Source organism: Taudactylus pleione, unplaced genomic scaffold (assembly GCF_031769625.1).
Source record: "Taudactylus pleione unplaced genomic scaffold, aTauple2 ptg000036l, whole genome shotgun sequence".
Taxonomy (NCBI): domain Eukaryota; kingdom Metazoa; phylum Chordata; class Amphibia; order Anura; family Myobatrachidae; genus Taudactylus; species Taudactylus pleione.
In genome coordinates, this window is record NW_028284438.1 from 9,573,212 (window position 1) to 9,861,569 (window position 288,358).

Consider the following 288,358-nt stretch of genomic DNA (forward strand, 5'->3'; position numbering starts at 1 on the left):
AGCAGGGGGCATGAATGGAGCCATGAAGGAATAAAAATGTCCCAAAGGATCTGCCTGGACCTTATAACAAACAAAACACTGTTGTGCTAATAAGTACAGACACAAGTGTAAAAAGGTGAATGAAAAGACCAACCTGCCAGGGACATTTGAAGGACAGGATATAACCATCCATTAAATTGTTTCTAGGAGGCATACTATACTAAGATTTTGAGATTTGACAGAGCACAGAAAAAAAAGAAATGCTCCAAAACCCACCACCCTGCAAACCCACCCAAATAGGTACGCCTAACCTAAACGGCTCTATTAACTAACTACTTGAAAAGAACTGTGGAGAGGAGGAGGGGGGGGGCAATCGCAGTGTTATGCCCTACAGACATGGCACCACCAGCTCAGAAGCACAGGAGCTGCCGCTATCCCCAATTACAGAAATTAAAAGGAATCGCGCACGTCGACTGATCCAACATAACTAGAAAAAAATATTTACAGTGACACAATAATAAAGATAAACAGGGCATATAACCTGTATAGGGCCTCAACAGATTAATCAAATATAGCAGGTAATGTCCAAAGCAATAACAGTAGTAACGGAGGCATATGGAGGTGTACTCCATAAAGAGCTATGTGTTACTGGGTGGGGAAAATGCAGAATAATTGAATAGGTACGGGTGTGAAACCCATAGCTTTACCCCGCGCAGTAAACTCCACACCTAAATGTGCAGAGAAATTAATATTTGGGAGGGGTGAGTCCTAGCTGAACTCTAAATTGCAGTGTAAAAATACAGCTGTCTAGCATTTGTGGGCTACATGCAAAAAAAAATTATATATATATTTGCAATTTTTTTGGTTTGTTTTGCCTCCTTATTTCCTGATTTGCAGCAGTGTATCCACTTTTGGATTTTTTCCTCAGTGTTTCTGGTTTGCAGCAGCTTGTTTACAGGGAAATCTGAAAGATAAGGTATAGTGTTTCCACCTTTTGTTTTTTTCCTGGTCGGATAGAATTACTTTTATCATTTTTTTTTAACTGTAGTTAGTTTTGTTAGCGCTCCTGTTATGTAATTACCACAGGATTTTAAGAAGAAAAACATTTCCAGGGAATTTTTCCTGAGACCAGGAAATCTGAACATATGAAAGTGAAAACACGGTGTGTATCTCTTGCATTGCAACATGGTATATCCAGGTGCAAAGGTTAATTTATTTGCTTTGCTCCCACATTTGAATCATTCCAATACTCTGTATACTTTATATGTCAGTAGAGACATTATCATGGAATATCATTAATTTACTGCAAAATTGCTTGATCAGAAAAAAATCGGAAATAGTATACCTTCTACAGCACTTACCCTCCCACCAAATATAGGTAAACAGCTTTGAGGAATTAAGCTGGGCTCAGAAGCGGACCGGAAAAAAAAAATATGCATTAAAAAAAAAATCTAAAAAAATAATTTTATTTTGGGTATAACTTCTTAATTTCTCTTCAACCAAAAATGTCAAGCCTGCTATCTGTCTCATGCTGTTGCTGACAATTGCCAATTTATGAGGATATTTATTCTCTCAATCTTTTAGCTAACAAATACCGGGTGTGGTAGAATATGTCGACATTCAGGATGTTGACATGTTCGGGATGTCAACATGTCAACATTAATATTACGATAGGTAAGTATGCCAAACTCTAACCCTAATTGCTTGCTGACCTAAGCCTACAATCGTCCACAAATCGTCTGTCAACATTCATAATGTAAAAGTGTAATGTTGACATTCAGACCTTGTTGACATTCTGAATGTACTGTATACCGACATACCATTATACGAGGTGATAACCTCGTCTTGTGGCAGAACCTTTTTGGCAGCAGAAATAAGGCTCTAATTCTTGTCTCCTGCATATTTCTCTCTCTCTTGTACTGGCATACCCATAATTATTCTTCCCAGAGCTGTAACTAGACTTTTTGGTGCCCTGTGCCATAAAGAGCATTGGCGCCCCCCTCATTTTTCAAAGGGACATAATGCACCCAAAAAAGGGCCATGGCTTCATGGGGAAGGGCCAGGAGATGCTGGGGATGAAATAAGAGGAAGCCACAAGCAAGAATGATAATAAACAGAAATCTGACAGGCCCAAACAGCGCCCCCTGACCTGTGGTGCCCTGTGCGATGGCACCGGCCGCACTACCCTAGCTACGGCCCTGATTCTTCCTCTATATATCATTGGCCATTTGGTGAATGGTTGAGGTGCTCATTAGGTGACAATGGCACTAAAAGGGAGGGAAAAACTTCTATTCCTCCCATATATTTCCTTACTGACTTTTTTCAGTTACTGCACTCCACAAACCTGGATTACATGAGAAAGCACCTAATGAAATGTTACCCTGGGCTTTCTCATACAGTCTAAAGGTGTGTACACACTGGGCGATAAAGTGGACGACTAAACGATAACGATATTGTTTAGTCGTTCACTATATCGTCCATTATTTACACCAAAATAATGCGTATTCACGCAGGTCGTTTGTCTTTATCGTTCATCTGGCAAACATGCAGGCCAATCTGACGATATAGTCAGGTTGCTGCATGTTGGGGAATGGGGGAGAGAGCCCGTCGCTGAACGTTATCGTTAATGATATCGTTCAGCGGGTGTGCTCAATGTCATGAACGACATTGAGCACACCCTGCCGGGGACACACTAGACCACAGGTTCTCAAACTCGGTCCTCAGGACCCTAAACAGTGCATGTTTTCCAGGTCTCCTCAGAATCCCAAGTGAAATAATTAGCTCCACCTGGGGATCTTTTAAAATGTGTCAGTGAGAATTAACTACACCTGTGCACCTGCTAGGAGACCTATATAATGTGACCTGTGGGGGGGGGGTCCTGAGGACTGAGTTTGAGAACCACTGCACTAGACAATATCGCTCATGGAGCATATAGTCTAGTGCAGTGGTTCTCAAACTTGGTTCTCAGGACCCCACACAGGTCACGTTTTCCAGGTCACCCAGCAGGAGCACAGGTGTATTCATTAATCACTGACACATTTTAAAAGATCCACAGGTGGAGATAATTATTTAACTGATTCTGTGAGGAAACCTGCAAAACATGCACTGTTTGGGGTCCTGAGGACCGAGTTTGAGTCTAGTGTGTACGCACCTTAACACATAAGTTCTCAAACTATGTCCTCAGGATCCCAAACAGTGCATGTTTCCACTTTCCAGGTCTCCTCACTGGTCTAATGGATGTGGTTTAGTCAGTATAGGAATAATTTTTTTACATACTTTACTTTTATAGTACTTTGTTGCGTTACTGAACAATATATTTACCTTCATGTTTCACATATAACAAATACAATGTTAGGTTTTAAAAAAACTATTTTAGGCTAAAACCACAATAAATCAACGATGCATTGTCACAATTCCCTGATCCCCAGACGCCAGAGTCAGGCATCGGTGAAATCCAACATTGAATTTCCCATATTATAACAAGTATATTTTTAAATCTTCAATTAATATTTATATTTTATAAATGTAAAGAATGAGCCTTCAGGCTTTGTAGTATAATGATATTATTCAATATCATGTACTTTTTTTTTTTTTTAAAGTATGATACATTTTTCAATGCTACAATTTGAGAAGAGCATCGCTTGGATTGGAGGGATAGTCTAAAAAGTCCTGATCTTGCACAATAAACCCTACACTAGGTAATGTCAATTACTTGGACAGAAAATATTGAAAAATAAAATCCATATATTTTTCGCTTGAAAGCCATACAGAAACGTGGTTAATGACTAAATTGCCCAACAAGCCTTATCAGTTGACATCATTGAATGCCAGTGGTTCCCAAACTCTATGCTGCAGCACACTGGATCACTGCAGTGCACTGGAAGGAGGACACATTTCTGTCTGTAGCCATAGGCCAGTATTGCATTGCCATTTACACAGGATGAACTACATAATGTACAGCTGTGCATGCCTTCCTGATCCTCCCCTGTTCAGCTTCCTACATGAGGAGTCACGGCAGACCTTAATTTAAGTAGAACAGTATTTCTCAATCCTGGTCCTTATGGAACCCTACCAGTGCATGTTTTCCAGATCATCTAGCTTGAGCACAGGTGTGTTAATTGACAGATGGTACTAATTATTTCTATGGATACCCAACACACACAGTTAAGGTTCTATGATATCCGAGTTGGAGAAACACTGAAGTAGAGTATGTAATAGGATACAGCTGGGAAGCTACTGCAGACACTTCAGGGCGCTGTGATCTGAGAAGGTATGATGGGAGTCACTGATGTATGCATTATTTAAAATGACATTCCCCAAACAATACAGATCTGACCCATGTCATCATGAAGGACACTGTCTCCTGTTTATCAGTGACTCTAGGACCTGATTGCCTTGACAAATTAATAATAAATGTAAATGATTATCACATTAGTTAATAAAATTAACCAATAACATCCACAGTAAATACAGGGTCAGTGACATATCTTAGAGTAAATTCGCCACATACACTTCTGCTGTTCTAACTAGCTTCAAAATACACTGGAGCATCCAGCCAGGGAATAGGGACTACTTTTCTTTCCTATGAACTAGAAGGCGGCGGCGCAGCAGACAGTGACCGCGTGGAGCATATTTATCACTCCTGACTATGTCATGCGTCGCGTCACGTGTGCAGTTTCCTTGCAGTGATTGGACGGGACGCTGAGCAGCTCTGTCCTGTTGCCATTGTGCCAAGGAGGAGCGGCCGCTGTCTGGAACTGCGGGAACGGTAATGGTGTGTGCTGCGCAGGGGACGGGAGCGCACGCTGTCTGGTGGCAAAGGCCCCTCACTGCTGATGTGTTTGTTCCGGGCTGCCCAGCTGCTGCTAAGCTACAAGTTCCGCTTAGAGCTGGGCACCCTACCTCCATCAAACATGTGCTCCATGGCTGACCGGTGTGTGTGCCGTAGTATCGTGACGGTGTCTGGCTGTGATAGTAAATGTAATGGGAAGACAAGGAGCCAGCGTTATGCAATTAGTGGGGGGACTGGTAGGCCTGTGTTCTGTCTGGTCCATCGTTATACCTGTAATTGGCAAGGTTAGTAGCTGTAAAATATAGCACGTCTATGCAGTGTAGTAGACTAATAAAAGAAACAAAAACAATCAGTACTTTTCACTATATATCGCATTGGTTTGATGTGGATATATAGCTTTAAGTAGCCATTCTTGCATCCTTACCTTCACGTTGATCCGGTATCCAGGGGTCCGACGGTCCTGTATATGGCTGTGGTCCAGGATGAGTAGCCAGGTGGCAAAAGGCAGGTCCTTCATGCGCTGGCAGCTGAGCTCAGGGGAGGCTGTAGTGGCGGAGCCAGCGCTGGGTGCCGTACAGAAGACAGGGCGGTAAGCTACTTCCCTGCCCGTTTCGCACTGCAGTTCAAATTACGCTATTCTGAGATGGCAAATCTGAACACAATGAAGCGGGGAGCAGAGCTTTCCGGGGGTCTATTCATGTATACAATTAAATGGCTACCGGTAATTACCACTATATATCACATCATATCCATACGATATAGTAGTGTTACGTAGCCATTCATGATGGTCCTCCGAGATATTGTGATCTCGGCAAACGGGAACTATTTGTGCATGTGCCATCCACCATGGGGAGCGGGGGTGGCAGCATGGTGGTGGGGCGGGCAGTGGTTTGGGCAAAGCAATCCGCGGGGAGTCGGTAGTGTGCGTGTATAGAATATACACGCACAAGACGCAATGGGGGTGGTGGCAGAGCGAGCCGGCCGCGATAGTGTAGAGGCAGCGGTATGAAGTGGTTCGGCCAGCATATGCCAGGTCACTTATATGTACACTGTGGAAAACCTCTCCATCAGGGAGCAGGGGCAGAGTTTTTCTCTGTCCCTTTCTCCCTGGGCCCCTCTGACTGCTTTAGCAACATGGGGCAGGGAGACAGCTGTCTTCCCTGCTCTTCTCCCCTCAGGAGGCTCATTACGCCATCCTGAGATGCAGAAAAAAAATTTAAATGCTTCTATCATTCGCTCTCCCTATACTAGTGTATCGAGAAGCGATCCTGACACAGAACTGGGGCACCGCTGGAGAAATCTCAGATTTCTCCAAGGTAGTCCCTTCTATGAAGTGGAGAAAGCAATGAAAAGCGCTTTTATCAATGATAAAGGGCTTTTACTGCTACATGAATACCCTTCCATTCTTTGATGAATGGCACTCTCCATATTTAAGTACTGTATGGTGATGCGATTCAGCCACGGAGCCCGCTGGAGAAGTATAGAACGTCTCCATGGTAACCCGTGCTGTGAATAGCACCAAGCAGAGAAAAGCCCTGTTTACCGCAAACCAGGCTTTTCTTTGCTCCATGAATAGACCCCTAGGGCTCTAGTCATAAAGGATGTTGAAAGAGAATTGTTACTTTTCGCTATATATCGCATCAGTTCGAAGGCGCACGAGCCAGGTTACCACAGTTTGTGGCGGCAGGGGGTCTTGTGGTGCATAGGGGGCGCGCAGATCGAGTCAGGCATGCGGGCATTCTGCTGTGATCTGGCATATGCATATTGTCGGGTCACCTCACTAATTTATAGCGATAGCAAGTCGGCAGCAGGCTGTAAGTAGAGTGAAATGAACCGGCATATGCCATATGCTCTTCTCCCCTCAGGCAGCACATTACGCCATCCTGAGATGGCGAAAAATAAATTTTAGAACTGAAACAAAAAGCTAAGCGTGTGGGATCGAGCTTAGCCCCAGCTGTGCTGCTAAGCCCTGATCACTCCTTGATTGGCCCCACTGCCCGCCTTTTGCCACTGCAATATTGACCATCGATGGGTGCAAACTATTGATCTTTCTCAAATCGATCGTTTAATTGCATAAATGTTAACCATAAATAGTTAACCCACTGATGGACATCCCTGTTTAAAAAGACTAGATCCTCACTTAGGGGGTCATTCAGACCCGGTCGCAAGCGCTCGCAACCGGGTCGATGTTTCCCCACTGGGCATGCGCACGTCGGAGCTGGCTCCGACATGCGCGAGACCCGGCCAGTGATAGGCGCTCCGTCGCTCGGGGTCTCGCACCAAAGGTGGCGTGTTGTTGATGGTGAGTGACAGCACGCCCCGTTTGGGAGGCGGGCAGGGGGCGTGGCCTGCGAAACGGAGGCGTTCCCAACGGAACGCTTGCCGTTTGGGGGCGGCCCCACTGACGTCAGCAATGATGCCAGTGGAGAACTTCCTGCTCGATCAGAGCAGGAAGCTCCCTGGGGCTTGCGAGTGCCGAAACCTAACCTTGGGGTCGCAAGCCCCGCTGGTTGCGATGGTCTTGACCATCACCCTGGTCGGTCGCTAGAGCTGTGGGTGGTAACCCACAGCTTAGCGATCGACCAAGAGGCGGCACTACAAGATGCAAGCGGCCACCCTCATTCAGAGCGACCGCTTGCATCTAACGACCGCCTCTGAATGAGGTGCTTAATTTCCACACATACCCAGAAAAGCTAGATCTACATTAAGTTTATACTCTCAGAAATGCCGGTTTCATACAAACAATATTTAAAATCTGGATCTATACAAGCTATATTGATAGTTGATCATCACACACGCCTAGAAAAGCCAAATCCACTAATTTCACAAACAACTGTATAATACATAGCAGGAAAGATGCCCGTATCACAGTGAGCTATAAAGAAGAACTTTGCAGTAGAACGGGCACAACCATTCCCAGTTCCGTGTCAGCGCAGGTATGGAGGTTGCCTTGGTGCATGGTTAGGAGTAGGGATGGCCATCAGTGAACTGTCCATTGATAGTTCCATCAGTGATTACCATTGATGATACATAACCAGCTATCGTGATCCATCGATGGTTTGCACCTTCTCGATAGCCAAAGCTGCTGAGGGGTTACAGCGGTATGGGAGCCAATCAGAAGTGGGGGCAGGGCTTAGTGGGGCGGATCTAAGCTCCATGTAGCCTGGGGGGAAGGAATAAATCAGTTTCTACTCAATCCATACGAAGTGGTCCAACACCAGTTGCTTGACCATTTTTTTAAAAAATTCATTTTTTTGTACGTTTTCTCCCTTAAATGCCAATAGTTCAAAACCACTAATAATTTAAATGGTGACCATCTTTAAATCATGGCAAATGGCAATTTCTATTGCAGGGTCCATAGGGTATCCACAGGGATACCTTGAGGTATAGGCGATGGCTCTGCCGTCGGGCACCACATAGTTAAACTTTCGGTCCCAGGAAGCACCGATGCCTCCTCTCCTATACCCAGGCCAAGGCTTACTCTGTTTCGTGGTTGCCCAGCCGGAGATCGGGTCACCGCACAGAGGGGCTGCTCTGACAACCCCTGAAGAATTTCTAGAGTGGCTAAACGGACAGTCCAGTGGACGTCTGTGATACCACTCCGACACTCCACCGGCGCCGACCACCGGTACGGATCCGGGGAACTCGGCGGGCACCTGGGGGGTCCAGCTAGCAGGGAACCCCCAGGGGGCCTGGGACTGTGGCCGGACTTCACAGGGGACATTGAGGTAAGCAGCGGGCGTCTGCGGTAGGCGCACGCTGACATACAGTCCTTATTTTTTCCCCAGTGTTGGGGGTTCCCTGGGGATGGTCTGCTTGTGGGGCCAGGTACTAACCTGCGCTGCCACTGAACCTCTTGGATAGGGGGCTGGAGCGGCGCAAAATCACACTCCAGCATCCTAGAGGTTAAATGCATGCCAGGGGAGCGCGCTTCCCTCTTCAGCACAGGCGGCGCCTCCCCTGCTGCACACAAACTGCTTTATTCATTGAGTTCAGCGGGCTATCCCAGTGTTACTCTCCCAGGCCCGCCCACCCTGAGTTCTCCGGCGGCCATCTTTTTTGTGCAATACGCTGGTCTCTACACGCTGTGCCTGGGTCCCCCTGCATACCTCTCCATTCAGGTCGGTGTATGCAGCACTTTTTCCTAGTAGACATAGATCTATTGGTTGATGATGGCGCTATTGTGCAGGCTGGTTTCTGCTTTATGTGTGACTTATGCTAGTGCTGTGTATCTGATTTCTATTGTCAGACATTTGACTAATCTTCCTCCCTTTTACCTCTCTCAGTACCAGTACTGTCAGGGTGGGAATTACCTCACAGTCAGCACCACTTACTGTGCGGTGGGTCACACTGTTTGACGATTCCCCACAATTTGGCGCCTCTCCCCCAATCGCAAGCACTAAATGTAATGTAAATATTGGTGAGAGTGATGTGTTTCTGGAGGTCTTAGGTACATCTTGCTGTGCCCTTTCCTGTACTCAAACTATGCCAGTGATATCACACCCAGGGGCTCAGGACCCGTGGGATTCCCTGGCCCAGACGGTAAATAATTTGGTGGATCGGTTGTCAGCCCCTCCGGCGTTCCCGCCAATGGGGTTCCAGCAGCAGGCGGTCATCCCGTCCCCCGTTATGGGGGTCCCGGGACTCATGGTGAAATGTCACTCTCAGCAGATGCTTCCCCCTGCGAATCCTGTCTGGGTGAATTCGCTGTCCGCTACGGTGCAGAACCTGACGGACATGTTACATGATCCTCTGCCTAGGCCTGCTAAGAGACTGTTTTTGTCACATCTCATCACACAGTATAATGATGCTGTTGATATATCTGCTGATGAAGGTGAACTCCTGGACGTATCTGAGTCTGAGGGCCTGATTCAGAGCCGGACGCTATTTGCGCTCGCTCGTTCAGAAAAAGGGGCTGGCTATTTAAATTGAGCGCTCACACTTTGCGGTCTGTTGACGCCTCTATGAATGAGCAAACGAAATATGCACTCGCTATTTTGTGAAGACGCCCCCTGGCCGCTCGCATCCTACGTCATCTCCGCTATTTATTTGATTAATCGAGTACATCGAAAGGCATCTGAACTGCTCGCAGTGCTTGTGGTAGGATTTTCCTACCGCAATCATGCGAACAGTTTAGGCTAAGAAACAACCAAGTGACGTGGTCGATGATGCTGCTTTGTTAATTATGCACACCCTTAAAACGCCCGTTTTGGCACGCCTGCGTTCGGATTTCCACTCCCCGTTTTCAAGCACCTTCCCCTGTTACCACCCACAAATGCCTCATTCTGTCACTCAAATTAGCAGGCATTCGCTATTTTGCGAGCACACAATTTTCGACCGCAATGACAATCACATACCCATACGCAAGCGCAGTTGTGCGAACATCGCTCGGAGCGAACGAGCGGCCGCTTACGAGCGGCTCGGAATTAGGCCCTGAGTCCACTCCCAAGGAAGTGGAAGCTAAGTCTGCGATATTTATTCCAGGTCCAATCGGGGCCATGCTAAATCATGGACGACGGCCTGCCTGCAGCTACACCTTCGTGTGCTTACTTTAAGCAAGTTAACGGTAAGGTCGCTATTTTACCCCTATCTGGCCAGTTGGTGGATCATTTAGAGGAAGCGTGGCAGTCTCATGGGAAAATATTTAAATCTCCAAAATGGCTGGCTTATGCATACCCTTTTGCAGATAATAATTTGACTAAATGGGGGTTCCCCCCCCCCAGGTGGATTCTCATGTGACCTGTTTAGTGAAGAGTGCAACTCTGCCTACGCCGTTCATGTCATTTCTAACTGATGCCAAGGACCGTAGGCTGGAGGTGTGTCTCAAGTCCATTTACTCCATTGCTGGAGGGGTCTCCAGACTGGCCATGGCCGTCTGCTGGGTGGCCCGGGCCATGGAGAGTTGGGCGGATGCTTTGGAGGCGTCTTTTCCTCCAGAGGCTTCCAGTGAGCAAATCGTGCTGGTGGGCAATCTCCTAGATTCAGCTGTGTACATTAACGAGGCAGCTTTGGATATTGGCCTACTTACATCAAGGATTTCCGCAGCAGCAATATCTGCTCGTCGCTCCTTGTGGTTACAGTCTGGGAGAGCGGATGCTGAATCCAAAAAGAGATTAGAATGCTTACCTTATAATGGTCAGTTTCTGTTTGGCCCTGATTTGGATGGCAGCCATCTCTGCTTGTCTTCTGTCTGTTCCAGCCCCATCTGGGCCAGGGACCTCGTCCTTTTGGCCTTATCGTCCCCAGGGTAAGCCTAAGGTCAGTCCTTTCCGAGGCCCTCCGGGACCAAAAAGGTTGCTTAACCCAGGAAACGGGCTTGGAGCACCAGGCGTCCAGCCACCAAGCCGGATGACAAACCCTCAGCATGATGGAACGGGCCTCCCCTTGGGGGGTCCCCAGGGTGGGAGGCCGACTTCTACAATATGTCCAGTGCTGGTGTCTGACCACAGCAGACACTTGAGTAAGGGAAGTGGTCTCTCAGGGGTACGCCCTCTCCTTCCGTAGCAGGCCTCCCCATCAATTCTTCACTAAGGGCTTCCCCCTCAGACACGCTCTATGCTCTAGTGAGGGGTCATAGTGCGGTCTCGTTCCCTCTAAGGGGGACGGGTATTATTCCAACCTCTTTCTGGTGCAGAAACCAAAAGGTTCTTACCGTCCTATACTCAACCTAAAGTCCCTAAACAAGTTTCTCAGGTTCAGGATGGAAACCCTACGTTCCATTATTTTGGCTATGGAACCTGGGGATTTTATGGTGTCGCTGGATATTCAGGATGCTTACCTCCATATCCAAATTGCAGCAGCTTATCTACAGTTTCTCCAATTTGCTGTGCTGGATCACCATTACCAGTTTCAAGCTCTGCCGTTTGGCCTCTCTACGGCACAGCAGGTGTTTACCGAGGTAATGACTGTCGTGGCGGCCCACCTGCGCTTACAGGGGGTTCGCCTACTGCCCTACAAGGACGACGTTCTCCGATTGGCTGGGCCTCCAGAGGTGTTTTGCTGCCATCCGCAACTGAAGATATGTGTTGCAGGCTCATGGCTGGCTGATCAATTGTAAGAAGTCCTCCCTCATCCCATCCCAGAGAAGGCTATATCTGGGTGCGCTGTTGGACTCTTCAACAGAGGATCTTCATGACGGAAGAGAAGATATTGGTGTTACAGACAAGGCTTCGCACTTTTCTCCACAGTCGCCGAGTGTCCATTCACTCTGCAATGAGATTACTGGGCTCCATGGTGTCGATATGGTGGAATATGCCCAGTTCCACTCCAGGCCCCTGCAGAGGTTGCTTCTCTCCAGGTAGGACGGATTCCCCAGTCGGATAAGGACACAGATGATGGTGCTTTCTCCGGAGGTGCGCCTGTCTCTGACTTGGTGGTTACAGGAGGAGCATCTCAACAAGGGACGCCTGTTCTGGACTTCGGACTGGATCCTTCTGACGATGGAGGCCTGTCTCCGGGGTTGGGGTGCAGTGACTGGTCCACACGTTCTTCAGAGACGGTCGACCGTAGAATCGAACCTCCCAATAAACATACTGGAACTTCGGGCGGTGTTCTGAGCCATACAACACGTCAGACACTTCATGGGTATCCCATGCAAGTTCAGTCAGACAACGCCACCACGGTGGCTTACATAAATCGTCAAGGAGGAACTCTAGGTTGGGCGGCAGGCAATCTCCCAGTCATATCGGAGGTGTTCATTCCAGGAGTACTCAACTGGGAAGCGGACTTCCTCAGCCATTTCGGCGAGCATCCAGGGGAATAGTCTCTTCACCAGGATGTGTTTCAGCTCCTAGTGCACAAGTGGGGTCTTCCTGAAATAGACCTGATTGCCTCCAGACACTACCGCAAGCTGCGGGTGTATGGGTCCAGAACAAGGACGCAGAGGCTTTCCTGGTAGACGCTCTGGCAGTTCGGTGGACCTTCCAGTCTGCGTATCTGTTTCCTCCGTTCTCCCTTCTTCCTCAAGTACTTCGCAAGTTCAAGCAAGAAGGGGGCAAGATCCTGCTGGTGGCTCCAGCTTGGCCCAGATGTCACTGGTACTCAGATCTTTAGAGTTTCTCCATCGACACTCCGTTGCTGTTGCCTCAAAGTCCGGGTCTGTTGTCTCAGGTCCTTGCCTTTACCCGGCTCTGGGTCGTTTGTCTTTGTCGGCGTGGCTCTTGAGACATCCCTCCTAAGGGCAAAGCTATGTGGTGCATACCATGCTTGGAAGTCCGCTTCTGCCAGGTTTTACCACAGGGTGTGGCATATCTACTTTGACTGGTGTCGCCCCAGGGGGTACGATCACCAGATATTTTGGATACCCAGGGTTCTGGCTTTCCTACGGGAGGGCCTGGACAAGGGTCTCCGCCTCGCCCCTTTGAAGGTAAATGTGTCTGCACTGTCCATGTGGTTCCATCGTAGGATAGCTGTGCTTTCTGATATCCGCACCTTTTATGCAAGGTGCTCTTCGCATTCAGCCTCCCTTTGTCCCTACAGTGGCTCCATGGGATTTGGTTGTGGTCCTTCGGGCTCTCCAAGGACCTACATTTGAACCCCTGGGCTCAGTGGCCTTCAAATGGCTTACAGCAAAGATTGGGTGTTGGATTTGGGGGCTCTGTCATGTTGCCCCCCTTTTCTGATTTTTCACAGGAACAGGGCGGTACTTGGGACTCACCCTGGTTTCCTTCCTAAGGTGCTCTCTAGTTTCCACATTAACAGGGAAATTATAGTACCGGCCTTTAACTCACCAGACCTTTCAACAGGTGAGGCCTCAGTGGATGTGGTACGTGCCCTTCGTATCTACATGAACCGTACTAGTTCCCTTCAGAAGTCGGACTCTGTTCATCCCCCATGGTTTCCATAAGAAGGGTTGCCCGGCCAACAAACAGATTCCAGGCCAGATGGATTCGCTTGGCGATCTCTGAGGCTTGCACTCATGAGGGCTTTCAGTGCCGCCCTCTGTTTCTGCTCATTCTACTCGGTCTGTGGATCCCTCTTGGGCAGCTTGCCGTGGTGCCTCGGTTGTTCAACTTTGTAAAGCGGCCACGTCGTCTTCTGTCCACCCCTTTTTGTAAGGTATTATGCATTTGATACCTTTTGCTTCTCAGGATGCTTCCTTCGGGCGGCTGATTCTCCTTTCTGCACAGGAGTGTCCCCACCCTTGAAGGTACTGCTTTGGGATATCCCCAAGGTATCCCTGTAGATACGCTATGGACCCTGCAGTAGAAAATAAGAGAGATGGTAAGATCTTACCTTTGTTATCTCTTTCATCGAAGTCCATAGGGTTCCACAGGGCGCCCACCCTGTCGCCCTGTGCTTCAGATGGGTTTGGTTCTGGTCACCGGTTTCCCGTCTCCTTCTATGTGAGAGTGGTTCTTGTGTGTTCCAGAATTCCTTCTCTCTGTTCTTTCCTCCTATGGCTTGGTACGAAACTGAGGATGCCTTGGCCTGGGGGTGGGGTATAGGAGAGGAGGCCCCGGTGCATCCTGGGACTGAAAGTTTAACTATGTGGTGCCCGACGGCAAAGCCATTGCCTATACCCCAAGGTATCCCTGTGGAACTCTATGGACTTCGTAGAAATAGAGATAACAAAGGTAAGTTCTTACCATATCTCTTATTTTTTGTGTTTCTAGGCATTTACGCAAATGCAAATATCTCAGGACTGGGATGTGGTAGAGTCTTGGGACAAAAACCATTGTTCTCAGCAAAGTTTGGGCTATATGTGTATGTTGCATATATTGCCTTATTTCACTGTAATGGTGATAAAGAAGACATATATTGCTCCCCTCAGCCACCATCATCCCTCACACCCACCCTCCTACTAACCCCCCCTCCCCCACTCCAACCAGAGCGCAGTATTCAACCATTGTTATGTAAAAATTTTAAGTTTGAGACTGAAGGCAGAATGAATTTCTTATTGATACAAAGAATAGAAAACATTTTTTACAGGCTACATATATGTTTATAATACTGTACTTAATGTCCAAACTTGCATGTTTATTTTTAATAATAGGACATTCATATATTTAATAACAATCTTTTTATGTACTCACAAGTGATTACATTTGGTGTTTCAGCAGTAGGTGGGAAATGTCCTCAGAAAGTTTACATTGAATTTTGTGTGATCGTCCAGTTGATGTTGTCTGTTCCATTGCATTCAGTTTCCTTAGAATATTTTTCACTGGAATCCAGGTTGAGTCCTTGTTCTTCTCAAATTAGTTATTTTGTCCTAATGAATGGTAGAAAATCATGTGCATGTTATTGTTCTACACGCTGATGTTATCCACTTCCCCCAGCCACCACTATCCATCATATACACAGGCAACTGTGAGAGGGACAGACTTGCTCACTTGGACTTCTTCATACTCTGCAGAGGTTGAAGTTAAGTAACATTTAATCTTGCTCTGACAGAGGATCAAATCGATGGTAGCTTGTGGTCGCAGGAACTTGTTTGCAGCTGTTCAATCTTTCAGTGCTTCAGCATGAGCTTGAACCTCTTGACTTGGAACATAAAAGTAGGGAATTCCTTTTATGTTTTGTGAGCAAAAGTTGAAGAGGTCATTTGGTGCTAGAATTTGATTATTTAAAGCAAGGAGATCCGTACCTTTTCACGGGCTGCTTTTTTTCCCACTATGTGGCTGATTGGCTATTGAATCGTGAACATTTTCCCATTCTCTCGATAGATGAAGCCCTTTTTGATCCAGGGGGACTTGGGGTTAGGCACCACCCCAGGAGTTTAGGGTTAGGCACCCCTAATGGAGGGTTAGGCGGGGGGGGGGCAGAGGGGATGGTTAGGTGACTTACCTGCCATCGGTATTTCAATCCCATTCCTGTAATTGGTCTTGCCTGTCTTGAAGATATTGTTCAGTGAAGTGTAATTTATGGCTTAGTGTTTCCTTAACACAGGGTAATTCTACTTCTTTGATTAGAAGGTCATGTGGCTTCAGCTGTAGCCTTTCTTAAATGGATGTACTATATATTTGCATTCAGTTATGGGGGCAGTTGTCTGAGTTTGGAAATATACGAAGTGAGGAAATTACAAAAGTGTGAACAATTTTTAAATAACAGTAAAAAAAACAGTTGAACAACATCTGAGACCAGATCATTCCAAAATTATTCTTAAGCATTTTCAAATATACTGTCTGACCATGTCTAGGAAAAAAAAAAGTTTGTACAAGCAAAACTCTTAAGCGGGCCATACATGGTGCGATAAAGCAGTCGATCCGACTGATTGGTACGATTTTGCTGCTATATCACGATTTCGCTGCTATATCACAGTGTATGGGCATGATGTCAGAGCGTGCACCCGTGGGGTCATACATCATGATCTTGCTGCAGGTTCAGTTGATCAGGGGATGTGATGTGCGATCCCATGCAGCGTTATGTGGGTGGGGGAGGGGGGAGCTGGCATATCGGGCGGTCGGTCACCTGATCGCACCGTGTGTGGGGACCGCCCGATATGTCGGACGTCTGATCCCCCGTCGCGTCACAAGGTGCCTATCGCACCTTGTATGGGCCGCTTTAGAGGTGTGTGTGCAAAAAGAAGCATAACTGATAAAATCCCTGAACTAATTGCAATAATGACCAGGGGTGAACTAGATATTGTAGCAATTACAGAGTCATGGTGTAATGTAGTGGTTCCCAAACTAGGTTCCGTGGCACCCTGGGGTGCCTCAGGGTACTTGCAGGGGTGCCTCAGGTTGGTAGTCCAGTACCAAATAAAATGATTTTTAGTCAGTGTGATAGGCAAAACCAGTGCTAATGGCTGCCCATTAAAAAAAATGTGGACAAATAGAAGCGCAGCCCTGTCAACCACCACATAACTGACCCTAAGGGTGACATACTGTAGAAGTATAATTTACTTAATATAATTTTTGCTGAATTTCTCAGTAAGAAACTTTTGGCCCAGGGGTGTCGTGGAAAAAGTTATACTCTAGGGCGCCGTGGTTCCAAGAAGTTTGGGAATCACTGGTGTAATGAAAATCATGACTGGGACATAGCTATACCCTATTTAGAAAGGACAGAATTGGGAGGATTGGAGGGGGAGTAGCTATATACTGTATGTTAAAAATAGCATAAATGCTACTATAATACAAAATATTGAAGAAAAAAACTGAGGCCCTTTGGGTGACCATAGAAACTGGGGACGTAATTCGCACTGGGGTGATCTATAGACTTAACTAGACAGGTACCTATTGCAGAACATTACTAGAATGGCTTTAAAATGAGAGGTTCTAATCATGGGAGACTTTAATTTACCTGATGTAAACTGGGAGGTTTCTGCTGCAAGTTCCTCTAGAAGTGGCGACTCTCTAAATTCCCTTCAGGAAGCAGAGTCTCTAAAGCTATTGGTGAGGGAGCCCACTCTCCAAAATGTTGTTATAGACTTGATGCTCACAAATTGTGACATAATATCAGATGTAAATGTGGATGAGAACCTAGGAGCCAGTGATCACCAAGTAGTATGGTTTAGGATAAATACCGGGTCCAATTCATGCCATACAAAAACAAGTGTTTGCAAAGTCAGCGTTCCTAAAAGCTGAGATGGAAAGATGTGTTAGTGAGGCAGATTGGAGGAACTTGGAAAGAGTGCAGGAAATGTGGGAACAAATAAATATTGCAATACTAAAGACTACAGACCTTTGTTTTAAAAGGGTTAGGAAAAGCAGTAGGAAAAGGAAGCCAGTGTGGTTTACAAAAGAGGTATGAACTAGTGGGAAAGCAAAAAAGATGGCTTTTAGGAAATATAAGCAGACTCCAAATAGTAACGACAGAGGTGTATCTTGCCAGAAGGAAGGAGGCTAAGAAGGTTATTAGGTGTGCACGGTGATCGCGCTCAGTGAAAAAAAAATTGTGGCTCTCAGGGACCCCTAACCTTAAAAAATTTGGGTCCTACACTGATTCTGGGTTCCATAACATATTATGCTTTTGAGCTCCCGATACAGCATCCCCACATGCCCTACACATAAAACAAAGTCAAACTCATATTACAGTACAGATAATGCTTATAAGTACATTGCCATGATCTCACATAGCAAACAGGTGCAGTGCTGGGGGCAGAGAAGTGGGTGAGGGCAGGCAGTTGGAACAGTGTTAGGGTTAGGTGGCAGCTTGGCTAGTGCTGGGGGCAGGTAGCAGTTTGGGTAGAGGGGACTAAGTGCAGACAGCAGATGAGAGTGCTGGTGGACAGGTAACAGTTGGGTAAAAGGGGGCAGGCAGCAGTTGGGGTAGAGCTGGGTGTTGAAACAGGGAGGGGGTAAAGGCATGTGGCAGTTGAGGTAGTAAGGGAGTTAAGTGTACATAGATGTTGGGATAGTATTGGGGGGCAAGGAGATGGTTATGGCCAGGCAGTGCTGGGGTAGGGAGGGGGTAAGGTGCTGATGAATAACACTAAAATTACAGTCCTGTGGACTATCCTCAGGAACCTCCCCCACCTGCCAGCCACATTGATTGATGCAGAGTGTTAGCATCTGCGGCATCCCTAGACCCCAACCTGTCTGTATTATTAGCAGCACGCATGTAACAAATATAACTGCACCAAACCTCATCACACCTAACAAACCCCCACCCGCGGCGCTATCCGCTTTACACTTACCTGTCTATCCACCGTGCAGTGTCTTGAGTGGCCTGCCTTCTGAATACAGGGTGCCGTCTTCACATTGGGGACCGGGTGCCGTGGCAGTCTTCACGCAGGGGCCGGGTGCCGCAACAGTCTTGATGCAGGGGCTGTCCTCATGCCGGGCCTCACGCGGGGGCCAGGCCTGTCCTCATGCCGGGGGACGCGCCTGTCCTCTTGCGGGGGCCAGGACAGGTACAAGGGCAGTCTTCACAATGGGGGCCGCTGCATCAAGAAAAGGTGCCAAAGAGCTTGCTCCACCTCCTGCAGCCGAGCCATCAATCATGTAATCAGGAGCCACGGGATTGGCCGCAGCCAAACGCGTCCCTGGGGGCCCATCCATTATGCAAAAGTGAGTCCCTGGTCCTCATTTGTGGGTAAAATACGTGCTACAGCGCGTATTTGTGATCACTGGTGCAAAGGCAGAAGCTGAGGAGAAATGGCCTAGTCAGTGGATAAAGGGGGCAAAAAATGTTTTAAGTAATATACTGTAAGTGAAAGGAGGAAGTCAATGGAGGAATAATAAGACTTTAGACAGACTGAGTACATGATCGAGGGGTGCAGATGTATGAAGTTCTGGGAAGTGATAAAGTGCAGAATGAACGACCAGTCAGCTCCCAACTGACATTTTTCAAACACGGCCTGTAACATGGCAGTTGGGAGCTGAGTGGCTGGTCGTTTATCACTCTGCACTTTATCACTTTCCAGAGCTTCATACATCTGCCCCAAAGAAATAGCAGATAATCTAAATAATTATTTGTTCATATTCACTACAGAAGGAGAGGGGAAGGGACCACAGTTAAGTTGCATAAAAATGAGGTACATGAAAGTACATTTACAGAGGAGAGGTTCCTAACAGAACTGTGAAAACTAAAAGTGGATAAATCAATGGGGCCGGATGGGATACATCCAAGAATACTAAAAGAGCTTAAAGGGGTTCTGGTAACACCATTAACAGAATTATTTACTCAGTCGCTAGTATCAGGAGTGGTTCCAGAGGACTGGAAAAGAGCAAATGTAATACCACTGTACAAAAGTGGAAGCAAAGAAGAAGCAAGTAACTACAGACCAGCGAGCCTTACATCAGTGGTAGTAAAAATAATGGAAACACTATTAAAAGAAAGAGTGGTGGAATATCTCAAATCCAACAATTTACAGGATCCCAAACAGCATGGATTTACTCAGGAGAGATCATAACAAACAAATCTTATTGACTTTGAGTGGGTGACAAAAGTAATAGATCAAGGGGGAGCCGTAGATGTAGCTTATCTAGACTTTAGTAAGGCTTTTGACATGGTACCACATCGCAGACTAATAAACTTACTGGAAAGCTTAATATTGGATTCTATGGCTGTTGAATGGATAAGATCTTGGTTGCAGAGTAGGAAACAGAGCTTTGTAGTGAATGGAGTGTATTCACGAGAGGGAAAGGTTACCAGTGGAGTACCCCAGGGATCTGTACTTGGACTAGTGCTTTTTAATATGATGCTTGGTTGCATAGGGAGAGGAATCCGTAGCAGGAAAAAATGATAATGCCACTGTATAGGTCATTGGTTCGGCCTCATCTAGAATACGGTGTTCAGTTCTGAAGGCCACATCTCCAGAAGTATATAAATACATTAGAGACGGTACAAGGAAGGGCAACTATAATAGTGCATGGCCGAGAGCACGGAACTTACCCGGAAAGACTAAAAGATCTTAATATGTATAGTTTGGAGCAGAGAAGGGAAAGGGGGGACATGATAGAAACTTTCAAATACATCAAGGGTTTTAACAAGGTACAGGAGGGAAGCATTCTTCAAAGGAAGAGAAGTTCAAGAACACGAGGACATGCACTGAAACTGGAGGGAGGTAGGCTCAGAGGAAATTTGAGGGAACAACTACACCACAGAAAGAGTAGTTAAGTGGAATAGCCTCCCATCAGAGGTGGTTGAAGCTTAGATGGTTGAACAATTTAAACACACTGAGGATAAGCATAAGAATATCCTTCAGAGAGACCTACAGATGTGCCCAGCTCTATTGTTGCTCATAGCGCGCCATTCAGGCCTCCTGTGTCGCGCCATGGAACGTTACTTGATGGCTGTACTGTGGCGTACCGTGGTATTCTACAACAAAAGATAAGCAATGGCATGTAATACACTGCTTAACCTCTAGGTGGCGAGTGCTTCACTGATAAAATTTGTGCTGCGGTGGGATGTTGAGAGAAATGCTTTCAGTTCAGTAGAGTTCTTTAAAATAACTGAACTTCAGTTGCTCTGTAATTATGAAATGCTTAGTGTGCGTCTTCTGGTCAATGTAAGCTACTGTACGGGTGTATCTGCAAGCAAATCGCTACGTTAAAGTGTTAGTCACTATGAGTGTAACATTTTGCGTGCAGATACACCCGCACTGGCTCACAGAACATAGGCATGCTGCATATCATTTTAATCAGCAGAAGCTGCTGGAGCGATTCACTGTATGATTCAGACGCATTTGAAGGTAAACAATCGCATAAGACGCCCGCGCTACCGAGGCACGCTATGGCATGGCGCGACTAGATGGCCTGTTTAACATGCAAGGAGGCTGGATGTATGAGGACCCATCTGTATATGTATTTGTATAAATAACAGAATTCACACACACCACCAAGTGATTTATTTGAAATCTAGTAGTGAAGATTTAAAAACTACAGAATAAGGAAAAAGAAAACTCCCCCTTCCATGAGTCGAACCCCGGACCACAAGGTGCAGATTTTAAAACCACTAGCCCACACACTCTAGCCATGTTGAGCGTTGCACCTGTGGTGGTGATCCCGTTATGTCGTTCCGATCCGCAGGATCGGACTGTAGCAGTATGGGGTAATTATAATGGCGTAATATTATTTTGCCACTCTCTTCTTTGTAAAGAAATAATCACTTCTGCCAACAATTGATTTCTTGCTTATTAGTTACTGTAGAGTATATGCCAGTAGGGTAATAAAAAATGCAATACTTGACTTCATAGTCATGTATTGTCCAGCAATACAATGCTGCTATTCCTCAACCCTGCTCAGGGTGTTTTAAGAGATGAGGGGGACTCTTTAACTATGGATGGCCATTGACCATCATAAGTTACCATCGATGGTTAGGGGTCAATCCATATGAAGTGGGTCTATTTTCTGGTTGCTTGACCATTTTAATTTTTTTTTTTTTTTTGTCAGTTATCTATGCCAATAATTTAAAACCGCAAATTTTTTTTTTCTACTTGCTTCCAGTTCGAAATGGTGGCCATCTTTAAATCATAGTAAACCGATTTTCGTGTTTCTAGGCATTTACACAAGTGCAAACACCTCAGGACTGGGATGTGGTAGCGCCTTGGTACAAAAACCATTGTTCTCGGCAAAGTTTGGGCTACATTTTTGGTTTGATTACTTTATTTCACTTTAATGGTGAGAAGAGGGCCCAATGAGAACAAAATATTTGCGAAAAAATGACTTTACAGATGCCATTATCTCAGCTTGGAAAGAAATATCAGGTTTCATGCATATGCACAGCATCTATCCAACATGAGGGGAGAGCTTGGGCAAAGGCCAGCAGCTCCATAAGTGCTGGGCACGTCCCCAAGTGTGACAAATTGGTGGTGTCACTCCCCCTCCTCAGCCGACCATGTCCCCTTCTCCCCCTGCCCCCTACCCATAGTTTAGCGGGAACACTATGTACCCATGATATATGCTTGCTCATGCGGTTCGCTAGCAACATTGCTCATCGGCCCTGCTGCAGGGCCAACGGGGGATGTCTCCAACTATACCATGCATGACACTTCCCTTCCCCCATCGGACCCGGCATCGGTAAGGGTGTATGCACTTGCCACATGCCAGGTCCAGCCATTGTCGATATCGTGCTGGTTACACCATCTAATGTGTACCCAGCTTAAGTTTCTGATTACTGTGCTGAGCACAAAATTTTACAGAAAGCGGGGGATTCATTTTGGCACAATGTGTCATTGGGCATCACTGTGGTCCCTGACTGTGCACATATATCATTATGGTAGTGCCAACATTGCAAGTTTTTGCGATACTGGCAGGACATGATTTACTGTTCTGAAATGGCACATTGGCGTGAATTGAATTCCCCCCCCTCCCCCCAGAGATACTCACTGTAGGAGCTCCAGGTATTGTCTGCCTCGGGAGCAGCAGTGGGCCAACAGATGCGCTTTTTCACTTGAGCTTTGTCAGAGGAGTGAGGCATGGTGTAGGCAGCACAGAGATTAACCCCTTCGCTGTTGAGTGTTTTCTCATCTATGTTCTAAGGCCATTTTCCGATGTTAGTGGTTTTAACATTCCAACTTCAGTACCATTGATTTTCTCCTTCCTCCATCTGGGGGACATGGCTTGACCATGAAGTATAGTGAGGGTTGAGGAGTTAGCACTTAACTGGTTAACTGTTTCTAGTATAAAGCTCCTCCACTACAACCCCTTCCTCAATTTAAAATTAAGTGCTGAAAAAGTAGGCCAGCATTAGGTTAGCTAGTATAATTTTATTTTTCTCTGCACCCAAATTTTCTTTCTCCCCTTTGACTCCTTACCTGTGCAGGGCTAGATAACCAACAGGACCCTGTCCTACCCGATGGCCACAGAGAAGGAGCTAAGGGCAAGGTTCCCTGAAAAGACAGCCTTCTGGGAACGGCAGCCAGGTTCCCGGTCAGTGGTGGTCCAGGGGAGGAGGCCACATTCTGTAGTGGGGCAGTGCATGTGCAGAGAGCAATGCTGGAGCTGTTTATTCACGCACAGTAGTTGACCATTACATATGACGTTGGCTGGAAGCAGGAAATTCACCCTGCCTAGTGAAGGGGGGGGGGGGGTGGTGTGGCTGCATCTACAGCAAAGTTGCCTCCTCTCACCCTAGCTAAATAGTCAGAGTAGTAAGCTCTTAGCCTAGCCCAGTGGTTCCCAAACGCGGTCCTCAAGGCTCCCCAACAGTTCAAGTTTTAGAGAGATCTATGGTAGAGCACAGGCGGCTTAATTAGTACCTCTAGTCAATTTTATTTTACCACGTGTGCTCAACCATGGATATCTCTAAAACCTGAACTGTTGGGGAGCCTTGAGGACCGCATTTGGGAACCTCTGCCCTAGCTAAAGGGTCAGAATAGTAAGCTGATGTATCCCTAGTCTACCCTTAACCAAAAGGGTTATTCACTGAAGTAAGGATGACCATTAGGCAGCCCAGAGGAGATGCATCAGATGGTACAGTCCAACACCTGAAATGAGGATCAGTTAAAGACCTCTTCCTGTTCATGTAATTCTAAGGGACTTCATTTGGCTGGAAGGCTGGATTAAGCATCTGACAAATTTTCTTATTTCTATTTAGATATTTGTATGTTCTCTGTGTGTTCGCTGTGTAAATACTCAGTATAATACTGCTTTTGTGGAATTAGCTCCTTATTTCTACTTTTGTAAAAATGTCAGAAAAAGGAGGTAGTTCCAAGTCTAAATCTGGAGCAGGGAAGACTAGTCTTTCTACACTACGGGCAAGATTACCTTTCATGCTTCCTGCGAGGAGGCTTGTGATTTATTACCGGTTGCTGAGATTCCGGCAGGCTGTGTAAGAGAGCCAACTTAGGCTAAGATTGTTTGGTTTATCAACAGCTTCAGTTAGGAGATGGGGACGGTCTGATTTTGTGTCCATGCAAAGTAATAGGTTAACATATACACAGATAGTATATAATGAACAAGGGAAAGACACAGACAGAGGTCCTTTCTTATGGGTTTGTAACCATAGGGTCCTTGGAAGTTCCATCTTGGGTCAAGGCAATTTAGAGGACTGCTTTAGGTCATCCTTTCTAGAGAGATTGTTGCCTTCTGCTGAGCTAAGGATGTGTATGCGACAGTTGATGGCAGATTAATTTTTAAGGTTTTGCAGAGTCTGATGTTCGAATGAAGAGGAACATCAGGAAGCTTCTGATTATGAGGACCCAGCATCCTTAATAAAGTAGTTGTTCAGGGTGTAGATGACTTGTTCAGAGGTGTTCGTTAAATTTTGCACCTATAACTAGGTACACACTGTCCGTTTTTTAATCGGCACAGCAAACGGGGAGATTTTTCAGTAAATTGAAAGCCCAATATCTGTGCTACACATTATGATTTTTTATGTATTAGAAGCTAGCTATTTTCTACCACACTTATTTTGCATATGTCCGTCCACAAGGAGGATGACATAGTGACAGGAAAACATAGGAAATATGGGCAGATTATTCGGAATGCGCGCACACTGCTCAGTGTCTGGAAATTCAGGCTGAGCTTTTCAGTCTTGACCGACAGATCAGATAATCAAAAGAATGTTTGTGGATGCTTTGTAACAGTTTTATCGGTTAATGCTGAAACAATCGTTCATACAGACGATTGTTGGCCGATCCCCCTATTGTTGGCAAATCAGCCCAAAAATTGTGTAGTGTGTACCTAGCTTTAGGGATATAGAAAATCGTTCCTTCTGATGATTTTTATAACCAAGGGTTTGAAGTGAGAGTCTGTATTGTTTCCTTCATCTTCCCAATTATCAGATTTGGCGGCACAGCCATGGCTAAATCCTGATAAGTTTGAGATCCCACGCAGATTTCCTTCAATGTATCCGGTACCAACCGCAAAATATCCTATAGAGAACAGTCAGAGTATGGATCTTATGGTAGCTTTCTAAATCTACTGCTCTCCCTATTCTGGATTGGGGATGGCTCAGGCCAGAAGTGTGAAAGCATATTGAAATCAATGTATGTAACCGTAGTGGGTAGCATTACGGCCCAGTATGTCATCTGCTTGTGTAGCTAAGGCAATGGAAAAGTAGGCTGATCGTTTCATAGATGGTTTATAGTCAGACATATTTCAGTCTCCACTATTATCTACTGCAGAACAGATTAAAATAGAAGCAAATTATTTGGGTGAAGCCACTTTACATGTGTCATTGTTAGTCTAAGATTTCTGGATGAGCATTTGTGGCAAGGCGCATATTGTGGTTAATATAATAATGCAGATTCAGAAAAAAGTAAAATTTTGGAAGGCTTATTTTTTTTTTTAAGGAAATCTTTTGTTTGGCCCAGAACCAGATAAGCAAATCTGATGCATTGGGAGGTAAAGGCTCTTTTTTTTTTTTTTACCTGTAGGTATTTGTAATAAAAAAATAAATAAATTATATATATATATATATATATATATATATATATATATATATATATATATATATATATATATATATTATATTTATCTAAAGCTGGGTACACACCTAACATATATCTGCAGATGATGATTGTTCATACACACTGAACAAACATCATCTGGCTGCGGAACTGCTGGACGGGGGTGACGCCCCATAACATACCCGCCCGTGGCCTCTGCTGCAACTGTACGGGCAGTTGGCTGATCTCTTGTACACACAGGACAATGCACAGATATATCAAAGATTCCTTCCTGCACGTGCCCGTTTGAAAAAGGTATCCGTTTCCTTCAAGTTTTGCAGTCGAAAGAGTAGATTCAGAGCAGTTCTTCAAGTAGATCAGTTAAGAGCAGTGGAATTGCTAAAGTGCCACGGCTGGGTTATCAACTTGAAAAAGTCCAAAATGATTCCGTCAGTGCATGAGGTTTTTGGTCTTGTGTTCAGTACCCAACTAGCAAAGGTCTTTTTGCCGAAATAAAAGATATTCAAAAACTAGTTCAAATTACTTTAAATGTCATTAATCTGTTGGTTCACAGGTGTATGAAGTTACTCAGAAAGATGTTCTCATTTTAAACAGTCCAGTATGCAAAACTTGATTCTTGGATATTTCAGTTAAACGTTCTAATAAATTAATCATTTCAATTATCGTCACACTTCATCATCAATCTTTCAATAGAGACAAGACAGTCCCTCAGGAGGTAGACCATGTGAGAAACATTAACAAAGGTGTGACCATCGCCATGGGTTACGTCGATTCATCAAAGCCCCATGTCATGACTACGTATTTTGTGTGCTCTGGATAAAGTGTGTTTATATATAATTCTATATTTCAGGAATGGCTGCTTGCTAAGAATGGGTACAGTGTGTCAAAACTGGATTGCATAAGCTAATCAGAAAAAATGGCTAAGTGATACCTAGCCTGTGAAAACACAGCTTCCTGGATGTAACATTTGCTCTTACCCTAGGGGGGGCCATTGTGCAAGTCCAGTACACAGACACACTGGCTGCTAGAAGGGTCATTTGTAACACCTTAGGCTATCAGTCTTCCTATCATAAAATACCTTCAAGGTCCAGGGAGTTATATGAATGTCAGGTCTTGTAAGTTGTGCTAAATTGCATCTACACAGACCCTGGGAGAACAAAGGACAGTATTTTTGAGCCTGGAAAGGGTGGGGGCTGCTGGGGGAGAGAAAGTCGTGGGACTATAAGGCCCAGCAGCCCAGACTGCTAGTTCACTCTCAGGGAGTAGCTAGAAGCTAAGGGTGCTACACATCATGATGCCTGGTGGATTCCCTCCACACAGATTCTCTAAGATCTCTGCGTAAGACCCCTTAGGATTCTGATTCTTTATAACTTTCTTTTTACTTTAAATCATTCTGTGCAATAATATGTATGTCTTGTTTATTCACCTATTTTTCTTGTAATTTAACCCTGGAGATATTTCTCCATCAATCCTAAAAATTTATCAGCGTTATCTCTGTGCTCTAATGAATTCACGTGCCTGGAGAGGCCCATGCTATATTTGTGTAATAATTGTGAGTTTAAGTGAGAATTAAGTGTCTGGCGAACGTAAGAGCACTATTTTAATACTATTCGTGGTGGCAGCTTAGATGAAACCCACGTCACAACCACCCAGCTACGTCAGGTTGGCGTATCTGAGCATAGGCTGGGCACGGTGTCGTGACAAAAGGCATGAGTGTTCTCATACAGGTTTGGTTGGTGATCACAATGGATGTCAGTCTCCAGGGATGGGAGGCAGTTCTAATGAACCATCATCTTCAGGGACTCTAGTCCAGAAAAGAAACAAGACTTCCAATTTAGCAGTACTTAACACGTTGACTGAAGCAGTCGCTTATTCAGGGGAATGGCATATATATTTATGATGTCACAAATCATTTTGATTCTTGTTTTGACATTAATTCATTACTCTAAAATTACAACCAGCAGGATTCTACATGTAATCATTCACACGATAAAAACTAAACCATATTTTCTCCATCCCAATTTAAACCTTCACTGTAAGTATAATGGTGAAGCTCAAGAAAGTCTTTAAATTTGGAAAAGCTACTTCATTAAATGAGGGAACCCTTTTTATATGATACAGTAGGAGGTACTGTAGATCTAGCCTTTAGATCCCCTGTGGAAAAATGTGTGTTATTGTGTATTGTCTTTTCATTGGCCTTTACAACTAAGGGAGCACATCATTTAAGAGGAGATTCTTCTTTTTAAACCAAGGTGCCACCACATGTGTGCAGGTCAGTATGGTGGAGATAAGGCACAATTTAGAGATTTGAATGAGATGTTGAATAGCTCCAGGAATGAGTGCCCGGAGTTAATAAATTGTCCGCATCACGTCTGGCTTTTCAGTTGAGAGATGCAGTTTACTGCGCCTAATGCCAGGGGTTTAGCTTTGGTAAATGGCATCTTCCGACTTAAGTGCCGTGTACGATGCTGTAAGAGCTCGCAACTAGCATTGATGCAGTACTTTAGTCTAATTTCTGCTTGCACCGCAGGTGGGTGCAAGCAGAAACCCTCTAGTTGCGGGTTTACAGCACGGCCAATTAAATACAGTCATTACCGTCGTTATTCAACATTGCATACAATTGAAGTGCCTCCACCCATCTATGGGAAAAATAATATCTGTTGTGATGGGTGATAATGTCTGGTGATCACCAGACAATAGCTGCAAAGGGGGCCATATAAATTGAAAGAAAGGACTCTCCTATTTCATATCTGGGTGACCCCACATTTACAGATGTAATTATGGGCTTGATAGGGAAAATGTATTTTCTATAGTGCAAAGTAACATTGTCTGGTGATCACCCCCCCCCCTTTCAAATGTGTTCATCTTATTTTTTTGCTTGCCCGGTTGGAAGGATATATTTCCCCATCCGTGAACTATATGATTTTTCTGTAGTGCCGAGGTTAATGACTGGTGGTCACCAAATGGGTGTTTCACCTTTCTATCTTATATGGTGGAGAAAATGGACTAAAAGTCCTTCCCCAACATTGTCATTTTTTTTTTCCAACTGTCAGCACGATTTCATGCACTGTCTGAATGAAAGCTAGCTCAGTCCTGCATCATTTAGCACAAAGGTCAACAGCAGTCTTTTCTATCTATATAGGCCATGGAAGATATGGTTTGGATCCTATGTTGGGGCATCAATTTGTTTCTTGCATCTCAGGAATGGTTAGACTTGGTCACTAAGCATAACCAGGATCCAAATAAATGTTGTCTTCAATTCAAGGTATACAACAAGCTTTTGGTTTTATGTAATCTTATGTGGTGGGGGAGATGGACTTAGTCCCTTCCACATCTTTTCATTAATTGTCTTTGATGTGTTTTCTCAACCACAAGCTGCCCTAAACAGGACGCTTGGTCCACACACATTCCTCACCAACATGCTTGTCATACCTCACAATTACCCAATAAAAGGAATTTGGGTGCTGTGTACTTTTTCCCTAGAAGGTCTTGGTACAACAATCCAATCAACCAGTCTGTCTATTGGCTCACTTGCCCTTCAGTCAGACCTTTCTTGTCACAGGCCCTTTTTTCATCAGGACTTGGCCATTCCTGTTTTACTAGCATGATTTACAGGAGGTGGAATTTTTTACTAGTCACTATGACCATGCTATGACAATGAAAATATTTAATGTGTTCAGAAAACCTTGTGCAAGAAAAATTATTTTAAACTGGAGTACTTCCACCTTTCCATGGTGCTGTTGGATGGCCTTATGAAGGTGGAGCTGTTTGTACTTTCCATATGTTCCAATATAATTAGCCTTCATTTGGGGTTTACTCCCCACTCCTCCCCCACCAAACCTTTCCTATCCTTCCATTTGTCCTTACTTCAAAGATGACTTTTCTTGTTGTTGTTTCTAATGTGATAAGAAGTAATCACATAGGGTACCTTTTGTAGTTGTATGAGGACCATTAGAAAGTTGTCAGGTTGTAACATTCCTTTAACTAAAAGTTGTTTCTGGATAGCATGTTGTATCATCCTTGTCCCTTCATGCCAGGAACACCAATAAAGTAGAGCTTTACACACTGTGTTGGTACAGTGGCTGCAGCTCTCTATCTCCAGCACCTGTTATTTTCATTGTACAGATTCCTTGTGCTTATCAATGGACTCATACTTGGAAACCTCTTCGGTGCTTCCTCTGTTTCAGATGGATCTGAATAGACATCAGGTAGTCTTTATATGGCCTGAGAACGAATATCTTTCAAGCTCATCTCTTGCTCCTCTAGGGTGATCAGCCATGAGCAGTGTATTCTGGAGCTTTGGCTGAATAGTTCTGCAAAGTAGATATGAGGGAAAATAACCAGGTCGCTAGCCTCAATACGCCACGCAGAACGAGATATCTGGTGTAAGTAAGCCGCCAGGTCTTGTGCTAGAGTTAGGCGTAATTTTTGTCAAAAATGTGTCTACAACGTAATGCTATGTGACTAGGACACACCAGATGACTGCACTGATTAATTTCATATGCGACACTTGTATATCTGTGTGCAACCTGGCGCACCAAGGGGCTTTTTGGCACAATTGCAGCAGTAGTGTATGAGGACACATCTGTACTTTTGCCATATTTTACAGGTTTATGTACAGTAGCTGCTTTGGAGGCTGTCTTCGGCATGAAAAGTCTTTTTTGGATGGCCATTTCAACTCCTGCACTCTTTCCCTCCTGATTTCTAAGTGACGACATGTCTTGCTTTCTATGCTCATCTAAAATTTTACAGAAAGTAAATAAACCTTTCCTTGAATGGGAGAAACTGGAGATTAGTTGTTGGGATGAGGAGTCTGAACAACAAACTTGTGGGCACAGTCGTCGTCCTCTCTCAACCCCCTGCCCCCCCCCCCCCCCCCCCCCCCCCCCCCCCCATGTGCCCATAGGAACTGGATGCTTTTTTTTTATTAGTTATAAAGGAATCCAGAAAGAAACGGCAATAAATATCAAGGAGCAAGTGCAATAATTTTCTTTGCAGTTTATCATTTTGTAAAGAATAGGGTGAGTAGAGGAAGAAGGGTTATGGGGGCAGGAACATAGCAAGCCTAGATATTTAGTCAAGCGAGATCAGAATACAAAGGAAAAATAAAGCGAAAACTCAAAAAGCGACTCAAGTAGTTGAATAATTCTTACATAAATAGAAGAAGCTGTAACCATCGTGGAAGACGGCAGTGGAAGCAATCAGCATAATATCCCCATGGTCACGGTATAAGAACTGGTCCAGAGGGGGGAGAGCGGTGATTTCTCTCTATGAAACTAGGGATGCATGTCATGTAAATAGTGAGTAATACCACCAATACATTTTGTATAAAATTTCCTTAATTTGTGTGTCGATGGAGCTCATGGCAATTCCTTCTCTCACCTCCTCCCAATAGGACTCATTCCGGGTGGCCCCAAATCTCTTTCCCATTCTTGTTCGGGTCTGCTTTGAGATTCACCACTAGTGTCAATCAGTAAGTTATAAATAGAAGAAATCAAACCTTTACAAATTGGGAAACTAAAGCAAAGTATTTCAAGAGGGTTAGGAGAATGTAAGGCATCTGTCTGAGGAAGGGACAAACGGAAGTGATGGATCTGAAAAATTAAATTAAAAAAATGGGATGGAGAGAGGGGAATTTTTGCTGAATATTAGCCATGGAAGCCCAAGTATTGCAAATGCATTTTATTTTTTTGGTGCTGTGGCAGATTTATTTAATTTATTGAAAGAATACTTCCACAAGAGACCTGAAGGAGGAGTCTGCAGGGATATCCAAGAGAAAAAAACTTTTTTTAGGGTGCACAACTTCAAATACCGTATAGAAATGAATAAAACATAGCTTTTAATATACTCAATATAAATAACTGATCACCAGGCAAGATAAAGCCTAGTGTATATAGTCCTCAACAGAAAAGAAAAACACCTTTTGTCTCATATGATGACAAAAAGTGATGTCATAAATAAGAATAAGACATGAACTCTTTTTATAAATGCTAGTTGGTGTCATATATAGGCTGTTGAGACACAAGTACCCAATGGTGGCGAAAATTGAAACAGCAATGATGCAGGAGAAATTTTATCCCTTTTTGAGTTGTTGATCGTCACAAACTATAGAAAAATAATAGTATTGTTATATAAAGTGTTCAACATATGGTTTCTATAAATTGCGAGAAATAGGCAGTTGTACTGTATATTTTGCAATATAAAGAAAAATCAAGAAAAAACGTCACCCTACAAATGATCTATTTGGGTGAAGAAATGTTAAGATCATAATGGTATATCTAAAAAGTATAATCAATAGTTTGCAAGTCACTCTATATGCATACATGATGGGTCACAAATAGAAACTTTAGACAACAATAAATTATAATTATAGATCCACATTTGATAAGCATAGATAACTTGTTACAGGATTGCATAAATAGTGCTAAACATTACATGAGCCGTAATATATAAAAGGGTAAGTATCTTTATACCAAATTCTGTTGTAATGTGTTAGAATGGAACAGAATAGAGAGCTGTGCTGCTGTAGGTAAAGCCCCTATTCTAAATGTGCCCTTAGCCAGTGAACATACAGCGTGAAGGGGACAGTCGAACAGCTGGTAAACACACCGGAAGAAAGAAACGTCACTTCTGTATAGAAAGTTAATCGGTGTACTCCCTGATAGTAAAGAGTATTGCAGGGTGCTAACACCGGACCAGATGAGAGTGACGATCGTGAAGTGAGAGGAATAGAAGCAATACCTGTGTGTTTGTGTCTGTGCCTGTAGTATTGATTCGATACCTCCCGGTTACATTAATAAAGAGATCTGAGTCCTCATCGGCGCCGATGGGAACTGCTGTTGATGTGCATTTCACCCAAAGTCTGCGGGCTTGTTCACCAGTATCAGCCTGACCTGCTAGCAAGCTGGTCAGGGCTTAAATGAAGTAGAGCAACCAATCATAGTCTTTGTGACGAGCATATATGAAAGGCCAATGGGTAGTTACAAATTTTAAACTATCACACCTGTGAGCACACTGGTGGGTAATAGTATACATTAAATTGGTCAATCTAATATAGAAAATGGACTAATCATCATACACATAAATGAAAATATATGATCTAATGATAATGCATAAAATGAAACAAAACAATATAATGTTAATGGGGAAGAGGAAAAAATATATTAAATCAGGGCTTGACAAATTTTTGTAAAATGTATGAGCCAGGATGAAATTGTAGGAGCCAGACCACCACCCCCCCCTAAAAAAAAAAAATTACAGGAGTGAGTAAGGAACACAGCTCTGTGTGTTATACACACTATACTAATCCACAAAATGGTCAGTTGAATGGATACAGTAAAATGGAGGCCACATCACTGCTCTGCACAGCTCCCCTGCTCCACCCTCCAGTAATAACGGACCACATTTCACAAAACAATGGTGCCAGAAAGTAGAACAAACCCCCCCTCCCCTCATGGTCACACCACTATCCCTCTGAAGCCGCTTCGCAATCCCTGGCCACGCATAGACCCTACTACCGCAGAGCTATATGCAGCCGGAGATAGGAGACAGTAGACAGCCGGGGACATACAGGAGGATCAGCGTAGACTGGGACAGACAGCAGGGATCAGAGCAGGCCAGAATGGAGAGGAGTCGTCAGCGCAGGCCGGGATGGACACAGGCACAGCAGTCACCGAAGGCAAGACTAAGCTCATGCACTCCTGTGCATGATATGAACACCGCAATACTATAGGCACAAATCTCCGCCAGAGCTGATGAGGATCTGCTTCCTCCCTCACTGCAAAATCTGGTAGCCATGGCGACCTGGCCCCTGGGATTTGTCGAGCCCTGTATTAAATAATATTGATATAATTTATATTAAGAGAAGCAAAAATTGTAAACCGTTATGTAATATCTGATAGCTGTGTAGGAGAGAGACATTTATATTAGTGCAAAGAGATAGAAATATGTGAGGATTATAAATAGCTGCAAACAAATGTTAATAACTTTGTGTGCAAAATAGAGCTAAAAGTGAAAAATAGAAACAAAAGGAATGGAGGATGACAATAGAGGGGAATAAGCAAAAAAGATGAATGAAGAAAAATATTTTAAAGTAAGAGAATAATAAAATCAAAAAAATTCTAATGGAGTGAAGGTCCTTTATGATTCTAAAAAATCCTAATTGATGTGCATATTAAGAAGCACGAGAAAGAAGAGCGAATGTGTGTCTAACTATACAAGCACGTATTAAAGCACCTGCATAGAAGAAGTGTGTAAAAGTGCAAGAAGTGGTGCAAGAGCATATCTGAAGAAAAGGTCTAAAATTGTAGAAGAATAAGGTAATAACACTTATACCAAAATGGGGGCTGGTAAGAGATAGAAAGTGAAGTACTAAGAAATAAAAACTAAATGATAAAATAAAAATGTATTACAAATAAGGAGTGATATCGTGGAGAGGAGTGTTAGAAAAATAATACATATGAAAATGAGGTCGGAAAGAGTACTTGGATAAATGGCGAAAATGGTACCAAAGTGAAGTCAATGGAGAGAAATGGGGGGGCGTAAGATCAATCAAGAAAGATCGGAGAGTGAAGAATGTGAAATTGGTGATGGATGTGTAGTGTAACAGTGAAACGTGTCTTGAAGAAAGAATTGCAAATTAAAAAAATGTTCTTATCTGTATAGGGTGATGGGTTGTAAAACATTGCAGGACAGGTAATAGGAAAAAAAAAAAAAATATATATATATATATATAATTTTTTTTTTAGAAATACAGTTATGGTGCATACACACTGGGCGATTAAAGTGGACGACTGAACGATATCGTTATCGTTCAGTCGTCCACTTTATCGTCCATTTTTAACACAAAAAAGATTGAACGATGACGACGACGCGCGTTCCCGCGGGTCGTTCGTCATCCTCGTTCATCGGGCTGACATGCAGGCCAACCTGACGACCTCGTCAGGTTGCTGCATGTCAGGGAATGGGTGAGAGAGCCCGGCGCTGAACGATATCGCTAATGATATCGTTCAGTGGCTGTGCTAAATGTCATGAACGACATTGAGCACAGCCTGCCGGGGACACACTAGACGATATCGCTCAGGGAGCATATCGTCTAGTGTGTACGCACCTTAATAATCTGCACTCACATCTTCATACAATAGGTGTATAGGGGTGCTCCTCTTCAGTCCAAGAACCAGTAAATAATATGCATCAATACCACACACTAAATGCAGCATGAGGGCACTCACCAATTTGTAAAAGATCAGTTTGTTTAATGCAGCATCAGTTCATAAGTTCAGGGGTGCTAGAAAGTAAGCATACCGATGTTTCGGTCTACATAGAGACCATTATCAAGGGCCAGCAATCAAAAAGCAGAACGGCAATATAAATCCAACCGGAGTAGCAACATCAGGTATCAACTCGGCACAGTGAAAACCTAAACTGCAGTCTCACGGGTCCCCATTAAATAGCCCTCCCACTCAGTGATACTAATCAATCAAGGAATATCATAGGCTGATTACTTACCCTGACACAGCGATTCATTGGGTATGAACTCAGATCTCCCCCGCCGTGACACCAGCATGAGTTCGAGGCACCACGCCTGGCACCGCAGGCCCAGGCCACGTGTCATTGGACCGGGGGCGCATCACACTGACGCACCAATGTTTGGCATGCCCAGCGTTACGTATAGCGAGCATACAGGGATTACATGTACCAAACCGTGTAATGTACACACTGAGTGTCAGCAGACCACGTGCACCAACCCGCGTGATGTAAACACGGAAGCACACGCCTCAGACTCGTATAGTTGGCAACAGGGATAAACAAATGTCCAGCGAGACATCCACATAGTAAACAGCCAAAATGAATGGAGTGGATAAATAAAAAGGGGGGGAGGAAGTATTACACCTAGGGGCCCGTGCAGAATCGCATAGGAATCATGGTCAAAAGCATCACAGTAAATAGCTGAATAAAGAAACAAATAAGTCATAAAGTGGTATCAAAGCAATAATACCAAGCAAGATTTTGTTACTCGATAACATCAGAACCAAAAGCTTCAAATGCATATGGATATGTCGTAAACTATAAATAGTAGAATCACACAGAGTCGAAATATTAAGGTCACACAAGGTCTACATATTGAGGAATCACAAAGACTGAAAAATAGATTATGGTAAGAAAACCGATAAAGGGTTAGTCTCATTCAACCCTCTCTGTGCCACGGTGTCAAGGCGGCTGAACCACATACTTTCTCTTTGATGTAATAGCTTAATGCGATCACCTCCCCTCCTCGGTGTGGGTACCCAATCAATAAGTCGACAACGTAACATGGACACCTGGTCTTTTTGAAGGAAGTGCCTTGCTACTGGTTTATCTGTTGTACGTGTCTGAAGGGCAGAACGGATAGAAGACCGGTAATTAGCCATTCATTCCCTGAAGGGTCTGGTGGTTAGGCCAACATAATAGAGGCTACAACGACATGTCAGAATGTATATAACAAACTTCATCTGGCAATGTAACCTGTAGTTGATCTTGTACTGTTTTCCAGTATGCGGATGTTGAAAAGTAGAGCCAGTAAGAAGACTTCGACATGTAATAAAATTCTTACAGCTCACACAACCTGGTTTCTGTTTGAGTAGCCAATCAGTGCCCTTCGGTGCATTTGGAGATGGTGTTGGTTTCATGAGGAATTGGTTTAGGTTAGGCTTCCTCTTAAAGGCAAGCATCGGGGGAGGTAAACTCTTCATCCTGAGTTCTGGATCTGTGGTTAATAGGGGCCATCTGTTATTAACCGCTTTACGGATGGTGTGAGCTTTATTATTGTATCGAGTGGAGAGTATCATCCTCGCTTCCTGTCTGGTAGTCAGGGTGTCAGTTGGTCGTTTGATTATATGGGTTTCTCTTGCTTTCGCAAGGTTTTGTTGGATCAAGCGCTCACTACCATACCTGATGATGCCACTTTATTTCAGGCTGAAAAGCATATACTTGTACTCACTGATGAAGATGCTGAGGGAATATTATTATTCAGTGAAACCGAGTATCAGACATTACCCGCTAAGACCGGAATCCTAACCTAAATCAACTTCATAGTTAATGTGTTCAGTAAGGCCATGGGGGGATAAGCCCCCCAATTTGAGAGTCCACTGACTTTTTTTTTTTTTTTCAGAAGTTTCAGAAGGTAGTGATGTTACCACCTCCAAAAGTGTATTGTCTCCAGACCAAATATTTTCAGATCTTTGTAGGTGTTTTTATGTTCATAATGAAAATGTCTGGCCATGGTGGTAATTTGTTTGTTCTTCAGAAGGTGTGACGCAGCGTTCCTAATTGAGCCGAAGTGCTCTAATGCCCTCTGTTTGAGCATGCGTGTGGTCATTCCCACATATAAAGTTGACAATCACAAGTGATGCATTAAGCTATGTTCATGGCCTGACAATTAATGAATTGTCTGATATGGATAGTCTTGCCATATTTGTCTGGTATTGAGTTCCTCTTGAGTATGTGTACACATACTTACAGGATCCACAATGGGTTTTTATGCCAACTTGTTTGTGGTGCCCAAGCCGGACGGTTCAATGAGACCCATTCTCAACCTCAGGGATTTAAACCCCTATCTTCGAGCCTTCAAGTTCAAGATGGTGTCCCTCCAGTCTGTTATAGCAGGACTCGAGAGGGACGAGTTTCTTGTGTCCTTAGACATAAAAGATGTCTATCTCCACATCCCCATCTGGCCTCCTCATCAGGCATTTCTTTGGTTTGCGGTGCTAGACTGTCATTTGCAATTTCAGGCCTTACCTTTCGGTCTTTCGTCGGCACCAAAAGTGTTTTTACGAAAGTAATGGCCGTTATGATGGCCCTGCTTCGTCTTCAGGGGGTTATCATTGTTCCATACTTGGACGATCTCCTGATCAAGGCCCCGTCAGTAGCTCGCTTGCTACTGGATATTTAATTAACTCAGTCTTCTCTTAAAACACGGGTGGATTCTCAATTTCCCAAATTCCTTTCTAATACCAACCCAACGCCTGCTATTCCCGGGCATGATATTGGACACGGTGGAACAAAAGGTATTACCTCAAGACAAGGTCCCCTCCATTCAGCACAAGGTGTGTCTGATACTGCGACATTGCACAGTGGCTGTACATCTCTGTATTTGACTTCTGGGGAAGATGGTGGCGACCTTCAAGGCGATTCAATACGCGAGATTTCATGCACGGCCATTTCAATTGGACCTTCTCTCCCAGTGGTCAGGATCCCACCTCTTTCTCCACCAGCGAGTTCTATTGTCTCCCCAAACTCTTAACATCTCTCATTTGGTGGTTGAATCCCTCTCACCTGTTGGCAGGAAGACTGTTTACAGTGTGGGATTGGATTCTCCTCACCACAGACGCAAGTTTGAGAGGGTGGGGGGCAGTGACTTTGGAAAAACATTTTCAGGGTCACTGGACTCAGCGGGAGGCAGGACTGCTTATAAACATCCTAGTATTAAGGGCAGTGTTTTATGCACTCCAGCTGGCGCATCCTCTGTTGCAGGGTCAGGCAATCCAGAGTACAGTCGGACAATGCCACAGCTATGGCATATATAAACAGACAGGACGGCACCAAAAGCCAAGCCGCCATGAGGAAAGTAAGCAGAATTCTGCTTTGGGTGGAGGAATTTGCAGTAGCGATTTCTGCGATCTTCATCCCAGGAGTAGAAAATTGGGAGGCCGACTATCTCAGGCGGCAAGACATTCATCCAGGGGAATGGTTGCTCAATCCACAAGTATTTCACCAACTGACTCTGCGTTGGGGCCGACCTCATGGCGTCGAGGTTGAACCACCAATTACCAGTTTACTGCTCCCGAACGAGGGACCCGCAGGCAGCAGCAGTGGATGCACTGACAACACCGTGGCCTTTTCACTACATATACCTGTTCCCTCCTTTCCCGCTCATCCCCCGATTTGCTTCAAAGAATCAAGCGAGTAAATGTCAAGGTGCTACTAGTAGCTCCAGATTGGTCCAGACGAGCATGGTACTCCCACATACCGAGTCTGATGGATTAGCCGTGGCCGCTTCCTCTACAAGAAGACCTCCTTCAGGGTCTGTTTATCAAGACTTAAGGCAGCTTCGTTTGACGGTGTTGCTATTGAAGGGGCCGTCCTCAGGAAAATGGGTATCACGTCCTGTGTGATTCCTACCATGATTCGGGCTCGGAAGGAGGTTACGTCTCAACATTACTATCGGATATGGAAGACGTATGTAGCTTGGTGTGAACGATGAAATTCACCTCCGTCATTATTCAAGGTATCACGCCTCCTTTTCCTTCAGGCTGGTTTAACAGCAAGCCTTCGTTTTGGTTCCTTAAAGGTACAGGTATCCACTCTGTCCATTTTCTTTCAGAGGAAATTAGTCTTATTGCCAGATATCCAGACCTTTCTCCAAGGAGTGGTTCGGATTCAGCCTCCTTTTGTGCCTCCAACAGCACCATTGGACTTGGATTTGATACTGTCTTTTCTCCAGTCTGATACCTTTGAGCTGTTACAGAGGGTGGAGATAAAGTATTTAACTTAGAAGGTGGTTCTTCTTTTGGCGCTCGCCTCAGCGAGGCGTGTCTGACCTGGGTGCTTTATCATGTCATCCGCCTTATCTCATTTTCCACGAGGATAGGGTGGAGTTGCGTATGCTAAGGTCTTTCCTTCCAAAAGTCGTATCTGCTATTCATATAAACCAACCAATTGTGGTCCCAGTGTTTACGGATGTGTCTCCAGCCTCTAAATCCTTAGATGTTGTCCTAGCGCTTCGGATTTATGTTGACAGAACTGCTTCTCTCCGAAAGTCCGATGCTTTGTTTGTTCGGTTTGATCTGGCGCGACCAGGTTGGCCAGCTTCAAAACAAACCATTTCTAGATGGATTCGTCTATCAGACAGGCTTATGTGGCGGCTTCAAGACAACCACCTGTTTCCATTACAGCGCATTCAACGCGCACTGTAGGTCCTTCATGGGCCACTGCTCGTGGGGTCTCCTTAAACCAGCTTTGTCGAGCGGCCACTTGGTCAGGCAGGCATACTTTTTTAAAGTTCTACCGCTTTTATACTTTTGCTGCCTCTGCTTCAGAGTTTGGCCGTGCGGTTTTGCAGGGTTCTCAGCGCTCTCCCACCCGGGATGTGAGCTCTGGGACATCCCCACTGTACTGAGACACCATTGTCCCCTAGTGGATGAAGGAGAAATTAGGATTTTGGTACTCACCGATAAATCCCTTTCTCCGATTCCACAGGGGACGCTGGACGCCCACCCTGCTCTGTTTTACCTGCATTCGTTATTGGTTTCCAGGTTCAGACTGTTGTTTGTTTATCCAGAGTCTGGTTGGAATGTTGTTTTTTTTTTTTCTTTTATAACACTGTTTACTTCTTTGTACATGAATGCTGTAGCTTTTCTGTCTCCTTTCTCCTTAATTTCCAGCTCCCCTCAGGCACAGTTTATTTAGACTGACCTGTAGGAGGGTATAGAGGGGGAGGCGCTAGCTACCATTAAAACATTTTTTAAAGGTGCCAGCTCCCGGTTAAACCACTTCTATACCCCACTGTACTGAGACTCCAGTGTCCCCTGTGGAATCGGAGAAAGGGATTTATCGGTAAGTACCAAAATCTTAATTTTTTATTTTACTCAAGTCTATTAGAATTCTATCAGCTGGCAGTCCATACAGAGTTTATACTATAATGTTCTGTCACAAGAATTTGGCATGGACTTAACTAGCTCTGCTGTTATGTCACACAGCTCTTCTGGTTATTTATTGAGGCCTTTCATGTCTGTCACGTACTATATTCTTAATATAATGAGGGCTGACTTACCTGTTTTCTTGTTCTGTCTCAATAATATCTCCATGTTCTTGCATTGAGTGATAACTTACTCAGTAATAAGTTAGCATTATGAGGAATGCTGCCTACTAGTTGAGTTTTTGGGCTCTCCATGCAATGTATTGGTATGGCATACTCCTATACTTAGGACACAACATGTGTAGTTAAGTTTCCTTTTCTCAGTCCTCAGTATTGTTAATGTCACAACTCTTACAGGTTATTAGTCTCTCACTTGTCAGAAAAAGGCCCTGTGCCTCTACCAGTTCTCCATGTTTTTTTCAATGGGGTCTGAATTGCCTACCTCAATATATTTGGTCATAATTCTCTCTCCATCTGAGATTGAGTACTGGCTGAAGTGATATGTAACTGTACACTTAACTTTATCTGCTACATACTGACCTATAGCGAGTGCTTGTTCCCAGTACTCTGTAATTTTGTAGCACTGTAGGTCTTGGCTTTACTACGATATAGTTACTTCCTCTCAGAATTATGGTGTAGACACTACTGGCTTCCTATCACTTTAGAACTCTAGCCAGTACTCTCTACATTGTATTATGGTTGGGTGCTGATTTGCTATATCCTATGGTGGTCCTACTTTTGGTTCTATCACGCGTTAGGTACTTCCTGTTCTCCTTCTTTTTCCTTCCTTACCCCGGCCCAGTGTCTTTGTTAGTTGGTGGGGTATAGAGGGTTTGTGCTTTCAAGTCTATTCTAGAAGTTCACAGATTCCTCGTGCCAACAGCTATACACCAGAATCTCCCATGTCCCCCAAAGGAAGAAAAAGGTTTTTGTACATTTTTAGATTAACAAAGCAAACATTTTATATAACATTCTAGATAAACAAAGCAAAAGAAAAGGATTTAACGGTGAGCACAAAAATCCTGATTTTATTTATTTTTTAGAGCTTTTTCTGCTGTTTGCCCCTGCAGGTTTGTTTATTTCATCGCTTTTGTTCCTGGCAGCCATTTTCTTGGTGAAGTTTCCATTTAATTCCCATTCACTTTGAAATTATTTTGGCTGGGTTATGATTAAATGGAATTCTGTTTATTGTAAAATCTACTCTGAATGATAATTCCCTCCACACACATGCATGCTACCTTAGCAGATCATTACTTCATTACTCCTCATAGACAAATGTCAGTAGATTTTCAAACTGACTGGGCTAATCTTTGACTGTGTCTAGTCAATACCTGTGTTATACAGGGTACACACTGACCTATATCGCCCATTCCATTGAACGTGCAAAATATCTGTAGGCCGACACTGAGTCGAAACGGGTTGTGGAGGCCCTGCCATACACCAGCGAGGTCTTGTTTAGCCTGGAGCTGGATAATAGGATTGCTTTAGCTTCAAGATTGAAAAGCATGTTCCTTCCTTCTACCTCTGCAGTTCCCTGAAGCCGAGGAGTTTTTGGTGTCCCTAGATATCTGGGATTGTTACCTCTACATCCAGATTTGGAAACTGCATCAGGCCTATCTCAGGTTTGCGATCCAGGAATCTCATTACCAGTTCCGCGCCCTTCCGTTTCGACTGTCATTGGCCCCCCGGGTATTCACCAAGGTGATGGCAGCCCTCGTCGGCCATCTCCGGTACCAGGGTGTGTCCATTGTGCCTTATCTGGACGACATTCTCATCAAGGCTCTGTTCGAGGACTTTGATATCACATTTCCTTGACACATCAGGTGCTCATCCAGCACAAGTGGATTGTGAACTTCCAGAAATCCAACCTGGTGCCTACCCAGGGTCTTCAGTTCCTGGACATGATTATGGACACCTTGTGTCAGAGGATATTTCTACCGGAGGGAAAGACATGGGGAATTCCGGAACTAGTCCGTTTGATTCTCAGGCTAAAGAAGGTGTCTGTTCACCTATGCATTCATCTGCCTGGCAAGATGGTGGTTCAGTTCAGCAAGTTTCATCCCAGGCCTTTTCAGTTGGACCTACTTATACCAATGGTCAGGATCCCATCTCCAACTTCACCGGCTGGTTTGTCTGTCCCCAAGGACTCTGTTATCTCTCCTTTGGTGGCTGCAGGCCGTCCACCCTTCGGCAGATCGTCGATTCAGGATCTCTGGTCGCAGCATTTGTTGGGGCCCAGGGCTCTTTACAATGCCATGCTTGCGGCTGCTCATCTGCTAGAGTGTTTACCGATCCGGGTACAATCTGACAACACCACGGCTGTGGCATGCATAAATCACAGACGCCATTTCCCCCATGTTCAATCCAGGAGTCCAGAACTGGAAGGCGGATTATCTCAGTCGTCAGGATCTTTACCCTGGAGAGTGGACTCTTCATCCGGAGGTGTTCCAGATGCTAGTCCGTCGATGAGGACAACCACAAATAGATCTAATGGCCTCTAGCCGGAGCCACCAGTTACCACGGTATTGTTCCAGGACTCGTGATCCGTTGGCGGAGGCAGTGGGTTGCTCTAGCTGTTTCATGGCGGTGCAGGTTGGTTTACCTGTTTTCTCAGATACCGCAAGTACTCAAACACATCAAGCGCGAGTCCGTCACGATCATCTTATTAGCCCTGGATTGGACAAGCTGGGTGTGGTACTCTGATCTGTGGCCTCTGCTGCTTCGGCGGGATCATCTTCAGCAGGGTTCTTTTGTGTACCCCGGCTTACAGTGACTGCATTCGACGGCTTGGCTATTGAAACCACCATCCTAAGGTATCAGGGTATCCCGGAGGAGGTTGTTCCCACCGTGCTTCGGGCTCAGAAGCCAGTGACTGCTTCACAATAGGGCTTGCGTGAGTTGGATTCTTAATTTGTACTTTTATGATGCTGCTAGGAGAAGATGGCCAGCTTCCAAGCAGACTTTGGCTTGGTGGATTCGTTTTACCATCCGTCAGGCATACATGGCCAATGATAGGTCTCCGCCTGCTTCCATCTATGCGCATTCCACACGCTTGCTGTTGGCACTTCCTGAGCGGCTCGCAGAGGTGTTTCTGCTCGTAACTCTGCCGTGCGGCCACTTGGTCCTCAGTTCATACCTTTTTGTTCGATTCTATCGATTTTTATTCTTTTGCGGCCTCGGATTCTGGTTTTGGCCATAGGGCTTTGGGATATCCCCAGTGTAACTCCAGTGTTCCCTAGTGGAAGACGGAGAAAATAGGATTTTGGTACTTACCGATAAATCCATTTCACAGATTCAATAGGGGATTTTGTTTGGATGTGTCTGCATGTGTTGCTTGCAGTCTATTCCATTTTTCTTTTCTTCGGGCTTGGGCTGCTCTTTTTCCTTGGTTCCTCCTTCTCCTTCTCTCTCTGTTGCCCCTGTTTTCAGTCTCCACTCGGGCTTGATTCGTCTTAACTGAGTCAGTTGGGGCATAGAGGGAGAGGAGCCAGTCTCAGTTTTAAAGAAATTTTAAAGTGCCAGTGTAACTCCAGTGTCCCCTATGGAATCTGAGAAATGGATTTACCGGTAAGTACCAAAATCCTGTTTTTAAAAGTTAATGTGGAGACGTAATTTCAGTTTTGTTACCTTGTTAAACTGCAATTCCATATCCTTAGTGTGGAGGGGACTATACAGGGCTTGGCTAGCTGTAGGACTTAGAAACACAAAATGTAGAACACATCGGGCGGATTTCAATTCAATGCGAATTGAATATCGCCGAGAAGTAGCTCCCGGTGCTATTCAATTCATCGCGCTGTTATGTCGGAGAATGCCCGTTCTCGCGCCCTAAACATGGTGTTTAGTCACGAGAACCGGCATTCTCGGACATAAGTGCCCAGCGAGATGCTGTTGCTGTGGCCCTAGGGGCAGGAAACTGCATCATGTCAGGAGTTTTGTAAAAAAAAATTCTACTCTCATCCTAGGAGGGGTGCGAGAAGAAATCCTTCAGTCGGGATTAACAGCGTGTGGAATTGAATGGCTCCGGGAGCTCCTTCCCAGCGCTATTCAGTACGCGTTTAATAGAATTCCTCCCATTAATTTTTATTTAGGGGACACTTTAAAGATTTTGTTAGTTTCTCATAAAGTCAACATAAAAGTAATAATGGCGCTATATTCTGGCAACACTGACTAAAGTAGAAGAGTTCTCATTCATATTTCCCCACATATACCTGGACTACTCAGCATGTGGGTGTATCCTGAATGACATCAGCAGATCTTCTCTATTTACGTAACAGCATTCAACTTACTCAGTATATTTAATTTATTTTTATTTTTTTACAGACAAAATGGCAGGTTGCTGGAATCAAACCTCTAAGGTTCCCAGTTTTGCTCAGATGCTAAAGAAAAATTTACCTGTCCAAGTGCCATATCCTACTGTAAGCAAAGCACCCACACCTTCACTATGCAGTGAGGCACATGATGGAACTTCCAAAGTGACTCCAGTTACAGGTAATGTAGGCTTTGTTTTTTTATACCATGGAAACGTTTATTCATATAACATAGTTCAGCGTGCATTTTAAAAATGAATGGAATGTAAAAATCCTTTCTAGATTCTATTCACGCATAAATACAGAGGTTAATAAGCAAAAACTCTTAACATATATTTTAGGCAGTGTAAATGAATTACTTTTCCTAATTGCACTCAGTATTGTTTCTTTCTTTCTGTCTTTCTTTCGGTTCCATAGGGTCCACCGGAATTACCTTGGGGTTGGAGTGATCCAGGCACCAAACAGTTACAAGCTCTAGCTCCCAGGATGCACTGGGTCCTCCTCCATATACACCCCGCCCCTTAGTTTTTTGTTTGGTGCGCAGGAGCAGTGCACCTTGTAGACAGGGGACTTCTCAGGCAGTTCCAAGCTTTTTTTTTTTTTTTTAAATGAGTAAGCAGCTCTAAGCGTCCGTGCTGCTGTTCCATCTACCCCCACCGGCGCCGCAACACCAGTGAGGGAACTGGTGATTTGAGTTTCACTAGACCCTGGGCCCGGGATTGCAGCCGGAAGACACGGGGATGCAGGTAAGGTGGTTCCCCACTTGCCACCACGTGGCAGTCCGTACCTCCAGCAGTGGAGATCTGCCTGAGGTCGCTGTAGTGGGGAACCAGGGACGACTGCTTATAATTCTGGCGCCGGGACAGTGGCGGCGTCCATGTAAAAAGCCAGTGCGCCTGGTGGGTTGATGCAGTCTAGGGGGAGGTAGGCTCTCCCCGGCAGCCCCTTCCCCAGCCGAGACGCTGATCCAGAGACGAGGTTTCCTGTGTCTGCGTTGCTCCTCCCTGGTATATGAGGCGCCCAGAGACAACTTTCAGGTGCTCTACTTGTAGCTGCGAATCTCAGGAGGTTTTGTCAGTCTCCCTGTATACCTCTCCTTTGGTGGCCAGGTTATACAGAGCTCAATATCCTACTAAGCTTTTGTGCTTTTCGTAGTTGACTAAGAGCCTATTGCATATATTTTATATATAGTATTGCATTGTATGTGACTTATGTAAGTTCTGCTGTGTGTTATACTGCCTTTTTATTCCTGAATAACTGTCAGTTAGTCAGTTATACCTATCACTGCTATTTCACCTCATAAACCTCTGCTACAGGTGTGCGGGTTTCATGTATGGCCTGTCAGACGGGCTTGTCCCCTGAGTATTTCATATAGGATGGATTGTGTGGTCGCTGTTATAAGGAGCCACCACATCATTCCAGCCTACCAGCTCCTGGACAGGGACCAGCCTGGGCTTCCTTTTCTCAGGTTATGGCACAGGTTGTGAACCGTTTATCTACACTCACGCCGACCCCTTTTATGGGGTACCCTCAGCAGCTACAACCTGCTATGTTTATGTATCCGCCCTAGATTGATATTTATGCCCACTCAAGCCAGAATATGGCTCCGTCTCCTACTACATTTCAGCAAATGCTGCAAGCAGGTAGGCCAGTAGTATCTAAAACCAGAAGGCGGTCGGCTTCTTCTTATCTGTCCGTCCAGCATGTAGATTCTGATGCATCTTCAGATGAATTTGAAGAGGTATAGGGATCCTCTCTGGAGAGGACCATCTGTCAGCAGTGGATGTTCTCTGCTTGATTAAGGCGGTCAAAACTATATTAAACCTAGATCAAGCGCCAGAAGGTCGTTAAGGCTGAGTTTCCCAAATCTGAGCAACTCTCTGAACTTATGGGGGAAGCATAGAGTTCTCCTGATAGCTGATTCCATGTTACAAAGAAGGTTACAGCTTTATACACCCTCCCACCTGGCAAATGTGTTAAATGGGAAGTTCTGCCTACTGTGGATGCTCATGTGGCACATTGGTTAAGAGCGCCACATTGCCCATATCATCTACATCCTCCTTTAAGGATCCTACAGATAGAAGACTTGAGGCCTGTCTCAAGGCGTTTTTTTCTCTGTCAGGAGCTGTTACCCATCCGCCCATAGCTATGGCCTGGGAGTCCAGGGCCATTTAAGAATGGACAGGGGCACTGGAAAATACTCTGCCAGAAGCTTCCATGGAGCAGCTGACATTTATCTCCTATATCAAGTTGGCATCCTCCTATTTGGTGGAGGCGGTATTAGACACCGGCATTATAGCTTCTAAGGCATCAGCTACCTCAGTTGTTGCTCGCAGAGTCCTATTGGTAAGGGCCTGGAAATCAGATGCAGGTTCCAAGAAGGCTCTGGAATCCCTGCCATTTGCTGGAGGCATACTGTTTGGCACGGAATTGGATAAGATTGTGGCTACCCTGGCAGCTTCTAAAGCAGCCGGTCTGCCTTCGGCGACTACCCCTAGGCAGCAGTTGTTTCGAGCCTTTTGCCCGCAAGGAAAAGCGAAATGACAGTCTTTCTTTAGACAATCCCAGTTCTCGTAGGAGACTGCAAACTTAGAGATATTGGGCAATCAGACGTCCGGCTTCCAAGTCAGACGACAAACCCTCGGCCTGATGAGTGGGCCTCCTCCTGGGGAATTCCAGTGTGGGAGGCCAACTTCTTCAGTTTTTGGATACCTGGCATCAGACAACAGACACCTGGGTCCGAGAAGTGGTCTCTCAAGAGTATGCCCTGACTTTCTTGAAGAGTCCCCGCAAAGGTTTTTTTGCAGAGCTCCTCCTTCGGAGTCTACCAAGGCCTTAGCCCTCCAGCAGGCCATTCGTTCCCTGCTGTGTTCAGTGATCGCAAATGTGCGGTTTAGCACGTATTTTACCAGCAAATGAGGACAGGGGACTCACTTTTGTAGAAAGGGTGGGTCCCCTGGGACGCGCTCCTCTGCAGCCAATCACATGGCTCCTGTTTATATGATTGAGGTCTTCCCTGGCCCGGCGGCAGGGAGGACTATAAAAATGAGGTGGAGCCAGCCCTTTGGCGCTTACCTTGATACAGTGGCACCAGGTGAAGACTGCCCTAGTATCTGTCCCGGCCCCCGCATGAAGCCAGACCCCGTATGAAGGCTGCCCCGGCCTCGCAGCAATACTGCCACTGTCCTCACGTGTACCCGGCCCCCGCATGAAGCCTGCCCTGGACCCCACATACATCAAGAGTTGGCATTAAGCAAGCTCTGGCATGAAGGCTGTCCTGGCCCCCAGCATTAAGACGGCAGACTAGGCAAGACACTGCTTGTGTAGCTGCACTCCCTGGCCTGTACTCGGAGAATAGACAGGTAAGTATAAAGCGGTGAGCGCCATGAGTAGGGGTTACATAGGTGCGGCAGGGGTTAGTTCAGTGTGATGGTTGGTTTGGTGCAGTTATTAATGCTGTGGTGATGCTGATTAATACAAACGTGGTGTGGTCAAGGGGTGCTGCAGAGGCTAACACTCTGCATCGCTCAGTGTGGATGGCAGGCGGGGGAGGGGGGTTCCTAAGGGTAGTCCACAGGACTGTCATTTTAGTGTCTTTCACCAGCAGCTTACCCACTCTCTACCGCCTGCACTGACTGCTTTTAACCCTCTCCTTGTCCCCCGGTACTATCCCAACATCTACACATAACCCCCCTTGCTACCCCAACTGCTACATGCCCTTACCTCCCTTTTACCCCCTCCCTGCCAAACTTCTCCCTGCTTCAACCCCAGCTCTACCCCAACTGCTGCCTGCCCTTAACCCCCTCTATCCCAACTGTAAAACCACCACCAGCACAGTCCCATCTGCTGGGGGTGGTTTTAATCCCCTCTATCCCAACTACCTGCCCCCAGCACTTGCCAAGCTGCCACCTGACCCTAGCACTGTTCCAACTGCTGCCTGCCCTCATGCCCCCAGCACGGCACCTGTTGGCTATGTGAGATCAAGGCAGATCATGTGATTATAATATCTGTACTGTAATGAGTTTGACTTCCCATCGTGTATGTGTAGGGAATGTGGGGTTGTCTCATGCTTTATTGGGAGCTCAAAAGCATAATATATGATGGTACTCGGGGGTCCCTGGGATCCACATTGAGCGCAATCACTGATTTTCCCAATGTATTTTTGATCCAGAAGCCCAATGGGTCCCACCGGGCTTTTCTGAATCTGGAAGGCCTCAACCGATTTATCCGGGTGCCCAATTTCCGTATGGAAACTCGTCGGTAAATAGTTCTGGCAATGGAACTGGGGGATTTTATGGTGTCCTTGGACATTCAGGATGCGTATCTGCATGTGCCAATTAAGCCTTCCCACCAAAGGTTTCTGCGGTTTGCTGTTCTGCAGCAACATTTCCAATTTCATGCGCTGCCTTTTGGTTTGTCAACGGCCCCGCGGGTCTTTACCAAAATAATGGCAGCAATGATGGCCTACCTCAGGCGTCACGGAGTCAGAATACTGCAATACTTGGACAACCTCCTAATACTGGCACAGTCTACAGATGTATTACAACATCATCTCAGACTGACGACTGCCTGCCTACACAGGCACGGCTGGATCATAAATTGGAAAAAGTAGTCTTTCTCCAGTACAGCAGATGGTGCATTTAGGTGCACTCCTGGATTCTATGGCACAGAGGGTATTACTGCCAGGAGACAAGATTTTGGCCCTTCAATTACGGGTTCGCAGATTTCTCTGCAATCAGAGGGTGTCTATCCACTCAGCGATGCAGGTTCTGGGGTCCACGGTGTCCACCTTCGACATGGAGAAATATGCTCAGTTCCACTCCAGACAACTGCAACAGCTGATCCTCTCCCGGTGGAGCGGGGAGTATCAGTTAATAAAGTCACAGACGATCGGTCTTTCTCCAGAGGTTCAGCTATCCCTCTCATGGTGGCTGCAGACGTTTCGTCTGAACAGGGGTCGCCACTTCTGGATTCCAGATTGGGTGTTCCTCCCAATGGATGCCAGCCTTCACGGATGGGGCGCAGTGATGGGTCGTCACACTTTTCAGGGAAGATGGATGACCAAGGAGGGTCACCTATCCATAAACATCCTGGAACTTCGTGCAGTATTCAGGGCACTCGTTCAGAAACAGTCCGACAACGCGACCGCAGTAGACTACCTCAACCTTTAGGGAGGCACTCTAAGGGGCATATTCAATTAGACGTGAAAAGTCCCATACTTTTCGCTTGCCGGACTTCACCGACATCGATTGTTTACCATGCAAAAAAGTATCGCGTGCGTCCCCGCTTAATCCCGTATTCAATTACAAATCTGCAATAAAAGTGTACCCGGTGTAACGCAAACAGGCAAAAGTGCTGTCACCCCCCAAAAGATGCACTAACATTGGGGATCATGGTAGATGCCCCCGAAAAGCCCTTCTGAAGCTTTTTGGGGCACTTAAATGCTCTCATTAGCTGTTAAATAGAGTCTTTGCACAAGTGGTGAAGAATAGCATTTAGCATTTTTTTTGTGTGTGTGCAATTAACTAATCCCAGCAATTTTGGGTACATGAATATGGGTGCAAGCATGGATAAAATTCGAAAAAAGTGAGGTTTTAAATAAGTGAATAAAGCACCTTCAGCAAGCTTCCAGTTCCCTTTGTCCCTCCTGTAGCTCTGTGGGATTTGTCTTTGGTTCTCAGGGCTCTACAGGCTCCCCATTTAAACCCCTGATATCAGTAGACCTCAAGTAGTTGACAGCGAAGACCGTTTTTCTTCTTGCTATCTCGTCTGCCCGCAGGGTCACTGATTTGGCAGCCCTTTCTTGTCGCTCTCCCTTTTTGATTTTTCACTAGGATAGAGCTGTTCTTTGTACCAGGACGGGTTACCTTCCTAAGGTAGTATGCCGGTTTCATGTAAATTAAAATATAGCAGTTCCAGTTTTCAGACCTCTCTGTAGGTGAAGCTTCCCTGGATGTGGTGCGTGCCCTACGTATCTACTTGGATCGTACCAACTCCTTTAGGAAATCTGATTCTCTTTTTGTGTTGTATGGCTGTCATAAGCGAGGCTGGCCAGCTAACAAACAGATTCTAGCTAGATGGCTTCGTATGACGATTTCTCAGGCTTACACACAAGCTGATCTCTCTGTTCCAAACACAGTGACAGCACATTCCACTAGATCTGTGGGACCATCGTGGGCGTTTTGTCGTGGTGCCTCTGCTGCAATAATCTGAATACAGGAAGCAGTCAGAGGCTAAAGGACAGAATTTTGGAGGTGGGTGTGTTATCTTTCATAATACAGTAAAGTAGGGATGGCCAACTGTGTGGCCTCCATCGATGGTGGCAGACCATCATGGTAGGTACCTATTCTGTGTTTTACCATCGATGGTTTTACCATTGTTTTCGTATATGCGCAGAAGAGTCGGCACAAGCGGCAGCTAACACTGCTGTTTTTGTATAAAGGCCAATCTAGTGTGTACCGACCACGGTGGGGGCCATGTTGCCTTCGGCAGCATGGCCCTCACTAACGATGTTACCAGGACCGACGGACGATGTCGTCATCATCAGTGACAATGAGTACACACTAGACGATGTGCCAGATCTGACAACATTTGGCGGGTACACACTAGATAAGGGTTTGTCTGTGACTGACAGCTGTTCCTGTCAGGGATGCGGGCCATCCCATTCCCAGCACAGCACACCGTGTGTAAGTGCTAGGGGCGGCGCAGTGCTGCTGGCTGACAGCCTGGCAACTCTGTATAGCAGCACTGTAAATGGCAAAAAAAAACATTGCTACAGTAAAGCAGCATTGACTCTGTTTATGTTCAGATGACAGCCTTGGTCTGAAACTCAGTCATTCCTTTTTTTCCTGATTCTCATACTATCTTTCTGCCAAGAGCACAAACCTTAGTATGGGCCCCTAATAGGTGTTTTAATCGGTGATTGTCTGTTTCAGATTCTATCTTTCTTAATTGGTAGATTGTGCAACATCAATAGGTATCCCCATTCCTGCATAATTTGTTTGTGTTCTATAAATAAAAGTCAATTATATTATGATTACAAAAAGATTTCACAATTTAGAATTACTTATTTAAAAAAGGAGGGGGCAGGTGCTCACATCACGCTCCCCTTTCCATCACTCTAGGGGCGTTTCCAGCACTCATTGAGATTCTGGGCTGCCCCCAAGCTCTCCCTGCACTGTGAATAGATGGTGCGTGTATATAAATTGAAGAAAGCTGCAGAGCCCAAATGACCATTCAAACTTTTGGAGGCATTTGAGTTTAAAAAAAATATATAATTTTTTTCAACTACATGAGTTTATTAGCTGGGGCTCTCTTCTGCAGGTGTGTCTGTCTTCTTGGTCTTTCACATATCACCATCATTCCACCCTAATGTGGTGCCTGGTTTCCATGTCAATCAGGATTCAGTCATTCCTTCTTTACAGGATTCCAGATCTTCAAGTGACCGGTAACAGCTGGCTAGTTCTCTTCCACATGCAGTGGAGGGGTGAGCCAGAATCAATATTTGCTATAGCCAGGTAAATCACACCCATTCTGCAGTCTTATTCAGTCCAGGAATATATCTCTGCTCACTCTACCTTATCAGTGAGTGTGTCTTAGGTGGTTAGGCATGGCGCCTCTGCCAAGCAGCTACAGTATGTTAGGCATATACCAGGTCCTCTGTCCACACATTTTTCATTTTGTATCTGTTTAATGTTTTTGCATCAAAGAATGCCATCTTTGGACGAAAAGTATGTTCTCCTGGGGAAGCTTTGTAATATCCACAAGGTAACAGTGTACCCTAGATATGATGCAGCAGAATGTTTTTTTTTTCCTTTTGTCTAGGGGATACCGCGCTCCCACCCTTATGCTCATTGTTCATTTAGTTGCCTGTTTGATGTGCGTTGTCTGGTGTTCATTTTATTTACTCTGTCTTTTGGGCCTCTCAATCTGGGAACTGGAGAGGGGTTGGAGCGGGTAGGAACTAAGGTGTCAGGAATTTAACCCTTAAGTGTCCAGCAGTTGCACTTTCAACACAAAGCCAAGGTAGCAGTATCCCCCAGATGTATCAGAATACTTTGATTTCATATCCGTATGAAAAATCATCTTTCCATTTTATTTAAGCTAGCATGGAGACTTGTTTTGTTTCCCTATTATGCATTGACCTAAAAACTATTTTTATGCTGCAATTATGTTACAGATCAAAAAGTGAACCAAAATGTACAGTCTGGGTAGAAACTAGTTAAACATCACAGGGTTTCATCAAATAGGTTCATGATTGCTTTGTTGAAAGTAGATATAGTTAAAACAGCATATTTCCAATTTCTGTAGGTGTCTTTCCGGAGCCATATTTATCCAAAGTAGCTTTGCCTGCACCAACGAATTCTTTACCAGTTAAAAAAATTCCAAGAGAATTCATTGTGAAATACAGGTGTGGAGAGCTGAATCCAGTTTCTGCATTACATCAGTTTTCACAAATGCAGCGTATGGAACTTGAGCTGAAAGAGACTGTAACTACAGGTAAGATTGAATAGGCACTGAAATTAATCTTAATTTCTTCTTCAGGGTCAATAGGGATCCACAGGGAGACATTGGGTTGTAGGTGGGACCTGGAGTACCGGACACCAACAGCAAAGCTTTTCAATCCCAGGATGCTTCGGTCCTTCCCCCTATACCCTGCCCAGAACTTGAGGGCACTTCATTTTCGTTTGTGTCCAGCAGGAGCTGGATCACCATTGTAACGGGGCTGCATTAAGCAGCCCAAGCTTTTATTTTATGATTTAATTTATTTTCTATTTTTATTCTAAAAGGCAAGCAGCACCAGACTGTCCTCCGTACATCTGTGCTGCCGCCCCATCACCTCTCCGTGACACCAAGCCTGTGCTAGGTACTCCCGGCGGGGGATCCGATGGGGACTAGCCAGTGGGCTCCCAGACTGCAGCCCGGAATTCAGGGGACAAATAAGGCGGAACAAAACAGAAAAGAAATATGCCCGCGCTCGGTTTTACCCATATCATACATTGTACCAGCAGCATGGCAATATTAATGCCATAAATGTATACAAAACAGAAAAACGTTTGCTATCTCGCGCTAACCATAATATACTGCAAATTTATGGGGATTTTGTCATGATTTGATCGAAGCATTTAAGCTTGCAGCCCAGCATCAAGGGACCCCATTTTTCTGCGGGTCCCTAACACTAGAATATATGCACATCATTACATTGCAGCTAAATGTACTCACCTCCTAGATACAGAGGGACACATTATTGTTAGCGCCGAGAGCAAAAGTTTTTTTCTGTTTTGTATACATTTATGGCATTAATATTGCCATGCTGCTGGAACCATGTATGATATGGGTAAAACCGAGCGTGGGCATATTTCTTTTCTGTTTTGTTTCAAAATTTTGCCTTGTGCTATCATGGCAGCTTTCAATTAAGGCTAGAAAAGGCCTAGTTGGGTGTGGCTAACAGCCAGCGACTGTATAGATGTGCCCCTCTGTATCTAGGAGGTGAGTACATTTAACTGCAATGTAATGATGTGCTGGGCATATATGCTAGTGTTAGGGACCTGCAGAAAAATGGGGTCCCTTGATGCTGGGCTGCAGGCTTAAATGCTTTGATCAAATCATGACAAAATCCCCTTTGTTTTATTTGCTGCACACACATAAATTTGTAGTATATTATTGTTAGCGCCGATAGCAAAAGTTTTTCCTGTTTTGTAGACAAGTAAAGCGGTACCCCCGTTCGCGGGGACCCGCATTTGTGCGCAGTCTTACTTCCGGTCTCAGGAGACAGTCCGGAGGCGCTGATGTGGACACTGGTGCGCCCACGATTCCACTAGACAACCAGGGCATATAATGCACTGGAGCAGGGGACCCGGTGGTTAACGTAAGCAAGGGGAGAAGACTCTCTCCCTGCAGGCCCTCCCCCATTCCAGAGCACCATTCCACTGCGGTCCTGGTGTTCCCTGGGCTACCCCTCCCTCACCCTCCGCCCCCTCAGAGACACGCGGCAGCCATTTTATGCAAGCAAGTCTTCGGGAACGCTGGGTCCAGTCTCCCTGTATACCTCTCCCACGGGCCAGGTCATACTGCGCTATATCCTACCAGTCACTGTGGTCTGTGTAGTTGATATTAGTGCCCATTGTAAACATGTAATGTTTTTCTGCGTTTTGTGTGTGACTTGTGCTAGCGTTAATCTCCACAAAGAATAACAAGCAGCCTAATGCTGCTGCTCCTACTCTGGTGTCTTGTAAGTCCTGCTCAGTGGGCTTAGCCACAGAGGATCTCATTCAGGAGGGTCTTTGTACTAATTGTTACACAGGCCCCTCAGCCTCGGTGTCTCTCCCTCAGGACCCACCCTGGGCTGCCTCTTCACAGATGCTGGCAAAACTTACGGACCACATAGCAGTCCCTGTGGTAGCTCCCCCTGTGGGATGGCCACAGCAGGTACTTTGCCTCCCCCATGGGTAGACGTACTGTCTTCCTCAGTACAGAGTTTGGCTAATATCTCTACGGGTTTTCAGCAAATGCTTTTACCTACTAAGCCTACTGAACGTGCTGTGTTATCTTCCTAGTCCACACAGTTATCTGATTCTGCTATATCATTTGGGGTGGCAGAAGATGCAGACCTCTCTGTCTGACTCCGTCTCAGGAGAAGAGGAGCCACCCTCTAAACTAAATATACCTGCTCTTGTGAGAGCTGTTAAAACTATTTTACAAATAGTGTATATACGGTAGGGCAGTACCTATGCGCCTCGGACTGCAGCTAGGTAATAAATCCCAGGCTTCACCAACCTGAAACAATGTAATCAAAGAACGAGAATGGAAAAAACACCAGCGCTATCACAAACAAAAAGAAATAACACAAAGAACAGTAATTGGATAAAAATATATTCCTCCTATTGCAAGTCCTTCTCAAATTCGTGGTCCACTGCCGTTTCTTATAGGACCTGGATAGCTCACCAAATAAAGCCTATACCAGTCAAATAGCAGTTTATTTTAGTCTTTTCTTCTCCTCTCTACAATTCCCACACACTTGGAGCATATGAAACAGGACTCGCCTATAGGTCCCTTTCCGCATTCACATAAAGGTATCTTTTGTAGTGTACTGGTCTCCAATGTGTTTCACCTCCACATTCACAAACGAGAGGAAAAGCTTCTCCATAAAAATACATTTATTCCATAAAAACATGAACAAAATAAAACATACAGCAGAGAAGGTTAGGCTGTTCCAGGCTTGTACATCTCCTTACATGTACCCGGGACAAGAGCTGACGACCACAGCCAGATGAAAACAGAAAACAGCCAGTTGATATTCTACATCCTCTGCTTAAAAATCATCTAGGTCCACCACCATCTACGCGTTTCAGACCACACCGTCCTTCCTCACGATGTGGCTAAGACCAAACAGGAAATGGTATTTATGTCATATCTTCTATTTCACCAATTAATAAAAATAATCCTGATTACATACTCTAATGAAACATTCCATAGTCCTAACGCTTAATAAAATGATCCTATGTTACTCCGGACATCATCTTGTGCAAAATAGTGTTATAAATATACAAATTCAATACATATAAATACATAAATAAGCATATAAATACATAAATGGGCAAAATTACCCTATTTAGAAAACCTTAAAAACATGGAGCTAAGAGAGCCTTTCCAGAAGTCCGTGTTGTAGAAAGTTCATAGGTTTAGAATGACACTCCATTCTGGAATGCTCAATCCAATGCCGTTACAACTCCTTGCGATAATCAAGAAGCATATACACATCACCAGTCCGGCCATCCCTTTCATCTTTCACATGCAGTTCCACATATCAGTAAGTTTCTCCGTATGCCGGATAGGTCAGACCACCTCGTAGTTCCGGCTTTGATAGGTCACATGTCGGAGGCTATACGTATGTGGAACGCATTCCCGGAAGTGTTATGGAGTGGAACGCAACACCCGGAAGTTTGTAATCTGCACTTAATACGTATTGGGGAACCCAATCAAAGTATATCTCCTATTCATAATCAATGCACACATAAAGAAAAAACAACAATTAGACAACACAGAAATATATTCCAACCCTCATAAATGATACATAGTATGTGATGCACATAAACAACCCCCAGTTTAATCCATCAAAAACCACTTTACTTCAAACTCTGCGTTCAAACCTCTAGGGGACAAAGTTTTTAATTTATAGATATTTTTCATCTCAGCCTTTGCTAACCTAACGTCCCTGTTGTCTACACGCCAACTGGGATGTATAATTTGTATCCCACAAAATGTGACAAGGTGAGATATATCACACAGATGTTTTTCTTTAAAATGTAGTGACACATTATCTGTGATCAAACCCTTTTTGATATTACAGGCATGCTCAGATGACCTCTCTTTCAGCTTTCGCATCGTCTTTCCAATATATTGGGATCCGCAAGAACATTCTAATAGGTAAATGCAATACTTGCTATCACAAGTGATGAAATCGTAAATCTCATATGTAATATTCGTTTGCGAATACCTATATTGTGTAATCTTCCTCGTATTACTTTTACAGCGATGACACATAGTACATGAACCACACCTAAAGAATCCCTTCTATTTGTTCAAACCACCTGTTTTTGGAATGGATAGAGCACTACTCACAACTCCTATTTTTAATATTAGTAACTTTTCGATACACGAAGCTGGGTTGTTTATATATCTGGCCAGAATCTGGTCTCTAGTCAAAACACCCCAATGTCTTTTTATGATGCTTATAACTTGTTGATATTGACTATGATAGCCTGTAATAAAAGACATTTTCCTTGCCTTTACTCCCCAAGTTTCCCACATGTTGGAGGGCACATTCTCTATCCATATTCTGAGCCTGATTCATAGCTTTCACAATTAACCTCACCATCGTATTTCTTAGAAATAAACTGACCCTTCAGGGTCTCTGCCTGCGACAAGTATTCATTTACATCCGTGCAATTCCTTCGGTTTCTTTGGAACTGGCTGAGCGGAATACTCCTCAGCCAGTTCCAATGGTGATTACTACAAGCATCAATGAAGGAGTTACAATCCGTAGGCTTACTAAAATTTCTTGTCTTAACCTTTCCCTGATCTATGTATACAGTCAAAGCCAAGAAATTCACTCATTCCTCACTGATCGTGAAGTTTAGGTTAATATTCCAGGAATTATTATTGAGGTAATTGCAGAAATTATCCAAAGACATTCTGTCACCCTTCCAGATGAACAGGATGTCATCAGTATAGTGTATCCAGGACACCAGGCTAGCCCCAAACTCATGCCCACCCCACACGGAGTGTTCTTCCCATGCGGCCATGAACAGGTTGGCATAGCTCGGGGCCAGCCTGGTGCCCATAGCCGTACCGGACAACTGCAGATAAAAGGAATCTCCAAACCAGAAGAAATTATTCCTCAGAATCAGGGAAATGCCCCAAGAATAAACTTCTTATATTTGTCAGAAAAGTCTACCTTACTCAGAGACAATTGAATGGCAGATAAACCCAACTCATGATTTATATTGGTGTATAAAGAAGTTACATCGGCGGTAACCAACAGGTACCCTGATTCCCAATCCACCTCCGCCAATTTATTGATGGCTGAAATGGTGTCTCTCAGATAAGAAGGGATAGTTTTAACCATTGGTTGTAAAAAATTGTCTAAAAAATGAGACAAATTTGACAGTACTGAATTAGTCCCTGCAACAATGGGTCGATAGGGGGGTTTTGTCAAGTTTTTATGTATTTTAGGGATCCCATAAATTACCGGTATAGCTGCTTTCTCAATGTACATAAATTCTTTATTTTTCACTAATAACTCCATTTGATGTGTACATCATCAAATACACCAAATTTTTCCATAATTTTCTTAGATGGATTCCCCATAAGTTTTTTTTTTTTTTTTTTTTAATATAATTATCTTCATCAGAGAGTTGTCTAAAGATTTCCGAATTGTAATCATCCACATTAAGGATGACAATCCCGCCCCCCTTGTCGGTGGGCTTGATTACTATCTCCTCGTTATTTTTAAAAGTTATAATGGCCTCTCGTTTGGCTTTAGACAAATTCACGTTTTTTACTGGTTTAAATTTTGTTCTTTCTAAATCTTCCATTACCAACCGTTCAAAGGTATTGATAAAACATCCCTTCTTGTGTTTAGGAAAAAAACATGATTTTTTTCAGAATACAGGAAACGTCACTTCAACGTCCATAGGGGCAGGCTGTTCCTCAAAAAAACATTTAAGAATCAATTTTCTAATGAACTTTTTCAAGTCCACAAAAATTTCAAATTTGTCTTAATTTATTTAAAGGAGCAAATTTAAGACCTCTCTCGAGGACATTTTTCTCACATTCTGTGAGTACATATTTGCTAAGATTATAAATCTTCGTCTTAGCCAGTGATTTCACTATCTCCGACTCATGTTGTCATATCCTTCTTTTTTATTTTTATTAATTGGTGAAATAGAGGATATGACATAAATACCATTTCCTGTTTGTTCTTAGCCACATCCTGAGGAAGGACCGTGTGGTCTGAAACGCGTAGATGGTGGTGGACCTAGATGATTTTTAAGCAGAGGAGGTAGAATATCAACTGGCTGTTTTCTGTTTTCATCAGCTCTTGTCCCCGGGTTCATGTAAGGAGATCTACAAGCCTGGAACAGCCTCACCTTGTATTTGTATTTTTGTGGAGAAGCTTTTCCTCTCCTTTGTGAATGTGGAGGTGAAACACATTGGAGACCATTTCACTACAAAAGTTACCTTTATGTGAATGCGGGAAGGGACCTATAGGTGAGTCCTGTTTCATATGCTCCAAGTGTGTGGGAATTGTAGAGAGGAGAAGAAAAGACTAAAAGAAACTGCTAGGGATGTGCAGGCTCGGATAGGTTCGAGTTTGCACGTGGAGTTCGGATTTTTCCCTCCAAAAAAACGGAACTCAGAACGAGGCAAAACGTCATCTTACATGGACGAACATCATCATTCCTGGTCTTTTGTCCAGGAATGATGATGTTCGTCCATGTAAGATGACGTTTTGCCTCGTTCTGAGTTCCGTTTTTTTGGAGGGAAAAATCCGAACTCCACGTGCAAACTCGAACCTATCCGAGCCTGCACATCCCTAGAAACTGCTGACTGGTATAGGCTTTATTTGGTGAGTTCTATCCAGGTCCTATAAGAGATGGCAGTGGACCACGAATTTGGGAAGGACTTGCAATAGGAGGAATATATTTTTATCCATATTACTGTTCTTTGTGTTATTTTGCAAATAGAAGAGGATGAACCCGCTCATAGGAAAAAATACACACTTTGGTAAAACTACCTTTGTCGTTTAAAGAGTTTCCTCAATCTGACCAGCTATCTGATCACATGAGTGAAGCTTGGAATATGCCCGGTAAAAGGTTTCAAATTCCAAAACGGTTCAGTTCCTTTTACCCTCTTCCAGCTACTGATTGTACTAAATGGGAATTCTCATGTAACACGTCTGGTTAAAATGCCACCTTACCCATTCATACTGCAACCTCCTTGAAGGAGACTACAGATAGACATAGAAAAGCCTGTCCAAAATCCATATACTCTTACCGGAGCTACTACTCGTCCTGCTAGGGCTATGGCCTGGGTGGCAAAAGCCATTGATAGTTGGGCAGACCCGAGAAGAGACATTTCCCCCTGATGCTTCGAGGGAACAACTGTCCTACATATCTCACATTAGAGATGCAGCCTCCTACTTAGGCGAAGCAGCTATGGATACAGCTCTCCTGGCCTCCAGGATATCAGCCACTTCGGTAGTGGCCTGTCGTATTGTTTGGTTACGTTCCTGGAAAGCAGATTCAGACTTAAAACGGGCTCTGGAGTCTCTGTCTTATTCTGGAGACATCCTATTTGGTCCAGAATTAGATGAAATTGTGACTATTTTGGCAGCTTCCAAGACTGCATTCCTGCCCTCAATATATAATACAAAGCCTCGGACGTCATCCTTTCGGTCCTTTCGCCATCAAGGAAAAGCCAAGTGGGTCAGTCCTTTCTACGACAGCAGACATCAGCCAAGGCCTCCAAGCATAGGGTCAAACAGGCCTGGGCTACTATATGTACACCTGCCAAGTCTGAGGACAAGCCTACAGCCTAAAGGGACGGGCCTCTCCCTGGGTGGGAGGCCGACTTCTTCAATTTGCCCAGGTTTGGTAAGGGAAGTGGTCTCCCACGGATACATTCCTGAGGTGACACCCCCCCCCAGTAGTTCTTTTGCACAGGACCTCCATCGGACCCAACCAAGGCACTGCTGCTCAAAAAAGTCATTCAGTCTTTACTGAATTCAGGAGTAATAATTCGGGTTCCCTCCTCACAACGGGACAAGGGCTATTATTCTTCCCTTTTCTTAGTTCAAAAGTCCAATGGGTCTCATCGGCCTATCCTCAACCTCAAATCTGAACAAGTTCCATTATCCTTGCTATGGAGCCTGGGGTTTTTATGGTATCTGTAGACATTCAGGATGCTTACCTACATGTCTTTAACTGCTCTTGAGACATCCCTCCTAACGGCTAAGGGTTTCTCCAGCTCTGGGGTCCAGACCATGCTTAGAGCAACTAAACCGGCGTCAGCCAGGATTTACCACAGACTATGGCATACATATTTCCAATGGTGTGTTTCAAGAAACTATGAACCCCAAGTCTTTAAGGTTTCTCAAATTCTTGTGCTAATAAAGGAATAACGCAAAGACACTGTGGGTGTATAATATATACAACGCTGCACGTAATAGTTAGTTTTTCAATTCATAAATTTATTCAAAATAAATATTAAACATAGATAATAAAACATGGGAATAGACCTGCCTTTTGCAGATGGTATGGATTTTCATTCAAGGATAAAGTAATGGATTTCTGACCTGCGGGACAGGTCTATTTAAACAAAGACATAATCTCAAGGGCTTTTTAGTATCCCCCACAGTCACATATAAATTCCTGTACATATTATGCAATAATTAGAATTTTATTCCCATGTTTTATTATCTGTTTAATATTTCTTTTGAATAAATTTATGAATTGAAAAACGAACTATTACATGCAGCATTGTATATATTATACACCCACAGTGTCTTTGTGCTATTCCTTTATTAGCACATGTTTATTCAGACAACCACCGACAGTTGGATAGCTGCAGCGATACTATTTGTGTTAATTATATTGCTATTTGAATTTAATACATTTCCTATTCTGGATCAGCTAGGGCTATCTTTTCTTTAATTGGATATTCTCAAATTCTTGCCTTTCTTCAGGCTGGACTGGATCTAGGGCCTCCGTCTAGGATCTGAAAGTGCAGGTCTGGTTTCAGCGCAGAATTAATGTCAACACCTTCATGCAGGGTGTTCTACGTATACAACCTCTTTGTCCCTCCTGTGGCTCCATGGGATTTTTGCTCAAAGCACTTCAGCAACCTCCATTAGAACCCCTAGAATCAGCGGCTGTCAAGTGGTTCACTGCGAAGACTGTTTCTTCTGGCTATAGCATCTGCCAGTAGGGTATCTGATTTAGGGGCGCTTTCATGTCACTCCCCCTTTTTTTAATATTTCATCAGGACAAGGCTGTTTTTCGTACACGCCCAGGTTTCCTTCCCAAGGTGGTTTCTCTCTTCCACCTGAATGAGGAAATTGTGGTTCCTGCATTTAATTCACCAGACCTCTCGGCAGGTGAGGCCTCGTTGGATGTGGTCCATGCTCTGAAGACTTACGTGGACCGCACTACTTCCATCAGGAAATCGGACTCCCTCTTTGTCCTATATGGATTCCACAAGAAGGGATGACCAGCTAACAAACACACTGGCCAGATGGATTTGCATGATTATCTCACAGGCTTACACGCAGACTGGCCTTCCTGTGCCAGCTTCAGTATCTGCTCATTCTACTCGCTCTGTGGGCAGCCCGGAGTGGCGCCTCAGCTGAACAGCTATGCAAGGCTGCCACCTGGTCTTCTCTCCACACCTTTCATTTATTTTATTGCCTTTGATCCATTTGCATCTCAGGATGCTTCCTTCGGGCGTAGGATTCTCCTATCGGCTCAGGAGAGTTTCCACCATTGAACAACTGCTTTGGCACATCCCCAATGTCTCCCTGTGGAGCCCTATGGACCCTGAAGAAGAAAAGGAGAGTTATGGTAAAACTTACCTTTTGTTAACGCTCTTTCTTCGAAGTCCATAGGGTCCACAGGGCACCCGTCCTGACACACCTGGCTTCTATGGGTTTCTTCTCCTGGTCACTTGTTTCCTTCTCTGTGTGAGAGTGGGATTCTTCAGTGTAGCAGTCTTCCTTCTCTCCTCTCCTGCTCCTGCCTTGGGCTTGTTAACAAAACTGAGTTGCCCTCAGGCTGTGGGTGGGATATAGGGGAAAGTACAAGTGCATCCTCACAACTGTCCCAATCTTCACTCTGAGGCTCAACCAATAAACAATCTTTTTTGATATGAGGTGCAGTCATATAACTGAGGCTGTCATTGTTTCTGACATTAAGCCTGACACTTGTCTGTTTTATGTATGTATGTATGTTGTGTACCCCGCTGTCCGGCAGTGTGGAGCATTATGGCAAATTATAAATAGATGATGGTAAAGAATGAAAGGCACTCGTGCATCTTCATTAATCAAATAAACAGTGTTTCAGCAGTTTTTGTGTTCTCTTTTGGCATTATTCACGCAAAAGGGCACTTCTATTGGTTGGACATCCTTCAGCTACAGGTTGAGTCTCCCATATCAAAAATGCTTGGACCAGGGGTATTTTGGATATTGTAATATTCCATATTTTGGAATATTTGCATACCATAATGAGATATCTTGGGAATGGGACCCTAATCTAAACACAAAATGCTTTTATCTTTTATATACACCTTAAACATACAGCATGAAGGTAATTTTATACAATATTTTTAATAATTTTGTGCATCTAAAAAAGGTTTGAGTACATACATGAAATTCATTTATTTTTTATATACACACGGCCTGAAGGTTATTTATATACTATATTTTTAATAATTTTGTGCCAAAATACAAAGTTTGTGTACATTGAACCATCAGAAAGCAAAGGCTTCACTATCTCGGTCATGCTAAAAATATTAGTTTTTCGGAATATTCTGTATTTCCGAATATTTGGATATGGGAGCTGCACCTGTACACTTGCTTGCTAGTATCAGTATCTAATCAGTTAATCATTTGACAAAAGCTCATTGAGTAAAAACACGCATTCATGCTAAACAACAGAGTAGATAAAAAATTTTATAAAAGTGACTGTCTGTGGAATGATTGGTTCTAGATGGGTTGGTTTGAGTATCCTGTGATTTCACAAAACAGTCTGTAGTTTACAGAGCATTGTGCACAAAGCAAAAGACCCAGTTCTGTGGGCGAAAACTTGATAATGATAGACGTCAGAGGAGAATAGTTCAAACTGACAGTGGGCAAGTGGCGAGAGAACTCAGGGGCGCACCGAAACAGTGAGTGAGCACTCGAAGGAGATCAGCAGCAACACATCGTGCAACTTTCTCACTCTCCCACTCAGCATCTCACTTATACCCCTTTTACAGTTACCTGAAAATCTCGGGTTGATGCACATGAACGCTGCTTGGCGGGTAACAGGGTAAGGCTGTGTCTGTAATGCTTGCCTCCAATGTCGGGTAGGCCAAGGTCGAGGTATTGTAGACTCGTGGAGGGGATCCTTGGCAGGGATCCTTCTTCTGGCAGGCGCCTTTGTGCAATGAACATTTCTGTTGCTCACAGCGCTGTCTGCTGGCTGGCGCCAGTGTACAGTCTGAGCCACCTCCTTGCAGGTGCCTTTGAGCAATGAGCATTTCTGTTGCTCACAGAGCGCTCTCTGCTGACTGGCGCCAGTGTACAGTCTGAGCCTTGTGTAAGTTGGGCCAGCCCTGTGTGCCTGATGTTAGCAGGGCAGTGCACCTGAAAAGACCCTGGGGAGAACTCTGCATACCCTGCCTTGCAGAAAACAGTAAAGGTGCGTGTACACTAAACTATTCGCTCCATGAGCGATATCGTCTAGTGTGTCCTCGGCAGGGGTGTGCTCAATGTTGTTAATGACATTGAGCACACACTGAACGATATCGTTCAGTGCCAACCCTCCCTCATCCCCAAACATGCAACAACCTGACAGTGTCGTCAGATTGGCCTGCATGTTCGGGTGATGAACAACAATGACCCACGGGAGCGCACATCGTTCAAAATATCGTGTACGCATCTTTAGAGTTCTAGAGCTGCGGAGAACAGTTCATGTTGGAATATACGCACTTGTGAGCACCCCTATTTGGAAGAGGGGAGTCCCCTCTTCCAAAAATGCCATCTTAGTAATTAATTATTGGCTGGACTTCGTTTTCAAGAAATGGTGGAGAGGCTCCAATGCTCAAATCTCACCCATCCTGTCTCGCATAAACACAGGGGTTCCTACATTTTAATTTGGTAGATTTTCTAGGGGTCAAAATGGTATGCCTTAAGGTGCATACACACACAACGATTATGTAAATGAACGATTTTATTAAACTATTTTCGTTCTTTTTTTTTCAAGGGAAATTGAACGAAAATCGTTTACTAAAATCGTTCATTTACTAAATGTAATGAATGATTTTTTTGAACTACAAACGATTTTTGTAGATGGTCTTTCTTTTTAAAAAATACCCACCTTTTCCTTTAGCTCACTCTTTTTAAATTGACTTGTACAGCAGGCCATGAAGTACATTTAGAAAATAGTTAAAGACAACATTTTATTGCAGAGGTTACCAAACCATTACATTCCAGGTATTAAGGATATCCATGCTTGAGTCCAATTGGTTAAATCAAATTGACTGTGATACTAATTAGGTTGCCTGTGCTCAAGCATGGATATCCTTAAAATGTGGACTGTAATGGCGTAGTTTAGGAACCTCTGCTTTATTGTATTTCTTTGCCCCGCTTTAATATAGTTTTGATTACATATTGAGCTTATGTTTTAAATATGCCTACTTTCTTCTTGTGTTTTTAGGAAATGTTTTTGGTGCCTATTTTGCATTTTGTGCTGTTGTTGATGGAATTGAGTACAAAACTGGAATGGGACAGAATAAAAAAGAAGCGAAAGCAAATGCATCAAAATTGGCACTAGATGAACTACTTCAATATGAAGACTCTGAACACCAAGGTACTAACCAGTGACTACTCTGCAACTACTATTACCTTAGTGACAGTTTGAAATCGCTCCTGGAAACTGTTTTTTTTTTTTTTTTTTTTTTTTATGAGCTTTTCTAGTTGTATTGCTTTGTATAGGGGCCCGGGCGTGGGAGTGGCTAAAGTGTCCAGCAGCACCTTCACCCACCACTCACACCAATGGCACTGTGTGCCCTGTGCACAGGCTGCTATGTAGCCTATACTATTCAAGTGAATGTGGGCCCACAGCATGTCTCCCCACCACTCTTTACCGGCAGCACGCATGATGCCACACACCTATCTCTTGCATTGATGGTGTCAATCATTTTTTTAATGTTTTTATTTATTGCTCAACTTTAACTTGATGGATCGAGATGAAACAAAGTGCAGGTTATTTCTAGGAGTTTCCACTACAAAATGAAGCAGTTTTCATGAAAATTAGTTTGTGTAGTTTTTGTGCTAACTTGGAATAAACAGACAGGCGAAACATTCTTTTTATATTTGTATAGGTAAAGTTGAAAAGTACACTATTAAAAAATGTTGCACATCATTGTTTCCTTAAGGTGCCCACACACATACCGACTTGCTCCCAATCAGCCAATGTACACGATTTCCCCTGAACTCTCCCCAGGCAGTCGTGGTCACGATTTGGAGTTAAAAATGTCCAATCTGACTTAAGATCTATCTTGCAGCCAGTGCATTGTATCCCAGATTGGCTAATCTGCCCTACAGCACGGCAGATCTGAAGATGCGATGTACGACGAGCGGGGACGCGCATCGGCATCGTGATCAAGTGTATAAACTCACGATTTGGCCATTTTTTACATGATCTGTCGTCACGATTCGTCGAAATCGGCCAAATTGGATGAATAGTCGGTATGTGTGTGGGCACCTTTAGGAGAAGCTCATACATCGATTATGCATAAATGGTATCAAAACCAGATAGAATTTCCCGGAGCAAAATTCCACTGATGTAATCCCTGTGTTTGCTGTTAGCAGCTTTCTGCTAACATGATAAACCATTCCATGTATAGAATGTATGATATATAGGTCAATTATCAACAACATTTGATATATTAATACACCACTTTTGATGATTTCACTTCAAATTCTGGCTTTTCTTGCTCTTAAAGAGCCTACATAAATATTGGTTGGAGTGAAGATGATATTAAGACAAGTTTTATTTATTTTGGGCTTTTTGTAATTTTGTTAAATGCTTGTCTCACAATCCATTGTGGGACACTGGAGAAGACAGTGGAGTGTAGATTTGGAGTAGAGAGCCTGGGCGCTTCAAGAGTTTTAAATCTCTGGCACCTCCCATGGATAACCGTAGGTAACAGAATATAAAGAGTATAGAGGGAGAGCCTCCAGCGTACTTTGAATTAGGATTTCATGTAAGTCATACAAAAATTTAATTCAATTCTCGTGACGGGACACTAGAGAATTCCATGAGGATATTATAAGGCTGTCCTTAAGGGAGGCTACTCTCAGTACCTTATGACCAAAGCTTGCATGTTTTAGCACAAGTATTGAACCTAGAATACTTAGCAAAGGTTTTATTTGAAGACCAGTTTGCCACCCAGCACAACTGCTTAGCACAACCCCAGTAACAATATTCACAAATCAATCTGGTGGAATAGAAAACAGAAAATGCCACCAAGTTAAGTCTGGCAAATTACAAAGTAAGCGGGCGTTGCCGAAACAGGCATGGAAGTAGGACACACACATCCTTGCTGTCCAGCTCATTATCTGATATTCAGTAACCTACCTTGGTGATTGTGCCCTATGTGAGGTCTCACTCTGAGTCTGCGCTGTTAAATAACATTGTAAACCTGCTTTGGGGATTCTTGCTGCTGTCCATGGCGTGGTGTGCCTCATCAAGGGATTTCTGGCCTGGTCCTTCTTGTGCACCATTATTTACTCCTGTCAGGACCTGCTCTCTCACTGGTGGCCTACCGATTTGCCACTGTCGGTTTCCGGGCTTCCCTCATTCCTGTAGCTTGGGTCCTCTCTGTGCCAAAGTCTGTCTGGGAAGTTAATTCCATCCACTTCCTGTAACTCCCATCGGCATGTCCATACAGCTGCCATTGTAAAGGTCTCTGCGCCCTGCTTTTCAGTGCGCTGACTGTGACTCTCTTACATGTGCCCTGACATCTTTCTGGACGTACGGAGTAGTGCTGGTTGGACTTTACTGTTTCCTGCTGTCCACATCACTATTCAGTGATCACGCCTTAGCCTGCCCTCTGGTGCTTTGCTGTACCCTCCCAGTTTAATATGGCTAGATTGGATTGTGGTATAGAGGTCAGGAAGCTGGACTGTCTTGTCCTTACTACGATTGCTACACTACCCGCATCCCAGCAGGTGCTGGGATCCATTGGATCATATTGTGCATTTTTTTCCTGATGTTACACTTCAGGAAATGCTACAGGCAGTGGGTAACTATGAACAAAGAATCGTGGATAAAATTGAGTAGGCTAGTGGGAGAAAGCAGATGAAGGTTCTGCAAAATATAATTCTACAGCAATATCTGTCTTTATAATAAATGATAAAATAACAAAAAAATTAAATAGTTTCGTTTTCATAGAAAATGTATACATTGGTGAATATACTATATCAATAAAATAGTTTTCGTGTACATCTTATGCATTGTTCTTCGACACCGTCCATTATAGCAATTGATTCCATTATTACAAACTATCGGACAACTGTTTTCTAAATAAATGTCCAGGGCATGTTTTCATCCAAATGAGGGTGAGATATATTGTGTAGTATTTACAGCACAGCAATATTAGATTCACTGATCTGCACTATGTTGGAACTATTTTTCTTTCCCTCTGATTCCTGTACATAAGAAGAAACAACATTGGATGATATGACATCCACATTGCCTAGGCAACCACCACAGGACAATGTTGTGAGTTTGTCCAATGCCTGATATTTCTTTTTCATCCGATCTGGGGGACACTGGACCTTTGGGGTTGCTTGAGGGTTCGAAGGAGCCGACACTTAGACTATTATAACTTTTAAGGGAGTAGCTCCTCCTCTCTACATCCTTTATCTACTGTACATTTTGTTTAAAAAATGTAAAAAAAATTATTTCACCAGAAAAACGTGTAGTGTTTCTACTCTCCTTAACGTAGTGGTACTTCAGGACATTCACAATGGCTTTTCAGGTGTCCGGGATGATGTGCCCCAAAACCTGGGGGGAAATGAGGGTCCCAAACTTCAGGTCTTCAAAGGACCTTCCTGTAGCCAGGTACCTCAGGGTAGCAATGAGCCCCTCCTCATATTCGTATCTTGCCTCCGAATATAGGAGGTCACCAGATGCAGCAACTCCTGGAAGGTGGCGTCATCCATGCGCAGGTAGTTTCGGTAATCGTCCGGGTTTTTTTCCCGAATCTCCATTAGCAGCGGCATCTGGGAGTGAGTCTCCCTCCTCATCAGCCACTCCTTCGTCCAGCAGAACCTCATCCTCCTCCTTAGCTCAGCTCCAACCCGTGGTTGCAGCACACATTGAGAGATCCAGAGGCTATGATAACCGGGTAAGAAGGGACTCCACTCGAAGCTCTCCCTCACATTGGCTCCCAGCCAACAATCAGTGCAGCCGCTAGACTGCTAGTGAAGTGAACTATGTTTAATGTCCCAAGTTTGGGAGTACCAACATTGTGTGATTTATCCTTTTTGGCTGAGGTTTCACAACCGCTATTCATAGTACAGGCATTGTGTGGCTTTTCTTGGTCCTTTGGTCTATCCGGGTATGTTTTTTTTTTTTTTTTTTTGTATGCAGTGGGCCTGGTTGTCACGTGCACCTAGGTTCAAGTGCCCTGACATTTGTGCTGTTAATGTTCTGATGGGTCAAGCTTTTCATGCTTCACTGTTGATTTAGCAGGTTCTATTTCTCTCGCTGTAGTTGTCCCCTGACAGGAGGGGGTATCTTTACCCAGGCCGACTCTTTTGAGCCACAGATGTTTCCGCCTTTGTTTTTCCCATTGGTCCTGAGACCGTGTCTTGCGTATTGTAGCACCTGCACAGGTCCTGCTGCAAGGTCCAGCGCAGCAGTTGGAGCTGCCCTAGACAGGTACTGGCTTCCTTTCAATGGTGGCCTGTTTTCTTGCCATCTGATTTTTTGAGCCTTGCCTACATTGAGGGGATGTAGCCCGAAAGGTCTGCCGTTATCGTTTTTAGGTGACCATTGTTCCTGGACTATGGGTGTTTTACATCTATATCCCAGACTCGGGTAGGATACCGTGGTTGTCATTTCGGTACTTCGGTTTCAGAGTTTTCCTCCTTGTTGTATGTAGGGGGCTAGGTCCCATTTCCCTTTTGAGTGCTTTCCCGCAGGGTTGGAGTTCTCTTTGTGTCAGAACTAGCAGTGCTTACGGGTGGTAAAAGTACTTCCTTACTAGTGTCTGCGCCTAGTCTACTAGTGCTAGGTATTCGTACTTTTTATGAACTGTTATCTCTGCAATGAATTTGAGTCCTTAGTTGTGGTCCTGGCGCTGCTGCTAGTTTGCAGTGGTGATTACTTCCTAATTCGTTGATCACATTTGGCAGCAGCATGGCCACTACCTGTAAGATCCCCTTCGGGAAGCTGAGAAGCGTGAACTTATTGGCTTCTTTCAGGACTGCTAGCTTGCTTTGCTGCACCTGTTTTTGTGGTGTGGTTCCACTGAGCCCAAGGGTTCTAATATGAGGGCCCGGGGATGTCTTTTACATTTCGGTTCTCAGTTGTGTTTTATTTCAGCAGTATGGATGGACAGAATATAAAGTCGATTTCGGTGTCCATTTCTCTGCTGGGCCGTGTCAGAATCGCACATTCTGCAGCTTTTCTACAGGCTTGTTCTGATTTGTTCTTTTGTTTTCCACGGTACGCTCAGCTATGCTTACCATGGTTTAGTTTACCAAGGCTTCTCTTCACCTGCAGGAATTGGTAGCTGTCCTTCTGAATGTCCATCCTCCTTGTTCAGTCTCAGGGCTAGTTTCTGCTGAGACTACTTGTGGCTCTAGCCTTGGTTTTTCGGATGTTGGGTCCCCCAAATGGGCTAGTTGTTCCTGCTCGGTTCTAGGACCCACAGTGTGCCTACCACTTGCTAATTGTGTCCATCGTTACCAAGTGTTTCTGATTCTGGAGTTGGAATCTCTGCTGCGCTCTACATTGCCTGGGTACCGATTCGGTCCCACATGTGCTACTGCACTGTGTCTCTGCATGCTCTACGTATTGCCTCCATTGGGATATTAAAGCACAAACCATAGGACATACGGTTCTGTATGCTCCTATGTGTCTGATTGCCTTTTGTTGCGACATTGAAGCCTGCATGGCTCAGGGTGTGGATCCTCAGCTTTTGTGCTATACAGACTGGGTCCGAATCCTCCGGTGTTAAATTTCTCTTAAGGGACGTATGTGCTGCTTTCTTGCCTTTATGTTTTGGGACTCCCTGACGTCTTTTCAGGACACTTATTCTGAGCGAATCACAAAAAATAAAATGAGTAAAACGGCACTCTTCAATCAGCAGCTATTTGTAGGTGAGTGTTAGCCTCCCAAATTATGTAAAATATATAAAGTAGTAAAAACAGCGCTAGTAGGTATCCAATAACTATTCAGTTCAAATATTAATCATAATCACGGCTTGGTTAATATAGTAAAAACACTTTTATTAAGATAAGTACCTCTGTACTAACATAATAATAAAATATATAGATGTTCAATAGACACAATAAAAGAGTGGCATTGATCAGCTATATGTGTACATTACTTGTAATGGAATGACAACTATTCAAATCCTGTAAGGTTCTTATAGTCCATATAACATTGTCCAAAAAATTCCGGTATATTATCCAGTATTAAGAGAGTGTATTACCCAATGGATAGGTCCACAATCGACATCACTTGGCAAGGACTCCTTGCAACATTGAGTTGATGCCAATAGATGGCAGGATCGGGTGAAAATTTCTTTGTAAACTGGTCCGGAATAGATGTATAGGATAATCCAGGTAAGTTTGGAAAACCGGAACAAGTGGTCCCGATAGTTCTGGCTCAACGTGTTTCTGTATGGAACATCCTCATACCTTCCTCAGGAGCAAGTGAATAAATCCAGGAACGGTAGCTGGTATTTATGCCACACTAATAAGTAAATAATCGTCAGGTGTAATCTGACAATTAACCAAGCCGTGGACATTCAATACATATCTTATAAATGGTGCATATAATAGGAGGCAGTCATACTAAAAATGTGTGCAATAGTTTTTAAAAAAAAAATGTATAATATATATTTATATAATTGACTAAATACCTCCAGTATTGGTCCTGATGTTCCCACCACGTGAGCATTCGTCATCACGTGGGCAGTCCCGATCACGTGATCTATGACACATCGGCTGCAACTTTATCTTTATTGGTGGATCGAGTCATGCACCTAGTGTTGACATCACGTGCCTGTCAATATGCTAATTAGAGAAAAGGTAAATAACTAAAAGGACTTGAGCCATTAGTCGGGGACAAACAGTGAGTATATTAACTATTAAAACCCCCAATGAGGGCTTTTTATGTTACAATAAAGTCATATATTAAAATGTGTTGTGCGTATTTACAATTACATCTAGACATGTGATGTAAACCTTGTCTGTATGAACACATCACATTGTTTCTTTAAACCGATTACTCCTAATACCGTGATTATGATTAATATTTGAACTGAATAGTTATCTGATGCCTACTAGCGCTTTATTTTGAGCGATTTTCTGGCGCGGTTTCCTATCTCCTTAGTTTGGTCTTCTCAGTGGTCTGCTTAAAGTCCATTTCCTTTTAATTTTTTCGTCCTTGAGGCGGTAGTCCGGACTTGGTCAGGCTGTTTTGAAATTGCCTTGGCAGCTATTTGTGGTGAGCTGAATCCGTTTGCATTCTGGCTTCTCCAAATTGTTGTCTTCTTTTCTATTATTATTATTTTGGAGCTTCTGTTAGAGACTTTCACTGTTTGCTCATATTTTCTAGGTGGCTGCACACTCTGGTATGTGTTGGTTATTTGTAAGGCTGACTGGTGCAGTATTAACAGTCTGTAGGGGTGAATCTATTGTTTTTTAAGGCGTGATAATTAATGAGCGCCCAGTGTTGCAATTCAATTGTTCTAGGCGCTCATTAATTATCGTCCTCTTCGCCCCGGGTTTAGCTGTGCAATATAAGTTGTAAGTTTAGACATTAAGGCCCTGATTCAGAGCCGCTCGTAAGCGGCCGCTTGTTCGTTCTGACCGATGTTCGCACATCTGCGCATGCGTACGGTTTTTAATACGCATGCGTCAACCAGTCAGTGCGGCCAAAAATCGTTTGTTCGCTATATAGCGAATGCCTGCTATTTTGAGTGACAGAAGGAGGCGTATGTGGGTGGTAACAGGGGAAGGTGCTTGAAAACGGGGGTGTGGAATTCGAACGCAGGCGTGCTTAAAGGTCAAAACGGGCGTTTTAAGGGAGTGCATAATTAATACAGCAGCGTCATTGACCACGTCACTTGGTTTTTTGTTACTCAGAACTGCTCGCAAAATAGCGGTTGAAAAAACCAACCACAAGAATAGCGAGCAGTTCATACGCTGTTCGATGTACTCGATTAATCTAATAAATAGCGGACATGACGTATGGCGCAAGCGGCAAGGGGGCGTATTTTTCAAAATTACAACCGCAAGTTTTGCTCGTTCAGACTTAGAGGCGTGAACAGACCGCAATTACCGAACGGTTCATTTGAATAGCCACCCCTTGTTTTAGAACGAACGACCGCAAATAGCGAGCGGCTCTGAATGAGGGCCTAAGTCCAGTATTATAAACTTATATGGAACCTGTAAAATAAAAATAAAAAATTTCTATTTTTGTTTCAATAACTTCATTCTGCCTTCAGTCTCAAACTTTACATCTTTCCAATTTTGCCATCCTGAGATTTTTAGGCCTCTGACAGCATATTTGGTAACAAACTACTAGTACATATGTACCTCTCACAAAAAACTGAAACCTTCCATTTCTTTCCAAGCTGAGATAATGGCACCCTGAAAAGTCATATTTTCGGAAATCTTTTGTTCTTGTTGGGCTCTCTTTTTCATCATTAAAGTGAAATAAGGTAATTATGCCTAAAAATGTAGCCCAAACTTTGCTGAGAACAATAACTTTTGTCCCAAGGCTCTACCACATACCAGTCCTGACATATGTGTGTAAATGTGTAGAAACACAAAAATTGCTGTCTGCCATGATTTAAAGATGGCCACCATTTACAAAAGGAAGCAAGTAAAAAAAATATATTGGTGGTTTCGAACTATTGGTGTATATAGAGGAGATAAATGAAAAAAAAATAAAATTTCTTTAAAAATTGTCAAGCAACCGGTGTTGAACCACTTCGTATAGATTGACCCAGTTGAATGTAGTTTTTTTGTTGTTGTTTTTGGGGATCCTGGGGTGTTGCTGTATGGTATACAGGGTGGTGGGAGGAGGGTGTATGTTGATTGGCCAGGTTTGGTGTTGCGTATTAAAAAGCGATTTATAAGTCGCCGGTTCAAATCACAACACTGGAAGGCTGACAGATGAAAACACTGACACTGGCTGGTAAGTATATTTACCTCTGTCCCCCCTCCCCCCCAACCCTCCCTTGGGGGTGCCTAATCCTAAGAATCCGGGGGTGGTGCCCATCCCTAAGTCTCACCTGTGGTGCCTAACCCGGTGATCCCTAGCCTAACCCTCCGGGGGGGGGCCTAAACCTAATCCTCCCAGCGGCTAACTGCTTACGACAAGCGGCTTACCTACGTTTGGTATGCCGGGCGTTGGGCTAATGATATCCGTCGATATTTAGACACCTATATTTAGCCCCATGCCGGGATTCTAACTACATCCCGTTCTTATGTGTGATGACTTTTCACATAGGGCCTGATTCAGCTTTGGGAATAGAGTGAGATATAGCAAGTAATTGTGTATCTTGGTAAAACCATGAAACCATGTTGCACTGCAGGTAGGGCAGATTTAAAATGTGCAGAGACATTTAGTTTTGGGAGGGGTTTGTCCAAACTGAAATTTACATTGCAGTGTAGAAATAAAGTTGTCCAGTATTTTCGGCTTACATGCAAAAGCAGCCACTATTTACCCTACATGACAATTTTTTTGTATGTATTTGCACCCCTTCCAATGCAACATGGTTTGTCCAGGTTCACACTTACTTGCTATATCTTGCTCTATTCCCAATGCTTTATCAGGCCCATAGTTCCATCTTCTAGTTATGTTTTAATCATAATTGATTGTGGAAAGGCTGCATTAGTTTGTCCTTTTTGATATTGTTCTCAATATTATAATACCTGCTAGCTCTCATAGACACTGGCTGCTTAAATACCACCAGGCCACTCTTCTTTTCATATATTTTTTTAATATGTGCTGGGTTCATTCTTCCATTCTCATGCCATATTTCTTGTTTGTTAAGGTAATTTTTTAGTGTTGTGAGTGTAAACTTTTAATATTTCTAATAAATGCAATTAAAGTAATTCAACAGACAATGGTCATCTTGGAGGCTGGCTGGTCTCACTTGTGGACAATGTAAAGGGACAACACCATGATCCTGCTTTTTTTCTTCCCTCTTTGCAGGGCACTTTTGGTACGCTTTAGTGGTTTTATGTAAGCCAACTAAATGCGTTAACAGATTGTACCTTGATGTGGATCAGAACATTGAGAATCACTTTGAGCTCCAGCACGTTGATTGGGAGCTTCAACTCCTCTGGAGTCCAAAGGCCCTAGAACTTGCCTAAAGAGCAACAGCACTTAACTCCCAGTCCCACATGGAGAACAGGATGACCCATGTAGATATTATCACCTTTCACCCACCAGCGTTGAGATACATTTTTAAAGAGCCTGAAACGCTTGCTTCGATTAAAAATTAGTTTGATCTGGAATGTCTGTGAAGGAAACTGTTTACATTGCCGTATTCCCCAGAACCTCCATACTAAGGTGAACTGACACCTACCAGTGCTCCAAAAGGGACCTCCTTTTCTGGTAAGATGACCCGACTGGTGTCGATCATGCAGGTCTTGGACGATTATACACTGGTAAGCAGTCAGGTTGGACTTCTTGAAGCTGATAAATCCACAGCCTGGATTGTCTGGAAAACCAAAAACAGTTCCCAGGCCTAATTACAATCATTCTGAAAAGGGAGGATTGTCACCTCCAAAGATCTGCGAACAGCCATAATGATGGTGGAAATCCTCAGTTGCTTGGCCAGACTGAAGGGCTGGGCCTGGAACTGGACAGCAGTAATCATATTGTTGTCTTTCCCAGATGGGAACATGTATGTATATATACTTGATGTCCATGGACACTATGAATGTGATCTGTTCCATGCTGTTAATGAGGGATGCAGTAATAAGACCGGAAGCCGCAAGGCCAACAGCAGAATGCTGGCTAGGGATTATTGATATGCGTCGAAATACCGACGCCTATCCATAATCCCCATGCCGGAATCCAGAACGACGCGGGACCGAACGAGGTAAGTACGGTCCGTGCGTCCTCATAGCCGCGGAAGGGAGACATAGGGTTAGGCACTGTCACAAGCCACCACGCTGCCAATACTGTGTGGGGTGAATGCCGGGCAAGTGTTTTCGCTGAAGTCTCCTCCTTCCTCCTGTTAGGATCTGTGGTTGCAGCATATTGTTTGCAGTTCCAGCCTTAGTTGCTACTGAGGCTCTGCACTAATTACTGCCTGTCTGTGTGCAGTATCAGGTGCACACTAATTGATTCTCCTGTCTGTGTACAACCCAGCTGCACACTAGTCTGTCATTAGGGAGGCTTGCTCTGGTTGTGTCCTGTTTCTGTTAAATTCCAGCCAGCCCTTCACTCCATGCCAGTGATGGCGTTTCTCAAGTTTCCAGTTGTGCCCAGTCTCCTGTTTTAGTCGAGTTCCAGAATCCTGTTTTGCTGTGTTTACCGCTGCTGTTTGTTCCATCCAGGCGGTCCGGCTAGCACACTGTCTGCTAGTGCTACTTGTGTCATCTAAGCGGCACGGCGTGCATTCTCATCCTGGGGCGCATGCCAGCGTCCAGCGGCTAGTGACAACCCGGCAACATTGGACGCACCTCAGCGTCCAAAGTGTGCAGTCTGGCGCATCATCGCAAGTGTCAACCCAGCGACATTGGCCGCACCTCAGCGTCCAAAGTGCGCAATCTGGCACACCGTCGCCAGTGTTAACCCGGCGGCATTGGTCGCACCTCCACGCCCTTGGGCATATTACACCAGAGACTTACCAGCCCTCAAAGCTACCTCTACAGCCCAAAGATTGCCTCCACAGCCCAAAAGTTGCATCAAACCCTTGGCCCTCAGGCCACAACTAGTCAAGGCATACCAGCCCTCAAGGCTGCTTCCACAGCCCAAAGGCTGCATCTCACCCTTGGCCCTCGTGCCACGACTAGCCAAGTCATACCCAACCTTCAAGGCTGCTGCACGGCCGCATTCAGCCAAGGTATACCAGCCCTCAAGGCTGTAGCAGGACTAATTCCCTTTGGTCTTGCCCAAGCCTTAACAGGCACCCCCGGGGGAAGGTTAGGGATAAGGACCCCCGGGAGGGTTAGGGGAGGGGGAGGGTGTGGGGCAGGTTTAGGCACCCCAGGGGGGAGGTTAGGCACTAAGGGGGGAGGTTAGGCACCCCTGAAGGAGGGTTGGGGGGGGGAGAGGGGAGGGTTAGGTAATTTACTCCCCTCCGTCGGGATCTCCGCTGTTCGGCCTGCCAGTGTCAGGATTTCGAGGTCATTCATACCGATCCCGTTTATGACGGTCCACAAGGACTCAGTATTGAACCTGTACAAGAAAAAGCTGTGTGCAGGCTCTGCTGCTGTGTCCTAACATATGATATGTCCTTATAACATATGATATAACACAGTGTGAGTAAGCTGTTAATTCAGATGTATTAAAATATTTCAATAGCTACGTAATGCAAATCTGACTGGTGGGTGTGTGGCAGTACATTAAAATCCTGGAAGTACATTAATGGCATTTATATGTGGTAGTGTTCCTTTTGATGTGTGACAAAGAGGGATATTACTATCTACAACACTGGCAATGATTTTTGTGGACACACAATACCTTGCCTAAACCCTTGAGGACATTACCCAATATATAATCAAATTATTTTTTGGATGGTGGCTACATTATTACCATTCATTTTAATAACATTGTCATGCAGTGGGTGTTACATCACACTGTGTAAATCCTTGGGGATGTCTGTTATTCCCACCTTCATCTGATAATCAAGTATAAACTCCTCAATACAATATAAAATATATGAAAGAGACACTTATAGCGGCATTCCTGCATACAGGAAGTTTTTATCACAATTGCTATATTTTTTCACACTTCTAAGGGCCGTATTCAATTAGCGTTGAAATGCCGTTTTCAGTGATTAGTTTCGTGAGTGACGTCATTTCGCTATTGAAAAGTTCCCCCCGTATTGAATTCTGGAGACTTTCGCCGGTGCGAAAACTCAATGCAATGGAACCGGCGTAAAAGTTTCGCCTATGAATAGGTGTCGGAAAAAAGTGCAGAATTGGGGTTTTGGGGTGTAAACTTCAGAAAAAAACCCTGCACCCTTGGGACAGTGCCCCAAAGGTAATTCGCGTCAAACATTTTAAAAAAAAAATACTTTAGTTCACCCCAAAAAAGTATTTTAATTTTGGGGGCGAAAAATTCCAAAGTTGGGGGACAAATTTGAAAACTAGTGAAATAGACTCGAGGGGGGTCCCCAAGTATGCCCCAGGTTTTTTTAAGTTTGCAGGTGATTGCAGCAGATGGATTTTTAAAGTTTTTTTTAAAACTTCACTGTAGCAACTTTAAAATATGCTAGCCACCATTTTTGTGTCCCCCAAATATGCTGGGACTACTTGTTTTCTGCAAAAAAACCTGCTAAATGCTATTCACCACTTCTGCAAAGATGCTAATTAGCAGCTATTGAGAGCAATTAAGTACCCCAAATACCTTCAGCAGGGCTATTTGGGGTTATCTATAGTGATCCCCAATGTCAGTACATCTTTTGGGGGGTGTCAGGCTGATTTCCCCAAATCTGACAGCACTTTTCGCCTCTTTGCGTTTCGCCGGGGGCTGTTTTCGATGATATCTAATTGAATACGGGGATAAGCGGGGACGCGCAAGATACTTTTTCGCATGGAAAATCAGCGATGTCGACAAAGTCCGGCATGCGGAAAGTACTGGACTTTTCACATCTAATTGAATATGCCCCTTAGTATTATTTTGCAGTCATTTTAATTAACGGTATTTTAATTTATGTAATACGTTTAATTTTAATTTCTCTCTTTGTGCACCACAGTATAGAAATTCTAGTCTTTAAAAAAAAAAATTCTCAGTATTGAATCTGTCTGCCCTCATCTTAACATTTAGGGATTTCAGGTTCAGAATAGGCTAAACAGAACTTCAGTTTCTGTACCAGAAAAATCAAAATTCTAATAAAAACTGAAATAACCTTCAGATCAACAACTGGGAAGGAGGAGGAGGAGGGGGGGGGTGACTTGTGCACAGAAAAGCGATTGAAAAACTCCCTCCACGGCAAAGCAATTTGAACAGGGGCAGCCAGGGAACTAAAGTGTATCTCTGCGTGACTATACCTGTCATTCAGACATCTGTGGTGACACCGACCCTCCTTCCCCAGGTCTCCGTGCAGGCCCATTTGAGTGGAGGTGGTAATCACCACAGACGCATGTAGCCTCAGAAATAATGTCCTTTAATTAGAACCATAAGGACCTCCGCAGCGAATGTGACTCTAGAGTAGGGGTGGGCAATAAGCGGCCCCCAGCTGCTGTAGAACTACATTACCCAGTGTGCCCTGCCACAGTTTTGTTATTTGGCCATGCTAAAACTGTTGCAATGCATGCTGGGATTTGTAGTTCAACAACAATTGGAGGGCCGCTTATTGCCCACCCCTACTCTAGAGCCTTCTTAGATTCAGTGTTTGCTTCCCTAGTATAAAGCCAGAGCACACTGCAGAAATTGCCAATCTGAAGCCCATATCGGAGGCCACAAAAATTCTCATCAATGGCTGCTTCTCCCAGATAAACGGAGAACTCACAGAACATAACCGCTCAGCCACCCCAGAACACCTCACCACTACTTCACTGCAGATGAGAGATCAGATAGGGAGAAGAATGAGCTTCCACCAGGGGTTCCTTAAAAATGACCTCTGTGCCTGTTCTGGTTGCTTGCCAGCAGTAAGTCACACCAAGAAGGAAGTCCCAAGCGGGCAGAACTATGGGAGACAATGGAGGTGCCTGCCGCCGGGCTCCAGCTCCGAAGGGGCACCTCCTCCATTGTCCACAACATATTCACCCCACCTAGGGCTGTTACTATGTACCTGGAGTGTACGGTCATGGCAGCCCAATTACTGGCACCCCTTCCTACCACCTGCAAAGCCACCATACACTAGTGGAGAGCTCCATGTCACACCATCAGCTGCCACCTTTGTATATCTATAGCCTGTTTGCATGCAAATTGCTACATTACAGTGTTAGCGGCTGTGGCGAGGGTAGGGCACCAAATTATAACTTGCCTCCGGGCGTCTGTAATGAACTTACGCCACTGGTCCCAAGGGAAAGAAACAAATAGTATTACTATGCATTGCATTGGTAGTTTTTTTACTTGAATGGATCGTTTGCTTTCTTAATTTGCATATGTCTGGGTTAATGTTTTTGAGAGCATTTAAATACATCTTTTTATTTTCTTGCAATATTAGTATAAAACTAAGCCTCCTTTTCCCTACATTTCTTTTAGTAGATCTAAAAGAACTACTTTATGCTGTCTCCTGGTTGGACCCTCTCTGCATATGATGTGACTCGCAACGCTTGTATTATAGATAAATTGCTGTGAGCAAGTGGCATGCTGTATTTTGTGCTTTAAGACATAGCCTTCATCTTGTAGGTTTGATAGTAGGGAGGAGTCCACCGCAATTTACTGTAAAATCCCAAATTGATCTGGCTGCATATTTGGCACACCTCAATGGAGTTGGGAGGTGTTTGTTAATGTTATGTATTTTTTCAGCTGTTAAACCCTTTATTTATATGGACAAAATTCACATGATAATGTTAATATAAAGCAGTTTATTGTACACTTTTTACAAGAACTCTATTAATAATTAACCAGTTTGTTGTGTTTGTTTACTCTACTTTTATTAGTGTTCCTTTTTGTGTAATTGTAGCTCAAACTACAGTAAGTAACAACATGTGTGTTACTGGAGGCCCTCCCTTATTGCCAGTGGAACCAAGAGTCTCATCCGAGCCTTTAAGCAGTTCTAGAACACGAGTTGGTAAGTTTTACTTTAGTTGTTTTTTTGTTTTTTTATTGAAAAGTTATATGCATTGATAGAAAATTAAAAAAATATTCTGAATTAAAAAAAAGTGCAGTGGAAGATGAGCACAGATATAGCACAGTTCCATTTTATAATGGTTGTTGATATTTAACCCTAAAGGGATACTGGCATATATGAAATATATGAAGCAGCAAGAAGCTACAAACAGGGCTTGATTCAGAGTTGTATGAAATTGCAGCCTTACGGTTTCTGAAATTATAGTGGCCAAATCATTTATACTGTATGTAAACAACAGTGCTCACCAATCTCCTTCCAAAGTAACAGTGTACTATATACACATTTTCCACTCTTTTCTACCATGTAATGAAATGGCAGAATGTATATTATAGAACAGACTCGAACATCCATTCCCTACTTTCAAAGTATTTTATGCTAATGTTTATCATAAATAAGTCTGCAAAGCCATAATATTAGACCTGATGCATGACCAGTGATGCAAAAGACCCAGTAGTGCTGCTTCCTTGAATCTACAGTGCAAGCGTTGCATACTTAATTCTACCAAACTGTGTTTGCCTTTTTTTTTTTTTTTTTTTGCAGTGCTTTACCCAAACCTATTGCCCATGTACCACCTTCAACTAAACCTCTGGCATCTTGTATTAGTGGCATGGCTCTAAAGGTCTTCATTGTCAGGAAGAAGCAATCTTGTAAAAATGTATTTAAATGTTGAAAGCTAGCAAAGTCGTCTTTCTACTTCAGGGTCCATAGTCTCCACAGGGAGACCTTTAGGTATAGGTGATGCAGAGTCATCCGGGCACCTTACGCAGTAAATTTTTCTCCCAGGATGCACTTGAGTCTCCCGCTATACCCCGCCCCTGGGCCAGAGGCACCTCAGTTTTGTTGGGTGCCCAGTCGGAGTCTGGTCACTGCTACGCGGGGGGGATGATTAACAGCCCCTGAAGAGTTTATTTTTAAACAAGTTTACCTTCAAGTGCGGACGTCCGCACTGCCGCTCCATCACCCCACCGGCGCAGAGACGCCGGTACTGATCCGGGGATCACGGTGGGCCACGGGGTCTTGGCTAGCAGGGACCCCGGAGGATCCCTGGACTGCGGCTGGATGCTACGGGGATTCAAGGTAAGCGGCGTGCACCGTGGTGGTGATACGCCGAGACGCAGTCCTTTTTCCCCCAGGGCGGAGGACTCCCTGGGGATGACAGCAAGTGGAGCCTGGCATTGATCCTGCGCTTCCACTAGGCCACCAGGGACAGCGGGCTGCAGCGTTATGGATATGCTCCAGCATCCTTGGGGCTAAATGCTGGCCAGGGGAGGTTGCCTTCCCTGTTTAACAGCCGGCTCCTCCCCGCTGCACAGCGCGCCTTTCCACCGCAGTCTGGCTGGGCTGTGGCAGCTCTCCTCCTCCGGATCCGCCCCCTCAGAAGTCTTCGGTGGCCATTTTCTCCTGGCTGAGTCTCAGATCACACAGGCGGTGCGGAGCCCAGGTCCCCCTACATACCTCTCCTCCTGGAAGTGGTCAGTGTATGTAGCACTATATCCTACCAGACGCTAAAGGTGCGTACACATTGAGCGATTAAAGTGGATGACTGAACGCTATCGTTATCGTTCAGTCGTTCACTTTATCGTCCATTTTTTTACCTAAATGATGAACGATGACGATGAACAACGAACGATGCTCGTTCCTGCAGGTCGTTCGTCTTTATTGTTCATCGGGCAAACATGCAGGCCAACCTGACGATATTGTCAGGTTTCTGCATGTTGAGGAATGGGGGAGAGAGCCCGGCGCTGAACGATATCGTTAATGATATCATTCAGCGGGTGTGCTCAATGTCATGAACGACATTGAGCACACCCTGCCAGGGTTACACTAGACGTTATCGCTCAGGGAGCATATCGTCTAGTGTGTACGCTCCTTTAGTCTGTGTAGTTGATTGGTAGTGCCATTAAGTGCAGGTGTTATTATTTTGCATTGTATGTGACTTTATGCTAGCGCTGTCTATCTGAGTATCACTTTCTAAACTGTCAGCCATTTTACTTTCCCTGTGTCTTTTTCTCACTGAGCCCAAATACAAGTGTTGTCAGGGTGTAGCCTCATAGTCTGTTATTCTGTGTGGTGGGTCACATACTGTATATTGGTATCCTCTTCACCATGTCTGGTAGTGAAAGTGATATGCCAAATTTGGCTCCCGCTCAGGGGTTATGCAAAAAGTGTACAGCGGGAATTAGGGGTGGGAGACATGATTCTTGAGGGATTATGTTTGAGGTGTTATGCTCCTCCATGTCTCTGCCACTCCGCAGGAACCCCTTTGGGTGTGCTTACGACCATTGCGGGACGTTTAGCTGCCCCTCCTGTGTTTTCCCCGCTAGGGTTCACACAGCAGCAGCTTATGCCCTCTCAGAGCCTGCTTCCGCAGACTGCACCCATACAGGTATTATCCCCTCCGTGGGTTAATACGATTCCTACCGTGCTACAAAGTGTGGCTGAGGTGCGGCAGGGGGAGGCATCCCATAGTAGACCGGCTAAAAGATTTTTGCCGTCGTCTCAATCCACTCTGTATGATGACGATGCTGTGTCATCTGACGATGGGGTGCTCTCGGATGAATCTGACTCTGAATCCTCTACACGTGAGGTAGAGACCAAATCAAAAATATATATTCTGGGTCTGATACAAGCTGTCCGGGCGGCCTTGGTCATAGAGGAGGACGAACCTCCAGCACCTATGTCCAAGCATGCATATTTCAAGGACATAAAGGCAACCGCGGCTATATTTTCTTTGTCTTATCAACTAGTTGAACACCTAGAGGTGGCTTGGAAAACACCTGGAAAGCATTACCAGCCGCAGAATCGTCTGGCCTATGCTTACCCTTTTGCCGAGGACTGTTTTACTAAATGGGAAACATCACCGGCACTGGATTGCCATGGTAAACGCTTGGTTAAAAGCGAGACACTTCCTATGCCTTCTATGTCATCCCTGAATGATACTACAGATAGGAAGGTGGAGGTTTGTCTGAAATCCATCTTTCAGGTGCCGCGTGCAGACCAGCCATGGCTATCTGCTGGGTGGCTCGGGCTATGGAATGTTGGGCAAACACACTGGAAGGGTCCTTGTCTTCGGAGGCGACCTGGGGATTTTATGGTGTTGCTGGATATTCAGGATGCCTACAGTACTTGCATATCCCGATTGCTTCGGCTCACCAGCGTTTTCTCAGGTTTGCTGTGTCACAACAACATTTCCATTTTCAGGCTCTATTTGGCCTCTACTGCACCTTGGATGTTTACAAAAATTATGGCGGTTATGGCAGCCCATCTGCGGCTGCAAGGGGTCCGCCTGTTACCATGCCTGGACAACCTCTTACTGTTAGCAGGGTCTCCAGAAGTACTTCCCCACCACCTGCAGCTGACAATATCTCTGCTGAAGATGCACGGGTGGTTGATGAATTGGAAGAAGTCGTCCTTGTTCCCATCTCAAAGGATGCTCCATCTGGGGGCTCTGTTGGATTCCCAACAGCAAGAGAGGGTAAAGAAAAAGACTCCTTTGCGAGGCACACCCCACAATATTATAATCACAAGAAATAGAATAGTAGTTAAAACATACCTTTTATTAAATAATCAATAAAAAGAGAAAATCACTAGAATAACTATCTATGACCATATTACGAGCTAAATGAATGATCAAAGCACTAATATCACACACAGACAAAAAAATATATAATAAAAATTGAGGAAAAATAACAATAGTGACACAGGATAGTTATGTGTATAATCTCAGACACTTATCATGTATCCCTATGCAATACGTAGAACACAGATGTATGTAGTCTGTATCCACTGTGATGATTATGGTTAGATCTAAGCAGTAACAGATATAATGTATGTTATAGTTATGGTACCTTGCTGTAATTGCTGCACATATATATACAGGATCTAAACGTTTTGCAAGCTGCGCTATCAATGCCGCCCACATGTATTCAGAAACCAAAATAATATTCTGCATATAGTGGAAGAAACTGAAATTTATACAAATGACAGTGTATTGTTGTAATCAATATGTATAGCTTGCTACAGTTGCTGCACACATGTATATGCACGGAATCTAGTCGTTCTGCATGCAGTGGCGAATTAAAAATATGGAGATCATATATTTTCAATGTGACACCTCACTGTGATAGTCACACACCTATATGCAGAATCTAATAATGCTGTATGCAGCAAAAAAAGATACATAAGTTAGAGCTCATGTGTAAAATAATACATCTGAAATAAATGCCGATCACTAAGTACAGTAAGGGCAATGTCACAAGATAGACAGCACATAAATATTACATAAATTGTAAGAGAAAAGATGAAAATGAAACTTCAATAAATCTAATATACATATAGTCTAATACATATATACTAAAAAGCTGTTCACCATCAAACCGTACCATAATCTAATCACAATGGATATACTGGTGATACGAGGCGTCCCTCTATTACAACAGGTAGGCTACAGGTTCAAATTACATCTAAGTAGATTGAAAAGTCACAGTATGTGCACTTACAGGCCAGATTCTGCTGTCCAACGTCATACAATGTAGAGGACGATGAATGAGTTTCACGGTCTCTAGGCACAATTGGAAACAGTGTAGTCTGCTTCTGCTGTTGGTGCCTATAATATTCTGAAATCCCTGTTGCACTAAGCAGTGCAAGGAATCAGTAAATGGCAACTAATGAGAGAGCAGAGAGATGAAAAGAGAAATAGTACCTGTCCATAAATCTTCCAGGAAGTTGATGGTGTTTCGCCAGAAGCAGGCTTTGTCAAGGAAGCTTCCTTGACAAAATATTTACAAGATAGCAGCGTTAAAATCTATAACCATCCAAGATAGATATTGTGTGAAAAAGTATTAAACAATTTATTAAAAGTCACGAATGGTCAATTGTACATATGACATGGATGAAGGTTAATTATGAAACAATAAAAATGAGCATTGAATTGAATATATACTTTATAGCCTCTTCCAACAATTTCATAGGTAGATATAGCCTGTTCCTATAAAGACTTCCGGATTTTTGAATAGGTGATGTTAACAGTCTCAATTGCAAGAAACGTATTGTGTCCAGTGTATAAATACCAGATCCTGACACCAGGTAGAGGGATGGTCCTATTTGCATACAGTCCCATACGCGCACTCGGAGCCCTCAGATGTCCAAGGTGTAAATAGGTTTTGTAATCCAGGTATTGTGCAAAAGATGTTTCCAAACGAAAATGTACAATAATAACCAGGAAGATGGTCCAGGCTTAGTGTGATCTCCACTAAGAAGACACACTGGTTGGTCATATTGTAGTGTCCAGGAGGGTCTTCTTATACCCCACTAATTGGTTGCTCATTTAGACATGGTTGTAATTAGTCATCTAACAGGCTCATATGTTTATAAAAACAATGTCCTGGTATGGAGGCAGATATATATATATATATATGTATATATATATATATATATATATATATTAGTCAATTTATGAGGAAGACTTTTGTTTTAGTAGCGCTCCGCTAAACTATTCTTACCTTTTCTTTTCTTTCTACGGAGCTAACTTGTCTCACATGTAAATCATGTATTAAACAAAACTACTTCTATTCATACTAAAGCTGAAAATAAAATCTACAATATCAGGAGCTTTATTAACTGTAGTCCGAGTTATGTCGTATACATGATTTCCTGTGACTGCGAATATAAATTTATTGGTAGAATAACAAGATCACTCAAAATAAGATTCCTAGAGCATCGCAGAAATATTATTAAAAAACTACAGTGACATAGTGTGCCTAGACACTTCTGCAATTTTCATAATGGGGACCCAAGTTGTCTAAAACTAGTAGGGATCAAATACATTCCATTAACTAAACGAGGGGGTGACAGATATAAAAATTTGTGTAGACAAGAAGTCTTCTGGATGTTCCAGATGAATTCTATATACCTGGAGGGACTAAATGAGGCGGTAGAACTCAATATGGTTATCTAATGGATTCCTACTCTAAATAAAAACAAAAATATATATAAAAATCTGAATAAAACTATCTCATTAGATATTGATTTTTTAAGCCTTAGAAAATATCATTATTTTCGAGATTTTAGTATCTTTACTCGTCGGGACTTATGATTTTTATCTGTACACTTAAATGATAAATAGATGACAAAGAATATTTATTACTGATGTATAACTAGGATGAATTTAATATCTTGTTTGTATTTGTCGTTGTCCTTTTGTATGACACACATGACATCATACTAGGAATCTATATTTATAAATAGGAGTTGAATCTCCATACACTTTATATAAACCATATGTCAAAGTTAATAAAAGGAAGGTCTACTTAAGTTATGTGTTTTTGATCTTCTCTACCCTCTCACCTTTAATATCCCTCCCCTATGCTTTTTGGGAGGTTTCTAAACCAGTTTTTATCTTTTTCTATATTCCCACTTCCCCCCCTTTTTTTTATATTTATTCATTATTTTTTATTTATTTTTATTCTATATAATGTATCAAACATTTTTCAACATTGGGTCAAATAGTTAGCGGCTCTGAACTACTACTCCCATGATTCTTAGATATACTGATTAGTCATCAGTACAATCGTGTGGTTAATACCACACAATCAGAATAGCGGCATCTAAAAGCCGATAAAATGATATATGTCACATTTGTGGCTATGCTAAGATAAGGATTATGTAACTATTCAATGGGTTTTCATTAAACATTTGATTTTTCTATAATGAAAGATGACTTGAACTACAATACCCATGATTCTAAAATCTATTGACCAGTGCTTAACACGATCACGTGACTAAGACCACATGATCGGAAGAACGGCCTCCGAGAGTTATGTAGATGCCGACAGAACGTCACATGTCACGTTATTGCAGTGACTGTCATTGGACACGGGTCCTTATTATCCAAAAGGATATTAAGAGGAAAGAATCCCCATGGTGATATACGGAGGCAAATCCTCAGACGGATCTCACTCGGGTTACACGTGATGTTATATTTACATCACGTGACCGGAGTTAGCTCCGTAGAAAGAAAAGAAAAGGTAGGAATAGCGGAGCACTATTAAAACAAAAGTCTTCCTCATAAATTGACATATATATATATATATATATATATATATATATATATATTAGATCTGCCTCTGACCCATGACATTAATGTTTTCATAAATATATGAGCTTATTAGATGACTAATTACAACCATGTGTAAATGAGCAACCAATTAGTGGGGTATAAGTAGACCCTCCTGGACACTAGAATTTCACCTTTGAAAAAGCTGTATTATATATACAGCAAAACGCGCCAGTGCCTGCCTCTATCCATCCAGTCTGCCTTCTTAGTGGAGACCACATTAAGCCTGGACCAGCTTCCTGGTTATTATTGGACATTTTTGTTTGGAAACATCTTGTGCACAATACCTGGATTACAAAACCTACTGTATTTACACCTTGGACATCTGAGGGCTCCGAGTGCAGCGTACGGGACTGCATGCAAATAGGACCATCCCTCTACCTGGTGTCAGGATCTGGTAATTTTACACTGGACACAATATGTTTCTTGCAATTGAGACTGTTAACATCACCTATTCAAAAATCCGGAAGTCTTTATAGGAACAGGCTATATCTACCTATGAAATTGTTGGAAGAGGCTATAAAGTATATATTCAATTCAATGCTCATTTTTATTGTTTCATAATTATTAACCTTCATCCATGTCATATGTACAATTGACCATTCGTGTCTTTTAATAAATTGTTTAATACTTTTTCACACAATGTCTATCTTGGATGGTTATAGATTCTAGCGCTGCTATCTTGTAAATATTTTCTCTGTTAGGTCTGACAAACCCTATCTTTAGCAGCTGCTTTGTTAAACAGTTCAATCCAGCGCCTGTATATCCATTTTTTTCAGCTTCCTTGACAAAGCCTGCTTCCGGTGACACACGTGTCGGTTCTTCAGCTGAGGGGGATCCCAGTGCGCACTGTGGATCTCCACACCATCAACCTCCTGCAGTGTTCTCCCCAGAAATTTTTTCCAGCCGGGTGGCATCCAAAAGTAGGCGGGTGGGGGCCTTCGCAATTATGCGCGCGCCGGGAAAAGGGGGTATCTCCCTTACCAATCCAGCCCGACAGGTCTCAGGCTGCTTCCCCACTGGCTCTCAGTCAAAAGTGCCTATTATACAGTGTCCCCTGTAGTTTTCCCCTTTATGCCTTGCCCCCTGTAGTTTAACTTTGCCCTTATGCATTGCCCCCTGGCTGAAGTAGTGCCCCTTATGCAGTGCCCCCAGACTGGCCCCTTATGCAGTGCCCCCAGACTGGCCCCTTATGCAGTGCCCCCAGACTGGCCCCTTATGCAGTGCCCCCAGACTGGCCCCTTATGCAGTGCCCCCAGACTGGCCCCTTATGCAGTGCCCCCAGACTGGCCCCTTATGCAGTGCCCCCAGGTTTAATAGTGTCCCTTATGTAGTGCCCCCAGGTGTCAGGGTTCAGCCTAGGATCGGCCTCTATCACCTCCTTGCCGGCTTCCCCTGACTTCCTTGCAGTCAGACGTCTGGTGCAGTGATGGATGTGGGGCTGAGTATTCTGCCTTAGATGCTTTTTGCGAGCTTCCATGGTCGGCTGTGTGTGCTGGGGATCGGAGTTCCCATCATGGACGCCGCCATGACAGTTCCTCTCATGTGACAGTACTCCTAACCTATGGTAGCATGATTCAGTCAGCTGATGCTGTGCTCCAGTAATCTGCTACCCCTGGGTATAAATCCGCCTCCAGAACTCCAGGAAGTTGCTGTTCAACTTCTTCTCTGTTCCAGTGATACCAGTATTGCTCTGTGCTAATCTTTCAGAGAGCTACTTCAGCCTGTTCACAGTTCTCCAGTCTCCAGTATTAACTTCCAAGCTATTCTTAGTCTGAGAGTAGTTCTCTCCCAGTATCCAGACTGTTTTGTTTTCTATGTCTGTGTGTCTTTGTATATGTGCTGCTAGTATTGCAGGTTCCTTGTGTCACTGAAGTGTCAGATTAACTGCTTTTATTAATTAGCTCACAGCTGGACTTCCCAGCACATATCTGTGTCAATCTGCCCTGTGTCTTGTCAGTGCAAATCTGCACTTGCATTTAGCACTCTCCTAGTGTATGCCTGACTTCTCTTTGTGTCTTGTCTCTGGTAATCAGCTCCAATCATTTCCAGCATTCCCATATATTCCCTGAGTCCACTCTGCTCTTGTCTGTGCAATCTCCAGTATATGTCTGTGTTCTTTGCTCAGTGTCTTGTCTCTGGTAATCAGCTCCATCATTTCCAGCATTCCCATATATTCCCTGAGTCCACTCTGCTCTTGTCTGTGCAATCTCCAGTATATGTCTGTGTTCTTTGCTCAGTGTCTTGTCTCTGGTAATCAGCTCCATCATTTCCAGCATTCCCATATATTCCCTGAGTCCATTCTGCTCTTGCCTTAGCAATCCCCAGTATATGTCTTTGTTTTTCTGCATACTTAACTGTTTCCAGTCCATGCCTGTGTTATAGCATTCAGTTCCATTTCCAGAGTTCATTCATTCACCTCCAGTGCTATTGCATTCTTTATAGTTTCCGGTCTTCTGCCATTCCCAGGTACCTGTCCAGGGGGCCTGCTCACTTGGTGCAGCTGAAAACCAAATCCCAATTGGAGGGGTCACTGGAGAAAATCACCAAGTGAGTTAGACTCCGCGCCTCTGGGCAGGTCTAGCCAAACCTGGGTTTGGCCGCAACTAGGAGACCTAGTCTAGTCACTCCCCTAGTCTTCCGAACCCCTCGGCTCACCGTCCTCCACAGAGGAATTCTTGCACTGGATCGTGACAGTTTGAACAACCCAATATGCAAGCCGCCGGGTTCCAGGGTGATGCAGGGTTTCAGGATTTACTCTTTCGTGTGACTGCACAGGAGACAGCTTTGCAATCCGTCAGACAGCAGCTGCAAGAACTCTCTAGTCAAATGATGGTTATTCATGCAGTTCTAGCTGCTTTGTCTCCAGACACACCACAAGTTCTGCCAGTGAATTCTCTACAGTTTTGTTCTTACACCTACAGATGAAAAACTTTCTGTGTAAGCTAGTGAACCTCTCAAGTGTCCTCTGGTTCCCCAGTTATCTGATATGCATGACCCTGAACCTTTCAAGAGTTTCTACTGGTTTCTAGAACAACTACAAAATCTCCGTCCCAAAATTTTTCAAGTTATTCCCAAGCTTTCTAGTGCTACTCCGGACAGCTTTTCCAAACAAACTAAAGTAAAGCATCAAAGTTTCCTGCGCCCTAAACTTACTGAGGTTGAACGTCAGCGACGCCGGGAACTGCATCTCTTTTTTATATTGTGGTTATGACTATCACTTTCTTAAGGACTGTACTCTGCGCCAACTGAGAAGTGGTGACAAGTGTGTGACTCCCAATGTCTGCGCTTTCAGTTCTCCCCATCATCCATCAGTGATTCCCATTTCTTCAGTTACAGATAAGGAGGTGATGTCCACTGAGCAAAAGAAAGTTCAAGTTTTCGATTTGGGCTCTGCTACAAGATGCTTCAACCCTCGTCTAAGAAATATTGGGAGGATATTTCAACCTTCTAAAGTCAGGGACACTACTCATTCCATTTCTACTGGTCACGGCCCGGATTCCATTTCAATCGGTCCCAGTCTGGATTCTGTTTTTCCCAATACGGGACTCCAGTCAGTAGCCCCAGGAGGGGTCTCAACTTCCTTACCCCGAGTGGAGGTCCCAAGTCTCGCACCCCGAGTGGAGGTCCCAAGTCTCGCACCCCGAGTGGAGGTCCCAAGTCTCGCACCCCGAGTGGAGGTCCCAAGTCTCGCACCCCGAGTGGAGGTCCCAAGTCTCGCACCCCGAGTGGAGGTCCCAAGTCTCGCACCCCGAGTGGAGGTCCCAAGTCTCGCACCCCGAGTGGAGGTCCCAAGTCTCGCACCCCGAGTGGAGGTCCCAAGTCTCGCACCCCGAGTGGAGGTCCCAAGTCTCGCACCCCGAGTGGAGGTCCCAAGTCTCGCACCCCGAGTGGAGGTCCCAAGTCTCGCACCCCGAGTGGAGGTCCCAAGTCTCGCACCCCGAGTGGAGGTCCCAAGTCTCGCACCCCGAGTGGAGGCCCCAAGTCTCGCACCCCGAGTGGAGGCCCCAAGTCTCGCACCCCGAGTGGAGGCCCCAAGTCTCGCACCCCGAGTGGAGGCCCCAAGTCTCGCACCCCGAGTGGAGGCCCCAAGTCTCGCACCCCGAGTGGAGGCCCCAAGTCTCGCACCCCGAGTGGAGGCCCCAAGTCTCGCACCCCGAGTGGAGGCCCCAAGTCTCGCACCCCGAGTGGAGGCCCCAAGTCTCGCACCCCGAGTGGAGGCCCCAAGTCTCGCACCCCGAGTGGAGGCCCCAAGTCTCGCACCCCGAGTGGAGGCCCCAAGTCTCGCACCCCGAGTGGAGGCCCCAAGTCTCGCACCCCGAGTGGAGGCCCCAAGTCTCGCACCCCGAGTGGAGGCCCCAAGTCTCGCACCCCGAGTGGAGGCCCCAAGTCTCGCACCCCGAGTGGAGGCCCCAAGTCTCGCACCCCGAGTGGAGGCCCCAAGTTCCACGCCACAGAAGGGGGTCTTTGTTTCAAGTTTCATGCCCCAGGAGGGGGTTTCAAATCTCTCACCCCAGAAGGGGGTTTCAAATCTCTCACCCCAGAAGGGGGTTTCAAATCTCTCACCCCAGAAGGGGGTTTCAAATCTCTCACCCCAGAAGGGGGTTTCAAATCTCTCACCCCAGAAGGGGGTTTCAAATCTCTCACCCCAGAAGGGGGTTTCAAATCTCTCACCCCAGAAGGGGGTTTCAAATCTCTCACCCCAGAAGGGGGTTTCAAATCTCTCACCCCAGAAGGGGGTTACAAGTGTTGTACCCCAGGAGGGGGCTTTCATTTCGAGTTTCACACCCCAGTGAGGGGCCTTCGTTTCGAGTTTCACGCCCCAGGAGGGGGCCTTCGTTTCGAGTTTCACGCCCCAGGAGAGGGCCTTCGTTTCGAGTTTCACGCCCCAGGAGAGGGCCTTCGTTTCGAGTTTCATGCCCCAGGAGCGGGCCGTTATTTCAAGTGTTACTCCCCAAGAAAGGGTCTCAAGTTCCATACCTCAAGAGGGGGTTCTGAGCCACTCACCCCAGGAGGAAGTCTGTGGTGTTGCATCCCAAAAGGGGGTTTCATATTGCATACCCCGAAAGGAAAAGCCAAGTCAGTTTCCCCAGAAGGGGGCTTTAGGTCCCATACTCCAACAGGGAGTGTCAAGTTCTGTACTCCAGGAGGGGGCCTTGAGTCTCTCACCCCAAAAGAAAGTTTAAAATCTTGTTTCCCAGGAAGGGGCCTCGTCAATTACCTCAACAGGGGTTTCCTGACTCTATACCCCAGGAGAGGGTTTCAAGTGTCGTACCCCAAGGAGGGGCCTCTAATGCTATACTCCAAGAGGGGGTTCCTAGTGTTACGCCCCATGAAGGAGCCTTAAATATTCTTCCCCAGAAAGGGATTTCAAGTATTCCACCCCAGGATGGGGATTCCAGTGTCATACCCCAGGAGGGGAATTCAAGTGTCTCACCCCAGGATGGGGTTCCCAGTGTTGTGCCCCAAGGGGGAATTTCAAGTGTTATTCTCCTAGGTGGGACCTCAAGTGTCTCACCCCAGGATGGGGTTCCGAGTGTTATACCTCAAGATGGGATTCCCAGTGTTATACCGCCTCCAGAACTCCAGGAAGTTGCTGTTCAACTTCTTCTCTGTTCCAGTGATACCAGTATTGCTCTGTGCTAATCTTTCAGAGAGTTACTTCAGCCTGTTCACAGTTCTCCAGTTTCCAGTGTTAGCTTCCAAGCTATTCTTAGTCTGAGAGTAGTTCTCTCCCAGTATCCAGACTGTTTTGTTTTCTATGTCTGTGTGTCTTTGTATTATATGTGCTGCTAGTATTGCAGCTTCCTTGTGTCACTGAGGTGTCAGATTACCTGCTTTTATTAATTGGCTCACAGCTGGACTTCCCAGCACATATCTGTGTCAATCTGCCCTGTGTCTTGTCAGTGCAAATCTGCACTTGCATTTAGCACTCTCCTAGTGTATGCCTGACTTCTCTTTGTGTCTTGTCTCTGGTAATCAGCTCCAATCATTTCCAGCATTCCCATATATTCCCTGAGTCCACTCTGCTCTTGCCTTAGCAATCCCCAGTATATGTCTTTGTTTTTCTGCATACTTAACTGTTTCCAGTCCATGCCTGTGTTATAGCATTCAGTTCCATTTCCAGAGTTCATTCATTCCATTCACCTCCAGTGCTATTGCATTCTTTATAGTTTCCGGTCTTCTGCCATTCCCAGGTACCTGTCCAGAGGGCCGTGACCTGCTCACTTGGTGCAGCTGAAAACCAAATCCCAATTGGAGGGGTCACTGGAGAAAACCAACAAGTGAGTTAGACTCCGCGCCTCTGGGCAGGTCTAGCCAAACCTGGGTTTGGCCGCAACTAGGAGACCTAGTCTAGTCACTCCCCTAGTCCCCCGAACCCCTCGGCTCACCGTCCTCCACAGAGGAATTCTTGCACTGGATCGTGACACCAGGTTTAATAGTGTCCCTTATGTAGTGCCCCCAGGCTGGCCCCTTATGCAGTGCCCCTAGGTTTAATAATGTCCCTTATGCAGTGCCCCCAGGTTTAATAGTGTCCCTTATGCAGTGCTCCCAGACTGGTCCTGTCCCCGGCCCCAGCCCAGCGCTTACCTCTACTTGCTGGCCGCTGCCTCGCGCTGACTGGATCTAACTAGATCCAGCAGGCGCGCGTTTCAAGTGCCTCACGTCGCGGGTGACATCATGACGTCACCCACGCAGTGCATCACTGGGAACGCTGGCCTCTGAAGCAATCGGAGGCTTCTTTAGCCTCCGGTCACTTCAGAGGCCAGCGTTTCACAGCGGGGGTCGGCAGGGAAAAGTGCTGGGCGATGCGCCCGCAGAAAACAGCCTGGGGAGAACACTGCTCCTGGGAGATTTAGGGACTGGTACTATTTTTCTTTTAATCTCTATGCTCTTTCATTAGTTGCCATTTACTCTGATTCTCTGCGCTGCTTAGTGCAAAAGGGATTTCAGGATATTATAGGCACCAACAGCAGAAGCAGACTACACTGTTTCCAATTGTGCCTAGAGACCGTGAAACTCGTTCATCGTCCTCTACATTGTATGACGTTGGATAGCAGAATCTGGCCTGTAAGTGCACATACTGTGACTTTTCAATCTATTTAGATGTCATTTGAACCTGTAGTCTACCTGGTATAATAGGGGGACGCCTCGTATCACCAGTATATCCATTGTGATTAGATTATGGTACGGTTTGATGGTGAACAGCTTTTTAGTATATATGTATTAGACTATATGTATATTAGATTTAAGTTTCATTTTCACCTTTTCTCTTAGAATTTATGTAATAATGTGCTGTCTATCTTGTGATATTGCCCCCTTACTGTACTTAGAGCTCATGAGCAAAAATCATACATCTGAAATAAATGCCGATCACTAACTTATGTATCTCTTTTGCTACATACAGTACTATTAGATTCTGCATATAGGTGTGTGACTATCACAGTGAGGTGTCACATTGAAAATATATGATCTCCATATTTTTAATTCGCCACTGCATGCAGAACGACTAGATTCCGTGCATATACATGTGTGCAGCAACTGTAGCAAGCTATACATATTGATTACAACAATACACTGTCATTTGTATAAATTTCAGTTTCTTCCACTATATGCAGAATATTATTTTGGTTTCTGAATACATGTGGGCGGCATTGATAGCGCAGCTTGCAAAACGTTTAGATCCTGTGTGTGTGTGTGTGTGTGTGTGTGTGTGTATATATATATATATATATATATATAATATATATATATGTATGTGTGTATATGTGTATATATATATATATGTGTATGTATGTATATATATATATATGTGTATATATATATATAGATATATATATATATGTATATAGATAGATATATATATATATATATATATATATATTATATTATGCAGCAATTACAGCAAGGTACATATATATATTTAGGGGTATTCAATATGGGAGCAATAACATCGTTTTTGCGTTAATATCGCACTTATGACGTCATTATCGCAGGTTTTAGTTTTACACCGTATTCAATTTCAAAGACTTATCGCAGTTTTGAAAAGTCTTTGATAAAAAACGGTGATAACTTTTCACCATTGAATAGGTGTCGAAAAAAAGTGCAGAATTGGGGTTTAGGGGTGCAGGCTTAAAAAAAAAATAGCCTGCACCCCTGGGAATGACATTTAAAAAAGAACTGTGTCAAAAAAAAGTTTAAAAAAAAAAAATAGGGACACCCCAAAAAATTAATTTAAAATTTGGGGTGAAAAAAATGATTAACAATAGGGAAATAGTTTCAAGGCTATTCTCCAAGTATGCGGCAGGTGTTTTCTAGAATAGATTTATAGCGGCAGGTGCACAAATGCAGAATTTTTAAAAATGTACTTTAGGGACATCAAAATATGCTAGTACCCATTTTCATGTACACCAAATTTGATGGGACCACTTAAAAAATCGAAAAAGAAAACCTAAGTGCTCTTCTGCATCACTTCTTCAATGTCGGGAAAAAACACCTGCTGCGGCTATTTAAATCCCCGACTTTCCTTTAAAGGCTAAAACAGGGGTACCCATAGTGATCCCCCATGTTTTTACAACTTTAGGGGGTCTTTACAATTTTTTTTAAGGAAAAATTCGTAACTTTACGCAAATCCAACTTCGGAGGCTCCCGTTTTCGTTAATTTTATATTGAATACGGGGATAAGCGGGCGCGCGCCCGATACTTTAACGCAGGTAAAAACTCCGATATGAAACATTAACTTCGACAGTGAAGTTAACGTTTCATATTGAATACCCCTCTATATCTGTTACTGCTTAGATCTAACCATAATCATCACAGTGGATACAGACTACATACATCTTATGTTCTACGTATTGCATAGGGATACATGATAACAGTGTCTGAGATTATACACATAACTATCCTGTGTCACTATTGTGATTTTTCGTCCATTTTTATTATATATTTTTTGTCGGTGTGTGATATTAGTGCTTTGATAATTAATTTATCTCCGTAATATGATCATAGATAGTTATTCTAGTGATTTTCTCTTTTTATTGATTATTTAATAAAAGGTATGGTTTAACTACTATTCTATTTCTTGTGATTATGAAATTGTGGGGTATGCCTCACAAAGGAGTCTTATTTTTCTTTACCCTCTCTTGCTTCATATAAATGTACACTCTAGGGAGCACCCCAATTTTTTCCTTGAAGTAGAGACCCTACAGTACCTGAGTAGACCTCATTTTCTGACCTACTTTTACTCCTGTGCAATTGTTTCTTTCCAGTTCTTCCCCTCTTCCTTCCTTTTTACTTTGAAAAATCCTTTGCTGTTGGGAATCCTAACAGCAGACAAGATCTCCACTTTGCAGACGCGGGTACGCAGATGCCCAAGTGTCGATACACTCAGCAATGCAGTTACTGGGATCCATGGTGTCGACGTTCGACATGGTGGAATATGCCCAGTTTCATTCCCGGCCTCTGCAGAAATGAATCCTCTAGAGATGGGATGGATTACCCCATCGAAAAAGGTCACAAACGATGGTGCTCTCTCCAGAGGTGCGTCTGTCTCTGGCTTGGTGGCTCCATTCAGTCCATCTCACCAGGAGGCGCCCCTTCTAGATTCCGTACTGGGTCCTTCTGACGACGGACGCCAGTCTCCAGGGGTTGGGGCGCAGTAACAGGTCCACACTTTTCAGGGACTGTGGACAGCAGAGGAGTTTGCTCTGCCAATCAACATATTGGAACTTCGAACAGTCTTCAGGGCCCTGCAACAAGCCCGACTCATACTTCACGGACGACCCATGCAAGTTCAGTCAGACAACTCCTACATAAATCATCAAGGAGGGACTCTAAGTCCGGCGGCTATGTCAGAGGTGTCACTCATCCTGACTTGGACGGAAGGCCATCTACCAGCCATATCGGCGGTGGTCATTCCATGAGTTCTAAATTGAGAAGCGGACTTCCTCAGCCGTCATGATGTGCACCCCGGGGAATGGTCTCTTTACCAAGAAGTGTTTCAGCTCCTAGTGGACAGGTGGGGCCTTCCGGACGTGGACCTCATGGCCTCTCGACAGAATCACAAACTGCCTCTGTACGGGTCCAGGACAAGGGACGCCAAGGCTCTCTTGGTAGACGCTCTGTCGGTCAAGTGGACCTTCCAGTTTGCGTGTCTCTTCCCTCCAATCTCCCTTCTTCCTCGAGTACTTCGGAAGTTCGAACAAGGAGGAGGAACTGTCCGCCTGGTGGCTCCAGCGTGGCCCAGACAACACTAGTACTCAGATCTTCAGAATCTCTCCATCGACACTGCGTTGCTGTTGCCTCAACGTCCGGACCTTCTGTCTCAAGGTCCTTGCCTCACCCCAGATCTGGGTCGTCTGTTTCTGACGGCGTGGCTCTTGAGACTGCCCTCCTAAGGTCCAAGGGTTTTTTCGGCTCTGTGGTTAACACTATGCTCAGAGCAAGGAAACCTGCCTCTGCCAGGATTTACCACAGGGTGTGGCATACCTATTTTGAATGGTGTCGTCCCAGAGGTTACGACCCCCAAGTGTTTAGGATATCCAGAGTTTTTGCTTTCCTGCAGGCGGGTTTGGACCTTAGTCTCCGCCTTGCTTCACTGAAGGTGCATGTCTCTGCCTTTTCGGCATGGTTCCAGCTCCTCTTTCTGATATCCGCACTTTCCTACAGGGGGTCCTTCGCACTCAGCCTCTCTTTGTCCCTCCTGTGGTGCCTTGGGATTTGGCTGTGGTTCTTAGGGCCCTCCATTTGAACCCCCTGAACTCGGTGGATTTCAAATGGCTTATTGCTAAGACCGGTTTTCTTCTGGCTATTGCATCTGCCAGAAGAGTGTCAGATTTGGGGGCTCTCTCTTGTCATTCCCCATTTCTGTTTTTTTGCCAGGACAGGGCGGTGCTTCGGACTCGCCCTGGTTTCCTTCCTAAGGTGGTCTCTAGTTTCCACATTAATGAGGAAATTATTGTGCCGGCCTTTAATTCCCCTGACCTCTCGGCAGGTGAGGCATCTTTGGATGTTTTTGCGTGCCCTCAGGATTTACTGTCTGTGGACCGTGCCAGTTCCCTTCGGAAGTCTAGACTTCTTGTTTGTCCTTTATGGTTTCCACAAGAAGGGTTGGCCAGCCAATAAACAAACTTTGGCTAGATGGATTCGCGTGACTATCTCTGAGGCTTACACTCATGAGGGCCTTCCAGTGTCGCCCTTTGTTACTGCTCATTCTTCTTGGTCTGTGGGTCCTTCGTGGGCAGCTAGCCATGGTGCTTCGGCTGTTCAGCTTTGTAAGGTGGCCACGTGGTCTTCTGTCCAGACTTTTTTTTTTTTTTTTTAGGTATTATGATTTTGATACCTTTGCCTCTCAGGATGCTTCCTTCGAGCAGCGGATTCTCCTCTCTGCGCAGGAGCGCCCCCACCCTTGAAGATACTGCTTTGGGACATCCCCAAGGTCTCCCTGTGGAGCCTATGTACCCTGAAGTAGAAAATGAGAGATATGGTAAGAACTTACCTTTTGTGATCTCTCTTTCTACGAAGTCCTTAGGGTCCATAGGGCACCCACCCTGGCACTCCTGTGCTTCAGATGGGCTTCGCTCTGGTCACCGGTTTTCCATCTCCTGTGTAAGAATGTGATTCTTGTGTGTTCCAGACTTTTTTCTCTCTCTTATTCTCCTCCAGCCTTTAGCTTGCAACGAAACTGAGGTGCCTCTGTGCCTCTGGCGGGGTATAGAAGGAGACCCAAGTGCATCCTGCAAGAAAAATTTACTGCGCAAGATGCCTGGATGACTCAGCATCACCTATAGCCCAAGAGCTCCCTGTGGACCCTATGGACTTCGTAGAAAGAGAGATAAAAAAAAGTTCTTGCCATATCTTTCATTTTACCACAGGGTTTGAAAAACAAACTAATCACATGTTTGAACCTTTTTTTTTTTCTACCTTTGACTTCTTAAAACAGTGCTGTGGGTTGTGTCCTCACAAATGAATCAAAACAACATAGAAAGAAAAATAACATTCACAGTGTAATATGTATAACTTAGCAAAAATTCCCCCCTTGTGTAAGGAAGAACAAAGTGGACAAAGTTCATTTCCAAAAGGAAGAAATAAAATGGAAGAGTATCTGAAGGTGTATATATATATATGTGTATGTGTGTGTGTCTATATATATATATATATATATATATATATATATATATATATATATATAGAAGAGAGAGATATAATAAATGTGTATATATATATATATATTTATATATATATATATAAATGAATATGAAATGGGGACCCTTAAACTGGCCACACATCTGAAGATTATCTGGCCAACCAGCCAACTAGTTGATTGGTTGGAATGAAAATCTGGTAACGTATGGGAGTAAATTATGATCAGCAGTTTGCTCCTAAATGCCAGAAAACAGATGAAAATGATTGTTCAGACAAGTTTGTTAAACGTTTCATCTAAACAATGTGTTCAAACAACAGTTTTTGTCCATTTTCTGGCATTTGGGAGCAAATTGCTGATTGTCATTTGCTTTCATACCTTACCAGATTTTCATTCCAACCAATCAACTAGTTGGCTGGTTGGACAGATAATCTTTAGATGTGTGGCCAGCTTTACTGTAATCAGTATGCAATGGACTTTCTACTTCAGGGTCCATAGGGTATCCACAGGATACCTTGGGGTATAGGTGTGACGTCAGTCGCAGGGCACCAAAGAGTTAAGCTTTCAGCCTCCCAGGATGCACTAGGTCCCCCTCCTATACCCCGCCCCCGGGCCAAGGCACCTTAGTTTAGTTTGGTGCCCGGCCGGCGTCGGGTGCACCTGTTGGAGTGGGGGCTAGAAGAGCCCCTGAAGCTTTCTTCAGTGCAGCTGTGGCTGCACATCTGGATGTACAGCATGGACAGTCAGTCCTGACGTCCATGCTGTCTTCCCTACACCCCCGCCGGTACCAGAACGCCGGTACCAATCCGGGGATGCTGGTGAGCATCTGGGGTCACAGCTAGCGGTGACCCCAGATGTTCCGGACCATGGCCGGATCCAAGGGGGACAAAGGTAAGCAACGGGGTCCCGCGGTGGGTCCCCGCTGGTCACATGGTCCTAAGTCCCCAGGCAGGGGGCTCCCTGGGGACTGGCTGCAGCGTGGAGCCAGGTACTGAACCTGCGCTTTCCACTACCCCCTGGGACAGCGGACCGCAGCAGAGCGGTAGCGCTGCGGCGTCCCAGGGGTTAAATGCATGCCAGGGGAGCGCGCCTTCCCTGTCTCACAGCCGGCGCCTCCCCCGCTGCACACAGCCCTCTCTGCACTGTGCTGACTGGTCCTGTGTCAGCGCTCCTCCCCCAGGCCAGCTTCTCTCTGCTCCTCGGCGGCCATCTTCTCTGCAACGCATGGTGAACGCTGCTGGAAGTCTGGAAGGAAGCATCGTGGTCTGGGTCCCCCCGCATACCTCTCCTCCGCTGTGGCTCAGGTCTGTGTATGCAGCGCTGTGTCCTACCAGGCCCTGTGTCTGTGTAGTTGAGTGATCAGCGCTGTTAGTGCAGGAATTGTTATTTCTCTGCATTGTATGTGACTGTGCTAGCGCTGCCTGTAACTTTTCTTCTCTAAACTGTCAGCTTTATTACTGTCCCTGTTTTTTCTGCTAAAGCCCTTGCGGTGCGGTGCTGCAGGGTGGTCTCTCGCCTATTTAATACTTAATTGGTGAGAGAGGTCACATACGTGGTGCCATCATGTCTGAAAGTGATTTTCCCCTCCGGCTACAGTGTACCACGTGCAAAGTACCGTTAGCGGAGGGGGAGGGTAGCGCGGAGGGCCTTTGCCGGCAGTGTTTGTCCATGGCGCGGCCTATTACGGTTACAGCACCGGTACAGGAGCCGCCCTGGGCTTGTTTCGCTCAGGCGTTAACAGCTTTAGTGGGCCAGTTAGCTCCGCAGCCCGCGTTTACTCCGATGGGTTTGTCCCAGCAGTCTGTGGTGTCGTCACCCATGCAGGGGTTCCCACGACAATTGGTGGTACCCCACAGTCTCCCTATTTCCCCGCTCCCGGGTTCTCAGGAGCCAGGGTGGGTTAACTCCCTGACGAGTTCTGTACAGCACTTGTCGGATGTGTTGCAAGGGGAGTCTGTGATGCGGCCTCATAAAAGGCCGGTGGCGTCTCTGTCCGCTCCTTATGAGGATGACGAAGGGATGTCTGATGATGGGGGAACCTCTCCATACTAAGGACGCTGATGCTAAGTCCAAAGTATATATTCCTGGACTTATTCGGGCGGTCCTCACAGCCTTGGTGATTGAGGACGAAGTTCCCCCAGCGGCTAAATCGAAGTATGCCTTTTTCAAAGATGTGAAGGGCGATGCCACAGTCTTTCCTCTTTCGGGTCAGTTGGTGGACCATTTAGAGGAGGCGTGGAAACAACCTGGCAAAAGATACCAGCCGCAGAGACGCCTGGCGGTGGCTTATCCGTTCGCGGATAATTATTTTGCTAAGTGGGAATCCCCTCCACAGGTGGATTCTCACGTGACCCGTCTTGTCCGTAGTGCCACATTGCCGATGCCATCCATGTCCTCCCTTAAGGATGCTACGGACCGCAAGGTAGAAATCTGCCTGAAGTCCACTTATTCCCTTGCAGGGGGGGCAGCACGGCCGGCTATGGCCATTTGCTGGGTTGCCAGAGCGATGGAGCGCTGGGCGGATTCATTAGAGGCTTCTTTTGAATCCGACTGTCCGGCCGAACAGGCGGAGTTGATTGGCAATCTCCGTGATTCGGCCACCTACATCAACGAGGCGGCTCTAGACATTAGTACTCTGGTGTCTAGAATTTCTTCAGCAGCGGTAGCTGCTCGTCGCACCTTGTGGCTGCGATCCTGGAAGGCGGACGCAGATTCCAAGAAAGGTCTGGAAGCGTTGCCGTTTACCGGAGAAGTTCTCTTCGGTCCGGATCTGGATAAGATTGTGGCCACGCTGGCGGCAGCCAAATCTGCTTGTCTCCCGTCGGCCGCTGCTCCTTCTGGTTCTGGACCATCGTCCTTTCGGTCATCTAGGGCCCAGGGCAGGCCCAAACCACAGTCGTTTCCTCGACAGGCTGGCCCTAAGAAATCGGTCAAGCCCCGGAAACAGGCATGGAGTACCAGACGTCCGGCCCCCAAGCCAGATGACAAGCCTGCGGCCTGACGGTCCGGGTCTCCCTTTGGGGGATCCCAGGGTGGGAGGCCGCCTGCTGCAGTTCTCCCGGTGTTGGTCGTTCACTACGACAGACACTTGGGTTCTGGAGGTGGTCTCCCACGGGTACGCCCTCTCCTTCCGGCACAGACCCCCGGCTCGATTCTTCACCACGGGTCTACCATCAGACCGGAACAAGGCTATGGAGCTGCGGATGGTATTGCACACTATGCTCCAGGCTGGAGTTATAGTGCCTGTTCCATTCTCCCAGAGGGCCAGGGTTTCTATTCAAATCTATTTTTGGTACAGAAACCCAATGGGTCATATCGTCCGATTCTCAACCTCAAAGCACTCAACAAGTCTTTGCGGGTCCCGAAGTTTCGGATGGAGACCCTACGGTCCATCATTCTGGCGCTGGAACCTGGGGACTACATGGTGTCATTGGACATACAGGACGCTTACCTGCATGTCCCTATTCTTTTGCGCCATCAAGAGTTCCTTTGGTTTGCAATCCGCAGCGACCACTTCCAGTTTCGGGCGTTACCTTTTGGCCTGGCGACAGCACCACGTGTTTTCACCAAGGTGATGGCGGTCATGGCGGCTTCTCTGCGGCTGCAAGGAGTCCGCATGTTGCCGTACTTGGACGACCTGTTATTGGTGGCAGGATCTCCAGAGCTCCTGTTACACCACTTGGACCTGACCATTGCACTGCTGCAACGGCACGGCTGGCTAATCAACTGGCAGAAGTCCACTCTAATCCCGTCTCAGAGGATTCTGCATCTTGGAGCCTTATTGGACTCGGGACAGCAAAGGATCTTCGTGACAGAGGACAAGATCTCTGCTTTACAGTCAAGGGTGCGCAGTTGTCTGCACAGCCGCCGGGTGTCCTTACACTCGGCGATGAGGTTACTGGGCTCCATGGTGTCGGTCTTCGACATGGTGGAATACGCCCAGTTTCACTCCAGACCTCTGCAGCACCTGATCCTGTCCAAGTGGAACGGGCTGCCTCAGTCTCTGAAGTTCCAGACGATTGTGCTCACCCCGGAGGTTCGCCTGTCCCTTGCGTGGTGGTTAAAGACGACCCACCTCAACAAGGGACGTCCGTTCTGGGTTCCAAATTGGGTCCTGTTGACAACGGACGCCAGTCTTCGGGGCTGGGGAGCAGTTTCGGGTCCACACTTGTTCCAGGGCAGGTGGACGCCGACAGAAGCGGAGCTTCCAATAAATATCTTGGAACTCCGTGCGGTCTTCAATGCTCTCCTGCAGGCACAGCGGTTTCTCCAGGGTCACCCGGTGCAGGTCCAGTCGGACAATGCTACCACCGTGGCCTACATAAACAGGCAAGGAGGAACTCGCAGTCGGGCGGCTCTCGTAGAGGTCTCTCGGATCCTGGTTTGGGCGGAGCGCAATCTTCCGGCCATATCAGCGGTCTTCATCCCGGGAGTGCTAAATTGGGAGGCGGACTTTCTAAGTCGCCAGGACGTTCATCCGGGGGAATGGTCCCTGCACCCGGACGTTTTTCAACTACTGGTGGACAGGTGGGGTCTTCCAGAAATCGACCTCATGGCATCCCGGCACAACAACAAGTTGCCGGTGTACGGGTCTCGCACAAGAGACGAAGGGGCGTCTCTGGTGGATGCTCTGTCCGTTCGGTGGACGTTCAGGTTCGCATACCTGTTCCCTCCGGTCTCCCTTCTTCCACGGGTAATCCGGAAATTCAAACAGGAAGGAGGGACGCTCCTGTTGATAGCTCCCGCGTGGCCCAGACGGCACTGGTTCTCAGACCTTCAGGGTCTGTCCGTGGACAGTCCTCTGCGGTTGCCGCTACAACCGGACCTTCTGTCTCAGGGTCCTTGTCTTCACCCGGACCTGACTCGGCTGTCTTTGACGGCGTGGCTGTTGAGACGGCCATGCTGAGGTCCCGGGGGTTTTCCAGCTCTGTGGTGCGTACCATGTTACGAGCTCGGAAACCGTCTTCCGCGAGGATATACCATCGCGTGTGGCATACGTTCTTCCAGTGGTGTCGACCGAGAGGTTATGCACCGCGGGAGTTTCGTCTGTCTCGGATTCTCGCCTTCCTGCAAGCGGGGCTAGATCATGGGCTTCGCCTTGCTTCTTTGAAGGTACAGATTTCGGCCCTATCTGTCTGGTTTCACCGTAGGATTGCTACAATCCCGGATGTGCGCACCTTTATGTAAGGTGTTCTCCGTATTCAGCCGCCCTTTGTTCCACCTGTGGCGCCTTGGGATTTGGCTGTGGACCACTGGGCTCAGTGGATATTAAATGGCTAACAGCTAAGACTGTTTTCCTTCTGGCCATTGCTTCGGCCAGACGTGTTTCTGAGTTAGGGGCTCTTTCTTGTAGACCCCCTTTCTTGGTTTTTCATGGGAACAGGACAGTGCTCCGCACTCGGCCCGAGTTTCTTCCCAAAGTTGTTTCCCAGTTTCATGTTAACGAGGAAATCGTTGTTCCGGCCTTTAACTCACCGGGTCTTTCCGTGGGTGAGGCCTCTTTGGATGTTATGCGGGCCTTAAGGACTTATGTTGACCGCACTTCTTCGTTTAGGAAGTCGGACGCTTTGTTTGTCCTCTATGGCTTCTGTAAAAAGGGTTGGCCTGCTTCAAAGCAAACTTTGGCAGCCTGGATCCGTATGGCTATTTCTGAAGCTTATCTTCATGAAGGCCTACCGGTCCCTCCTTCTCTGAAGGCTCATTCCACTAGGTCTGTGGGTCCTTCGTGGGCAGCTCGACGTGGTGCCTCGGCAGTTCAGATCTGCAAGGCTGCTACGTGGTCTTCTGTCCATACCTTCGTGAGGTATTACAGGTTTGACACCTTCGCCTCTCAGGATGCTTCCTTCGGGCGGCGGATTCTCCTTTCTGCACAGGAGCGTCCCCACCCTTAAAGGATACTGCTTTGGGACATCCCCAAGGTATCCTGTGGATACCCTATGGACCCTGAAGTAGAAAATATGAGATATGGTAAGAACTTACCCTTGTTATCTCTATTTCTACGAAGTCCATAGGGTTCCACAGGACTCCCGCCCTGTCGCACCTGTGCTGCAGATGGGCTTTGCTCTGGTCACCGGTTTTCCGTCTCCCTCTGGTGAGAATGTGATTCTTGTATGTGTCCAGATCTTTGTTCTCTCTCTTCCTTCTCCTCCTCCGGCCTATGGCTTGGTAACTAACTGAGGTGCCTTGGCCCGGGGGCGGGGTATAGGAGGGGGACCTAGTGCATCCTGGGAGGCTGAAAGCTTAACTCTTTGGTGCCCTGCGACTGACGTCACACCTATACCCCAAGGTATCCTGTGGAACCCTATGGACTTCGTAGAAATAGAGATAACAAGGGTAAGTTCTTACCATATCTCATATTATATTCCCTTATTAGTGTTTAATTATATAATACCAAAAACAAACAGAAATAGGAAATGTACCAGTATTTATAGTATGTATACAGCACTCCCTCACTATATAGGTGTCAGATCACACAGTGAATATGTAACACGGGTAATCCGTTACTAATAAAGATATGCAGAAATTGGAACTGTGCTAGAGCGCCCAATTTGCTTGTATATCTTGTCTTAGTGAAAAATAAAGAAACAATAGTAGTCAATTTAGAGTCATAAAAAATGTTGTGGAAATGTGCAACAATATAAACACTATCAAATAATATTTCATACTTATGAGTTACTAAGTTTGTAACGCAAAGTGCAGAGAATATACATAGGAATGTCACTTTCAACCTTGTAATTTGTGTATATAGAAAAATAATTTCATGAGATAAAGTGCATAATGCAAAAACAGGCTGTGTGATAGAATCACATCCCCAAACACGAATATCAGTTCACGCTTATAAAAGTGAATAAATACATATATAAATATACAGCGAATATATAAAACAGTACTTTAAATAAAAAGGGGACATTTTATTAAAGATATTATCTATGCATATATAAAATAGCATTCAATTGTCAATAATTGAATTTTTCAGTGAGAGAACAACATATAAAAAAAATATACAAAATATTAAATATATAAAAATTAGTTCAAAAAAGCTTATCTGGTGAAACAAAGGTATGTTCATAAAAGGTAAAAGGAGCCTCCAACGCGTTTCGTCTGGGCATCAGACTTCTTCAAGAGATAAAAATCTTCTGTGGGGTGGGTGGTTTATAAATCCCCTTAATAGGGACAAGTTGATGTTAATTGGAGATAATTGTGACATCACTTCCGGTTCCTGATTGACACTTATAGATCTTTAAAAAAAACAATCAATGGAAGTATATTTAAATAGGATTAAAGAACCACACTATTGTTGCTTATAAAATCAGTTTCCATAATCTATAGGGCCTGAAGTATGGCACATACGATGCAGCCTCCCATCCGCCCTTCTGGATGCCAGGTATTGCATCACATCCTCCCAAAACCTGGGTCATGGTGCGTCTCTTCTGCCCACTATGAGAGCGCTAAAACCGCCCGTCATTTGGCTTCCATCACTCTCTTGTGCAGCTCGAGTCCCATCAGGCACGTCACTTCTGCCCATTCGTCAGCTCGGATCATGGTATTCAGCTTCCGCCAGTATCCTGTGCAACACGATTCCCATCAGGCGCGTCACTTCCGCCCATCAGTCAGCTCGGATCGTGGCCATCTTTGTCCTCGTTTTGGGACGTATCTATCTTTGTACTCCCGTTCAGCGTGTACTCGTAGGCGTCTCCGAATCCTAGATATGGCTGGTGACGTCACTTCTTATTGCTCTATATTTAGAAGAGCCTGTCTCAGTCAGATCAAGGTTGAAGCAGTAAAGTAAACAAATTAGGATTTATTTATTTATGGAAAAATTTTAAAAACGCTAATTAAATAGTTTAACTACTTGTATGTGAGAAAGGTGGCTCACCTGACAAAGAAGTACGAAATAATGGATAAATATATACTATAGTCATTATATGACTAACTAACTAGAACAAGTGTGTATACATTTAATCAGTTATGTCAAGGTCTAAAATATCACCTCAGTGGTGTACACAGTTCACTTCACCATTTCATAAGGCTTGAGTCTAAAATATAACCTCAATAATATATAATCAATGACACAATAATGAAACAAAGGTCCTAATTATTAAAGCGCGACATGCCAAAATAAACAAATGGTAACCAGCCAATTTGATAGAAAGTGTGTTTTGTAGACATCCCAAATTGGATCAGGGACCTGAATCAAGGAATATTGCGATTTAACATATAAGGTCTCAGAGGACCATCATTGATAAGACTATGAGTATAAAAATATGATTATGAATATAGATCTAAAATAGTCCAGGTAAGATTAAGGGAAAGAATTGCATACTGCAGAATCTTGATCATCTGACATAAAACAAGATAGTGTTAATATTGGTATCTAGTGCATACAGTGTTTGTTCATTGTTCGATAATGCATATGTCTTCCATTCTTTCCAAACATTATATATATATATATATATATATATATATATATATATATACACATACATAGTTTTTTTTTTTGTTTTTTTTTGTGCCTTGATCTGTTTCTGTGTGTTTAGGTATGCAACTGTGTAGAGTGTATGGGTAACACCTATGATGCGCAGTACGTATGTGTTCTTCATGTTGTCTGAGATAATTGTTTCTGGCTTATTTATTTTGACGTGGGAAAATTAATAAAAGAATAATGAATTAAAATTATTCATAAACACATTATATATAATATAAAAGCAGTGGGATTGCTAAACTCTCGTCGTAACTGGGAGTATTATTTCAACACACCTGAAGAGTCTAGTTGACCCACTGAGACCACTCCCCACTCAACTCTCGAACCTGAATTCGGACAACATCTTGGAGTGCCAATGAGGTGTATCCGGATCTAAGCCCCCTTCTCCCAATTGCTTCCTAACATATATTCCCAAACTCGAGTTGCCTGGGAAATAAGAGGAATGTTATTACGAAACACCTTACCACTCAACAACATCTGTAACGATGTGTGAGAAATTCCTAGTTGTGCAACTAATAATGTCGGCAATGCTAATGGATCCAGATCTCTAATCCACCACCATAGGTAAGCATAATAATATAAACGAAAAAGGGGTAGCGCAAGTCCACCTAGTTTTCTAAGCCTTATCAGTACGTTAAGCTTTATTTGGGCTCTCTTTTCAACCCAAATCAGAGACGAAACCAAACTGTCTGTCTAAAGATGGATATTGGGATATATTTATAGGAGAATTGCAATAAACAATAGTTTTCGGTAATAACACGATCATGATTAAATTAACTCGACCTGCCACAGATAAGGGTAGTTTTATCCAGCTTCTCGCCTTTGTTTTTAAATATTCCAATTGGGGTTTAACGTTCAACTTAATATAATCTTGAGATTTATTGGAGACACATATATCGACGTATTTAAATTTGTCTACCCACTGTACTGGGAAGGTAACTAAGGGATTAGCCAGACATGAACCCCTTAGTCGGAGGATACAATATTTAGTCCAATTTATAGATAGGCCTATTCAGGCCTATTTATAGATAGGCCTGAAAATCTACCATATTGATTAAAAAGATCAAGGACTATGGGCATAGAAAACTGATAATCTTTAATAAACAACAATAAATCTTCTTAGAATGCCAGTTTATCTGTCCTTGAGCCCAAATTGAGTCCCTGATGCAATCGTAATAAGCAAGCTAAGGGCTCGATAGCAATGGCAAACAATACCGGTGAAAGAGGACAACCTTGTCTCGTTCCATGTGCTACGGAAAGTAAGATGATATAAAACTGTTCACGGATACTCAGGCATTTGGAGAAGAATATAAAAGCTACACCCATTTTATAAATATGGGTCCTATACCAAAGCTTTTCATAGTCTCCCATAAAAAGGGCCACTCAACTGAATCAAATGCCTTATTAGCATCTAAAGAAACAATTGCTGATATTGATTCTTCTTTGTGGGAAACCTGAAGATGAGTAAATAAACGTCTAAGAATAATGGCTGTGGATTTACCAGGCAGAAACCCAGCTTTAGCCGGGTGGATTATATCTAGTATAACCTGATTAATCCTTGTTGCTAATATTTTAGCCAGATTCTTGACATCTGTAGCCAATAAGTAAATGGGGCTGTATGATTCAGGCAGTTTCTTATCCTTTCCTGGTTTTGGGATTACAATTATAAGACATTTCTACTTAGACTGTGGAAGAACACCATTATTAAATATAAGATTATAGAGATTCATTAATCGAGATATATAAAATCTGGAGTATTTTTTATAAGGATCAACCGGGATTCCATCCAATCAATGAGCCTTCCTGTTAGGGAAGGAGCAAATAGCCCGTTCCACTTCATCAGATGAGATCGGGGAATCCAAAGATTCCCTTGCTTTACAAAATAAAACAGGAAGAGGAATTTTAGCTAGATATTCTGCCAAATCCTATACACTAGTCATAAAGGGTCTGATAGAAACAGGATTTTTGTTCTAGGTGGAGTTGGCACTTTTTAAATTTTAGAAGTGTGACTAGCTCCTCCCCCTCTATACCCCCCTACAAGCCCAGTTTTAGGAAACTGTGGCCAGAGAGCTGGAAAAAACATACTGAAGAGGAGGTAAAGCAAGTACACATAACAACAACAACCCGGAAAGTGCAGAAAGTTTTAAATAACAGTAACACAAAGGAAATCGCAAACAGTCATAAAATAATGACTACAACTATGGCAGGAAGGAACAGCGCAGGGAGGGGCGTCCAGTGTCCCCTATGGAATGGGAGAAAGGTATTTATCGGGAAGTACCAAAATCCTGTTTTCTCCTTCATCCACTAGGGTACACTGGAGGCTTCATGACAGTGTGGATGTCCCAGAGCTCCCATCACGGGCGGGAGAGCGCTGAGAACCCTGCAAAACAGCACGTCCATACTGCGCTGCAGAGGCCGCAAACATGTAAAATCTGTAAACACTGATAAAGGTATGCCGGCCAGACCAAGTGGCTGCCCGGATATGCAACTCCGTGGAGACCCCACGAGCAGCCGCCCACAATTAACCCACAGAGCGAGTGGAATGCACTGTAATAGAAAAAGGAGGCAATGATGGTCAGACGACTCCAGCGTGCAAGCGTCTGTTTGGAAGCTGGTCAACCCGGAAAAGCAGCGTCATATAAGACAAACTGAGCGTCTGTCTTACGTATATCTGCAGTCCTTTTCACATAGATCCGAAGAGCTCTAAATGACATCCAAGGATCTAGAAGTTGGTGAATCCTGTGGAAGCTATATATAACAAAAGATAAGGAATACATCGCTCTTGGCCCTTTGTGGGGATGTCCCCAGCTGCTCCACCGGTAGAGGTATCCCGACCTCTTTACAGACAACTATAATTAGAACAACAGTGGTGCGCTCTGGGACAATCTTGGTGTACTGTTGTGTATATTTTTATACGTGTCTTAATCGTTTGTAAATATTTTAATCATATATCCTCCTGCTTGATCTCAGAAAAAAGTCCCAACTTTTAATCTGTAGGTAGGGTGTTCTTTAGATTGTGTCCATAATGTCTGTATATAATCTCAGTCCCTAATCAGGAAATGTTCGTATGTGTATCCAAGAGTGAATTAAGACTCTTAGAGAAAAGAAGTTTGCGGATAATCCCTGAATGGTAATCCCGTGATGTCTGTAGGATGGGTGTTCCGATAATAAAGACTGGTGACAGTGTGAACCTCTTTGCACTCCTTTCCACCTTAAATATAATACATATGCACAGTATCAGGGACTTGGTGAACATGATAATGCAGGATAGGTAAGAAATAAAAGTACTCACCAAATTATGCAATTCGTTCCTGCTGGTTCTCCTTGTGAGTGAATGGTGTTATATACTGTAGATATACTATAGACTCCAGTCTAATTCAACACTTTGAGTCACAGTGCTGATACATGACAAATGTACATGACATCACAAAGAGTTTTAGTGATATAAAACATCCATCTAAATTAGTGGACAAATTATTCCAATAAAGTTAAATAGTGGAATGCTGCATATAAAGGCTTATATGGTGGTCCTATATATGAGGGGGGTGAGCCAACGTATTTCATCCAGACTTTAACTTTTTCAAGGGTGCCCACGCTTCTCCCTGGCGTCCTTTATATATGGTGTTCAATTATCTCTATCTCCGCTGCCGGTTTCCATGTTCCCCGCACTTCCCGGTTTGCGAGTGCGTCATCATTGGCAAGTGTTGGTCATGTTCCTCATGCTAGAGCGCGCTGTGAGGTCTCCATAGTACCATTGCACGTGTGCTGTCCTGGGCGGCCATCTTGGCAGTGGTTGTATCTATTGCAGAGTGTTAGGTGTCTTGCGGCGGCCATCTGTTTGGTGGAACTTCTCTATGTACTTAAGAAATTCTCTCTATTGCGGGCGGCCATCTTTACGGTTGTTCACACTATATGGAAATTTTCACTTCTGTGTCCCCAGGGTGTATGTACCGATTATCCCTATTTCTAATAGGGGTTCTATGCTTTCACTGATCTGGTGGTGTATAATCCGATCTTTGTATTCATAGCGTGCTAAGATGCTAATATCCTTATATGCCAAAGGGTAATAGTGTTCCTATAAACAATCAGCTGTATCATATATGTATTCTGTACATTGTAGTATATCCACACTAATTCTATATTTATTGTCCTGTGACATTATCTCCTAAATCTATCCATGTCCCAAATGTATGTACATAATAATACATCTACAATGATTCTATATATGGTCCTGTCGCATTTTCTCTTAAACCTATTCGTGTTGCAAAAGGATGGTAGGTTTGATCTCAAGGAATTCGTTGTGGGGATTGTTTCTGGTGAAATAGTGTCTGAGTGAGAGTTCAATCATTCCGTATCTCGGAGAGATGGCATTGAAACCTATGGGTCTATATTCAATCCATCTGGGGTAAGGGTGTGTAAATTTAAAGATCCATCTGCTCTCTGTCTTGTCTTTCCTGAGATTATGGTCCCCTCCTCTCTAATTTGGTGCAACCTGGTCTATTGACAAGAATTTTAATCCCTTCGGGTTACTGTGATGTTCCTTTTTGAAGTGTTCTGATGCATTATGTTGTGCAAAACCCCTTTTGATTTTGCTGATGTGTTCTCCGACTCTTATTTTCAGATTCCTAGTGGTGTGCTCTACATACTGTAGATGACATGGACATTCAAGAACATAAATGACATTCTTGCTGTCACAAGTTAGTGTAGTGTATGGCGTATTTTGTATTCTTGTTCAGTTTTGTTACTGATTATGCTGTCTACTGGGGTGATGCTTCGGTAGCCCTGGTTTCTACATTGTAGACAGCGGCCACAATAGTAAAAACCTGTCTTTATTGTTTTGCCATCTATTGTGGATTGTCTCTCACAATGGTTATTTTTCCTTCATCCACTAGGGGACACTGGAGTCTCAGTATAGTGGGCTATAGATGTGGGATAACCGGGAGCTGGTACTGTAATAAATCTTAATAGTAGCTCGCTCCTCCCCCTCTATACCCCCCTACAGCCCAGTCTTAATTTTGTGCCAAGGGAGCTGGTCACATAAAAAGAGCTCTCTGCTAAAAATCAAGGATCCTCGATCAACAAGAGGATCAGACAGGCAGCTCACTGCCCCTGGCTGTCTGCTTCGTTGGAGCTGCCAGGGAGACCTCACCACCGCTGCTTTCCGCGTGAGCTGGGGTCTTTAGCTACAGAGACCACGGTCTCTGGGGGGTACCCAAACATGCTGCGTGCGGCGCTCGTCGCGGTCCCCCATTAGCTCAGCCCGCCACCGGCACCATTTGACAGCTAGAAGGTTAGTGACTCCTGGCACCCTGAGTAGCAGGGTGGCCAGGAGAAAATGACAGGCGGGCATTAAAAAGCAGCAAGGGCAGAGCCTAACGCACAGTTCTGCTCCTGCCTACCAGCTGCCTCAGTGCTCCCAGAAGGTGGCTGATGGCCATTTTAGAAGACACAGGCTGCTGACAAACGCAGAAGAGAGACCTGTCTGCCCAGATTGTGACTGCAGGACTAACATCCAGTTCCCTGTTGTGTGATAAGTGTGTTTCAGAAACACAGACTGCAGCATCCCAACAACACCCTATTTGGGCTGATCAAATTACATCAGTTATGTCTCAAATGTCTGCAGAGCTGGAAGCTTCTCGCAGGGAGAGAGAGATTGAAAGATCTCAGAGGTCTGCCTTCTCTGAACCAGACTGGGCGCGGTCTTTAGCCAGGTCTGTAGAAGGGCTCACAAGGGTTATGTCAGCCCAGGTTCCTCCCGTGGCATCATCCTCTAGTGTCTCTGCTAGGAGACTGATACTGAATCCCCTTATGTGGGATGATCTGGAGGAGGACGACATGCCTGATACAGAGGAAGGGGAGGTACAGGACCCTATAGAGTAACATGCACCAGAGGAAGTGGAGCCTGTATCTCAGGGTGTAGAGGCGCTGATTGCAGCTATACGCCAGGTGTTACATGTTGAGGACATGGACTCTGTGGAAGTTACGCCGTCTATCTTTAATAAGAAACAAAGACTAGCAGCCTCCTTTCCAGTGTCTGAGGAATTGGACGAGAATCTTACCTCAGCGTGGAAACACCCAAATAGAAAGTTTCAGATCTCACGTAAACTTTTATCCTTCTATCCCTTTCCTGCAGAGAGCAGGAAATAATGCGAAACACCTTCTTTAGTGGACCCTTCAGTGTCACGTCTGTCTAAAAAGACTGTGTTCCCTGTTCCAGGAGCAGTTTTTTTAAAGGAGTCTTCTGACAGGAAATTAGAAACTACCTTAAAGTCTATGTACACTGTAGAGGGGGTGTCCCTTCGACCTGCATGAGTCAGCTGTTGTGTCAACAAGGCGGTGGACACATGGGCTACGCAGCTTGCTGAGGGCCTAAAGACTGGTATTCCTGCGGAGGATTGCAGAGTCTGCTTCTTTTCTTGGAGAGGCTTCAAAAGATATTTGTAGCCTTTCCTCTATATCCTCGGCTTTGGCTGTGTCAGCCCGCAGAGCCCTGTGGCTGAGACAATGGCAGGCGGATGCGGAATCTGAGAGCCGTGGAAGCGCTTCCATTCACGGGAAGCTCTGTTTGGAACGGAACTGGATTAGTGGCTATCTCAAGCCACAGGTGGTAAGTCCACTTATCTCCCATCTGCTGCTCCTTCTCCTAGGAAACCCTTTGCTGGACCGTCCTTTTGGTCCTTTTGTATCCCAGGGAGATTCAGGGGTCGTGGCAGAGGAGCTCCCGCTATCTCCAGTGGTTCTAGAGGCAGGGATAGAGCTACTGCATCCTCCTCCCAGCAGGATAAGTCTTCAGTTAAGGCTCCAGCATGACGTGCTCCCTACTCTCTTGGGGGACCCCAGGGTGGAAGCTCGCCTTCGCAATTTCAAAGCAGTTTGGATCAAGTCTTACCAGGACGCGTGGGTCCAGGACATCATTATTCAGGAGTTGAAGTTGGATTTTCAGATCCAACCTCCTCCTCCTTTTTTCACAACCGGTTTGCCGGCATCAACGGACAAACTGGTTGTAATACAGGAAGCAATAGAAAAGCTACTGTCTTCTCGAGTAATAGTGCATGTCCCTATCCATCAGCGGGGTCAAGGCTTTTATTCCAGCTTGTTGGTAGTTCCCAAGCCGGACGGCTCAGTGAGACCCATTCTGAACTTGAAACATCTCAATTCTTATTTGCGGACCTTCAAGTTCAAAATGGAGTCCCTGCGGTCTGGCATTGCAGGGCTCAAGAGGGACGAGTTTCTCGTATCCTTGGACATAAAGGATGCCTATCTCCACATTCCTTTTTGGCCTCCTCATCAGGCATTCCTTTGGTTCGCAGTTTGTGCCTCTCTTTTTCAATTTCAGTCCTGCCTTACCTTTCGGTCTTTCATCAGTACCAAGAGTGTTCACGAAGGTCATGGCAGTAATGATGGCCCTTCTTCAGATTCAAGGGGTTACTATCGTCCCGTACTTGGACGGCCTGCTCAGTCTGCGTCAGTCACTCAATTACTGCAGGACATCCGGGTAACAGAGTCTGTCCTGAATTACCAAAAATCTCATCTACAACCTACTCAGCGTCTGCCTTTCCTAGGGATGATTTTGTACACGGTGGAGCAGAAAAAGGTGGAGCAGGAAAAGGTCACCTCCATCCAACACATGGTGCGATTAATACTGCGTCATCGCAGGGTGTCAGTACACCTGTGTATTTGCCTTTTTTGGGAGGATGGTTGCAACCTTCGAGTCCATCCAATACGGGAGATTCCATGCCTGTCCATTCCAACTGGACCTCCTCTCTGTGGTCAGGGTCCCACCTTTTTCTTCACCAGCGTGTTCAACTGTCACCCAGGACTCGAACATCTCTCCTTTGGTTGCTGAATTCCTCTCACCTATTGGCAGGCAAGCGGTTTACAATGTGGGAATGGATTCTCCTCACCACAGACACCAGTCTGAGATGATGGGGAGCAGTGACTCGGGGAAGACACTTTCAGGGCCGCTTGACTCGACTGGAGGCGGTACTGCCCATAAACATTCTGGAGCTAAGGGCCGTGTTCTATGCTTTTCAGGTAGCACATCCTCTGTTGAAGGGCCGTGCCGTCAGAGTGCAGTCCGACAACGCCACGGCTGTGGCATACATCAACAGACTAGGCGGCACCAAGAGTCGGTCCGCCATGAGGGAGGTTAACCCCATACTTCTCTAGGCAGAGGAATTTGCTGTAGCCATATCAGCAATTTTCATCCCAGGGGTAGAAATTTGGGAGGCGACTACCTCAGTCGACAAGACATTCATCCGGGAGAATGGATGCTCAATCCCACAGGTCTTTCAACAACTGATTCAGCATTGGGGTCTCCCTCAGGTAGATCTCATGGCATCGAGGTTGAACCATCAACTGCCACTTTACTGCTCACGGACAAGAGATCCACAGGCGGTGGCAGTGGATGCTCTAACAACTCCTTGGCAGTTTCAGTTTGTTTACCTGTTTCCACCACTCAAACGTCTTCCTTGTCTGCTTCAAAGAATCAAACCAGAAAGGGTAAAGGTTCTATTGGTGGCTCCAGACTGGCTCAGACGGGCGTGGTATTCCAACCTACATCTTCTATTGATAGATAACCCGTGGTCTCTTCCTCTGCACGAAGATCTACTGCAACAGGGTCCGTTTATCAGGATTTAAAGCGGCTTCGTTTGACGGCGTGGCTGTTGAAAGGGCTATCTTCAGAAGAAAGGGTATCCCTTCCAGGGTGATTCCTACTATGTTAAGGGCTAGGAAGGCTGTTTCCTCAAAGCACTGTAATTGTATATGGAAGGCGTATGTCAATTGGTGTGAACGCAAGGGTGCGCCACCGTCAGATTTCAACTTAGCCAGGCTGCTTCTTTTTCTACAGTCTGGTTTATCAGCAGGTCTTCGTCTGGGATCTTTGAAGGTTCAAATATCGGCTATGTCCATTTTCTTTCAGAAGAAACTAGCATTATTGCCAGATGTTCAGACATTTCTACAAGGGGTTGTCATGTTACAACCTCCGTTTGTACCTCCAACGGCCCCATGGCATTGGGATTTGTTCCTCTTTTCTCCAGTCTTCACTATTTGAACCTTTCCATGATAAAAATGTTAATTCCACAGTCTGTAAAGGGGTTCTCCTTTTGCCGCTCGCCTCTGCTAGGCATGTGTCGGAGCTAGGGGCACTTTCTTGTCATCGTCCTTACCTAATTTTTCATGAGGATAGGGCTGAGCTACGTGCGCAGTTATCTTTTTTTGCCTAAGAAGTCTGCGTTTCACGTCAAACAACCGATTGTGGTTAATCGGTTTCCAGATCCCTAGACGTTGTCCGGGCTCTTCGGATTTATGTTGATAGGACTGCAACCCTCCGGAAGTCGGATACGCTGTTTGTTCGATATGATATGGCGCGTCCGGGCTGGCCGGCTTCTAAGGCAACTATTTCTAGATGGATTCGTCTGACAATCAGACAAGCCTATCTGGCTGCATCAAAACAACCTCCTACTTCAATCACAGCGCATTTTACGTGTTCTGTGGGTCCTTCGTGGGTGGTTGCCCGCGGTGTTTCCCTGACTCAGCTTTGTCGGGCGGCCACTTGGTCAGGCCGGCATACTTTTGCAAAGTTTTACAGTTTTGACACGTTTGTGGCATCTGCTTCACAGTATGGCGGTGCTGTTTTGCAGGGTTCTTAGCGCTCTCCCGCCCGGGATGTGAGCTCTGGGACGTCCCCACTGTACTAAGACTCCAGTGTCCCCTAGTGGACGAAGGAGAAAATAGGATTGTGGTACTTACCGATAAATCCCTTTCTCCGATTCCACAGGGGACACTGGACGCAGTTCCTACGAATGTGTAATTTGACTTTGTGGATTACTGCGGATCCAACTGGGATGATGGTTACTTTCTGCAAGGATATAACTATTCACATCTACTTTTTTGTAGTGTATTCTGGTCTGGATGCAATAAACACTTTGCAATAGATACAACCACAGCCAAGTGGCCGCCCAGAACGGCACATGCCAATGGCACTATGGAGACCTCACAGCGAGCTCTAGTGTGAGGAACATCACCAACACTTGCCAATGATGATGCACTCGCAAACCCGGAAGTGCGGGGACACCGGCAGCGGAGATAGAGATAATTGAACACCATATATAAAGGACGCCACGGAGAAGCGTGGGCACCCTTGAAAAAGTCCAAGTCTGGATGGATGGAACTCATTGGGCCACCCCCCACACATATAGGACCACCATATAAGACTTTTTATGCAGCATTACACTATCAAACTTTTTTATGGAATAATTTGTCCACTAATTTAGATGGATGTTTTATATCACTAAGACTCTGAGTCACAGTGCTAATACATGACAAATAGAAGTGTTGAATTAGACTGGAGTCTATAGTATATCTATATAACACCATTCATTCACATTATATTAATCCTCGCCACTGCCTCTACAAGCATCGGGACTAGGAGAACCAGCAGGAACGAATTGCATCATTTGGTGAGTGCTTACATTTCTTACCTATCCGTTCACCAAGTCCCTGATACTGTGCATATGTATTATATTTGAGGTGGAAAGGAGTGCAAAGAGGTTTACGCTGTCACCAGCCTTTATTATCGGAACACCCATTCTACATACATCAAGGGATTACCATTCAGGGATTATCCGCAAACTTCTTTTCTCTAAGAGTCTTAATTCACTCTTGGATACACATACGAACATTTCCTGATTAGGGGCTGAGATTATATACAGACGACATGGAAACAATCTAAAGAACACCCTACCTACAGATTAAAAATTGGGACTTTTTTCTGAGATCAAGCAGGAGGATATATGATTAAACTAATTACAAACGTTTAAGACAAGTATAAAAATATACACAACAGTACACCAAGATTGTCCCAGAGTGCACCATTTTTGTTCTAATTATAGAATCCTGTGGAAGAACCGGTACCACAATAGGTTGATGTGAAAAGCCGAAAAGCCAGTTTCTTCTGGAAAAATAGACCGTGCTGAAATCTGAACTTTCAGGGAACCCAGACTTAGTCCGGCCGAGAAGCCTGCTTGCAGAAAAAGGAGTCTGGATAGTTGAAAAACTGTAGTAGGAGACTCTCGACATTCACACCATGAAACATAAGCCTTTCAAATACAGTGGTAATGTTTTGAAGTAACTTCTTTCCAGGCTCGAAGCATAGTAGGAATTACCCTGGATGGGATTCCTTTTCATAGTAATATGGCCCTTTCAACATTCACGCCGTGAAACGTAGCCGCCTTAAGTCTGGATAGACTAAAGGACCCTGTTGTAGGAGATCTTCTCTCAGAGGTAGGGGCCACGATCAGCAGAAGGCGGAGGTTGGACCTCTCCCTCTTGATGTGTTGTAGAATCCGAGGGAGAAGAGGAAAAGGTGGGAACAGATAGACAAAACGGAACCACCATGGTGTTGAAAGTGCGTCCACTGCTAGTGCAGTGGATGCAGTACAGAGGCAGCCGATGATTCTGTCTGGATGCCATGAAGTTGACTTGTGGAAGACCCCACCGTTGGTCCAGTTGTCGAAAAAACCTGAGGATGGAGCGCCCATTTCCCTGGGTGCGCTTTGTGCCGGCTGAGGTAGTCTGCCTCCCAATTGTGGACGCCTGGAATGAAAATTGCTGAAAATGCCACCGCAAACTTTTCTGCCCAGAGTAGGATGCGGCTTACTCCATTGCCGCCCGACTTCGGGTGCCGCCCTGTCTGTTTATGTATGCCACTGCCGTGGCGTTATTCGACTGGACTCTGACTGCTCGGCCCTGCAACAGGTGATGTGCTGGATGGAGAGTGTAGAACACTGCCCGTAATTCCAAGATGTTTATCGGCAGACTCTCTTCCTGTGCGGTCCAGCGGCCCTGGAGGTGGTGTTCTTGAATCACTACCCCCCACCCTCTCAGACTGGCATCTGTGGTGAGGAGAGTCCAATCCCACACTCTGAAACTCTTGCCCTCCAATAGGTGTGACAAGTTCAGCCACCAGAGAAGGGATATCTGAGTTCACATGTTGGTGGAAGAAAAGATGGGATCCTGACTATTGGGAGAGGAGGTCGAGCTGAAACGTTCTGGAGTGGAAACGTCCGTAAGGAATGGCCTTGAATGCTGCCACCATCTTTACCAGGAGACGAATGCAGACGTGCACCGATACTTGACAATGACGAAGGACCCTTATTACCATCTTTTGAATGGAGGTTACCATTTCCTGAGGAAGGAAAACTCGCTGACCTAGCATGTCCAGGATCATTCCTAGAAACTGGAGCCTCTGTGTTTGTTGCAGATGAGACTTGCGAAAATTCAGGATCCACCCGTGACATATGAGGAGCTTGTGTGTCACTGCGATGTTCTGCAGTAATTGTTCTCTGGAGTGAGCCTTCAGAATGAGATCGCCCAGGTGAGGGATAATTGTGTTTCCATGTTTCCGAAGGAGACCCATCATCACCGCCATGACCTCCTTGAATACCCTGGGGGCTGATGATAAGCCGAATGGCAAATCTCAAATGCCTGGTGAGGCGTCCAGATAGAAATGTGAAGGTAGGCGTTCTTGATATCTAGAGATACCATGAATTCTCCTTCCTTCTGGCCCACAACAACTGACTGACTGGACTCCATTTTGAATCCTCCAGAAAGGGATTGAGATTCCTCAAGTTCAGAATAGGTTTGACCGAGCCATCCGGCTTCGGAACTACAAACACACTGGAGTAGAATCCCTGTCCAGTCTGGTGCCTGCGAACGTGGATCAAAGCCTGCGCGGATAGAAGCTGGTCTATCATTTCTTGTAAGACGACCATCCTGTCGTTGGAAATTGGCAAACTTGTGGTGAAGAACCGAGGTAGAGGTTGAAACTGCAAATCGAGCTTGTATCCCTGGTTGATGAGGTCCTGATCCCAAGCGTCCGTACAAGATTCTGTCCATACTTGTCTGAAGTCCCAAAGATGTGCTCCCACCCTGGGGTCCCCAGGTGAGAGGGAAGCGCGTCATGCACTAGGTTTGGTAGTAGACTTACCTGTTGAGCAGATATTATTGCAAATCTGCCACAACCTCTGGAACCAGGGGAGCTAGTAGGTCCTCCTCTGAAGCAACCACAAAAATGACCGGGGGAACAAAAGGACCGATATGAGGGTCCCGAGCAAGGCCTTCTAGGAGGCGGAGCAGCCGATAAAAGATAAGTGGACTAAGCCCCAGTAGCCTGAGAAATCCACTTATCAAGTTCCGCCCGAAATAAGACACTTTTTGTGAAGGGAAGAGCTTCCACAGCTTTCTTTTTTTCTGCGTCAGCCTGCCATTGATGAAGCCAAAGCGACCTGCGTGCTGAAACCACCACAACTGAAGTTGTGGAGACAAGGTTACAAACATCCTTGGACGCCTCTCCAATTTAGGCTGCAGCTTCCCCTATATGCTCTGCTAGAGGAATCTTTTCGTCCACCTGGAGCTGGTCTCTCATCGGTAATGTCTAAATCCCCTTCACGGAAAGGACCCTGAAGTCATCAGCCAGTGTTCAGCGTCATTCCCTGCCATCCAAGTGGGCATAGAGGGGGAATATAACCATGTGGCAAGCATAGTGAGCCACCGTGCCCGAAGCGTGGCGAGCGCAGCTAGCCCGCAAGGGGAAAACAAACTTGTTTTAATGGGGACAAAGTACATCTTAAGCTGGCTGTAATGGGCAGGATCTGCACTTCCGCCCCCACTCACATCACTTCCAGGTCCCTAGCACGAAGGGGAAATACAGCCAACCGTCTCTCATTCCATCAGTTAACCGTTTTGCGCAAACCTCAATAGCTTTATTAGTCCAGCAGCTGACAATCACAGGACGCAAAGTGACACCCGCAGCTGTTTAAATGGACTTGAGAGTATTCTCCAATCTCCTGTCCGATGTCTTTTTCAAAGACGTGGCTCCAGGGACCGGTAGAATAGTCTTTTTAGATAGACGAAAGACTGATCTACCGTAGGAGGCGTCTCACAAGTGTCAGCATGAAACCATTGTGTGCGATGCTAATATGTTATTAGCATCGTGCGACTGCATTGCTACCGCATATTGTTAAAAGTCCTACCATACCCCATACGCACATTAAATTATACATATAATATACAAGGCGCACAGTTGCACTGTTTATTAAAACACTTTGCACATAAAGCGCACCACGCATATTAGCGACTACATGCAATATCCTTACACTTACACATACCAAAACTTATAAAAGGTTCCCTAAGCATTAAGGTTAATATTAGAGGTTTTATACATTATCAAGTCTATTGTGATATACATATATTTGGTATCTAAGGTTTAGTACATGATAAGCAGACCATGTTTGGTGCCATTCTAAACCACTGTTTATTTGCAGACTTCCGGTTCCATCAGCAAGGAAATCGCAGCATACGTTTGCAAGTTATGGATCATAGAGAGATAGGCATTGAAATGTACTCTGTAATGTAATGTTTATTAGCCAGTTTAGACTTGTTCTTCGGCGGGAAAACGTACACAAAGAGCTGTTGGAGGGCTGAACTATTACAATACAAACTGACCTATGAACTGTATCATAACAGAAGAACCAGGAGGAAGAACCAATGGCATTATGCCAACTCATTCTATTGTATTGCCTATCTCTGCAAGGGTACATATGCAAGCACTCTAGATCTGGTAGTTGGTCATCTTTCTTTCTGTTGGCAGAGGTTTCATAGTTGATGCCGGATCCAGAGCGCATGCATATGTATTGACTGTACCTTGTATTTTGTATAACCTTTGCGCTAATTGTGTTTATAGATCAAGGCGTGTAACTATATGCTTTTATGTGAATAATATCTTTTTGTGCTATGTAACCACAATCAAAGTCTGGAAAGCAATTATTTCTTGTGCGTACGCAACGCTAAATAGCGACATTAGGATATAAAGATTAATAGGAATTCATACAAGATTTCTGCTATCTGCAGGAAAAAGATAGGAAGATAACAACCGCTGGGACATCTGAAATTTTTTATCCGGATATTCCCAAGCTGAAACCAGCAGAGAATCTAGTTCTTCTGAAATAAGAAAAGAAGTAGCCTGCTTTTGCTTTGTTAAAAAGAAAGGCTGTTGTGCAGGACCATTTTTCTCATCCTCTATCAGCAATACCTGGCGGATTGCAGAAATTAATCCTTCTATCCCTTGGGACACATGCACAGGTTCCTCTTAGAGCTCCTTGGGCGAATCCTGAGTATATTCGCCTTCCTCTAAAGCCGGCATCTCCTCTGAGTCATCCAACTGGAGGACTGAGGGTAACTGTCTCTATTTTGAGACCTGCGGTGAGGGTCCCGATGACGTGGCACGGGACAGTGCCATGGGTTTTGTGATCCCCTCCATATACATAGCAAAGGACCACGCCCATGCCGGTTCTTCTATAGTAGCTGACCTGGAAGCTTCTTTTTCTTTTCGAGAAGCCTCCAGCTCAGCAGAGAGATGTGAGATAACAGATGAAAACTGCTCCAGCCAAGGCGGCAGTTCTAGCTTACTAGGAGAATCTTGAGCCAATTGCTCTGGATCACTCTTGTCACACAATATGGAGCTAGATGACTGTGTAAACATTTCTGCACACTTTTTTTGCAGGTAAATCACTTCTGAGAAGCCTTAGAGCCCCTTCCAGCCATGGTGCATACAAACCCACACAAACATTAAAGTGTAGTGGAAAGGGTTAACAGATAAAGACTGAAATATGCAGAGGTAGGAGAGAAGGGTAGAAAAAGAGTATCTCACTTGCCCCTAAAAGCGCTTCCAGCAGTGCTAAAAATGCTAGGCATTTTAACAAGTAACTAATTGCTGTTACTCTGGTCTCCTAACAAGCCCAAACCCCACTGTGCACTTACAGGACAGGTCTGGCTTTCAGACCCGGCGCAGCATCAGTAGTATACAGTGTCCCTCCGTGTAATGGCCACCAGCACTGGGGCCGCTGGGAGGAAGAAGCAGGACTCCGAAGGTAGGCTAACCCCCCGCTATGGCGCTCATCTTCAAAACAGTAAGCGCGCTGTGTATGTACCACACAGCCTCTGCTGTACCAATGACCTCGGAGCAGCTGCTATAAAAAAATGCCTGTGTAACCTGGCTACCTCGCTAATTGTGGAGCCAGGTGAATACTTGCATACTGTCTGGCTGCCGGCGGCGGTTAGACTAATGGGGGACCTAGGTGCTTGCAGCGGCATACAGTACCCCAGAGACAGTGGTCTTTGTAGTCGGGGACCCCAGGCAAACTGCAAGCAGTTGCGAGTGGGTCTCTCTCGGCAGCCTCCCACATAGCAGACAGGCAGGGGCAGATGCTGCCTGTCATTTCATATTGCTTGTTAGCTTCAGCGCAGTAGCGCTATTTTAGAACTATAGAAAACCGTAGGAGGATTTGGTAACAATACCAGCTCAACTTGAGCACAATCTAAAACTGGGCTTGTAGGGGGTTATAGAGGGGGAGGAGCTAGTCACACTTCTAAAATTTAAAGTGCCCGCTACACCTAGCACACGTCTATACCCCACTGTCATGAAGCTTCCAATGTCCCCTAGTGGATGAAGGAGAAATGAACAATTACGTACTTCCACTTTATCTGGAGTCTGTCGTTGAATCTCACCACTTTCATCTAATACTTCTACTACTGTATTTGACAGGCATCCATCCTAGCTAGGCGTGCAAGATAGCTCCCAGACCTATCTGCCATGGCAGTGAATGGGTTGAAAATAAGAGCCTGTATTGTGTTTTAGCTACTAAATAACTGTTCCATTCTTTTTTTGTTGTAAGCCAGGCTAACTGTACTGACTCTGTACCCAGAGACAAATATTCCAGTTCTAACTGCCTACACTTAGAATTAGAATCTATCTACTGTTTTTTATAGGGAGATTTAAGTTCCGCCACACACTTAATAAGGATATTCCTTACAAATGATTTAAAAGCATCCCATACTATTTCCACACTAGTAGAGCCATTATTAACATCAAAATAGCCCTCCCAGGTTGCTTACAAATCTACACAATCAGCCATACGGGTTAACCAAAAAGGATTAAACTTCCAAAATGATTGTCCCTTCTGCATTCCAAAATACATAACCAAAGGGGAGTGGTCTCATATCCCTCTGGACTCATAACTAATTGCTACCACTCTATGCACCAATTTAGGAGTAATGAGGGTGAGATCAATCCTAGATAGCGAACCATGAGTATGTGAAAAACAGGAAAATTTCTCCTGTCCTGGGTTTCACGCCCTCCACACATCTATCAGTCCAATGTCTGCCACCACTGCCGAACACTGGCTCCCTCTAGCAAAAAAGGAAGCCGGTGTTTGGCTTCCAGCGGTCCAGCAAGGGATCCATCACATTATTAAAGTCCCCAATAAAGACAGTAGATGTAGCTGGAAACTGAGCCAGAAATTCGGCAGTTTTTTTAACCATTTCATAAGTACAAGGTGGAGGTACATAAATAGCCAGTACAGGTTGAGTCTCCCATATCCAAATATTCCGAAATACGGAATATATTTAGCATGACTGAGATAATGAAACCTTTGATTTTTGATGGTTCAATGTACACAAACTTTGTGTAAGGCACAAAATTATTAAAAATAAAGTATAAAATGACCTATAGACTGTGTGTATAAGGTGTATATCACATATAAATGAATTTCATGTATCTACACAAACTTTGTTCGAGCCACAAAATTATTGAAAATATTGTATAAAATTACCTTCAGGCTGTGTGTATAAGGTGTATATGAATCATAAATGCATTCTGTGTTTAGATTTGGGCCCTATTCCTAAGACATTTCAATATGGTATGCAAATATTCCAAAATACGTAATATTCCGATATCCAAAATACCCTTGGTCCCAAGCATTTTGGATATGGGAGACTCAACCTGTATTAGCAGGGGTAGGTGTGGATTAACAGACAGTAAAAAGGTAGGTAGACTCCGACAAAAAGTCGACGTACAAATGGTCGACAGGGTCAAAAGGTCGACATGAAAATGGTCGACACATTTTTGTTTGATTTTTAGCCCTAATCTTCACCCTAACCCTCCCCTTAGTGCCTAACCCTCCCTCCTGGTGCCTACCCTAACCGTCTGAGAAGGTGCCTGACTCTAACCGTCCCTTCTAGCCTAACCCTCCCTCCTGGTGCCTAACCGTCTGGGTAGGTGCCTGACACTAACCGTCCCTTCTAGTGCCTAACCCTCCCTCCTGGTGCCTAACCGTCAGGGTAAGTGCCTAACCCTACTTTTTTTTTTTTCTTTAAATCATGTGTTGACTATTTTCCTGTTGACCTTTTGTCCCCTTTTGCCAACCTATTGACTGTCTAACATCTGGTGTGTATCTAGACGTTGTCTACCTTTTACTGTGTATCTATAGTACGGCACCCAGCAGGTGTATAGAATTAACCCGGCATTGAATAAATACATACCGCCCCCCCCATATCCATTTGCAAAGACTCCAGAAACAGTTTTCCTTATAAGCACAGAAACCCCTCTTGACATCGTTGTACAAGAGTAATTAAATGCCCACCCAACCCAATATTTTTTTAATAACTTCTGCTTGCCATCTACTAAGTGTGTTTCTCCATGGCATATAATATTTGCTTACTTGTCGAAGAACCAGAGATCTCTTAATCTGATCATTAAGCCCTCTTACATTCCAACTCAAAAACTTTAATCTGAGACCTAACATCCACATATCAAATTATAACAGCAGTATGCTTGACGTGAAGGAGAGGAAGGCAGAGAGAGAGAAGAAAAACAAAACACATAAACCAACACATACACCATTTATCCCCCCCCCACACACACACACACACCCACCCTGTATACCTAGCCCAAACTTTGGTATACCCTTACACTTACTTGCTCTAACCTAGAAAAAATAGTAAGTGGGAGATGCAATAAATAATAGTGGCCCCTAGACAAGGAACGCTCTCCAGCCATTATTTCCCAAACGTGCTTCAAATTCATATTTCACACACATGATATATGTTAGCAACACAAAAAAAAAAGGAAAAACAAATAAATTAATAATAATAAGGTGTTTTATTCTTTAATTTATTAAATGCAAACATTACAATCACAACTGCAAATAAATATATCCCCAAACACCCACTCTGTCACGAATGTGCCATTAATTCATCTCAATATCCAACAGTTTTGCCAACACAACAGTGCAAAAAAAAATGATTATATATGACTAAATAAATATACACTCCATTTAAAATATCAGTATATAGTGTTATCATATATATGATTAATATAGTCCATACCTATGAAAAAGAAGAATAATCTTTACTAATAATGTGCAATTTAGTAATATATATGTGCCGACAATCCGAGTGTCTATAAATTATTACCCCAATTCTATTTACTATAAAACTTAGATTTGTGTTTTCAGTGCTTGAGACAATAACAACAATATGAATATATACACCATTTTTGTAATATAACTATTAAAGTGCATTCATTTTATCGCTTCAAGCCTATACAAGAAAGGAGAGAAAAAAGAAAAAAAAAACAGACCAATACCAACTAAATAGTGCCTCAATCAAATAATATTTGCATATCAAATTATCTTATAGCGTAAAATTGATCCTCAGCCATTTATCTGTGCCCTGGCCTATAATAATCCAACCCTCATATCATATAATCCATTGATTTGGAGTTAATCCTCAGCCATTTGCCTTCGCCCTGGTTTGTGATGGTCGATGCCAGTGGGCAGCATCATGGAGAGAGAAAAATTTTGGTTTCACCATCTGCAATGACTTTCAACGTAGCTGGAAACAACATCGTATATACAATATTTAAATCTGTCAACCGCTTCTTGATGGACAAAAATTGTGCTCTTTCTTTCTGAACACTGCTAGCATAATCAGGAAATATTGAAATGTGTCCAGCTCCACGCTCAAATGGGCCCTTGCTACGGGCCAGACGGAGAACTGTATCACAGTCTGCATAATGGAGAGATTTAGCTATAAGTGTCTGGGGTGGTACCCTGGTGGCAAAGGTCTAGTGGGAATCTCTACTGTGAAACAGGAGGAAAAAACGTCATGACCCAGGATTTCTACTAGCCATTTTTCAAGGAATTTCTCAGGGCTATTGCCCTCTTCTCTCTCTGGCAACTCCACAATACGAATGTTATTTCGGCGGTGGCGCCACTCCATATCAGATAACTTACTATGTGCAGCTGCCATTTGAGAATCTAAAAAGGCCACTCTCTATTTCAATGGTAAAAGAGCATCCTCTATTGTAGAAATCCTCATGTCCACTTCTCCAACCCTTTTTCAAACCTTTTGGAGGTCTTGGTGAATAATAGAGAGGTCAGACTACACCTCCCCTATACAATCAGCTAGTCTTTTCTTGCAAGAAGTAACTGCATCAAAAACGTATAGTAATGTAATATCCATTTCTGATATGTTAGAGGATTTCTTGATTTGTGTCGATTCTTTAGTAGGAGTGACAACAGAACTCTCATTTTGAGTATGCCGAGAAATTGAGCTCCTAGAATACTGTATTTCTCCAGTTTAGCAGCAGCCGAAGCATATTGCATCTTCCTCATATTGAAGATATCATTAAAATACAAAACTTCACAAAAAAGTATTAACAGGGCAGTTTGTACTTTACAGAAAAATGGGTTCTCGTCCCTTTTAATATTGGAGCTTTCAGCTGACAACCTGCAGTATCCACAAAGTAGCTGCACATCCAGACATCTATATCTCCATACCACCAATGAATATCCAGAGTGCAGGACCAGTGCAATTCCATAATATATTACTCCAAAATCAAATAATTGAATTAACCGATATAACGGCACTATATATGCTGATGGACTTTATTCTTTTTATAGGAGCATAAGTCTCTGACCAGGAAAATTAGGTGCATTTCACGGAATCTGTATGTAATGCCGGCTCTCGGGACAACTCCTGTCTAAATACCGACAGATGGTTGGTATCCCGACATGGGTCAGGTAAATATACTTACCCTCCCCTCTTCTCCCCCTAACCCTCCTTTTTGTAGCCTAACCCTCCCCGTTAGTGCCTAAACCTAAGTCTCTCCCCTTAGTGCCTAACCCCCACCAGTGGTGCCTGAACCTTACCCCCCCCCCCCTACAGGTGCCTAACCCAAACCTTCCCTCCCCCCCAAAACCTAACACTAACCCCGCTATGCTACCTAAACCTAACCCTCTCTCCCAACCTCACCCCACGCAGCTAACACTAAGTGCGCCCCGGCTTACCTTCATTCGGGTTATCATCCTCCTGGATTCCGGTATCGGAATTAAGATAGGCGTCTGTATTTCGACGCCCATCTTAAGACCCTTGTCGGGCTTTTAGCGTCGGGATTGAGACTAGTGGCATCGCGGTCGCCGGTCTCATAACTACATCCCGCATTTCACATGGATCCCAAAACACATCTTTCTTCTTCAGGGTCCATAGGGCTCCACATGGAGACATTGGGGTGTAGGTGGGACCTGACGGACCGGACACAAACAGCAAAGGTTTTCAATCCCAGGATGCTCTGGTCCTTTTCCCTATACCCCCCGCCCACAACCTGAGGGCAACTCAGTGTCGTTGGTGTCCGGCAGGAGCTGCATCACCAATTTTAACAGTGGGGCTGCTTCTTTTTTTTATGATTTATTTTTATTTCTAGTGTTTTTACTACTGAGCAGCAGCAACAGACAGTCCCTTGGACGTCTGTGCTACTGCTCCATCACACCTCCGCGGCGCCGTGACACGAACCCCGGCTAGGTACTCACGGCGGGGTTCTGACGGGGACTAGCTAGCAGGCTCCCCGGACCCCAGACTGCAGCCCGGAATCCAGGGGACAGGTAAGGCGGGTGTCTTTACGCAGTCTAGTCTCTGGAGACGGACTGGAGGCACTGATGTGGACACTGGTGCGCCCACGACTCCACTAGACCACCGGGGCGTTAATATACTGGCGCAGGGCATTTTTAGAGGCATGGGGACCCGGTACTTAACGTCAGCAGCTGGAGAAGGCGCTCTCCCTGCATCCCCTCCCCCAGCTCAGTGTGCCATTCCATTGTGGTCTAGCCGTTCCCTGAGCTGCTCCTCCTAAGACACGCGACAGCCATTTTCTGCTTCACAGGTCTCCGTGAAACGCTGGGTCCAGTCTCCCTGTATAACTCTCCCACAGGCCTGGTTATACAGCGCTATATCCTACCAGCCACTGCGGTCTGTGTAGTTGATTGTAGTGCCAATTGCAGATTGTATGCTAGCGCTGATCTCTACTTTCTATACTGTCCAGCTTATACATTTCCCTTTATTCTACTATATCCTGACCTCACATTTCCTATATTTGTTAGAGCTATCATACACTATATAGCGCAGTTGCACACTTCACTGTGCCATATTACACATACTGCAGGGTGCGCACTGCACTGTATAATACTGTATCATACTGTGTGTTTTATTATTCTTGTGACTATGGCTGGCAGAGGAAAGAATAACAAGCAGGCTGATACTGCTGCTCCTACTCTGGTATCTTGTAAGTCCTGCTCAGCGGGCTTGGCCCCAGAGGACCTTATTCAGGATGGTCTTTGGACCTCATTCAGAGGCGGTCGTTAGTTGCAAGCGGTCGCTCTGAATCGGGGCGGCTGCTTGCATCCTGAACGACCGCCTCCTTGTCGATCGCTAAGCTGTGGGTTACCATCCACAGCTTAACGACCGACCAGGTTGATGGTCGCGATGGTGATCACCCTCAACAGCCGCCCCTTTTGTAGAGAGCTCCAGAGCAAGAGAGTTTGTCGCTCCGGGGCTTGCGCACGCTGCGCGTGTGCAGGGCTAACTATCGACCCGGTTGCGAGCACATCGGTGCTTGCCTTTCTACAAATGCACGGTTGGCTGATCAGCTGGAAAAAGTCTTCCCTGACACCCTCTCAAAGGATGGTGCATTTGGAAATCCTCCTGGACTCTCAGGTTCAGAGAATCTTCCCAATGGCAGACAAGATTTCAGCAATACCGCACAGACTACGCAGACTGCTCCACAATCGCCGAGTGTCAATTCATTCTGCAATGCAGGCCTTGGGATCAATGATGTCCACCTTCGACATGGTGGAGTTCGCCCAGTTTCACTTCAAGCCCCTACAACACCTGATCCTCTCCAGGTGGAACGAACTACCCCATTTGCTCAGATCTCAGACAATGAGCCTCCCCCCCAGAGTTTCACCTGTTCCTAGCCTGGTGGCTACAGACATCCCATTTGAACAAGCATTGTCCCTTTTGGATCCTGAACTGGGCTCTCCTCACTACGGACGCAAGCCTCTGAGGGTGGGATGCAGTAACCAGCCAGCACTCGTTCCAGGGCCGATGGTCCCTAGTCGAGGCAGTGTTGCCGATCAACGTCTTGGAACTTCAAACCATCTACAGAGCTCTCACTCTGGCTCAGAACATTCTGAAAAGCAGGCCAGTACATGTACAGTGCGACAATTAAATTTGTGGCCTACCTCAATCACCAAGGGGGCACTTGAAGTCAGTCAGCAATGACAGAAGTGTCCCGCATTCTCACATGGGCCAAACGCAATCTCCCAGCCATCTCTTCAGTGGTATTCCCGGGGATTCTCAATTGGGAATCTGACTTCCTCAGCTGTCACGACATGATGCAGAATGGTCTCTACATCCAGAAGTCTTTCATCTTCTGGTGGACAAATGGGGTCTTCCAGAAGTGGATCTCATGGCCTCAAGACACAACAGCAACTTCCAGTTTATGGAGCCAGGACAAGGGACCCGACACGGCCTTTATAGATGCATTGTCGGTGAAATGGAACTTCTATTTGGCGTATCTCTTCCCTCCAATATCCCTGCTTTCTCGAGTGCTTTGAAATTTCAAATTGGAGAGGGGCACAGTCCTGTTAATAGCTCTGGCTTGGCCCAGACGCCATTGGTTCTTGGATCTTCAGTCTCTCCCTAGATGTCCCGCTTCAACTTCCTCTACAAGTAGACCTGTTGTCTCAGGGTCCATGTCTGCATCTGGACCTAGCCCGTCTGTCTTTAACGGCTTGACTCTTGAGACAACCCTCCTAACAGCTAAGGGATTTTCCAACTCTGTGGTCCAGGCCATGCTCAGAGCACGTAAACTGCCGGCCTCAGCCAGAATTTATCACAGAATATGGCTTACATATTGCCAATGGTGTGCTCCAAGAAACTATGGGGGAGATGTAAGAAGCTCAGAAGCGGTATCACGTTATGTGCGCTGATTCCGCTTTTACCCGATGTATGATCGGGGGTTTGGCGGTTTGCGCCCCTGTCATAGCCTGGGCCATGTATGAACGGTCAGACCGTTTGGCCCGCTGTCGCTATCGACAGCTACAACCTATCCCCACAGCAGGGACAGTGCTGCACACGTGGATCTCGCGATAGTTGCGAGATCCTGCACATGCTCAGTGGAGCCGGCCGACACTGAGACACAGCGCATTAGCACTAGGCTGATGCGCTACATTCTCTAGCGGGGAGCGCCGGAGGGGAGAGAGGTTTATACGTCTCATCGGTAGTGCTTCATGCTTCGCGATGCTATAATGCATCTACCCCATTGACCCTCAAGTCTTTAAAGTTTCTAGTATTCTTGCCTTTCTTCAGGCTGGATTGGATCTAGGCCTCCACCTAGCATCTCTAAAAGTGCAGGTCTATCTGGTTTCAGCGCAGAATTGCTCCTATACTGGATGTTCACGCCTTCATGCAAGGTGTTTTACGTATATAACTTCCCTTTGTCCCTCCTGTGGCTCCATGGGATTTGTCAGTGGTGCTCCAAGCACTTCAGGATCCCTCCATTTGATCCCCTGGAATCAGTGGATGTCAAATGGCTCACTGCAAAGATTATTTCTTCTGGCTATAGCATCAGGTATTGGAATTAGAGGCGCTTTCATGTCGTTCCCCCTTTTTTAATATTTTGTGAGGATAGGGCTGTTCTTTTGATCACACCCAGGCTTCCTTCCCAAGGTGGTTTCTCGCTTCCACCTGAATGAGGAAATTGTGGTTCCGGCATGTCGAAGCTGAGTAATTGGCTGAGACAAGTTCAGTTTAAAATTGAATCGCAGCGACGCCATCTTGCGACTGGCCGCAAGACGCCATCTTGGAAATGAGATCGCAAGACGCCATTTTGCGAATGGCCGCCTAAGCGCCATTCTAGATAAACTCACATTTTAGTACATGTGGCGATAATACTATTAGCACCATGCGATTGCATCTTCCATCATTTCTCATATACACAATAATACGCATAATAGCGCTGTTAACTAGTCGCATATTAGCGAATGCACAAGACCCCGAATGAAAACACCGTTTAGTAGCTAAATGCACACGCATCTGTCCCCAGTTAACTAGCGTCTTCATATCAAACCCTGTACACTCACACATTACATATTTACTTACAAGGTTCCATTAGCTTTAAGGTATAAGATTTACGTTTGTTCAGTTAGTATAAATGCTGTGAAATATGGATATTTGATAACTAAGGTTTTATACATGCTAAGAAAGCCGTGTTTGGTTTTGTACTGATGCGTACTCTTTCCACAGTATTCCGGTGATATAGGTGGGGAGATCGCATCATGCATTCTCGAGTTATGGACCGCAGAGACTTCAAGCAACAAAATGTATTAACTGTTAGGATGTTGCAGGGGGCGGGAGGGCAGAGACCCCCAGTTGTTAGAGGCTGGGAGAGTCTATTTGAATCAGCCTGTTAAATGCTCCGTAACAGATGGATCCACTTTGGGAGCCAAAAGCATCAGCAACAAACTTCTGTATTGTGTTGTCTATCCCTTGGTGATATAAATATGTGTGTCCAACACTGGGTTTTTAATCTTCATGCTGAATGCGGATAGGCATCAGCAAGAAACCCCTCGTCTAACACCTGGTACCGGAAGCGCTGCGTATGTCTACTGTACTTGGGTCTGTATAATTCCTTTGCGCCTAAATTGTGTCTGGATCAATTGCGTGTAACTGACTGTACTTTTACTTGAATAATACTTGTGCTTTGGAACCACAGATTCCAGGTCTTATGTCTTTATTTACTGTATGGCTGCGTATGCAAATTAGCGTCATCCTTAGAAGGTATAGGTAGGATATTAGAAGTTATAGGAAGGTGTGTATAGAGGTTCTGATCCAGTATCGTTAGGCATTTAATTCACCAGATCTCTCGGCAGGTGAGGCCTCTTTGGATGTGGTCCGTGCTCTGAAGATCTACGTGGACCGTACTATTTCCATCAGGAAATCTGACTCCATCTTTGTCCTATATGGATTCCACAAGAAGGGATGGCCAGCTAACAAACACTCTGGCCAGATGGATTCGCATGACTATCTCACAGGCTTACACACAGACTGGCCTTCCTGTAACGGCTACAGTATCTGCTCATTCTACTCGCTCTATAGGTTCCTGGTGGGCAGCCCGACGTGGCGCCTCAGCTGAACAGCTATGGTCTTCTGTCCACACCTTCCTTAGGTTTTATGCCTATAATACATTTGCCTCTCAGGATGCTTCCTTCGGGCATAGGGTTTTCCTATCAGCTCAGGAGCGTTCCCGCCCGTGATCAACTGCTTTGGGACATCCCCAATGTCTCCCTGTGGAGCCCTATGGACCCTGAAAAAGAAATGGAGACTTATGGTAAAACTTACCTTTGTTAACGCTCTTTCTTCGAAGTCCATAGGGTCCACAGGGCATCCGCCCTGACGCAGCTGGATTCTATGGGTTTCTTCCCTTGGTCACTTGTTTCCTTCTCTGTGTGAGATTGTGATTATTCAGTGTAGCAGTCTTCCTTATCTCCTCTCCTGCTCCTGCCTTGGGCTTGTTAACAAAACTTAGTTGCCCTCCGCCTGTGGGCGGGATATAAGGGGAAGGACCGGGGCATCTGGGATTGAAAAGCTTTGCTGTTGGTGTCCGGTCCTCCAGGTCACACCTACACCCTCTTGGATTATTTAAGTTTTTGATTAATGCAACCTGCGCCCTACAGATCACATCTTAGTCCACTCTTAGGAGCACCACTCCTCCAAGACCACATACAATAGACAAATAGAGTGATCCAAAAAAGCGCGATCCGTCAGGAATGCTTAGAGGATGTCCGCCGTGATAACAATTTCACTTAAAACAGAACAGAAGAGAAAACGTGCAGTAGGTTATACTTTTAGATAGTGGAACGCTCTGAATATTCTGGATTCTGCCTTCTAAGACTCACCTCGACAAAATATAATGCATTCACATAAAGGCATCTTTTTACATCATCCAGTGGCTATGGAGATTTAAATTCCACGTTCCCAAAAAGAGCACTCACCTGGGATCAGGTGTAAACGTTCCCATAAAGGTTTCTTTGTACGTGTGACCAGTAGTTCCCATATATAATAGGTCAAAAGAAGGGGGTACTCCACCAGCCAAACATAAGTAAGATAATTTAATGGCACAAAATAGAAAAAAAACAGCTTCAAAAAAACAAAAAAAATCATACAATAAAGTTCTAAAAAGATTTTTTCACCTCTTCCAATGCAAAAGGTAGAGGTATCATGGAAATAGGGTATAGATAATACTTTACATAAACACCAATGCGTTTCTGACCAACCATACGCTTCAACATACCATTTTGCAAGAAATGGACATCCATTTTAAATAAATGTTCGCTTGACCTCATGTTGGCCGTGATAGAGGAGGTTACTCTTGAATTAGCAGAAGTCAGAACTAAAATTGGGTTCTTTGAAACAATCCATAAAACGACATTGTTAGCAGATACTGCAACAAGTTGACAAGATAAATTAACTCCGCAGACTGATAAATATAGGAAGGACCTTATAGCTTGTAAAGAAAACAAAATAGACAAAGTGACTAAATCAGTAAAATATCCAAAGCGCATTGGCCAATTATAAACACCGCCCCCCATCTTCAATCTTTGCATAATAAAAATATGACAGCTTATCAAAGAGGGTACAAGTTAAAAGATTTTTTAATAATGAATGATGTTTCCTTGGTTGGCTCTGGTAGAAGCAACCAAGATTTTTGAACTGGACACTTTAGATCCTAGGGGCCTTAATGAGAATTTGGGGTTGTCCTGTTTTTTCTAATATGTACCTTGTACAAGGTTTTGTTCTCCTGCTTGGATACCTAGATATGCCTTTTTTTTTTTTTTGTTCGTATACATGATTTTTTTCTGCTTAAAGTGAAGCACTGGTTTCATTAATTGTTGCTATACATCCAGCTTGTGTATGATTTTAAATTTTTGAGGCAGTATGCTCTTATAGGCTATGTATTTATGATATAGATATATATAATATATTTATTTGCAGTATATGTAGTTGTCTTTGTATATTGTATCTTGTCTGCTATGTAAGTATTAACCACTTTTTTGTTTTTGTTGACTAGCAGTTACCATGGTTTCCTTTGTTTTCCACCTATTGGTTTTCTTCAGCACGTGGTGTGGTGCCCTCCGTGTCCCTGTGCGGCGCCTCCCTCTGGCGGGATGGCGGCGGGCGGAGGCATGGACGGTCTCACAAGTAATTAGGTATGTTACACTGTTCAGTTGTCACTTGGCTTGCACCCTGACGAATATGCATGAATAGAGCATTGAAACGTTGGAAATTCTTTGTGTGTTTTATTCCTGAGTGCTGCCGGTGTGGAATTTATTTGTATGTATATACAGCGCATCCGGAAAGTATTCACAGAGCTCCACTTTTTCCACATTTTGTTATGTTACAGCCTAATTCCAAAATGGAATAAATGTAATTTTTGTCCTCAAAATTCTACACACACCCCATAATGACAATGTGTAAAAAAAAATTTTTGCGATTTTTGCAAATTTAAAAAGAAAAACTAAGAAATCACATGTACATAAGTATTCACAGCCTTTGCTCAATATTTTGTTGATGCGCCTTTGGCAGCAATTACAGCCTCAAGTATTTTTGAATATGATGCCACAAGCTTGGCACACCTAGCTTTGGGCAGTTTTACCCATTCCTCTTTGCAGCACCACTCAAGATCCATCAGGTTGGATGGGAAGTGTCGGTGCACAGCCATTTTCAGATCTCTCCAGAGATGGTCAATCGGATTCAAGTCTGGGCCACGCAAGGACATTCACAGAGTGAGCTACTCCTTTGATATCTTGGCTGTATGCTTAGGGTCGTTGTACTGCTAAAAGATGAACCGTCAACCCAGTCTGAGGTCAAGAGCGCTCTGGAGCAGGTTTTCATCCAGGGTGTCTCTGTACATTGCTGCATTCATCTTTCCCTCTATCCTGACTATTCTCCCAGTTCCTGCCTCTGAAAAACATCCCCACAGCATGATGCTGCCACCACCATGCTTCACTGTAGGGATGGTATTGGCCTGGTGATGAGCGGTGCCTGGTTTCCTCCAAATATAATGCCTGGCATTCACACCAAAGAGTTCAATCTTTGTCTCTCATGGTCTGAGAGTCCTTCAGGTGCATTTTGGCAAACTCCAGGCAGGCTGCAATGTGCTTCCGTCTGGCCACTCTACCATACAGGCCTGATTGATGGATTGCTGCAGAGATGGTTGTCCTTCTGGAAGGTTCTCCTCTCTCCACAGAGGAATGCTGTAGCTGTGACAGAATGACCATCGGGTTCTTGGTCACCTCCCTGACTAGGGCCCTTCTCCCCCGATTGCTCAGTTTAAACGGCCGGCCAACTCTAGGAAGAGTCCTTGTGGTTCCAAACTTCTTCCATTTACGGATGATTGAGGCCACTGTGCTCATTGGGACCTTTAAAGCAGCAGATATTTTTCTGTACCCTTCCCCAGATTTGTCTCGAGACAATCCTGTCTCGGAGGTCTACAGACAATTCCTTGGACTTCATGCTTGATTTGTGCTCTGACATGCACTGTCAAGTGTGGGACCTTATATATACAGGTGTATGCCTTTCAAAATCATGTCCAATCAACTGATTTTACCACAGGTGGACTCCAATTAAGCTGTACGAACATCTCAAGGATGATCAGTGGAAACAGGATGCACCTGAGCTCAATTTTGAGCTTCAAAGGCTGTGAATACTTATGTACATGTGATTTCTTAGTTTCTACATCAGGGTCCATATGGTATCCACAGGATACCTTGGGGTATTGGTGATGACGTCAGGCATCGGGCACCACAGAGTTAGTTTTTAGCCTCCTAGGATGCACTGTGGTCCCTCTCCTCTACCCCACCCCCTAGCCAAGGCAATCAGTTTCGTCGGTGCCTGGCCAGGAGTCGGATCACCTTCTACAGAGTGGGGCTGTTAATAGCCTCTGAAGATTTTTAAAGGCAGCTGTGGCTGCACACTAGAGCACTACAGTATGGACAGTCTGTACAGACGTCCTTGCTGTCGCTCCTTCACCCCGCCGGACCAGAACGCCGTTACCGATCCAGGGATGCTGGTGGGGGTCCGGACCGCCCGGACTGTGGCTGGATCAAGGGGACAGGTAAGCGGCGGGTACCGTGGAGGTGCCCGCTGGAATACACAGTTCTGAGTCCCCAGGCAGGGGGCTCCCTGGGGACTGGCTGCGAGTGGAGCCAGGTACTAACCTGTGCTTCCACAGGCCCCAGGGATAGCGGCTGCACTAGAAGGGACAGGCTCCAGCGTCCCTGGGGTTAAATGCATGCTGGGGAGCACGTCTTCCCTGTTCACAGCCGGCGCCTCCCCCGCTGCACAGTGCCTCTCCACAGCGGTTAGGCGGGCTGTGTCAGCGCTCCTCCCTGGGCCCGCTTCCTGTCTGCCCCTCGGTGGCCATTTTTCTTTCATTAGGAAGTGACAACTGTTGCTGGATGGTGGCTTAGTGGTCCGGGTCCCCCCGCATACCTCTCCTCCTTTAGGGTCAGAGTATGCAGCGCTGATTCCTACCAGGCTCTATGTCTGAGTAGTTGATCACAGTGCTAAGAGTGCAGGGCTTTTTTTCTGCATTGTATATGACTCAATGCTAGCACTGTCTGCCTGTACTTTCACTTCTGACTGTCAGCCATTTTACTATCCATGTTCTTTTTCTGCTAAAGCCCTTGCGGTGTGGTCTTGCAGGGTGTTCATTGCCTCACAGTAAAAAATATTTGTCTGTGAAGGGAGTCACCTACAGCTCGTTACACTCACCATGTCTGGGAGTGAACATGATTTATATGTACCACATATAATGTACTAGTAGCGGAGGGTGATGGAAACACTGAGGGTTTATGTAGGGCATGTTATTTACTGTCACACCCGATTTCTGTCACTTCGCCAGTACAGTTGTTTTGCTAAGGCGCTTACAACCCTTGTGGGCCAGCTGGCGACGTCCCCTGCGTTTCCCCAAATGGGGTTATCACAGCAGTCGGTAGTGTCATCTCCCATTCAGGGGTTCTCCAGGCAGCTGATGGTACCCCAGTGTCTCCCACTTTCGCTCCCCCAGGTCTCGCAAGAGCCTGCGTGGGTGAATTCACTGTCCAATATGGTACAGCACCTAACGGATGTTTTGCAGGGGGAGTCATCATTGAGGCCAGCTAAGCGGCCTTTAGTGTCTCAGACGGCTCATTATGATGAGGATGATATGACGTCTGATGACTGAGAGATTTTTGACTTTTCAGACCAGGAGCCCACCTGTACTAAGGAGGTGGAGTCTAAAATATATATACCAGGCCTTATACGGGCAGTCCGTGCGGCCTTGGTTATTGAGGATGATGATCCCCCCGTGGCCAAATACAAATATGCCTTCTTTAAGGATATTAAAGGTGATGCCACTGTATTTCCTCTGGTCAGTTAGTGGATCATTTAGAGGAGGCGTGGAAAAATATGGGTAAGCGGTACCAACCTCAGAAACGTTTGGCCTTTGCATACCCCTTTGCGGATAATTATTTTTCCAAATGGGAAACCCCTTCACAGGTGGATTCTCATGTCACACGCCTGGTGAGGAGTGCTACATCGCCCATGTCCTCCCTAAAGGATGTTACGGATGGCAAGGTTGAAGTATGCCTAAAATCTATTTATTCCCTTGCGGAGGGGGGGGGGGGGGGCATCCAGACAGCAATGGCCGTGTGCTGAGTAGCCAGAGCTATGGAACGCTGATAGCTTGGAGACATTTCTAGACGCTGACTTGTCACCTGAGCAGGTGGAGTTAGTGGGTAACCTTAGAGACTCTGCTACGTACATTAATGAGGCAGCCTTAGATATAGGGCTCCTCACTTCCAGAATCTCCTCAGCAGCAGTGGCGGCTCGCCGCACCCTATGGTTGCGCTCTTGGAAAGCGGGAGCAGATTCCAAAAAAGGATTTGAATGCTTGACCTTTAATGGACAGGTCCTGTCTGGCCCTGATCTGGACAAAATTGTGGCCACTCTGGCAGCAGCTAAGTCTGCGTGTCTGCCATCGGTAACAGTCCCATCAGGTCTGGTACTACGTCCTTTCAGCCCTATAGGGCCCAGGGTAAGTCCAAAGTGCAGTCCATTCCTAGGCAGGCAGGGGCCAAGAAATCTGCCAAGCCAAAGAAGCATGCCTGGAGTACAAGACGTCTTACTCATGTCGGACGATAAGCCTTCAGCCTGACGGGACGGGCCTCCCCTTGGGGGACCCCAAAGTGGGAGGCCGGCTTCTTCAGTTCACCCAGTGCTGGTGTCTCACAACAGTGGACCCTTGGGTAAGAGAAGTGGTCTCGGGTACGCCCTCTCATTCCGGCGGAGGCCTCCCAGCCGGTTTTTCACCACTAGCCTTCAGTCAGATCAAGACAATGCCCACGAATTCTGGAAGGTATTCCACTCTATGCTCCAGGCTGGAGTTATAGTGCCAGTCCCATTGTCCCAGAGAGGATCGGGGTATTACTCCAATATTTTTCTGGTACAGAAACCAAATGGGTCTTACAGGCCAATCCTCAACCTTAAATCACTCAACAAATTCTTGAGGGTTCCTCAGTTCAGGATGGAGACCCTGCGTTCCATCATTTTGGTGATGGAGCCTGGTGGATTTTATGGTGTTGCTAGATATTCAGGATGCTTACCTGCATATCCCCATTGTCCCAGCACACCAGCGTTTCCTCAAATTCTACACTTCCAATTTCAGGCACTGCCCTTTGGTCTGGCCACAGCGCCTCGAGTGTTTACCAAAGTCATGGCAACAGTGGATGCAGGGGGTCCACTTGTTGCCCTATCTGGCAACCTTCTTCTGTTGGCACGGTCTCCAGAGATCCTTCAGCGCCATCTGCAATTGACAGTCTCTGTGTTGCAGGCTCACGGCTGGCTGATAAACTGGAAGAAGTCATCCCTGGTGCCATCACAGAGGATGCTCCATCTCGGAGCCCTGTTGGACTCCCAATATCAGAGGATCTTTGTGATGGAGGAAAAGATCTCTGCATTATAGGCAAAAGTACGCAGTTGCCTGCAGAGTCGCTGGGTGTCTATTCACTTGGCGATGAGGTTACTGGGATCCCTGGTGTCGATGTTCGACATGGTGGAGTTTGCACACTTTCACTCTAGACCTCTGCAGAAGTTGATCCTCTCCAGTTGGAATGGGTTGCCCCACTGGATTAGGACACGGACAATGGTGCTGTCACCGGAGGTACGTCTGTCATTAGCCTGGTGGCTGCAGACTACTCACCTGAACAGGGGGCACCCCTTTTGGATTGCGAACTGGGTTCTTCTGACGATGGACGCCAGTCTCCGAGGTTGGGGAGCAGTGTCTGGTCCATACTTCTTCCAGGGAAGGTGGACTCCAGCAGAATCTGCGCTTCCAATCAACATATTGGAACTAAAGGCAGTATTCAAAGCTTTCCAACAAGCAAGACATGTCCTCCACGGAAAGCCAGTGCAGGTGCAGTCGGACAACGCCACCATGGTGGCTTACATAAACCGCAAAGGAGGAACCCGCAGTCAGGTGGCCCTGAGAGGGGTGTCCCGCATTCTAGTGTGGGTGGAGGGCAATCTCCCTGCCATCTCGGCAGTGTTAATACCAGGAGTCCTCAGCTGGGAAGCAGACTTTTTTAGCCGTCAAGACGTGCAGCCAGGAGAGTGGTCTCTTCACCAGGAGGTGTTTCAGCTACTGGTGAACAAGTGGGGCCTTCCAGAGATAGACCTCATAGCCTCCCGACACAACAACAAGCTTCCTGTGTACGGGTCAAGAACAAGAGACACAGAGGCACTTCTGGTAGACGCTCTGTCAGTCCAGTGGACCTTCCAGTTTGCGTACCTCTTCCCTCCGTTCTCCCTTCTTCCTCGAGTGATTCGCAAATTCAAGCAAGAAGGCGGCACGCTCCTGCTGATAGCTCCAGCGTGGCCCAGACGGCACTGGTACTCAGATCTCAGGAGCCTATCCATAGACGCTCCGATGCGGTTGCCTCTACGTCCGGACCTGTTGTCTCAAGGTCCTTGCCATCACCCGGACCAGGGCCGTCTGTCTTTGACAGCGTGGCTGTTGAGACTGCCCTCTTGAGGTCCAGGGGTTTTTCCAGCTCTGTTGTTAACACCATGCTCAGAGCTCGGAAGCCGGCTTTTGCAAGAATTTACCACCGGGTGTGGCATACTTTCTTTGAATGGTGTCAACCTAGAGGTTATGATCCTCAGGTTTTTAGGATATCCAGGATTTTGGCTTTCCTACAAGCAGGCTTAGATAACTGTCCTCGCCTTGCTTCACTGAAGGTGCAGGTTTCCGGACCCCTCCTGTGTGGTTTCAGCGTAGGATTGCTACACTTCCTGATGTCCACACTTTTATGCAAGGTGTACGTCGCATACAGCCTCCCTTTGTTCCACCTGTGGCTCCTTGGGACTTGGTTGTGGTCCTTAGGGCTCTCCAAGGACCGTCATTTGAACCACTGGGCTCAGTGGATTTAAAATGGCTCACAGCTAAGACTGTGTTTCTTCTGGCCATTGCCTCGGCCAGAAAAGTGTTTCAGATTTGGGGGCTCTTTCATGTTGCCCCCCGTTCCTAATTTTTCATAGGGACAGGGCAGTGCTGCGCACTCACCCTGGGTTCCTACCTAAGGTGGTATCTAGTTTCCACATCAATGAGGAAATTATAGTACCGGCCTTTAATTCACCAGACCTATCTGCTGGTGAGGCCTCCTTGGATGTGGTACGGACTCTTAGGATTTATGTTGACCGTACCAGTTCATTTAGGAAATGTTTGTCCTCTATGGTTTCCATTAGAAGGGTTGGCCTGCCACTAAGCAAACCTTGGCAGGATGGATTTGCATGGCGATTTCTGAGGCTTACATTCATGAGGGCCTGTCTGTACCATCCTCTCTTAAAGCTCACTCTACTCGGTCTATGGGTCCTTCATGGGCAACTCGCCGTGGTGCCTCTGCACTTCAGCTGTGCAAGGCAGCCACGTGATCTTCTCATTAGATACTGTCGCATCTCAGAATGCTTCCTTCAGGCGGTGGATTCTCCTTCCAGCACAGGAGCGTCCCCACCCTTAAAGGATACTGCTCTGTGCTTTGAGACATCCCCAAGGTATCCTGTGGGTACCCTATGGACCCTGATGTTGAAAATAAGAGATATGGTAAGAACTTACTCTTGTTATCTCTGTTTCTATGAAGTCCATAGGGTTCCACAGGACACCCCCCCCCCCCGTACTGCAGATGGGCTTTGATCTGGTCACCTTTTTTTCCGTCTCCTTCTTGTGAGAATGTTATTCTTGTGTGTTCCAGACTTTCTTCTCTTTGTTCTCCTCCTCCGGCCTATGGCTTGTTACAAAACTGATTGCCTTGGCTAGGGGATGGGGTATAGGAGAGGGACCCCAGTGCATCCTTGGCTGAAAATTAACTCTGTGGTGCCCGATGCCTGACATTATCACCAATACCCCAAGGTATCCTGTGGAACCTTATGGACTTTGTAGAAATAGAGATAACAAGGATAAGGTCTTACCATATCTCTTACTTTATTTTTTTTTATTAAATTTGCAAAAATCTCAGAAAAACCTTTTTACACGTTGTCATTATGGGGTATTGTGTGTAGAATTTTGAGGACAAAAATTATTTTATTCCATTTTGGAATAAGGCTGTAACATAACAAAATGTGGAAAGAGTGAAGCCCTGTGAATACTTTCCGGATGCACTGTATATATTTATTTATTTTGTCATATATCGGGGTAATAAAGATTATCTAATCCACCTAATAGACATCTAATAGAAATTTCTGAATGTGGACTTTTTTTTTTTTTTCAATGAGAATTAATGTAATTTTGTTGCAATAAATTTGCATGTTATAGCCCCCTTCCCCAATACAAAATATCTATATATCACTTCCATGGGTTTTGTTTCTTGATTTGCCACTCTTGTCTGTTTTGCCTGTCATTATTTTCAGTATTTCCTGAAAAACTTTTGGTCCGCTGTTTTTATTTTTCAGATAAACGCTCTTATGTTCATGAACAGATATGTTCCGTAATAAAGGAGAAGGTTTCTGAACTGTTGGCTAAATATCCAGAGTATGAAGTTTGCAGCAGTTCATTGGCTACATTTGTGATGGAAAAGGGTAAGAACAGTCAGACTCAAATAAGTTGTCTAAAACATGTATATTAGGTGTGATTTTTATCTTCATGCGGCTCCTTTCATTACTCCATTGCAGAACACTTATATTAAAATCTCACTCTTTTTTTTCTCTAACTGGTCTGGTTTACAAGAGACAGCTGTAATTTGTTTCACTTTTTCAGATTTACCATGGATAATTTTACATAAACTACATGGTAAAATGTATACAGGTCCCCTCTCTAATTAATTACGGTGGCCATATCAGCCACGCAGATTGCCAATGTGTATAAAATCAGTCATACAGCCATGCAATTGCCATAGGCAAACATTGACAGTAGAATAGGTTGTACTAAAGAGCTCAATGACTCTTCAACATGGTGCTGTTAAGTCACCACCTTTTCAACATGTCCTTTCATAAAATTTCTGTCCTAGAGCTGCCCAGTAAACTGTAAGCGCTGACATCTAGAAACAACTACAACTCAGCTTCAAAGCCGTATATCACACAAGATCACGGGTCAGAATGTGTCTGAAACGCATGGGCATAAAGGGGGGGCATCCACTACACGATTTTAGCAGGCAATTGAACGATAACGACATAGTTATCGTTCAATCGTTTAAATATCGTTTATAAATCGTGCAGTGTTTGGTCGATAACGATCAACGATGCGCTTTCCCGCTGGTCGTTTGATCGTCTCGTCAGTCGACTGAACATGCAGGTCAATTTCACTTGATCTATTAAAGATAGTTTGCAAATTGTTCAGACTGAAAGATAAAATTTCAAGGGAAAAAATCAAGGGAAAATCGTTTAGAGATTGGACAGGGGGGAAGCAATCGGGAAGCCGACTGCCTATATACCGGCTGCCGGCTTCCCGACTGTCTTATCCCGGCAAGGGTGAAATGCCGGGCGTCTAGATGTAGACGCCCGCATTTCCCCGACGCCGGGAGACCGGCGCCTGGCATCACGATCGGTAGTGATGCCGGGCGCCGCGAGTGGACAGCCGCTGGGGGGGAGGGTTAGGTTTAGGGCTCCCGGGGGGGACTTAGGGTTAGGCACCCCCCTGGGAGGGTTGGGGGAGGGTTAGGGTTAGGCACCCACCCGGGGGACTTAGGTTTAGGCAGCGGGGAAGGGGGTGGTTAGGGTTAGGCACTTGGGGGGAAAGTTAGGGTTAGGCACCCCTAAGGAGGGTTAGGGGGGTTAGGTTAGTGGATACTTACCTATCCACGATCGGGATTTCCAGCGCTGTCGGGCTTCTGCTGCGTCGCACTCTGCTCCTGTCGGGCTGCCGCTGACGGGAATCGAACCGCCGGCCATGCGGCCTGCGGTATATCATACCCATTCCGGACAGGGAGTAGGTTGTCTAGTGGATGTGCCCCTTAAGAATTTCTTTGGTTCCAAACTGCTGCCTGATGTACTGTTAGCCCCAATTTTTTGGGTATTTTTCTAAATTGGATTTCCATTGACGAGCCTCACAAAAGCATGAGATCACCTTGTCCAATACCAGACACTGGTTAAACTGGTGTAAAATTTTGCCTGAGGAGGAATAATATTTGGGACTGTTTTTCCTGGACAACTTAGTTCAGGATACAATGACATTCTAGAGCATTGTGTGCAGCCAACTTTGTACAACACCATTGGGAAGGCTCTTTCCTATTTCATTATGATATGCTCATTATGTCCAAATCAACCCCATGTAACACCTTTGGGATGACTTGAAACACAAACAACAAACTACAGTAGGCCCTTAATGCCGATCATCAGTGTCTTTCCTCAGTAATGCTAATGTGGCTAACTGAATGCTAATCCCCACAGTGAAGTTTCAAAATATAGTGAACAGTCTTCCCAGAGGAGTTGAGGCTGTTATAACCACAAAGCGGGGGCCATCTTTGTATTCTTGCCTATTGTTAAGGAATGAGATGCATATCCAGCACAAATGGGTGTTAGGGTTGGTTTCCCAAATACAGATGTTCCTCTCTTAATGACCTACCTGTTTACCGACCGCTTGCACTTACGCCCACTCTTTACCAACCTCCTCGGACTTATAGCCCGCGCAGACTTTTTAGCGACCGTCTCGATGTTACGAACCACCCAGACTCTTTAGCGACAGGCAGCGTGTGTGGCATTCTCAGCTTCAGATATGTCAGTGTCAGAAGAGCACAAAAAAAGGCTATTGATCTTGACTTGAAAATGAAGATCATCAGCGACTATGAAGCTGGAAAGAAAGTTAGAGATGGCAAGTGAATTGCAGCTGGCACATTTTAAACCATTTCAACAATCTTGAAGGACAAAGATAGAGTGAAAGAGGCAATAAAAGCATCAACAGGATATAAAGCCATGATAACTAGGCTGAGGAAAGGCGTCATTCATGAAATGGAAAAATTACTGGCAATCTGGTTTGACGACCAAATGTAAAAAAGAATGCCACTGAGCCTTTCAATTAAGCCTTTCAAGGCATGCAGTATTTTTGAGACTTTTTAAAGAGGCGTGAAGGGGATAAATCGATGGAAACATTTACGGCAAGCCATGGACTTTTTAGTCGGAGATCAGTGGTGAGGCAGCAAGCGCCGACACAGAAGCACCGGAAAAATTTGTTGACCAATTTGATGAAATCATCAAGAAAGGCGGCTACCATCCGGAACATCTTCAATGTGGGTGAAACAGGACTTTTTTGGAAGAAAATGCCAGAAACGTCTTACGTACACAAGCTAAAACAATACCTGGTTTCAAGGCTTTTAAGGACAGGGCCACGTCGTTGTTGGATGGAGATGTCACTGGGTTTAAGTGAAAGCCTTTGCTCATCTATAGCTCCGAGAACCCACGTGTATTGAAGCAGATCAGTAAGCACATTCTGCCTGTTTACTATCGTGCAGATAACTAGGCATGGATGACACAAGCTTTATTTGAGGATTGATTCATCAACTGCTTCATATCCCCAATCAAGCGTTATTGTCTGGAACAGGGTGTTCCTTTTAAACGGTGTAGTAGGTATTACCGTCGGCCGCAGCAGCCCGGCAAGGGTGAAGATCCCGATCGTCCCTAAAGTAAGTATCGCTAACCTAATTCTACCCCCAAACCCTCCCTTAGGGGTGCCTAACCCTAACGCCCCCTTCCCAGCTGCCTAAACCTAAGTCCCCCGGGGGGGTGCCTAACCCTAAATCCCCCCCGGGAGCCCTAAACCTAACCCTCCCCCGGCGGAGTTTTCAACGCCTGTCATTAGTACCACGCCAGGATTAGAGAGTCTGGAAGCCGGCAGTCGGCATTTAGGCAGTCAGCTTCCAGACTACATCCCTTTTTAAAATGATCCTCTTGCTTGATAATTGCCCAGGCCACCCCCAGCATCTTGATGATGTTAACCCATATGTAAAGGTAGTGTATCTGCCTAAAAACGCCACTGTTATCCTACAGACAATGGACCAGGGGACTATAGTTACGTTTAAAGCGTACTATTTGCGCACAACTTTTTCCAAACTTGGCTCAGCAACAGAAAACGATAAAGTAAGTGTTTGTGATTTTTGGAAATCATACATTTTACACTGCATAAACAACATAGAATCCTCTTGTGAGGTAGTGACAGAAAATTGTATGCAAGGCATATGGGAAAAAATGCCTAAAATGTTTCATGAATAATGTTGAAGTGTTTAACGTAGACTAACATGTGGATGTCATAAATCACAACTGTGCAACTTGTTACCGTGCTTAATTTAGATCTTGAAGTAGAAGATATTGAAGAATTAGTGGAATATGTTGGGGGAGCTCTAACTAATGAAGATTTAATAGAGTTGTAAATGCAGCAGCACCTGGAAAGAATGGAAAAAGTTAACTGTAAAGGGATTAGCTGGTATGTTCTCGAAAGTGAATGCTGCTATGTTACAACTAGAGGGTATGGAACCGAATGTTGAAAGGTTCACGAAAGTGGAACAGCAAAAGAAAAAAAGAAAATTGCACACAAACCGGATTCTTCTCGAAGCTACACCCAGTACCCGTACCCCTACAAGTCCTTCGATTTCCTTGCCATCATCTCCCTTACCCGGGCCCTCCTACAGACCCTGATAACTCCAATGATGATGCTGGTGACCCCGAACCACTATAAGACTATGAAGGATTTGTTGGTTAGAATGTATTTATTTTTTTTTTTTTGTGCCGACTATCCTATATTTTTATTTTCTGTAAAGGTACAGTATGTAACAGTTATGCTAAGTCAAACAAGTTTTGCAAAGTAAAGAAAGTTATGCAAAATACGACAAATACTGTAATGGTGTATACACACGGTCAGATTTCTTATCAGATATGAACGATAACGGTTGTAAAAATTGTTTAATCATTCATATTTTTGACATGTAGGGCATGCATCGATGAACGATGCCAGTTCCCGCATGTCAGATAACGATCTCTGACATCGACTGTTTTTGCAGTCAGATTTTGACGATTTCATTAATTTTAATACTGTCACAAATCGTACAAATAGTTCATTGTTCATCAAATCTGATCGTGTGTATGCACCATAAGTTACTGTATGGAAAGTTCAGTTATTCAAAATAAAACAAACAAGTTTTGCAAAGTTTCCTTTTCTTTATTCATAATAACAGTAAAAATTATTGCTATGCTTATATATTGTAGTGTATTACATACTGTATGCAATACAGTACTATTACAGTACAGCACATGTATGCAGAAACAGTACCGTATATCCTGCTGATGCTTTCACTGCCTCTTTCACTCTCTTTATCCTTCAAGATTGTTGAAATGGTTCAATGTGCCAGCTCCAAGTCACCTGCTCTCTGACTTTCTTACCAGCCTCATTTTATAATGTACTCTCAACGACTAAGGCCCGTATTCAATTAGAAGCGAAAAGCCGAGATCCGCCAAAAAGTAACGCCGATTCCGACTCATCTCCGTATTCAATTCCATCCGCTTCTCACGTAAGCGGAAAGTCAATGCAAGGTAATGGGCGAAAAAGATCCGCCTCCGAATAGCAGGAGAAAATAAGTGCATTTTTTTTATTTTGGGGTGCAAAGGTGGGGAAACCACGCAGTACCCTTGGAACAGGCCCCCAAATGATAACTGCGTAAAAAGAAAAACTAAAAAAAAGTAAGAAACACACCTAAAAAGTAGCTTGAATTTGGGGGCGCAAAAGTACAAAGTGGAGGTACAAACAAAAAAATTAGCGAAATAGACTTTTGGGGAGTCTGCAAGTATGTGTGAGATGCTTGCTTCAGGTGCGTTTTTTACGTTTTTTAAAACTTCACTTTAGCGACTTTAAAATATGCTTGCACCCATTTTCAAGTACCCAAAATTTGACAGGACAACTTATTTTCTCCAACAAAAACTGCTTAATACTATTTTTCACCACTTGTGTGAAGACGCCAATTAGAGGCATTTGTATCAACTTACGTACCCCAAACAGTTTTATTAGGACTAATCGGGCACAACTACATTGATCCCCAATGTTTCTGCATCTTTTTGGTGGGTTCAGGCTGATTTCCCCGATTCTGAAAACTTGAATTCGTCAAACCTTTTAATACATTCCTGCCTATAAACCTCTAAGATTCACCTGCCTAGAACCTCTAAGACAAAACCTGCCTATACCTTCTGAAACCACAAGATGTCGCTAATTAGCGCTGTGTTTGATTATACATTAATGGAATTCTGAGACAGTTGAATAGCGGTCCAAAGCGCTAAAGATTATTATTCAGGTAAAAGTACAGATGTTACAACGCTATGATCTAATAATGAGCGCAAATAAATTGTACAAACATTAGGTCATAAGGTACAGTTAAAATACATTAAACGGTTATTAAAGATCAAAATACAATGAGCAATATGAGACAGAGAGAGAGAGAGAAAGAGAGAGAAAAAGAGACACATCAAAATACAATGAGAGAGATATCAATGTCTGCTGGGAGCACATGTTCAAGATGGCTGGTGATGATGTTTGTGTGTGAGAGGGGGGGGTTAGGAATGCTTCCTGCCCTATTGTCCAAACCGCATGGTCTACAAACAAACTCCATTATGAAGCTACCTCATTGAAATCTCCCATAATGCCATAGTTAATTAAATATGCAAGCTGGATATCATATGCCAACACATCAGGCAAACAATGCACCATTTAATATTCCAACATGTACAACACAAGCTGATTCCAATATACAACAATACCATCCTACAACAGACCTCATCCAGTACCCACTAGACCGTGGGGAGGGGGAAGGGCTGAAGCACATGCTCTTCCTTTGTTTGCAAGCCTCATGATCCCTAGGCAAACTCCAATTTGAAAACTCACATTAAGTTGTAACTCTGTAAATCATCCATCCATCAATGATCACAATTATAATAAAGACCTATAATATAATACCTATCTGACCCATACAACACCATAACTGGGTAGAATTATAATTTCCTTTGTTCACCCCACATGGAAGTAGCCATCTCTAATAAACTGCAGACAATATACCTATCTGACCCACACGGCAATTACTTATGACCATTCAAAGCTGTTATTAATTCAACTTCCATAATATATAACTGATACCACCCTATGATTACATTCAAGAGTACACAACACATACCAAGCCTATATCTCCCAAGCAGAGATATTGTTCAAGCACATGGGAAGGCCCTAACACAGAACACATGGGAAGGCCCTAACACAGAACACATGGGAAGGCCCTAACACAGAACAAATGGGAAGGCCCTAACACAGAACACATGGGATCTCAATCAACCAGCATCAATCATTTACAAATATTACAAAAACTCCATAATCAATCCCTTTCCTGCATGCTGATAACAGACTATTGTACCCTACAGTGTAGATGAAAAGTACAGATTAGATAACATATCATCCACTGTATGCTAACACAGACTCATGAATATCCTTAGAAAACTACAAACCACACACCATGCTAAGCTAATAACAGATTAACACCAAACATAGCTACAGACACCCAAATAGGCTAAATATTGCACAATTTATACTTAGCTATAACCCAGAGGAACTGAGACCCATTTTTCCGTTGTCTTGTGAGAGAGTGAACCTCTCTCTTCCCAGAATCTGCAAGTGTGTCTTCTGGCTGTGTGTTCTCAGGATGTGCATGCTATGTTCCCGCCCCCTTTTACCTGTGAGGTCATCAGAAAGGGAGTATCCTTTTGGTTACCTGAACTACTGTTCCCAGTTAGCTAGCTCTGTTGATTAGACTGGAATAACCAGTCCTTTGGACAAAAATGTAAACAAGCCTACACCATGTTATTGTCTTTTGGTAAAGGTTAGAAATCTGTTACAGGGCATTTATTGGACAATTCCAAATGGATACAAAAGGTCTCCAACCTCCTTTTGTATCCCCCACATGCAAATCTAAGCTGCTATGGCAAACAACATTTCAAATAGTTATTCTCTCTAACATTCATATTTCATAGCCGCATGTTCTGATCTTCATATTGATGTCACCGGAACGCTGTGGAAACAGAGTAGATCAGTACGGCTCCACACACAGTCCAATTGTCATTTACTAAGCCATAGTTACAGAAAACATTCATTTCTTTATATACTGACATTGCGTTTAAACCAAGCAATAATTATCCTTTTTGCGTTACGGGACCATTGCTTTTAAATGTATGTATGCGGGGAAAACAGCACTGAATTGCGTTGTGCGTCTGCGGGTCGGTGGGGCACTCAGCGAGCAGCACTAAGCTGGAAGGGCATCTATGTGTGTGTGTGTGTGTGTGTTTGAGGAAGGCTGACTATGTACCTTTTTTTTTTTTTACAATATAGTGCTGTTTTTATTTCTAAGATGGAGTCTTGACGCCCTTTACAAGATAGCATTGCGCAGATTCCAATTGCGAACAGATTCTGTCTTCGCCAATTATCCGGTTTTGACAAAACACTTTCCGCCTTTTTGGACTTCGCGTGTCGCCGTTTTTGCGTCTTTTAAAATTGAATAGGGCAATTAGCGGGTACGCGCTCAATAAGTTTCCATGGCTAAAATACGCGATGTAGGTGAAAAGTCCGGCAGGCGAAACTTTTTATCCTGTACGCGAAACTAAATGAATACTGGTCCATGTCGTAGGAACGGAACTCTGTTAAGTGAGGAATGTCTGTACTTAGGCCCTGTAGACACATTGGCTGGCAGGAGCAATATAAAAAAATTACTTTAAGACACGCAGCCTTCCAGCAATAATAAACATCTCCTCTGAGAAAAGAGAAACCGAGGAGTATGTCAGAAATAGTCTGATTTATATATAGATAAAGCAATGGACACCAGGCAGAAAAAAATAACCGTAAGGAAAACATGTAAACATTGGCATGTAGAAAGGAACTGCTATGATATGTTTAAAATTAGACCTTAGATAGCCCTTTGGTATATAGAGGCACAATAGTGATCAAATACACACAAAAACCGAAAGACCGTGTAATGACAAGTATCTAAAGGTGCCTACACACTTACCGATTAATTTTTTTCTTACACGATCTGGCCGATTCCAACGCATCGGAACGACAGATCGTGTAAAAAATGCCCGAATCGTCCCCACTCCCGATCACAATACGATGCGCATCCCAGCTGGTCGCACATGACATCTTCAGATCGTGCTGTAGGGCAGGCCTGGCAATCTGGGACACAATGCACTGGAAAAAAGTCACGGATGCAGGATAGATCGTAACTCACGGATGCAGGATAGAGCGTTCGAAGATGGACCAAATCGTGCACAGGACTGCCGGGGAGGAGTTTCAAGGGAAATCGTACACAATGTCAGATCGTGTGCAGATTGGTAATGTGTAGGCACCTTAAGGCATAATGTAATTCAGCATCTTTATGAAAAAATTAGAAGACGCAAAGCAATGAATATGAATCTAAGAGAAGCGTTTTCAATAAGTGGTACAACTGAAACTGTCAAGGGAAACTGAGATCCGTCCAAGTCTCGGCTTCCTGAGGCATATTAAGTAACATAGGTCTACCATCAGCTACCACCCACAATCTGGAGAGATATAATAGGGCAGTAGAAAATCTCTCAATAACCTCTTGCTAAATTGTGCCCTTTTCACATTATTTTAGGTTCACATAAATTTACTAAAGGCCAATTGGAGTAGAATTTGTAAAATTCTACTCCAAACCCTAATTATCACATATTTAGTAAGCAGATCGCATTTCCCATAATTGTAATGGGAAATGTGATCTGGCCAAAGTTACTAAAAATAAAATGTGAAAATATACTGGGGAAAGTCCTGTGATAATAACAGCACCTTCAGATTAAGTTATCCAGGGTTTTCCCCGGTCCTCCGACTCCTGCTCTACTCTAACAGGCATAGCAGAGCCTGAAGCCTGGCCCCACCTATCAGCTGTGTGGTCTAAATAGACCACAAGCTGATCACTGCAAAAAAAAAATAGTGAAAAAACCAGTTACCTGATTCCAATGCCGGTGATCGGTGCTCCGGTGTTGTCCTCTAGGGCTCCGGTCAGCTGGTCTCCCGGCTCCTGCACTGTGACCCTGGTCAGCTGCTGCATAGAACAGCTGACCGGGATCACAGAGCAAGATGGGAGACCAGTTGACCTTGAGCCCCAGAGGACCTCACCGGAGCACCGATGACTGAAGGTAAGTGAGAGGGGGAAAGAATCGCTGGGGTTAGACGAGCCAGTCAGCGCATGCGCGGGCACCTTCTCACTGTATTTTTTCCAAAAAATACAGTGAAAAGATTGCGGAGGGGATTTGCATGGATGGAGCTTTTTCTCAAAATCTGTCCCTGCAAGGGATTTTTAATAAATCCCTGTGATATTTCCTAAATTTGCAATGTCAATTTAGGCGAAAATATCACACTACAACTGCATTTTAAATGCGGATTGTAATAAATAATTTTAATCATCCATTGGAAAGTCAGGGAATGCAGAGATCCAGTGATTATTTGTTTGATCAAGTTGCAAGGGGGGGTTTCTCTGTCCTGGTAGTGAATTAGCTTTGCTTTCAAGGTACGGGGAGGAGCCGCAGGTGGCAAGGCCTTAAACATGGCGAGCCCTTTTTGCTGCAAATGTTCAGTGAAAGAATCACAGCCATAGGTGTCACTGAGGCATTTCTCCAGGAACCTCGTGGGTGCCCCGCAATGTCAAACTATGTTTCACCACAGTCATCTGATTTTCAAATCAATGGGTCAATGACCATTATCCAGCGTAGCTACTGTATGCACTCCAGCTTCCCCCACCTGTTCCCTACTTTTTTGAATGTCATGTTATAAGAGACTGATCAGACTGCACCCTTCCAATTTTATCAGACAAGTTTTTGATAGGTACTCATGGAAAAAGTGACCTTGGGTGGTATTGACTCTGTCACCTCAGATGCTGACTGGATCTGCTGTAATGTCTTGTGGGACTTGCCACCCTAAGGAGCAATCATGGAGCAGGCAAATGAGACCACATATTTAGTAGCTGGTCAGGATATTACACAGTCTGCATGGGTAAGTCTGATAGGAGGAAGGAGCCCAGAGAAAAAATTACACTCAGACACTTAGAGGGGACACTGTTTGAGAGTGACCACTACCACACAGCAATGCAGATGTGTCAAAAAGACCAGAGGAAGTGCAGCAATCTCAATTACTGTAACAATGTTATTTGTACAGGGAGAACAGAGGTTCTGGAGAAGGTTTGGATTCAACAGATACTAATACTGGGTGGGTACGGGATTCCAACAGGCAGAATCCCAACAGATTTCTGTTAGTATTATAACCCTAAGCCTAACCCTCCCCCTAACCCCAAGTCTCCCCGTGGCCCTAATACTTACCGCCACAATCTTTAGGGATTCTGACAGTTGGGATGCCGCTTTTGGTATAGTGACTGCCAGGATGCTGACTACAACCCCTTATAGGCTGGAGATCTTCTTAAACTCTGTCTGACAGCAGCCAGAGATGAGACGCTTTTTACGGGCAACAAGTCAGGAAGAAGGGGCATATCTCCTTATTGGTGGCCAACAAAGTGGGAATCTTCGAGCAGTCAGGAGCAACTGGCTGATGTCAGTGGAGGATCCACATAAAGCTCACCATGATAGGACACCTCATTATCAGAAGCCTGCGGCCAAGTGATGCTACAAGCTTTAGGAGCTCCACAGAGACAGAGGGTAACACAAATCAAAAGGCCCAAGGTTGAGATTAGCAGCACAGAGTCATCTACAGTGTCACAATTCAGTCACAAGTAAAATAAAACTCTCCTTGTAATATAGGAGTGGATTCTAAAGGCTGGCAGCAGGTGTCACTGACGTTTGCGGAACAGCATATGAGCTGGAGCAGTATTCAAAAAGATCAGAGTAGAAGCAGCTTAAGTGAAACTGATGTGTTGCAGGATACAGTACAAGGCTAACTCTGGTGTGGATCAGAGTATAGACAAGCCGTGGCACAGGCTGTATAGTACCGTGGCACAGTAGAAGAATACAAAGTCAGCTGTTGGCACACTGGCAGACTGAAGTAGCAAGGCACAGTTCAAAAATCCAGGCCAGCACACGGTGAGACTGATCAGAGAACTTTAAAATAAGACATACAGTTGGGATTAGTTGATGGAAATTGATATACTTGATTCAAAGATGATATGTTAAAATGTACAGTAATAACTGTAGTAATGTCTTTCCGTTGTGGTAAGCTATTATATGATCATTGTGTGATGAAAGAGATAGAAAGTTATTTCTACAAGAATTTGCAGATATCGTTGCTGGGCTAGTTCTGGAGCATTAAAGATGGCTGATTCTTGGGGATTTCAATGCATGGGTTAATGATGAGCTCTCACTCCTTGGTCAAGGCCTCCTGTGCACAATGAATGCTATGGGCCTCACACAAGTCATTCTTTCTGCTACACACATAAGTAGTCACACTCTTGATCTGGTCTTCCAGACTGGATTAGAAGTCTGATCTAAATATAAACCCAGTCACGTGGTCAGACCACCACTCAATTCATTTCTCAGTTGCAACCCCTTGAAATAGAACTTCTCAGATGGAGTTGACAAGGTATTGTCCAAGGAGGGGCTCTTGCAGCAAACCTGGATCTCTCTGCTGTAATGGGGGCCTGTGATGATCCTTGTTCCCTAGTCCATAATTATAACAGGGATGTGACGGCTGCAATGGATATTATCGCCCCTGTGCGTATAAGACTCCGCATACCACACCGTCAAGCTCCTAACTACTGTTAGTGATCTCAACAAAAGGGGGTTGTAGACTTGAAAGATGATGGAGGAAGACTAACCTGGTAGAGGATAAGTTAACACTAATCAAACATATTGGAGAATATCAATCAATAATCACCTGTAAGAAAACAGAGTTCCTTTCAAATGAGATCAAGGCAGCAAACAATAGGCCAGCTCAGCTTATCCGTACAGTGGGGATGCTTTGCAAATGAGCAGGCCTGCTGCTTGATGAAGCCCTCTCCCAGTCAAGATGCAATGACTTTACAAAATTCTTTACAAATAAAGTATCCTCTATCTGATCTGGAATCCCCACAGTGCCATCAAAGGAGTGCCAAACTACCAAGCCAGGGTAAGCTACCTGTCTTCATGGAACAGCTTTGACATAATGGATGTAAAAGACATTGCTAAAATTATCTGAATGTTGCCACCCACCACCTGTCATCTGGACCCTGCTTCACTCAAGCTTCTTATAGGGTGTATGGACATGATTGGCCCTGATGATTGCATAAATTGTTCAATGCTCTTTGCAGACAGGCATTTTTCCAGAAGCACTAAAGGAAGCATTTGTTAGACCACTTCTTAAAAAACCTAAATTAGACCTCGACTGCTTGACCAACTACAGACTGGTATCAAAACCTTCCTTTTCTAGGAAAAGTCATTGCGAAAGTGGTGGCAATGGAACTGGAAACCCACCTGTCTACCCATGATATTTATGATCCATTCCAGTCAGGATTCAGGAGAAGACTGTACTGAAACAGCCCTGGTATGTGTGCTAAATTATCTTTTGGTGGCAAGAGACAGAGGTGATTGCTCAATCTTAAACCTTCTGGATTTCTCTGCAAGCATTTGATACCGTGGACCACAGGATTCTAATTAAGCGCCTGAAAAATTTCTGGGGACTGGATGGCACAGTCCTTAGTTAGTTCAAATAATTTCTGACTGGCAAGTCACAGAGAGTTTCTTCTGGAGTAAACTCTTCATCACCAGTTATACAACACAAATAATGAGTGAATAAATGCTCCAATATTGGGATATTGACACCATATATGGATAGCAGGACAGATTAAATGACACAGATTGTTAGCCCCAAAAGCAAATATAGATATATCTTCAATCCTCCAGAAGAAATCCTTTTCTGACAACCGGTGCCACACATCACTTGAAACCTCCAAAAAGGGTCAGAGATGGAAACCTTCCATAGTGTAAAACTGTATTTTTTAATCAATTGCATACAACACTTAAAAACATAAAATATCAATTCCACCAGTAAAATTGACCGCGTGCCAGAAAGGTCCTTTTCCAAAGGCAATTAGAAAGCATGAAAGGCTAATCCTGGGTTTCAACACCTCCAGGCTTCAGATGGTTCACCTTCCAAACGTCCCCCAAGGTAGCGATCTCCTTACTCCACCAACACGTTTCAACTGTGTCCATTCTTTATCAAGGTGTATGGATGTGTGGTGGAAAGACTATATTTAAACCCCCTTTAGCCAATCATGGGCATTTGGAGGCTGGTCCTAAAATACAACTTACAATATTTTCTTATGCTAATAATAATAATGCATAAATATCCAGAGAGATCAAGATTTATTACGTTTAGCGTAAACTTTTCTGCATACTCCCAATAAACCAAAATAATATTAATCATTAAAAAAGTGACTTATCGTCACTTCCGGTTACGGAGGGAAAAACAGAATTTTACCCATTCTAAACGGGTTGGCCGGGATTGCAAATCAATCCCCTTTTCCTAGTCCGATAATTTCAATGTCTCCTGTAGAATATCTCAGAGGTAGTATCACTCCTACCTTTTTTATGTCCGGATGCAGACAAAAAGTCCCTTCTGGTTTTGGTGGGATCTCAACTTGTTTATATTGTGAATTAAAAGTAGAGATAAAAGAGAGTAATGGCCATTTTTCCTCTTCAAAAGGAGGGACATTGGCAAATAAAAGGGACTGATGTTTTTCTAGCAAAAGCAGAGATGAAACTTCTTTATGATAAGCAGACCTTGGAACCCAAGGGATTAAATAACAAATTTAAACTTAAATGGTTTTTATAAGTTTTTATATTTTATAAAGGTATTTTATGACTATTTTTACTACTTATACTTTTACAAATATCATTATGCTGCTATATTTCTCTCTAGATGGATTGTTCCCCATACACTTGTGTTTTTTTAAATGTCCCAAATATTGGAGCGCTTATTCAGTCATTATTTGTGTTGTATAATTTGTATTTGGATAATTTTTTATTTTTCTTCATCACCAGTGCCACTTCCATGCCGTTTCCCACAGGGTTCTATACTATCTGCCATGCTTTTTGCAGTATACATGCTACCATTGGGTGAAATAATCAGACCTCATGGCCTGGTCTACCACTGCTATACAGATGATACACAACTGTACCTGTCCTTTGCTCCAGGTACTAAGAACACCATAACAACCCTAAACGGCTGCCTAGCTGAGCTCCAGCAGTGGATGAGTGCCATTTGGCTGCGACTGAACCCAGATAAAACAGAGGTCCTTATGATGGGCCACAGAGCAAGGCAATAGCATAGCAACCAACAGGACTTGCGCTTGGGGGCTCAGAGATACAAAACCCTGAACATGTGCAAAATCTTGGTGGTGTCCTGGATAGTGGCTTGACACTTAAATATCAGGTATCAGCCACAATCAAATCCTCATTCTTTCATCTGAGGAACATAGCCAGAATCAAGCACTTAATTCCCTCAGAAGATCTGCCTAAAGTCATACATACATAAATACACCCTCTATCTTGGTCTACCAGCAAAAGAATTGCAACGCTTGCAAATGGTACAAAATGCAACTGCCAGGCTATTAACCAACCAGCCCCGTTCCAGCCACATAACACCCATTCTCTGTTCTCTTCACTAGGCTGCCTGTCAGATGGCGAATTGTTTTCAAGATTGGCTTACTAACTTTCAAAGCCCTACATGACCAGGGTCCAAGGTACCTGAAGCAGCTTCTGATTCCTTACTGACCCACTCAATTAGTGCAATCCATTGATGAAGGACTATTAACAGTACCTAGAATCTCCCGGAATTCGTCTGGGGGTCGAGCTTTCAGCTTTGTGGCTCCAACTATATGGAACTTGCTTCCTCAAACAGTTCAAGAGTCCTCCACTCTAGAATCCTTAAAAAAATCAACTCAAAACTCATCTATTCACCTAAGCATTTCACTAATGTCCCTTGTTAAGCTTGTTTTGTATTTTGTGCTGTAAAGGCAAATGTAATGCACTTTGAGTCCATTAGGAGAAAAGCGCTTTATAAATAACATTATTATTAAGGTATCTGTGTATATGTTTTTATTTGTTTTCTGCAATGTTATGGTGTATGTTTAAAATTGAGAAAAATTTAAATAAAAAATACTTTGTTCAAAAAAAAAGAAAAGGGAAAAAAAACCAGGGTCTTACGGCAGTAACCAAGAGCCATGACCTACGGCTTATTACCATAAATAGCGAGCTGGCAGGTGACATCAGAGGAGGAAGCGGCAGACAGGTGTAAAATTGACCGAGTATGATCTGTTGGGAACAAGACACCAGCAGCATACCATAGCACCCGATTGTTAAGTAAGCGAACTGTTGTGACCCATACCTACGAAATGGCCTGACACCAAGCTTATTTCAGATATTAAAAGAACACTACCCCCAAACCACCACAGGAGACCTACACTACCGTTCAAAAGTTTGGGGTCACCTAGAAATTTCCTTATTTTTGAAAGAAAAGCACTGTTTGTTTGTTTGTTTTTTTCGATGAAGATAACAATAAATTAATCAGAAATACTCTGTACATTGTTAATGTGGGTAAATGACTATACTAGCTGCAAACGTCTGGTTTATAAAGGAATATCTACGTAGGTGTATAGAAGCCCATTTCCAGCAACCATCACTCCAGTGTTCTAATGGTATATTGTGTTTGCTAAACGCGTTAGAAGACTAATGGATGATTTGAAAACCCTTGTGCAATTATGTTAGCACAGCTGAAAATGGGTTTGCTCGTTAGAGAAGCTATAAAACTGGCCTTCCTTTGAGCTAGTTGAGTATCTGGACCATCACATTTGTGGTTTTGATTATACTCTCCAAATGGCCTGAAAAAGAGAACTTTCATGTGAAACTCGACAGTCTATTCTTGTTCTTAGAAATGAAGGCTATTCCATGCGAGAATTTGCCAAGAAACTGAACATTTCCTACAACGGTGTGTACTGCTCCCTTCAGAAAACAACACAAACAGGCTCTAACCAGAGTAGAAAGAGAAGTGGGAGGCCCCGGGACACAACTGTGCAAGAAGACAAGTACATTAGAGTCTCTAGTTTGAGAAATAGACGCCTCACAAATCCTCAATTGGCGGCTTCATTAAATGGGTCCCACAAAACACCAGTGTCAACGTCTACAGTGAAGAGGCGACTCCAGGATGCTGGCCTTCTAGGCAAAGTGGCAAAGAAAAAGCCATATCTGAGACTGGCCAATAAAAGGAAAAGTTTCATATGGGCAAAAGAACACAGACATTGGACAGAGGAAAATTGGAAAAAAATGTTATGGACAGACGAATCGAGGTGTTTGGATCACACAGAAGAACATTTGTGCGATGCAGAACAAGTGAAAAGATGCTGGAAGAGTACCTGACGCCATCTGTCAAGCATGGTGGAGGTAATGTAATGGCCTGGGGCTGCTTTTGTGCTGGTAAAGTGGGAGATTTGTACAAGGTAAAAGGGATTTTGTATAAGGAAGGCTATCATCCATTTTGCAGCGCCATGCCATACCCTGTGGGCAGCGCTTGATTGAAGCCAATTTCCTCCTCCAACAGGACAATGACTCAAAGCACACCTCCAAATTATGCAAGACCTATTTAGGGAAGAAGCAGGCAGCTAGTATTCTGTCTGTAATGGCTGGCCAGCGCAGTCACCAGATCTCAACCCCATTGAGTTGTTGTGGGAGCAGCTTGACCGTATGGTACGCAAGAAGTGCCCATCAAGCCAATCCAACTTGTGGGAGGTGCTTCAGGAAGCGTGGGGTGAAATTTCTTCAGATTACCTCAACAAATTAACAGCTAGAGTGCCAACGGTCTGCAGTGCTGTAATTGCTGCAAAAGGAGCATTCTTTGACAAAATTATTATTTCAAATAAAAATCATTATTTCTAACCTTGACTGCATGTTCTATTCATTTTGCAACTCATTTGATAAATAAAAGTCAGTTTTCATGTAAAACACGAAATTGTCTGGGTGACCCCAAACTTTTGAACGGTAGTGTATATAGGAACAAATTATGCTTTCCTAGTGCGCAATTTCCAGCAGCCTATATCCAGCAAAAGAATAAATGGAACAACCCCACAATTCCACAAATATTGTAAATAAAAAGGCTCTAATGTTGAGCAGTGCTTGGAGCATACATTAACGTTACTTACCTATAGGTTATCGATGGAAGTTTGTTCCTCTTTCGATCTTGTATGTGGACACATCTGTACATTATCTATCCATCGTGCGCTACAAGTCGAGTTACACATAACGTGGGAACGCTGTGCGATGCCTTTCTCCTTCCTTTCAAATACTGGACTGCCACCACTAACAAGTTTCTATCCACAAAGATCTTTTTCACCTTTTGTGCGCCATTGTTCAAAATTAGCGCCTTTTTTCTTTACCACAGGAGACCTCCCTGCATCCTGTGAGCCACCAACCTGCTATGTTCCAGTGAGTTGTGACACTCAACAGCGGCCAGGGCAGAGTGCAGTGTCTATATAAACAGAGTCAGGATGCAAATAACACAGCTGATGGGCTGTAGGCCACACCCCCTTGTTTCTTTTTACCCAGGTCATGAAAATAGCTTGTACATCTTGTGCAAGTACATAATGAAACTCCAATATTTATTTATTTTTTTACAAAACTGAACACATACTGTATGTCTTTAGATTATCTTAAAGTGAAAAGCTAATTTTTTTTTTTTTAATGTATGGTTTTTTTTAAATATATTTATATAGATGGCCAACATTGGGAAGTGGTTGCTATAGGCACAGGAGAGTCTAACTTTGGACAGAGCTCTCAGAATGATGGGCGAATTCTTCATGACTCTCATGCTATAGTTTCTGCGAGACGTTCTTTACTAAGGTATCATTTCTTTATTTGCATTCATTAATATACTACTTCACTGCCAGAAGTCTTTCTATTTGCCCTTCAATTTATTAGGTCAGTTTATTACTCCTCATTCTTTGAATAGTTGTGTTTTCTCTGGCTTCACATGCGGAGAGTCTGGGCACTAAAAGGTCTGCCTGCACAGGCTCTTCTCTTTCAATACCTCACACCCTGCCTCCCAACTGTTGGTGCCTCAAGAGTTGGGCACATTTTTTTTTATTTATTTTTTTAGCTGTTTTATTTATTTATTATTTGCTTATATTTGAACTAGGCTATGTCCGGCTTTTCTTCAATATTTTATTTGAATTATATTTATTATTTTATAATTTATAAATGTTAAATTTAAAGGACAATTTCTAATGGGAATTTCTGTGTCAAACATACTCTAAGCTTTATGTCTAGGCATGTGTTGGAGTTAATGAGTAGTTGAAAGAATATACCAGGGGATCCCAGAGTTGTATGCATTGATTGTAATCAAATTATGAAGACCTATATTTGCATTGTTTTTATATCTTAAAACTCGAATGTAGTATTCAAGTTCATAAAGCTTCTCAGAGTCTACAGTGGGTAAGTGAAGCCCATGTGAACCTTATGGATTATCTGTGTGTTAGTAATAAACTGTGTGTTAGTAATAAATGGTTTAAACTAATTGAAGACAAGTAACTAAAAATTGTTAATTTCATCTGTTGTGAATTGTATTCATAACAGATGCATGTCACTAACATCCTGTATGGCTTACACTAATATACCTTGGACTGTACAGGGTGATGTGACATGCAGATACATCTTCATACTGAACTTGTTTGTAGGCTGTCTTCTCCACCTCTACATTTCACCAGCCAATAGGACTCCAGTTTAAGGTTTGTGCCCATGGAGTGGGCACCATCCATTGTTTTTCTGCTGGAGCAGCTTTATAACTTTTATTTCTTTATTATTTTAGCTTATGTGGAATATTTTATAATAACTGGATTGGGGCAGACAGGAGCGCTTATCAGAGCCCCATTGGATATGCCTGCTTCTGAAAGGGGCGGTCTCTCAGTCACTGGAGCATTTGGTGTCCAGGGACCTCTGAAAACCATGCTCTGACCATGGGTTCCAAGTATTGAGCTCCGTGTTGCTCCTAGAACCCAGAGTGGGAGTCATCAGTTTGTACAATGGTTTTTTTCTACTTCAGGGTCCATAGGGTATCCACAGGATACCTTGGGGTATAGGTGTGACGTCAGTCGCAGGGCACCAAAGAGTTAAGCTTTCAGCCTCCCAGGATGCACTAGGTCCCCCTCCTATACCCCGCCCCCGAGCCAAGGCACCTCAGTTTAGTTTGGTGCCCGGCCGGAGTCGGGTGCACCTGTTGGAGTGGGGGCTAGAAGAGCCCCTGAAGCTTATTCTTCATGCAGCTGTGGCTGCACAACTGGATGAACAGCATGGACAGTCAGTCCTGACGTCCATGCTGTCTTCCCTACACCCCGCCGGTACCAGAACGCCGGTACTGATCCGGGGATGCTGGTGGGCGTCTGGGGTCACAGCTAGCGGTGACCCCAGATGCTCCGGACCATGGCCGGATTCAAGGGGGACAGAGGTAAGCAGCGGGGTCCCGCGGTGGGTCCCCGCTGATCACATGGTCCTAAGTCCCCAGGCAGGGGGCTCCCTGGGGACTGGCTGCAGCGTGGAGCCAGGCGACCAACCTGCGCTTCCACTACCCCCTGGGACAGCGGACCGCAGCAGAGCGGTAGCGCTGCGGCGTCCCAGGGGTTAAATGCATGCCAGGGGAGCGCGCCTTCCCTGTCTCACAGCCGGCGCCTCCCCCGCTGCACACAGCCCTCTCTGCATGCTGCCGACTGGTCCTGTGGCAGCGCTCCTCCCCCAGGCCAGCCTCCTCTCTGCTCCTCGGCGGCCATCTTCTCCAGAACGCATGGTGAACGCTGCTGGAAGCGCTGGAAGGAAGCATCGTGGTCTGGGTCCCCCCGCATACCTCTCCTCCGCTGTGGTCAGGTCTGTGTATGCAGCGCTGTGTCCTACCAGGCCCTGTGTCTGTGTAGTTGAGTGATCAGCGCTGTTAGTGCAGGAATTGTTATTTTTCTGCATTGTATGTGACTGTGCTAGCGCTGCTGCCTGTAATCTTTTCTCTCTAAACTGTCAGCTTTATTACTGTCCCTGTTCTTTCTGCTAAAGCCCTTGCGGTGCGGTGCTGCAGGGTGGTCTCTCGCCTATTTAATACTTAATTGGTGAGAGAGGTCACATACGTGGTGCCATCATGTCTGAAAGTGATTTTCCCCTCCGGCTACAGTGTACCACGTGCAAAGTACCGTTAGCGGAGGGGGAGGGTAGCGCGGAGGGCCTTTGCCGGCAGTGTTTGTCCATGGCGCGCCCTATTACGGTTACAGCACCGGTACAGGAGCCGCCCTGGGCTTGTTTCGCTCAGGCGTTAACAGCTTTAGTGGGCCAGTTAGCTCCGCAGCCCGCGTTTACTCCGATGGGTTTGTCCCAGCAGTCTGTGGTGTCGTCACCCATGCAGGGGTTCCCACGACAATTGGTGGTACCCCACAGTCTCCCTATTTCCCCGCTCCCGGGTTCTCAGGAGCCAGCGTGGGTTAACTCCCTGACGAGTTCTGTACAGCACTTGTCGGATGTGTTGCAAGGGGAGTCTGTGATGCGGTCTCATAAAAGGCCGGTGGCGTCTCTGTCCGCTCCTTATGAGGATGACGAAGGGACGTCTGATGATGGGGAGATTCTAGATCCTTACGATCAGGAACCTCTCCATACTAAGGACGCTGATGCTAAGTCCAAAGTATATATTCCTGGACTTATTCGGGCGGTCCGCACAGCCTTGGTGATTGAGGACGAAGTTCCCCCAGCGGCTAAATCTAAGTATGCCTTTTTCAAAGATGTGAAGGGCGATGCCACAGTCTTTCCTCTTTCGGGTCAGTTGGTGGACCATTTAGAGGAGGCGTGGAAACAACCTGGCAAAAGATACCAGCCGCAGAGACGCCTGGCGGTGGCTTATCCGTTCGCGGATAATTATTTTGCGAAGTGGGAATCCCCTCCACAGGTGGATTCTCACGTGACCCGTCTTGTCCGTAGTGCCACATTGCCGATGCCATCCATGTCCTCCCTTAAGGATGCTACGGACCGCAAGGTAGAAATCTGCCTGAAGTCCGCTTATTCCCTTGCAGGGGGGGCAGCACGGCCGGCTATGGCCATTTGCTGGGTTGCCAGAGCGATGGAGCGCTGGGCGGATTCATTAGAGGCTTCTTTTGAATCCGACTGTCCGGCCGATCAGGCGGAGTTGATTGGCAATCTCCGTGATTCGGCCACCTACATCAACGAGGCGGCTCTAGACATTAGTACTCTGGTGTCTAGAATTTCTTCAGCAGCGGTAGCTGCTCGTCGCACCTTGTGGCTGCGATCCTGGAAGGCGGACGCAGATTCCAAGAAAGGTCTGGAAGCGTTGCCGTTTACCGGAGAAGTTCTCTTCGGTCCGGATCTGGATAAGATTGTGGCCACGCTGGCGGCAGCCAAATCTGCCTGTCTCCCGTCGGCCGCTGCTCCTTCTGGTTCGGGACCATCGTCCTTTCGGTCATCTAGGGCCCAGGGCAGGCCCAAACCACAGTCGTTTCCTCGACAGGCTGGCCCTAAGAAATCGGTCAAGCCCCGGAAGCAGGCATGGAGTACCAGACGTCCGGCCCCCAAGCCAGATGGCAAGCCTGCGGCCTGACGGTCCGGGCCTCCCTTTGGGGGATCCCAGGGTGGGAGGCCGCCTGCTACAGTTCGCCCAGTGTTGGTCGACTACTACGACAGACACTTGGGTTCTGGAGGTGGTTTCCCACGGATACGCCCTCTCCTTCCGGCACAGACCCCCGGCTCGCTTCTTCACCACGGGTCTCCCATCAGACCGGAACAAGGCTACGGAGCTGCGGAAGGTATTGCACACTATGCTCCAGGCTGGAGTTATAGTGGCGGTTCCATTCTCCCAGAGGGGCCAGGGTTTCTATTCAAATCTATTTTTGGTACAGAAACCCAATGGGTCATATCGTCCGATTCTCAACCTCAAAGCACTCAACAAGTCTTTGCGGGTCCCGAAGTTTCGGATGGAGACCCTACGGTCCATCATTCTGGCGCTGGAACCTGGGGACTACTTGGTGTCATTGGACATACAGGACGCTTACCTGCATGTCCCTATTCTTTGGCGCCATCAACAGTTCCTCAGGTTTGCAATCAGCAGCGACCACTTCCAGTTTCGGGCGTTACCTTTTGGCCTGGCAACAGCACCACGTGTTTTCACCAAGGTGATGGCGGTCATGGCGGCTTCTCTGCGGCTGCAGGGAGTCCGCATGTTGCCGTATTTGGACGACCTGTTATTGGTGGCAGGATCTCCAGAGCTCCTGTTACGCCACTTGGACCTGACCATTGCACTGCTGCAACGGCACGGCTGGCTAATCAACTGGCAGAAGTCCACTCTAATCCCGTCTCGGAGGATTCTGCATCTTGGAGCCTTATTGGACTCGGGACAGCAAAGGATCTTCGTGACGGAGGACAAGATCTCTGCTTTACAGTCAAGGGTGCGCAGTTGTCTGCACAGCCGCCGGGTGTCCTTACACTCGGCGATGAGGTTACTGGGCTCCATGGTGTCGGTGTTCGACATGGTGGAATACGCCCAGTTTCACTCCAGACCTCTGCAGCACCTGATCCTGTCCAAGTGGAACGGGCTGACTCAGTCTCTGAAGTCCCAGACGATTGTGCTCACCCAGGAGGTTCGCCTGTCCCTTACGTGGTGGTTACAGACGACCCACCTCAACAAGGGACGTCCGTTCTGGGTTCCAAATTGGGTCCTGTTGACAACGGACGCCAGTCTTCGGGGCTGGGGAGCAGTTTCGGGTCCACACTTGTTCCAGGGCAGGTGGACGCCGACAGAAGCGGAGCTTCCAATAAATATCTTGGAACTCCGTGCGGTCTTCAATGCTCTCCAGCAGGCACAGCGGTTTCTCCAGGGTCGCCCGGTGCAGGTCCAGTCGGACAACGCTACCACCGTGGCCTACATAAACAGGCAAGGAGGAACTCGCAGTCGGGCGGCTCTCGTAGAGGTCTCTCGGATCCTGGTTTGGGCGGAGCGCAATCTTCCGGCCATATCAGCGGTTTTCATCCCGGGAGTGCTCAATTGGGAGGCGGACTTTCTAAGTCGCCAGGACGTTCATCCGGGGGAATGGTCCCTGCACCCGGACGTTTTTCAACTACTGGTGGACAGGTGGGGTCTTCCAGAAATCTACCTCATGGCGTCCCGGCACAACAACAAGTTGCCGGTGTACGGGTCTCGCACAAGAGACGAAGGGGCGTCTCTGGTGGATGCTCTGTCCGTCCGGTGGACGTTCCGGTTCGCATACCTGTTCCCTCCGGTCTCCCTTCTTCCACGGGTAATCCGGAAATTCAAACAGGAAGGAGGGACGCTCCTGTTGATAGCTCCCGCGTGGCCCAGACGGCACTGGTTCTCAGACCTTCAGGGTCTGTCCGTGGACATTCCTCTGCGGTTGCCGCTACGACCGGACCTTCTGTCTCAGGGTCCTTGCCTTCACCCGGACCTAACTCGGCTGTCTTTGACGGCGTGGCTGTTGAGACGGCCATGCTGAGGTCCCGGGGGTTTTCCAGCTCTGTGGTGCGTACCATGTTACGAGCTCGGAAACCGTCTTCCGCGAGGATATACCATCGCGTGTGGCATACGTTCTTCCAGTGGTGTCGACCGAGAGGTTATGCACCGCGGGAGTTTCGTCTGTCTCGGATTCTCGCCTTCCTGCAAGCGGGACTAGATCATGGGCTTCGCCTTGCTTCTTTGAAGGTACAGGTTTCGGCCCTATCTGTCTGGTTTCACCGTAGGATTGCTACAATCCCGGATGTGCGCACCTTTATGCAGGGTGTTCTCCGCATTCAGCCGCCCTTTGTTCCACCTGTGGCGCCTTGGGATTTGGCTGTGGTCCTGAGGGCTCTCCAAGGACCGCCGTTTGAACCACTGGGCTCAGTGGATCTTAAATGGCTAACAGCTAAGACTGTTTTCCTTCTGGCCATTGCTTCGGCCAGACGTGTTTCTGAGTTAGGGGCTCTTTCTTGTAGACCCCCTTTCTTGGTTTTTTATGGGAACAGGGCAGTGCTCCGCACTCGGCCCGAGTTTCTTCCCAAAGTTGTTTCCCAGTTTCATATTAACGAGGAAATAGTTGTTCCGGCCTTTAACTCACCGGGTCTTTCCGTGGGTGAGGCCTCTTTGGATGTTGTGCGGGCCTTAAGGACTTATGTTGACCGCACTTCTTCGTTTAGGAAGTCGGACGCTTTGTTTGTCCTCTTTGGCTTCCGTAAAAAGGGTTGGCCTGCTTCAAAGCAAACTTTGGCAGCCTGGATCCGTATGGCTATTTCTGAAGCTTATCTTCATGAAGGCCTACCGGTCCCTCCTTCTCTGAAGGCTCATTCCACTAGGTCTGTGGGTCCTTCGTGGGCAGCTCGACGTGGTGCCTCGGCAGTTCAGATCTGCAAGGCTGCTACGTGGTCTTCTGTCCATACCTTCGTGAGGTATTACAGGTTTGACACCTTCGCCTCTCAGGATGCTTCCTTCGGGCGGCGGATTCTCCTTTCTGCACAGGAGCGTCCCCACCCTTAAAGGATACTGCTTTGGGACATCCCCAAGGTATCCTGTGGATACCCTATGGACCCTGAAGTAGAAAATATGAGATATGGTAAGAACTTACCCTTGTTATCTCTATTTCTACGAAGTCCATAGGGTTCCACAGGACTCCCGCCCTGTCGCACCTGTGCTGCAGATGGGCTTTGCTCTGGTCACCGGTTTTCCGTCTCCCTCTGGTGAGAATGTGATTCTTGTATGTGTCCAGATCTTTGTTCTCTCTCTTCCTTCTCCTCCTCCGGCCTATGGCTTGGTAACTAACTGAGGTGCCTTGGCTCGGGGGCGGGGTATAGGAGGGGGACCTAGTGCATCCTGGGAGGCTGAAAGCTTAACTCTTTGGTGCCCTGCGACTGACGTCACACCTATACCCCAAGGTATCCTGTGGAACCCTATGGACTTCGTAGAAATAGAGATAACAAGGGTAAGTTCTTACCATATCTCATATTTTTTCGTAGCTGATCATTGTACTAATTATTCCTTTCGTAGAACACTGTTAGATTAGTTCTGTCTGCCTCTTTTTATATACAGTGCTAATAAATCTGTACTAAATATGGAATATTCTTGATGATCACTCCTATAAAGTAACTAGTAAAAATGTTTTACTATTCTTCAGTTAGTCTGAAAAACCTTGAGCTTCTCTCTTTATTTCACAACATCGATATAAACATATATGATGATGTTGTAAGGAATAAGATTCATAATCCAAAAAAATCTAATATGACGATATGTCATTTAAGCTGTTTGACACAACTTCAATAAACATAACACGTAGGCATTTAGAACACTTTAAAAAAGACTGAAACTTAAACATAGAAGAAGAAAAAAACATAAAATGAAAGGTAAAAACAGTAGGGTTTCAAATGTATCACAGTCTAAATGCAATGCATTTCCTGAAGGGTCACTCCACTTCTTCAGGTAGGTCGAACCTGGTGAGGTTCCATTAGACTTTGTTCTTGAGGACCTTATGGGGGAAAAGGAAGGTTCCAACAAAATAACTCAGTGATTAATTATTTTTAGCAATCCACTAGACCTTAGATATTCAGGTTGCAGTGTTTTTTCTTGTTAAAGAGGAAAAAGAGACCCTTTCGTCATATCTCACATAATGGATTTTATGTTAAAGGCATGGCAGAAACCAGATCGGCAGTACCAAGTCTCAAAATAGTTTACTTCATCCTCTCCTCTCTCATGAAGATTTGAGTAAAAATAAGAGCTTGTATTGAGTGGATACTCTATTGCTCGGCTGCCCTTGGCCACCACCATTCCTAATAAATCTTCCTTAACTGGCTAAATATAAAAAAGCTCAGAAATTGTCAGTTTTTTTTTTAATTTTCATTACGCTTAGAGTATACTTAAAAAAAATATATTTACCTGAATAAAAACGCCTAGATGGTATCTCACAACCCCCCATGTCCATAAGCCCCCATCAGTGGCGGATTTTACCTAGTAAATCCACCACCCACAGGGACTGCCTAGCAGTGGAAGTGACTTCCCATTGGAAGCACTCCCTACTAATAACAGGCAGTCCCAGGGGGAGGTGTTTTCTCCCCCTGGAACTGCCAGTTCAGACTGCAGTAGCACACAGTGCTTCCCATGGGAAAACACTCCCCTGCTATTACAGCAGTCCTATCTGGCTTCTAGGGCTGCAGCTGAGGCAGTCCCTAGAAGCTAGCCTGTTTTGTAGCACTACCAGATTTAAGCCCTGCCCCCAAACAGGCCAGAATAAAGCCTCGCCCTCAGTGACGTCAGCCATCAATGGCAGGGAAGAAGAGATCATGATGCAGACCCCCCGGCCGGAAAGGCAAGGAGCTTCCGCTGTCCCCCATTGTAAAATTACTTCCCACCCTCAGTGTCTAAAGATTCCTCAGCTGCAACAGATCTCTAGTTGCAATACCTCCCACCCCTTTAAGGGTTATCGATTACCATTAGCACCCTTTCACCCACCCATAGTTGTCCATAGGCCCCACTGTTTTAGTTCCTGTACCCACATGTCACTATATATGTGTATATAATAACCCCCCCTTCCTGTGTTCATATAACATTTTCTCACCTATCCCCCTACCACTAAATGGCAAAACCATCATGATGTCTGTCCTTCTCAGTTTATCATATAAGTCTGTGTCCATATTTCCATCAAGAATTAGCGCAGTTGACTTTAACAGCATGACTGTTGAAAGACCATGATACACCTAATCTGTGGGGGTTTTGGAGCAAGTCATTCATTATTCATGGCCTGAAAACCAGTGTCTTCATAAAACTATCATAACATTTGAAAAATCTACTTCTTTTGGTGCTAATGAAGAGGTATTCCCACAACTTTTTAACATGGCTCATCTCTTGCCTTTATTGCAGTATGGTATAGACAGTGGATTGAGGCTGTTTAGTGTTTCATCTCCTTGGAATTTCAGGAATGTCAGTCAGTCTCCACAATTTCTTCAGGGGATGCTGCATATTCAGCCGATCAAAGTTCCACCAGCTGTACCATGGGATTTTAGCTTGGTTCTGTTGGCATTGCAAAAAATGGGATTTGAGACGCTCTTTTCTGGATTTTAAATTCCTTACCTTGACAATGTAATTCTTGATGCTCATTGCTTTAGCTAGATGTGGTGTCTGAGGTGGTGGCTTTGTCTTCTGGTTTGTTTTTTTGGGTCAGGACAGAACTGTACTATGTACCAAAAAGTATGGATAATGATGTAGTATGTCAAAAGAGCATCCCTCTTCCCGGTGCTTAGTAATGTGTTTCAGTTTAATATCTATGTATTCACAGTAGCTGCAAATCTTCAAAAACTGGCTGCTGGCCCAGTCAGATAATGAAAACAATAAGTGGAAAAAGTAGCTCTAGATTGCTATATGTGAAGAGGCTCTAAACTAGTAAGGTATAGACAATTCTGCTTGTTGATATGTTTAAAAGAGGATGGCTTGTTGTAATCAAACCACAATATTAGAAAAAAATAAAAGACATACATATGTAAAATATATTTAACATTAAACACATAGAGGAACAACCCCAAAATGTACAATGTAGCTTTTAAATACATGTTGCTAGATGCACAAATGTCATAGAAGGTAGTAGAGTATTTTATATCAAAGTGAAAGTTACCTGGTCTGGTATTATCCAGAATTCGGAGTTAGGCAGAACAACACATCTGAGGTACAGAGTACTTTGTCCTGATCTATGAGTGCTTGGGTGAGCGCCTGTTTTCTCTGCACAGTACGGTAAGGTTGCAGCTCGTCTAAGCAATAGTAAGGTACTGGCGCTTGTGGTTCCACTCCGCTATGTAGAGTCTGGTTAGAACCGTATTAGGCACCACGCCGTTTACCTTTAATGCTGTCTTTTTCACCCAGAGGCTGTGCAGTCTAAAAGACTAACTTGCTGCTCACCCTCCATTGTAGGGGGCAGGTTCGGGGTAAGGTCTGGTGGACAAATCCATTTGGTTGGATAGAGAGTGGTGGACTAAAACTCACTTGGAGTTCGTTTATTAATTTAAGTGACAGTAGATGAATAAGGTAGTGTGCTGGTGGCTAGCTGAACACTCGTCAACGCGTTTCGTTCTTGTACAAGAACTTTATCAAGACATCAACACCTTATTGTCAGTCCAATGTTTCCAGATTTTATTGAATTCCGTTTATTGTTAATCCCTGCTCTGGGTCAGAATCTTTCCTTATTCATTCTAAGATTTAGGGATACTTTAATTGCTTTACTTAATTGTGTAATGTTTGTGCCTTCTCATTCCCCCTAATCTTATTTGCTCATTGTGTTTCATTTGTTAATATTTCTTTCTTTCCTTAATGCTAATCACCAACTGGCATTGCATGGAAAAAATTAAATTGAAAACCACATGTAAAAATGTATATAACACTTTGGAATTTTATTTATCCAAAATGTTAGTTTCCAAATCAACACACTGGGTTAGGCCTTTTTACAGCTGTTGGCAATTTTTTATGAATTGCAACTTGATGAATAAACCTCCTGGGGTTTTATTATACTGTATGTGTGTAAAAATAAATTTGACAACAAGTGTGGGGTCTACGAGTGTGGGAACAAGCCCCAGGCTTTGTCTGGTTTCGAGAAACCGGCTGCTTGGGCTTCCCTTGTCATAGCAGAAATAGACACAGCTACAGTATAGCCTCAATTGCAGGAAGTGAACTAGAAAACTACCCTTTTAATGTTAAGGTATTCCTAGTACCACTACAAATATAGCATACAAAAGGAAAAGAATGACACGCAATGGTTAAAAATAACATTAAGCTAAAACACTTCCCAGTGTTAAAGTTGTAGAAAGATTCTTCTTGGCTATAAAGGCTGGTGTTACTGCACTCATCCAGCAAAGGTATTACATGTTAATGGGAGCTTATCAGGGGTATTCAATATGAAACGTTAACTTCACTGTCGAAGTTAACGTTTCATATCGGAGTTTTTACCTTTCGTTAAAGTATCGGGCGCGCTCCCGCTTATACCCGTATTCAATATAAAATTAACGAAAACGGGAAACTCCGAAGTTGGATTTGCGTAAAGTTACGAATTTTTCCTTAAAAAAATTGTAAGACCCCCGCTTTAGCCTTTAATTGAAAGTCGGGGATTTAAATAGCCGCAGCAGGTGTTTTTTTCCGACATTGAAGAAGTGATGCAGAAGAGCACTTAGGTTATTTTTTTCGGTTTTTTAAGTGGTCCCATCAAATTTGGGGTACATGAAAATGGGTACTAGCATATTTTGATGTCCCTAAATTAAGTTTTTAAAAATTCTGCATTTGTACACCTGTCGCTATAATTCTATTCTAGAAAACATCTGCCGCATACATGCAGAATAGCCCTGAACCTATTTCCGTATTGTTAAACAATTTTTTCCCTTTTTTTTTTTTTCACCTCAATTTTTAAATACATTTTTTGGGGTGTCCTTTTTTTTTTTTTTACTTTTTTTGACACAGTTCTTTTTTAAATGTCATTCCCAGGGGTGCAGGCTATTTTTTTTAAGCCTGTACCCCTAAACCCCAATTCTGCACTTTTTTTCGACACCTATTCAATGGTGTAAAGTTATCCCTGTTTTTTATCAAAGACTTTTCAAAACTGCGATAAGTGTTTGAAATTGAATACGGTGTAAAAGTCAAACCTGCGATAATGACGTCAAAAGTGCAATATTAACGCAAAAACGATGTTATCGCTCCCATATTGAATACCCCTGTATATGTCATACTGAAATGGTCGAGTCTTCCCTGTTTAAGTGGTTGAGCTGGTAACTGAAATTATTGCTTATGGCTCCCATACACTAGCGACAGATTGTCACGATGCTGCGAACCACAGATGCCTGGTCTGAGAATCTGTGAAATCAAACAAGTTGGATTTCACAGGTTTGCCGATCTTGATCAAAATATGATCGTGATTAGCAAATTGACATTTAAAATGTTCAGGATGTTTCACTCACTATTAGCCCCAAAGTTTTTCTTATAACTTTTAAAGTAATTGATTTAATTTAGTGAAATTTGACATACACGTACCTTGGTCTATGAGAAGCATGAGAAAGTCATAGCAAGTGTTGAAAGTGTTCGCCATTAGCATCCTGGCCAGCTGTTCACAAATGCGCGAAGTGAAGGCCAGCCGTTCTCCACTCTAGTCAGCAGCGCAGTCCAAAATTCAAATAGGGGAGCCACACCAACTGCCGGTAAGGATGCCAGTGAGGATGGCAGTTGGTGTGGTTCCCCTATTTGAATTTTAAACTGCGCTGCAGCCCCACTACCAGAGCCACCACTTCTAGTCAGTATTCCTGCTTCTGACAGTGATGGTGTGTACTGTGGCGTCCACATTCATTGTGTCTCTGTGTTACGTGCTGATCTGAACTTTTATGGACTCCAGTACGCCTGGACTCCAGTTTTCCAGTACGCCTGAACAGTAAATGTGTTGTTTAGCTATGTAACGGTTCATATCAGCATGTTACACACAGACACGAGGTGGGGCTGTGTCAAATTTCACTAAAAGTTATAAGAAAAAGTTTGGGTCCAATTGCAACTGAAACCTGTATAACTTCACCGATACTCCAACGTATCGAGGAACATTGATGGCCGCCGGTTGGCATTTGCGACCGGCGGATCGCAGTTTCTGTTCCAATCGCAGGATTAGATGGGAAGCACTTTAAATTAACATTATTAGGCGCTTTTACTACTTTTTTAGTACCCAATCTTGTTTTCATTACGAAGTTAGTGCCCATTTGCAAAGCTATACTGTGTATGCTTGTGCTATATTTAGCAATGTTTGTAATAAAAAGTAGATCACTTTTTTTAAAGCAATTCAAGTATAAAACCTTATCAAATACATAAAATTATAATTGTATTTTTTTTTTAAGTTTGACTTAGAGAGTTAAAATAAATATCAAATTAGAATGGGATCTCCAAAGATTGGAAGAGAACAAGATATTACAGTTTCCCAGATTCTTTGGCAGGCAGAATATTTCATACTCATGAGGCAATGTATGTCAAGGAGATACAAGTTATGAAGATGCAGGGAAAAAGCTGTCCATAGAAAGAATTCTGCACTTGGCTTCCTGCAGTTGAATAAAATGTCAGCACTGCGAAAATGCACCTGGGAGCATGTTATAGCTCTTGTGGGAGGTAATAGTGATGTAACGGACGCTGCTACGGTATCTCTACTTTAATTTAAATTGTGTCTACTTTGTTTAATAAATGTGTAGTTATTTCAATCAATGTTTTTCACTGTTTTTTCTCATTTTAGGTATTTTTACAGACAGCTTCTCCTTTTCTATAGTGGAAATAGTGTTATGATGAATAAATCTATTTTCTGCAGAGAGCCAGCAACCACTTTCCTTACTCTTAAACAAAATTTGAATCTCTATCTATATATGAATCAACTGCCGAAAGGAGCTGCCCAAATAAATTCACAACTGTAAGTATTATAATTATTACTGGATTTATAGATAGTTTGCTTCACGTTAAAGTACTGTAAAGAACCCCAGTTAGGTGTAGCCAAAACAAAAGTAGGCAGGGTCAAAATACATTTCCAGTAGTGTAAAAGAAACTACCCAAAATGCAGAGCATCTCAAATAAATGACATACCATACAGGAGCATCCCAGTGATCACCATACAATACACAAAGCATTCTGGTGACCGCGCCATACAATAAACAAAGCATCCCAGTGACAGCCATTTGGTAAAGAGAGCATACCCGTAGGGCATTAGTGTAGATCATACCACATGCAGTAGGAGTAGTAGCATTCAGTTTAAATGCGGTTTAAGGTGTGCTTCGAGGTTATTGACTCCTAATACATTTTCCTGGGAAGTTTTGGCTGTTTGAAAATTAAATTTGTTGTGCCTCTAATCTTTGCCAGTAAGGCTCCTTAGTTTATTTTCCAAAAATTAACATTTTCAGTTATGCATGGCCTGATGCACTATTATGGTCTTTCTCATATCTTTAGTACAATGTCTTAATGGGTTCTTATACTTGGCAAAAGGCTGGGACTACAGCCAAATGAGCTGTTCTGACTACCTATGGAGTAATTAATACACAATTACATAGTGCAGTTCTACTAGGCAAATCTGCCAAGCTGTAAGTAGTATTAGTACAGCACCTCTAGCAAAGCATGGTAGCCTGTTACAAAGGGATGAAAATAACATTACAGACATTGACTATTATTTCATGTATATTATTCCACACCGTAATTAATAATCTTTGTGATAGATTAATGTCAAATAGTGGCTTTACTTGCTATTCAAGAACTTTTTTTTTTTCAAATGTATTTTTTTTTATTTTAGATATCTCAGTCCCCATTCTCTTTCTGCACATGAAACTAATGACAAATTAAGCCTTCATGTTTCCTTGGAGGGGAAAATTTTTCCTGTGGCTTACTATCCACGCAACCTTAGCAGTCAGACAAGCAGCATGTCTTCCACTGACAAACTAACAAAATGGGAAGTACTGGGGGTTCAAGGAGCACTTTTGAGCATCTTCATACAGCCAGTATACATCAGCAGTATTATTGTGGGTAAGTTGGATTCTGAAAGTTTTGTTTGTATATAATAGCGCAGTTGGCATACCTTGCGTGTAGTAACGGTTATACAGTAAAGTGGTAAGAGCATATGTAGCAAAGCAAATATTTGTGAAACTGCTAATTCAATGAACAAGTCACTATGTATCGGAGAAATAGACCATGAGGAACAATGTAGCAAGCTAATTTATCAGCCAGATATGTCACTTACATGACTGCATCTGTAAGCTGAAATTATATGATCTCCATTAAATATCTAATATGGTGTACGGCCCGTGTCATTCACTCCATGCGCTTGGGTGTAAATCAGATAAGGGGACCAGAGATTTTATTCCCTTCTACCAGTACTCATACACACTCTGACTCTGCGTTTATTTGGCACACTGGTATCTAAATTGTGGGAATGACACAATCACTTCTGCAAATAATGGCTGAGATGTGTGTATACACATATATATAATAAATATATATATATATATATATATATATATATGACCGCTACAAGTTCACATGTTTCTTACTCCGTTTCCAGTCCTTTATTATGAGTAGGAGCACTGATTATTGCATAAATCATCACGGCGAGCTAGATAACTGGCTTTGCTTACCATGCCGATTTATGCAATAATCACCACTCCTACTCATAATTAATAAAGGAACGGAAACTGAGTAAGAAACGTGAACTTGCAGCGGTCTTATATGACATCTCAGCCATTATACACCAGAAGTGATCGTGTCATTCCAACGTTTTAGATACTAGTGTGCCACACCATGATTGCACAGGAAAACACGTGGATTGGGTCAGGTATGGGCTCCTTTTAATGGCAGTCCCAAGCTAAGTATAAGAGTGTGAGGGTGCCATGTTACTGCTTGGCCCTAGTGAGATTTGCTGTCCCTATCCTGCACCTCCTCCCCGTTAGTCTTCCCTCACTGAGGCAAGCTTGCCAAAATAGACTTAAGCGCTGCAACTTGCTCTGATTATATGATCTGTTTTGCAGTCCAATAGATGACCAGGTCTCCGGGAACACTGGGTCCAGTCTCCTTGTATATTTCTCTCAAGGGCCAGGTTTATACAGCCAGCCACTGAGGTCTGTGTACTTGATGTTAGTGCCCACTGCAGTTATATTGTATATTCTCCATTTATATGTGACTTGTGCTAGCGCTGCTGTCTGTTTTCTTTTTTTCCTATTACTGTCAGCTTATACCTTTCCCCTTATTCTACTATAACCCTTGCATACTAAGGTATAGGGGGTTCAATGTACCTCACATCTCCGTATATTTGTTACTAGCTGGAGTACCCGGCGCTGCCCCGGATTTTAAGAATGTTTTTTTACAGATCATCCTCCAACCAACCTCTCCTTAGTCAGGCCTCACGAAAAGTATGACAAACTTCCCCATCAACAGTCCTAAGGTCTTTGAAGGAAGTAGGACCTGCAACAGTGTAAAGCAAACTTCGGAGATGGAAGCATTCAAAATTTGTCGGATGTACAGTGTAAACACGGCCAAGAGCTTCTGTTGATCTGATACCAGGATGACCATCTACAGCGACTCCCTGTTTTCTGCGCATAAAAACTTTTCGAAAAGCATTCCATATAATATTTTGGCAGCTCCCCGTACAGCAGGGTCCTTGCAAAGTCATCATTTTGACACAGTTCGAAGATAGAAGTCAATGTTGTTTCGTAATTCGGTATAGTCAGAGAGCTGAGAATGCTGGGAAAGCCTGCTAAAGTTCTCTTCGATAATAAACGGTCAAGACAAAACATGACAACACAAAACGCTGGCTCCGAGGCTCTACCTATATGCCGTGAGGCCCCACAATGAGCGTACAGCAAAAATTGTGGTTTTTAATAAATACAAAATTAACAGTAATTTCAATTTCACATTTTTTTAGTTACCTCGGCCGTGTTTTAATACGCTCGTATGTAAAATTTCACGATCTTGGCCTTGCAAACTGTGGATTTGTATAGAAAGGCAGAAGGACAAATTTTCGCTTTTATATAGTAGAGAAGATAGAAAAGAAAAAATAGTGGATAAGCTACATCCTTTTGTAATTCCGTACCTGACCTGTAGAGGGCGAATGCTATACAAAAATTGTGTTTTTTAATTAATTAAAAATTAACAGTAATTTCGATTTCAGATTTTTTTAGTTGCCTTCGCCGTGTTTGTATGTAAAATTTCACAAACTTGGCTTGTAAACTGTACATTTCTACAGAAAGACAGAAGGATCAATTTTCAATTTTATATAGTAGATGGCTATCACATACTATATATCGCTGTTGTCCACAACACTGTGCTATATTACACATACATCTGGGTTGCTCACTGCACTGTGTCAGATTGTGTGTTACATTATTCTTGCAGCTATGTCTGGCAGAGGCAAGAATAACAAGCAGTCTGCTGCTCCCACTCTGGTGTCTTGTTAGTCCTGCCCAGCAGGCTTAGCTTCAGAGGGCCTCATTCAGGATGGTCTTTGTGCATCTTGTTACACTGCCCCCCCGGGCCCATCAGCGCTGATGTCCTCTCTTCAGGACCCACCCTGGGCTACTTTTTTACAGGTGCTGGCAGAAAGTGCAGACCATCTAGAGGTCCCTGTGGTAGCTCCCCCTATGGGATGGCCACAGCATGTACTTCCTGTAAATACTCTGCCTCCCCCATGGGTAGAAGTACTTTCTATCTCAGTGTAGATTCTGGCTGATACCTCTACAGCCTTTCAACAAATGCTGCAAAATGAGAGACCCTTATCTAGTAAACATACTAAGTGTGCTGTGTTATCTTCCCAGTCCACCCAGCTCTCAGATTCTGAATTATCATCTGGGGAGGCAGAAGACGCAGACCTCTCTCACTCTGACTCCCCCTCGGGAGACAAGGAACCCCCCCTCTAAATTGAATATACCTGCACTTGTGAAAACTGTAAAAGACAGAACCCACTCCTAAGGCAAAAGACACTCTTTAAATGATAAAGATGGTAGTTTATCACTCTGATCAGCTATCTGATCAACTGTGTGAGTCATTGAATATACCCAGTAAAAGATTTCAGCTGCCTAAACGTTTAAGATCCTTTTACCCTCATCCCGCTACTGATTGCACTAAATGGGAAGTTCCCCCAGCAGTGGATTCCCACGTGATACGTCTGGTCAAGAATGCTACCTTACCTATCCATACTGCAACCTCCTTGAAGGAGACTACGGGTAGAAGAATGGAAGCTTGTCTAAAATCTATATACTCTCTTACAGGAGCTATTACTCATCCTGCTAGGGCTACGGCCTGGGTGGTTAAAGTCATCGAGATTTGGGCAGAGGCCCTAGAAGAGACATTTCCCTCTGATGCAGCTACCCTACGTATATCACATTAGAGATGCAGCCTCCTATTTGGGTGAAGCAGCTCTGGATACGGCTCATCTACCTTCCAAGGCATCTGCCACTTCTGTAGTAGCCCACCATATTGTTTGGCTCCGCTTATAGAAGGCAGATTCGTACTCTGCCCTCTGCATATAATGTGAAGCCTCAGATGTCATCCTTTCGTCCTCAAGGAAAAGCTATAGCTCAGTCCTTTCCAAGGCATCAACTATGGCCTCCGAGCTTAGGACCAAACAAGCCTGGGCTACTAGACGTCCACCTACCAAATCTGAGGATAAGCTATCAGCCTGAGGGCTCCCATGGTGGGAGTCCGACTTCTTCAATTTGCCCAGTTCTGACGTTGGACCACATCAGACGCTTGGGTAAGAGAAGTGGTCTCCCACGGATATGTCCTCATACCTGAGGCAACCTCCAGCAGTTCTTTTGCACAGGACCTCCATCGGATCCAAGCAAGGCTCTCCTGCTCCAAAAGGCCATTCAGCCCTTACTACTCTCAGGAGTAATAATTCCGGTCCCCTCCTCACAGCGAGAGAAGGACTGTTATTCTACCCTTTTCTTAGTACAGAAGTCCTACGGGTCTCATTGGCCTGTCCTCAACCTCAAGTCTCTGAACAAGTTTATCAGGATCCCAGGTTTCGTATGGAAACCCTCCGCTCTATTATCCTGGCTATGGAGCCTGGGGACTTTATGGTGTCTCTGTACATTCAGGACACTTACCTACATGTATCTATAGCGCCTTCTCATCAGCAATATCTCCGGTTTGCTATGCTACAGTAACATGACCAATTTCAACCTCTGCCTTTTGGCCTTTCTACGGCTCCTCTGGTCTTTACCAAGATCATGGCAGTTATGGTGGCCTACCTTCGTCGTCAAGGGATCAGACTGCTCCCATGCTTGGACGATCTTTTGCTGTTGGCCAGCTCCCCAGAATTTCTAAACCACCATCTACAGGTAACCATTGCCTATATACAAACGCACGGTTGTCTTATCAACTGGAAAAAGTATTCCTTGACACCTTCTCAAAGTATGGTACATCAGGGAGCCCTTGTAGACTCTCAGGTTCAGCAGACAACATCTCGGTATTATAGCATAGGGTGTGCAGACCACTACAGTCACCAAGGGTCAATTCACTCTGCAATGCAGACCCTGGGATCCATGGTATCCACCTTCAACATGGTGGAGTTTGCTCCTGTTTCACTCCAGGCCCCTACAACACCTGATTCTCTCCAGGTGGAACAGGCTGCCCCATCTGCTCAGATCCCAGATGATGAGCTTCTCTACGGAGGTTTGCCTGTCCTTAGCCAGTTGGCCACAGACCTCCCACTTGAACAAGGGGCACCCCTTTTGGATCCCGAACTGGGGACTGCTAGCCACGGACGCAAGCCTTCTCAGGTGGGGTGCAAGTTGACTAGCACTCCTTCCAAGGACGTGGGACTCCTGCCCAGGCGCTCTTGCCTATCAATGTCCTGGAACTCCCAGCCATCTACAGAGCTCTCACCCTGGCTCACGATATTCTTTAGGGCAGGCCAGTACAAGTACAGTCTGACAACGCCATGGCAGTGGCCTATCTCAATCACCAAGGAGGCACTCTTAAGTCGGACAGCAGTGGCTGAAGTGTCCCGCATTCTCACTTGGGCTGAACGCCATCTTCACAGGAATTCTCAATTGGGAAGCAGATTTTCTCAGCCGTCACGGTGTGCACGACACAACAAACTTCCAGTGTATGGAGCCAGGACAAGTGACCCCAGCCTTCGTGGACGCATTATCTGTGAGGTGGACCTTCCATTTGGCGTACCTCTTCCCTCCAGTCTCCCTTCTTCCTCTGGTTCTTCGGAAGTTCAAACAGGAAGGGGGCACAGGCTTGTTGGTGGTACGGCTTGGCCCAGACGACATTTGCACTCCGATCTTCAAATTCTCTCCATAGATGCTCCTCTTCAGCTTCCTCTATGACCAGACCTGTTGTCTCAGGGTCCCTGTCTACATCCGGACCTGGCCCGCCTGTCTGTAACGGCATGGCTGTTGAGACATCCCCCCTAAGGTCTAAGGGATTTTCTAGCTCTGTGGTCCAGACCGTGATCAGAGCACATAAACCAGCCTCTGCCAGGATTTATCACCGGGTATGGCATACATATTTCCAGTAGTGTGCCCCTAGAAACTATGACCCTCAAGTTTTTAAGGTTTCTAGAATACTTGCCTTTCTTCAGGCTGGTCTGGATCTTGGACTCCGCCTAGCATCTCTGAAAGTGCACGTCTCTGCTCTCTCCATCTGGTTCCAGCGCAGTATTGCTTCTCTACCAGATGTTCACACCTTCCTACAAAGTGTTCTATCTACACAACCCCACTTTGTCCCTCCTGTGGCTCCATGGGATTTGTCAGTGGTTCTCCACACACTTCAGGAACCTCCATTCGAACCCCTGGAATCGGTAAATTTCAAGTGGATCACTGCAAAGACTCTGTTTCTTCTGGCTATAGCATTTGCCCGTAGGGCATCGGATTTAGGGGTGCTTTCATGTCGCTCCCCCTTTTTGATCTTTCATCAGGACAGGGCTGTTCTTAGAACGCGCCCTGGCTTTCTTCCCAAGGTGGTTTTCTCGTTTCCACCTTAATGAGGAAATTGTGGTTCCAGCCTTTCAATCACCAGACCTCTCGGCAGGTGAGGCTTCTTTTGATGTGGTCCGTGCTCTGAAGATCTACATAAGTTGTGTCAAACTCGTGCCATCCAGCTGCAGTGGAACTACTCATCCCAAAATGCACTGCCACAGTTTTAGCATGCCCGAAGAGCAAAACTGTGGCAGTGCATGCTGGAATGTATAGTTCCACTGCAGCTGGATGGCCCGAGTTTGACACCACTGATCTACATGGACTGTACTAGTTCCATCAGGAAATCACACTCCCTCTTCATCCTATATGGATTCCATAAGAAGGCATGGCCGGCTAACCAACACTCTGGCCAGATGGATTCGCATGACTATCTCACAGGCTTACACGCAGACTGGCCTTCCTGTGCCGTATACAATATCTGCTCATTCTACTCGCTCTGTGGATCCCTTGTTGGCAGCCCTCTGTGGCGCCTCTGCTGAACAACTATGCAAGGTGGCTACGTAGTATTCTGTCCACACCTTTCTTAGATTCTATGCCTTGGATACATTTGCCTCTCAAGATGCTTCCTTCGGGCACCGGGTTCTCCTCTCAGTTCATAAGCGTCCCCGCCCTTGGAACAACTGATTTGGGACATCCCCATTGTCTCCCTGTGGAGCCCTATGGACCCTGAAGAAGAAAAGGAGAGTTATGGTAAAACTTATCCTTGTTAATTCTTTCTTCAAAGTCCATAGGGTCCACAGGGCACCCTCCCTGACGCACCTGGGTCCTTGGGTTTATTCTCTTGGTCACTTGTTTCCTTCTCTGTGTGAGAGTGTGATTCTTCAGTGTACCAGTCTTCTCTCCTATCCTGCTCCTGCCTTGGGCTTGTTAACAAAACTGAGTTGCCCTCAGGCTGTGGGCAGGGTATAGAGAGAAGGAACGGAGCATCCTGGGACTGAAAAAGCTTTGCTGTTGGTGTCCAGTCCTGCAAGTCTCACATACACCTCATTGTCTCCCTGTGGACCCTAAGGACTTCGGAGGAAGAGAGTTAACTTTCCTTTTTTCTCGGTGGCCAAGTAGGATACTTTTTCCTCCTCCACATTTTTATAGGACTCTCAGAACTGATCCTTTCTTGATAATACAGTACAGTCAGTGGTCAAATGGCCTGGCTACCAGTGCATTACTTTGTCAGCGTCTCATCTCAGCTAGAAAGGATGCCTTTACAACCAAACTGCAGAAGTGTCTGTGTCTCTTCCTGCAGGTCAGTTTTGGGGAGTTTAACTTTAAGGTTGGGGAATTATCCAAACTTAAGATCTTGGCGAGAAATCCTATATATAGTAAGGGATTTAGGGCCTGATTCAAGTTGGTTCGCAAGCCTGCGTTCGCACGCAGCCAGCAGATGTTTGCATTCTGCGCATGCGTATAAGACGCAGTGCGCGAACCGGCCACAGCGATCTGGAAGCGATTGCATTGAGCACGGTCTTCACACAGTGATTGACAGGAAGTGACCGTTTGAGGGTGGTGACGGGGTGGTCAGAGAAACGTGCCGGGGCATTTAAATACTGTTACAGGGGTGTGCATAAATAAGCCACTGCGATAGCATGCGCTGGCAGAAATCTAGATGGCGACAGGAAGTTTAGCAGTTTCTGTGGTAGGGTCAGGTCAATCACAACTGTTCGGATGGTTCCGATGGTACCAGTGTTTTTGCTGACTTGCGGATGCATGAAAGGGGAAGTGGGCAACCTTTATACAGTGATGGGCGTCTTGGTATAGTGCTGCGGTTGCCGTGCAATTGCATTCATTAGCATATTTTCGCAGAAAGCTGGGTGCGTGTGAATGCAGCCTTGCGAACCAACCTGAATCAGTTCCCTAGTGAACGCCTGCCATTTGTGGGCGGCCCCACTCACATCACCAGTGATGTCAGTGGGAGAGCTTCCGGCTCTATTAGAGCCAGAAGCTCTCTGGGGCTTGCAGCCACAAGACCCTACCACAAGGGTCTCGTCGCAAGCCATCAACCTGGTCACCCACAGCTATGCGAGTGAGGCCGCTCAAAAAAAAAAAAAACTCCCTGATTCAGAGCGAGCGCTCTTTCAGAGCGTCCGGCTCTGAATCAGGCCCTCTATCTCTTGTGAGGATATGGAAATTGAGAGTTGCTGTCTAGTGTGGATGATCCAATGGCACAACTAGAATAGACCTCCACCTTCTGCTGCAGTGGAAGAAGTAAGGGAAGACGAGTCCATTCTGAACCTAAGACTCCGAATATGGGATCTCTGTAAATCATGGATAAGAAGAGAGAGTCAACCCATGTTTGTTATTTCTTGAGACAGGGTCATCCTTTAGACTCATCTTAACTTTCAATTTGGGCCAACAAAGCAGATTAGATGTGGTCAGAACATTGGTGGGGTTTTTTTTAAGCAGGCTTAGTCTGGAGGTGATGTTTCTATCTTCACACACCCATAAAAATTCTTGGTACCTCGGAGATGCAGCTCTGGATACTGAGCCCCAGCTGTCACATCACGCTATGCTTTATGGCTTAAGGCTTGGAAAGCAGACAAAAATTTGAGAGGAATCTAGAGTTCCTGTTTCTCTGGGGGTTTCTAATTGGGACTAGAACAGGGGGAGGCGGGAGTTATGACATTCTACTTTTACTTGATCACAGACCTAAGCCCTTTAGGTTCACTTCTTCAGTCCTGCAGGTCAGGTGATGACTCATACCCCCAGAAGCTAGCCTCATCCCTGTGGAGGTCTACAGAAAACAGTCTTGGGTAGCTGAACATTCAGTTGGCAAGCCACCAATACAGGGTCTCCTGTGGATGAAGACTGTCTGTCTTTAGTGAAAGAGTAATTTTGGTATAGTTCCCAAATCTCCTGTAGTCTCCAACCAGATTATATTTTTATGGAGGTCTTAGAGACAAGACAATTCGTTTTAACATTAAGAAATTGACAATATTAAAATGAACCTCTATATACCCCTGCCTGTACCTTCTAAAATCTTTCCTATAAACCTCTAAGGATGACGCTAATTTGCGTACGCAGTCATACAATAAATAGAGACTCCAGACTCAGAACATGTGGTTCCGAAGCACAAAGTATTATTCAAGTAAAAGTACAGTCAGTTACACGCTATGATCTGTGTACAATTTAGCGCAAAGGAATTATACAGACCCAAGTACAGTATACATACGCAGCACCTCTGGACCAGATCCCGGCATTCAGAAAGAAAACCTCCGTCAATCAGCATTCAGCAAGAAGACTAAAGACCCAGTGTTTGAGCACACATGTTTATACCCCCCAGAATAGACAGGACAATAGAGAAGTTTCTTGCTTATGCCATTGGTTCTCAGGGGAGAAGCATATGTTACAGTGCATTTAACAGGCTGGTTCAAATAGACTCGCCCAGCCTCCAACAACTGAGGGTCTTTTCCCTCCCGCATCCCCATGCTGCATCCTAACAGTTGTTCATAAAATATACATTTTGTTGCTTGTAGTCTCTGTGGTCCATAAGTTGGGAATGCATGATGTGATCTCCACACCGATAGTACCTGAATTCTGTTGAAAGAGTACGCATCAGTTCGAAAAAAAACACGGCTGTCTTAACATGTATAGAATCTTAGTTATCAAATATCTTTATTTCACAGCATTTAAACTAACTGAACCAACTTAAATCATATACTTTAAAGCTTATTAAACCTTATGTGTGAATGTGTAATGTGTGCGTATTCGGGGTTTGATATAAAGATGTATTAATGTGTGTATGAGGAAGGGTGCACTTTAAGTGAACATCTTAGCAGTGTGACATGCTGAGCCAGATAGTTCCACATGCCCACTCTGTCAGCAGTCCCCCCCACCTGTCCCAGGCTTCAAAAGTAAAACTCTTTAAACTCAAATAGCCCAGCTACAAGAGACAGACCTAAGATGACACTCTAGTCTTTGAAATCATGTAATTGCAGGAAGCCTGCTAATGTAGGTGTGTTTTCGAGCCAGACCACCTGTAGTGAGGGCAGACACTGTCCAGGAAGCTTATCTACACAAGCTAGTTGTCATGTAGCCATTTGCTCTATTCATCTAATGCAATCAATTTTGGCATACTGTAATGCCATTTCTGAAATATATATTTCCTTTATAATACGTAAAGTAATGAAATGGGCTTTTGGTGAATCACCGTAACCTATGGCGATGGTCACAGATGCATTCGCATGATGCTAATAGTATTATCGCCACATGTACTAAAGTGTGAGTTTATCTAAAATGGCGCTTAGGCGGCCATTTCGCAAAATGGCGTGTTGCGGCCAGTCGCAAGATGGTGTCGCTGTGATTCAATTTTAAACTGATCTTGTCTCAGCCAATAATCCAGTTTCGACAAAATCTTTTAAGGTTAAGTACCTTCCTGTCCCGATGGTTTAGAGAAGATTTTGTTCTTCTTAGCACATATCTTCTATGTACTTTTGATTAATTTTCATTTATACTGTGGATGATCTTCACATGTATGGAACAGGACAAATGCAGGGTGTCCATGACATTGAGGATTCATTTAGGCCTGTTAAAACATGGGAGGGAAAGTCATGTCCCCTCAGATTTGCTTTTCAGATCCATTTCTTTTTCAAACTCTGCCTTTATGCTTAAGGCCAAGGATGTTCATATAGATCGATAAAGTGCTTTCTACCATATTCTCTATCCAGGGGAATGACTATCATCTCCTACTTGGATGATCAACTGATCACGGTGGGAACCCTGGCCTTGTTGCTGCCTCAAGGTCAGGGTTCCCACAATATCAATTAATTAGCACAGTCTTTTGTTTTCGGCAAAAAAAAGACACTTGATGCTAGCAGAGTTGCACGGGATCTGGCAGCTCACTCATACCATGCATTTTATCATGCTGCATGGCATATTAAAGATAGATGTAGGAGGACACATCTTTATAACACAATCATCTGACTTAATTAAGAAGACTGACCAATAGGTGACCATTGATTGGTGGCAACCTCACCAGGGTGACCCCTTTTATATTGGACAGTTAGGACAATGGATACCCGTCTTTGGGGTTGGGGTCCATTGTTTTTCAGTACCACTTTCATTGTCTTTGGACTTCTGAGGAGTCAAAGATCCCAAAAAACTTCAACTGTAAGATGGTGAAAAGAGGGGGTCATCCAAATGTTCATGCATCTGGGTTGAACCACAAAGTGAAGCATAACTTCTCCAGGAAGGACCATCGCTATGACTAGACATGCATACTTTCTTAGACATTTGTACTCCACATGCAACCTCCATTCTCGCCCCCATACCCCCAGTAGTTCCTTGAACAACCTTGTTTTGGCAGCCATTACACAGTCCTCCTTTCAAATCTTGGAATTTGGTGGAGGTGAATTTCTTTGCTAAATGGAGAGGTTATCTATCATGTAACTTCCACAGATACTGTAGAAGAGTCTCAGAGCTGAGGACTTTATCTTGTATGTCCTCCATATCTCATCTTTCATGTACACGTGAACGCAACTGTTCTTCAGCATACCATTTTTATATAAAAATTTTGTATATATAAAACAGATATTTACAGGGATCTTTCATTTAATGAAATTTTATACAAATGTTCTATTATATAAGAGTTCTATTGTTTTTCAAGTTGTTGATATTTCATTTTGTTTTAAGTTGCAATATTAAGTTAAGAGTGAATAGATCTCTATATTCATGTGTACAGAAATATTCTTACTTATCCATCTGGGGGACACTGCTCACCATGGGGTTACCTGGAGGTCTTAGGAGTTGGTACTTTAAATGATTAGACTCCACGTGTCATAGCTCTTCCCCTCCCTAGAAATAGAAGGAAAAAACTGTTTATTTTCCTTTTTTCAGCGCAGTTGATTGGGGAACCTTGGTTGACTTCTAATAAGATGTTTCTTAACCCACTTAAGTGTACCCTTCACTACCAGTGAATAGAAAATAATCACCCCCAGTGGATGTTCTGGTAGTACATTTCTCAAACCTGGACCTCATGTAACCCTAGCAATGCATGCATTCCATATCATCTAGCCTGACCACAGATGTGTTAATCAATTAACACAATAGATCTACCGGTGGTACTAATTAATCCTGAGGATCCCGTGAAAACACTCATTTTTAGGGTTCCATAAAGACTGAGGGCCTGATTCAGAGCCGGACGCTATTTGCGAACGGCCGTTCAGAAAAAGGGGCCGGCTATTTAAATTTATTTAAATTTAGCGCTCGCTCTTTGCGGTCTGTTGATGCCTCTATGTCTGAGTGAGCAAACGAAACATGCGCTCACTATTTTGTAAAGACGCCCCCTGGCCGTTCGCATCATACGTCATCTCCGCTATTTATTAGATTAATCGAGTACATCGAAAGGCGTCTGAACTGCTCGCAGTGCTTGTGGTAGGTTTTACTTCCTGCCATCACTGCGAGCAGTTCAGGCTAAAAGACAACCAAGTGACGTGGTCGATGACGCTGCTTTGTTAATTATGCACACCCATTAAACGCCCATTTTGACAGTTTGGCACGTCTGCGTTCGGATCTCCACTCCCTGTTTTCAAGCACCTTACCCTGTTACCACCCACAAATGCCTCATTCTGTCACTCAAATTAGCGGGCCCTCGCTGTTTTGCGAGTGCACGATTTCTGACCGCAATGACTGGTTGGCGCATGCGCATTACGACCCATGCGCAGATGTGCGAACATCGCTCGGAGCGAACGAGCGGCCGCTTACAAGCGGCTCTGAATCAGGCCCTGAGTTTGAGAAACTGTAGCAGTACATGTATCCAAGGTTACCACTTTTCCCCTTGGGCTGCCTCTCTCAAGGATAGTTAAATGTGAAAGCATTTGAAATCCATTTATGTAGCTGCATGGCGGGCACTTAGACTTAATTTAACAACAGTTTGTGTCTCAAAATCTATGAAAAAATGGTCAGTTTTTAATAGGTTTTCAGTCAGAATGGCTTAGGTCAGATCTTCCAAATTGGTAGAGCAATTCAGCGTAGTGATGGATTACCTTGAGGTAGCTTGCTTAGAGGTAGATAGCCCTGGGCTGTCAGCTGAGCGGCATTTTTGGTGCTGTACTTAATCTTTTTGTTAAAATGTCTAGTCAAGTTTTCAGCACATCTTGAGCCTTAAATCCTTGATAATTAGGCTTCAAAGGGGCATGTTTAAAATTCTGCATTTTGACATCAGTGCTATAGAGGCAAATGAATAGCATCCATTGACATCAGAGATGCATATCTCAATGTTCCAATCTGGGAATTATTATTATTACCAGTTATTTATATAGCGCACACATTCCGCTGCGCTTTATTTGGCCATTCACATCAGTCCCTGCCCCAATGGAGCTTACAATCTATAGCCCCTATAACATGCACACATACATACACACTAGGGTTAATTTTATTGGGATCCAATTAACCTACCAGTATATTTTTGGAGTGTGGGAGGAAACCCACGCAAGCAAACTCCACACAGTTAGGGCCATAGTGGGAATCGAACCCACGACGTCAGTGCTGTAAGGCAGTAATGCTAACCATCAAACCATCTCACAGTCTGTGCTGCCCAACAAAATTCTATTCTTAGATTTGCAGTCAGTGGTCTACATCTTTGCTTTTGGGCCCTTCACTTTGGTCTCGGCATGAGTTATTGCAAAGATTACTTTCGTGGCAGCTCTTTATGGTCTCGGAGTCAACATTGTCAGCAACTGCAATTCCTCCGGTTAATATTCAATATAAGACCGCAGAGGGTGCTAGTGTTTGAAGACAAGATCATAGCCTTTCAGAACAGCATCCATCCACCGAAATTTGTCACGGTTCAATCACCATTTGACTGTACAAATCATTAGACTTTCACCAGAGACTCGACAGTCCCTCATGGTGCTGGCTAAGAACAAAGAACTGGTGACCATACTCCTCCTTGAAATTGGACACAAGTGTACAGGGATGGATTTAATTACGCAGCATCTTCACCTACAGAAAGCATGAGACATGACTTCCTATCAATGTTCTGGCATATTTAAACGAACTGAGGGTAGCTCAGCCAGTGATTTGGGGCAGGCCAGTTTGGGTTCATTGACACAACGCCACATTGTTGGCATTCATAAATCAATAGGGTACAAGAAAAATTCCCTAGAGATGAGAGATGTCTTTCACATTTTAACTTGGGCAGAATATTTAGTCCAACAGTTTCTGGGGTGGAAAATTGGGAGGAAAGATATTCAGCATGTTGTCGAAATGTTTGAATCTCTGATGCTTGGAAAAGTGGTTTGCTAGCGACTAAGCAGACAATGGATCAGGTACACCATTCAAGAAGCATTTTTTAAAACTGGGTGGCTGTTTCCAGCTCTAATCTCAGCTCATTCTACTAGTATGTTGGTACTTTCTGGATTGCACATAGCTTTCATGAGTAGTTCTATAGTGCAGCCACTGGTCTTTTATTCACACATTTACAAGATTGTATTGTCTTCAGAATTTAGCATCCAAGGATGCTAGTCTTGGGCAATAGGTTTGCGTTCTGCATGGCTAAACTCCCCTAGGAGCAGTTTTGGAACATCTGCATGCCTACTAGTGTTCCTCAGATGAGTGAGGTAGAATACAGGATTTTTGATTATCACTGCTAAATCCATTCATACATCCATCTGGGGGACACTGCGTTACCTCCCTTTCATTAAATTGTTAAGCGGCCCATACACTGTGCGATGGGCACCGTGTGACGCAACGGGGGGTCTGACATATTGGGAGGTCCCCACACACTGTGTGATCGGGTGGCCGACCGTCTGATATGCCGGCTCCCCCACCTGCATAGTGCTGCATGGGATCGCACATCGCATCCCCTGATCAACTGAACCTGCGTTAAGATCAGGGGGTGTGATGTACAACCCCATGGATGCACGCTCGGTCCGACATCATGCCCATACACGATGCGATATAGCAGCCAAATCATACCTATCTGTCGGATCAGCTGCTTTATCGCACCATGTATGGCCCGCTTTAGGGTTAGAAGATTTATACTCAAGAAATGTACTGTTTAAGAGCCAAGTCCTGATTTAACAGTAAGTACCAATAATCCTGTTGTTTTTTATTTTTGTTTGGGTTTTTTTGGCACTCTTTGTTTTATATTTCAGGCAATGCAAATTGCACAGACACCAGAGGATTGGAAATAGCCATTAAGCAACGCATTGATGATGCTCTTACCTCAAGATTGCCGATGTTTTACCTAGTAAACAGACCTTACATAAGCATTGTTACTGCTACCCATCCAGTTCAGACTGCTGCAATTAATCGCACAATAAGTTTGAATTGGTCACAGGGGGATAGTTCATTAGAAGTTGTTGATGCTTTCCAAGGAAAAATTACTGACAGGTATGTGCTTTTATGCATTTGGTACTTCACACAAGTTACTACAAGCAAGGAAAATAATATTGTCTTATTATTGTTTAGCTCCCCATTTAAAAGTGGGCAATCGATGGCAAGCCGACTTTGCAAAGCTGCTATGTTAAGTCGTTTCAACTTACTTGTAAAGGAAGTAAAAAGAGAGGATATCGTTCTTGGTCTGTCTTATCATGAGGCAAAGGTAAATAAGTGAATGTTGTATGTACCAAATGCCATACCAAACGGTATGTCTTTGGGCGTAATGACTTGCTAAATATCATGTTTTCTGATTTTACATATAAACAATTTAGGTTGAATGGGTCAACATATAAATAAAACCTTCTATAAGGTGAAACTTTCTTAAAATATTTTCTGATTAATACAACTCTCTATTCTACCATGTTTTTATACTTAATGGAGGGTACACACAGTCAGATTTTCTGGAAGATATGAACGATAACGATTGTAAAAATTGTTACATCGTTCATATCGTTGACATGCATCGACGAACGATGCGCGTGCCTGAATGTCAGATAACGATATCTGAAATCGGCTGTGATTGCAGTCATATTTGGACGATTTCATTCATTTAAATGTCAGAAATCGTTCATGAAATCTTTGGTAAAATCGTTAATCGTTGATCTAGCAAGTCTGACCGAGTGTATGCATCATAAGTTTTAAAATTGCAGATGGTACAACACTTACTGGGACTAATGATGGGAGCTGTGTCCTCCCGACATACAGAGAATACTCAGGACCCTGACCACTGCATAGTATTGCTGTATAAGCGCAGAGATGGGTGGCATAATTGGCGCTTTAAAAATGAAATGCTTGCTTGCATAGTTTTCCTGGAAGTTTTGACTCCATCTGCACACACCCTATGTATCAAACTGAACATCATTTTGAATCATTTTATATAAACAAGCATATTTATGCAAGTCTGTACATAATGTTGCCATCTTTTCTTGGCAAACCTATGTTTTGTAATATGCTGGCATGGCAAGTAAATCAAAAATTAGTTGTGATGCCCCCAAGCATGTTTCAGCAGCTTCTTAATAAAAATAGGTTTGTACACAGAACAGATAAGCGGAGACTTGAGATTCAGTGACACTGACTATAATACTGACTAACTCCAGATCTCCCAATTCTTGTGAATGGAAAGTTCTTTTACACATTGTAAAAGTGTACTTAGGTGGTCTGCGTAACCTCCTCGCCCCTTTGAGGGTCTAATAGTCACACAAAATATTATTTTCATCAATAGTAACGATTCTAATTAATTATTGGAATAATCTATTTTCTTTGTCTGATTTGCTACATCTGTGACCACCTGGATTACTTTATTAACCTTTCCATACAGTCTTGTCACTTATCCATCCTATACCTTGAAAACCTAGACAGAGGGTCGCTGCTGTTATGCTATATATGCATAACAACCAAAGTTTCATGTAAGCTAAACATGCAATCTTTTACTGGGCCAAAACCACTCAAATATCCCTTGACGAAATCCCATCAAGTCATCTGATTATCTAAAACATAACATCCAAATCATACTCTGTTATCTAAAGACCATATACATGATATAAAAAGTCTTTTACTCAGTAAACGGGAACTGCAAGATTATACAGTAGGTGGTTTACATGCAGATACTGTAATACACAAAGAAAATACAGTATAATACACCTTATATTTTAACAACTCACAAGTGAATTTATAACTTAATCCCAGTACTGTATTACCCTGTTCAGTTGCTAACTAAACATTGTATTCCATTAATCCTCCTTTGTGTATTTAAATTCTCATGTGTGAGAGTGACTATGTCTGTATGATAGCTGTCAATATATGTACTGTGTGCATATACTGTGTATTTACATACAATGTATGTACTGTGTGGTTGGGAGAAGTTGATATTGGAGGATGTTTTGGTACCATTCTTTATTCATGGCTGTGTTCTTAGGCAAAATTGTGAGTGAGCCCACTCCCTTGGCTGAGACGCATCCCCACACATGAATGGTCTCATGTTGCTTTACTTTAGGCATGACAAAGGACTGATCCTTCTCCGACAAGCGTTTTTCCAGATGCCCCAAACAATCTGAAAGGGGATTCATCAGAGAAAATAACTTTACCCCACTCCTCAGCAGTCCAATCCCCGTACCTTTTGCAGAATAACAGTCAGTCCCTGATGGTTTTTCCTGGAGAGAAGTGGCTTCTTTGCTGCTCTTCTTGACACCAGGCCATCCTCCAAAAGTCTTCGTCCTGTGTCAATCCAACAGTAAAGCATCCTGAGACCATTTATGTGTGGGGTTGCTACTCAGCCAAGGAAGTGGGATCACTCACAATTTTGCCTAAGAACACAGCCATGGATAAAGAATGGTACAAAAACATCCTCCAAGAGCAACTTCTCCCAACCATCCAATAACAGTTTGGTGACTAACAATGCCTTTTCCAGCCTGATGGAGCACCTTGCCATAAGGCAAAAGTGATAACGAAGTTGCTTGGGGAACAAAACATCCCCAGCAAAAATGTAAAACAAGAAAAAGTCACTGGCGCTGCAAAAGGGACTAGAAGTATTTTAATTGTGTAAGCACTTGCACTAGTTAGATATTAAGAATTAAAATTAAAACAGGTGTACCCCGCTGCTGTTATGGTTGCTAACCATAAGAAAAAGACAAAAAAGAAAATAATAACAGCGCTTTTGGGACACCTGCAAGTTTGTACATGCTTGAGTGTATAAACTGAATTGGCTATGTCAGAAAATGATAATATATTTTTTAATTACTGAAAATGATAATATACATTCTATAAAAAACACATATCATTGGCCAATGCAACACACACAAAAAATATACAAAGTATTAAAAATAACCATCAATAAAAGTCAATAATGTCACTGTAGCAGACAATCATGAATTAAGTGAAACACCATAGAAATTATGGGAATACATACGATTTACCAAGTCCGGCAGTGCAAATCCCGACAGCGGCAGGCTGACACGGCTGAAAATCCCGATCGTCCCCAGGTAAGTATCAACTAACCTAACCCTCTTTAGGGGTGCCTAACCCTAACCTTTCCCCAGTGCCTAACCCTAATCCCTCCTCTAAGTGCCTAAACCTAATCCCCCCTACCACGCCGCCTAAAACTAAGTACCCCGGGGGGGTGCCTAACCCTCCCTAGCCTAACCCTAACCTCCCGGGGGGGGTGCCTAACCGTAAGTCACCCCTGGGAGCCCTAAACCTTTACCCCCCCCATGCGGCTGTCTCTCCATGCTGCTCCTCGGTTTGTGTTTCCCGGCAATGCGCAGCCCGACCAAGGTGGTGCCGGATGGTGCTGGTGGTAAATGGCAATGGCGTGCTGGTGCAATGATGAGTCTCTCACAGTGGTGCATGAAAACCGCTAATGTGATACCCTGACGCGTTTCTTCCCATCGGGATTTCCTCAGAAGGGTGTGTCCAGAATAATGTCCATTCACCCTTGATATACCAGGTTCAATTTAAAAATACCTGTATATGGTTATTTCAATCAATTTGAAAGTCATACTAACATAGCTGAAATTGTTGCAGAGAAATGTATCACATTTCTCTACACAAATGAATATAAACAGTCTAAAACAACTTGGCATCTTATATATTAACATGAATACCATAAATAATAATATATACATCGATTACACTACCGTTCAAAAATTTGGGGTCACTTAGAAATTTCCTTATTTTTGACAGAAAAGCACTGTTTTTTTTCGATGAAGATAACATTAAATTAATCAGAAATACACTCTATACATTTTTAATGTGGTAAATAACTATACTAGCTGCAAACGTCTGGTTTTTATTGGAATATCTACATAGGTGTATAGAGGCCCATTTCCAGCAACCATCACTCCAGTGTTCTAATGTTACATTGTGTTTGCTAAGCACGTTAGAAGACTAATGGATGAGTAGAAAACCCTTGAAAACCCTTATGCAATTATGTTAGCACAGCTGAAAATGGGTTGCTCGTTAGAGAGGCTATAAAACTGGCCTTCCTTTGAGCTAGTTGAGTATCTGGACCATCACATTTGTGGGTTCACTTATACTCTCACAATGGCCAGAAAAAGAGAACTTTCATGTGAAACTCGATAGTCTATTCTTCTTCTTAGAAATGAAGGCCATTCCATGTGAGAAATTGCCAAGAAACTGAACATTTCCTACAACGGTGTGTAATACTCCCTTCAAAGAACAGCACAAACAGGCTCTAACCAGAGTAGAAAGAGAAGAGGGAGGCCCCGGTGCACAACTGTGCAAGAAGACAAGTACATTAGAGTCTCTAGTTGAGAAATAGATGCCTCCCAAGTCCTCAACTGGCGGCTTCATTAAATGGTACCCGCAAAATGCCAGTGTCAGTGTCTAGTGAAGAGGCGACTCCTGGATGCTGGCCTTCTAGGCAGAGTGGCAAAGAAAAAGCCATATCTGAGATAATAAAAGGAAAAGATTAATATGGGCAAAAGAACACAGACATTGGACAGGGGAAGATTGGAAAAAAGTGTTATGGACACACAAATCGAAGTTGGAGGTGTTTGTGAATCACACAGAAGAACATTTGTGAGACTCAGAACAACTGAAAAGATGCTGGAAGAGTGCCTGATGCCATCTGTCAAGCATGGTGGAGGTAACGTGATGGTCTGGGGCTGCTTTGGCGCTTGTAAAGTGGGAGATTTGTACAAGGTAAAAGGGATTTTGAATACGGAAGGTTATCACTCCATTTTGCAACGCCGTGCCATACCCTGTGGACAGCGCTTGATTGGAGCCAATTTCCTCCTCCAACAGGACAATGACCCAAAGCACACCTCCAAATTATGCAAGAATTATTTAGGGAAGAAGCAGACAGCTGGTATTCTGTCTGTAATGGCTGGCCAGCGCAGTCACCAGATCTCAACCCCATTGAGCTGTTGTGGGAGCAGCTTGACCGTATGGTATGCAAGAAGTGCCCATCAAGCCAATGCAACTTGTGGGAGGTGCTTCAGGAAGCGTGGGGTGAAATTTCTTCAGATTACCTCAACAAATTAACAGCTAGAGTGCCAACGGTCTGCAATGCTGTAATTACTGCAAAAGGAGAATTCTTTGACGAAAGCAAAATTTGAAAGACAAAATTATCATTTAAAATAAAAAACATTATTTCTAACCTTGCCAATGTCTCGACTATATGTTATATTCATTTTACAACAAGTCAGTTTTCATGTAAAATGCAAAATTTCCTGGGTGACACCAAACTTTTGAACGGTAGTGTGTATAATTCATTATTTTTAATCAAGAATAATATAAAGAAGATAAAGAATATATAGTGAGAAATAAATAAAATAAATACTAAATAAATAATGAATGAATAGATGCCATCTTCTCAAGAAAATATCTATACTATACAAAAGAAAATAAAAATAATCATAAATACATAGAATTAAACATGTGAAAAATCTATGGGAAGGCTTATTTCAATTTGGATCTGTTTAAAAAACATCTAGAGTATATTAATTCTATTGTTGAAATCCGCACTTAAACAAAAAATATATTAAAGATTATGGCCCTCATTCAGAGCCGCTCGTTAGCGGCAGTACGCTCGTTCCGAGCGATGTTCGCACATCTGCGCATGCGTATGGTTTTTAGTACGCATGCGCGAACCAGTCAGTGTGGCCGAAAATCGTTTGTACGCTATATAGCGAGTGCCTGCTATTTTGAGTGACAGAATGAGGCGTATGTGGGTGGTAACAGGGGAAGGTGCTTGAAAACGGGGGAGTGGAATTCGAACGCAGGCGTGCTTAAAGGTCAAAACGGGCGTTTTAAGGGTGTGCATAATTAATCCAGCAGCGTTATTGATCACGTCACTTGGTTTTTTTAAAGTCAGAACTGCTCGCAAAATAGCGGTTGAAAAAACCAACCACAAGAATAGCGAGCAGTTCATACGCTGTACGATGTACTCGATTAATCTAATAAATAGCGGACATGACGTATGGTGCGAGCGGCCAGGGGGCATTTTTATCAAATAAACGAGCGTATGTTTTGCTCGCTCATTCAGACTTAGAGGTGTGAACAGACTGCAATGTGCGAACGGATCATTTGAATAGCCACCCCTTGTTTTTGAACGAACGACCGCAAATAGCGAACGGCTCTGAATGAGGGCCTATGTCTCTTTATCAACAGAAAAACATCTCTAATAGATTATTAAATGTTACTAACACAATTGTAGACTAGAATAATATTTATATTGTCGCATCAAAAATTATTAATTCGTTAAACATAGTATTGTTATCCCAGATTATATACATATTGAGGATTCTTATTTCTATATTTTAAAATACTGGATACCTAAAATATCTTTAGTATATTAAGTTTATATCCAAATACCATTATCAGTATTGGAGACTAGTAACTAATGTATGTACAGACACAGGTTGGTCTGTCTGTAGATAGGAAAAGATGTTGAAATATATACTATATAGTATGTGTGTTTACAGCTGAAACGCTGCACCTTAGGACACACAAGCTGCAGCCCAAACACGCATCCTCGATGTATCAAATGATGTAGGCTGGTGCATGTATAAACCTGCACACCTACCTATATCTACGTAAAAACCTGCACATGCATATATACACATACATCAACATACATGTACATACATATGCATACATGTGTGCACATATATATGCACATATACATGCATGCATACACACAAGTACTCGAATGCACATGTACACGGAGTACACCCAGAAAGTAGAAAAAGTAGGAAAAATAGGTAAACTTGGCACGTGTGGTCATATGTGTCGCACTGAATTACGTGTCCCCCATATGTTTGAAATAGTCAGAAAATAAATAAAGCAACATACACACCTGTGTATGAACCCTAAAAGAAAACAGACATGGTGATTCTCAAAGGACCTCATTAAGTTATATAGTTTCGTTCAAACCTTCAGGAAATAAGCTATTGAATTCATGTATCTAATATACTTCACGCGTGCAAAGTCTTTTATACCTATCTCCTCCCCTACAAGTGTGCTTAATGTGTTCCACACCAGTAATAGTAAGGTTTTCTACACTGCTGTTATGATGTAGTGCAAAATGTCTGTATCATAACCTTATTTAATATATTTCTCCTATGCTATCCAAACCTAAGTTTGCTCTCCAAACCTAAGAAACTCCCCAGACCTTAATTCCAATGAGAACTTGTGGTCAGTCCTTAAGAGGCAGGTGAACAAACAAAAACCCACAAATTATGAACCCACAAAACTCCAAGCATTGATTTGGCAAGAATGGGCGGCCATCAGTCAGTATGTGGCCCAGAAGTTGATTGACAGCATGCCAAGGTGAATTGCAGAGATCTGAAAAAGAAGGGTCAACACTGCAAATATTGTCTCTCTACATAAACTTAATGTAATTGTCAATAAATCTTTTGACACTTATGAAATGCTTGTAATTTTACTTCAGTATACCATAGTAACCTCTGACAAAAAGGTCTAAAAACACTGAAGCAGCAAACTTTTTGAAAACCAATACTTGTATCATTCTCAAAACTTTTGGCCATGGCTGTAGTATCTTTAAAAAATATTTAATGGTAAAAAGGGATTAAAAACCTGTACATATGAATGACAAATGATCATAAAGTATAATTCACCAAGTCCCAAGAGGAAGAGATGGAGTATACGGCACAACAACACTCAAGTAAGGAGCTCCAGTCGTGGCAAAACTTCCAATGTGGTCGTTGGCAGGATACCAGCAGGAAACATGTTATTAGCTAGTCAGTGAATCAATGGTAGCATATTATCCTAGTGCTTGATAGGCAAGAGATAATATTAATACGAAACCAACGTTGCTGCTAGTCCATATGCCAGTTGCTAGCTGGCAAACAAACACACAAAGAACTAATATAGTGGTCATCGGGGTGTGCAATATATGTATATATTGTGTATATATATTTTTATATACATATAGTCATTTTGGACTTGAGGAGCCTGTGCAAATTTCGATAAAATATCTTTGTCTCCATAGTTAATACACAGTCCCAAGGAGTACATTTCGAAAAAAAATAAAAAATGTACAGAGACAACTATTAAGTATAGATTTGCCAGACCACACATTAGTTCTTCAAGTGCAGCAGTAATTCTGGATACATTGTATCAAGTATTAATATGTGATACTTTTTACTTATTGTATGTGTAGTGTAGTATAATTATATATGTGAATATATTTTTGTCAGATTAAATATTTTATGGTTAAGAGAAGCTCGGTTATTGATATCAATCAAGCAATCATTTAATTTATTACCAGCAATAGCTCAGTCCTATATTTCTATATTAGTACCAGCAGGAAACATTCAATGCACCAGAAGACTGCAGCGATTAATTTGATATGCGTGAATTTCTGTATGCGACCGAATCTGTAAATGAAGCACAATGGACTAGGCTTGGAAAAAAGCTGCGGCCACTGCATTGTAGCACCTCATACACAAATTCAGACTCATTCGCACACAGTTATACAAGTGTTGCATGTCAGATTAATCAGTACAGTCTCCTGGTGCTTCTTAGTTGCATCGCATTTCTAGTAACACACATTTTTGGGTAAAGAGCACACTCTGGGCAAGCAGCGTCTACGGGACCTGGCATGCCAAGAGAAACTGTTTGACATGATTGCAGCAACAACATCTGTATATATAAATAAATCCACCTGCCCACTTGGCACTATTAACCAGCGCCCTATTTAAAAATCTATAAGAGGGACAGCCATATTTAAATACAAGGAAAGTTTAAAGTCCTTAACACCCATTTTAATAATATATACATACTCAAAGAGAAATAAGTGCAGACCTAATCATTAATAGAGATTTTCTATATTAGACTCAATTACTCCATTTTTTAAAAGCCTGCAGGGCGCAGCCATATTTGAACAGACTAATAAAAAGGATTATTAAGTTCTAAATATACGTGTAATTTGTACTATAAACATGAGGATAATTTTCACATTGCACTTATTTAAAATATACAGGTAAATAATATATCTTGCATATAATTGATGCATTATATAGGCAAGCATCCAATATTGTTCATTATCTTTCCTTTGCTCCTGCCAGATTTCCTTTTCTTTTTCTTCTCTACTATCCTCGTCGGCTTCCCCTCCCCCTCATTCCTTCCCTATTCATGCAGATGTCGCTGGTCATTTTAGAGGTGGATGCTGCCTCCTGATATCCAGGTATTTGTCTGTGACTACCGATTATGGCTAAGTTGTCTATTTTTAAATACTGTAAAAGGCCTCAATATACCTGAAAAGCATTAGTCTCTTGCATTCCTTACATGTTGACAAAATTGATATAGCTTTTTGATAGGTGCCTCCCCCTCTCTTCACTCCCACCATTACCCACAGGGTTATTCTAACAACTTTTCTGAGGCCAAGACTTTGAGATTTCCAATATACCTATTTGTGACAGTTGGGGGCTCCTAGTGAAGGCTATAATTGCTAACTAGAAATATTTTTTTGTTGATTTAGATTTACCCAATCAAGGTTAATCTGTATTTCTGTGAAATTCCTTAAAACTTATTGAGGATCAGCTTGGTGATGGGTCTACTCCCGAATAGACTACTTTAGTGTTAGCCACTCTCATCTTGATCTTTTAATAGACACTACCATTAGGCAAATAACTGGATCTGAACATGCCATCTTTCCTCAAATAGCAGAAACACCCTAATATCTGGAATAAGATAACTGGAATTGTCCCACAAACACAATGTAGACTCCAATACTTTGGCGGAGCTTCAAAAAACCAGGTCCGACCTTAATACCCTATTAAATGATGGGGTAAAGCAAGCTTATCGGATTTGTGGGCATAAATACTATCAGCGGGGAAACAAGCTGGATGCTGGCGAGAGCACTTAGAGCCCACGGATCCTTAACATACTTGCAGTGTATTAAAGACCCAGCTGGTAATCTCTTTCATACTGACAGAGATCGCTTCTATTTTTCAGATTTTCTATTCCAAGTTATATAATCTCACCCGGGCTCATTCAGAAATGGAGCGGTCAGACCATGAAATGGAAATCGGGAGGTATTTGGAAGACATGGATTTTCCTGTTCTGCCTGAGGAAGTGACACAGGCACTAGTCTCCTATGGAGACAGAACTAATAGAAGCCCTTAAGGCCTCTCCTTCTGGTAAAAGCCTGGGCCCTGATGGCTTTACAATAAGCTCCTCCCCCTTCCACCACAAGCTATTAATGCGGTCTCCGTACAAAAGCCCTTTTCAAACCAGTCTCTTAGGGCTCACATTAGTCATCCCCAAGGAGGGTAAAGACCCAAGACTACCCGCAAGATTTCGGCCAATATCTTTCCTAAATGTAGATCTTAAGCTTTACGCAAAGCTCCTAACCAACTTTCTCAAGCCGCTCCTCCCGTTGTCATTCACTCCAATCAGGTGGGATTTGTCCTGGGCAGAGTAGCTATGGATAATACCACCAAAGTGTTAGATCTAATATATCACACTGTTTCCACTGAAACTCCTGTGGTATTACTCTCTTCGGTTGCTGAAACAGCTTTCGACAGGGTGGACGGGAGCTTTATGGCAGCGGTGTTGGGGTGCTTTGGACTGGGCGGGGCTTTCCTCCAAAAGATTATGGCTCTGTATAGGACACCACCCACTCAAATCTGGATAAATGGGATTTTATCAGACCCAGTGAAAATTACAAATGGCACTAGTCATGGCTGTCCTCTATCGTCGCTGGTCTTTGTCCTTTGCATGGAGGGCCCTGGTGAGGGCAATTTGAGCCAATCCAAATATTACTGGCCTTATAGTGTGCATGACTTTCTTGCGGTGGTCACGAACCCTGTCAGTTTAGCTCTCAAATTTCAAAATTAGTTGAAGCAAATCTATTGCCTTTCTAGTTACCTCCTCGGTAGAGACTATTTCTGCTCTCAGTACCTCATTTCCATTTCAATGGCACCCATCCCATATAAAATATTTAGGTATCCTCCTCCCTAGACCCCTTTCAAACATATCGAGAATCCCGAATCGCAGGTAGCCGATTATGTTTGAAAGGTACCTACCTGGTAACACGTTCCCGGGTAGCCGACCCTTCAATCAACCAGGGTTTTTCCCGGGTCTTAAGTCCTGGGAAATTACCCTGCTCATGTCTGAATGCTGCTACCCGGGAATTTACTCCCGGGCTTCATCAAACAGCTTGTGATTGGCCGGACGCGGCTGCCTGTTGATGACCTCATCAGCGGCAGCCAGAGAGCGGAGGACAGATGCCACACACAGTGCTATAAGGCAGTGCAGTGCTAAAGGGCAGATTTAGGTGCCGGAACAGCTGCCATACATGCTGCAGAGGATACATGCTGCAGAAAGGCCCGCAATACTACAAGGTGAATTTGGTGCTGACTGGGGAGAGTGTGCAGTACCAGGTGTTTGGAGAGGAGAGGGGTGCCAGGTGTGAACAGGTGGTTGCAGATCATGTCACATTGGAAGGAGGAGGTCCGTGAGCTCTTACATATGAGGGGAGAGGAGGAAATAAAAGATCAAATCACAGGCACTGTTAAGGATGCCATGATCTATGGCAATATTGCCAAAATCCTGGCCAGCTGGGGTATTGTGAAGACACAGTAGCATGTCCTTAATAAACTAAAGAAACAATATACAAAGGTTCATGACCACAATCGTAATCGCAGTGGTGTGGGAAGGATGGAATGGCCCTTATATGATTTATGCAGTTCCGCTTTTGGGCATACAGCACTATGCAACCCCATTGCTCTATCTTCATCAAGTGATGCTGGCACACTGTCGGCAACAATGACAGGCATGCCTTCAACAACTACTGAGAGCAGCCAGCAGAGCCCGGCATTATCGCAGGTCCTATTTGATGACCCAGATGAGGACTCATCTAACACCATGATCATTGAACCAAGCACTGGCACAGATGTCACCGCTCCATCGCAAAGGCAAGAGTCTGAGCCTGAGCCACAGACCCAGGGAGAAAAGCCCACCCTATGCAGTAACAGTAAGTTTAATTCAATTAACTTTATGTTCTGCTGTGTTAATCTATGTAATGTTCTAGTTCAATTACTAGTATATTTTATCTGGTAAAAAGAAATGAATATTTTGTCTATTGGGTTAATTAAAGGATTACTTTAATGCTCTATATTATACAGGTACAGGGTTTTTGAATATCACCGTATTGTTTCTGCGTTCAGCTTGTAATCGAAGATGGTCACCGAATGCAAGGAGACGTGCTGCTTTTTGAATTTGGGCAATTTATTATTTTGTGTTTCTGGTGTTTAAAATATTTTTAACATCTGTTGCTTACTTAATGTTTTCTCTCTTTTACTTTCAGTTTTCACAGTGCCAACACACAAAAAGAAGAAAAGTAGAGGTTGCTACCAAAGCCATGACAAATATTCTATGTGAACAACTGCGCAAACCTAGATTTGGAATGACAGACTCAAGAGGATGCCAGACTGCAGCGGTTCATGGCCAATGACAGAGAAATGCAGAGTAGTTTACTAACGGAAATGATAGCTATGCAGGAAAGGCTTAGTCGCGATAACCGCAAATTTTTGCACAAATATTGAGCACAATCCACTTCAAACCAACACATGTTCCACCACCCACCCATTTTGCCCAACAAGCTAAGTATCCAAACTCATTTGGAGAACCATCCCAGTATGTGCAACAACCTCAGTATCCCACCTCATTTGAGTATCACAGTATGGTCAGCAAGCTGATTTCCCCACAGCATTTGGCCAAAGTACATACAAGAATGCACAACAAGCAAAATCCCCCACCACATTTGGCCCAACTACATCCCAGTATGCGCAACAAGCAAAATCCTTTGGTTCAAGGTATCCAGGATGGCCTGGGTCACTTCACGCACCAAAACACAAGCAGGATATTGTGCGGTACTCACCAGGGGAAGCATACCACCACAAGACGATCACAAGCCTCCTGCTCGTGGCAATGGGCTGTCTCCATCGAGTAGTGTGCCTGGTAAGTGACGGGGTCAGGAGTTCCAGGATGTAATTAAAGGTGCCTTGCAGCACCCTAAAATTTGCAATCCATTGGTTCTCTGTAAACCCCTGTACCATAGCCAAGAAAGCCTCTCCATGTGGACGATCTTGAGACGATATTGTGCGAGATGACCCTCCGGTCACTCTCAATATGGATGAGACACTGGACATTACCAAGGCTCGCCTCCGTGTAGGTAATGTCGGCGCTTGGATGCCCTCTCCACCACAAAATGCTCCCTTCTCCTCAGGATCTCACACTGTACTATTAAGAATAGTGTGAGCATCTTCAGCCATGCCTCAGTTGCTGTATAGCACACCAAATCCACTAGACAAAACAAGCTCTCCATGCTACACAGATGCTTGGAAATACAGCAATGCCTTATGGGTGCCCCTCCCAGTCCCTTTATACCAAGCCCTCACCTTTGCATGACCTCATTAATGTGTGCCAGCATAACGTGACAAAACTGATTTTCTCTGTAAAAATCTCAAAAACCCTGCTCTTGTCTGAATGGTGCTACCCGGGAATTACCCTGGTAGAAGCTGTAGTGTGAAAGGGGGGTCTTTACGAAATACCCGGGTTTTTGCACAGGAGAAATTCCCGGGTCTGAGGAGGAAATTTCCCGGGTCGTATGTCTGAAAGGGGTATTATTCTCTCTAAATCATGCTCCTATGCTACGTACACTTCATAAGGAACTGGATCAGTGGCGTTTCTCCTTGCAGGGGAAACTGAATATTATTAAAATGCCCTCCCTAGGCTTTTATATCTATTACAAACGACCCTGAAAGGATTTCCTCCTCACTTTCTCTCTGAAGTACATACTCTTCTCCATAATTTTAAATGTGGTTAGGAAGCCTCAGTTCAAATACTAAATACTTTTTCTACAGAAATGTGCAGGCAAACAAGTCCCCATATATGTATTACCAGTCTATTGTTTTAAATAGGGTTTTGGACTGGACCTGTCATTCTGGAGGAAAGCAATGTCCATGTCTTCTAATCTCTGCTTAAACATGCTCCAGTGGTGCTCTAAATGAGTGCTCTCACTCCATCCAACAGTTGGCCTTAAGACATGAGAAGGAAACGTTGTTAAATCGGGATTTCATATGTGCTATCCCCTCTCACCCATTTTACATAATCTCTTTCCTCCTTGAGTCTAGGGAATTTTGGTTGTAACTTGGTCGGCAGCAAGGATTACGAGAGTGTACCATGTACTTTCAGAGGGTCGGTTTCTGTGCTTTCAACAGCTCTGCGGAGCTGCTTCCCTAACTGAACAGAGTACTTGGTCATACCTGCAACTTTGTTTCATCCCTTGGGAGACTTCCTGTATTTGCTAGGGACCTGACTTCCTTCGAGTCTCTGTGCTCCCACCATACTGCCCCCACCCACACTGTCTTAGGTATTCTATTGCATAGCCTGTTTTTTCCCATACTCCTGCTTTGTAGAAACATGGGATCATGATTTAGTGCCATGGGGCAGAAGTTAACTGGGAAAAAGTCTCAAGTTTTTTATATCTGCTCTTCCAGCCTGGAGGTGTTAGAGAGACAATATAAGGTGTTAACTAGATGGTGTCGTTGGCCAGTAGTTTTACACAAATTATTCCCGGCGGTGTCCCCTCTCTGCTGGAGGTGCCATAAGGAACCATGTACGCTGATTCTTATCTGGTGAGATTGTACCCTGATACAATTCCATTTTGGCGTAAGATCATAGCCTTGGTCTCAGAAATTTTGGGCTAATCAGGACCCCGACTTTTGGCTGGTTTAAAGGAAGGCGGGGCTAGTTGTTACAGAGGCAAGTTATTACAATGAATCTAAATCTACGTCCACATCAGGCCACGGCTCGTGCAACTGGGAACAAATTTAAACATGTTACCGTCAGTGCTAAGCAAAATGACGCTAATGCCGACTGTTTTATGTAATATGTACCTAAACCAACTCGTATTTCTTGTTCCAAAGTAATATTTTTAACGTAGATTTGAAGTTGTATCTTGGCTGGACTATTAAAGGTAAGGATTTATTATTCATTTTGTTAGAAGAACAGACCATTAGTGTATTTATTATCATTGTTATAATCGTGAATTGAAGCACGGAAATAGAACTATGGCCATCTTGGTTATCTGCCATCACTTGGGGCAAGTTGTTACACAATATCGGGGCAAGTTGCTGACTGACAAATATAAGAAATGGAGAAAAAAAGAAGCAAAACTACAGAAAATTAAATCTTTTCTCTGGAATGAATGCAAATATAAAAAGACTAAGAAGATGACCTCAAAATCTAAAAAAAAAAAAAAAGTAGCCAAAACATTGTCGAGTTCTGAAGACGAGTGTCTCTGTATAATGTAAGGGTTAAAATCTGTCGAAACCTGGCCTGGAGTGGATCCAGTGTATTGCATGTAAAGGGTGATGCAACAGCATTTACTTGTACTAATTGCAAATCAGAAATAGTCAGTGAAGACTGAGTGATGTCTGTAATTGTCATTAGACTATATACTAAATATATGCCAAATGTGATTTTGTGACAAACATACAGTACAAGGTTTTTTAATGAACGCTTTTTATATTAAGATTTTGTATAGATTATTTTATCGGTAACAAATTCCCCCAACCCCATCACAAATGAAGGCCCCCATACACGGTGAGATTCAAAAGTTGGTAAGATGAGTTGTACGATTTCCCTTGAAAATTCTTCCCTTCAGATACAGGACAATTTGAATTTAAAATGCAATGATTTCACATAAGACCATACGATTTGATCTATCGTACACGATTTCAAATTGTATTCGATTGATCGTTTGCAGCACATTTTACACACTATGAATCTGCTGGAAGGTCAGTAGGGGAGGGCTTATCTAGTGGGTATAAAAGGAAGCCGCCATTTTAGGATCTTTGCACACTCTGCTCAGTGACTAGTGATGCTAGGTTTACCTGCTGAACGCTGTACTTTGCTAGTGTATTTTGCTTTGTTTTAAGGCTTGCCTTTTACAAAGTGTGTTATTTCTCTACTTTCTGATGGATTCCTATCGTCAAAAGCTTCTGCTAGCCTATGGCTATCTGAGGCTGAAAGGTGGAGGAATTCAGGAGAGACCAAGGAGGATGAGGTCCTGCTGGACCAAGGAGTGGCTGATGAGGAGGGAGACTCGCTCCTATATGCCCCTGCTGATGGAGCTTAGGGAGAATAACCCGGATGACTATCGCAACTTCCTGCGAATGGATGACGCCACATTCCAGGAGTTGCTGCGTCTGACTCCCATTATCCAGAGGCAGGACACCAAAATGAGGATGGCCGTCCCGGCTGAGGAGAGGTGGCGACCCTGCGGAATCTGGCAACCAGACGGTCTTTTGAAGACCTGAAGTTTGGGACCCTTATTTCCGCCCAGGTGTTGGGATGCATCATCCCGGACACCTGTGTGGCCATTATCAATGTCCTGAAGTTGGACTACTTCAAAGTACTGTAAGTAAATACACTACAAATTGTTATCTTGTGAAATCAAAAATCTTTTATTTTTTAGGGTTAACACCCTGTGTGGAATAAAGTCAACCATCATGGCTGTATATTTATTTAACATGTAAACATAGTAAAACACAAAACCAACATGTTGGCTTTTCCTTGTATTGGTAAAACAAATAGTATGTAAACTATGTTAAAACTACAATATCACCAATATCATTTGTTGCCCAATACCAGCAGAATGGTATTTGGTGTGTGAGATGCCGGATTGAACAGGCCCAAAAGCACATGGTGCAAGGACAGAATGAGGCCCCGGCAACCAACTATCTGTCATAGTTGGTTGAGGTCATGCGCTTAGTGGACCTGCCCAATCTGCATCATCCACACCCCATACCATGCAGCAGGTACTGAGAAAGAACATACTGGCTGATACAGTGTGTACAGATTAAACAAAATGTATAAACCATTTGCAGGAAGACCCAAATATAATGTTTAGCAACTCGCTAAATAAACATTAAAGAATAAACTATTGGCTGGCTTGCTCATCCTCGCCCAAAATGCCACTATATTCAATGGCTGAGGATGTTGAGGGGCTGTTCTGTGGCAATGCCTGACTGATGGGGTGTTGCCTGGGGTAGGTAAGGCCCCATTTGTGTTTGGTGGTTGGTAATTTGGCATAGGAGGAGGGTAACTCTGGGATGCTGATGGCCTATAGCAGGGCTGCATCATCTGGTAGACGGGTTCATCAGTCAGCCTTGTATTGCTGGTGAGATTTTCGCTTCTCCCACGGATGATGGTTTCATAGATAATCTGCTGAGTGTGTATTTGTTGGCTCTCCCCCATTTCTCTGGCAATGCTCGCTATGTGGGTTCCGAGGTGGTCAAACATATCAGGTGGCTTTGTTAAAGCCATATTGACCTGGTCTAACAGCGGATCTTGTGTGACCGGGTTCTTGCGTTGATATCTCCTTCATTTAAGGGTAGGTTGCGAGACCTACTTCCGCATCACTGGCGCTTTGGGCGGTATTTTGCGGGCTGGCCATCAAGTCGAGGTTAGGTGTTGGAGGAAAGTATTAAAAGATTACTGTTAAATATTCGTTATACAAAGGATTCATTTCATTTTTGATTTATTGTAGTTCCCAACAACGGAGGAGGACTGGAAGACCATAGGAGAGGAATTTGACCGTAGATGGAACTTCCCGAACTGTGGAGGAGCCTTAGACTGGAAACACATCAGGATAAATCCACCTGCCCACAGCGGATCCTTTTACTACAATTATAAAGGATTTAACAGTATAGTGCTCATGGCGGTTGTCAACGCAAATTCTGAGTTTATTTTTGTGGATGTGGGAAAAAATGGGCGTGCTTCGGGTGGGGGCTCATTCAAGCAAACCCTCTTCTATGAGATAATGGCATCCCAACGTCTGAACCTGCCGACAACTACAGAAACCAAGCACGGCCTAAACTGTGCTTGTGGCTGTTGAGGCGTTTGCTCTTCACGAGCATTTGCTGAAATCATATGCACAACGCGCCCTGACACATGACCAAACCATTTTCAACTACTGTCTTTCCAGGGCGAGGTGAGTAGTTGAAAACTCATTTGGAATTTTAAGCAACCGTTTCCGGATATTTCACACAAGCATTAACCTGCATGTGGATAAAATTGATAAAGTTGTGTTGGACTGCTGTGTTCTCCACAATTTCTTATGAAAAAAAGCACCTGGACACAGTATGACCTCAGAAACAGATGTGCTTGATGAACGGGAACACCAGGAGACCCCATCGATGGTTTTGGTAGCCCCATCCTCAGTGTTGGTGACAACAGGGGACTGCAAGGGCTTAAGAGGTCAGAGAACAATATGTGACCTACTGTACTTCAACGGAGTGGGGGCAGTACCGTGGCAGGAGGACCGGATCAGAAATTGAACAAAAAATCCCATTGAACATTACAAACATTCAGTATATTAAAACATTTAAAACTTACAACTTTGCTGGTGGAGGCATCTACATTGTATGGGTTCTCCACTGCAGCTTCCTCGGGTACTGTATCCACCAATAAGGCCTCTGACTGGCGGATAGACTCCTGCTCATGGAGGAATTTTAACAGATCAAAGTGCCAGACTGTACTTGTGTACACATCGGCAGCCCCTGCACCGGATGCCCGAGACTCGTTCTGATTCTGTCGGACATAAACAGTGCGCAAATTCTGTATTTTGCACTTGACCCAATCTCCATCGGCATCATTATAATAGGGCTTTGTTAAATCCAAAAGTGCCTGGACTGCAGCAGCTCACATGGGTTTGTTGCGGTAATTGGCACTTTTAATCTGCCATAGAAATTCATGATGATGGTACTCTTCGATAATTTCTGTAAGGAATTTTTTCTCCATTGCACTTGACATTCCTGGTTGAATAAATTATAAACCAAAATATATTGTGAATAGTTTAACCTTTTATAGTTTTCATGCATTTAGTTATCTACCCAAATTTGACATTTGCAATGTTTGAGGGTTATCTTTTTGTAAAGGTTTAGAGTTTTTAAATCTTTTAAATGCGTTTCTATGTTTGAAACAGTTGGATTAAATTTAGAAATATGTTTTAAAAGATAAAAATTTTTATAGTTGATTTTAAATTTTAAAGGGCAAAAATAAGCATGGTCTTGTGTATCATAAAGAATTCAGTGGTGGGGCAGGGGTTAATACACATTGGTGGGACGGGTTAATACACATTGGTGGGGCAGTGGGTTTAGTATACACATTGGTGGAGCAGTGATATATATACTCACTTCCAAACAAACGATCGCGCTCCTGCTTGATCTTCTTGTTTACAACGTCTGACAAAATGGCGGAGGGGAGTGGCCAGGGACATTGTAGATCGTACATCGGATTGTACATGACCAAAAGTATATATGATGTAGCTCAAATCGTACACGATCGGTTGAGATCTCTGCAAAACCATCTCATCTGCGATCCAACTAGACGACGGCGGGGTCACGCATCGGGGGTCGCAGAAGACTCAAAATACAACTATTTTCAAACGATTGGTCTGTCCAACCTGTAGAAACTGGCAAAATCGTGTTAAAAATCGTCCCTTATATGACCACCTTTACTCCCGTCGGGTGCAGATTGTTATGATTATTTTGTTCTGAATAACATGTTTTCATTGTTATTAAAATTATTGGCTGTAACTTATACCCAATATAAATAGAAAAATTTACAAACAAAACAGCATTCTTTATTCTGTTTGGCAGTGTTTAAAGATTTTTGAGCTATTTTGAAATTCTGTCTTTTTGTAACAACTAGCCCCTCCTTCCCCTACCACTTCTTCGAGATTCCAGTCTCTAATTACGAAAAGTCCCTTCTCAAGCATATTAACAATGCTGCAAGGGGGGTACTCCCAGCATACGGGCTCTCACATGCTCCCCCTATGGTGTGGAAATTATGCCACCTTGATTTTTATATGGCCATGGATGACATTTTTTGTGAACTTGTAGCATTGTGGTTTAGCTGGGTTGATTTTAAATCATCTACTTATAAGGCTTTTTTGCCACAATCCAGATCTTTCCCACCACCCCCCCCCAGCCCCCGTGCCCTTGCTTTCCCTGCTTCCTTTCCTTTTTTTCTCTCCCTTTTCTATGCCTCCTCTTACTCTTTCATTCTTGATAACTTCTGTCTAAAAATCTCTTTTTGATTAAAAAGGGCTTGACTTCCGAATACTGGGTCTTGGGAACAATTCTTTCTTATTCTCAAAGAACATTTTCTTTTCCAGATGTACAGATGACAACTTGTGGATGATACTGTATGTAGCTATTGGCATCTGTATCTTTAAATTCAAAATGTGTTCATACAAATTTAATTCCAAAAATTCTATAAGAATGTCCAAATAATCAAAACTCTTACTACTTGATTTATGGGTACATTTTAAGTTTACATATATGTTCTTTAGATATTCTAGTGATTTATCTATACTTTCCCTATTATCTTTCCTTCTAAAGATTGATCATCATTATATCTTTTTTTCCAGTTTAACATTCATAACTACACTGTTTCATAAATCCATAGATACCACACATTAAGTCGATTAGTCAAGAGGACACTCACCAGATTTCTTAATAAACAGTGGTCAAAAATATTTTTTTCATCTGTATATAAGCAAATCATTCCAGCTTGCATTTGAATAGCACCAACGTTTCGGTCTAAAGTTAGACCTTTTTCAAGGCTTGCAATCCATATTCAACAAGTTCAAATTTGCAGAAAATAGTCTAATGACTATTATATTTACATTGGGACCTTTCATATGAAGATCTTATTGGTTCTGACACCCGCTGAAGTATGTTTTGATTTTCTGCAAATTTGAAGTTGTTGAATATGGATTGCAAGCCTTGAAAAAGGTCTAACTTTAGACCGAAATGTTGGTGCTATTCAAATGCAACCTGGAATGATTTGCTTTTATACAGATGAAAAATACATTTTTGACCACTGTTTATTAAGAAATCTGGTGAGTGCCCTTTTGACTTCGACACTTAATGTGTAGTACCTATGGATTTCTGAATATTTGGACTAAGTCTAAAGTATGAGCACCCCAGTATAAGGAATTATATGATGGCGTGAGGGCAGAACTCTAATGACTTTTATATTTACACTGTTATCATAGACTTTGGTTCCCATAGGCCCATAAAAATCTTATATAGGCCGGTTCAAATTAGGTGCCGTGCCATTTGTATAAAAAAGCAGCCCAAAATCCAGTGATCACCTTCTTCCCATGATAACTCTTCAGTTATACAAAGTAATTCTGTGGAGTCTTTAATATAGGAAGGAAGAGATTTAACACAAGGCTGTAAATTTATGTCATCAAAATTAATAAATTTGCAAAGATTCCACATTGGACATTATGGGTCTCCCGGGTAGATACTCTTTATTCTTGTGCACTTTTGGTATGTGGTAAAATGTATTTATTTTTCGATGTTGGTATTATTGAATAAGATGGATGTTGAGTTTCCTATAGGTACTCATATCTCCCAATGAATTATTGGCATCTCTTAAATAACGATGTTTTATCTTGTACTACTACACCTTTGCTGGCACTTTTAATTACTAAAGGTGCATACACGCGTAAAGATTTTCTGTCCAACCATCGAACTAGTTGATTGGTTGGAATGAAAATCTGGTAAGGTATGACAGCAAATGACAATCAGCAATTTGCTCCCAAACACCGGAAAATGGACAAAAACTAGTTTGAACAAATTGTTTAGATCAAACATTTAACAAACTTGTCTGAACGACCATTTCATCTGTTTTCTGGCATTTAGGAGCAAATTGCTGATCATCAGTTACTCCCATACGTTACCAGATTTTCATTCCAGCCAATCAACTAGTTGGATGGCTGGACAGAAAATCTTTACGTGTGTACCCAGATTTTTCTCCTGAGGTTAGATTATCACTAACATTATTTGGTCTCAATTGTATTTTACTGAAGTCATCTTTAAGCAAGTCAGAGAAAATGTCAACATGACTACTTCGGCACTCCACAGCATAAAATTTTGAGGGAAGAGTTGGTGACGCTTTTTCTTTAGGACGATAGTCCAATCTAGGATTGGGGTTTCTTAGAAAGTGGCACTGTAATCTTAAATTACGTATTTACTTATTTAAATCAATAACAAGACCACATTTGTCTATATGTTGGTCCAGTGTGAATTGTAACCCCTATTCTATTAACCTACCTAACTTTGGTTATCGAGAAGAAAAATTTGAAGATGCCAGAATTATAAGTTAACAGATTTATTAACAGAAAAAAGCAATAACCCTTCAGTTAAGTTTGAAAATAAAAGACCATTTACCGGGTTACGCCATATATATATATTAAAAAGACCCCATTATAGGTCCTCATTTGCCATCTACAGTAAATCTCAATTTACAGAAAGGCCAGACCATTAAAATCTATAATATCACCCAGTAATCTAAGTCATACTTCTATATATAAAAGGAGAGTTGCTTAGTATCAAATAAGGTTGTATACCATGCACTCTTTGTAATGTTTGCAAATTTATGCATAAGAAGCCTTTTTCTTGCCAACTGGAAAATTGTAAAATATATGAACCTAAAAACCTAGTCATACTCATTATGTGTTATATACTGCACTGAATGTGGATGCGTATATTACCAGGTAGGAAAAAACAGAGTGACCAATAAAGATCCGCATACTGGAACATTTGTGTAATATACAGATAGGTCCACATCTATCCTTCATGCGCTACAAGTCACGTTACACAACACGTGAGCGCCCTGCATCTTTTGTGCAACTTTTTCCCTTAAAATGCTTATTTGCGATGCGTTAGTGTCACATGCCGCATATCAATTTAATCAGCATAATCTGCTTGTGCATCCTACTCATCGCTTTGCGAATGAGAAAGTTTTTAAAGGAAAAAGATGCTCGCGCGACTAGAAGGGCTGTTTAACACGCAAGAAGGCTAGATGTATCTGGACACATCTGTAACGAATAAAATTAAAAAACATAGTTTACGTAGACACTTTATCCCAAATGCATGGATCTAATAGTCCAGAGATTCCCAAACACGGTCCTCAAGGCTCCCCAACAGTCCAGATTTTAGAGAGATCCATGGTTGAGCACAGGTGACTTAATTAGTAACTTAGTCAATTTGATTTAACCACCTGTGCTGTCCTGTTGGAGAGCCTTGAAGACCACATTTGGGAACCTCTGTAATAGTCATACTTTCAAGTTTACAGTGTTGGAACACAGTCCCTCATATCATTATGATTTATCATTCCAAAAAAGAGACATATTGCATTTATTCATTGGACACTTTTGGGTATAGTTACTAAAGTGGGTTTTTAGATGTGGAGATGTTGCCCACGGCAACCAATCAGATTATAGCTATTATCTTCTAGAAGGTGCTAGATAAATGTTAAGTAGAATCTGATTGTTTGCTATGGGCAACAACTCTACTTCTAAAAACCTGCACTTAGTAAATATACCCCTTTAAGTGCAAAACGTCTGATTGAGGGCCTTGATATTATTTATGTTTGATTTAGCCAGCCAATAAAGTTTTTCCTTTTTTCCCTTTGTGTTTTTTTTTTTAACCCACTGTTGGATCCTCCTATTTGTCTAATGATTTTGCTGGTTATGTATCTACACTGTATGTTATGTATCACCATATTTTTGTAAACTGTGCAATAATGACACATGTAGTAGTGTATGCATTTGATATTTGTCTATGGATGTTATTTGCCTGCATAATGCCTCATTTATTTGTAGGAAAAGATATTATTTACTTGTATGATATTTTATACATGCATTGTAAAAATTATCCCAGTGATTATTGGGTCATTCCATGCCAAATCATCACAAAGAAAGTAACTTTTCAACATGACAATCTCAGATTTTTGTAAAATTTGGTAGGATGGTAGATGGCATAAAGTAACTTCCATATGTAAAATTTTAGCCCTCAATGATACACAGTGTTAATTCTAGAGGGTTTCAAACATGACAGAAAATGTAAAATCTATGCTTGCAAGGTCAAATAAAACGAGTCATAACTTTGCTTCTAATTGTGGTAGAACTTTCATGTTGGTCTTGTTTTGAAGCTAGAATCCCCTTAGTTCAGACTTCCCAAAAGGGTTTAGACTAATACAAATTATTATTAAATGCTAAATATACGTGTCTATACGTGGAACCCGATGGGGTTTTTTTCTGCTCAGACACAGAACTTCAGCCCTGTCCCGACTGTCCTCTAAGCCCCTTTTTTATTAACCCGTGGCGTGCCAGATACACGGCAGCGGTGGCTATCAAGTGGTGTAAACCATCAATGGTTCTCCATGATATTGTACCATCGATGGTTACCAATGGTGCCATCAATAGTGTCCATCGATGGAAAACCACCTATGGCCATCTTTAGAACACAAGAGAGAGACACTACATAACAAGTCTGAAATTGCCAGTTGTATGTGTAGTGCAAGAAGGGTTGAACTACCATACTTAATATTTTTTTACTCCTGTTTCCAAAGGCTTCCCAAAATTAAACTTATACCAAAGTGAGATTGTATTTAAGTGTATAACATACTTTATGTACAAAAAATTAAACATACACTTTTTTAATATATTCAAGGTCAAAGATCACTTAATGTGACCTTAAAATGTAAAAGTCAATATTTAAATATATTTTTTATGAAAACGTTTGGTCCCTTAGCTTCAAAACAAGACCAACATGAAAGTTCTACCACAATTAGAAGCAAAGTTATGGTTCATTTTAGTTGATCTTGCAAGCATAAATTAAATTTTTTTTAGTCATGTTTACAACCATGTAGCATTAACACCGTGTATCACTGAGGGCTAAAATGTTACATGTAAGTTACTTTATGCAATCTATCATTCTACCAAATTTCATTAAAAGCTGAGATGGTCAGGTTAGAAGCTGTGATTTGGCATGGAATGACCTTATAGTCCATATAGACAAGTATATTTAGCACTTAATAAAAATTTGTATTAGTCTGTCCCAATATGGCTTATGTGCTAAATAAGGGGTCCACTCCCTTATTTGCTTTAAAAAAAATGGCACTGAGTAATTGAGCCTAAAATGTTATATAAATTATCTAGAAAATATTTGTATTAAATGATTAGGTCAGCGCTTATTTCTCTGAATAGTTATATATAATTAATGTGGTGGTCATTAAGGACTTTAACATCCCCTTAATGTATTTTTAAATATCGCTGTCCCATTAATAGATTTTCTAAATAGGGCGCTGGGTGATTGTGCCAAGTGGGCAGGTAGAGTTGACTCCCTTTTTAATATTCCTCCTCACTTTGAATATTCTCACTGGCACTCTGCACCAAAAGAAACGGCTGCTGTACCTGCACCTGTCAAATTGTGGCCTCTTGGAAACACCCTTTCCCCATCCATTTACACAATTAAAAGTAAATTATGACACCTACAAAATGGGAATTCATGACCAGCATTACTAACAATTCTTCTAAACCCTTTTGGAAAGTCTGAACTAAGGGCATTCTACAGTTAGGGTTCCCTGCTTTTGACTGTTCTACTTTGAGCTTTAGTTTTATTTCCTATTCCTCAATCCTTCCCCGTGTTTCCACACTGTTTTTTGCCCGTTTTTCCTCTCTCATTTTGTCCTTATTTTTTAAAAACTAATTCAGTATATTTGATTCATATTATCACTTTTTTGCTCCATTTGAAGGTTTTTTTCTCTTATTTTGTGACTGGTTGCTTAGATTGTTTGTAACACTTAGGGGTCTATTTACTAAGCAGTGTTAGGAGACAGAGTGAAAAGTGACATGAAAGTGATACGGTGCCAGCCAATCAGCTCCCAACTGTCATCTCACAGGCTGTGTTTGAAAAATGACAGTTGAGAGCTGATTGGCTGGCACCTTATCACTTTCTTATCACTTTTCACTCTGTCTCCTAACACTGCTTAGTAAATAGACCCCTTAAATGTTTTAATCTTGAATAAAAATAGTTAGAAAAAAAAAAAGCTTAGAAGCAAGCAAAACGTATGCAGGCAGCATAAAATAATGCTTCAGAAATCTATTAATAGTTTGGAGAGCTTTTATTTAATGGTGTGGATCTGCTACTAGTATCTCCTTGATTTTCTATAGTCTGCAATCAATAGGAGTCTTGTTTTAACATTCATAGCACAGGTATTGACGTTGTATCTTTTTTGGGGGGAATAAATTGGCTTGAGAGTTGATCGATCCATTCTTTCAAGCATTAAAACATTAATAGGTCCAACACTTGTTACTATGCTTGAAGTTTCTGCATTGGAATTAGTGTAATGTGGTGTCCCCCTGTGGTAGCAGAGCATTGTTGTTATTTTTCTTTTTGCAATTAGACTCCAAAATCTTAGTACATTTTTATAGATCTGGTAAGGCAGGCTAGAAAAGCTATTTGCACTGGGAATTTCTGTACTGCTGACTTTAAGATAGTATTGTAGATTGGTGACAGGTGTGCGCAGGATATTTTTCACATCCTGATACTGTTAGATAAACTTTGCTAAAGATCATATTTAGCCATGGAAATAAGATAGACAGGTACGTCTTTAAGTAAAATTATTTATTTTGGATTTCAATTTTTTTTTTTTTAAGCAAAACTGTTAGTGCTTTTACAATTTAGTAAATACACCCTCTTTTACTTTACCTCACTCCCCTAAATTACATTTATTAATTGGTAGTGGATATTTTCATTAGAAATATTTTACTGTACAAAGAGACTTGCAATATAGTCTTGCAACTGGTATTGTTTGGCATACTCTACAAATAAAATGGTGCTCATCATATGTGACAAAACCAAAAACTTATTAAAAGTTCAGATACTTTGCACATTTCTCTCTAAATAGATTTTGTATACACACAGTTTATTAATTAATATTTTTATCCATTGTTTAGAGCCTTGCTGTACCCTACCAAGAAGCAAAAGGTTTGCTGAAATGCTATTTGGCACAGCAAGGATTCGGGTCTTGGATTGTGAAGCCAAACACCTTTGAAGACTTTACAGTTTAATCCTACAAATCTACAAGAACTGCAGTTTTATGTAAATATTTCCCATTTTTTGAAAAATTCTATTTATCCTGTTGTGTACTATGCATGTTGTGCATTATATGTTTTCCATGAACACATTTAAATATTGGCAAAATTGCAAGATAGCATTTTTCTCTCTCTCGGAATACTTTGATATTTTTTTTTTTATAAAAAGCCATTCTGTTTGTTTTGTTTGTCTGACATCTATTGTTAATTGCAACAACTTTCAGACTTTTTATTTTAAATGCTGTAAGTAAGCATATTATGTTCTGTACAAATTTACCATTTGTTACTTTTTTCGCAATATAATTGACTGAACTTTTATATTCATTTTTCATATATTTGTATACGTTCTCCCTCTTATAAAGTGCTGAAGTATGATTTATGTTAGATGCATTCAGTGGCAACAGACTATTTTTTTTTTATTAACTTTCATTGAGAAAATATCAATATATGGCATACAGAATGAGAAAAAGGGGAATATAGAGAAAAATGGTAAGTCTAATACACATTACACAATATAAAATATAACAGGTCTAGAAAGTCACAACAATTATTGTGTAAAAACAAAAAGAGCATGAAATACAACTAGCTGATATCAAGGGCAACCACTTTCATTCAGACTAAACTGAAGTGGATCATGGAGGATTTATGAATGAACTGAGTGCCTTAACAATCTGTAATATATTCCTGCCAGGGTACAGTGCTTGTTTCCATCTCAAAGTGAAAGCGAACTTTATGGAATACCTTAAGCAAAAAAGGGGGAAGGGGTTTTATTTTACATCGAGCTTATAGCAGCCCTCTGCAATTAAATTATGACCTAATATATCTGTGGTTGTACTAGAGTGGGATAGATGCGAAGGAGCTCAGGAGTAGGAGTGCACCTTATTAATCAGATTAAAAAAACTTGTCCCAAAAAGTATGAAACTGGGGTCAAGCCCAATTAAACATGACAAATATGACCAATTTCTCCTCAGTTTCACCAAAGAAACTTAGATTATGTTGGCCACATAGTATTTAAATGATCAGGAGTAAGATGCGGCCTATACAATAATTTAATATGCATTCAGAATAGGACATTGCATAAATTATCTACCTTTGAGCATCAGAAATAATGACTTAAGTCTAGTTCCCAACGGACCTGGGAGGGCAACTTAGCACACTGACAGAATTGTAACACATTATTACAATATGAAATGTTTCCCTTACCATTGCTGGAGGTAAGACTGAAGTAGTATCAAGGGGGCATACATAAAGGATGGGCAACATTCCTAAACCAATGGCTAATTTTATAGGACTGAAATAAGTTTTTAGAGGAAAGCCGTAACAATCTTGCAAACATGAAAATGGAAGCAAGATGCCACCATCCATCTGATTTCACAGGGTTTTATCCCATGGGCGTACCACACAGATAAACAGTATGTATATGGATTAATTTAGAAAGGGTAAAAATTGAAAAGTAGCAGTAGGAAGATAAACTTTCTTAATCTTTAAAATAAACATCCCAGACCTGCAATGAGACTCATGGAGGAGAGTGTCAGAAGGGTGCATGGACTTAGACATCCACAGATTGTCCACTAGGGGGTATACAGTACAAGCAACCACTTTAAGGGTCACCCAACTCTTGACTGTTGGCAGACTCAGTCCCTAAATTGAGCAAGAAGACAAGCCTCCTGATATCTAACAAGATCAGGGAGTGCCAGTCCACTCTGTTTTTTTGGCAAGGTTCAACAAAGAATGTGCAATTTTCGGGGAGTTTATTTTTTTTATATATATACTTTTAGGAAGAAGAGACCTCTTAAATGCAGCCAGGCAGCCTAACCAGGTAATATAGGACAACCAAGACTTGGTAAAAGACAAAAATTGCTCAATCAGTGGTAGGAGATTAACATCAAAACCAGAGAAAAGGGTTGGCAAAATACGAACATCTTGTAGAGAAGTGGTCTGCAAATTTTGCTTAAACGTTGAGCAAAGTGGTCTTGAGATTAATAGGTAATGCATTTGATTTGAAAGTATTCAATTTGTAGTAAGAGGCCGTACTATAACTGTCTAGCAAGTTATGGAGACAGGACAACAAGGCCAAAGGTTCTGAAACTAAAAGGCGAACATCGTTCTCAAAAATACAAAGTTTGTGTGTCGTTTTTCCAACCATTACAGCAGGGAAATCTCCGAAGGCACAAATATTAGCAGCTAATTGTTTAATGGCTAAATAAGAGGGAAAGGGGGCATCCCTGATGGATACCATTAGTGATGGGAAACGCATAAGACAGAACCCCATTGTTGAACACCCTTGCAGAAGGTGCACTATAAAGAGCCAAAATAGAAGTAATAATTTGGTCCTAGAAGCTAAATACTGTATAGAGAGAATGGTTCACATGTATAACCAGTTTAGGCTGTCAAATGCTTTATCGGCATCAAGGGATAGCAGCACAAAACCGGTCTTGGAGCTGGATAGAGACTGAATTGTCTAAAGACCCTATGGCAGAGGTTCCCAAGTGCGGTCCTCAAGGCTCCCCAACAGTTCAGGTTTTATAGAGATCCATGGTTGAGCACAGGTGACTTAATTAGTAACTTAGTCAATTTGATTTAACCACCTGTGCTCAACCATGGATATCTCTTGAACTGTTGAGCCTTGAGGACCGCGTTTGGGAACCTCTGTGCTATGGGTTTATCTGAGGCCTGTCTAACACAAATCCCACCTGCTCGGGGTGGATTAAGGAAGGATGAAGAGGGCTAAAAATGATTAGCAATTAACTTGGCATAGAGTTGAACATTACAATTCAAGAGCGCTATAGGGTAGTAATTTTTACAACCCGCTGAGTCTTTTCCCGGCTTATATAGGTCATATTTTGTGCCTCTAACATCTGAGGGGGGACTACACTAGTCAGTGACCTTGTTGAACATTGCCATAAGAGTGGAAACCAAATGGTCTTGGGTTCAAATATAGAAATTATTAATAAAACCGTCGGGCCAGGAGTTGTAGCAGTCGGGAGGGGCCATATTAATGTTTCCAATTCATGGGCCATCCGGGGTGCTTTAATTTCCCTCAATTGGTCTCTGGACAGAGGAGGCAAATCCAGACCATTCAAAAAGGTCTGAATAGAAGAGGTTGAGGAGTAAATGGATCCAGGGATAAATTACTAAGTTGTCTATAGTAATTGCAATAGTGTCAGGATTGGCAATTTTAATACCTGTAGGGGAAAATTGTTTTTAATCCTGTTTCTAGCCTGTCGGGCCCTCAATTTACAAGCCAGTAGTTTCCCAGCACTATTGTCAACAGAGTAAATCTTCTGACTCAGTGTATTACGGATAGCCTGGGTATTTGCCATCAGAAGCTTTTGTAATTTACTTCTACAGGAAGAGAGGACAATTTCTTGTCTAGAGCTTTAGAAGGGTGACTTATTACGATTCTCAACCTCTCAAAACCAAGCTTTCAACACCATCTGAGAGTGGGTATTTTGTCGTTTAAGTCTAGCACCTGCTTAAATAGCTGTACCTCTAATTACCGCCTTAAGATCGCACCAGAAGTTAAAAATAGAAGTGTTAGCTGGGGAGTTAGTATCAAGGTAGGTCTAAAGACTGCTTAGCAGTAATATCTAACAAAAGGTGGGAGGATACAGATGTGTCCACATACATCTATCCTCCATGCACTACAAGTTGCGCCACACATAACACGGGAGCTCTGTGTGCATCGGTAGCGCTGAGCGTCTTTCGTGCAACTTTTAACCTTCAAATGCATCTTATTTATACAGTGATGTGCATAGCTAGCACAAACTGGTTCTGCTGATAAAAATTATATGCAGTGTGCCTATATTCTGTGTACGACTGCGGGTATATTTGGATGCGTAACGCTACGTTACAGTGTCAGTGGCTGTAACATTATAACGTAGCGTTTCACATGCAGATACACCCGCAGATGCTCAGACAATATAGGAATGCTGTATATCTTTTTAATCAGCAGAAGCTGCTTGTGCTAACTATTTGCATCACTGCTTAAGAATAATATGCATTTGAAAGTAAAAAGTTGCACAAAACACGCTCAGTGCTACAGAGTCAAGCCGCGACATGGCGCGATTAGAAGGGCTGTTCAGTGCGCAAGGAGGCTAGATGTATGTGGACACATCTGTAATTTCCAAGGGCGTGGGGGCACTTTTAATAGGTTAAGGCCCCATGACCACAAGTAGGTCAATGCAGGAATTATTAACACTGAGAAATTGTTAGTCTTATCCCATTGGATTCTGCTGCCTAAAATTGTCTTGTAGATCACATTCTGCAAAGAGGTTACAAAATGCTGAGTATGTCTCAGCCTCTTTCCCCCCAGCCCCAGTGTGTCAGCCTCTCTCCCCCCCATCCCCAGCGTGTGTCAGCCTCTTTCCCCCCCAGCCCCAACATGTCAGCCTCTTTCCCCCCAGCCCCAGTGAGTCAGCCTCGCCCTAGCATGTCAGCCTCTTTCCCCCCAGCGTGTCAGCCTCTTTCCGCCCAGCCCCAGTGTGTCAGCTTCTCTCCCCCCCAGCCCCAGCGTGTGTCAGCCTCTTTCCCCCCCAGCCCCAATGTGTCAGCCTCTTTCCCCCCAGCCCCAGTGAGTCAGCCTCTCCCTAGCCCCAGCGAGTGTCAGCCTCTTCCACCCCAGCCCCAGCGAGTATCAGCCTCTTTCCCCCCAGCCCCAGTGTGTAAGCCTCTCTCCCCCCCAGCCCCAGCGTGTCTCAACCTCTCCCCCCCAGCCCCAGCATGTGTCAGCCTCTTCCCCCCCCAAGCATGTGTCAGCCTCTTTCCTCCCCCAGCCTCAGCGTGTCAGCCTCTTTCCCCCCAGCCCCAGCGTGTCTCAGCCTCTTTTCCAGCCCCAGCGTGTGTCTCAGCCTCTTTTCCCCCCAGTGTGTGTCAGCCTCTTTCTCCCCAGCCCCAGCCTGTGTCAGCCTCTTTCCCCCCAGCCCATGTGTCATCCTCTCTCCCCCCAGCCCCAGCATGTCTCAACCTCTCTCTTCCCCAGCCCCAGCGTGAGCCTCTTTCCCCCCCCAGCATGTCAGCCTCTTTCCTCCCCCAGCATGTCAGCCTCTTTTCCCCCCAGCTCCAGTGTGTGTGTCAGCCTCTCCCCCCCCCCCAGCCCCAGTGCATGTCAGCCTCTTTCTCCCCCCCCCCCCCCCCATGCCCCTTATATCCTTCCTCCTCTCGTTCCGCGGCTTCTCTCGATCCTCTCCAGCAGCCCAGCCCCTTGTTATGACATGGTGCACGTGACGTCATGACGTCACGCGCGCCTTGTCATAACAAGGGGCTAGGCTGCGGCGGGTGTCTGTCATCATATTGGAGCCGGAGCGGCCGATGCGGGCCCGCTCCGGCTACAATTTACTTAATGAGGACCAGGTCGGGGGGCAGCAGTGCTGTCTGATGAAGGCGGCCATGGACCCCTGCACCACAGCGGCCCCGCCGCTAGTTCTGCCCCTGTCAGACACCATGTTCTTGAGGAACCCATACAAAAAGAAAATCTCCCTTTATAAAAGCTTCTAGCTTTGGAGCCAAACATAAACCTTTAAGTGGGCAGCCTTGGAAAACCTGTCCACTACTACCCAGATGGTATTAAACCCTTGACAAGGAGGTAGATATGTCACAAAGTCCATGGAGTTGTGGGTCCAAGGACGACCAGGCACTGGTAGTGGAAGCAGAGGCCCCGGTGGAGTGTGTGGCCGAACTTTGTGTTGAGCACAAGTGTGACAGGCTCCTACGAAGTCCTTGACATCCTGATGAACTGTCGGCCAACAATAGCTCCTGAAGATTAGGTCTCAAGTTTTCCTTGAGCCTGCATGACCGGTGAAGCGTGATGAATGAGCCCACTGAAGTAACTTAGACCGGAGCTCAGGTGCTATAAAAGTTTTTCCCAGAGGAATCTTGACCCTGTTGGTGACTGCAAGCAAACGAGGTTCAGAATGGGCTTGCCTTCCCTTACTTCCTCCATTTCAGCAGAACTGAATGCTTGGGACAGAGCATCTGCCTTTATGTTTTTATTTCAGGGGCGTTCGGTAATGACCAAATTGAACCGATCGAAAAATAATGACCACCTGGATTGACGGTAATTTAAGCAGTGGGCTGTATTAAGGCAAATCAGGTTCTTATGTTTGGTATAACCTGTCACCGGAAATTTAGCTCCATCTAACAATTATCACCACTCCTGAAGGGCCAACTTGATGGCTACTTGTAGCATAATTCCTCCCAAGCGCAGAGAACTTTTGGGAGAAGAACCCACAGCAATACCACTTATACTTTTCATCCTTCTGTGACAGCACGTGGAGGTTGGTGTTTGGGCAGTGCTGTCCAAAAGGTTGGTGGCAATTTGTTTGTCTCAGAATGGGTGCTGAAAGGAAGCACTGCTTTAGATGGACAAAAGCTTCCTCTGCCTCAGGAGGCCACACTCGAGTGTCTTGACCCTTTCTGGTAAGAGCAGTGATGGGAGCTGCAATGGAGTAGTAGTTCCTGATGGACTAGTAGTTCCTGATAAACTGGCAATAGATGTTGCAAAAACCCAGGCAGCGTTGTATTGCTTTCAACCCGATTGGATGGGACCAGTTGACAATTGCGGTAAGCTTCTCTGGATCTATCCGAAGGCAAGAACCCAAAATTATGTACCCCAGAAATGTTAATTTCTTTTGCTCAAAGGAGCATTTCTTAAACTTGCAGAAAAGCTGGTTGCCCGGAGTCATGACAGCACCTCACGTACATGTTGATGACTCGCTATCTCTTTAGAGAATATCAGGATGTCGTCCAGGTATACCACCACGTACTTATATAACAGGTCCCGGAAGATATGGTTCATATACTTTTGGAAAACAGCTGGGATGTTGCTTAATCCAAAAGGCATGACTAAGTACTTGTAGTGGCCATCTTCTATTCGTCCCCAGATCTGATTCTAAGTAAATTGTATGCCCCGCGAATATCTAGTTTGGTAAAATTCCCTGCCCCTTTTATCCAATCAGAGAGCTCTAAGATCAGAGGTAGGCGAAACCAGTCCTTGATGGTAATAATCATCCAGAGGTGTTGGCAATTCCCTGGATGCAAGTACCTCTTTGATTATTCCCTTGCATAAATGCGGCGAACAAGGCTTCGTACCACCCTAACTCCGAGGCCAGGGATCTAAACTGTACCACATACTGTCCTGCAGATTGGTTGTCTTGCTTCAAATTCAGAATAGCTGACCCTGCGGAGGATACTTGACCAGGTTCATCAAAGACCTTCCGGAAAGCTGCCGGGAAACCAGTACTGCTGTTAACCATTGGCCCAAGCCAATGCCTGACCGGATAGTAGTGAGATCACATAAGCCACTTTCATCCTTTCGGAAGGGAAATTCGCCGCCTGGACCTCACACTGAATAGAGCACTGATTCAGGAATCCTCGACAGCCTTTGGGATCCGTAACAGTACGGAAACACCTGCAGCTTGCACAGTCACCGTAGTAGGTGGAGCTGGTTGTACCGGAGATGGCGGGGCGACGCCAACTCGTTGCATTAGCGTTTGCATACACTGCATAATCTGAGCCTGGTCTTGTTTTTGTTTCTCAACTCTGGCGAGGAGGTTCTCAAGCAAGTCACGTGGTAACAGATTACCAGCAGCATCCATGTTGGCCACAGTATTTTGTCGCAACTCTCAGGTCGGTAATGGATGCAAACCCGTATTTGGGATTGGTGAGACCTATTACTAAGGAGTATGAACTTGGCTGCATCTGACACGCAGGTTGCGGCCCTCAGACTAGGTTCCCCAAAGCAGGTGCTGGTGAGCTCTGAATGGAGCAGCGGGCCTGATTCAGACCCGGTGACTAGATGCGTACGCTCGTTCTCAGCGTATGCAAATCCGGAACACACCCAGCAAGGCAGGCGATTGCACGGCAAGGAAATAAGCACGCAAATTATGTCTTTGCGTGCGTTCACTTTGTGTATGCAGATGCCCACCAGCCTGTCTTAAGTCACGTCATCTCCAGGAAATGTATGCAACCATCGGTACATCAGGTACCATCGGGAGCCTTCGCAGCGCTTGAGGTTGACTTTACCCTACCTCAAGCACTGCGAGCACTTCAGTGTAAAATCCAGCCAGGTGACGTGTACTATGATGCTGCCTGTTAATTATGCACGTCTCTGAAACGGCATTAAGATTCCCAGACACGCCTGCGTTTGCACCTCCACTTCCCCGTTTCTAGTGGCCCGCCCCTGTTACCCACCCATAAACTGCTTCTCCTGTCACTCATTCAGCTGGGTTGTCTATGCTGGGCGAGTGAACGCTTCCCGATCTTTGGCAGTGGTTTGCGCACGCGCACTGCGATGCATACACATGCGCACAATGCGAACCATCGGCAGCTACGAGCGAACGCTTCTTAGTGTCCGGGTCTGAATCAGTCCCAGAGTACGATGAATACGTACAGCGTACTCAAAAGGCTGGGTTGGACAAGACGGTACCAGGTAGCAGACGTATGCAGGTCACGGAGGATAGCCAAGTTCAAAATTGGAACACAAAGCACAGTACCAGGTAGAAGACGAAATCAGGTCACGAACAAAGCAAAGGCCAAGAGTGGAATGCTGCAGTAAGGTTTGAGAGCCTATTCTCTGGCACTGGAGTGCTCCCAGGGACTTCCTTATATAGGCAGGGCTTGAATTGAGGCACTTCCTGTGACATCACCAGGAGGCGTGTGTGGCCCATTAAGACTCTACTAAGTGGCCCTATGGAAGCCACAGTCACAATCCTGAAGCCGCCAGGAAAGAACCACAGCGTGCCCCTGGCGGCTGTAACAACAGAAACGCCGGGTAAGTACTTTGGGCAGCGAGCACCGAGGACCTCCCGCCCGCTGCCTGACAGACACCGCTCGACACCAGCACTGCCAGACCAGGTACGCGGACACCGGAACCTGGTGCGCTGTGACACAGACGCCTCCCTGATGGTATTGCATGATGTACCTGCCTGTATTTCTCCGCATTGAGGACACCATTAATGCTGACCAAATCCTCAAGTCCATATGCTGAAATGCAGCTCCAAACTTGCAAGTAACCTCCACCATGCGTCTCTGTTGCCTGCAGACACATTATTGTACCACTCTCCAGCCCTTCAGCGAACAAACTGCCTTCTGTTACAGCAAAATATTAAAAATTTTGACTCCTCAGTCCAGAGCACCTGCTGCCATTTTTCTGCACCCCAGATCCTATGTTTTTGTGCATAGTTGAGTCACTTGGCCTTGTTTCCAAGTCTAAGGTATGACTTTTTGGGCACAATTCTTCCCTGAAGACCACTTCTGGACAGACTTCTCCCATTGGTTTCTGCCAGTTTTTTTTTTTTTTTAATTGAGTATTTTTTATTGAAAATGTTCTCCAATTGAACAATATAACAGTAAAAAACACAAAATCACACATCAAAATCATAAAACATATCCATCACGAATATAGAATATCTAATATAAATAACATTCGCAAATTGCAGAGCATAGCAGAGAAAAAAACAGCATATATCAACATTATATAAAGTGTGTATGTGTGTGTGTGTATATATATATATATATATGTATATATGTATATATATATATGTATATATATATATAGAGAGAGAGAGAGAGAGAGAGAGAGAGATAATAGAATCAGTGCAGAATTGTATCAAAATCTAGTACAGAATATACAATATATTTTATGCTAGAGCATTAAGCCTTAAATGTTAGGGCACATAATGTAGAAACCTCCATTCCTAATATGCATTAGATAATCCTATATAAACAGCTTTGAGCAAGATCCAAACTTATGGAGCGTACACACTAGACAATATGCTCCCTGAGTGATATCGTCTAGTGTGTCCCCAGCAGGCTGTGCTCAATGTCGTTCATGACATTGAGCACACCCGCTGAACGATATAATTAACGATATCGTTCAGCGCCGGGCTCTCTCCCCCATTCCATAACATGCAGCAACCTGACGACATCGTCAGGTTGGCCTGCATGTTAACCCGATGATCGATAATGACGAACGACCCGCGGGAACGCGCGTCATCGTTTTTGTGTTAAAAATGGACGATAAAGTGGACGACTGAACGATATCGTTATCGTTCAGTCGTCCACTTTAATCGCCCAGTGTGTATGTACCTATAGTCTGACTTTCAATCAATAAACATAACATAAAATTTAGAGTCTAGGTAAAGTATGCTGAACTTAGCATATGTAGATTGTAACCATCTCTGATCTATTCGGTCAAACTTGGATTCAGCTTTACTAGTAGTATATAAATACCGCTCATGAGATATTGTGGTATGAACTAGAGCAACCCACGTTTGAACCTCAGGACCCGTGGTAGCCATCCACGCTCTCGCTATACATACTTTGGCCGAGGATGTTTTTGATAGGTACACTAGACAATATATGCTTCATTTATGTACCTTTGCCAAAGTACCAAGACTACAAACTGCCGGAGTCAAAGCAGATTGGGGTATAGTTGATGATTCAGTTACTTCAATTACCTGCCCCAGAAACTGTGCACCTTTGGCCAGGACCAAAGGAGATGCCAAAAGGTCCCTTGGGAGCACCCACATATAGGACAAATATTAGCACGCCTCCCAATTAAAAGAGACGTACAGGTCAACAAATGTGTAATGTGAGTGTGAAGAAAATAACAACATGCTACTGGCTTTATCCTGCAAATGTATCGTCCACACAGCTTGTGACGCCAACCATTTAAGTCTTGGTGATCCAAGGCTATCGCACAAATACGCCAATTCTAGATTTTAACATGCAGTCTCAAGTTCTAATTCCTTTTGTCTATGGAAAACTTTAAGTTCAGATATTCTTTTTATTAATGTACCTCTGAAATAGGCCTTGAAGGCATCCCATGTCATCGCTACCAAGGCAGAACCTATATTATCTGTGAAAAACCCCTTCCAAAGTGCTTCTAACTCTGAGCCTGCTCCCATTTGTTGCAGCCAGAAAGGGTTGAGTTTCCAAATTGACTGCCATTTAGGACTGGCCAGGTGAATTGTCATAATGAACGGGGAATGGTCAGAGATTGCTCTTGCTTCATATTCTATATGGGAGACCACAGGAAGTAATTATGAGAGACCAGAGTTAGGTCCATTCTTGAAAAAGAGTAATACGTATGGGAAAAACATGAAAACTGGCGCACATTGGGTTGTTTGAGTTTCCAAACATCATGTCAACCTAGATCAGCATTATAACTGGAAAAGCCACTACCGCTTTGTTTCTGAGGTACATCTGTTTCACGCCATATATCAAGAGCTGAATTAATCACATTATTAAAATCCCCTAAACATACTACTGATGTAGATGGGGAATGCGCCACAAAACCTGCAGCCTTTTTTAATACCTCATATGAAAAAGGTGGGGTAATATATATAGCTAGAAAGAGAAATTGAATTATTCAGGGTCCATAGGGATCCACAGGGATACCATGGGGAAATATTATGGTTAGAGACCAGGGGTTAAATTTACTAAGGTGAGAGTTTTTAGAAGTGAGTTTTAAAAGTGATGTTGCCCACAGCAACCAATCAGATTCTACTTAAGATTTAAATAGCACCTTCTAGAATAATAGCTAGAATCTGATTGGTTGCTATGGGCAACATCACTTTTAAAACTCCTAAAAACTCTCACTTTAGTAAATTTACCCCCAGGCATCAAACAGTTAAAGCTTCAGCTCCCAGGATGCCTTGGGTCCTCCTCAATATATACCCCGTCCATAGCCATAGGAATTCAGTTTTGTTTGGTGTGGCAGGATCAAGACGCAGCTTTGTAACAGGGAACTGTTCTGGCAGTCCTAAGCTTTTATTTTATGTTATGTTTTTTGGGTTGGCAGTACCAAGCGTCTGAATTAAAACACATATACTGCGACTCCATCTACCTCTGCCGGACCGCAACACCACTAACTGGGCTGGTGATTTTGGTGGGTCGCGGCTAAGCTTACTATCTGCTGGCTGTGACCTGGACTGCAACCGGAGTTACGGAGATGTCTGGTAAGGCGATTCCCCACTTACAGGAAATTGCGAGCGGCAGTCCTTGTTTTTGGTGTCGGAGACGCACCAGAAGCCGCTGCAGTTAGGGACCGGGATTGTCCATGTCCTAACTACACCACCGGAGCCTTATCGTCTTGATGCCGGGGATCAGCAGCAGACAGACACTTCTGCTGCCATGAGGCCAGTGTACCCGGCTGGTTAACGCAGCCTAGAGTAGGTAGGCCCTCCCCTGGCAGCTCCTACCCCAATCCAGATGCAGTTCCTACGAAGGGTTTCACGCGTCTGGGTCACTCTGCCTACCCTCCATGTGTATATGAGACGCTCACGGTCTACGCTCTGTGCGCCCTGTAGCTGTTGGTCTAAGGAGTGTTTGGTTCAGTCAGAATACCTCTCCCTTGGTTACGGTATATAGTGCTCTATATCCTACCATTCCTTTGTATCTGTGTAGTTGATTTAGAGTACATTGTCATTTTATTACATATGCATTGTATGTGACTGTTTGCTAGCTGCCGTATTGACAATCACTTTTATTTCTGTCTGTCAATTATAACTATCACTGTTTTTTTTTCTCTCCATCCTTTGGTTTGTGTGTTGTCTGTTATAAAGAGCCACCTCACCAGTCCAGTTTACCTATCCTGGACAAGAGCCTTCTTGGGTGTCTTCTTTTTTCAGGTAATGAACCAGTTTGTGGATCATATGACTGCTCCCACTATACCTCCTTGGATGGGGTGTCCACAGCATGCGATGTTTGCACCTCCAATGCATCCTCTCTGAAAGGATGTTTATGGCCATTCTAGTCAGAGTATGGCACCGTCTAAAGTTGATAGCAGACCGGTAGTTACTAAGGCGCCTAAGCGCAAGTTAGATTTTTATCAATCTGCACAACTTATGGACTCAGACGCATCATCGGAGGATTCATATGATGCGCAAGGTTTCTCTCCATGGTCTAGTTTGGGGAGGACGACCATCCATCCACAGTGGATGTTCCTTCTTTGGTGTGGGGGCGGTTAAATCAGGATGATTAACCAGCTCATAGTAAGAAGGCTACAGTGTTTAAACACCATCAGAAGGTGGTCAAAACCGAGTTCACTGATTCTGAACAGCTCACTGAGCTTATAGATGAGGCATGGGGTAACCCGGACAAACGTTTTTATGTGAATAAGAGATGTTGTATCCTTTCCCAGCTTCTGTATGTGCTAAACAGGAGGTACCTCCTACTGTGGATTCTCATGTAACACAGTTGATAAAAAATGCTACATTGCCTATTTCGTCAACATCTTCCCTGAAGGGTTCCATGTATAAAAAGATTGAGGTGTCTTAAAATAATTTCTTCATCATCTGGAGTGGTTACTTGTCAAGCTATGGCCAAAGGTAGCCAAAGCGGTTAAAGAATGGATGGGCGCATTGGAAAATTCTTTACCAAATGCTACCAGAGAACAGATTATGTATATCTCTCATATACGGGAAGCGGCTTCCTATCTGGGAGAAGCTACTGTAGATGCTGTATTTTTTAGCTTCTAAAGCATCAGCAGCTTCAATAGTGGCACGCAGGGCCCTTTGGTTACTGTTGATAGAGGATCAAAGAGGACTTTAGAGGTTTTACCTTTCTATGGAAAAGTACTTTTTGGAGCAGAGTTGGATAAAATAATAGCTACTCTGGGTGCTTCAAAGTCAGCAGGTTTGCCATCTTCGGTTTGGTCCTTTGGTTCTCAGGGATGAGCAAGGGAACAGCCTTCCTCTAAGGCATCTGGCTTTCGCAAAATATCAAGGTGACAAACTAAGAGATCTGGGCAGGCAAGACGACCAGCTACTAAGCCGGATAACAAACCCTCTGCCTCTAGCAATGCAGGTCCTAGGATCAATGGTATCCACCTTCAACATGACATGGTGAGGTATTCTTAGTTCCATTCCAGGCCTCTGCAAAGATTGATTCTCTCCAAATGGAATGGACAGTATCATCAAATGAAGTTCCAGAGGATCCTTCTTACTCCAGAGGTTCGTCACTCCCTCCTGTGGTGGCTGAGAAAGGATTATCTGAACAAAGGGCGCCCATTCTGGATTCAAAATTGGGTACTGCTCACCACAGATGCCAGGTATCGTGAATGGGGAGCAGTGACAGGTTATCACACCTTTCAGGGAAGATGGACAACTCAGGAAAGTCATCTGCCAATAAACATTATAGAACTACGAGCAGTATACAAAGCACTTACCAGGGCACAGGACCTGCTTCAGGGTAAGCCGGCCCAGATCAAGTCTGACAGTGGCCTACCTCAATCATCAGGGAAGCACAAGAAGTTACGCAACCATGAAAGAGGTGACAAGGGTTCTGACTTGGGCAGAACATAGTCTTCCGGCCATCTTGGAAATATTCATACCGGGAGTACTCAATTGGGAAGCAGACTGGTCTCTCCATCTGGGAGTTTTTCAGCTTCTGGTAAACAAATGGGGTCTGCCAGAAATCTCATGGCATCACGTCTCAACCACAAGGTACGGGTCCAGGTCCAGAGACCCATCAGCAGCCTTTGTGGGCGCACTGGCAGTAAGATGGGACTTCAAGCTGGCGTATCTCTTTCCTCCGATTTCCCTCCTCCCAAGTGTTCTCAGGAAATTCAAGCAGGAAGGCGGAACAGGAATACTGGTGGCTCCGGCTTGGCCCAGACGTCATTGGTTCACCGACATACAGATTCTGTATACTCTTCCTCTATGGCAGGATCTGCTAACGCATGGTCCTTGATGGCATCCGGATTTACCTCGTCTGGCTTTGACGGCGTGGCTCTTGAATCTTCCATTTTAAGAGCAAAAGGTTTTTCCAGTCCTGTAATTCAGACAATGCTTAGGGCACGAAAGCCTGCCTCTGCCCTCATCTATTACAGGGTCTGGCATTCTTGTGGTCAGTGGTGTGCCCACAGGAAGTATGATCCTAAGGTCTTTCCAGGATACTGGCTTTTCTCCAGTTGGGTTTAGACCGTGGTTTCCGCCTGGCCACTTTGAAAGTGCAGGTTTCTGCACTGTAAGTCTGGTTCCAGAGGAAGATTGCCTCATTACCAGAAATTAGAATTTTTAATCAGGGAGTTCTGCGAGTTCAGCCTCCTTTTGTTCCACCGGTAGCACTGTGGGATTGTTGTTGGTTCTTAAGGGGCTACAAGCTCCCCCATTTGAACCCTTTGACGCTGTAGATTTAAAATGGTTGACAGCAAAGACACTTTGTCTCCTTGCTATCTCTCCTGCACACAGAATCTTTGATTTGACAGCGCTTTCTTGTCGCTCCCCATTTTTTATTTTTCACTAGGATTAAGCTGTTCTTCATACTAGAGAGGGTTACCTTCCTAAGGTTGTGTCCCGTTTTCATGTGAATGAAGAAATAATCGTTCCAGCTTTTCAGGCTCCATATCTTTCTGTACGTGAAGCCTCCCTGGATGTAGTTAATGCGCTCCGTATCTATGTGGAGCATACAAACTCTGTTAGAAAATCAGATGCTCTTTTTGTATTATATGATTTTCACAAATGAGGATGTCAGCTAATAAGCAGACACTGGCGAGATGGCTGCACATGACTATCTCTCAGGTGTACACATAGGCTGATCTCCCTGTCCCAAGCACGGTGACAGCACATTCTACTCGGTCTGTAAGGTCATCGTGAGCATTTAGCCTTGGTGCCTCTGTTGAACAGTTGTGCAAGGCAGCCACGTAGTGTTCTGTTCACACTTTTCAGGTTGTATGCCTTTGACACTTTTGTCTCTCAGGATGCTTCTTTTGGGCGACGAGTTCTCCTTTCTGCTCAGGAGCGTCCCCCACCATAGAGGAACTGCTTTAGGACATCCCCATAGTATCCCTGTGGATCCCTATAGACCCTGAAGAAGAAAATAAGAGTTATGGTAGACTTACCTTGATAACTCCTTAATCCATAGGGTTCACCGGGCACCCACCCTGATGCACCTGGTTGCATGAGTAATTTTTTTTCTCTGGCATACATTCCCTCATTTTGTGTAAGAGTGTTTCTGATTGCTCTTCCTTCTCCTGCCTTGGGGCTTGTTAACTAAACTGAAGTCCTATGGCTAGGGGCGGGGTATATATGGAGGAGGATCCAAGGCAATATGGGAGCTGAAGCTTTAACTGTTTGGTTCCTGGTCTCCAACCATAATTTTCCTCCATGGTATCCCAGTGGACCCTATGGACCTCGAAGAAAAGGAGTTATCTAGGTAAGTCTCCCATAACTCTTATTATGTTACAGTCAAGGGACACAGATCGTCCTACTGGATCAGTAGTTTAGAAATGTTTTTTTAATCAATATAGAGACACCCCTGGAAGCTGATGTATGGGAGACATGAAATGCCTAACCCACGCATGGCTTTCTGAGAGAAAGAACTTGCTCTCAATTATATGCATCTCAATAAGGCAAACTATATCAGGGTCATACAGTAGCACCTTGAGGACCAGGGAACATTTGAGCTTGTCATTTATCCCTCGAATATTCCAGTTTAACAATATAATCATAAAAGTTTGGCTTGAATGGCTACCTCTAATGCATAAACTGTACATCTATTCGATAATGCCCATATAACCCAGTGTATACAATGCTGTGCCTACGTTTGCTCTGCAATCCACTCATATACCGTACCATACAACATGAAAAGAAATAACATAATATAAAGGACATGAATAACAAAAGAAGTGAGAAAACCTGGTTTCTGCAAGTTTTGAGCTGGTGGCACTTCTGGACAGCAAGGGGATCCATCTATCAGCCCATCTGACAGCTTCTTGACATTTTATTACAACCTTGTGTTGTTGTAGAAAAAACAAACCTCAAGGATACAATTGCTCTTCTATTATAATAACAGTTTAAAACCTTACCAGACAATACTCTTCTATGTATACTTGATGCACATAGTTTATATGGAATTGGTATGTAATGCCGGCTGTCAGGATGCCTCCTGTCAGAATACCGACAGCGGCGTCCCGATGGTTGGTACCCTTACCCCTTGCTTTTTGTAGCCTAACCCTAACCCTCCCCACAACGCATCCTAAGCCTCTCCATTAGTGCCTAAACCTAAGTCTCCCCCCTTCGTGCCTAAACCTACCCTCCCCCCTTAGTGCCTAACCCTCCCAGTGGTGCCTAACCATAACCTCCCAAAACCTAACCCTGCTATGCTCCCTAATCCTAACCCTCCTTACACCGCAGCTAATACCAAGGGCGCCCCGGTCTTACCTTATTCAGGGTGGCATCCTTCGGTGTTCAGGCATCGGGATTAAGATAGGCGTTGGTATTTTGATGCCTATCTATAGTCCCTTGTCAAGATTCTCCTGTCGGTAGTGAGACCGGCTGCCGAGCTCATAACTACATCCCTTTATATACCTTGATTCCACACTCTGAGGGCATATTAGCTGTCAACGAATTTATTAAAGACAACCCTCGTTATAAAGGCCTGGACTCTGGTTTCATTATCAAACTTCTCACTTTGGTTCTCAAACGCAATTATTTTTATAAGATAGAAATTTTTATTTGCAGGTAGTCGGCTGCGCCATGTGTTCAATGTCTAACCAATGTATTCAAGTATTTTTATATTTACTCAGGAACAAACATTTTTTTTCAACGATCCAGAGATTAATAAGCATATATTACTATATCTCTGATATATTGATGATCTGCTCATCCTGGAAGTGCTGAAAGTCTTCACAATCATATTGACAACATCAATTTGCAAGTAGGTCCAATTAAATTCTCATATAATTCAAGTTTTCATCAAACTGAATATTTGGACATGAAGATTGAAGTAACAAACAACAAATTACTTACCACACTGTTCCACAAGGAAACATATCGCAATACACTCTTGCGCTATAACAGTTTTCGTCCAAAAGCATTGAAGTCTGGGCTACTCTATTAGATGTTATGGGTTGTCAGAATAAATAGTGATAGCGTCTCTTTTATTAAGCAACTGGATGAAATGGTGCAAACGTTTATTGTCAAGAGTTATCTGGAAAAGCTGCTCTTGAAGCTTAAAGAAAAGGTTCTTATACTTTCAAGGGGACAATTACTTAAAGCAAATAACCCTAAAAATAGGAACCAGGATCGCATTATCTGGGCAACCCAATATACTACAAGTAGTCCTATTGTGCCAAAAGCCACGAGAGCTCTTTGGCCTATTGTGACAACAGATAAGGAATTGAAGTCCTTTGACCGCTGTAAATTGAGAACCACTGCAAGGAAACTGGGATGCTATAACTGTGTAACATGCAGGAATCTGAACACTAGATCTTACTTTCGCCATCCTAACATCGGCTGATATATTCCAATCAATTATGTTGTCACCTGCTCTACTTGTTTTGTAGTTTACATCATCAAGTGCCCATGCAGGCTTTATTATGTCAGTAAGACTTCGAGTTTTTGAAGAACGCATGGTGGCGCATTGATCGGCCATCAGAACAGCTATGTCTAGCTGTACAAGTGATCAGCCAAACACTTTAAACAAGATAAGGTATGGTTACTTTCTATAAAGTATATGATCATAGACTATGGCCCTCATTCAGAGCCACTCGCTAGCGGCAGTACGCTCGTTCCGAGCGATGTTCGCACATCTGCGCATGCGTACGGTTTTTAGTACGCATGCGCGAGCCAGTCAGTGCGGCCGAAAATCGTTTGTACGCAATATAGCGAGTGCCTGCTATTTTGAGTGACAGAATGAGGCGTATGTGGGTGGTAACAGGGGAAGGTGCTTGAAAACGGGGAGTAGAGATCCGAACGCAGGCGTGCTTAAAGGTCAAAACGGGCGTTTTATGGGTGTGCATAATTAATACAGCAGCGTCAATGACCACGTCATTTGGTTTTTTTTAACTCAGAACTGCTCGCAAAATAGCGGTTGAACAAACCAACCACAAGAATAGCGAGCAGTTCATATCCTGTTCGATGTACTCGATTAATCTAATAAATAGCGGACATGACGTATGGTGCGAGTGGCCAGGGGGCGTTTTTAAGAAATAAAAGAGCGTATGTTTTGCTCGCTCGTTCAGACTTAGAGGTGTGAACAGACTGCAATGTGCGAACGGATCATTTGAATAGCCACCCCTTGTTTTTGAACGAACGAACGCAAATAGCGAACGGCTCTGAATGAGGGCCTATGTTCCCGAGAAATTGTGTGGGGGAGACAGGACACAGTCTCTCTGAAAGGCTTTATTGAAAAAATATGTTGGAAATGTTTCCTATGACATTTTAGTGCTTATTTTTTGGCTCACTGTTATGCATGCTTATTTAATTATTTAGTCCTTACTATCCATGTATATGAAATCTTAAAATATGAAGTTCCTATAATACTGTAAAAACAGTACTAACAGCAATAAATCATTTAAGTAAATATTTGGGGCTGGCAAGCTGAATCTGTTGACATTACTATAGTTTAGTATGGGTTTCTTAGTATTGATATACGTGTTTCGTCATTCTAAATGCAGAGTGTACAGATGCCTCCTGGTGGCTTCTGTGATGTGCAGCTGCATCTGACCCAACAGCAGATCACTGCGTGACCATCGTTCATCTGAGTAGCCCTCAGGTTAGTCAAGATGGCTGGTGGTTTCGCTGCACACAAGATCGGGATACCAACCATCGGGATGGCACTATCTGTATTTTGATAGGAGGCATCCCGACAGCCGGCATTACATACCCATTCCGTCATTTCCAGGTGGGGAGGATTCATCCATGTTACCAAAATGAATCTTTGTTAGCTTTGTAGTTAATGCCGATAATTTCCTGATCCCGAACATAATAATGGAAGGCACTTTATCATCAGATAAATCATCCCTAACATAATCCGAAACTGCTTCATGTATTGCATAAATCTACTTAATCTTTGATAATCCTATACCTAACCATTCAAAATGGATCCCATCCATCACCACCTAAGTTCCTCAACTGCTTCTACAATTCATGTACCTTGTCCAACGATTTCACTCTTGTACAACTGTTACTAAATTCCTCCCTCAGCTGCCAATAATTAATCCAAGACCATTCTATTTTGAAGTGCTACTTTCCTTATCTGCAATGCTTCTTCAATAGCTGATTCATAGCCACAACCACTTCTCCTACCACATCATCCATCATATGAATCATTTCTGCCATGGCTTTCTAATAAAGGAAATAACGTTTCTGCTGTTCTATCTCAATATCTGAATTTCTTGTCAACCTTGTTACCAGTTATCTTGCTATGTTTCAACAAATATGTCCGCCTATAACAATATCATGGTCAACAGGTATGTCAGAAATTGTAGCATGTCAGAATCTGCCTCCCTACTGCTCCCTTGCCTCCCCTGCCCTTGGATATCTGTTTGCTCTCTCCGTGGCACAGCTGGTTGTCCGCATCCATCAGGGCCTAGTTCCCGCTCCGGAGCTGTGGACAAAATTTGTGGGCTTTCTGCCAACCTACCTGCCCAGCAGGTGGTAGCACAGGACCATCGATGACCTGGCCCTGCTATAACCTGGGAGCCTTTCCTGGGACCTGCCAAGAGTGCTTGCTGTGGGAACCTGTCTCCCGGCCGGCCACCATCTTGGAGCCTCTGGGGACTTCCTCTCTGCAGCTGCTCTGCCTGTGCACTGGTTGGACTCCTGTGCCACTCTTTTCCCTGGTTCTCTGCTGTGGTACTCAGATTTGGCAATGACGCCCACACACCCAGTCTGCCTGCTCACTCCTGCTGTCTCCCCTTCTTCATCTACTTTGCTGTGGAGGTCCTGTTCCTGCGACAACTGGTCTGGCATAGGGACTGACCATCACTAAACACTGTAAGTCCACCCTTTATCCTACTGCACCTATCTTACTACTGGATCATCGTTCCACCTATCTCTGCATGCACCTCAACCCTGCCTGTACCCCTGGACTCCCTCCACTAGTCCTAGTCCCCCAGGTCATCTTCTGTCCTACTCAGTCACTGCCCACATGTCTTCTGTCTTTTCACCATCCAGATGTCCTCCCTGCAACTTTGGACTGCCCCCTACTGCTGATACCATATTGCTGGTGCTTTTGGTTTCCCTGACGGCAGACATTGTAGCCCTGATGACTCTCCTCTAACTCTGCCTACCCACCTCTCTTGATCCTGAAATACGCTCATGGAACATTTTTCTCCTCCCTCTGTGTTTTTCCCATTCCTTCCATGTCCTCTCCCCAAAATTCCTAAAGGCAGGAAGAAATTCAAAGGAGGTGACCTTCCATACCTTTTTTGGCAGAAAACTCCATCCAATTCAAACACAACAAACCTGATTCTTCTCACGAATGCTACATTACATTTGTCCCTGGCTTCAATGTGCTTCCTCTCCTTACCCCTATTTTTGTATCTTTAATTATTCATATTTCCTTTCTCCCTATCTTCCATATTCCCCTTTATTGCCCCCCAAATGTTCTGAAACACTGTTATTTTGCCTCTACCTCCAGCTCGCCTTTTCATGTCCCTCAAGAGGGGCCCCATCGGTGTCGGGCTATTTTGCCGAGTGACCACCCTCCAGTTTGTTTCCCATGGGTCTCCGCATCCTAAAACACCAGAAACATGGAAAGCTTTTTGCCTCTCACAAGCTCCACCAGGGTGACTTAGGGCCTGATTCAGACCCGCTCGCAAGCGGGTCGATGTTGCCCAAGTGCGCATGCGCCCGACGGAGGCGGCTCCGTCGTGCGCATGCGCAAGACCCGAATATCGTCGTTATGGGTCTCGCACTAAAGGGGGCGTGCTGTCGATGGTGATAGATCGTGCCGGGGGCGTGGCTGCCGAGACAGAGGCGTTCCCATGGTAACGTCTACTGTCTGGGGCCGGCCCCACTTACATAACTAGTGATGTCAGTGGGAGTGCTTTTGGCTCTGACTGAGCCAAAAGCACTCCAGGGCTTGCGGCAGCGAGATCCTACCGCAGGGGTCTCGTCGCAAGCCCGATGGTCGCGGTGGTCTTGACCATCGCGACCATCATTTTGGCCGCTCGCTATAACTGTGGGTGGTCACCCACAGCTATGCGAGTGGCCAGGAGGCCGCTCCAAAAAGTAGCAGGGACAGCTCTGATTCAGAGCGAGCGCTCTGTCAGAGCATCCAGCTCTGAATCAGGGCCTTAGTCTTCCTACAGGAAACTAATTTTTTGCATAACTCCCACCCAGAACTACGCTCCAGATCCTACTCTGACACCTATCATGTTTGTGATCATACTACTAATAAACGTGGGATCGCGATCCAATCTGCTCTCTTTTGATTTCTCCGATTCATTTGCAGACCGTGAAATGCACTTTCTCATCTTAGCGGGTAAGCTTAACAATAGACTATGTACTCTAGTAAAAGTTTTATGCCCCTAACCAATGTCAAAATTTTTTTTTTCAAAACTGGACTCCATTACTGACTAGGTCAGCTTTATTCCTGGTCTTAAAGCTAGGGATAACAACAGACATGCGGTTGACCTTATCGATGTTGCAAACTCCCAGAGATTCCCTAATATCATGCTCTCCTTCAATACTGAAAAAGCATTTGATCGGATCTCCTGGGGATTCATGAAGGCTACCCTCGAAGTGTTCAGTTTCATGGATGATTTCCTCACTGGGGTCCTAGCTTTATATTCTGCTCCCTTTGATAAAATTCTAATCAATGGTATCCCATCCGATCCGTTCCTTATTAGCAATGGTACCCGACAAGGCTGTCCACCCTGATCTTTGCCTGTAATAGAACCACTCGCCTCTCAGATTAGATCTCAACCAGATATATGGGGGGTGCAGAGGGGAGCACTCACTCCAAAATCTCTCTCTTTGCAGATGACATCCTGCTTTTCCTAACTCAGTCGTTTCCCCTCCCTAACCTTTTTGCTGTTCTTTGGTCATACAACACAGTTTATAATTACACGAATAATTACTCAAAATCAGAATTCCATGCTGCTCCATGTGCCCCCTCAAATCGCAGAGACCCTTAAAGCTAATTTAAAATGTAAATGGCATTCCAAGCAGATTCAATACTTAGGGATCTATCTTACCTCCTGGTATGATCTCCTCTTTCGCGAGATCTTCCCGCTTCTTTTATGCAGGCTAATTTGACCTCCTGGAGCCGCCTCATCATGTCTTGGCTGGGCAGGATCATATCCGTCAAAATGAATATTATACATAAGTGGCTCGACCTATTTCAGACCCTTCCTGTGGCTCTTCCCTGCCAATCTCCTACATGATATCAAAAAAGCTCTGGATCATTTTATCTGGGACCACAGACCCCACAAGAGCTTGGCTAATGTTTTTGAAAAGACTCTTAGCTGCGGGTGGTAGGGATCTGCCAAACATTAAACTTTATTACGTAGCCTCCCACTTCTCGCAGATTGTTACCTCCTTCTCGCCCCTGGGATCCACTTCACTTCCTGGTTAGATTTAAAAGCCGTCCATGTTAACTTTCCCAATCTAACCCCATTATTGGATTTACCCCCGCAAAACGCCCTACCACCTCTAAACTGCTTCATACCTTCAAATTCAACATCTGCCTCTGGGACCAGCACTTAATTAAATTGGACCTTACCTCCCTGTTACGAATTCCAGTGACCACTCCTAGTAAGCCATCTATAACTTAGGGTTAAGAGGTCTTCTGCCACTAACAACCACCCGTTGTTCCCTTGATAACTCACCAGTATAGGCGGCCACCTGAACTTACTGCTCGTAGTAGTAGCTGCTTACAGGAGTGTAAGTTGGAATCCAGTGAAGAGGGAAAGAGTTGGAACAGGAAGAGTCAATGGTGTAGCTTAGAGAGGCACAGCTTGTGTGCCGATGGTGCGGCAAGTGCCGATGGTGGAACACCAATAGCAAGTGCTAAGGCTTTGGGAGCCGATAGTACGGCAACTGTGCTGATGGTGCGGCATATGTGCCAATGGTAGAAGCGGATTATGAGTGCTGCGGCTTTGAGAGTCAGTGGTGCGGCTTGTGTGCCGATAGTGTGGCTTGTGTGGCAAATGTGCTGTTGGTGCTGCAATAGCCGATGGTAGAGAATTGGTAGTAGATGCTGTGGCTTTGAGAGCCGATGGTGGAGCAAATGTGCCAATGATGTGGCAAGAGACGATGGTAGAAAATTGGAAGCAGGTGCTGCGGCTTTGAGACCCGATGGCAGCACAGTAGTATCAGTGTAGCTAGGAATCAGTAGGAGTAACTGGAGAGGAGCACGGAAGCTGTTGGTGCGGCTAAGGTGCCAATGATGTGGTAAGCGCAGATGGTAGAAAGATAGTAGCAGGTGCTGCGGCTTTGAGAGCCGATGGCAGTACAGTAGTATCGGTGTGGCTAGGAAGCCATAGGAGAAGCTGGAGAGCTGTAGACAGCACGGAAGCTGCAGGTGCGGCTATGGTGCCAATGATGCGGCAAGAGATGATTTTTAGAAAGTTGGAAGTCGGTGCTGTGGCTTTGAGAGCCGATGGCAGCACGGTAGTATTGGTGCGGCTAGGAAGTCGAAGGAGAAGCTGGAAAGCCGGAGATGGCACCGAAGCCACTACAGGAAAATCAGAATCTTCACCATGAGGAGAAAAAACGCTGACCATGCTGCCTAGCCAAGGGAACCCAAAGGAATGCTATAGTCGGTGAGGCGGCAAAAGGCCAGATGGTAGAAAGCTAATTATGAATGCTGCAGCTTCGAGAGCCGATGGTGCAGTTTGTGTGCCGATGGTGTGGCTTGTGTACCGATGGTGCCGTAATAGCCAATGGTAGAGAATTGGTAGTAGATGCTGCGTATTTGAGAGCTGATGGTGCGGCAAATTTGCCAATGATGTGGCAAGAGCCGATGGTAGAAAGTTGGTACCAGGTGCTGCAGTTTTGAGAACCGATGGCAGCACGGTAGTATTGGTGCGGCTTGGAAGCCGAAGGAGAAACTGGAAAGCCGGAGACAGCATGGACTCCACTGCGTAAAAATCAGAATCTTCACCACGAAGAGGAACAGAACGCTGACCATGCAGCCTAGCCGAGGGAACCCCCAGGAACGTTATAGTCGGTGAGGCTGCAAAACGCCAGTGTATGCAAATAGGTGGATCATCTAATCACGCATTGCTAAGAATCGCATGTGACATCCTGAGGCGTGCCGATCGCCTAGCAACCAAGAGAACCAGAACCACAACATGCGAACTGCTCGAGGGGGACGAGTCATGACCGCGACTTGTAACACCTACTCTCCCCTCTGACCTCTATTTGGTTCAACCCTGAATTCCCTCCTGGGTCCTGCACCAGGAGACCGTGCGTGGTCCAAGGTAGGCCTTAAATTCCCTGTGGATTTTTCCAGACCGGGTCAGCGGATGTCCTTGTCGGATCTTCAACAGGAATCCCCATCCCAAATACTAAGCCCCTTTGAATTTTTCCAAATCCATCACTTCTTGCGTTCCTTGCCTACTGCCTCAGTACTTAGGGAAGCAACATCCCCTAACCAAAGGCCTGATCTCCCAACTTTATTCTATCCACCTTGATATGGTCCTCTCATACCCGAGGTTTCACGAGGCGAATGGGAAAGACTCTTGGACCCCCTCCGAATGAGGAGACATGGGAAGAAATAAGACAGCTAATTGCTAAATGTTCCATCTCTACTAAAATTAAAGAAACCTCATATAACATAATCACCAATGGTACTACACACCAATGAGACTCCATAGAATGTTCACCTCCTCATCGTATGACTGTTGGCGGGGTTACGGCCACTATGCTACACATCTGGTGGACATCCCCGAATTTTGTCCCCTTTTGGGATTCGGTTCATGGTCTTTTGAATCTCCGGTAGCAAAGGATCCCTGGTTATTTTTGTTATGCTACCCCCCCTCCAGATCTCAGTAAATTCTCAAAGAAACTAGTTATGCATGTCCTGTCGGCAGCCAAGTGCTTGGTGGCCCTCAAATAGAAAACTATCCCCCCGTATCTTTCTGCGCTGAAACGCCAGATTTGGCGTGTGGCTGCTATGGAGGTGATATCTTATTATCTTCATGATATAGGCCATGTTTTCACTCAAGTTTGAGCTCCCTGGCTCTCTGCCGAATGCAGACCTCTGTGTCTCTCTCTACCACTGATATCAAATGTCTGTATTATAATTGTTGTTTATTATATTCTTCCTCCAAAATTTGGTCGCCTATTTGTGCCTAATAATAGTTACCCATTTTTTTTACTTCCCGGTTCCATTTTAGGCCGGATCATGCTGTGATATTTAACATTTGCTCTTTTTGACTTTTTCTATATGTTAACACAGTACTACTGCTTATCTTTCTGTTCTGTTTTTTTTGATTGACCACTCAAAATAAAGAATTATAAAACCGTATATACAATATCTTTTGGCCTATACTAAGCAGAATTCCATCATAAATAATAGGCTACCTAGAAAAAAAAAGATAGGGTAGTCATTCCATACATTGTAGAGATATATGTAACAAAGTAACAGCGCAAATATGCACAAGCAGCAAATTTACACAAATAAGCAGTATGAGAACAATAAAAGAACCATATGAGATATAATAAGAGGCATTCATTTCAAAGGAATTAAGTGTCCAAATATTAAAAATTAAGGGACATTTTAACAAAACCTTACAAGTTGCATTTCTTGTGGAGTGGATACATTTAATTGAATGACTCTTTCTATGTGAGCTGAAATAAGCTGTGTATCATAAAGCATTCTTGTAATTTTAGGTTCTTTGGCCCTCATTCAGAGCCGTACGCTCTGAGCAGAGCGCACGCTCTGAATGAGGGCCGGCCTCCATGAAAATGGAGCGTCCTCCTGGACGCTCGTATAGCTGTGGGTCACCACACACAGGCTATACGAGCGTGCATTTTGATGGCCGCGATGGTCGTGACCATCGCGACCATCGAATCTGCGAGCCGGAGCCTGCGGTTGAGGTTTTCAACCGCAAGCTCCGGAGTGATTTTGGCTCTATCAGAGCCAAAATCACTCCCACTGACATCACTAGTGATGTCAGTGGGCCGGCTTCTGACGGGAGGCGTTCCCGTGGGAACGCCCCCGTCAGGGAGACACGCCCCCGGCACGCCTACCAAAGGGGGCGTGCTGTCAATCAACATCGACAGCACGCCCCCTTTGATCAGACACAACGAGCGAAGGACTTTCCTTCGCTCGTCGCGTCTGGCGCATGCGCACGACGGAGCTCCCTCCGTCGTGCGCATGCTCAGTCCAGAACATCGACCTACTTGCGAGCGGACAGCCGCTCGCGAGTGGGTCTGAATCAGGCCCTTTGTTTGTAAAAAGTAGCTTGTTTTACTGTTTTCACATCTGATAGTCCAATTGGAAATGGGCAATGTATATCAGGTGGAGTGACATGTTCGCTGCAGTTTGGTGTTGTCCCCTCTAAAGCCTTGATACTATAATTCACTTTCCACAAATGTGAGTCCATGAGAGATGCAGGTGAGAATAACAAACTGCAGCTTGTGCAGTCCTGTTTTATCAATCCTGCAGATTCTGTAATGGTGCATACACACGGTCAGATTTTTCTTCAGATCTGAACGATAACGATTTAAAAAAATCATTCAATTGTTCATATCTGAAGGAAAATCTGACATGTTTGAACGATAAACGATGAAGAATGCGTGATCCCGATGGTCAGATAACGATATCTGATGTGTTTGCAGTCAGATTTGGACGATTCCATTAAGTTTAATGCAGTCAAAAATCATTCGTAGTTCAAATCGTTTATTTGACAAATCTGACCGTGTGTATGCACCTTTAGATAGAAAACGTCCGTGCAAACACTTTTGATAGAGCCGGGTAGTATCCATGCTGCAAATATCACTGATCACGAAAAGCTCCTCCACCGCTTGTACATATCGGCTCAATATTCAGCAGCCTAATGCATTTCCCTGTGCTTACACAGCTTCATCAGAGGCATAGTTAATATCCATGTACCAGCTGCAAGCGGTGCAAGAAATTAGCAGGAAGACGCAGACAGTGCAGTAGTCTAAGAAGCTCATTCAGACCCGCTCGCTTGATGCATTCGCTCACACCCTGCGTATGCGAATCCAGCGCATGCCCAGCAAGGCAGGCGATCGCAAGGCATTAGCACGCCCACTATGTCTTGGCATGTGATCGCTTTGTGTATGCAGATGCCCACCAGCCAGTCTTAAGACGCCCACTTGCACACGTCATCTCCTGGAAGTGCATGACACCATTGGTACAACGAGCACCATTGGATGCGATCGCAGCACTTGAGGTTGGCTATACCCTGCTGCAAGCACTGCAATCACTTCAGTGTGAAATACTACCAGGTGACGTGTACTAGGACGCTGCCTGTTAATTATGCACGTCTCTAAAACTGCTTTGAGACACTCAGGCACACCTGCGTTCACACCTCCCCTCCCCCGTTTCTAGTAGCCTGCTCCTGTTACCACCCACAAACGGCCTCTCCTGTCACTCATTCAGCTGGGCTGTCTATGTCAGACGAGCAAGCGCTTCCCGATCTCTCGCAGTGGTTTGCGCACATACATTGCGATGCATATGCATGCACAGATTGCAAATATCGGCCAGCTATGAGAGCTCGCATCCTAGCTAGCGGGTCTGAATGAGCTCCTAAGCATGATGATACAAATGCATGTATGACTATAATCAGATATTCTAATTCTGGCTATGTACCTCAGATGAAATAATGAGGATTTTCTTGTGGCTGATACCTGAAGTTTAAGTGTCAAACCACCATCCAGCCAACCTCTACTAGGTTAGTCTTCCTCCATCGTCTTTCAAGTCTACGACTCCTTTTCTTGAGCTCACTAACACTCTTGTCAAACCAAAGAGCTTGACAGTGTGGTATGTGGGTTCGTAGAAGCACATAAGCAATAATATCCATTGCAGCTGTCATATCCCTATTATAGTAATGGACAAGGAACAAGGATCTTCTCAGGCACCAAATATTGCAGACAGATCCAGATTTTCTGCAAGAAACTGGGGAGTCATACCCCTCCTTGGACAATACCTGGTCAACTTCACAGGCAAAGTTCTATTATGAGGGGTTGCAACTTTGCAACACCCTCAGGGCTATAGAAGAAGGAAAATTAGTGACATCAATCAGGGGCGGATTGGGATGGGAAACCAGCCCGGGAAATTTCTGGAAGCAGCCCTAATGGGGGATGGGGTCTGTGTAGGGGGCGGGCTCTGTGTAGGGGGCAGGATCCCTCCTTATGGGGACCGACTCCTAGTCAGTGTAAGTTGCAGCTTTCCTCACATCTTTTGCTGCAGTTGCGTCTCAGACTTTATGCTAATGCTGCTCCAAAGCTCTTCCCTAGTGTCCATGTGTCTGAATATCAAGTACTAAGACGCTCACTGTCAGTGTGTACAGACGCTACAATCGTGCTTTGTGCATCTTTAGACTCCTCCATAGGTCGCACCATTGAAACTTTCACAAGCCCTATGCTGGGTGCAGATCATCCGTCTATGTATGGCCTCCTATGTGGGCGATTCAGCGTCTCTGTACACAGCCACAAATATCAACAAGCCCGTGTCACTCCAATAACACTCCCATTCTACCCTACATCTGCGTCTGATTAGTCAAGCGCTGTAACCACCCAGGAACGTCCAGCACATTTGTAATACACTTCTTCGTACATTCGTCTGAATATGCACTGCAACTTTGTACGAACATCATGGCGATGCATGGACAGTGCAACTCAGGCATATGAGCAGACAAGTATATACTATCATAAATGGTCACAACATGCCTGCATTTTCTTTTACTTGCTACCCCCTATAACCTAAACTCCCTGTCTGTCAATCACTCTGTCTCCATGTCCTCACTGCAGCCTCGGTCGGTAAGTTGGCTTGTCTGCACTACTAAGATAGAGAGAAAAAGGATTTGTCCTAATACATGGCGCACATAAAGTTTGTTGATTTATTATAAAAAGAGTAAATACTTTATTAGATATGCATTAAAAATTGGTGCCAGTGGCACCAGGTTCAGCGAAATATTAATAACATTTAGAAGGGAATTGGTGTGAGAAAATGTGAAAAGAATAAATGTGAAAATGTTTTTGATATATTTTTTGTTTTTAATAAAATCGAGATTAATAAACGAATTCCCACCATGTGTGTCAGTTTATTAGTCTGTAATATCTGTTATTCTGGTATATAATCAGGTAGAGCAATCATATAATCACAATAGCAGTGAATAAAGCTCTACATGAAAGAAAAGGGGGGGGGAGTGAAAAAAAAGAGTTAAAAAAATATGATAAACTTACAGTATATACATGAGATAACTTGGTGTATCAGTATGATAGTAAGCTTGAATGAAAGGGGTACCCTTCTACCCAATAATATCACACATATTACTTTTGCCAATATAACATCTCCTGAATATTATCATTGATGTGGTTTACCATAATTGGTCTTTAATTAACCCTTGATATCACCCTGATGTATTTCACCTTTTATTGATGTATTATTGATTTTTTAAATCAATAAATCATACCAGAGGTTATTAATAACTTCCTTTTAGCTCAATGTGCCATTGTTACATAGCAATAATAATTCATTATACATCATTTATCAACAGAATATTAATCTTATGATATCTTATCCACAGATATGTTAGGGGAACAATGGCCCTGATTCAGACCCACTCGCGAGCGGCTGTCCGCTCGCAAGTGGGTCGATGTTCTGCACTGAGCATGCGCACGACGGAGGGAGCTCCGTCGTGCGCATGCGCCAGACGCGACGAGCGAAGGAAAGTCCTTCGCTCGTTGTGTCTGATCAAAGGGGGCGTGCTGTCGATGTTGATTGACAGCACGCCCCCTTTGGTGGGCGTGCCGGGGGCGTGCCTCCCTGACGGGGGCGTTCCCACGGGAACGCCTCCCGTCAGAAGCCGGCCCACTGACATCACTAGTGATGTCAGTGGGAGTGATTTTGGCTCTGATAGAGCCAAAATCACTCCGGAGCTTGCGGTTGAAAACCTCAACCGCAAGCTCCGGCTCGCAGTTTCGATGGTCACGACCATCGCGGCCATCAAAATACACGCTCGTATAGGCTGTGGGTGGTGACCCACAGCTATACGAGCGTCCAGGAGGACGCTCCATTTTTATGGAGGGCGGCCCTCATTCAGAGTGTGCGCTCTGCTCAGAGCGTACGGCTCTGAATGAGGGCCAATGTTTGGTATTTATGGCACAGTATTAAAACAGTGCACATGCATCTGTTATTACTAATCACCTTTATTTTTATCCAATCCCCTATGCTTAAATAAGTAAGATAAATATTGTCTGGTAGTTGCAGATAATGAAAAATCTCCGTATTGGAGTTGATTTAATATTGGTTACAATAGTGGCATTACATGTGTACACTATGCAACATTGTTGCTATTTCAGGATTTATGAAATCATTGAGTTCTCTCATACTACTACACCCTGTCAAAAAGGCAGGTTTCTCTAATTGAGAATGTTAATAACACCTTGCAGCAGATTTAGGTACATTGATACAATTCAAACATAGGGCCTGATTCAGAGCTGAACGCTCTGACCAGAGCGCTCGCTCTGAATCAGGGCCCTCCTACCTTTTTTTGGAGCGTCCTCAAGGACGCTCGCATAGCTGTGGGTTACCACCCACAGCTATAGCGAGTGTCCATGATGATGGTCGCGATGGTCTTGACCATCGCGACCATCGGGCTTGCGACGGAGACCCTATCAGAGCCAAAATCACTCCCACTGACATCACTAGTGATGTCAGTGGTGCCGGCTTGAGACGGTAAACGCCTCCGTCTGGCAGGCACGCCCACCAAAGGGGGTGTGCTGTCAATCAACATCGACAGCACGCCCCCTTTGGTGCGAGACCCGGAGCGATGGAGAGCCCGTTGCTTGCCGGGTCTTGCGCATACGTACGACGGAGCTCCGTCCGTCGTGCGCATGCGCAGTGGGGGAACATCGACCCGCTTGCGAGCGTACTGCCGCTCACGAGTGGGTCTGAATGACCCCCATAAAGCATACATATCAGGTGTCCCTTTATAGTATCTTATCCACCGATGTATTAGGGAAACAATATTTGATGTTTACAGCACAGTAATAAAACAATGCATCAGCAACTGTTATTGACAGTCACTTTATTCTGTAATATCTTATGTATTATTTTAGATGGCCGCACCCCCAATTCAAATATAAATTATATATATCAAATTCTGGGGTTCTTTTTAGACGTATATAATGTGTTGCAGATGTATTCTTCCTTCTGTTTTTTTCTTGTCTGCACTACGACTGACGTATGCTCTGTCCAAAACAATTTACTCAACTGCACAAACATCCACCTTTGAATCATGCTCTTATTTCCTCAGCAGCTATTAATTTTATGCCCTCGGGCCCCATTATAGTTACGTCCCTGATCAGATCACTACCCAGGACTGTGAATAATAGGGTAGCCTAAAACCCTCTCATTTTGCCGTCTTATAGCCTCATCTTTTAAGTATACACATCACCCTCTAATTACGCTGCAGTGTACACAGTGCTTCCATATTACCCCTTAGTACGACACGCAGCACCCTCCATAATACCACTCCGTATACACAACAACACCATGATACCTTTCAGTATACAAAGTGACCTCCACCATAATATACCTCACTACACACAGTGCCCCATATTACCCCCCCAGTACACAGAGCACCTCCATAATAGCCATCAGTACACACAGTGCCCTCATATCCCCCCCCAGTACACAGTGGCTCATATTACTCCCAGTACATAGAGCACCTCCATATTACCCCCCCCCCCAGTACACAGAGCACATCCATATAACCCCCCAGTACACACATTGCATCCATATTACCCCCGGTACACACATTGCATCCATATTACCCCCAGTACACACAGCACCTATATATTTAACCCCCAGTACACAGAGCACCTTCATATTACTTGCCCCCAGTACACACAGCACATCCATATTACCCCCCCCCCCAGTACACACAGCACCCATATATTAACCCCCAGTACTCTCAGCACCCCCATTTTACCTCCCAGTACACACAGCACCCATATATTAACCTCCAGTAATCACAGCACCCCCATATTAACCCCCAGTACTCACAGCACCCCCATATTAACCCCCAGTACAAACAGCACATCCATATTAACCCCCCCAGTACACACAGCACCCATATATTAACCCCCAGTACACACAGCACAACCATATTACCCCCTCCAGTACACACAGCACCTGTATATTAGCCCCCAGTACACAAAGTGCCCCCAGTATACACAGTGCCACTGCCCCCATAGTACTTTTCCTCCTGTAAAAATGGAGCAGTGAGCTGGGACAGTGTCGTGAGGGGAGGCGGCACAGGCAGTGACTCAGACGAGGAGCAGGTCAGCCGGAAGAAGAAGGCTGATATGTGCAGCATACGTTGAGCCAGTAGTAGGCTGGCTGTTCCCTTGGGAGAGGCCAGCCACTGTGAAGCATTGTCAGGCAGCCAGCCCTGATGTGTGCTGCTCTGTGCTGGCATTTGCTTCAGTCTGCGAAGGCACATGCTCACAGCCGTCTACCCGCCATGGAGGAGGAGGAGTGGACAGCGGGTCCAGCAGTATTTCTGCTAAACTGTGTGATTGAGAAAAGCCCTAGGGCCAGGGAGGAAAGGTAGGGGGCGGGGCCATGCGCTTTGGTGATAGAGGCTGCGCTGCATTCTGCACAGGTCAGCCCAGACACCAGACTGAGACTGACAGCTCTGGCCGGCTGTCAGTCTGGTGACAGTGGCTGCTGATCAGAGAGGGGGCCAGCCCAGCGGGAAGTGGCCCGGCCTCCCGGCGGCCCAATCCACCCTTGACATCAATAGATATACAAGATACCTGCCTTCCCATACTAATTACACCACAACATCGTTTTTTTCACCATGCTCTGCAGTCTGGGACATGTTGATATGAATGATCTACACCCAAAAATTTCGTGAAGGAGCAATAAACAAGTATGTCTAATTTTAGTTCACAGTATAGAAAGTTGATGCTTTGTTCTGAAAGTGCTAAGTACTATTGCAGTCAGAGGCTAAGGATGCGAGTACATGCAGTGATGTAGCATCGACATCAGGGATTTACAGTATTTAATTGTGGCTAGACACTTAAATATTAGGTTGGTGGCAGCCATTATCAAATATTACTTATTTAATCTGATAATAGCCAGAATTAATCAGTTGACTTCTCCAGATTTTCCAATACTCATACATGCACTTGTGTCCTCACTCATGTACTACTGCAATGCTCTATACCTGAGGCTCCCAGAAAGGGAATTGTACTGCAAGCCAGTCTGTAAACTAACCAGTCCTCTTATTTACCATTTATCTATTACCAGTTATTTATATGGCACACATTCCCCAGCGCTTTACAGAGAATTTTTGCCCATTCACATCAGTCTCTGCCCCAGTGGAGCTTACAACATACTTGCTGACTAGTGAATTCTCCGGGGAGGAGAAGCAGGTGGTCAGAGTTGGAGGTGGGGCTGGTCGGGCCGCTTCATTAAGCCCCGCCCCTCGTGGGAATTTTTCATAACGATGCCAGTTTCAAATAGGGGACAGGGCTAAATGATGTGATTCTCATAGAATTGCATCATTAGACCCCTCCCCCAATGCACGGACTCGCCGATCCCCACTAATATTCTCCCTATTCTGCCCACTTCACTAGTGAAGTGGGCAGAATGCGGGAGAAGTGCCTACACTGCCTGGGGTGCGAGGGGTTATCCAAACATCTGGAGGGGATGTAGGCAGGTATGGCTTACAATCTATATTCCCTACCACATGCACACATACATACATACTAGGGATATTTTTTGTTGAGAGCCAATTAACCTGCCAGTATATTTTTGGAGTGTGGGAGGAAACCGGAGCATCCAGAGGAAACCCACGCAAGCACACGGAGAATATACAAACTCCACACAGTTAGGGCCGTAGTGCTTAAATTTTATTTACAACTCCAAAAATATCACTGTAATAATTAAATGCATTGTTGTTTTCTATGAAACATTTTTTTTCCTTAAATGACCATCAATTGTTCGGTTATTAGCCAGATTTTTTTTCTACAAATTTAGTAGCTCTTCAGGAGGTTTCATTTTACTAAAGTACAGTAGCTCACACCTCAATTAAGGGTGGTGACCACTGTCATCCCTGTGCCCCCTAGTGGAGGAAGAAGAAAAGGAGACTTATGTTGCTTACCTGTTAAGTCTCTTTCTTCTACTCCATAGGGGGCACAGGGCACCCACCCTCACGCGCCTGACTGCCGGGGTCTGTTTTCTTGGTGACCTGTCCGGCTATCCTCTCAGATGTCTGTATGGTTCTGTGTGTGTGCTGGTACTCTTTCTCCTCTGCCTCGCTCCTTGCTGTGGGTTTGCTGATTACATTTTCCTGCCGTTGAGAAGAAGACTAGCTGAGTCCTGGAGTCTAACAGTGCTCCTAAGCATTTCCATTAAGGTGGATTTTCACCAATTGATTATCCACCCGCCACGGAGCAGCCCCCCTAAAAATAGTGCCCAGCTCCAAACTCAAACTGGCTGCCTGTGGCTGGGGGTGCAGTATAGAGGAGAAGGAACCTGGGCTCTATGTAAAGGATACAATGTTTAGTCCGATGCTGTATTGTGATGATTTAGTGTGGTCAGTTTTGATTCACCTGCGATTTTGGCCTTTAGAAAATCTCCAATTTGCAAAATCACAGAAAGACAGCAAATTGACCAAGAACAAATGTTAGTAAATTTACTCCCAAGAGTTTTGAAGCATTTGTGTACCTCTCCTCCACCTCTCCCCACACACACCTCTGGAAATATTGCATTTGCATGTGACACTGTTTCTGGTAAGTCACTTAAGAATAGAAAAAGCATTTGCATCATAGTTTATTTTTTACCATGCCCTGCAGAACAAATTTTGACTTGACTTTTGTGACAATACATTAAGCCATTGTAACCTTTAGTGGATGACAACAACCCACATGTATTTATTCCACAAAAGATTTTCCCTTATTTTTAAGTGATTTAGTTTATTAGCACATATGCAATAATAAATCAAACATTTTTTTTAAAAGGCACATATGTTTAAACTTTATTGTTTAATTTAGTACACAATTGTAGAACTAAACTGATTTTTTTATATACAGTATCATGTTTATCACAAAAAATAAATACATGTGAATTTAATAACTTAACTAGGCATGTAGAGAATGTAATAACTTAAATGTACAAAATAAATAATTAGAATTGTGTCAATAAATAAATTACAAAGCAAACTGTACATGGAAAGTGAAGGCCCATTATTATTCAGAATTCATCTTCCTAAGAAAGTTCAAGAATTCCTCAACAATAAATTTATCTTTTGTTATCTCCATCCTGAACGTACATTGCCGGCTTGTACACAAGTCCTATAGGCAAAGAACACGTACATATATTAGTTAGATGCTCATCAATTTAATGTTGTAGTTTAGCATTATTACTGTACTTTTATGCAGATACTTTGTAGTTACTTCTAGTTCCCATGTAATAGAACATTAACTATAAGAGCCGCCAATCTCAGAGGGATCTCCTGGCCCCTCTGCATCCTTGTACCCTCCCCCAGTGTCTGCTATGCAGCCCGTCACTGCTGATCAGTCAGCACTGCAGCACCCCCACCTGGTGGCTGCAGAGAGGAGAGCAGCCCTTGGGGAAATGTAAATCAAGCAGCCCTCAGCCCCTCAGTGTATACCTGGCAGCTGAAGAGGAGCAGCTCCGGGGAAATGTAAAGCCGCAATGCTACGATATTCCATTTATTGATATTCCAATATATCAGAGGTAGGGGTTTAAAAAAAATAAAATATATATATATACTTTTTATGTGTTAAAAAGGGCCTGATTCAGAGATGTACAATAACCTGATGGTTAGCATACATTTCCAATGTGTAGGGGTGTGCGCAGACACAGGACCAGTTCTGTGATCTCGCTTACAGTACCCCCTAGCCACAGCATGATTGGTGCAGATGGTGTACTGGTTAGCATTACTGCCTCACAGCACTGAGGTCGTGGGTTTGATTCCCACTATGGCCCTAATTGTGTGGAGTTTGTATATTCTACCTGTGCTTGCGTGGGTGCTCCGGTTTCCTCCCACACTCCAAAAATATACTGGTAGGTTAATTGGCTCCCAACAAATATTAACTCATTAAACATAGTGTCGATGTGTGTGAGCATAAATATCAGGGACTGTCATAGTCTCTCCCCTGTCATGCTCCAGAGTTTTGTTATAAAAGCAGTTTTTATACATGTGTGCCTCCCCAGCAATTAGCATCACTGTACGTCACTGATAAATATAATATAGATGGAAAGCTCCACTAGGGCAGGAATTGATGTGAATGGCCAAATATTCTCTGTAAAGCGCTGCAGAATATGTGTACACTGTATAAATAACTGGTAATAATAAATATGCTGCTGCGTTTTGGGGGCAGAGCGGGGGTGTGGGTGGCCACAGTTCCCAGAAATGGGGGTGTATTGTCCCTGTTTTCCGGGAGGGATGAGGCCAGGGTCTGTGTTGGTGGACACAGATTTCATGGCCTTGTAAGTGACCAAGCACCAGCCACACTGAGGTAAGCCTGGTAATGGTGATCCGACAGTGTCTACAGACGCTGCACTTAACTGCAAATGCAGTAAGGAGGTGTCTATTTCATACAGACACCTCCTCCTGCATTCAATTATGTGGGACGGTACGGCACCGCTGCTTCTGTGCTGCTGTGCTGTGCTGTACCCTCTAAACCTGCCCTAAATCATGATCACAGAAACTGTGTGTAAAACAGAGGCAAACAGCTCCTAAAAAACATATAGCATGCATAAAAAGGTTTATATGTCACCTGCATAAATGCAAAGTCTAATCTTTGTTGTAATAATAACATGGCATTTTCTTTCTATTCAATTTTTAAACATAATAGATAATTACCTTTAGTGCGACTGTGTTACTTGAATTCATTTTCTTTGGAAAAAAAAAAGAAATCAGACAATCATAAGAATCCATGGCAGTGGAAATAACAATGTATAATCTCTTTATGTGGCCTATTTATTAAAGTCAAATTCAATTAGCCGCAATAAAAACATTGCTATTGTGTGTTAATTTAACGGGCATATCGGTCGGTAATTTCACTTAATGTGTCTATGCGAGCAACCGTTTAACGCGCAATTCAATTAGAAAATGCTTATTCCGGCATTCGTACGGTATTTCTTACTGGTAATACCTGTATTAAGTGTGCATGAAAATGGGGAATTCCGTCTGTACCCCAAAAAATGCTAAATAATATTGGATGACAGTATAGAAGTCTGTAAGTGGCCAAAAGCAAAGTATTTGGGGGTTCTTTAAACGTGTCAAATAGCTGCATTTTCAAAAACAGTGAAAAAATGATAGAAAGCAAGTGTTCTGCCAAGTAAATGCTGTAGATAAATTAGTGGTGCATAAAAATGCCTGTACGAAGATATTTGTATCATTTTAAGCCACTTTAAAAAGGTGTTATAAACACCTGTAACTCCCACCTGCAAGCTTAATCCACCTGTCCCATTCATGCAGCACTCCTTATACCTGTCCTACATCTTGTAACCCATTATTCTGCGTTCTGCAGAATTTCACCCCATAATGTAATTATTGGCTAAATTAAGCTAATTAAAAATGTCTAAGTGCCTAACTACTTTAAAATAGGGATTTTACCCAACTTTTCACCTGCACAGAAGGTCCCGAAATAAAAAATGCATCAACTCCTATGGAGAATTAACGCACGTTTTAATTGAATAGCTTCAAATTTGCATCTGCTATAAAAAGTCACACACACATTAATGGGTTATCGTGGCTAATTGAATTCGGCCCTAAGATATAATACAAATATACATCCTCTACAGACAGACAGAATATTAATGACCATGGCATTTCTAACAATCAAAAAGTTTACAGTGGAGTACATAACAAAATAAAGCATGAGAACCATGCATGGTATAATCCTCTTATGTATGCAACCATACACTAGGGAACTACAGTAACTTTTATGAACAACGACTAAAAAACATATAATTTAAAACTATTCTGTTTGTGTCATTTTCATTTACAGATTGCTATTACTTACCACCAACTGCTGTATATTGAAGATAACGTGCTCAATAGTATTGGTTGACTTGTCTTCCTGATCGACTCTTAAAACTTGCAGCATTTTTCCATAACAGGCAAGGGCATTTAAAGAACAGTTCCTCTATGAGTAGAATGGAAAATAATAGTTTAAATATCGTGAAATTATAAGTTAGATAATGTACATACAGTAAAGTAAAAATGACATTAGAAAAGATTGATATTGTCTAACGTAAGGATCCTATTTGCTATACAGTAGAATCACAAAGTAATACCTTTCCTCCACTTTGCTGTGCATATTTGTGTGGTTACATTAAATCCATGTACTATAATAGCAATAGTATCCATACTGGCTACATTTGTGAAAGAAGTTTAATGCTTACTTAGTATTAACAAGCATTAATACTATCACACATAGGGGTATATTAACTAAGGTATAGGTTTATAAAAGTGGAGGTGTTGCCCATAGCAACCAATCAGATTCTACTTATCATTTATCTAGCACCTTCTAGAAGATAAGCTAGAATCTGATTGGTTACCCGGCACCCACTTTGGGTGTGTTACACATATCACTAGATTATAAAACATCACATATAGCATACTTTTTAATAGCATTTTGTAAACTTTTTAGTTGACAACCATAATGGTGACTGAAAACTGTACTCTTCATTTTAAAGTGAATAGCTACCAATGTATTTATGAAAGAGTGATTAGTAGCAAAAAACTAGAATGGCATTCTGTCGAAGAGAGTCATGTACTAAGTAATTACTCATATGTTAATTTTTTACCACTAGTAAATAAGCATTCTAAAGATTTATTCCCTTTTGCTTACGTTCTAAGGGGGCATTTCAATTTTCCTGTGATTCCTGTCATGTGCCGCCAGAAGGGGTGCGCAGTAAAATGAGTGGTGTTGCTCTCCATATTTATCTGTGGTGTGTGTCATCACACATGCCTGACCATACATCACGGATAACTGAATTGCCCCTTAACCATGTATTTAGGTACATGCTCATTAACAACTTGTCAGGTATCTGTAATTATCCATTTAATCAGTATAAAAGAACTATACTCCTGAAGAGGGGGGTACACGCACATCTGTACATAGCTGACATCCTGATTTGTTTTCCAAGACAAACTCCTACAAAGCAGTACTGGAGGTCAGGAGTGTGAAAATAAATACTGTTCGGCAATTCAAATGTATTAAAAGAAAATACAAAATCAACAATATACTTCAGCAATGCAATCTATTAGAGCTCTAGGTACAGTATGGTTCATTTACTCTACCCATTAATATTCCATCCAAGCCATTGGCTAAAATGCTGCGTACAGCACCTAAACCTCTAGTAGAGGACTACTGCGGTCCATGCAAGTTCACCATTCCTTTTAATTAAAGTCTTACTGAGCAGATACTGTATATAGGCCCAGTTATTGGAGCTACATGTAAGAGCTTGAGATTTATTCTTTTTAGGCAAATATGTTAATTTGAAGACAGCAATAAATACATGAACTGTGTGCTACACATAGATATGTTTACCCAAAATAATTACCGTAACATCTGCCGTTAGAGGTATGCGGTATAGATCGTTATTCTGCAGAAAATGAATTGGATAATGTATTACTCATTAGTGTACCAAAGGCAATAAATTAAACTGTACATAGATATTACTATTATACTTACTGCAAAATGTTTTCTTAGTTTGTTCACATCGTCTTGTACTGCCTGAATAACCTTGCTTTTGTTCGTAACTGGGTTTCCTTGTGAGAAAACAAGCAATGTCAACGCCAGCAAACAGAATGCTTGAAACTTATACATTGTAAATAACTCCCAAATCAACCTTCAGCTAATATGCAAATATTTCTAATGAGATATCAACAGCTCCCAAGGAAGCATTTATATTCTTTTTTGTGGAAATAAAATGTGAGGGTGGAAAGAGAAAGTTTAGTTATTACCAATAATTGAACCCTGCAGGACCTGTGAAGCAATAAATATTACTTTCTTTCCCTCCTCGATGACTGATTGGAATTTCTTTTAAGTATGAACAGCATAGAATGGATGTAGGTAAAATCCCTCTTGGTTACAGCTAACCCACACTGACTGTCTTCATTTTTTCTCCTCAGATGACATGACGCTTTCTAAATAAACCAGTTTTTCCCCATTGTTCCATGTGCCACCTCCAGGCAATGAGCTGTAGCGTAAGTTTGTGATTTAGCAAGCCATGCATTTTATTATCTCTGATGCACAGCTAGTGTGTGTGTGCAATGTATACTTACAAGGAGTTGTTCCTATTTTGCTAAGTGCATATAACACACCTTCAAAGCGACTTTTTAAGAACCGCTTCTTACAGGAAATGTTAATTTCCTGTGGTAGACTACCTTTTCCACTCTGTGCAGATACTGTGGAGTAGATTTACTTACAGTGGACCCGTCATCGTGAATTCACTTTTTTTTTTTAATTGTAAGTACAATTCCAACGTTTCATACATGCCCTTGTTTTTCATGTCAGCTCTTGCTCCACTGCTAGTACACCTTCTTCCAGGAGGATTACTTAAAATGCATATATTTTGTTAATATTTAATTATATAGTGCCAGCACATCCAGTGCGCTTTACAATAGGGAACAAATTGGTAAAGAAACAGTAATACAACTAGACTGGGTAATAACAGACAGACAAAGAGATAACGGCCCTGCTCTGAAGCTCACACTATATGGAATTTTTTTTCAGTGCATTTTTATTATTATTATTATTATCTTTTATTTATAAGGTGTCACAAAATATACGTTCAAGAGGAAACATACAAAACATTTCACATTAACAGAGAATTAGATCTAAAATGTAAAAAAAGACACGGTGGAATGCCATAATATAAATACCAAACAGTACATATATCACACCATACTGAAAAGCACAGATGACTGGGGCATGGATACGGCAACTCACTGTAGCAAGTGGGAGTTAATCTATTTAGTACTCTGTGATTCTATACCCAGCGGATGGGTGAGCAGACATAGAGATGAAGAAAGGAAGGTGACAAGGGAGCAATGCACTGGTGACATGGGGTCATATTTATCAATCATTCTTTTACTAAAATAATGTGAAACCGCTGTTTTCACACCATTTGTTTTACCTAAATGTACCAGGGCATTTAGGATGCTGATCGCATTTCTATACCTTTGTTGGAAAATGCGATCAGCCCGGATTTATCATGCTGTAACTAAAATATTTTCAGATGCAGCCTTACTAAACTAATGCCATCTTCAGTAGGCATTAGAGAGGCTTCCCTCCATTCTTCAGCTGAGAGAGAGGAATATTTGGACATCCTTCCCTTGTTCTCCGGCTCTGCTGTGCCTCACAGGCACTGCTCAGCTGACATATGTGGTGAGATTGTCCAGCAGCAGCTCACCCATTCATCACACAGGTCAGCTGGAGCAGAGCAGGAGAGAGTTACGTTTTATATATATCAATGAAGTGCGGTGAGGTCAATGGCTGGGGAGGCACACATGTATAAACCACAGTTTTTATATCAAAACTCTGGAGCATGACACATGACAGGGAGAATGATAGGGGAGGGAGTATGACAGGGGAGGCTCTACTTACCCTGACTGCACGTCCCTGGTATATGTATATATAAACATAACTATATCCTGCTCTGCTGTGTGTGTATCTATTTATCTATCTATATATCTATCATTTGGCAATATCACGCTAGATGGCAATAGTGAGCCATGTATTTTGTGTGGGGCTGGTGGGATCCGCCCTCACAGGGTAGAAAAACTAAGTTTGACCACACCTCGAGGCTGCCCAGTGAATTCAGTCCAGGGAGGACAGAGGCAGACCAGTCAGACTGACAGAGAAGAGTCCAAGTGGGATGGTGGCAACTACAGAGCCCAGTGTGCATGGAGGCCAGTTAGGGCCAGTCTTGGCTGGTGTCCAGACCAGCAGTCAGGCAGGGAGGACCACAGGAGAGAATTTGTGTGAAGGTCAGGAGGCCGTGTTTATATCTGTAAAGGTGCGTATCCACTTGCCGATGGGGTAACAACAGTACGATTACGACATCGTAATCGTACAGTCGTTCCTCATCCCCTGTAGTGCCTACAATGAATGATATGTCATTCAGTGCAGGAACCCTCCCTCATCCCCGAACATGGCCAAAATCGTCGTTATCAGCAGATTGATGTTCGGGCGATGATTGATGTCGGAAATGACCAGCGGGAGCGCGCATCGCATTATACTGCCCGATTTATTTATTTAGTAATAGTTTCTTATATAGCACAGCATATTCCATTGCGCTTTACAATTTTTAAACATTAATAGAACAAAACTGGGTAATAACAGACAGATATATAGGTAGGAAGGCCCTGCTCGCAAGCTTACAATCTAGGATGTATGTACGATTAATGAGCGATTGAAACATTACGATGTCATAATCGTTCAATCGCTCTGTTTAATCGGCAAGTGGATACGCAGCTTTAGAGACAGGACTGGAACTACAAGAGACTGTGTTACATTTGCAGACTGGCTGCCCATTGTAGTCAGGGTTCAAGCAGTGAGGTAGTGCCCAGCATGAGGGTCTAGTTTGTATATCATTTTGTTCCTGAAATGCTGACAGTAAAGCACCATTTTTTTTAATCTTAACATGCAAAGCTGCGTGTGGATCTTTATTATGCACCTACTCACTGCACCACTGACCTCTCTACTGAGCTAATTACCACAAATATAGCAATCTATATATAGAGAGAGAGAGAGAGAGACACTCGCACACTAACACAAGAAATGTAGCCTTTACTTACTAAGCTTTGGGGGAGCCTGCCATAGTGCTTCTGTGCTGTCCTCAGTCCGTCCGAAACACTGATTCTTTTGCTGATGCTGGGACCAGACAGGCTCTGGAGACTTAGGGCCTGATTCAGACCCGGTCGCAAGCGATGAGCGCTCGCAACCAGGTTGATGGTGGCCCAGAGCGCATGCGCACGACGTCGCTCTGGGTCTCACACCAAAGGGGGCGTGCTGTCGATGTTGAGCGACCATCTTCCTGGCCACTCGCTATAGCTGTGGGTGGTCACCCACAGCTATGCGAGCGGCCAGGAGGCCGTTCTAAAAGAAGAAAGAAAACCGGCCCTGATTCAGAGCGAGCGCTCTGTCAGAGCGACCGGCTCTGAATAAGGGCCTTAGACTGCGCATGCGTGGTGTGCCTACATTTGGGAAAGCAGGATGCGGAAACAAACAAGTGAGTAAACTTGTGTGCTCCTTATGCGCCTGGAGAGTGCTTTCTCACAAGTTCTGTCCTGGCTCCCGAATATTAATACTTTCCTGCAATATTTAAACATTTCGAATTGGGTGACCTCACAACATTTTCAGATCGCAACTGCATTTCATATGCGGATTGTGATGAATGGGCCCGGTGGTGAGCTAGGGAAGAGGAAGATGGGCCCTGCCCGAAAGAGCTTGCAATCTAAAGGGAAGTGATGAACAGTTGGAGGTAGAACTGGGAAAAGATAAATGAAATGTATCTTTAATGTAATATTAATGTTTTATTTAGGCAGTGGAAAATAAACACAAGTCCATGAAGTTCAACCTCATATTAAATTATAATTGAAGAGGCAAGTGGAAGAAGGTGTAATGAGCAATATTCAGAAATATATATATATATATATATATATATATATTTATTTAATGGATGAGGGTGTTACATACTTGCCTACCTTTGTTGTCTCTTCCCTGGGAGATGCCCGGGGAGGAGAGGCAGGTGGGTTGGGACGGGGCCTGGTGGGTTCCGGCATTAAGCCCCGCCCCTTCCCAGGAAATTACCGTGACTGGCGATAATTTAAGTAAGGGGCGTGTCTAAATGACGCGATTCATGGAGAATCGCATCATTAAGCCCCGTCCCCTACACTGGGACCCGCGATCGTCGTGAAAATTCTCCCCATTCTGCCCACTACACTAGGAAGTCTGCAGAATGCGGGAGAAGTGCCTACCCTTCCAGGGGTGCGGGGGGTTTCCCAGAAAATCGGGAGCCTCCCGCGAATTCCGGGAGGGTAGGCATTAATGGGGTGTTATAACCTAAGGATCATAGTAACAATGTTAGTTTAAATGGTGATCAGAATGAATAGGGCATGTGTCACGCAGCCTTCAGCACCAAATCTAATTTTGTACGGCACCGCGGCTGATTTACACTCTGTAAATTATATTTCTTTTATATTTCTTTGCAGTACAGGCAGTTTATTACATGGTAAACTTAATGCACTTACGTTCAGGAAATGTCAGTTTACCTTGATTATTAGTGTGTCTGACCACATATTTACTCACTCTAAGCTCTAGTGACTCACAGAAAAAATACATCATTTTCAGTGTCTTTTTCTGGCCTCAATACAGATTTTAAATTTTTTTAACACATATTCTGAAATTGCAATAAATATTATTAAATTAAACTACAGCATCACTGTCTCAGACTGCCTCCCTAAATGTAATTGTCAGACAAGAAGGTGGGGAAGAAATAGAAATCCTGAGACACCGTGGGAATGACCAGAGTCACAGTTATTCAGACATCACACTAGAATAGATTCAGCAGAGCCGTAATTAGACTTTTTGGTGACCTATGCCAGAGAGAGCACCCCATGCACACACACACAGATTTTTTTAAATAGGGACATAAAATAGTGCACCTGAAAAAGGGCCATGGCCTCATGGGGAATGGCCAGGGAAGAGAGAGGGGGGGCCAGGAGATGCTGGGGATAAAAGAAGAGGAAGCTACAAGTGAGATTGATAATAAACAGGAAAATTGCCAGGCCCAAACAGCGCCCCCTGCCCTGCGGTGCCCTGTGGAATGACACTGGTCGCACTACCCTAGTTACGGCCGTAAGATTCAGCATCAAGTTGCAGAATGCAGTGCCTGATTCAGAGATGGACGCAAATGTGATCGCAGCTGTGGTGTCACACGTAATGATATCGGTAACATCACCGCAACATTGGCGGCCATCTTGGCCTTGCGGCAGGTCTCCCGCAGCCTTGGGAGCTCTTCAGACATGCAGAGCTGCATATGCACTCACAGCGCCGGTCGTAGCGGGTCTCGATCCAAAGGGGGCGAGCTGTCGATGTTGATTGACAGCTCGCCCCGTTTGGAAGGCGGGCCGGGGGGGTGGCAGCCCAAACGGAGGCGTTCCCATGGGAATGCCTACCGTTTGGGGGCGGCCCCACTGACATCACTAGTGATGTCAGTGGAGAGCTTCCGGCTCTGACAGAGCCAGAAGCTCTCCGGGGCTTACGACAAGGGAGACCCTACCCTAGGGTCTCGTCGTAAGCCCTGATGGTCGCGATGGTCTCTGACCATCGCGACCATCACCCGAGTGGTCGTTAGAGCTGTGGGTGTTAACCCACAGCCTAACGACCGCAACAGAGGCGGTCGGTCAGGATGCAAGTGGCCGCCCAGTTTCTGAGCGACCGCTTGCATCCTCCGACCGCCTCTGAATGAGGCCCTCTGTCTCTCCTCACTAAATCAGGAGATGCTGGGGATAAAAGAAGAGGAAGCTACAAGTGAGATTGATAATAAACAGGAAGATTGCCAGGCCCAAACAGCGCCCCCTGCCCTGCGGTGCCCTGTGGAATAACACTGGTCGCACTACCCTAGTTACGGCCGTGAGATTCAGCATCAAGTTGCAGAATGCAGTGCCTGATTCAGAGATGGACGCAAATGTGATCGCAGCTGCGGTGTCACACGTAATGATATCGGTAACATTGCCGCAACATTGGCGGCCATCTTGGCCTTGCGGCAGGTCTGCCGCAGCCTTGGGAGCTCTTCAGACACGCAGAGCTGCATATGCACTCACAGTGGCTAATTTATGCACGCCCATGTGATGGCGTTTAAATGGACAAACACGCCTGTGTTTCTCAGACCACCCCCCTTCACCACCCCCAAATGCTGACAATCTGTCACTCACTTGGCGATGGATTCCTATGTGCATCTGTGATCACAGTGCGCAGTGTGGCTTATACGCATATGGATGGCAAACAATCGTTTGATTGCGTGTGTAATCGCCTTTGCGTCCATCTCTGAATCAGGCCCTCTGTTCCATCCTTATTTTTTAATGCAAATATATATTACCCGTAAAACAGGAAAAACACTAACATAGGGTACATGTGCAGACGCAGTCCTATTTTTTTAAATAAATACACATTCCTTTATTTTATGTAATTACACAAAATTACTTTGTAAAGAATTGAACTTAAAGATCTTGAATATAATAGGCATGTTTTTTATTCTGTACATGTAAAGCTGCATACACACACACGATTTTGTTACCAACAATGAACAATTTTTTTGAACTACAAACAATTTTTGCATATTCCCTTACTGAAAATCTTTGAGTTGACAAGTCTGACTGAGCTACAAACGTGAACACGCATGAACAATAATCGTTCATCCTTTGACTGAGAAAGTGAACGATTTTTTCAAATGATTATCGTTAAATGATATCGTTTAACGATAATCGTTCAAAAAATCGTGTGTGTATGCAGCTTAAGTCATATGTTCTCAAACTCTTGGGGACCCCATCTATCAATAAAACTTATTGCAGGACCCCAACAAGTTACTGCAGAATGGCCGCCACACCATACATGACTACTTTCCTGAAAGATGCAGGAGGCTCATGATTTTTCGGGTAACCCCCCGCACCCCCGTGTGAGTAGGCACATCTCCCACATCCCACCCACTTTTAGTGTAGTGGGCAGGATGGGGAGATTTTACAGGGAATTTTCAGGTCTGCGAGTAGAGGGGGCTATAATGAAGCGAAACGCGTCATTTAGCCTCGTCCCTTACTCGCGGACCCTGGAATTGCAGCCTTTTAGATTTATAAAGTCAGCAAGTATGCGGCACACGTGTGTAGTCAGCAGACCAGGCATGTACAAAACAGAAGTGATGTGACCACTATTCTGATAATTTATTACTCATCACAGAGATAAGCTCCTTTTGGAGCTCCTGTTCCTGCTTGTGTTTTTTGGCACATTAATGCAAATGTTAAGTTTATACTCCTTGTAAAGGCTTTGGGGATGGTAAGGAGAGGCAGAGGGTGACTGGGGAGGAGGTGTGTGATGACTGGGGAGTGGGTGACATGGGAGGCAGAGGGTGACGGGGAGACAGTGGATGACTAAGAGGCAGTGGCGGACTATGAAGAAGCAGTAGGTGACAAAGGAGAGGCAGTGAGTGACAGAGGCAATGGGTGAGTTGCCTACCCTAAACAGTGCAGACAGAAAACCATCACTGATATCTTGTATCAACATTAAATACAAAGTTCAACTCAAGCTGGAAATTGGGGATCTATTCAAACATGTCCTCTTGCAGACAGTACCATAAATGGCTCTAGAAGGGTAGTCACAAAAAATGGCACTCTACCACACAGACTACTACTGGGCAATCCCCTACCTATAGTAACTACCAAGGATCAATAGATCAGTCAGCATTTGTTGCTTCTCTCTCCATACACTCTGGGGGTCATTCAGACCCGGTTGTTAGCGCCGATGCGCTCAGACCGGGTCGATGGCCCCCCACAGAGCCGGCGTGCGCATGCGTGAGACCCGCTACAACCGACAGCGCCGGTCGTAGCGGGTCTCGATCCAAAGGGGGCGAGCTGTCGATGTTGATTGACAGCTCGCCCCGTTTGGAAGGCGGGCCGGGGGGGTGGCAGCCCAAACGGAGGCGTTCCCATGGGAATGCCTAACGTTTGGGAGCGGCCCCACTGACATCACTAGTGATGTCAGTGGAGAGCTTCCGGCTCTGACAGAGCCAGAAGCTCTCCGGGGCTTACGACAAGGGAGACCCTACCCTAGGGTCTCGTCGTAAGCCCTGATGGTCGTTAGAGCTGTGGGTGTTAACCCACAGCCTAACGACCGCAACAGAGGCGGTCGGTCAGGATGCAAGTGGCCGCCCAGTTTCTGAGCGACCGCTTGCATCCTCCGACCGCCTCTGAATGAGGCCCTCTGTCTCTCCTCACTAAATCAGTGTTGGCTACTCCTCTCTCTGCACACTTTGAGTCTCCTCATCTAGATGTGATGATATCTCAGCCAACATTCAGTGAGGAGATGGGAGGAGGAGCCGGAGGGCTATGTCAAGGCACTGTGGGCCTGATTCAGAGCCGCTCGTAAGCGGCCGCACGTTCGCTCCGAGCAATGTTCGCACATCTGCGCAGGCATATGGGTCGTAATGCGCATGCGCCAACCAGTCAGTGCGGTCGGAAAACGTGTGTTCGCAAAATTGCGAGTGCCTGCTAATTTGAGTGACAGGATGAGGCATTTGTGGGTGGTAACAGGGGAAGGTGCTTGAAAACGGGGAGTGGAGATCCGAACGCAGGCATGCCAAACGGTCAAAATGGGCATTTTAAGGGTGTGCTTAATTAACAAAGCAGCGTCATCGACCACGTCACTTGGTTGTTTCTTAGCCTGAACTGTTCGCATGATTGCGGTAGGAAAATCCAACCACAAGCACTGCGAGCAGTTCAGACGCCTTTCGATGTACTCGATTAATCTAATAAATAGCGGAGATGACGTATGATGCGAGCAGCCAGGGGGCGTCTTTACAAAATAGCGAGCGCATGTTTCGTTCGCTCGCTCAGACATAGAGGCGTCAACAGACCGCAAAGAGCGAGCGCTCAATTTAAATAGCCGGCCCCTTTTTCTGAACGAGCGAGCGCAAATAGCGTCCGGCTCTGAATCAGGCCCACAGTCAATAATGGTATGGCATTAGTGCTGCACTATCAATGGCAAAAAGAACACTAGCCATCATGTTTAGACCATCGATGGTCGATGGCCATCCCTACTAAAAAAGCTGCTGAAAGAACAACTGTGAAATAGAGGGACATAGGGCCTGATTCAGACCCACTCGCGAGCGGCTGTCCGCTCGCAAGTGGGTCGATGTTATGGACTGAGCATGCGCACGACGGAGGGAGCTCCGTCGTGCGCATGCGCCAGACGCGACGAGCGAAGGAAAGTCCTTCGCTCATTGTGTCCGATCAAAGGGGGCGTGCTGTCAATGCCGTCAAAAGCCGGCCCACTGACATCACTAGTGATGTCAGTGGGAGTGATTTTGGCTCTGATAGAGCCAAAATCACTCCGGAGCTTGCTGTTGAAAACCTCAACCGCAGGCTCCGGCTCGCAATTTCGATGGTCGCGATGGTCACGACCATCGCGGCCATCACAATGCACGCTCGTATAGCCAGGAGGACGCTCCATTTTCATGGAGCCCGGCCCTCATTCAGAGCGTGCGCTCTGCTCAGAGCATACGGCTCTGAATGAGGGCCATATTTAGCATTAGAAATAATCCATCTACTGGGTACTAAAGTTTAACCTTTCAAAAACCATTTTGTGCATCAGGTGAGAGAAAGTGAAGGCACAACTTGATTTAATTTATTTGTGAGGTTGATGCAGCCACTCTAATATGCAATGTAATAATAAACCTGGCCAGTATGTGTATTCAGCATGTTTAAAAAGTTGCATTTGCACCTCTTGCACTTGCTATAAGCATGATGATATGCTTGGTTGAAAATGCTGCACACATGAAAAAATTGCATCAAACTCTAAATCAGAACCTGAACAAGCTACAAACATCAGTGGCTGCTATAGGAGATAACGCAAATATCTAAGGCATTCCACAAAACAAAAATTATGGGATAGTTGCAAGAAAGAATTGTTGGCTCAAATTTGGCCCACATTTTTGCCAACAAAGAGTTTGCTAAACACCATCTAGAAAATAGTACAGGGATGTGGCTGAAAATCCTGTGGTCTGATGTAAAAAGGGGAACTTTTTGGATTCAGTTCTACTTTGTATAATGAAGCAAATGAAACACTCCATACCAGCCAGTTAACACCATCTCAACCTAGGAGTAGCATGTAACTGGGGATGCTTTCAGTGACATGGCAATCTTGTCAGCATTGATGTCAATATGAATAGTGCAATTTGCAGACAAAACCTCGTCTGGAATACTTTTCCTGGATTTATTTGAATAGCTACTGACTGGAGCTGCATTGCGGACCAGAATTTGTGAACCCTCCAACATACCAGGATTTCAGTTCCTAAACTCTGTATGAGGACTGTGGCATAATGCCACTGTCATTGCACCAATTCCCACTATACTAGACCATCACTCTGAATCTATATTGTGATACATCAGTTTGTACAATAGTAATTTTGATAATGTGGTTCCAACTGCACTGGAGCAACTGGCTGCTTTCAATTAGTCACTGGTAAAGTCCTTGGTATTGTTCCAGCCCACATTTTCATGATACCTGACCCAGACCTCTGAGCAACACCTGTAACTGCCTTCCTAGTCAGGAGTCACAGTGGCATGAAGTCAGGGTTGCTTTTTAGATAAGGCCCATATGTATTTGAATAGGCACCATGTCCAATTTACTAATGTACAGGTGGTGTTTGATTGAAAACTGAAAATCATGAGTGTTGTAGTCAGCTATCCTGGCTCATGTAACAATGCTTTTATCCTGTCAATCATCCCTCCATGATAAATTTTAGGCGGGACAAATGCCAGAGGGATGACTGCTGTGAAAGTACACATTACACTGGTCCTTTAAAGGCAAGTCACATTCCTGTATGATTGTTAATGTATAACACCATTCACCTGCTATTGTTTCTTGGCCTTATCGGTGATTCTGGCTGTGGCTGTTGCTCCTGGCTTGTGACTTTGTTGTCACGCCTGGATTCTCTTGCTAAACATAAGTATAACGATGCACGCAAAGCCACTAGATCTGTGATAGAACACACTTTAGACCTGTGATAGAACACACTTTTGGCATACTAAAATCTAGGTTCCGGTGCCTGAAAAAATCTGGTGACAGTTTATTATACTCACCATCTAGTGTCTGACATATTGCTCAGCTGCTGCGTATTGTATAATCCGGCAATGGGGCAACCTGCACCACCTGATATGCAATACACAGTGAGCAGGCAGGGGAATTTTTACCAACAGGTAACTCTCTGAGTACAGAAAGACACCCCAAACTCCTGGAGCAAACTCCAGCAACAAGTTATTTCCAAACTCCACCAGTGCAAACTCCAACAATAGAAACCCACTAAAATGCACGTGTACTGATCAGTGTAGAGCATATTTATACAGATTCGGTGGTGACACAGTAGCATGTGATGGCTTCTACCAATGAGAAATTAAAGGAAGTGTTTTCCAAGTTCAGTTGTGTTTAATCATATTTGCATGTGCATTTCAGTTTAAAGTATGTTGCAAAAATACAGTCCGGCAGAGTTCACTTCATGACTAAACACAATGGGTTAGACTCAGATGTGTCTTGTTACATCTTTGCCGATTGTGCTACAAACGTGTACACGCATCAAGCCACGTGATTACCTACAGCAGCATAGACTACGCTATGACGTGCACTGTGGCGGCTCGAACGCGAACGCAGTGCGCGTATCCACTCGTGGGCACACGCCTTGTGCCATGCGTGGTGCGATTTGCTGCGTATGCAGCAAAGCTGTAGCAGGACACATCTGTAGGCAGACACGATTATTAGTAACTCCGTGATTTCAGTCTCGACCTAATATGATTCTTAGTAAATTTACCCTTTAGGCAGTGGCCAAAATTTGGTTTATAGCATATTAAGCAACTGGAAGATCAATGTCTAATCCTGAAAACATTGACACAATTATGTTTTTGTGCTATTTCTATATCTTTTTAAATATTTAGTCTGAATTTACAGCAGATGGAAATTTGCATGGTCAATAAATTGAAGGAGTTACTAATTTATGATTACCAATAGATATCGTGCATGTGCTCCCAATCTAAAGACCTTTTCAAAGATCACTATGATATTTTTAGAACTAAAAAGCAAATCATTTCTCTTTTTCTTTGTCCATCTTGATAAATCACTGTCCATCTGACATTAATCTGAAGACCAATAATTGCCTGATGTCAGGTGCAATTTAATTCTCCAAAAATAATGGTATTTGCTCTATTGTGTTCTTTGCAAGCATACTGTAGTCTCATTTTATCATATCTTTTTAAGAAGCTTCATATTGCAGGCACCCGTTAAATGACCAGTTGGGCATATTGCAACAGTCAAAGGTATTTAGTATTTTCTTTCCAAGGAGGTTTTCACCTTTTTGGAAATAAACCGACACAGATGTGTTCTCATACACCATGGCCAAAGTAGCGCCAAACAGTCCCTCTCGGCGCAAGTGCATTTTTGAGTCTGACTTGAAACTCAAAATGCATCATATTTGCACAAAGAAAACACCTGGAAGCGACAAAACTAAATAGCTAGATTGCACTGATCAATCTGATGTGTGACATTTGTACATCTGTGTGCAAACGAATCTGAGTCAGTATACAAAGTGTTACGACACAGCAGGTGCGTTTTTTATCATACCAAGTTCTATTGTGCTTCATCTACAACTTTGTATGTGTTTACAATGAATTCCTGTGCAGTTTAAGTCACAGCCCGACATCTCTAGTACACCTTGTGTGGTGTTTTGCTGCATCTGCTATGTGAATAAGAAGCAGAATTTAAAGAAAAGGTCGCTAAGATGCACAGCTCATCGGCCCTGTTGCCCTTCCTATAATCCGGCCCTGCTGTCTATAGAAATGAATGGGGAATTACTGATTGGCTGAGAGCTTATGACACAGAGCGAAGCCTGCACAAATCATACTGATCTATGCAGTGCTTTCCGCCCACCCACAAAGACGGAGCTGTTTGAGGGAAGAAACTGAAGAATTGGTCAAAGCCGTTGCAGCAGCATACACACTATTATGTTGGTTAGGTAATTAGCGGTCAAGTATCCTGATTTTTAAAAACTCCTGATTTTTTTTTAAAAACCTTTTGACCCAACCAGTTGTCTATGATTGGTTGAAAGCAGAGGTCAGATGAAAGTACTTCCAATGTCGGACCAACTAGTAGGTCGAGGGTCGGATTGAATGCTGATTGTACCCAGCTTTATAAAGATTTTATAAGTTTGAACAATATTGTCAGTGATATATAAAGCCATACAAAGCCAATCAGACAAATATCAAGATACTTCAGGGCAAAAGGTTATATATATTAAATTTGTATACCCAACAATGCAAATATTTAGAAGGTTATGAGTTTTAGTTTGGGACAAAAACCAATAAATTCATATCCAGTCTGTGATAATACATTAGTGGATGTAATATCATGGACCTGATGGTGCAACACCTGTTCATGATAATATATAACACCAATTGTTTCACTTAGCTCTGTGAAAGATGTCTTATATTCAGAAGCACGGTCCAATATGACTGTCGTAGGTCAAAAAAGTGGTGTATATTCCAGTGCTTAGAGTAAAGCAATTCAAATATAATTGCAACGTAATTGCAATTAAACAGGCTATAATATATTCACATGCATGCGTGATAACAGGTCCTTATGCAGTTTAAGGTACATTTCTCAAATGTTCTACTTATCAGTTTTGTAAAAAGATACTTTATAATACATGGTAAGTTCACATCTGACCATAGTCAATTCAAACAGATGGCATAAATTACTGCACTCATAATCTCAAGTGCCCATAATCGCTAATCAATTCCTTGTTTAAAAGAAAAAAAGGAGTATGTTCAAGCTCTCATTTTTTATGGGTTATATAATACACACTGTAGATGTTAATAATGACCAGCAGCAAAAAAAACCTCTATATGTTTGTGAACATACAGTAAAATGTATTCTTACACCCTGACCTAAATGGTCAGCATGTATTAACACAGAACAATGTTAATTTAGGATTATTTGGGATATAAGTATTAGTATCATGAAGTCTGATATGTGAAATAAAGAATTCTTGTATAGTACACAACAAATGTTTTATTTTCTAACACATAAAAGAGTATATAAATTCACAGTCAATACAATCTAAAAAATAGATTCAACCGGTTGTATTCATACAGTAAATCCATGGTATATATCTCTATACACACAATTATGTTAATCCTAAAAACTATATAAACCTAAACTGATTGTAAAGAGTAAAATCACTCTTAATAGCTGAATTCTTTTTTTTAGCTTTATAAAGATATTGTCCTCTTTATATCAATTAGATGTTAATTTTCACCTGGTCTCTCACTTTTCACCTGTCATTCCACTGGAGATAAAAGATGTAAGTGTGGACAGGATAAATGGTTGCTTTCAATGAATGACATATAATGATCTTCCGTTATAATATTAAATTCTCCAATTATATGGGGTGCTCGATCCCTGATAAGTGGCATGGAATGAATGTCCAGATGCTTAAAGATGGTGATTCAAAGGGAGCCGTATTCGCATGCCATGTTGCACAGATCTCCCCAAAAGTCCACAAATATATGGAGTTTGTAAATGTTTGTGAACAACAATGAAGCCGAGGCTTTGCTCTCACCTGCCGTCTGGCAATATAACTCCGCACATCAATCGCGTCCGACCATCTCTGTTAGGCCTCAAAGACCAGTGCCCGGTTGCAGTTTCCCAAGCACTTAATTAATCCACACGTAGGTCTGTATGTGTCCAGCAGCTGACCCCTGTCTCAATGGTCTCTACAGGGCAGCTGATATCCCCATTATGCAAAAAAAGGGGGATACAGTCTCGGCAGCAAATATTCCATTCCAATATGGGTATATACCCCAAAAGATACCAAGTCCATTGGTGGCAAAGCAGGTAAGTCCTCTAACTAGTTTCGTTACAACTTGGGAACTTTATCAAAGAGTCACATAAGTATAATTACAGACATATACTCCAATAACCAAAATGCAATGAGTATATTTTCCAGAAATTCTGGTCTAAGTAATTATTTGTAAAGGAGAGTGTGGCCTCCGATGATGAAGTATCCACCTCGCAGCGGTGGAAACGTGACACTGGAGCAATTCATCATTGCTCCGATGAGGGGACAGCTGCTCCGAAAAGCAGTTGTCCCCATAGTTAGTATTGCAGCTACAGAAGTAGCTGCATTACTTATCTGTTCCCCGTTGTCCCGGCTACGCATGCATGACCTCGGGTCACGCATGCGCTAAGCCACCAGGGGGGTAGTGAGGAGGTGGCGGAGGGATCCACTCGGATCCCTCTTCGCATCCCCGGAACTCCTTCCCATAGGAAGGAGCGGGGATCTGAGAACAAACGCTGTCTGAAGATGGCGCTTGTTCTCGGCAGCAAACTCCGAAAACTTTCAGTTTTTGGAGTTTGCTGAACACCAAGGGGGTCCTACCGAACCATTGATAATGGTTACTGGGCCATATATTGATGGTGAAAAGGCCCCTATATTACATAATTAAACCTCATTGTAGGAAGCACCGAGGATGCACTTTGCTGTAGCTTTTTATATACGTAATGACCTCATTTATATTTTTTTCAGTTAAAACATAAATTTGTCATTAAATGTTATTCTTAATTACCTCACTTTCAGGAAATGTGAGTATGCTTATCTACATCTATGATGTGTCTGACCACTGCATGTGAACACTTAACTCTAGTGACTCACAAATTTTTAGTGACCACATAGTGACAGTCATAATCTGAAAAAAAGACCAATATTAAATAGTGATGCACAAGCTACATTGAAAAAAAGATTTTGCCACAACAAAATTTAAATTTTTTTTTTTTTTAATTCAAAGTAGTATTTTGGTGCTAAACCCAAGTTTTGGGTAACTATCAGGTCAAATCAAAATAAAGATTACAAAAGTTTCTAAAAACGTAATAAAAATTAAAAAAACAATAGAATATTAAATGTAAAAATGTAACATACTGTACGTCATTGTAACATTGTAATTGATGTTATAACATTACACAGGTGTATTACATTAACCCAAACTTTACACACTTTGCTCATTGACTCCATTTTAGTGGATCACGCGTCATCGGTTATTTACCTCTAAATTGTGTATACATAACCCTCTTTGTTAGGGAGAGACAAAAAATGCAAAACGTAGATGAACGATTATGTATAGAGGCAGTCATTTGTGTAAGGTTACAAGACCATTGCACAGCGGCTGAGTGTACAGAGGTGGAAGATGTAATATATTACAGACTCACTACTTGGAGCAGGCTGCCCCCCCCTAAACTTTTCAGCCAAGAAGGTGAGGCATATACCAAGGTTTGGAGGCTTCTGTCAAGTGAGAATGATCAGAGACTTGTTTATTTAGAAATTAAATGTAGACCAGTGACAGCATTATCATCCCCACACTCTCATCCATTATTTTATTGCATATATACCCATGAGCCAAAACAGTCCCATTTGAAGTGAATGGTGTTGTATACGTCAGTCGGGGATTTAATAGTCGGCAAGCTTACATTGAGTACTCATAGATGACATGTTGAATGCTGAAGATACAGGGAGATGTAAATACCCCAATGATTTTGATAAGGGCCACATTATTATGGCCAGGTGACTGCTTCAAAACATTTATGAAACGGCAAAGCTTGTGGAGTGCTCAAGGTCAGCTGTGGTGTGTTTCTATCTGACAATGGTGTGAAGACCTCAAATCAGTACAGGGTGTTGGGAAGCCAAAACTCATTGAATCAAGAGGTCAATAAAGTTTATCCTGTCTCCTTATGAACCAACATAATGGCTACTGTGGCACAAATTGCAGAAAAGTTTAATGATGGTGATGGTAGTAAGGAGTCATGACATACAGTACATCAAACCCTGTGACGTGTGGGTCTGCGTAACCCCAGGCCAGTTAGAGTGCCCATGTTAACCCCTGTCCACAGTTGAAACCATCTAATGTTCTCAGAAATACATCTATATTGTATGGTGGTCACTGGGATGCTCTCTAAATTATATGGTGGTCATTGAGATTCTCTTTGAATTGCATGGTGGTCACTGAGATGCTCTCTGTGTTGTATGGTGACCACTGAAATTCCCTCTGTAATGTAAATAAAGGTCACCAAGATGCTCATTGTATTGTATAGAAATCTCTAGGCTGCTCTATAGCAGCCTAGAGATTGCTGCCCTTCTGCCCCACTGGAGGTTTCTGTCCTCCCTGAGCTCGTCTTACAGCTTAGATGGGAGGGGAGAAGGTGTTGTGTAATTTGGCAGTGATTTGTGGGGGCATATGATGGAAAAAGGATGGGATGATGGGACATTGGGAGACATAAAAACAAGGGTTGGGGGACACATCAGGAAGATAGGTAGGTACATATAGAGAGAAACAAGCACACATACTGGTTGGAGACAGGGAGACTACAACAAAGATGGTTAACACACAAAGGGAGAGCAGACACAGGATGGGACAAACATGAGAGGGATGGAGAAGGAATGCTGTTGGGCAGGGAGGAGAGGGAGGTGACCCTACTTACAGTAAAGTATGCCAAGACTCTGTGGCAGGGCCGGATTTCCCACAAGCAACCTAGACACTCGCAGAGGGGTCCGTGAATGGACCCCTTTACCCCAAGAAATCTAGCCAATCAAACTATCCTAGAGTCCTACTGCGGTGCCACTGTCTGCACTGTCTGACAGACTGTGCATAGGAGGGGAGGAGGGTCACCGCTTGCGGCCCACCGCCAAGCCCCATCCATCCCCAGTGCAGCAGCCTCTGCCACTGCCAGGCTTGCCAGTGCCACCAGCAGCAGGCGGCACCCAGCGAGGAGCAGGGGGACAGACAGAGGAAGACTGGCAGCCAGTCAGTCACTGGCTGAAACTGAGTGAGACAGTGAGAATCCGGCTCACAGTGAAGCCCAGCAGCCAGACAGGTAGGGTACTGTGTACACATTACTCTATAATGTAATATTCTCAATTACTCTTTAATATAGATTGAATTATGTCCTTTTTTTGCTGTGCAATCTGGTTTGAAGAGTTAATAATTATGGGCTGCAAGTCAATGTTGGTCCTTAAGACCATAGAGAGGTAATGTGAACAAGTAATTTAGGCATAAGCATTTTTAAGATCTTAATTTTGTTGATCGGTACAGTAGGGATGTTTTGTAGAAAAGAGAGAGGTGTTGTTATTTTGTTATGCCAATGTGGGTTGGCAGAGCTGGATTAAGGCCTGTGGAGGCCCCAGGGCAACTAAGTGGTGGGAGCCCCCTTCAAGCCACATGGAGCCTACCACCCTCCCTAAACTACACAAAGCCTAGCACCCCTTCTCCCAAGCCACACGGAGCCCCAGTGTCTCCACCCCCGCCCCTGATTACTCAGCTCCAGATTCCAGCAGAACTGCTGCCTAGTCCCCTCATCAGCATCACGGATGTGATGTGTGATGCTGATGAGGGGACTTGCGAGCCGCTATATGCAGGAGTGCTGTATGCAGGAGCACTGACTGTGTTGGTGCATGCAGCAGAACACAGAGCCGTGGCAGCTGAGCCTCCATCCAGGAACACGTGCCACTGGACACTTGTTCTCGGCAGGGTCACACCGACCCTGTGTGGGGGCTCCTCTGTGTGGGGGCCCCAGAGCGAACACATCTGTCGCTCCCCCCTCCCCTAATCAGGTAATGGAGTTTGCGCAAGGAAGTGGTATAGTGTAAATGGGAGCTCACAGGAAATGCATACTATTTTCCAATGGATATTTCAAAGAATACAATTGTACTATAATGTAATATGCTCAATTACTCTTTGATATAGATTGAATTATGTAGGATTATTATTTATGGTAGGTGGGGTCTGGTGGCTGGACAGGACTGCCTTATATTACAAGTATATATAATGATCATGATACTATTAGTGCATCAATTGAGGGTGATAGTATTTTTTATGTTAGTTACTTGTACTATAAGGTAGTCCTGTCCACTCCCCACCTACTATAAAAACTAAACACTAGTGTACTTTAAAAAAAAAAAAAGAAGTGGTGGAGGGGGTGCGCACCATTGTCTGGTCATGACTCATTACCATTGTTACACTAAGCTGAGCACACTGTGGTGTGGACATGCATTACTGTCCATGCCGACACCACAGCAACCACTGCTGTGACCGTCTAATCCTTATATCACTCTTTCAGATCAGGCTTATGTGTTGTATGTAATGGGTAATGGGGAGAGAACCCCCCACCACCACCTTTATAGCACAAAGAGTAAAAATTCTTAGGGTTCGGGTATTAGGGTTCATTTAGGGGTTTGGGTTTTGGTATTTGGGATAGGATATTAGGGTTGGTACAGCAGTTTGGGTTAGGGTATTAGGTATAGGGTTGGTGTAGTGGCTTGGGTTAGGGTATTAGGGATGGGGTATTAGGGTTGTTGTATCGGTTTGGGTTAGGGCTTTAGGGTTAGTTTTGGGGTTTGTGTTAGGGTATTATGGTATTTTTTTAGGGGTTTCGGTTAGGCTATTAGGGTTAGTTTTGGGTTAAGGTATTAGGGACAATATAGTGCTATGGATTGTTTGAGGAAGAGGGGCCCCAAACCTGTATCCTGCCTAGAGGTCTATATCCGGCTCTGCTCTCTGGGGTTTATGTATCAAGCAGTGAAAAGCATAAAGAAGTGGACCATAGCAACCAATCAGTTCCTACCTATTATTTTGTAGACAGTACTTGATAAATCCTACTTCAAAGCTGATTGGTTTCTATGGGCAACATCTCCAGTGGTCCACTTCTCCATGCTTTTCACTGCTTCATACATAAACCTCTGTGTTTAAGAAGCAGTGATGCAGAGGAGTAAAACTGAGACGTACAGGAAGGTGTGTGGATGTACAGTTGCACATTCAGCAGTTCAGATTGTGTAAATGGCCTGGCGCTGCTATCTAATGGTGGGTACACACCTGACAGATATATGTGCAGATCGAGTGAGCTGCAGATATATCTGCAGATGATGGTCGTTCATACACATCATCTGCTTGTGCCCCCGGGTCCAGGCGGCTGGGGGTGGGACCTGGCGGTCATGGGGCAGGACCCGGCGGCCGGTGGGTGGGTTGGGGGCGTGCCCCGCCCCCCTCCCCACGGCTGCTGCTGTGTGTGTGTGTACGGGAGGTCTGCAGACCACCCGTACACATCTGCCAATGGACAGATACTGTATGTCTGCAGACATATCTGTCCATCGGCTGTGCAGCACAGCCAAAGCGATATGTCTGTAAACAACGCAGTTCACAGACATCGTGTGTACACACTGGCCGACGAGCAGCAGATATATTGGCAAATCAATTGATCGACCAATATATCTGTCAGTGTGTACCCAGCTTAAGGCAACAGGCAAAGTTATCAGCCCCCCAAATTTTATTTGAGAATAGACCACAGGCGGCATTCCTGAAAGTACACTGAGGTGCCCTAAGGTGCAGTGGTTCCCAGTTTTGGAACCACTGCTATAATACATATTTTTATTAAAAATATTTACTAAAATGTATCCTTTTGACTAACCAAAAACAAACCAATTAAACAATTTGCAATGTATACCTAGAGTGTAAGATAACAAAGGACAACATACACATGTAAACCATGGTGCCATTAGATAAATATATTTGCCGCGCTGATACAGTACAATAGTGGCTGATGCTGGGTGAAGTGTCTGTGTGCAGAGCGCATTTTGAGTTTTTTTGCACTACACATGCTCTGGAAAGTAGCGTACACAATTATGGGTGATATAGAGTTGTATCCATTTTAGATGCATCGTAGGCACTGTTCAGTGAGGGAGTGCTGAGAGTGTGCCAGCAGAATTATGGGTTATATGGAGTTGGGCAGAAGCATAAATATACATGTTTTTCCTTTACAGGCATATCTTTTGAATCAGATAAGGCTGGTGCAGATGTGCCGGCTCTCTAAGATGCAAACGTTCGCTGTCGATGGTATGTTGTTCACAATGCGTTTCGCTCGCTTCGCATAGACAGCCCAGCTGATTGAGTGACATGGGAAGCCATTTGTAGGTGGTAACAGGGACTGGCCATTAAAAACGGGGGAGTGGAGGTGCAAACGCAGGCGTGCCTGGGCATCTCAACAGCATTTTAGAGGTGTGCATAAGTAAAAGACAACATCACAGTACACGTCACCTGGCTTGTTATTACACTGAAGTGCTCGCAGTGCTTGCAGCAGGGTATGGTCAACCTCAAGCACTGCGATCGCATCTGATGTTACCCGATGTACCGATGGTTGCATACACTTCCTGGACATGACGTGCACAAGTGGGCGTCGTAAAACATGCTGGTGGGTGTCTGCAGGGCTACCATCAGAAATTGTGGGGCCCGAGACTGACAAAATAGGCAGTGACCCCCATTGGTTATTAGATCTAGTCTCTGACCAGCTGCCCAGCTTTTTTTTACCCCACTTTACCCCCCCTCCCTATCATTAGACCCAGTCTCTCCCTAGCTTCATTTTCTCCCACTTTACACCCCCCCCCCCCCCCCCTCCTGTTTGAATCCAGTTTCTGGCCAGCTTTTTTTTTTTACCACTTTTTTTTACAGTCTCTGCCCAGCTGCCCCTTGTTTTTTCCAATTCACTACCTGCTCCCACTATTTGTTGAATCCAGGCTCTGCACAGCATTTTTCTTCCCCACTTTCTTCCCCCCCCCCCCCCCCCCCCACACTTTTTTCCTATGGTTATTAGAGCCAGTCCAGATTTTTTCCATTTACCTTATTTCCTTGAAGGAGGCTCCGGCTTCTTCTCTGCTTCTTCAAATCGGCGTGCGTAGCGACAATGCATTGCAGACGCTGCTCCTCTAGAACTGCGGATCCTCCGGCGTCTACCTCCAGTGGTGCAGAGTGACGTCATGACGTCACGCTCGCCGACTTCAAATCAAACTTTATTGACCATAGGGGCCGGGGCCGGTGCGGCAGTCTGTCATGTAGGTTGGCGGAGGAGCCGCTGTCTCCTCCATTTATGGGGACCGGGTTGGCGGGCAGTAGCAGCGGCGCTGGTGGCCAGGCTCCCTTTCTGCTGTTTAAGGGGTTAGTTCGGGCTGCAGGCTGTGGTGTGGCGGTAGGAGACGGCAGGCCCCCTCCCCTTCAGCCAGGGTCCGGGCCCGGGACTGTAGTCCCAGCAGTCCCCCCCTGATGGCGGCCCTGGGTGTCTGCATACTCTATGTGATCGCTCTCTTAAGAAATACTGGGCATGCTAATGCATTGCTGTGCGTTTGCACTGCTTACGCAATTTGCATACACATTGTGCGAGCGATCTTACACAGCAGGCAGACTGCCTAGTACATCGGCTGTGCTGGGATGGAATAATATACAGATACATTATCTGTGAAGATTAATGACTTGTCGGTGATCTATAATACTGTATACGAGCCATATAACTAGTGTTTGCCTATCTTTACATGTCAACAATTTCCTGGAAGTGACATTTCATATTGCTTATTAGAGAAATCAATACATCCACCAGCAATTTTATATTTTTCTCTGCAAAGTATCACAAGGGAATGTCCCCGTGCTAACCTGTTGCAATTTGGAACAAAGAAAATCTGATTTCATATATTGGATACATTTGTCTGTACTGGTGGATACAGACTATTAACTGTGTCATCACACTATAGACACAAGCGCTTGGAATCAAAATAACAACTAGAAACTTGTCCCAATTAGGGCAATAGACATTTGCTTTATTTCCGGACACAGAGATTTTTTGGGGGGTTATGGTCATAGATTTTACTGTATTGGATATATTGTATTTTATGTATGTGTATGTAACATTTTATAATACCTGATTAAATGTATTAATCGGACAGCGCCTCGGAACACTTTCCTATTTTTTCTGTCTCAGTTGTGTGCGGGTTGATATAATCCCCGCTCTGGTTTTCCGGGCAGCGGTCAGAATATTCCTATATATTACTCCTTAAGAGGTACAGCATCAGATTTTTAAGTTCCCTGAGCTTGCAAGCCGGCCAGCCTGAGTAAGCTGAGGCTTACTCAGCTGGCTGGCAGCCCAACGCCTTCCACCATCGCGCCCATCGACCACCGACGGTCGCGATGGTGATCCCAGCCTGCGACCTCTGTCGCAGTGCTGGGATCACAAGTGCAGCAGGGGGTGTTATACACCTGCATTTGCATAATAGCAGGGATCGCAATTGCAAAGCTGTCTGCGTGCACTACACACTACAGTATATGCCTGCGTGCAGCTTTGCAATTGCGATCCTTGCTGAATCAGGCCCATAGTCAGATTTTACAACCATGTATAAGTACACAAAGGTAAAATAATATTAAGTTAAACACAATCAGTTATAATTTTGCACCAGGGGTTGTAAACCAGCAAGTAATCTTTCTCAAAACAGGTACACAAGCTTCTTTTTTGTGGTCAGCATGGGATGTGTTTGCATGAAACTGCCTTTCTGTCATTTGACTTCACTTACACCCCCTCCAGCCTCCATTCTGACTCCCTAAGTGCAATGAATTGTAAGGGGGCCATTCAATCATACTTGCCAACTCTCCCTGATTTAGTAGCAATCTCCATGACTCCCTGAAGAGTCTATGTTATATGAAACACTAGATTGTTGTGGAGTTGATAAGTGCAAGGCACCCTGCTGCAATAAAGGAAGAGATGCCAACCTCACAACAATACCCAAAAACAAATATTTACTGTGCTGGTGTGTCTCAGTCAGAACAATAAATTACTTAATTAATAAGTCATTTATTAAATAATAAAAAAATATAAACACTTAATTAAATAAAAACATATGCATACAGTATATTAGTGACAAATAATATCATAAGTACTGTGTAGCAGCTTTGATAATAAGGTATCATCCAAAGGGTACATAGCAATCATTTTCATGGTGGACGGCGTCGGGCCGTTGATATTATTTGTCACTAATATACAGTAGGCAAGTATGGAATATTTTGTTGCATGGGTGGACATAATTAATGAGCAGCCAGTTTTGCAATTCAGTTGTTCTGGGCACTCATTAATTATCGCACTCTTCACGCCCTATTAGATGGGGTTTAGCCATGTAAAATGGCTAAACCTGTCTAAAGCCCTATTAGGGGGGAAGCAGTCGGGAAGCTGACGGACGTAATCCCGACCGCTGGCTTCCCGACTGTCTAATCCCGGCAAGGCACTAATGACAGGCGTCGATATCCCGCCTGTCATTAGACCTAAGCCAGGAGCCCAACACCCGTCTTACCGATCAAAGGACAGCCATGATGGGGGAGGGTTAGGTTAGGGGCTATTGGGGGGGACTTAGGGTTAGGCACCCCCCTGGGAGGATAGGTTTAGGCTAGGGGAAGGGGGGGTTAGGTTTAGGCACTTAGGGGGGGGATTAGGGTTAGGTACATGGGGGGGAGATTAGTGTTAGGCACCCCTAAGGGAGGATTAGGGTTAGGGGGGGAATTAGGTTAGCATACTTTAATGGATGATCGGGATTTCCTCCTCTGTCGGGCTGCCGCTGTCGGGATTAGAACCGCCGGCCATGCGGCTGGCGGTAAATCATACTGAATCCCTAAGTACAGTTAGGGCGCGCTAACCATGGGTTTCTCGCTAATTTTTGCTTGCACCCTCTGCAGAAATGCTGCCGCGCTCAGATGGAGCATCAATTGAATTGCTCCATTGGGCAACTTAAAAGAATAGCAACCGGCTAAACAATTGATTCGCCCCTTAAATGTGAGCATGGGACAGGATGCGTAATATTATTTGATATGAAGTTAAAAAAAACACAATTTGTGGGGAAAAAAGTACAAATTGTGTTTACAACCAACTCTACATGAACCTCAAATAAAGCTCCTGAACATAGAGATCTGTTCCATCAGTATAATGTTATCTGAAAAGAACGTCATAATGCAAACCTGGATCCTGGTACAGAGGGCCTAATTCTGACCCGCTCGCAAGCGGGTCTGAATTAGGGAGGCCGCTCCAAACAGTAAGAGGGACGGCCCTGATTCAGAGCGAGCGCTCTGTCAGAGCGTCCGGCTCTGAATCAGGGCCAGAATACACAAATAAAGACTAATGTAAGATAAAACCAGGGGTGGATTTGGAACTGAAAGGGGTCTCTTGTAGAGAAATGAACTAAGCAAGGCATTGCCAAAAGTAGGCAAAGATAAAAAATAAATATTTCCTAGCAGTGTAAAAAGAGAAATCACATTGCCTCGGCCTACCTGTGCTCAAAACTAAAAGCATCATAGGGCCATATTCAGAGATGGTTGGTAATGCAGCTGCGGTCGCAGACACTCTCACAATAGCAGTTGCGGCAGTATGCTAATCTAAGCCTTACTTTTGTGCTTCATGGTGCAATGGAGAATATGAGCACTGAGATGCCCACTTTCAGGCTGCGAGATCTATGCATTTGCGATGGGGACTTTAAGCACACCAACATCAATGCAAGATCAGTTGCACCATCAACATTTGCAGTTGCCTAGGGTCTACACTAGCTACTTTCCAACTAAACATGGCCTCTGAAGCATTGTGTGCAGAGTATCCTAATGACCATTAGATAGTAAAGAAAGCATATATGTGATGTCTGTACAATACCGAGACCATCCTAGTGACTGATATACAATACAGAGATAAACATACTGTAGTAGCAGATATTCAATACAAAGAGCATTCTAGTGACCATGATACAATATGATTAGCGTACCAGTGACTACCATACAATATAGAGAGCATCTTAATGACTGCTATACACTACTGAGAGCTCTCTAGTGACTAATTAGAGTAATCTCTGACAACACTCAGGCCCCATAACCTATTGGCAGAGTATAGAATTAACACAATGATGGAGATCTGGGCACTGAGCCAATGACCTGTCAGAGGAGTGTAAAGTATGAGCAGACGTGCTGGGTACAGTAGTCCTCCAGACAGATTGCTACAGTATGCCAGGATACAATATACTTGGCCAAGGTAAATGTGGTTTTGAATATGTAACGCGGTTGTTGGTGTTGATAAAGTTTAGTCCACACATGGTACAGCTTAACCAGTTCTTAGATTTATTGAATCAGGTAAAACAACAAGTTGCCATAGACACAGGGATATCACAGGTGTAACAGCTGTATGTATTTTTCCCAGGTTTGAGGATTGGTTTAATTAGCGCTTCTAACTTAGTAGGAGGCAAAATCCGACCAGATACAGTTGGACAGAAAATATCTAGGCGTTTGGAATAAAAAAAGTTGAAATTTTTATATAGTTATTTCTTCTTCTGTAACATGGGCTTCAAGTTAGTCCATAAAGTGGGTCATTTAGGTACATTTATTGCTTTTACATATTTTCTTCATTTATGGTCAGTATAACTTGCCTGTGAGGGATCCGGTCAATATCCCGGCATATGGGACACCGGCGCTTAGAATACTGGCACTGGAATCCCATCACCTTTCAGAATCCCGGCACCGGCATCCTGAAGGTAGGTAGCGGGGTTAGGGGGAGAGTTAGGGTTATGGGTTAGGCACTAGTGGTAGGGTGAGGGTTAAGCACTAGAAGCAGAGTGTTAGTTTTAGGGTGTGGGGAGGGGGAGGTTAGGTTTAGGCACTATGAGGGGAGGTTATTTTTAGGCACCAGGGAGAGAGGGTTAGCGGTAGGGGAAAGCCTAGGAGATAGGAGTAGGAAATACCTACTTATAGGTGTCAGTATCCTAACCCTGCAGGCATTCCGGTGTGTTGCCTCCATTTTGTGGGAGTGCCGAAGCCATTGACTGCATTTTCCCACACAGGTTCACTCAGATAACCAATGCTGTGACCGATTGTCGCAATGTTGATCTGATGCTGCCTCTTCAGACGCAGCACTCAGATCTTAGATGCAGGCAATGGGCATCTTTTAACACTAGACACCATCTTCAGCATTACTGGGGGCATTGGCACTTCATAGGGGGGCCACTACTGGGGGCACTGGTGCTGCATAGGGGGGCCACTACTGGAGGCACTGGCACTGCATAGGGGGCACTACTGGGGGCATTGGCACTGCATAGGGTGGAACTACTGGGGCACTGCATAGGGGGGGCCACTACTGGGAGCATTATATAAGGGGCACTGCATGGGGGGACCACTACTGGAAGTATTATATAAGGGGCACTGCATAGGAGGGACCACTACTGGGGGTATCGAGTCAAGAAGCCGGCGGACCTAATCCCGACAGCCGGCTTTCCGACTGCTTAATCCCGGCAAGGGCTAAATAACAGGCGGGAGGTTAGGGTTAGGCACCCCTGGGGGGGATTTAGGGTTAGGCAACCCCCCCCAGGGGACTTAGGTTTAGGCAGCGGGGAAGGGGGGGTTAGGTTTAGGCACTTAGAGGGGGGATTAGAGCTAGGCACTGGGGAGGAAGGTTAGGCTTAGGCACCCCTAAGGGAGGGTTAGGGGATCGAATAGGTTAGTGAATACTTACCTGGGGACGAT

At 44.1% G+C, this 288,358-nt stretch overlaps 1 protein-coding gene across 4 annotated transcripts; it reads left to right on the forward strand.

The window, feature by feature from the left end:
- The first annotated feature begins 4,160 nt into the window (after positions 1-4,160).
- On the forward strand, positions 4,161-220,552 carry ADAD1 (adenosine deaminase domain containing 1). 4 transcript variants are annotated; one of them, XM_088452238.1, is made up of 12 exons: positions 4,161-4,249; positions 44,503-44,670; positions 52,800-52,988; positions 65,465-65,617; positions 80,820-80,927; positions 144,948-145,073; positions 163,199-163,325; positions 176,723-176,893; positions 177,761-177,990; positions 193,034-193,271; positions 193,350-193,482; positions 220,138-220,552. In XM_088452238.1, the coding sequence occupies exons 2-12, from the start codon at positions 44,508-44,510 to the stop codon at positions 220,249-220,251; spliced, it is 1,752 nt and encodes a 583-aa protein (XP_088308364.1). In that variant the 5' UTR covers positions 4,161-4,249; positions 44,503-44,507; the 3' UTR covers positions 220,252-220,552. The 4 variants fall into 4 exon arrangements, with proteins under 4 accessions (XP_088308364.1, XP_088308366.1, XP_088308363.1 ...); XM_088452240.1 differs by lacking the exon at positions 4,161-4,249 and adding an exon at positions 4,590-4,753; XM_088452237.1 differs by lacking the exon at positions 4,161-4,249 and adding an exon at positions 4,591-4,747.
- Positions 220,553-288,358: the final 67,806 nt, after the last annotated feature.

What these genes read in the sequence shown, in the direction of transcription:
- ADAD1 (XM_088452238.1), top strand. Translation starts at nt 44,508, where the DNA reads ATGGCAGGTTGCTGGAATCAAACCTCTAAGGTTCCCAGTTTTGCTCAG. An exon ending in CAAAGTGACTCCAGTTACAG is followed by an intron (nt 44,671 to 52,799) that starts GTAATGTAGGCT and finishes CAATTTCTGTAG; the next exon opens with GTGTCTTTCCGGAGCCATAT. An exon ending in CATCAGCAGTATTATTGTGG is followed by an intron (nt 177,991 to 193,033) that starts GTAAGTTGGATT and finishes TTTATATTTCAG; the next exon opens with GCAATGCAAATTGCACAGAC.